The sequence below is a fragment of the Nomascus leucogenys genome, chromosome 2 (assembly GCF_006542625.1).
Source record: "Nomascus leucogenys isolate Asia chromosome 2, Asia_NLE_v1, whole genome shotgun sequence".
In the NCBI taxonomy this organism is placed as follows: Eukaryota; Metazoa; Chordata; class Mammalia; order Primates; family Hylobatidae; genus Nomascus; species Nomascus leucogenys.
This window is the reverse complement of record NC_044382.1, coordinates 48,616,067-48,878,580: the sequence shown is the minus strand read 5'-3', so window position 1 is coordinate 48,878,580 and position 262,514 is coordinate 48,616,067. Positions and strand designations below refer to the sequence as shown.

At 44.4% G+C, this 262,514-nt stretch overlaps 1 protein-coding gene, 1 non-coding gene and 1 pseudogene across 2 annotated transcripts; 2 read left to right on the top strand and 1 right to left on the bottom strand.

The window, feature by feature from the left end:
- The first annotated feature begins 22,455 nt into the window (after window positions 1–22,455).
- ZFHX3 (zinc finger homeobox 3) lies at window positions 22,456–194,607 on the top strand. Its single transcript, XM_030794551.1, has 9 exons — window positions 22,456–25,174; window positions 31,642–32,138; window positions 92,712–92,943; window positions 151,756–151,863; window positions 169,796–169,929; window positions 170,057–170,257; window positions 181,716–181,818; window positions 183,134–188,578; window positions 192,826–194,607. Exons 1-9 carry the CDS (start codon window positions 22,456–22,458, stop codon window positions 194,481–194,483), a joined length of 11,097 nt encoding a protein of 3,698 aa, XP_030650411.1. The 3' UTR covers window positions 194,484–194,607.
- On the top strand, window positions 159,638–159,697 carry LOC115831854. Its single transcript, XR_004027346.1, has one exon. It is a non-coding gene; the product is annotated as a U7 small nuclear RNA (small nuclear RNA).
- A 64,088-nt stretch (window positions 194,608–258,695) lies between the features above and the next one.
- On the bottom strand, window positions 258,696–260,013 carry LOC100607331 (annotated as a pseudogene).
- Window positions 260,014–262,514: the final 2,501 nt, after the last annotated feature.

The window sequence follows — 262,514 nt, the reverse complement described above, 5'->3', positions numbered from 1 at the left end:
GTTTCTCGGGCCTCCACCATTCTGGTCTATGTAAAAATTTATGACTTAATGTCTTGCCATCACCGTTCTGGTCTGTGTGGAGCAACTCAATATTTGGTGGTGTCTATAACTCTACTCCACTGAGATGTGATCAATGAAAATACCTCCTTTGGGTCCTTGGCATCCTATCTTTTTCTCGTATTTAGATGATACATGTTTGGGAAGGATTTGGAAGCTTAGGCATGCAGCAGGTAGGTTTCTGTCATTATTATCCTTGTTTCTCTGCAAGTTGGTGATTCTCTTTAAGGAAGTGATGCCTTCATGAAGCCAAGAGCACTGCAGTAGAAACCGGAGCTTGTGTCCTGCCGCTTGCTCTGCAGCTAACCAGATGCAGGACCTTGAGAAAGAATGACTCATACGAGTCACTCAAATGTTTGAATGAATTATTTTTTAAACCTGTAAAATCAAAAATATGATTCCCATTCTATTTAAAAAGATTGTTAGAGGTCAAATGAGAGTGTTTGAAAATGTGTAGAAAGGGTGGATGCAGTGGCTCACTCCTGTAATCACAGTGCTTTGGGAGGCCAAGGTGGGCAGATCACCTGAGGTCAGGAGTTCAAGACCAGCCTGGCCAACATGGTGAAACCCTGTCTCTACTAAAAATACAGAAATTAGCCGGGTGTGGTGGCAGGTGCCTGTAATCCCACCTACTCGGAAGGCTGAAGCAAGAGAATCGCGTGAACCCGGGAGGCGGAGGTTGCCGTGAGCCGAGATTGCGCCGAGATCTTGCCACTGTACTCCAGCCTGGACGACAGAGCAAGACTCCATATCAGAAAAAAAAAAAAAAATTGTAGAACGCTGTGTGCATGGAAGAAGCATTGTTATGTACCCTTTGGAAGGCTGGTGCTGGGTGTGACCATGCCCTTGGTCACATATTGGGGTCCCTGTGAAGTCCATTGCACAGAGTGCTTCCGGGGAGCTTGCAGCATGGTAATGCGTATTGAAGTTGGAGGGTGTGCTGGATGATGGGGGTGGGCATGGGCCCACATATGGCCAGAAGCCCACTTACCACTGGGCCGTTTACCTACAGAGCCACACTAGAGAACCAGCCCAATTGGGAGCAGTTCAGTTGAGGCTTTGCAAAGCAATTAAGGTGCTTATAAAACATTCATGCTGAGATAAAAGACAGTGTGCGCAAAAACAATGGCTGGTAAACATCTGATTTTTTAAACTCACTGAAAGTGTTAAAAATATTTTCTTAACCCATTGAGTCAAGAAGTGGAGGCTTTTAATTCAACAGATGTATATTTTTCTTAATCAGACTTTGGCTCAAACCTTGAAATCAAGCTGTTATATAACCTTTGGCTGTTAACTTTTGTAAACAGACTCATTTTTGTTCAGTAATGATCGCGATAGCCACCCCTTATAAAGGCTGTCAGGTGCTATGCCCAGGCATGATGCATATTGTCTTTTTCTGTGTTCTTTTAAACAATAGCAGCCTGGTGGTGCTTGGTACCTTCTAAGAGTAGGAATAAGAGTGGGGGTCAGTAGATGGTGATTTTTGAAAGGAGCTTTAGAGATAGCTGGGGCCCACCCTGGGAGGAAAGCCCTTCTGAAGAAAGGAGAAACCCACATTTCTTTGAAAAAAGGCTTGGCTTGTCGTGAACGTATTGACTCAAGACTGAATCTCTTGGTTCTGGTCAATGCTGTTCTTTTAGAAGATGTTCCTGATAGCGAGTGGTAACTTTTAAGGAAAAAAAAAAATACTGTATAAAAGTAGAAAGAATGATATAATGAACCCTTCCATAGTTCTGTCACCTTGACTTAACAATAAACTTTTGGCTAGATTTGTTCCATCTTTTTTGTCCATTGCTGAAATATTTTGAAGTCAATGATATCATGCTGCTTCATCATTTTCTTATGTAAACATGATATTATTCCCTAACAAAACTGACTTTTTTTGAGACAAGGTCTCACTCTGCGGCCCAAGCTGGAGTGCAGTGGTACGATCACAGCTCATTGCAGCCTTGACCTCTCTGGTCTCAAGCAATCAAGTAGCTGGGACTACAGGCACACACCACTGCACACAGCTATTTTTTCTTTTTTTAACTTTTGGTAGTGATGGGGTTTCACCTTGTTGCCCGGGCTGGTCTCAGACTCCTGGGCTCAAGCAATCTGCCTGTCTCAGCCTCCCAAAGTGCTGATACTTCAGGTGTGAGCCACTGCCCCTGGCCAAAACGGACATTATTAACATGATCTAATCCCAAGTTGCAATTCAGACTTATCTGATTGGCCCCAAAATGGGTTTTTACAGTTGGCTGGTCAGAACTGGTATCCATACGAAATCTACATAGCGCGTCTAGCTGTTGTTTGGTTCTTAGGTCCCCTTTAATCTAGAACAGGTCTCCTCCTTCCCCAACGTCCATGTAAGCCCCTACCCATCCAGCCAGCCTGTGGATTTAAAAGGGTGATGCAGAGTAGCTTCATGTGGGAGGAAGGCACTGTTAGTGTGGTGTGAAGATACCCAGGTCTTCGTCCTAGCTCTGCCACTGACCGGCTCTCTGACCTCAGCAAACCACCAACACCCTGTGGGGTCATTATTCTTGTCTATCAGTGGAAACAGTGAGACTAGCTGGCCTCACACTCAAGCCTTCTCATTATTACCTCCCCAAAGAGATCCGGGAAATAGGGCTGCACGCCCTGCTTGCTCCTAGTCTTATTCCATTCTCAGCAGTTGAGAAATTACTGGAGCTAAATAATCCTGACCAATTGATTTGTTTTTTTTTTTCTCTTGGACATTGTAAATAGTGTGCCTTTAAAGGCATACCTAGCATGCCTTTATCTTCTTGACTTTTAGAAAGCTTAGAGCCAAATTTGACTCAATGTGTACGGTATTCCTACATGCATTTTAAGCTTGATTTTTTGGTTCAAAATTTCCTCCAGTTTTGTTTTTTCTTTCTTCTTCTGCCCGAGCCTCGATTTCTGCTATGATATTGTATTGTATATTGTAAATAGGATCAATAAATAACTGTGTGCTAGGTATTCTTATGGGGCCATCACCTAGGCTGTAAGCTCATTGATTTTGGGGTCCATGTCTTATATATTCTTTGCTTTGTTGAGGCACAGATTAGGTGCTCAATAAAAGCTTCCTGAGAGATTTTGGTTGGACACATTGCCATCACTGGTCCATGTAAAATTTCCTTTTTAACAGTGAAGAGTTGTGGGGAGCAGTGTTAATTTCGGGCTGTGCCCTGGTTCTTCTGTGATCCATCTTTCCTATGGCGAAATGGCCTGTGGAGGTCTGGAGAGCCACCTGGCTGGTTTCATAGAACTTGTCTTTTTGAAGAGCTCCTTGCTGTTTTTTCCATAGGCCTTAGGTAAGCAAAGCAATATTTGCCAGGCAAACAGTTGGAGGGATCTTAACTGCTAAAACAGTAACCATTCTGCGCATTCCGAACAGAAGCCCACCTGTGGTTCCAGCCTTGGACATAGGAGTGCTGTTGTTGGGTGCTGAGGATGATGGAGGTGGATTAGTCAGAATCTATCATCTGCTACTTCTGTAAAAGAGTAAACTAGCCCATCAGATGTGCTCCACGCTCTCTTAGGACTCAGATGTGAGCTCTCCTGTTGACACTCAGCTTTCCTTTGCTGCTTGTGAGAGTTTGGCCTGACCCTCAGGAAGGTGTTGGTACCAACTGGTTCTCTCCTTTACCTTCCTAGACCTCTGCCTCTTCATCTACCCAGGAGAGAGAGAGAGAAGAACATTTGTCCTAGAGGGTTAGGTGAGGACCAGAGTCTGGGCATGTTAAGCACCTAGCACAGTGCCTGGCACAGAGTAGGCACTCAATAAACGGTAAGTGCCTTCAGGATCATCTCTATGACTGGCTGGAGGACATCTTTACAACTGTTGTATAGTAGGCCTCCTCTTTTCTTGTTTGTTGACATTTGGAAGGGGATCCCAAGGGGCTGTGGAGATTGGTTGTAAGGATGTTTATTCTGCATCCCTGGAAGACTTCGCTGTAATCCATAGAGAAGCACCGAGGTGCCCTGTTCAGAGAGTCCAACGATGTCCCCCACCCCTGGCCGATGCTCTCCCAGGCCAGCAGCGTGGCGTTGGTCTTTTATTTTTCTGGGAGGAGAGCACTTACAATCCTCTGGGCAGTGTGGACTTAGCCCAGAGGAAGGCGAGACCTCGGTCAGGGAGAGGGGGCAGGGTCCTGGGTGTGGCTGGGAAGTTGAGGCTCATGGCCTGCAAGTTTTCTTCTAATGGAATTTCCCATCATTTACTGCCCTGCTGATTTCTGATCAATGAAAATGAAATTGCATCACCTCCTCAGAGGCTCCACGTATGCCTGCTGCTTCCAGCTGTGTCAGTTCCGGTAAAATAATCTCATCAGGCGTGCGAGAGGGTAATAGGAAATAAAAATAAAAACCCACAATTAGCAAGAGGCCTTGTAGCTGAGTAACACTTTCCATCCCAGAGCAGAAAGGGCTGGGTCGTGAATGCTCAGAGTTCCTTAGAAAAAAAAAATCCCAGACTGGGTACAGTGGCTCATGCCTGTAATCCCAGCATTCTGGGAGGATGAGGCAGGCAGGTCACCTGAGGTCAGGAGTTTGAGACCATCCTGGCCAACATGGTGAAACCCCGTTTCTACTGAAAATACAAAAATTATCTGGGTATGGTGGTGCGCGCCTGTGGTCCCAGCTACTCAGGAGGCTGAAGCAGGAGAATTGCTTGAACCTGGGAGGCGGAGGTTCCAGTGAGCTGAGATCGTGCCACTGCACTCCAGCCCGGGCAACAAGAGCGAGACTCTGTCTCAAAAAAAAAAAAAAAAAGAAAAAAATCCCTGGTCCTTTTCTTCTTCCTCTTTTTCTTCTCACTTCCCCTGAATTCCATCTCTCCCCTCCACCCTGGGGTGCATGGTTTGAAATTGTGCACAGATTTTCATTGCCCCACTTTTGGGGTCAGTAGAATTTCTGTGGGATATGCTCGTGCTGGTGTGGCTTTTGCTTTTTTTTCTCCTGAGTCCCCTGCAGATAGACACCAAGTGAATCGTAGAGATCCCAGCCCCTCCTCAAGAGCTGTGTGGAGAGTGATTTTTTTTTTTTCCCACTGACCCACGACAGGGAACTAATAGTTGGGGAACAACTCAAAGCCGAGTGCAGGTAGTACATAGACTTCTCAGAGGTGGTTCATGTTAGTTCTTAGACTTTATGCTTCAATTATAAGTCCATTAAGAATAAGACTCCCCCCCTGCAGCATTCCCCATAATGCAGCATGTGTCGTGAGCATGTGACCCTATAAATGGACACTGGTCACGTGAAAGCCGGGCTGAGCCACCTCCTCGTGCAGTGCAGTGAGTGTGTCAACCTGCCAACCCTCAGCACCTCTTCCTAAGACCTGGGGAGGCCAGACGCTGCGTCCGGAACATTCTGCTGCTTCTATGTGTGGAGCTTATAAAGTCACTGGTCCCAGCTTAAAGAGGAACCAAGGCCAAAGAAACCAGGATGGGAATGCAAAGGGCAGGTGAGGAAGTGGGAAACCAGTTGGGTTACCTAAGAGGAGCCAGTAGAAATGAAATCATATCCTTTCTTGTCAACTCGACATCAAAGGGGAAGAAATGCTTATGTGTAGGCCGGTTCAGTGGTTCTGCAATTTCTCATCGCCGTTTGTGGGATGGCATGCCCTTCATCCCAGAGAAAAACATGTTGGGCTGTCAGGAAATGGTCAACCTAAAACATCTCTAAAATGCCTTTGATGGGTGACTCCCATATGGACTGAAGGCGAGACCCCCGAGGGGGTTAGAACTCCCAGGGGACTGGCGGAGTTGAACCGAGGTCTCCGGGCCTCCGGGTTCCCCAGCACTGCAGGGTCTCAGGGCAGCGGCACCACTTGTCCAGCCATGTGATGCTATGGTCAAACCGTGTTTTTAAACACAGTGGACCTCAGCCAGTTCACTGTGACCACACCTTGTTAATAGGAGGACAGATTCTGGCATCAGAGCAGGCAGACTATGGAATGAGGGGAGCAGTAACCCAGATAATTGTGTTGACATAGTGAATCCCAGTGGCCACGTGGAGTGCTGAGTCCATTTCTACCGGGGTCCTGATCACTGCCTTCCAGTTCCTTCCTTTGCCTGCCTGGACACTACTGAGAGCAAGCTCGTAGGAGTCTGTATTGACAGGAGGGACGCTGTGTATGTTGTAGGCACTCAATAAATATTGTGGCACAAATGAATAAAAATCGTTAGAACAGCCAGTGAGTTGTTGGATAAGTATTATGCAGAGAAGCTTAAAACTATGACCACTGGGGCCAGAACCCTAGTAGCCTCTGTGTTACTGAAGTCAAAGAAATTGGCCCCATTCACCATCCAGATTTGATTCCCCGAATCTTACCATGGCTTAACATGGGAATCTTTTGGAACTGCAGGAACAGTTGCCAAAATCTGTTCCAGTGCTGTCCAAGATTAGAACTGCTGGCTGGAAGTTTTGGTGGGATGAGCTCTAGGCGTGAAAGGAGAGAGGGTGCAACTTCGGAAAGAAAGCTGAAGTTCTTTATGTTAACATGCATTTTTCATATGTTTGTGTGTTTGCACAAATACGCTTCCCCTCTTTCATCCTAGACACTTAGCACAGGGTCTTGATCTACATTGATCACATTTTATGACTTGAGCTGGCAATTTCTCCCCTGGGACCAGACCTAACCAGGGTGTTCAGGAAGCCATTAAGGAAAAATATGTAACCACACTCATTCCCAAACTCAATTGTTCCGTCTTAGCAGTGCTCAGATAAGAGATTTTCGAGCATAATTAATCCAAGTACTATTTAACGTGGCCTTGGTGGTTCTTCTTAGCAGCTGTTGACCCACACGCAGCATTGGGAGCAGCAAGAGGAGAAAGACCATCTGTACCATTTTTGCTGAGGTGGTGAGGGTGTAATTATTGCCCACAGTCACTTGGTTCTCTGGGTGGCTTCTGTAAGGTTAAGGAAGTGTGAGCTCTTGGATCCTTACACTTCAAGAAGAAATTTTCCTTTGTTATTTTAGCTAATTATCAGGGCCGCTCTTTGAAGTGGCCAGTGGTAAGTATGTCTCAATATGGATTTCTTGATTAAAAGTAACAGTGCAAATAATGGGCTTTGTAATTACCATGTGGGATGGAGAAGGGGCCATGAAGAATGGGACATGTGATTAAGTTTCATGATCCCCTCTCTTCCCCCTGCACACCCCCTCTCTCCTGATTGTATTGTATTTTATTTTGTTTGAGACAGAGTCTCACTCTGTCTTCCAGACTGGAGTGCAGTGGCGCGATCGGCTCACTGCAACTTCTGCCTCCCAGGTTCAAGTGATTCTCCTGCCTCAGCCTCCTGAGTTAGCTGGGATCACAGGCGCCTGCCACCACGCCCGGCTAAGTTTTGTATTTTTAGTATAGAGGGTGTTTCCCTATGTTGGCCAGGCTGGTCTTGAACTCCTGACCTCCAGTGATCCGCCCACCTTGGCCTCCCAAAGTGCTGGGATTACAGGTATGAGCCACCACACCCGGCCCTGATAGGGTTTTAAGCTTTGGAATTTGGAAGTCTTTCAAACAAACTCAGAGTGCCAGCAGAATCCATGCCCCCTTCAGTCTGTCTCAAAGCCCTCGGGTCCTGGTGGTAGTTCTTGCTGCCGGTTCACTTTACGCTAAGAAAGAGAATTGAGATAGAAGCAACTCTCTGGGCCTATAGGATTTGAGGACTACTCATGATGAAATACACCTCTCAGGCCTTCAGTCTAGTGCGGTGAGTTATCTAGGAGGGAATTCAGTGATGGGGCTCTGTGCAAGCATGCCTCCACCAGATAGGAAGTTGGGGGGAAGCTTAGTACACACATCCAAAGGGGTCTCTCGAGGGTCGCCAGTCAAGGCATGGGGAAGACCCTGTGTATGGTTTTGCTTTTGCAGTAGGCATCCCCTTTTCATGCCTTTGCCAATGTCTCTACCTCATAGTGGCCATTCCTGCTTTATTGAGTGTCCCTTCGGCTCCCCACTGCTTGAAAAGCTCTTTATGCTAACAAGCCAGGGACATCTGAAGAACTCACTGTGCCGGCGCTGGTGAGAGGCTGTGTGTGTGTGTGTGTGTGTGTGTGTGTGTGTGTGTGTGTGTGTGTTGCCCTATTAATGAGCCTCCAAAAGGCAACTCTTGTTTGTTTTGTCATGGTGCCAGTTCCGGAGCCTCGTGCCAGAGCAAGCTGCCGATGGTGAGCCCACCGAGTGGTTTTCTTCCTGCCGAGAGGAAAACACACTGCTTGTTTCAGAGTCATTTTGGAGATAACTGCTGGGGGAAACCTACCTTCGCCCAAGGCCAGCTCTCACCTCACCCTTACAGGGTTTCCCCATTGTCCTGTGTCATTGTGAGGACGTACCTCTGTCCAGCAGCGTTGAGTGGTGTTTCCCAGGTGCTCTAGGTAGCTGCCACAGGCCCAGAGAAAAGCAGCTGTACCATGGTCTTCATTTGTTCTCATGTAGATTCGATGTGAATAAAAGAAAACTTAAGGCTCGTGGCTGCTTCTGCCTGCATTCTCCAAACTGCCAAGTGCAAAGAATCTGCCCAAGTTCATTTCTCTTGGGTCTGTGTAGCCTTGAACGATAGCAGTTACTTCTGTTCAAATTAGTGTTCTGCTGACTAAGAGCTACCTAACAGGAACTTAGGAACCATAGTAGACTCGTCTTTCTATTGAACTAGGGAACCCGGCTTTCATAGCCCTTCCCAGGAAGCGGAAACCCAGGGGTTCACTTGCATGTAGTTCATACCTGATTTTTTCTCCTTCCGAGTAGAGTTTTTTTTTTTTTGGAGACAGTCTTACTCTGTTGCCCAGGCTGGAGTGCAGTGATTTCGATCTCTGCTTACTGCAACCTCCACCTCCCAGGTTCAAGCAATTCTGATGCCTCAGCTCCCCAAGTAACTGGGATTACAGGCACCCGCCACCACGCCCGGCTAATTTTTATATTTTTAGTAGGTTTCACCATGTTGGCCAGGCTGGTCTTGAACTCCTGACCTCAGATGATCCACCTGCCTTGGCCTCCCAAAGTCCTGGGATTACAAGTGTGAGCCACCATGCCTGGCCAACAGGCAAGGATTTTATTGGTCAAGTACAACTTGAGCTTGTGCTTCTTTAAGGATATCCCAGGTTTGGATGAGTGTTGAGGAAGAGAAAGGCTATTCAAAGGGCCTGGGGTTGTGGGAACAGAGTTGATAATGCATCAGAATGTGGAGATGATGGGGAGGAGTCCTAGTTGGAGGGAAACGACACACATGATTGAATGGTAGTGTTGGTGGTAGATCTTGGAGTGATTTGAAACCACTCTGGATAGTTTCAGTTTGAATGTGTTTTGGTAGTTGTTTCTTGGATGGGGAAGGATGAGGATGAACATGATATTGGGAAAGCCAGACTGATCTTTCCTTTCTGTTTTCTGCAAAGATGGCACCAAAAGTTCCTTCCAGAGAGACCAGGGCCAACAGTGAGGGGGCAGTGTCCTTTGGACATGTTGAGCCATGCTGAGTCTTGGTTGGTGGGACACTAGGCATGTACAGACATCTTCTGGTCTTCTGAAAGTGTGAGACACATATTCAAGTGCCAAGTCAGGAATGGAAATTTTTGCTTTGGGAGTCAACTCGTAATTTCAGTAATTGAAAGTGCAGAAGTAGTTAAGGTAGCTGATGTGCAGAGTTAAGAGCAGAGAGCCAAGGGGGAAGAGTACGATGATGCTTAAATACCTACAAGAAGAACAGGGAGATGTCTGTGGGTTGAAATGATAAGAGAATTTTATTGAACAAGTGGAAAATGTCCCCGTGGAGAGCTGTAGGAATGGGGAGAGGACAGGCAACGTAGAGATGACAGAAGTGGGAGGAGGGCCAGAATATGTCAGAAGTGAAGGAGGGGGGGAAGATTTCAAGGAGTAGAGGGGAAAGCAGTTTTGAATGCAGGGGAGATTGAAGCTTAAAGTAGAAGAGGAGGAACCATTGACCAAGGCCAGGAGGACACCGGTGACTTCAGACAGAGGACAGAAATCTTGGCGACATAGTGTCTTCCCACCCTCCCAGAGCAGACACCCAGCCCTTCAGAGAGCTAGTCCTGTGCTCCGGGCTGGGGCTTGACATCCGTATGTATTTTTATTGTGCCCCATAGTTGGTTCCACCGCACAAGAAAGCTTGAAAATGATTGATGCGGTTTGGCCCTTTATAATCACATAAAGGAGAGGGACTTCACTTGAATACCAGGAAAATTGATGTGGAGCAAATGAAGCAGTGGACAGAGTCCACTCTTTGGAAGGAGTTGAGATCTGAAGGACCGAGAACATCTTCTGAACTGGCAGTGTATGTAGGTCGGCCTCTCTCCTGTCCAGGAGCTCATAGGATGGTGGACTGGTAGGAACTCAATGGGGAGGGATCACCAGTCAAATTCTGCAAAACCCTTTCATTACTCACCCAGAAAAGGACAACACTCACCTGCCATAGAAATAAGAGGCAAGGCTGGGCACGGATGCTCACACCTGTAATCCCAGCACTTTAGGAGGCCGAGGTGGGTGGATCACCTGAGGTCAGGAGTTCAAGACCAGCCTGGCCAACATGGTGAAACCCTGTCTCTACTAAAACTACAAAAAATCAGCCGGCCGTGATGGTGCACACCTGTAATCCCAGTTGCTTGGGAGGCTGAGGCAGGAGAATCGCTTGAATGCAAGAGGTGGAGGTTGCAGTTAGCTGAGATCGTGCCATTGTACTCCAACCTGGGCAACAGGGTGAAACTCTGTCTCAAAAAAAAAAAAAAAAGAATTAACAGGCAATTCACAAAAGAAATGTAGACTGCCAGTAAATATCCGTTGATGGGTTCTGTCTTACGAGTAAAGAATGTGAGTTAAAATGAGATGCCATTTCTTGCCTGCCAAACGGACTTTTAAAAATAACAAAGTAAATACCCACTGTTGACGAGGGTGCAGGAAAATTGGTGCTCACACACCAGTGCAAGCAGGAGTGGAAAGGACTGTCCTGGGGGGCAGTTTGGCACGTTCCGGAGGGCCTTAAATGTTCTAGCATTTGAGTCAGCAACTCTACTTCCAGAAATGCATCCTAAGGCAATAGAGACACAACGTCATGAGTAGGAGCCTGGTTTTAGAGTTATAAGGGAGGCTTACCTACTTTGAAAGGCCGACTAAACTAGCACGCAGCTTGGGCAAGGTACTTAACGCTCTAAGCCTCCGTTTCCTCATCTGTAAAGTGGGCTGTCGCAAGGATCAAACAAAACAACGTGTTCAGAAAAATAGTGCTCAGAACCATGCTTGATTCAACCAGGTGGACAGTAATGGAGCTACTACTTGGTTTGTTATTTTTGTTGTTGTTATGTGTGTACAAAGATTTAAGGGCCCTTATTGCAAAATGGACAGCAAAATATTGGGAATTGTTTAAATGTCTAATAATAGCATTTGGTGGAAATTATGCAGTGTGTATAAGATATAGTATCTATATAGCCATTAGTTCTAACTTATGAAGAATATTGAATGGCATAGGAAAAATTTCATACTAAATTAGGTTAAAAGGACAGCCTACATAAACAGCAGTGTGATCCGAGGTAGGTAAGGAAAATCTGTATCTGTAAATGTGCAGAGGGAAAAAGCTCGAAAAACTACCTACCAGTGGTTCTCTAGCTGGTGGAATTGTCAGTGTTTTTAACTTTAGCTGCTGAGTCTTTTTGTACATATCCAAATTTTTAAAATAATGAGCTCCCACTTTAATCATAAGACATTATTTAACATAAATTTGACATCATGAGATGCCAGATTGAAACTGTAATGGGCCAGATGGCGTATTTTTACATTGTCTCCTAGTTTTTGCCCTATAATCCCAATAGCAAGAGTGGAAAGAGAGCAGAAATAGGATCTTGGAGAGGGACTTTGAGGAAATTGGGAGGAGATGAAAAAGCCTTGAGTGCTGGCAAAGGAAACACATACGTGTTGGTTATGGTTAGTGTCAGAAGGTGTCCGGTTTAGCCAGGAAGGTGCCAGGAGATGGGTGAAGGTTGGGGTTGTGAGCTGCGGGCTTGCTGGGTAGAAGAGGTGGGTTGGTACAGTCAGGTAAAGCAATGGTATTTGGTGAAAGGAGGTTCTGCTGCAAATCCGGGAGGGGATCAGTGCTTTATGGTAATTAAGTCCAAGTCAGGAGCACCAGTCAAGCCAGTCATGGGCACATGATGCTTGTCTTTCCTGTTCTGGAAATGGTGGAAAGGCCTCCACGTGACTCAGGGTGGAGACTTATGTACTCAAGTGTGAGATACAGTTACTATAGCTGTTTAAATTGCCCCAAATCCCTTTTTAGAACAAGGCAGAGCATAAATAATAGCTGGTTTGTCTTGCTTTTTATTATTATATTCATGGGTTTGGTTTTGATTCATGGTGGTTGAACTCTGAGTATGTTTACATATATAGTAAAAAAAAAATCTTTTTTAATTCCTCTAAGTACACACAGACTGGGTTCCTAGACCTGGCTCTGCTCTCACGACTCCCTCCTGTTCCCCTCGACGACTCCATTGTAACCAGAATATCACGGTGGTTGTGGATTCCCTGCAGAATGGGCTGAGCTAGCAGTTTTCACTTCTCGGGTGATTTATGTTCATGCTGGAAATAGCACAGATGCACTTATTAGCAAACATGGAGGCCCACGGCCTGGGCGATTCTCTGGGCCTTCCGGGCAGTGGGCTTCCGGCAGCACAAGGCGCCTGTTCAAGCACCTGTGTGTTCTCCGACCTGGCCACACTTGCAGAGCAATCCTGAAGGCTGCTGGGAAATTGCTACCAAGCAGATGGAATCACCTATGTATGGCTTAACACGTATTGACTTCTGTGCAGCAGCAGTAGACAAACACTTATTGTAAAAAACAGAAGGGAACTGGGTATGGTTCTTCAGTGGATTCCAAGCTAAACAGATGCAGGTATTATTTCTTTGACCCTTGAAGGAGGTTTCACCTTCTCTTGGAGTCTGGATTGCCTTTGTTTTTTTGTTTTTGTTTTTTTAAGGATGTGGGGTTAGTGAGGGGATAGTTGCTTCACTGTAGTGTGTTTTTCGCTCTGGTATGTTTTAGTCTGGATTTAACAATGCTCACACTCTGGGGGCTGCTGGAGTTCTCCTTTTCTCTGGGGGCTGCCCTTCTCCTTTTACTTAGAATCACTTTTCACAAAGTTCCCTAGGGAACTAGGGAAATCAGCCCACAGTCAGGATCATGAGTGTCACGGGGAAATGGCTCAGTATTGTATTACGTGAAGTTCTGCCCAAGTTGGAATGGCCATTTATTTGTCTTCTCCAACTGGAAGACTCCACCTGGAAGCCTCTCGGCTAGAGCAGGGGGAGACCAGTTTTCAGTTTTTGTCTCTCTACACCTCTCTGTCCAGCCTCACAGCCACTTCCTTTTATGAAGCTCTGCTGGGAACAAATTTCACATAAAGATTAAAGATATGCATGTCAGGGTGGGTTGACTCTTCATTTATAGTTTTGGGGGTTTACTATGTCGAATTTTTACTCTGGACGGTTTCTTTTTCTTTTAATAATTTCAAGTGTACAGGGAAGTTTTAACAGTAGAACAAAGAATTCTCATGTCCTCCTTCTAGACTCCTCCTGTGGTAACATTATCTCATATATTTATTCCAGCTGTATATATGTAGGTACATATATATGTGTGTATATATGTGTATGTGTATATATGTATATACTGACACACATACACACACTTACACACTCACATATTTTTTCCTAACCCATTTGAAAATCGAGGCATTGTGCCCCTTCACCCCTAAATATACCAGCGTGTATTTTAAAAAACAAAGACATTCTCTTTTATAACCACACTGCAGTTATCAAAATTAGGAAATGAGGCTGGGCACAGTGGCTCACGCCTGTAATCTCAGCACTTTGGGAGGCTGAGGTGGGCGGATCACTGGAGGTCAGGAGTTCGAGATTAGCCTGGCCAACATGGTGAAACCCCGTCTCTACTAAAAATACGAAAAAATTAGCCAGGCGTGGTGGTGGGCATCTGTAGTTCCAGCTACTCAGGAGGCTGAGGCAGAAGAATTGCTTGCACCTGGGAGACGGAGGTTGCAGTGAGCCGAGATTGTGCCACTGCACTCCAGCCTGGGCGTTAGAGCGAGACTATGTCTCAAAAAAAAAAAAAAAGGAAACTAACATTATATGCCACTATTAGCCCATCTATAAAACCTTATTCAGATTTTGTCAGTTGTCCCAGTTATGTCCTTTAGAAGAAAAGAAGATCCCAGATTATGCATAACGTTCATTAGTCATGTCTCCTTAGTCTCTTTTAATCTGAAACAGTTCTTCAGTCTGTCTTTCCGTTGCATGGCCCTGACATTTCTAAAGAGCATAGGACATTCTGCAGACTGTCCTCAGTTGGATTTGCCTGATGTTCTCTCATGATTAGATTCCGGTTGTGCATTTTTGACAGGAACACCAGGGAAGGGATGTTGTGTTCCTCTCAGTGTATCCTACCAGGAGGCACGTGATGTCTGTTTGCCTCACTGCTGGTGATGGGAACTTTGATCACTCAATGAAGGTGGTGTCTGCCAGGTTCTCCACTGTGAAGTTATTGTTGTTTTTTTTTTTCCTGTTATAATTAAGAAGTATCCTGTGGGGAGAGACTTTGAGATTGTAAATATCCTGTTAGTATTCAAACTTTTTTTTTTTGAGATGGAGTCTCGCCCTGTTACCCAGGCTAGAGTGCAGTGGTGCAATCTTGGCTCACTGCAAGCTCCGTCTCCCGGGTTCATGCCATTCTCCTGCCTCAGCCTCCCGCGTAGCTGGGACTACAGGTGCCTGCCCCCACACCTGGCTAATTTTTTTTATTTTTTATTTTTTGTATTTTTAGTAGAGATGGGGTTTCACCGTGTTAGCCAGGATGGTCTCGATCACTTGGCCTCGTGATCTGCCTGCCTTGGCCTCCCAAAGTGCTGGGATTACAGGCGTGAGCCACTGCGTCTGGAAGTATTCAAACTTTCATCCATTAGTTTGGGTACCCATTGATTCTTCCCTGAGTGGATGATGATGATGATGGTTATCAAATGGTGATTTTCTAACTCCATACCCTTTTTCTACGTTTATTAGTTGAGTTTCTACCCTGTGGAAAAACTTTCCTTTCTCCCACACTTAATTTTTTTTTTCTTTCTTAAATTAGGGACTTGGGGATTCTTATGTTACACATCGGGTTGTAATCCCTTACTGTCACTTAATTTTCTTCCTCACATTGTCCCTGATGTGGCCAGTGGGAGCCCCTCCAACCCGCCCCTAGGTCATTTTGACACATCTTCCTTATTCTTTGAGCACAAGTAGGTGCTCCGAGCTCATCTTGAACTTTTCCTGCTCCAGCCCAAGAATTGGCCATGTCTCCAAGGAGCCCCAGTTCCATTTCGTGGAGAATGGTTACACCAGATACGTCTTAAACTAAGAGAAAAAAAAGAAAAGGAATGGATTCAGGGATCCTCTTTTTTCCTATTTTCCCCATTGTTTTATTAAGCACCTATTACATGCCAGATGTGGAAGACTAAGAGATGAACGGCACAGGGAACCTGATCTCATGCCACTCATAGCCTTGTGGTGGGGACAGACAAGCCCACAGATAACACCCTGGAATGAGAAGAATCTTCACCTTTCATAGGCTGCCTGATACAGCCCCCTGGCCACAGCACAATCCCCTTCTCCATTCTTGAAGCCACAGAGTGCAGTATTTCACAGCATAAACATTCCATTTGGTAACTGTGATAGTCTTGAGAAAGATTTTCATTTATAGTGACCCCACCTCTCTTTCCTTACAGATTCCCCTCATTGCCCCTAATTCAACCCTGGAACTAGGTGGAACCCGTAGAACCAAACCCACTTGCCTGTGGCAGGCAGGGTTTCATATAGCCGAGGATAGCTGCCTTGCCCTGCAACGGGACTTCTCTTTCCTGCACCCGTGAACGGTGTGTGCGTTCAGCCATTCCGACGAGGCTACAGCTTCCTTGTTGGTGTCTCTCTTAGGAGATTCCCTGGAGTGGTTCATAACATTATTCACGCAGACAGAGAAAGTGATGGGCTGTGGACCTGCTGAGCTCCAACAGGTACAGAGTAGTCCTGTTGCCAAAGGCCCCATTATGGTCTTTGGCCACCATGCCAACTTCGGGCTTCCTCTGAGTTTGTCATCAAGTAAAACCCCTGGATATTTTGTTATTGTTGTTTGCATGAACTCTTACGACTCCAAGTCTCTTCCATCCTCTATTGGTGTAGCAGATTGCCTGAAGTTAAATGTAGGGCTTCATGTTTTTCCATCTAAAGTTTTGTTCTGTTAGTTTGGGCCTGTTGTTCCAACTCATGGAGATTTTTTTCTCAGTCTTGATTCCACCATTGAGCATTTTAATTGTTCCCTTGAGTTTGATGTGCTCTGCAAGTGGACATGCCTGTGTGGTCTTGTTCCTTAAGCTGTTGATTTCAATCAGCCAAATAGGGACAAGACAGAGCCTTGTTGGCGTGTCCGGAGACACACGGACCTCTGGTGTTGATGCTTAAAGTAATGGCATCATTAGTCGGCTATAAAATTGGCCACAGTTTATTATCTGAAAGCCATTTTGTCATCCTGGATATAAAGAAATGATAAATTTTGTGCTACCTTATTAAGATAAAAAAGCAGACTTTACTGTATTTCTCAGATCATTAAGTCTAAGTAAGGGTATTTTTGGGTTTATTTTATGTGGGTTTTCTTACTGGACCTACAGCTAATTGCTAATTCCTCAGGATTATCCCACCCCTAGAATTCTTTCCCAGCAACTGTTGAATCTGTTTGAAAACTATGAAGAACTTGCAGTATATACTTTACAACATATTCTTGAAGTATATCCATATCCATTAAGTCACTTTGACATTGTGACTTTCTCCAAAACAATGCACACGCATCGCTCTTTCCCCTTCTCGTTTTATATTACTTTATATTGCTTTTTATTTGAGTGTATTTGTGTGTGGTCTCTCTTCTCTACAAGAATGTAAGCTGAGACCTTTTATCATGGATTCTGTAGCATCTGACACAAAGTACATGCTCAGTAAATGCCGAACAAATGAATATGTTTCCTGATCTGTAGGTTCTGGAACCTGCCTTTTGTCCTCCTTTAAAAATCAGGATATTGGACCTACATTTTAGTTCTTTGCAGCAGCTTCTCCTACCTCCTTTATCATCTCTTGTCTGTCTAAAGATATCCAAGCAAATCAGTCTGCTTTGAACTGTTCCCCTCACCCCCATCACTCTCAAGCAAGAAAAGGGCGTTTGGGTGAGATGCCAGCATTCTTTTGTGTGAGCAGTCCTGGGATCCCATCACCTTAGGACAGTCCCTGGGTGCTTAAAGACTGAGTGTGAATGTGAGATGCAGGGATGTTCTAGTGTTCTCTTTTGAAAATTAGACATTAAAGAAAAACAGGCCGGGTGCGGTGGCTGACACCTGTAATCCCAGCACTTTGGGAGGCCGAGGCGGGCAGATTGCCTGAGCTCAGGAGTTTGAGACCAGCCTGGCCAACATGGTGAAGCCCCATCTATACTAACACTACAAAAAAAAAGTTAGCCAGACGTGGTGGTGGTCGCCTGTAGTCCCAGCTACTCAGGAGGCTGAGGCAGGAGAATCGCTTGAGCCCAGGAGGCAGAGGTTGCAGTGAGCTGAGATCGCGCCACTGCACTCCAGCCTGGGTGACAAAGGAAAACTGCCTGAAAGCATAGACTCCACACCCATACTCTCTGGTTTGTCAGTTAGGCTGCATAACGGGGCCACCTCAGTTTTCCCATTTCTAAAATGGGGATAAAAGTAGTATCTATCTCCAAGTGTGGGTATGAGGATCAAAGTGATGCTGTACCTGTGGGTCTTAACATAACACCTAACTCATTAAGTGATGACTTCTTTTATGATGGTTTTCAATTTTTTTCCTTTTTTTTTTTTTTTTTTTTTTTTTTTTTTTTTTTAAATAGACTAAGTCTCATTTTGTCACCCAGGCTGGAGTGCAGTGGCCCGATCGTAGCTCACTGCAGCCTTGAACTCCTGGGCTTCAGCAATCCTACTGTCTCAGTGATGGTTTTAATTTTAAAGAGCTTTGGGAAATAAAGGCGCAAAGGAGGAAATGAAGTCACGTATAACCTAATTCCCTAGAATTCACAGTTGTAAAAATTGTAATATAAGTCTCTCCTGTTTTCCTCTACATAATACCTATATGTGCTTTGTTCATTCAGCATCTGTATGATCATTTTCCCATGCTTATAAATAGTTTCTTTAAAGAAAGCATCTTTATAACAACATATGGAGCTCTGTGCACTGTAATTTATTTAGGGTCTTTGTTTTTGCCCAAATTTTTCCTCTTTTTTCCTGTTATAAATGTTTTTCATGAATAAACTTAAATCTCCATGCATTGTTTGGGTTCTTTCCTTAGGATGAATTCCGAGAACGGGGAATTCTCAAGTCAAGGGAAAGGGATGTGCACTTTTGAGGCCTTCGATGTATGCTGCCTGGTCGCCTGTAGGAAGGCGGTATTCACTGTTTCTCCCTCCGGCAGAGCAGGGGATCACCCAGGGAATCAGGCATCCTTGCCTGCTGGCTGATGTCTCTTGAGTGATCCCGCATGGGATATTCTTGGAGGCAGCAGTTTCTCACTGCCTCTATTCTGTCTTTGTTTTTCCTCGCTTCCCCTTTGTTTCCCTTCTTGGTTTCCTACCAGACAGCCTCTTGTGAAAGGACTGCCTAATTAACCCTGTGCTAATTAACAATTTAAAATTACACGGTGCGACTGTTCATGTTTAATTCTCCGGGAGCTGGAGCAACAGCAGGAGCCCCCTCCCCTTCATCATAACTGCACCCCTCCCACCCCAGCTTCCCTGAAACTGTTGCATTTTACCCAGTTCTGCCTCCTTTTTTAAAGAGGGAGAAGAACGTTTTGATTAATAGGGAGTTACAGGGTAACAGGGTACAGTTTTATCCTTTTAAACAATCTTTGAAAAGTAAAGATTGACATTTGCAAAGATGCAGTGGGCTTTGCAGGTGGTTCCAAGGGAGCTTGGAAGATGAGCAGGAGTTGGGGGATACTTGATGAAGGTGCTGGAATTCTTCTGTACAAGATTACCTTTCAGATGGCAGATTTAAGTGCTAAGCAGACAGTGAGCAAGCTAGGTCATTCCTTTATCTTCCCTTTAACTTTCTCACTGGAGAGATGTGCTCTATTAAAATCTAACTGAATTCTTGAAGTCCATATGTTGAGTGCAACATTGGGGGTTGTGAGTAGAATACCTGGACATTTTTTAGAGGGAGTTCCGGGTGCCACCAGCAGAGAAGCGGGCTGCAGGAAGGGAGGAGGGGTGTGAACCTGTATGAGCTGGCCCTGGCACTAGGGAAGTACTGGGAAGGGGCACAGAACCTGGGGGGAGCCTGAAGAGAGGTGTGCGTGTCGGGGCTGGCGGGGCTGCTTGGAAAAGTGCGGGGACCCACTGGGTTCCCAGGCTGCCCTCTGTAACTGAAGATCATTGATTTTACGGGAAACCATGTTTACAGACAGAGTGCTGATCGACCTGCCGAGTTGACTTCTGCCTCCTTAAGTAAGAACTACCTTTTTCTTATTGACTGGCTGATAAACAGAGCGAGAGAGAGAGACAGCTGGCTGTTGGGGGGGAGTGGTAGATGCCCCGAGACCCTTGAGCCGCAGGACGTGGCGGGTTGGAGAGACTTCTTTACCTCTGTGCGCGCGTCCCCCTCTTCTCCGTCTCCATCCCTGCACCTCCCAGGGACCACAGGGAGTCTAAGACTGACTTTCCCTGGTTACCTAGCAGTACAGGTACCAAGGACAGAAGAGCTGTGCTTGGTACCTATATTGGTGAAGGTGGAGTGAAGCAGAGAGTGTCTTAAGTTTAATACATGGTCCCTGAGGATGGTGTGAAAATGCAGATTCTGATGGGGCAGGAGGAGAGAGTGCATGTCTCTTAAGCTCCCGGGAGGGGATAATGCTTCAAGTCCACAAACCACGCTTTGTTTGGCAAGGCTGCAAACGGGCCTGCTTGTCGCAGCTGGTGCGCATGGGAAGGAGGCCCAGAGGAGGTAGCTTGGGTCCTGCAGTGGGTTCCTCCTCTCCGACCCGTGTCCTCATGGCTGTTGCTCCCCGTGAATGGGTGGGCTCTAGTGTCACCACCACAGGGTCACCAGCCACCATCGTAGGTGGGTACAGTGTCATTCTTTCCTGATACCTTCTGCTTTGGAGTGGAAAGCAAAGTAAGGGAGTTTTTAAAAGTCCCAGCCACTTGGCTGGATAGTTTGTGGAAGAGGAATAAGAGGAGAACAGAGCAAGAGAAGCCCACCAATTAATTGGTAAACGCTTGCAGGTTTCTCTGGCCCAGCCCAGGCTGGAGAGGAGATTGGCTTTGCTGTCGATAAACAAGTCCCTGGTGCAGCATCAAAGCTGTTCTCCTTTATCAGTCGTGCCCCCCCGCTTCCCGCATGTTCCTGTAACTTACCAAGCATTTATGACATTGATTTTACAATCGGGCTGTTAACCCTCCCGCCCCTTCAGGCCTACCAACCTTTTTGGCCTAAGCTGTCAATCAGATGTCATCCAGCCAATCAGAAGCATCCCTAAGAAGAGCCGCCCTGCAGTCTCACCTGTATCCCGACTCAGCCTTGCGAGGAAGTCCCATTGCGTTTGCTGTGTGGTTTGGTTTGGTTTACTGTAGTTGTCTCTGTTTTAAATCAGTATGTCCTTTCTAAGGCTCATGGAACTTGGTGGTTGCAAAATCTGAAGTTATAAACGAAGAGATAGGGGTGTGTGTTTGCATGTGTGTATTAGACACAGCATAGCTTTAGTCTTCCAAAAAGTTATTTCTCCCTGAGACTTCTGGTAAACCTGCCTTCCCCAATTTTTCCCGAGGAGGAGCTGTTGGCTCATTGTGCAGTCAATAATCAAGAAATGAAAAAAAGATTGAGAAGATAGGGGCCGTTGGGAAGGGAAGTGAGATCAAACCTGGCCGAAACCTTCACGGGCCAAGTATGAATGAGATGGTGGGTGGAGAAGCAGCCACATGTTCTCCGGGAGGAGCAGCAGGGGAATGGTGGCTGGGGACCTACAGGCGAAGGATCAGGGCTCTGCGAGGTGCTGAGCTGCCTGTAGGAGCAGGGCCAGACGGAATAATCGCCCCTGCGATGATATTACCGCAGGAGCAGAGTGGCCATGATCCGATGCCTCCCTCCCCAGGGACATGAGGTCTCAGAGGGCACATTCAGCTCAGTGGCACTTTGGAGTCGGAAATGGAAAAGCCCCAGGGCTGAACGACAGCTGGTTGGGTAGCGACTAATAACTAAGAGGCAGGTGTGGAGCTGGGGCTCGCCGAGCCCAGCTGCCGTCTCGGCTTGCTGCTCAGATCCTTGATAGCAAAAACCACCAGGCACGTGGGGAACGCACTCCCTCCAGCCAGGGCCAGATAGAAGCTGCTGGAGGGGGAGTTGGCAGATCCAGAGTCTGGTCCATTCCTGCTGGAAATACCAAGGTCACGTTTTGCACCTGTGTAGTTTTAGTCTGAAGTCAGCTGAGTCACAGCCAGGGAGCTTGACTGGTATGGGTGGAGGAGACAGGAATCTGGGGACCCATCTTCTCTTCTGTTTCATGGTGGTCAGATTAGCACTGAGCCAGTTTTTAGATTCAAGCCCCTGTGTTTTACTGCTTGTAAAATGGGATTGATGCCTCCCAGATCTGGAGAGGACTTTGGGGAGTACGTCTAGTCCTGCACGCCTGCCCTGTGAACCTCAGGGTCCTCACCCGCCTTCTTTGAACTTCTCAAACTAGAACCATGGTCAGTAAAAGTGCCGGCAGCAACTTTTCTAAATCCATGAGCATATCCCACTTTACCATCCTTTTTCCAGGGACATTGAACCTCCCTCTTCTCAGCCCTCCCCTGTGTTCCCCTGACCCACAGACAGTGCAGGGAGCCGGGGCTGACTTCGTGTGAGCTGTCCATAAGTGGTAGGGCTGTGGCTGTGACCTCGTAGGGGGCTGGAGAGATGACACGTCCGTTCTCCACTGTGGCCCGTCGAAGCTGTGCTGGCAAAGAATGGAAATTCCCGCTAGTCTTCGGGGGCAGAGCGGTGACAATTCGAAGCCGAAGAGGGCTGCTCCTGGCCTTCTTTCCCCCATATCCCTCGCTCAGGCTGTTGACCCGGCCACGCCACCCCTGTGTGCTGGACCGTGTGGGGCAGTGTCCCCAGGCCCGCCCTCCGCCCTGTCTCTCTGTGTTGTGGGTGTTGTGGACAGAAGCCTCTTAGAGCGCTCCGTGCGGTGGGACCTCAGCCTCGGCCCTCCTAACCTCTTTCCTTTCTCTCTCTCTTTCCCCTCTCTCCCTCCTCCCCCCTTGCCTCCGCCCTTCAGGTCCGATCCTCCGTACTGGGTGCAATGAAAGCTCCACGCAGGCCTTACCATGGAAGGCTGTGACTCGCCCGTCGTCTCGGGGAAGGACAATGGGTGCGGTATCCCTCAGCACCAGCAATGGACTGAACTCAACAGCACCCACCTCCCTGACAAACCCAGTAGCATGGAACAGTCCACAGGCGAGAGCCACGGGCCCTTGGACAGCCTGAGGGCCCCCTTCAATGAGCGCCTCGCGGAGAGCACCGCGTCGGCCGGGCCCCCCGCCGAGCCCGCCAGCAAGGAGGTCACCTGCAACGAATGTTCGGCCTCCTTCGCCAGCCTCCAGACCTACATGGAGCACCACTGCCCCAGCGCGCGCCCCCCACCACCCCTGAGAGAGGAGAGCGCCAGCGACACCGGTGAGGAGGGGGACGAGGAGAGTGACGTGGAGAACCTGGCCGGGGAGATCGTCTACCAGCCGGACGGCTCCGCGTACATTGTGGAGAGCCTGAGCCAGCTGACCCAGGGCGGGGGCGCCTGTGGGAGTGGCAGTGGCAGTGGGCCTCTCCCCTCGCTTTTCCTGAACTCTCTCCCTGGCGCGGGGGGCAAGCAAGGGGACCCTTCGTGTGCTGCACCCGTGTACCCGCAGATCATCAACACTTTCCACATAGCCTCATCCTTCGGGAAATGGTTTGAGGGCCCAGACCAGGCTTTCCCGAATACCTCAGCCCTGGCGGGGCTCAGCCCCGTCCTGCACAGCTTCCGCGTGTTCGACGTGCGACACAAAAGCAACAAGGATTACCTGAACAGCGACGGTTCTGCCAAAAGCTCCTGCGTATCCAAAGATGTTCCCAACAATGTGGACCTGTCCAAATTCGATGGCTTTGTGCTCTACGGCAAGAGGAAGCCCATCCTGATGTGTTTCTTGTGCAAACTCTCCTTCGGGTACGTCCGTTCGTTTGTGACCCACGCGGTGCATGACCATCGAATGACCCTGAGCGAAGACGAGCGGAAAATTCTTAGCAATAAGAACATCTCCGCTATCATCCAAGGGATCGGCAAAGACAAGGAACCCCTTGTAAGTTTTCTGGAACCAAAAAACAAAAACTTTCAACACCCTTTAGTTTCCACAGCTAACCTCATAGGCCCTGGACACAGTTTTTATGGTAAATTTAGTGGCATTCGAATGGAAGGGGAGGAAGCTCTCCCAGCCGGCTCTGCCGCTGGCCCCGAGCAACCCCAGGCTGGTCTCTTGACCCCCAGCACCCTGTTGAACCTTGGCGGGCTCACCAGCTCGGTCCTGAAGACCCCCATTACCTCAGTCCCCCTGGGGCCTCTGGCTTCCAGTCCTACCAAATCCTCAGAGGGCAAGGACTCTGGGGCGGCAGAAGGAGAGAAGCAGGAAGTGGGTGACGGGGATTGCTTCTCTGAGAAGGTAGAGCCGGCCGAAGAGGAGGCGGAGGAGGAAGAGGAGGAGGAAGAGGCGGAGGAGGAGGAGGAAGAGGAGGAGGAGGAAGAAGAGGAGGAGGAAGACGAGGGTTGCAAAGGACTCTTTCCAAGCGAGTTGGATGAGGAACTGGAGGACAGGCCCCACGAGGAGCCTGGGGCCGCAGCAGGTAGTAGCAGCAAAAAGGACCTTGCTCTCTCAAACCAAAGCATTTCTAACTCCCCCTTAATGCCTAACGTGCTCCAGACCCTGTCGAGGGGCACAGCTTCTACTAGTTCTAATTCTGCTTCTTCCTTTGTTGTCTTTGATGGTGCGAACAGGAGGAATCGTTTAAGCTTTAACAGTGAGGGCGTCAGGGCCAATGTGGCAGAGGGCGGCAGGAGGCTGGACTTCGCTGACGAAAGTGCCAATAAAGACAATGCCACAGCACCAGAACCAAATGAAAGCACAGAGGGCGATGATGGGGGCTTCGTTTCCCATCACCAGCACGCTGGCTCCCTCTGCGAGCTTGGGGTTGGGGAGTGCCCCTCGGGGAGTGGTGTGGAGTGCCCCAAATGCGACACGGTCCTGGGCTCCTCCCGCTCGCTGGGCGGCCACATGACCATGATGCATTCTCGTAACTCGTGTAAGACACTCAAGTGCCCCAAGTGCAACTGGCACTATAAGTACCAGCAGACCCTGGAGGCACACATGAAGGAGAAGCACCCGGAGCCGGGGGGCTCCTGTGTCTACTGCAAAAGCGGGCAGCCCCACCCCCGGCTGGCACGAGGCGAGAGCTACACGTGTGGTTACAAGCCTTTCCGCTGCGAGGTGTGTAACTACTCCACAACTACCAAAGGCAACCTCAGTATTCATATGCAGTCCGACAAGCATCTCAACAACATGCAGAACCTGCAGAACGGAGGGGGGGAGCAGGTCTTCAGCCACACTGCTGGGGTGGCGGCGGCGGCGGCAGCTGCGGCGGCGGCGGCAGCCAATATCAGTAGCTCCTGCGGGGCCCCCTCGCCCACCAAACCAAAAACCAAACCCACCTGGCGGTGCGAGGTGTGTGATTATGAGACCAACGTGGCCAGGAACCTCCGCATTCACATGACCAGTGAGAAGCACATGCATAACATGATGTTACTGCAACAGAACATGACCCAGATCCAACACAACCGCCACCTGGGCCTCGGCAGCCTGCCCTCGCCCGCTGAGGCCGAGCTCTACCAATACTACCTGGCCCAGAACATGAACCTGCCCAACCTGAAGATGGACAGTGCTGCCTCGGACGCCCAGTTCATGATGAGCGGATTCCAGCTGGATCCCGCCGGGCCCATGGCCGCCATGACACCTGCTCTAGGTGAGGATGACTACGTGTTTGTCTGTTTTCATGATAGGAATTTAACCAGGGAGAATGGTGAATAGGGTGAGATAGTCCTGTGGATTCAGTTGACTCTGGTCTTCTCGCGTGGTTTTTGTGTAAACTGGAGTGTCTTACAATCAAGTATTTATTCTCAAGAATCCCTTGAACTCTGTGTGTACATATGGAAGAATTGACGCATTCAAAAGAGATATGCTTGTACTCTGGCTACATGGGGCCAGGATTAAAATGTGAGTGTTTCCTCTAGTTTTCTGTTCCTATTCTCTCTTTCTCTGTCTCTTTTTTCAATTTGAAAAATCACTATAATCACCCAAAACTTTGGGGTTTCAGCAAATATTTACTGAAACTTACAGGAAACTGTAGCTGAGGCAACCATCTCAATAAGAGGACTAGGGACAGTTATCTCAATGATTTAAATAGAGACAATCATCTCAGTAATAGGAATTCGGAACCATAGTGTACGTTATTCAGATAACCAAAGGCTGATTCTGTGCCGAGCTGGGAACCATCCAGATAGACTTCTCAAAGTTCTCTGTATATTTATGAGGACCTCGATGAAAGAGATGTGATTTTTTTCTTGCTTATTTTTGATGAGTACTTGGTGATTGGAATAGTTGGAAATTAATTGGGGATTAAATTGCCCCAGTGGCACTGTTGTGAGGGGTGTGAGAGATGAAAAATGAGTAAGTTGTAAAAATTGTCCATCAAGGAAAGTTAACTTTTAATTGCGGTTCGATCCTGGTTAGCAGAGCCTTCGTTGCCAGGAAGAATGACCTCTGCTTTAGAGAAGCTGATTTGGCTCTGTCCAGGCTCCCAGTCTTACCAATTGGCTTACCATATCTAGAATAGGACCAGGAGTTTAGGATTTGGGTGCTGAAAACTTTGAGTTTTTACATAGAACGAACCACAGCCACTTTGAGGGTAGCTGCTGCCGCCAAGACAATCTACAAATGGGTTTCATGAGAACCTTCTGATAGTTGGGCCCCTCGCGCCTCCACCCCGTATGCTTCCAACAGGATCCTGCCTGCGTCCCATCCCCTGACCCTGCTAATGGACTTCGTGGGACCAGTGACAATGGCCTGAATTAAGCAATATGCTATTATTGACATGGGAATAGGTTGTTCTTGGCAACAGAGTGGCAGTGAGGACTTTTTTTCCGGGATGGCTTAGATGACTGCAGGGCCAGGCCTCACCAGTTGGCAAGTGCTTATTTGTGTGGCGTTTTAGTGCTGATTGTTGCCGATGAGTTATATTTCAAAGCGTTCCATTGGTTTTTCTTGCTATGTATTCAGTTTTTAATCCTTAGCACTTTAATCTTGTTTTCCATTTTGAAATATTTGCCCGTTGATCCTTTATTACCAAATGATTTGAAGGTATTTGAAACCAACTGGCTAATTGTGGATGCACAAGCACCGGTCGTCTTATTTGTCACCAGGGTGAACCATGCACGCCAGGGGATGGGAGTGAGTACTGTAAGGTTTTCTTTAAGCCAGTAGGAATTAGAAGGAGTCCTAGAATCTTGGGAGGTAGATCTTGGAGCAAATCAAACATAATGGAGGTGGAATGAAAACAGAACATGAGTAGGTTCATGTTGGGTCAAAGCGAAGCTTTTTTTTTTTTTTTTTTTTTTTGAGACAGAGTCTCACTCTATCACCCAGGCTGGTGTGCAATGGCGCCATCTCGGCTCACTGCAACCTCCACCTCCTGCGTTCAAGCGATTCTCCTGCCAGAGCCTCCCAAGTAGCTGGGATTACAGGCAACCACCACCATGCCTGGCTAATTTTGTATTTTTAGTAGAGATGGGGCTTCACCATCTTGGCCAGGCTGGTCTCAAACTCTTGACCTCAGGTGATCCACCCACCTTGGCCTCCCAAAGTGCTGGGATTACAGGCGTGAGCCACCATGCCCAGCCTAAAGTGAGGCTTTTTGATTACCTTAAGAACAGGTAACTAAGGCTTGTATTGAGAAGTAGAGAAATATTTTGCTTTCACACCAAGTGTCTGTGACTCTTTGGGGCATCATGCACTGTCCTGGGCATTGCGGCAGATTCAGAAGGAGCAGAAGAATGAAGCCCTGCGTTGTAGACACACATGGAAGGGCCACACCGTATTTCTTAGACTAGACCTCTTCCTCCCAAAGGATTTATCCAGCTCAGTCACAAAGGGCTCTTGAATTTCCAGTGTCACTACTTGTTGGCCGAGGGGAGTCCCTGGAAACCTGTGCCTTCCTTGGTTCACGAGAACTGCTAAGAAGGTGTAAGAGCCACAAATCCTTTATGCCAGAAGCTCGAGTGGGTGTGGGGGCCATAGGAAGTGTCCAGAAGACTTGGAATTTGAGTTGTATGACCTCAGTAGGAGAAACCAACTTACACAAATAAAAACAGCCATAACTTTCAGTTCTAGCTGTGGCTCTACTGATTTTTTTTTCCATAGTCCATTTATAAGATGGCTGTAGGTGTTATTAGACGTGACTGAGTTCTGCAGGGAGAAAAAAGTTTTTGTGAAATACACTCCTCTTTACAAGGTGATTGTTTGCATACTTCCCTTGGCAGAGCCGTCTTTAATATCATCAAACAGACACTGATTCTGGGGTTGCTTCTTTTCAGAGGCCTTTGAGGAAAGGGAGGGTTGGGGCTCCTTCACCTAGTACAGTCGGATCTGCTGCCCTTTGTAGACAGCGCATTAGATTTGAGGCCTTGTGAACATCCTCCCAAACCTTCCTTTGGACTCTGAAGTTTAGCATGGCACCAAGAAAGGGGTTGCTTGTGGGGGTGGTTGTGTGTTTCCCAAGTAGCCAGCCAGCCCCTGGACACCTGCACAAGGTTTAACAGCTCCCTTCGTCTTCCTTTGATTCCAGAGTGTGCCTTTGAATCCATGTGCCTTCCTGAGGATGTGCTGATGGGTGGGCTCACGTGTCAAGGTGTCAGTTCCAGTGTTAGAGTTAGGTGCATACCCAGAGATGGGGACCTGCTCCAAGCACGCATCCAGTGTGGCTCAAGACTAAAGACCTGCTAAGTTCTTTTTTTCATTTCTTTTTTTTGAGATGGAGTTTCACTCTTCTCGCCCAGGCTGGAGTGCAATAGCGTGATCTCGGCTCACTGCAGCCCCTGCCTCCCGGGTTCAAGCCATTCTTCTGCCTCTGCCTTCCGAGTAGCTGGGATTACAGGCATGCGCCACCACGCCTAGCTAATTTTTGTATTTTCAGTAGAGACAGGATTTCACCACATTGGCCAGGCTGGTCTTGAACTCCTGACCTCAGGTGATCCGCCCACCTTGGCCTCCCAAAGTGCTGGGATTACAGGTGTGAGCCACTATGCCCAGCCCCAGTTTCTTATTTATAGGGGCCCTGCTTCTGTTGGTGAATTGGGTGAGATTCCCCCACTTTGTGGCAGCTGAATTAGCGGATTTGTAGGATTCTAATCCCTGGTCTTGTTTCTCTGAGGCATAGTTCTCGGAGGGAGTTTTCACTTGCCTGTCATCCTCACTCGTTTCAGCACTCTGCTGCTTCTGTCCTTTGCATTTCATTTTAAGAGCCTAGAATGCTGGCCAGGCATGGTGGCTCATGCCTATAATCCCAGCACTGTGGGAGTCCAAGGATCACTTGAACCTGGGAGTTTGAGACCAGTCTGGGCAACATCTCGACAAAACATTTTTAAGATCATGTTTTAAGATCAGCCAGATGTAGTGGGGTGCACCTGTAGTCCCAGCTACTTGGGAGGCTGAGGCAGGTGGTTCACTTGAGCCTTGGTGGTCCAGACTGCAGTGAACCACTCCAGCCTGGGCAACAGAATGAGACCTTGTCTCTTGGAAAAAAAAAAGAGCTTAAAGTGGAAACTGAGACTTAGTTCCTCTGCTTATTCCAAGTACTTCTCATTTTCACTCAGGCATCAGCAAGCGACAGCTGAATTTCTCTTTAGAGCAATATTGATGTGCCGGGGTTAAATCTAAAAAGTGGAGACGATTTGATGCTTCAGGTGGTTGGCATCAGAAACAAATATATGTTTGCTCCTTGTCTTACCCTCCGGGCAGTTTCTGCTTTGACTGAACACTGGGTATGTTTCGTGGATGTTGCCTGGCCTTCGTCCCCGTTAAGGGATGGAGCTTTTAGGCTTTTTTTTTTTTCTTTCTGTTTTTCTTTCTTGTCCTGAAAAGAATGTCATAGTTATGGTTCCTCTCACCAGGGGAGATGGGAAGACAGACAACAAGCCGAAAGCTTCCTAAGCCTTCTGGAATGCATGTGCAAAAGATTTCTGTGGCTTGCTAGACTGTCCGTGAGCTTCAAACACAGCTGCTGGTCTGTTTAGCAGAGCCTGTACTGATCTTGTCACTCGAGGTGACTTGTGTAATGTCAATAAGAAAATCGTAAAAAAGAAAAAAAATTTTCTCTGATGAGCCACTGACTTGGATTCTAATCAGTTATAAAAAATAAAATAACCTCAGCCCAACCACACATAAAAGGTCAAGTTTAAATATCAGTTGGGGAGTGGGGCAGACCTAATAGCTCAAGTGTACGTGTGTTTAGGAAAGAGAAACTAGACGCCAGTACCCAGCCTTCTGCTTGACCATACACTTCTAGGAGCTGGAGGGAAGGCTGCTCTTTTTAAGCCATTCTCCTGGTAGAAATAAGCCCTTGCAGTATTAATTTACCATAGCAAATGTGAGCTTGTACCCGGCTTATGCAGGGCAGTGATGGACTGAAAAAGACCAGCATGGGAGAGGGAGGAAGAGATCTTCCCCGGCTCTTTTGTGGAGACATGGAGCTGAGCCTCGTGTCTCACTGCCTGTCTCGGTCCACTTCCTGAATGAAACAGTCCCACTCTTTTTTCACTCTTGTCTGGCACAGCAAACATTTGGGCGTCTGAGCACTCTATAGAGGGCCAGCGAGGATAAGTCTGGACCCCTGTCCTAGGGAGGTGGCGCCCTGATGGGGATCCCAGCTATGGTGCATCTCTGTAGGTAGGTAACTGAGTGACAAAGGGAAGGTGATAGGTCCTAGGGTAGCCCCCCATGTCACCCAGGGCAGAGGCTCAGGAAAGAGAACAGGTGACCCTACTGGGAAGACATGGGAGGGTTGGCAGCATTGACTGACGGGAGGGATATTGACCAGAGGGCAGCAGTGAGAAGTACAGGGATCACTCTCCAAGTTTTTTTTGTTTTGTTTTGTTGTTTTTGAGACAGGGTCCTGCTCTGTCACCAGGGCTGGAGCTGAGTGGCATGGTCTCAGCCCACTGCAGCCTCTGCCACCCAGGCTCAAGCCATCCTCCCATCTCAGTCCCTGAGTACTGGAACTACAGGCACGCGCCACCATGCCTGGCTAGTTTCTGTTGTATATTTTTTACACCATGTTGCCCAGACGGGTCTCGAACTCCTAGGCTCAAGTGATCTGCCTGCCTTGGCCTCCTAAAGTGCTTGGATTAGGGGTGTGAGACACCACGTCCAGCCCCACTCCCCAGATCTTTGCTTTAGAGATGCACTGTCCAACCCAGGAGCCACTGGTGAGTGTAGCTTCCTAAATTTAAGTAACATTGAAAATTCAGTTCCGTAGTTGCACTACCCATATTTCAGGTATTTATTAGTCACATGTAGCCAGTGACTGCTGCACCAGATGACGCAGCCATAGATTGTTCTCAAGGTGGCGGAATGTCATGTTGGTCATTGCCACCTCAGATACATTCTGGGCCCAATTCTGGTTCCCCATGAAGGCTTGGTACGTTAAGATTGCAGCTGTAACTCATTTCCAATTTTGGAAGGTCTGCAGTTTGAGATTCTGTTATATCCGGTGAATGATACATATTTCTATCTTTTCTTGGATCTTAGAGGAGGGATGAATTGAAATATTAAAGAGGTGGCTGGGCGCGGTGGCTCACACCTGTCATTCCAGCACCTTGGGAGGCCGAGGCAGGTGGATCAACTGAGGTCAGGAGTTCAAGACCAGCCTGGCCAACATGGTGAAACTCTGTCTCTACTAAAAAAGACAAAAATTAGCTGGCCGTGGTGGTGGGTGCCTGTAATCCCAGCTACTTGGGAGGCTGAGGCAGGAGAATCGCTTGAACCTGGGAGTCAGAGGTTGCCGTGAGCCGAGATTGTGCCACTGCACTCTAGCCTGGGTAACAGAGCAAGACTCCATCTTGGGGAAAAAAAAAAAAAAGAAAAGGAAATATTAAAGAGGCTATGGCTCCTAACTTTTCTAGGTGTTCTTTTCCTAAAGAAAGAAAATACAAAACCTGCCAGAAATCTCAGAATGTCCACAGGAAAGATTGAAACACATCAGGTTGACTATGTTTGTTGGTTTGCTTGTTTTCCAGCCAGTAGCCCTTTGCAACACTTGAAATGTCCTCTTTTCCTTTTGGACCCCAGTTGAGGGTGGCCGAGGGCTGGGGGGTGCCTCAGCTGTGGCCATGACCATGAACCTGGTGTCTGACTCTTTCCTTCTCTCCTTCCCCGCAGTGGGCGGTGAGATTCCCCTAGACATGCGGCTCGGGGGCGGGCAGCTGGTGTCAGAGGAGCTGATGAACTTGGGCGAGAGCTTCATCCAGACCAACGACCCGTCACTGAAGCTCTTCCAGTGCGCCGTCTGCAACAAGTTCACGACAGACAACCTGGACATGCTGGGCCTGCACATGAACGTGGAGCGCAGCCTGTCGGAGGACGAGTGGAAGGCGGTGATGGGGGACTCGTACCAGTGCAAGCTCTGCCGCTACAACACCCAGCTCAAGGCCAACTTCCAGCTGCACTGCAAGACAGACAAGCATGTGCAGAAGTACCAGCTGGTGGCCCACATCAAGGAGGGTGGCAAGGCCAATGAGTGGAGACTCAAGTGTGTGGCCATCGGCAACCCTGTGCACCTCAAGTGCAACGCCTGTGACTACTACACCAACAGCCTGGAGAAGCTGCGGCTGCACACGGTCAACTCCAGGCACGAGGCCAGCCTGAAGTTGTACAAGGTAAGACCCAGCTCCTTATGGCTCAGGCGCTCTTTCTGAAAGGAGGAGGTTGCGCACCGGGGAGTTAGGGAGCACTGGGGAGGAGTCGGACGTCTCTGGCATGGCCTGGTTGGCTGTTGGTTGGGAACCTGGAGTTGAGAGGAGAGTCGGTGGTGTCCACTTTGTCACCAGCTGGAAACGTGACAGGTTCAGTGAGTAGCTTGAGTAGCTGAAGATTCTCTTTCTGGGTGCCCAATTTTGGGGCAGGTTTTGTTGACAGCGCCTCTAGGGTTGGTTCTTTTCTTTCTTACATGAGCTCTTTTGCATCCTCTGCTCCTGTGGTTTCCCTCTCTCCTTTAGGCTTTCTGTTCTCCTTTTCCATCTCTTTATTCCCTTTTTATTTTTTCTATTTCTCCTTTCCCGGATGCTCCTGGGGTGTTTTGTTCCTCCCTTCCTTCTTTCATCCATCCATCATCCCAACATATGTGCACTGGGTACCTTCTCAATGACAGGTACTGTTCTGGGCATTTGTTCACATCAGTACATGAAACTGACAAAAAGAAAAAAATCCCTGCCCTCATAGAGCTTCCATTCGTTTAGCAGGAGATGGGGGAGAAACGATGAATAAATTTTGTAGCAGGCCAGAAGGTGCTAAATGCTATGGGGGAAAATGGGGTCCATAAGGGGCCTCCTTTGTTTTTTTTTCTTCCCCCCCCCCCATTGCTTCCTGGGTTCTGTGTCCTCTTTCACTTCCTTATACTTTTTCTTCTTCTTCCCAGGCTTCTCCCATCCTCCCCCTCTTCCTCTGTCTCTTCTCCTCTTCCCTCTTTCCTGTCCATTTATTCTTTCTCTCCCTGCACCCTCCACTTTTCCCCCAGCCCTTCCCTCTACTCCATAGACGGTAACCGAGGAGGAGGTGCTCCGGATACTGTAAATAGTCCTTTCACTTGCCTAGCAGAATTGCTCCAGACGTCTCTATTGATTTTCACTGGACTTAAAGCCTCACCTTTTTCTCTAATCATCCCATAATGGCTTTAGTATGAACAATCAGGTACAAATCGCCATAAATCTCCCCGGCCTGATCCCACACACCTTCCACTCCCTCGCTCTCTTCATTTTTCTCACTCCCATTATCAGCCTCTCCTCCTGCCTTTCACACTGTTTCTCACGTCTTTGGGCCCACGAGTGTTTGGTTTCTGCTGGCCCTGAGCTAGTTGAGTCCCTGCTCTACTCAGCGTGATTTTAAACGGAGATTCCACATAAGGAAGACTTCTAGTCCTTTCCCCATGTCGGCCTCTGCCGGGATTGATAATTGTACTTCATTTTATAGTTGTTCCTTCTCAGGGTGTGCGGAGGCCTGCGTAACATAGTGCTTAAGAAAGCACTTTAGGGAAAGGAGGAGAAAGCAGGAATGAGGTAGAGGGGTTAGAATGTTCTGGAACTGACTGTGGACTCAGCTATGGTGCAGTGAGGAAGGTCTGGACACCACGCAGCCAATCCCCTTATCTCAAATGAGCAAGAACCTTGCTGGACTGGCTTAGTTTTGTGCCACCATTAAAAGAAAAAAGCCCTTTGCAGTCAGTTTAAATTGGAGGTCTGAACTGGCCACAGGATGGTGCAGACGTGGTCAAGAAAACCTGATGGAAAAACCAATGGAAAAAAGAATTTCCAAAGGACCCAACTGAGTAAAATTTGTACAAAGGACTCGGCGTGGCCATTGAAGGTTGCATGCGACTTTGATGAAGGTCGTTTAGAGGTGGCACGAAGCTGGCCTCTTGCATCCAAGGAAAAAATTGCCCTTTAGATTCTAAAATGCACACGGTGGCGATTAACTCTCACGCTGCATCCTCCGTGCGGCTGGAGTCTTGAATAAGAGTCTATCAGGCACTTGACTTTGCTTCTTACAGGCCTGGAACTTGGAGGATTTGCTGAGAACATCCTGTTTTGGTCCCCAAACCGTGTCCACAGATCACACCCAGAGAGTCAGGGTGAGGTGTGGATGGAAGAGATGCGGTTTATTTGCGTGTTTCTGCACTGCTGGCTTGTCATCCTGAGACTTTTTTCTTATTTCTTTTTTTAAGGTACAGGAAACTGTTGCTCAAAAGGATGGCGTGGGTAGAAGGGTCCTGAGTGTTGGGATGTAGGGTAGAACGTGGACCCAGCACCTGAAGGAGAGATCCTGAAATGGTGCATCTGGCCGGCACATCCCCGGGGTGACCAGCCCCTGAGGTTCAGGGCAGAATTGCCTCCATCAGGAGCCAAAGGTCATTAGTCTAGTTTCATTAGTCCTTGGGTAATGAATGGCCATGTGCCTGCCGGGGCTCTGCCACAGGGGCGGGGAGCTCTCCCGCTCACTGCTGGGTGACACCGCTGGGATTATCATTCCAGTGCTCGCCCTCAGCCCTTTGGTCCCTCAGTATGACTAAGATCAAACTTCTCTTGCCACTAAGGGGGGCTCCCTCTCAAGGTTTCATCATTCCGCGGATTTGGGGTGGGGATTGGAGGTGGTTTGAGAGTCACTTTTTCTCTAGGCCCTGGTGTGGCCTGTAGTAAATGGAGATTGATTGCATGTTATTTTTCCTCTTGCTAATGTAATCCATTAGCCCGGCACATGCATAATCAGTTTAGAGCACAGTTAACTGGATGTAATCGAGTTCTTTACTGTCTGCTAGAGAAACCGCTCCAGATGCAGCTGACCCGGGGAGCTGACCGGGCTTCTCACACACAACCCTCCTTACTCACCCCTTCCCCACCCCACCCTGTCCCGGTTCCCTGGCAGATTATTCATGATCAGCCAGGGCGGCTCTCCAAAGCTCCTCTCCGCGGCACCTAGTGAAGTGGCGGTGATGTATGTGGCTTCCCGGTGGCCCTCCCAGCCCTCTCTTTCATCCAAGGCTTTTATTTTCCTCCTGTTTCTTTTTCATGTTGGAGGAGACAGAGCTGCATTCTCAGGAGATTCAAGCAGTGGCATGGCTTTCGGTTTGTCGTCTGACCTCACCCTGGGCCGGAGTCACTGCCCTGGCTGTCACGCATGCTAGCGCGTAGGTTGCTATAAGAGTGAACTTTCTGAAAGCGTGAGATAATTTTTAATCCAGAAATGAGAGAGGGTTTTGCTAATCTACAAAACCTGATGGTGTGGTCTTTGTTGCCTGGAATGGTGTAGTTTTGATTTTTGTGTGATACTAATTTATAAATCGGGATTAGGTTCAACCTGTTTTTCTTCTGCACCTCCTGGAAGTAGAGTGGAGTAGGGGAAGGCTGCAGGGCCCGAGGCATCCAAGGGAAGCCCCCTTACCTTGTCTCTGGGCCCCACGTTACTTCTGCGGAGTGCTCCTGATTGAAATCCTTGGGATCTTTTGGGCTGAAACAGTGGCTGGCTCTGGCCCAGCCCCTAATGCTCACATGTCCACGTCCTAACACTTACCATCTTGGGACCCCTGTGATTGGCTGACATAGCAAGAAGCCCAGAGGCTCCACTGAGGCTTGGGAACTGGGCTCTTTCTGTCCTTAGTGTCCCATCTGAGCCAGAATGGAAAAATGCAAAAGGCACTTCTCTCTCAACTGGGACTGAGCTCCGGGGTCCTTAATTCCTCATCCTTCTGCTTTCACATGTAAATGTATCACTCCTTTCTCAGAGGACTACACCCTGGCCCCACTCTCAATCTTCTCCACCTGTAGAGATGTGGGTGCCCTTGATCCTCAAAACTAGGAGAGCGGCTGTCCCTGATACATGCTTGCCCTCTGCCCTCTCCCACGGCTAGTGTAGAGCCTGCGTCCGAGGCGTGTGGGTTCAGAGCTGGCAAGAGCCCTTCCGCGTTTATCTTGCATTCCCAGCCAAGTGACGTCCATGGTGAGCTCTCTGAAATGTGTGCTGCTTTCTGCCCAGAGGGGGCGGGGCACAGAAAGGGCAGTTGGAAATCAGTGCACACTCCCGCCAGCTCCCAGAATCTGTTTTTCACTTTTATGTTTTTCTTCACCTGAGAGTCATTGGAATGGAAATCTGTCAACTTTAGCAGATAGATTAAGACCCCATCAGAATCTGTTACTCAAAACAATTTCCAGCTGGGGTTCCTTTGGTTGGACCAAGACTGAAGGTTACCTGTCAATCTTAAATACTGTACAAACAGGGTTGTCTACCACGGTGTTGGGTCTGGGCCACATGTGAGCTGCCGTGCGCCAACGGGGCTCACAGGAGAGGAGAAGCCAGTGTCCAAGCCAACTCTGCTTGGCCTGAGGTAGGAGGCAGAGTGTGGTATTGATTCATGCACATGGCCAGATTCTCCACATAGAGGATGTCTGCTCATGCCATTCTAGGAGGATTGTGCAGTACGGAAGAATGTAAGAAAACTTCCATCAGACTTTGCATTGCTTTAGAACCCATCTTCTCAGTTCTTTCCCTGATGCATAAGAAACTCATTGGGACTCACACTCCCAGCAGGGCCATAAAGTCATCGTATGGTAGATGGGCATATCAGAAAATGTAGGCGAAGTCAGACAATGATCTGGTTTGAAATCTGCATTCTTGGTGCTCCTCTGTGGGTGTGCTGGGGGGAAGTGGGGGTCTTAGGAAGATAGCTGCACATTTTACATACGTTAGGTGGTGCCTGGAGGCTTTTGTCTTGCACTGAGAGCAAAAAACGTACATCCTTTGGGGACCGTCCCCTTCCTCCCTCCCGTCCTGCCTTCCCAGCTTGGCTGTGTGTTTGAAGCTCCGGTGAAAGTGTCATACGGTTTGCATCGGGATTCTGGAGCCAGTTTCCTCAAACCTTGTTTTCTCATTATTTGACTGTTTTTTTTTTTTTTTTAAGTACATACTTCTGCCACCTTCTCTCCCTGCCTTGGTGCCTTCAACCAAAAAATGAAAGGAAGGGAATGTTTTCCTGCAGGTGATTTAGAAGGTGTGCAAGGCCAGATGTTTTGGTGAATTTTAGCAGATTTCACCTACGTGCCCTCCTTCTCCTGGAGCAGCTGGAGGCCTGAGGTTCATTTCCATGCCTTGATGGTCGGTGCTGGTGGGACATGGGTCTCTGCAGCTGGGCTGGGAGGCTGCACATGGGCCTGATGGGTCCTCACTGAGAGCCTGGGCTGACTCTGACAGCTCTTATGGCCACCAGTTAACTTCAAGAGGACTCCAGGAGATGGAAAGACCAAATATTTTGGGGGGCAGGGCTTGTGCTAGGACCAAGTTCATCTATCACTGCTGTGGGAACGTATGGCTCATGGTTCACCAGTGGTGTGCGGCATGAAAGCTGGGTACCTTGCTGGGAGGTCCCTTGTTTTTTCTTCCTTCCAGAAGCTTCCCACCTGTCTTCATCCACATTCCTCCAATAGGTTGTATTTCACACTCTCAGCCGATGGCTTTAGGTACAAGCTTTGTGTGGGTCACTCTGGTTAGAGCATTTTGCACACTGTCATGTCAAGAAGATCAGGTCAGTGATATCTTTTCACTCCACTCTTTAGACACCACATAATGGAACTAAAGTCTTATTAGATGTGCCTGTTGAAAAAAAAAAGTTTAGTACTTAAAAACCACCTGTTGAAAAACCAGTTTTGCAACCATTAACCATAGCACTTTTATTCTTTTTTCTAAATGCTTTTAGTGTTTTTTTTCCTCTCTCTCTTTTCTGAGTCCTTTTTGTGAATAGTAAAGAACTGACCAGACCCTTTTAGAATAGTATTGTATTCTTAATTATTTCTTACAAGGTTAGCATTCCATGTTTACCTCAAGTGTAAGCTAGTAATAAAATGTGGATTCCCTATTTTTTTTACAGTTAAAGTAATATGAGTAGTGCATGTTCACTGTAAAAAAAAAATTGGAAAAATCCAGGAATAAAAAAGAAAGTAAATATCTGGTTAATCCTACCATGTGATGGATTTTTTTTTTTTTTTTGCATGTAACGTCCAATTTTACAAAATTGGAATGACGTTGTGTAATACCTGAGACCTTTTTTACATCTTTAAGTATTTTCCAATGATTTTTTATTGTCTTTCATCTACTTTCTGACTTCACTGTCCAGAGGCAAACCCACTGTTACATGTAGTTGATATTTTGTGCTCTTTTCTGTGCTTCTGTAGATGAAAATGTAGGTGCATATGTATCTGTACACACACACATACTGTTTTTAACAATCTTTATAGACACATGCTGTGGTTTCAATTTTGTTTTGTTTTGTGTTTTGAGACAGGGTCTCACTCTGTCGCTCACATGGGAGTGCAGTGGCGTGATCTCGGCTGGGTGCAACGTCTGCCTCCCAGGCTCAAGCGATTCTCCCACCTCAGCCTCCCAAGTTGCTGGGACCACAGGTGCACACCACCACACCCAGCTAATTTTTTGTATTCTTCGTAGAGACGGGATTTCGACCTTTTGCCTAGGCTGGTCTTGAACCCCTGGGCTTAAGCACGATCCACCCACCTTGGCCTCCCAAAGTGTCAGTTTGTTTTATTCAGGAAAATCTTTTATGTCAGTAGATACAGATACTTTTAGGTCAGTATATATAGATACTTTTTATGAAAATCATTTTAGGTCAGTACATGTAGATACAATCACTCTTTTTAATGGCGACATAGCATTCCCTTTATTAACCAGTCCCTTTTTGATGTACCTTGAGGTTATGTGCAGGGTTTGGATACTGCAGATAATGAGCTAGGAGCATGATTCTCTACACACACCATGAAGTGGGGTTGTTGGGTCCTAGGACCTAATGCCAGTAGATGCAGAACTTCCCAGTGGCCTTTCAGAAAGCAGGTGGCCATGTCATCCTTCCCCATTAAGTGATGGCCAGACTCCCACACAGTGACCGACACCGTGTTGTTGTTTTTCCGTTTTCATTGTCAGATTGACAACATTGTTCTAATGTAAGTCCCTTTTCATTGTTCTAATGTGGATAGATGGGGGAATATTTTTTGGTCATGCAGTTTTTTGTTTTTGTTTTCTGTTTTTTTGAGACTGGGTCTCACTCTGTCACCCAGGTTGGAGTGCAGTGGCGTGATCTCAGCTCACTGCAACCTCCGCCTCCCGGGTTCAAGTGATTCTCATGCCTCACCCTCCTGAGTAGCTGGAATTACAGGTGCCCACTAGCACACCCGCTAATTTTTGTACTTTTAGCGGAGATGGGGTTTTGCTATGTTGGCCAGGCTGGTTTCAAACTCCTGAACTCGGGTGTTCCATCCACCTTGGCCTCCTAGAGTGCTGAGATTACAGGTGTGAGCCCCCATGCCTGACCCTATTTGTGACTTTTGAGGAATATATGTTGTGTATAGTTGTAAGACTCTGGTTTTGTATGCAGTGTGATTTAGGACTCTTTATTTTCCTTCAAATTCGATGGCTAGCTGTACAACGATTGCTTAAAGAACCAGCCTCTCCTAGCTGGTGTGAAAAGCTGTTTCTCATTCTCCATTCTCTTACGTCTTGCAGAGCCTCTTGTGAATGATCCACAGATTTAGGTAAGTCAGAACATATTTACGGAATACTGTCTTCGGAAACACTGGGGCACAAGAAGAAGGGATGGAAAGGCCTGGCTCTCTTTCCTGGCATTTGGAGTCTGTGGACCAAATGCCTTCCTCTCACCTTTTCCTATTTCTCTCTGGCATATTCCCCAAAAGAAAATTTCTTAGATTAGTTTGCCTTCATTGAACTCTCCAGGATGAGAGAGTTTCCAGAAGAGACAGAGTCTTCAAAGAGGAGCTGGGTTTTTAGGGCACCTTCATGGAGATTGTGGATCTCACCATTTATCGTCAAAAAGGGGTCAGGAACAAATTCTGAAAGCCATGGAAGTTCCCTTTCCTGAAGTTCTTATGTAAATAGCATATAGATTTCACGACTGTGTCTACATATTCCCATTATAAACTGTTTTCAGGTACTGGTTACAAGTCTCTTTTCAGATTCCAAAGGTATACCATGGCCCCTGACTTAGGCTGAGCAGCAAGGAGGTCTAATTTCAGAAAATCCAATAGCTGCCACTTTGTCAAAATATTTACAAATCTCCCCGATTCTCTTATTTAGAAAGCCCTGGACCTTCTTCTGAGAGAGAAATCTCAAACTTTCAGTCCCTTCACCCACCCCCCACCTATCCAGAGGAATAAGTCACACCGTGGAATTCTTTGCATAAATGACATCTCCCGTCTTAGGGGTGGTCTGTAACCCTTAGGAGAATTTTGTGCAGATATTCCGTTGCTTCTGCATTCCAGAATAACGCGTTGTGTTACGGTTGTTTTAGGTAAACACACTCTGGCAGGAAAGCCAATATGGCAGGTGCCACATAATTGGGCAAAGGTGTGAACTCAATGTTGAATTCTTTCAACTTGCTGAGGACTTGGACTAAAAGGGCAAATTTGAAGACATCTAGTCCCAACAGGTGTTTCTGGTTTTTTTGTTTTGAAAGGGAAATCATAAAGGAACAATTAGGCATTGTCAGGAACATCGGCAGGAAAAGGCAAGAGTTTTTAAATAATTATATGATCCACCTGAACCATGTTCTTTATTCTGTTTTACACATCAGTTGAAACTATAAATACTAGTAAGTGTAGGGTGGGAAAGGCTGTTACTATGAAAACCATTTTGGTAGTATTGAGTAAGTATATATTTAATACTTAACAAAAATTGATTTTTAGCACTTAAAGCAGCCGGGATGTAGGATGACAGTTAAAATTTTCTAATGGCAGAAAATCTGTCACTCATAGAAATACTAGAGATTGTAGAAACTAGCAACATTAGGGTGGTGACTTGGAATAGTGTTGGCAAATACAGCAAAGAAAAATGTGGAATTCTCAGTGATGTGAATTTCATTTTTTTCTTTGTATAAAAAGAAATTTAAATCACATTAAAAAAAAAATAGAAACAGGGTCTCACTGTGTTGCCCAGGCTGGTCTCGAACTCCTGGGCTCAAGTGGTCCTACCTTGGCCTCCAAACATAAATTTCAGATAAACAACAATGATGTTTTGTGTAAGTATGTCTCATAAATTATACTTACACTTACCTGAAATTCACATTTAACTGGGCATCCTGTATTTTGTTTGGCAGCTCTCCCTCTCGATAGCCTAGAAATTCGTTCATAGTGACCTACCAGCAGGCTCTATGGAAGTGTAAAGAGAGCTATGTGGCTTCCTTGTTTGTGAAACCCATTTTCTTCCAGTGGTTCCCAACAAAAGAAAGTTACAAATGCCTCCAATGATGATATCCAATTTTTGTTATTTGTAGAAAAGTGTCCTATCTGATACTCAAGTTTTCTGTGTTAAGTAAAATGCTTTCCTATAAAGAAATCTGAAATTTTCTCCAGAGCTGTTTGTTCAAACTTACTTTTCAGTCATTTTTTTCATGAGTCCCTTTTATTGCAATGCTTTTGCATCACACAGTGGATGTCAGGAGGCCTGGTTCGGTCAACAGCAACCTGGCTGGATGTTGCAGCTGCCCCTGGTTTGCTCCAGGCCTTCTTGGTCTCCTCCTGCACTGGTTACTTATATGTAGACCATGAAAATTCACAGCATGTGAGCATTGCTCACAGTGCATGGGAGACCCTGTGTGCCTATGGTATATAGGTCGCTAATAGGGAATGCAGAGAGTAGGTTTAAATTGCGACTAATCATCAAGAATGATTACGAGACGTTCTCTAGGGTCCCCCTCCTCGTTCTGTAAAAGGCAAACTAGTTAGAAGGTTAGAAATGTTTATCTACTGATAGTGTTTGGTTTGTAACCTGTTAATGAGTGGAGCATGTTCCCAGACTCAGGACGAGAGCCTCCAAAGCATACCCAGTCTCTTAGGTCAACAGTGGTACCCACGTTGCCTTGGCGGGGCCGGTCTGTGCACTGGGGTTGCTGAAGGAGTTTGCACCCACCTGCTGTCCCTTTTGAGTCTCTCTTCCCATCTTCTGTCGCTGGCAATAGGCTCTTCCTGGAGGATGACTGGACCTTTCTAACCCCTTCTGAGCTGACCTCTGTGGACTTTCTTGGTGGCACGTGTCACACCAGGGCATCCGTGTCTTCCTGCTGCCCCTCAGAATGGGACAGAGGCTGGGTTCTGGGTGGAAGGCATCCTTGCATCGGCTACCCTGACTTCTTCTCCTCGCATGGGTTCAGTCCCCAGCCCTCAGGACCCACGAGGCACGGGATTTCCCAGATTTCCCTGTGCAGCTTCTGGGAGACTGAAATTACTGGGAAGGGGTCTTCGTTCCCTGGGTCAACGACATTTGTGGAGTGCTGATTTTGTGCTGGCGATTGAAGTAGGATTTTGTACAGACTCAGGCTCACGGATGTGTAATGTGTTACTAAAAACTTGTTTGGGGCCGTGGCTCACACCTGTAAACTCAACACTTAGGGAGGCTGAGGCAGGAGAACCACTTGAGCCCAGGAGTTCAAGACCAGCCTGAGCAACATAAACAGACCCTGTCTCTAGAAAAGAATTTAAAAGATTAGCTGGGTATGGTGGCACACCCCTGTGGTCCTAGCTGCATAGAGGGCTGAGGTGGGAGGATCACTTGAGCCTGAGAGTTCGAGACCAGCCTGGGCAACATAGCCAGACCTCATGTCTGCAAAAAATTAAAAATTTATCAGGGTGCGGTGCTTGTAGTCCCAGCTACATGAGAGGGCTGCGGTGGGAGGATTGCTTGAGCCGAGGAGGTCAAGGCTGCAGTGAGCCATGATCACAGCACTGCACACAACTTCCGCCTCCCGGATTCAAGCAATTCTCCTGCCTCAGCCTCCCAAGTAGCTGGGATTATAGGCTCCCGCCACCACACCCGGCTAATTTTTGTATTTTTCGTAGAGACAGGGTTTCACCATGTTGGCCAGGCTGTTCTCGAACTCCTGACCTCAAGTGATCTGCCCACTTGGGCCTCCCAAAGTGCTGGGCTACTGCACTCAGCCTGTATCTATGGGCCTTCGGGACAATGAGAATGATAATGTCGGGGTTTGGTGTTTGCTCCCAGACCCCTTTTGCCCTTGGGAGCGAGTCTGTGTCACTGCAGTGGTCCTGCAGATGCCTGTTGGCGCTGCTGAAGATCTGGGAGGAGCTCCGATTGTGTTTATGGCAGGGAGTGTCTTAGCAGAGTGGCCCCATCCAGCTTTAGAACATGTCTTGCTGGTTTCGAACAGGGCTTGTTTGAATTGAATGTTTCATGTTCCAGATTCTTCACGAACTGCTCATTGTCTTGAGGACCCAGGAAGGTCCTCTGAGCAGCATTGGATGTTTTTCCTCTGTCGAGGGTACTCTGTGCCTTGAGATGGGGGTGGGGGAGATCAAAGGTAACCCCACAGGCTCGTCCCCAGCTGAGGAGTCCCCTGCTCCAAGATGGTTTTCACTGTGGTCCTCCCATAGCTCCTGTGCCTTTGTCTTCTATACTTCCCCTCTACCGCCATGTCTCTTGTTTTCTAAAATAATTATAGATAGAGAAGCATGGGGAATATTCCTCGGCTTCTCTAGTGAGGCAGGCCAAGTGGCGCGGGTCCCAGGGCTATGATTTCCTCGCTGTCCTAGACATGAGTCAGCAAGTGTGACTCCGAAGCCAGCTGTGCTTGAGGAAGCACTGTGGGGAGTGATTTGGCTGGAGACATCTGTTTGTGCGTGGTTGTTCACTTTCTGGTTCTCAGATTAAGCTCTGACCATTTTCATTATTAATTTTTTTTTGCCCAGACTGGGTTCACATTAGTGATGGCTGCAGCCGTCAGCGTAGGAAGACCAAACAACTCCTCCAGGGACAAGAGCTCTGACCTTTGTCCTATCTCTTTGTGTCCAACTTGGAATCCATACTCGGCTCTCTCCACCTCCACGGTCTTGCTGCCCTAATTCGTGTTTCTGAGCGTTTAGTGCTTTGGGGTTATCCAAAACTCATGCCTTGGGGGCATGCCGATTTGCTCTGAGGTGGTGAGTTCTTGAGTGACACCTCTGTGGATGGCTATTCCTCCCTGATGTTCTAGCTAGGTTCCCAAACGACCCACCAAATTCTCCAGAAACTCCCTCACCCTTCCCGCTGCCTCCCGCAAACACATGTCTTCTTTTCCTGGCCTGCGCTTTCTTCCTCTTGGAGTGTGGCATTTGGAATCAAGTCACCTGGGGAGATTTCAGACAACAGCCACAAAGCCCAGCTCCGCTGAGGGGAGACTAATTACACAGCTAATTAATCCAACAGATGTCATTTTAAGTGCTCATTTCTGTGTGATTTGGTTACACACGCCCTGTGTTGCTGAGATGGGCACGGGGCCCTGTTGGAAAGTATCTTTTATTTTTTAATCAGACTTTAAGGAAGAGCATATTTCCTGTCCATCTTTTATGCTCTAGTGACACATCCCTGGTTTTCCAGAACTGTCTCTCCAGCTGCTGTACCCACAGACGGTATCTCTGCCCCACACGGGTGTCACACTGTTTGGCACCACGCTGGTCTCTGCGTCATGTGCTAGGTGGTTTCACCAGCTGGTTCGTAAACCTCTTGAGGACCTGGATTGCCTTCAGTTTTGTGAGTTTCTCAAGAATGCAGCACAAGTAGACATCAGCAGGTGGTTATCCGTTTCTCTCCATTTGCTCTCTTGTCTTTACTGAAAGCAAGTTTCTTTGCAAGAAAAGTAGCCGAGGAGTGTCTGAAAGGTGTTGTTTTGCAAGTGGAGGGTTAAGAAGTGTAGCACACCAGTGATTGTTGGAAAACTGAAAAAGTCGTGCATAGGGCAAAAAAAAAAAAGGCTCTTGGAGGCAGAGGAGGAAAGTCAGGAAGTGAGAGGAGATGGTGTTTTCCTTCCTTCCCTCTGCAGTGGTAGAAGTGGAACAGAGAGGATGGAAAGGTACTGCCTTCTTCAGGTGGCCTGGGAGCAGCTGCGGGGTGTAGCGTGGCTGTGGCCCTGAAGCTGGCAGCCTGTGCTCATGAAAGTCACCTGGTTCTCCGTGGGGGCTGGCACCCAAGGCCCAAGGCCACATTGCCCAGCAACCCCTCACTCTGAATCATGCCCACTCTGGGAGTTGACTCACCATGTCCCCTCCCAATTGCTGGATCCAGAAGTGACACTTTTCACCACTAGTGGGACAGGTCGCCAGTGGTTTCTGTGTTGCTGACTCTGTCGGCTGTGTCCTAATTCCCCGGACCTTTCAGCCGCCTTTGCCACCCTTGCCCTTTGTCCATCTCCGTTGGCTTCTCTTCTGTGACTTCACGGTTAGTGTTATTATGCCCCCAGGCTTGTCCCAGAGCCCCTTCTTTTTTCTGTCTGTAACTCTCCCGAAGTATCTCACTCAGTCCAGTGGTTTTAAACCCCATCTACTATCTGGTGACATCTGAATCTGTCCCTAGCCTAGGCCTCTTCCTGTATCCAGCTCCCCACCTGGCATTTGCATTCGAATGTCTGAGAATGAACTCCGCAGGCTTAGCATGGTGCAGAAAGGACTCTGTGACCAGAACCCCCAGATGCTTATGGGCTCCCCCATCTCGGTTAGGGCCACCTCCAGCATATCATTTGCTTAACCCCAAAAGCTGGGAACTATCTGTGGGGCTCCTTGTCTTTTGCTCCCCTACAGCCAAATCATCAGCAAGCTCTGTGGGTGCTACCTTGAAAAATACATTTGCACCACCACCCTCCCAGGCCAGCCCCCGTCGTCTCTCGGTATTTCAACTCTCCCCCTGCCTCTACTCTTGCTCTTTACAATCCCCTCTCCATACAGAGATTTTACGAAGAGGAAAATCAGGTCATATCACTCTTTTGCAAAGACCCCACAAAGGCTTTCCACCTCACTGAAGATAAAAGCTCACCTTTGTACTGTGGCTTACAAGCTCCTTTGTGATCTGAACTCCTCCCACCCTGCTGACCTCATTTTACAACTCTCTCCCCTTTGCCCCCTACACTGCAGCCACAGTGGCCTTCTCTGTTCATTCAACATGCTAAGCTGGCACCTGCCACAGGGCCTTTGCACTTGCTGTTCTACTGAGTGTATGTACCTCCTTGACCTTGACATTCAGCTCTCATTCAATTCTGGTCCTCAAAGAGGCTTTCCCTGACAACCCAGTCTCAAGGAGCTACACCATCACTTCACTCAAGATAACTTCTCTGCATTGACGGTGATTATATTTATTTTTCTTGTCCGTTGATTAATTTAGTTGTCTCCCAAGACAGCAGGGACCTACGTTGCCCCATTAACAGCTCTGTCCCTAATGCTTAGAACAGTGTGTGACACCAGCCCAATAAATATTTATTGAACCATAGGGTACCAGCAGAGCGTGCCGTGGCTTCTGCCCTGTGCTAGAACAGGTACAACAAGTGTGCCCTCATGCACACACTTGGCATTTCATAATGTAGAGCCCTAAGGCATATGTTGGTGTAAAGTGGATGGCTTGTGTGGACCAGGTCATTGCAGAGCTTCTGCAGCCCGGGTCATTTACCATCAGCTTCACACAGAGCTCTGTTCCTGTATTGACCCCTGAGTCACAGCCCTGGCAAGATCGTGCAGCTGGTGTCAAAGTACTTTGAAAATTCCCACGTGCTGCTGGCCACCCGTGAGTTTTGGCTCTGTCTCCCCAAATTCTGCCAACCAAAATCACAGCTCTTTCTCCCCAGCACTCTCATCAAAATGCCTTGTTCCTTTCCCATTCTTATGATAGACCATATTTTTAGTGGTCTTTCTTCTCTGCTTAGTTGTAAGATCCTTACCAGCGGGATCTGTTTATTCTCACCCAACTTTGTAGCCTTCCCAAGGTCTTGGGGATATTAGGTAGACTATCAGCAAGTGTCGCTTGATGATTCGATGGCAAAAGATGGAATTTTTTTTTTTTTTTTGAGACAGAGTCTCACTCTGTCGCCCAGGCTGGAGTGCAGTGGCGTGATCTCAGCTCACTGCAACCCCCATCTCCCGGGTTCGAGCGATTCTCAGCCTTCCGAGTAGCTGGGATTACAGGCACATGCCACCATGCCCAGCTAATGTTTGTATTTTTAGTAGTGATGGGGTTTCACCAAGTTGCCCAGGCTGGTCTCGAACTCCTGACCTCAGGCGATCCGCCTGCCTCTGCCTCCCAAAGTGCTGGGATTACAGGTGTGAACTACCGCACCCGGCCAAAAGATGGAATCTTAAACATAGAAATTTAAAGATTAGGGGCAGCCCCGAGTCACCTTCTCCCTCAGTTTCCCTAGAGGCTGCTCTGCTGCTTTCCTTCCCTTCTCCTTTGGCGAGCGTCTTTGTCTGAATGATGCTTACTTAGTCCCATATCTGATTGTCCCCCCGCCCTGAGAACCACATTTTTGGTGGCAGAACGTATTCCCAGTGAGAGAAGCTCTGACCTGCTTCTCTCCTCCTGTCCCATGTACAAGCCACACGTCCTTGAGCACCCGCTATGAGCAGGATAACATCCTCGCTTCTTGAGAGCAGTGACTTTTAAACTTTGTTGACGATAATCTAAAAAGAAATGCATTTTACATGAATGACCCAGCACATACACATAGCTAGATATTCTGTATATTTGACCAAAACAGAAGTTGTGCAGAATGATTTTATCCTTACTGCAGGTGCTATGTTCTGATGCTTTCTATTACATTCAATTCTGTTTTGTTTTACAAATGCTGGTTGTACTCACAGCATGGATTTCATGATCCGCTGATGTGATCCTGATTTCGTGATCCAGTGACTCTCAGCCCAGGGGCCTTTAAAAAACTACGCCTGCCTGGCTTGACCCCCAGAGGTTGTGGTTTCATTTACTGTCAGATTCTGATGTGCGGCTGCAGTTTGAGAACCACTGCACTAATGGGTCATGATCCACAGTTTAAAAAACGTTGCGATACAGAATACAAAGAGGAATTGATCATTCAGTAAGAGCTGTCAAATGCGGACACAGGAGTTATCCAAGTCGACAGGAAGGTGAAGGGAGGGAGTAGCCACACCCAACTGGTTAGATCCAAAAAGACCTCTGGGAGGGAGGGGCAAGCTGGAGTTTGAGCAAGATTTAAAGCGGGTAGAATCATATAGAAAGGTGAACTGGACAGAGGACAAAGGCAGATTCATTCTTGTACTTACCAAACCTGTGGCTATGGTACTAAAATAATTTTGATAACTGGAACTTCCTGTCACATACTATTCAGTTTTATTTTATCAGAGAGTCTCACCTTGTCACCCTGGCAGGAATGCAATGGTGTGATCTCAGCTCAGTGCAAGCTCCGCCTCCCGGGTTCGAGCGATTCTCCTGCCTCAGCCTCCCAAGTAGCTGGGATTACAGGCGCCTGCCACCAGGCCTGGCTAACTTTTTTTGTATTTTTAACAGAAACGGGGGTTTTACCATGTTGGCCAGGCTGGTCTCGAATTCCTGACCTCAAGTGATCCTCCTGCCTCAGCCTCCTGAAATATTGGAATTCCAGGCTGAGCCACTGCGCCTAAGCCTACTCTAACTTTTAAAAGAATGTTGTGGCAGGGCGCGGTGGCTCACGTCTGTAATCCTAGCACTTTGGGAGGCTGAGGCGGGTGGATCACCAGGTCAGGAGATCGAGACCATCCTGGCTAACGAGGTGAAACCCAGTCTCTACTAAAAATACAAAAAATTAGCCGGGCATGGTGGCGGGCGCCTGTAGTCCCAGTTACTTGGGAGGCTGAGGCAGGAGAATGGTGTGAACCCGGGAGGCGGAGCTTGCAGTGAGCTGAGATCACGACACTGCACTGCAGCCTGGATGACAGAGCAGACTCCGTCTCAAAAAAAAAAAAAAAAAAAGTTGTGAGCTAAACATTTCATAATAACAACACACTGGAGTTTGGGTCTTTTTAGTGTTTTGCTAGTCAGGAAGCCTGCTCACGTGATCTATTAAAATAATACAACTACAAAAAAACCCATAAACAAAAAGAAAACTGTAGTTGAGGCTGTGCGTGCTGGAGTGGGGGAGGGGTGGAGTGTACTGCTTCTGCAGTTTACTTTGGAATGAATAAAAGATGTAAGGCACATTGATAGCAGGATAAAGAGATGGCTAAATAGACAGCAAAGCATTAATTTCAGCAGCTGGGTGGTGGATACTTAAGTGTCTACTGTATGATTTTTTTTTTCAACTCCTTGATTGGAGATGTTCATAATGCAATGTGAGGGTAAAATACTAAACCCTAATGGTGAAATGTTCTCTCCTCTCTCAGCTCCACCGTGTAGAAGCTTCGAGGTCTCTTCTCAACCCCTGCTGTCCTCCCCTCCACCTTCCTGCTCCTCTGGGAGAGTAATATTGATGATCTTTTGTGTCTCTGAAGACAGGGCTCAGATCGGTTATTTCTGTTTTTGCAGACAAGGGCATACATTTCACTAGAGGCAGTAACATACCTGGTTAAGAGCGCTCAAGCTACTGCGGGAGAGGCCGTGGAAATCTAATAGGATCTGACCATTCAGGAGGTGTCTGGATGCCCACGAGATGCCGGGCACTTGTTGGTGTGGCAGGTGGAGTGGGGCTCAGTGGGTGCTGTAGACTAGAAAAATTTAAGATAGGATGTCCATGCGTCTTAAAGGAAACCCAGATAGCTTTTGGGGTTTTAAAGAGGGAGAAGTTCCCTGGTGTCAGGCTGCCTGTGTTTGAATCCCAGCTCCTGGGACTTAATTCCTGTTTGTTCGTCATCTGTAAAATGAGCTAATAGAATGACTTGCTTTGACAGGACTCTCAAATGAGTTAAATGAGGTAATACATGAAATGCACCTAGATGCAGTCTGCATATAGCATCAGAAAGGTGTTAAGGACTCCGCTTTTCTACATTAGATTTCCCATTGTCTTCTGTAGCCCACACAACTGACGTTATTTTTATAATTTGGTTTTAATTAGCTTTGAACTTGACACTCTGTTGGTTTGGAGAATAGGTCAGTGGATTTTTTTTTTTTTTTTTTTTTTTTTTTTTTGTGATGTGGAGCAGGGAGATGGAATTTCCCAGAAGAGAGATTATGACCGATGTTTAGTGAAATGACCTTGAGCCAGTAATTTAACCTTGGCCAATCTGTAGTGGCCTCATCTGAAGGATGAGGAGCTTGGATTCCTCACTAAGTCTCCTTCAAGCACTAAGTGTGTGTTTGTAGGACTTTTTTTTTTTTTTTCCCAAAGGGATATCTCCATCTCCTCTCCTAAGTAATGGAGCAAAAAGTGATCTAGTGAAGTACTTAGGAACGTCAGAAAGTGATCCAAGTCCAGCTGCATTGTGGCTATGGCTTGCTCCACCCCTTCCCTGAGAAGTACCTAAGACATTGTCCGCTGTGAGAAGAAAACGATGATGTTACTTTCACTGACATAATTTTATACTATTGTCCTGAATAACCTGGGAGGTGTCAGTATTTGTTTGTTTCTTTTTAAATAGGACTTCCCGCAAGCATCAACACACGTGTATTTCCCTTATGTGACCGAAATTAGATGCAAGTTAGAATGTAGGCTTGGAAACCGGCATAGAGTACACAGGACACTCAGGGGAACTGTATTCCTTGGTATTTTTCATTCTCTTACATGTATATTTTTCTGATTGAAGCTAGTGTGTATTCACTCTAAAAAAAATAAAGCCACAATCTAGAAATACACAGCTTAGAGGGCAAAGATGGAAAAACGAGAATATATTTGACATTGGTGTCTTGTTATGGTTTGTGTTTGTATCTGTTTACATTTTGTAACCTTGGCAATACCACAGAATATCGTAAAAGGGGGAACAGCTTCTGTGGACGCAAGTGAGTGTTAGCTGGTGCTGCAAAGTTCATATACCCTCCTTGCATAAGTGAGTTCATTTGTATGAGAAACCAGTGTCCGTGGCTTGGATGACTTAACATTGCCTTAGGAATCTCACTTTAATGTTTACATCAGTGTCCTTGCTTGTGGCTGTACCATCCCAATCTCCCTTCACTGTAGGGAGCACCTGCAGTCAAGTATGCAAAACTGTTTCCATGGCAACCCTTTGTTACCCATTAATTTAAACTATTCCAAAATTTTTCTCCAGCTGAAACTTTTCCTTTTTTTTTTTTTTTTTTTTTAAAAAAAATGGTGCATCCCTCCTCTTCCCTGTCGGTACGTTGGAAGTTAATCTCCTTGGCTACTGAAGTCATGATTGTTTTCTCCTTTCCCCCGACCTCTTTTGAAAGCTGAAGAGTGAGAGTGTGTGTGTGTGTGTGTGTGTGTGTGTGTGTGTGTGTGTGTTTAATGAAATAAATGGCTAATCCCAGAATCTCTGATTACAGCTCTGAGTCAACAAGTGGGAGGAAATGCCTCCCTTCTTGATTTGAAAGAAGCAGAACTTAATGCGAAACCATCTTTAACATCTGAAACGATGTGCAAAGTATGTGCAACAGAAACAAAATCTCACCAAGCTCATGGCCTGCCTGATGATTAGATGCATAAGTGGACCTGGAAAGTATACTTGAAAAACAGAGCGGCTCTTTGTAATGTGAATGGTGAATCGAATGGGTACTAGGAGGACTGAGTTTTGGCAACATATGTTTCATGCTGGTGTCAAGAGGTGTATAAGGAATACGTCCACAGCTTATGTTTGGAAACTTTCACCTATGAAATGAAATGCAAATCAGTGGCAATAAACATGTTAAGGTTGCAAATTTGAACACAAATGAAGAAATGCAAAAGAAAGTTTTGCATAGCAACACTCATTTCACGAGTTAATTATTACTATCAAATATGATATTGTAATGTCCAGGATGTGGGGTACGGCTCAGTGATGGCGCCTTGTACCACATTTTACATGTCTTTTGCATGTACAAGTCTTTTGCATTTCTTATGTGTAGGTAATGATTTGGTCATTTATTCTTACTAGAACCATAATCTTCCTTATTTTGGCAATGTACAGGCATTATTTTTGTTTTCTTCCCTAGTAGGTTTTATGAGTATTTCTAAATGTATCAGTTCTGATCTGTTATTCACTATTGGCAGTGGCTGAAAGAGCTAAGTGTTGGCTGTGTTTTATAGCTATGTAGCTTTCAATTGCTATTGTCTGCTCCATAGCCCTTAAATTTCTGAAGCATCCTTGCCATTATGTCACAAGCGGGTTGTGTTCAGATCATTTTGGGTCTTAGGGCTTTGGGTCTTGAGATGCTTTGCACTTATAAAATCTGTCTGCAAGAGATCACACAGAATCCATTATCTCCTTATCGCCCCTCCCCCCCCCTTTTTTTAAGCTTACGTTTATTTTTCTTTTTTCCCCTCCAATTCCAAATAGTTTGGCAAAGATTTTTAGGTGCAGAAGAAGCATAAAGGGGTGTTTTGATCAGATGCCGCTCCCCTCCCTTGGGGTGACAAAAATTGGTGAGAAGCTGTGTTTCTTAAGAGAGTATGAAGTATATTATTTTATTTATTTATCTATTGAGACCGAGTTTCACTTTTGTCACTCAAGCCAGAGTACAGTGGCGAGATCTCAGCTCACTACAACCTCCACCTCCCGTGTTCAAGTGATTCTCCTGCCTCAGCCTCCCAAGTAGCTGGGACTACAGGCGCCTGCCACCACGCCTGGCTAATTTTTGTAATTTCAGTGGAGATGGGGTTTCACCATGTTGGCCAGGCTGGTCTTGAACTCCTGACCTGAGGTGATCCGCCCACTTCGGCCTCCCAGAGTGCTGGGATTACAGGCCTGAGCCACCGTGCCTGGCCTGTTTTCTTTTTTAAGTGAAAGTTTCTTTTCCTCTTGTCCTCCTTTTCATGCTGGGGGTCTGGGAGCCTAGCACATCCGTGTGACTGCAGTTGGTTCAGCATAATTGATGCGGTCTCCTTTCCCACAGCTGATGAGGATTATGTCAGCTTGGTTTAACAGTCTCATTTTCTGCTCCCAGTGCACACTTGTTTTAATGTGTTTCGGTTAATGAGGTAGAAGAGAGAATGAGGTGTTACTGTTTATGTACAGCCAGCTTGTGCGGAGGGCCCTGTTGCAGCCCGCATGGCCCCAGGCATCCTCTGGGGCAAGAGCCACAGGGCGAGGCCACCTTTCAGAACACAGTTTTTCCTGGCTGAGGAATGCAGATCCTGATGATGACCTGTAAGCTTTGCCAAATAGTCTTATTTCTACCATTTGTGTTCTCTAGACATATCTTTCTCATATAATGATAAAAAAGATTAAACTTGGCTTAGAGCTTGGGGTGCAGTTGAGGGAGCTGATCAAACACTTCACCCCCAGAGCTTTTTCAAACTTAGCTTTCGCATTCCTTTCGCCAGTCCCTCACCCCCGGGTGGACCTCTCCCCAAGCAAGGGTCAGTTAATTTAACATATAGGTAGAACCAATATCAAAAATCCAGGTGGAGTTAAGCAGTAAGAATTTGATTTTTTGCCTCACTCTTTTTTTTTTTTTAGACAGGGTCTCACGGCTCTGTCGCCCAGGCTGGAGTGCAGTGGCGCCATGTCGGCTCACTGCAACCTCCGCTTCCTGGGTTCAAGAAATTCTCCTGCCTCAGCCTCCTGAGTAGCGGGATTACAGGTGTGTGCCACCACACCCAGCTGATTTTTGTATTTTTAGTAGAGATGGAGTTTCTCCATGTTGGCCTGACTGGTCTTGAACTCCTGACTTTTAGTGATCTGCCCACCTCGGCCTCCCAAAGTGCTGGGATTATAGGTGTGAGCTCCCGCACCCAGCCAAACCTCATTCTGTTGTCCAGGCTGGAGTGCAGTGGCACAGTTTTAGCTCACTGCAGCCTCAACCTCCTGGGCTCAGGCCATCCTCCTGCGTCAGCCTCCTGAGCAGCTGGGACTACAGGCACATACCACCACGCCCAGCTAAACTTTTTATTTTATGGTAGAGATGGGGTCTTGCTGTGTTGCACAGCTTGGTCTTGAACTCCTGACCTCAAGCCATCCTCCCTGTTGGGATTACAGGCCTGAGCCACTGTATCTGGCCTAAGAATTTGTATTTTATCTTACATGGGTCAGAACAGTGCTACTGGTGAGGGAGGTAAAAGAGATCAAAGCGTCTTCCAGGGGTAATCTTATATGAACAGGCATCTGGTTTGGGTCATGACTTGGTTCTTGCTCATCTGTGGATCTTGGGCCTAGAGTTTAGGGGCCTATCATAAACACCGCTGACCCCCCCTTAGGGTGCCTTGGTGAGCCGGGTGATACCAGAGAACAGCCAGGAAACCAAGACTTGGGCCGGGGGGTTGTGGTCGGGGGGGCTTTTGCATGTATTCAAATCTCCAGTCCTGGAAGCATGGACAGCAAAGGGAATATCAGGGGTACAACAGCAACTTTCCCTCTTTGGGACCAACCCAAGCCATTTTGTCAATTGCGCACACATTGTGGAAAGACCTGTTCTCATACCTCCTACCCTCTCTTTCCATCTTCCCCTTAACCCCTTTTCTCTCTCTGCTCTCGCTCGCTCGCTCTCGCTCTCTCTTTCCTCTCCTCCTCCCTCTGTCCCCTCCCCCCACCGTCTACATCATTGAGCACCCTAAATGGTTAAACCTGTTGCCTGGCCTCGGCATGGTGCCAGCCCCACGGGGCGCTGTGCAGCCTGGAGGCCTCTGGCGCATCCCAGCTTCCCGAAGGCACAGTGGCCATGGGTTTCAGCAGGAATTAAACAATTACTAAGCCTTAGTCCTCCCCACCTTCCGTGGATTGACTATAAATTGTCAGCCTGTTGACATTTTAATGCGAATTATGTCATGTGGTATCCCCTTTGATTTCGACATGCCTCAGTTTGTAAATACATGAGCCACTCAAAGGCTTGTGGTTAGTGTACACTCCAGAGGCCTCAGGGTTTTTGGTGGGGGAGAGCACGCTGGAGGGAGCACAATGCTGGGAGTGTGCCTGGCGCAGAGAGGCTGCTGCAGCTCCCCAGGGCGGCTCTGGAGGGGCGGGGGGCTGTGCGGAGGGCCTGCTGCCAGCCCCAGTGCCATGCTGGGAACCTCCCAGCCCCTCCCGGGCTGCTGGGAAGGCCACTGCCTTTGAGTCCAAGTCAACGAGATATTTTTATTGAGGGCATCGGTGGCTGAACGTTCCCCCAACTCCTCCTTTTGTGAGGTGTGATGTCACTTCCCCCATCACCTGCTCCTGGAGAAGAACTGACTTATTCCAGATTCCAAGGCAAATCAGGAGGCCAAGGGGGCACGGCCTGGAGCAGGTGTTGCCCTTAGAAGAACTTGGCCATCCCAGCGGGAGAATGAATCAGGAGGATTGTTAAGGAAAGAATCGATGGGGATTGAGAAATTGAGAGAGAAGGAAGACAAGGAGCAAGGATTGCTGTGACACAGGGAGAAGACTCATGGGTGTGGGTCTAAACAAATTAAAAAAAAATTGTTTAGTACTGTTTAAAAATGGAAATTATTTTATTTTAACCAATGTCTGACCAAGTGAAACTGACCAAGTGAAATTCTCTGACCAAGTGAAGGAGTGGAGACCTGAAGGTTCTAAATGTTCAGATTCTAAAAGTGAAATTCCAGGGAAGAAATATGGAAATAGATTTTTAGAGGTAATTTCAAGTGAGAACAGCTGAGAAACCCCTATGCTGGGACTCTCCTGCAGCTCATGGTTCCTAACACCCGTTCTGTCTCCTGACCTCTTGATTGGAGACTTTCCTGTAAATTTCGTAACCCTGGGGGAGCTGGCTTCTTGGTAATCCTTTGTGTAATCTGTGTAGGATGTCAGTGCTTTAGAGGGAACTAGCCGTCTGGAGGTCTGATGGGCTGTGCCCAGAGGAGGTTGGCCAGGATAGACCCAGAGAATGGGCCAGGAGTAGAAACATTGGTCTCTGCTTTGTGTAGGAGAGGCAGGAGCATGTAATCGCCCCTCATCTGAATACAGCAACTGCTGGGCCTGCTGTCTTTGTTGGAATTTGGCTGATTTGCAGAAATGTCATGAGATCTTTGATGCCCATGGGTGGTCGGGACCTATTTCCCACATGCTGAGCAATTCCAGTTTCATGTGCGAATAATGCCCATATTAAAACAATTAGTATCCCTACTCCGGAAGAAGGAACCCCAATTCATGTTGATCAGAGACACTTCCAGCTCATTTGAGAAAGGACTGGTAACTTCCACAAGGGTCCGAATATGTTTTTCAAAGTGGATTCTGTAATTCATTTTTAAAGAGTTGTAATACACACAAGTGTTTGGAAAGTGGAGTCGCTGTAGCTCTTTCACCTCTTCCATGGATTTATCTGGCTTTTGTTACTTGGGAAGGAGTGAGTGGGCGGGCAGGATAGAGTGAGAGTGTGAGAGAGACAGAGACGGAAAAATACACATTGCCTAGGGGAACTGTTTAGTTGGTTACTATGGGCAATTATATTCTAGCATCTAGTTTGAGTTTAGCTGTAAGGGCATATGCAAAATAAAATGATAAGACATTAGAATAATCATGACCCATAACAACATTACTCCTTGTTAAGTTTTTTTAAAGGTTTCAGTTGATAGGTGTGTTCCCAAATTAAAAGAAACAGTGACTTCTAAGATAAAAAGGGAGGCCTGTGCTTTTTAAATAGATGACAAAATTTTGTTTGTCATATGAAAATAGGTCTCAGTTACCTGCTTCCTCTCTATTGTAATGATTATAAGTTAACTCTTGGAAACATGTTTTCATGCACAAATATAGGGCCCTTTCAAGAAACTGACATGTGTTATATAATGAGTAGTGGGGTACAGGGGCATAGCAGTCGGTGCCTCTTTGCATTTTCCTCCTGTCTTCCAGAGGACGTAAAAACTGTGGTCACTGCCCACCCTTGGCTGGTGCCCATTCCAGCCCCTCTGGGCAGTTTGGTCAGGGAAGGAGTAGACCCGAAGGTGACACTTGGTTTCCCAGCCCTATAAATTAGACAAATTCCGGACTATTGTAGATTATTGTGCGGGTCCATTTGCTTTCATTCATTCCTTTTTCCTCATTCCTTCAAAGTGAAAGGCAACTCAAGATAAGGGAAAGACACGGGACGGGGTTAAGTGGACACAGATGTGGGCTGCCTGTTAGCAAACCTGGGAACTGTGACCATCAGGATCACCTGTCCTTGACCCCACAGCGTGCGTATGCAGCATTGCTGCGGTGGTTGGGGACCATTTAATCTGACCTGTGACACGCCTGTACCTCCTGAAATTTCTTGGCATTCAGGGGCCTCTAGAATTCTCTTGCCCTTTCCAGAGTTAGGGACCTCAGTGTTTTTCGTGTTGAACTTTGTGTTTAAAAAGTATAAGCTAGCTCAGTGATAGAACAATTGACAGGGTAAAAGCGCAGTTGACTCACTTTACAGCTGCGTTGACGGTGGGCAAGGATTGGTAGGAAGGAGGTGGGGGAAGAGTGGGCAGCCTCACGACCGATTTCGATAGCACAGCAATGGCTTTGTGTTAACTCCGCATTCCAGCTTGCTCCAGCCCCACAGGTTATTTGCATAGCACACAAAGCACAGATTGTACAATGTATCCAGGTATCACCGGCATTGGCAGTTGACCACAAATATGAATGGGACCTGTGTGTCCCCGTTGTAAGGCCTTCCCAAACCACCCCCGTGACTGCCTGGACAGAGTTCAGATTTGCCAGCCGGGGCGCCGGAATAAGACCCATCTGCATTCTCCGTTTTCGGGTCTATAGGTGTGTTTCTATAAAGGGTAGGAGGAAATGGGACTGAAGTCCCATGGGAGAGAAGTGCCCCGAGGAAGAAAACCCAGGAGGTTAGTTTAATAAGAAGACAAAAAAGGAAGTTAAAGGGAGGCGGGGGCTAAACGAGAGTGAACCAGAAGGGTTTCTGACAATTAACTAATTCTCCTTGCTCTAACCCATGACAGAATTAATCACACATTAACACACTGACAGCAAAATTAATGTCATATGCAAATTAATAGTGCAGGCTTGGCATTCAACAGCCTGTTGGCTTCTTAGGGCTGGTGTCGTAGTTCTGCACACCCAGCCCCGGCATCTCTGTGGGCCTGGTACCATCTCACCCTCATTCTGCCTGAGAATATCCAGGGTGACTTTGTCATGGAAGCAGCATCTCATCCCATCTACTGGCTTGAAACAACTTAATGTCAAAACCCATAACCAGTTCCTGCCATGTTGTTTTCATTGTGGACACCAAGGCAGGTATAACAGGAGCCTGGGTTGAGGAACCCTTGGGCTGTAAGTTTCTTACCTCCTCTTGTAGTTTTACCGTCAGTGACCAATTGTAGGAAATCAGGGGCTGTTTTCTTGAACTATTCCTAGGAAGGGCCTGTGGTGTTGCCCCAGAGCTGCCCTCTTTAACAGAGGGAGCTGGGTTGCAGGGAACAAGGAGGGATAGCAGTATAGCGTGGTCAAATCTGAAGTTTAAGTTTTAGTTATATAGTACAAAGTGAATTGTTTTATGTGGCTTCAAAGAGGTCTAACCTATTGCAACCAACTCTGAAAGGGAAAACATGAGCCTCTCCTTGATGTTAATACATAAATAAATAACAAGAAGAAAGAACAGTATGTTTTATAGCGTTTTGACTACTGAACTTGAGTGCCTGGGGCAAGTGCTAGCTAGCCTGTTACAGCCGACAGCTAACCCACTTGTGAATTCGCCATCTGTGATAATTATTATTTTGACATGTAATGAGTAATCGTGTTGTGAACCAGGCATTATACACAACTTAAAGACGTGGACCTGCCCAGTAGCCGCGTCCTGAACATGGTAGGACGAGGCAATTCAAAGTAGGATGAAAACAGTCAACTGTGTATGTCGATCAGGAATGAGTATTGGCATTTTCTTAGTGGTGCTGATTTCCTTAGCTTTTTCATTAGCTCCCACTTCATCTACTACCAAGGAGAGAGACTTGAGATTGATGAGGTCATGACAGAGATCTGGGAAGCGATGTTGTAGGCTGTGGAATGGTCTTAATTCCTGGGTGCTCGTGGTGGTGTCTGTATATGACATGTATAACACAGGCTCAGAGATGCATCAGCTATATCAGGGCCATGGAAATTAGGTCTCTGGGAAATCATTAACCTAAAATTTTGATTTTATAAATAATGTGAGGTGTTTGCCTCTGTCGAGGATAGAAGGCATATATATTCGTAGCGTCTTTTTTTTTTTTTTTTTTCTGGTCTGAGACAGGTCTCACTCTGTTGCCCAGGCTGGAGTGCAGTGGTGTGATCACAGCTCACTGCAGCCTCTGCCTCCTAGACTCAAGAGATCCTGCCACCTCTGCCTCTCGAGTAGCTGGAACTACAGGCATGCACCACCCTGCCCAGCTAACTTTTTGTATTATTTGTAGAGATGGGCTTGTTGCCATGTTGCCCAGGCTGGTGTTCAAACTCCTGGGCTCGAGCGATCCTCCCACCTTGGTCTCCCAAAGTCCTGGGATTACAGGCATGAGCCACCGCACCCAGCCCTATGTTCATATCTTCTATTCTTGTTGCAGACAGATAGATGCCAGCTTCTATTTATGTACACAACATATACATAGATACACATATACCTAAAAATATACACATATACTCTGATGTGTGTGTATGTGTGGATATACTTGCTGTAATTTTCATGTATAGTATATAGTACCTTAGATACTAATCATTTCATCAAGTCCTTCTAGCAGCTTTACCATATATGGACTTAGTGCTCTAATCTGAGGAGCCTGGTAGGGACAGAAGCAGGCTGGGGAGAGTCTGTCCTGCCCCCAGCCCTGACAGGTATCAGCCTTAGACCCTGTAATGTCAGCTGTAAAGTGAAGGTGTTTGCCTCCCAGAGTTTTTAGGATTAGATATCCTAAAATAGAATGTCCTGTTCTAAAAACTGTACAGCACGTAACAATCTGAGACAAATGTTTTATGATTCATTTTTGATCACACAAGGCAATTTCATAGGAAGAAAGCCAGGTATGAAGAGAGCGCTGGGAGTGACAGTCGTTCCATAAGGCTGTAGGTAGGTTTGGCCACACTCAGGTTCATGTGGTACTCGCTGTCACCGTAGTCCCTGGGTTGAGGGTGACAAGCAGGTGGATTCCTTTCTGTGACGCTAAAGCTATCCTTGATGGTGGCCCTTTCTGTCTGTGCTAGAGGTAAGGATTCGTCCTCCTCTCCATTGCCACACCCCCCTCTTGACGTTGGCATAATGGGTGGAATAGGATGAGATGAATTTGGGCTGATCGAGAACTAACAAGTGACAGAGGCCAAAGGGAAGGTTGTTTGTCCGGGACAGGGGGGCCTCACCGTCCTGATGGGGGGATGGTTGGGAGAGGATGGAGGGTTAAAGCTCCTTCAGCTGAGTGCATAACCAAACCAGAGTGGGCGAGCTGCAGTAACTGCATGGAGGAATTGGGTGCAAAGAGAGGAGTAAAGATCGGGTAGTCTGGGTGTCACCCCCTGTGATTAAAGTTCTCCGCAAGAACCCAGGAGTGGGATTTCTGGTTCTGGTGCCCCTGCAGTGTGGAAATGCGAAGGTCTGCTATTTCGGTGACTCAGTGGCAGAGTGTGGGCTTCACAGCGTGCCTACCATGCTGCAGGGCTGAGAAGGAAGCGAGACCCCCTCCATGGCTGGTGCCCCCAGATGTTTCTCCGTGAAGCTTGGTGTGGGAGCTGTCTGGCAGGGGCCCCTGCTGCCTCAGTGCCTGACTGGGAGGCGGGCCTGCTTTCGTTTTGCATCTGTGCGTGTGGCCATTTTCATTTTTCCCTGGACAGCCTTGTCTGGGGTACTGCCTGCTGCCAGCAAGGGTTGCTAGGAAACCGGCCAAGGCCTGTCTCCTCCTGGCTCAGGACAAGGCCCCCGCCAGCTTCCTGGGGCCTGAAACCAGCATGCAGCATGCTGAGCGCCGAGCCAGGCGCTGCCCCCTTTTCTGTCTGCCCCGTCCTTTCCCTCGAGACCCCTCGATCCCTTTCTGTACATGCAGTGATCATTTGCTGCACGAAGCATTGGGGGAAGGTGAGGCCACGCCAACTGTCTCCATCATCCTTCTCACTGTACTATTTAAGGTGCTTTCATCAGAGAGTAAAAGTAGCCCCAAAGCTAAATGAAAGTGAGATTCCCTCTGATTGTTTTCTGGAGTCTTTCTTGGCTAGCACCCGAGCATCCCAAATCCCCGTTCAGTTCTCTGCCCTTTTGCATCGCGCCGTCTTCCCACTTACCCCTATGTATCTCCTTCCTCCTGAACGATAGTCATGTCTGATGCCCTTTGAAGAACAGGAAAGCCGCAAGCATTTTTGGCCATGGGGTCTAGGAAGGAAGTAACCACGATCACATTTCTATGAAGCACTTGTCCAAGTTCCTAGAAGCTGCATCTCCTAGAAGCTTCGTTGATGACATCACCCGGTTACCCTCCAGCTCTCTAAGCATGATGTAGGGTGTGGCGGGAGAGGGAGAGCAGGGTCTGTAATTCAGAAACGAGCTCCGTCCTTAAGTGAATGAATGCCTAGGTGTTCTGCGAGGACACTCTGAGTATCTGAGTTTGGTTGGATTAGCTTTTTTTTTTTGACAAGGTCTGGCTCTGCCACTCAGGCTGCAGAATAGTGGCGGGATCACAGTTCACTGTAGCCTTGAACTCTTGGGCTCAAGTGATACTTCTGCCTCAGCCCCTCAAGTGGCTAGGAATACAGGCATACACTACCATGCCTGGCTAGTTATTTTATTTTTTGCAGATATGAGGGGTCTCACTTTCTTACCCAGGCTGGTCCCAAACTACTGGCTTCAAGCGATCGTCCCACCTTGGCCTCCCAAAGTGCTGGGATTACAGGCATAAGCCACCTTGCCCAGCCTGGATTTGCTTTAAAAGCTAAAAAAGTTGTTGTCTTCCACTTGAGGAAGCTGCTCTGCAGATGACACACAGGCAGTTTTTCCTCTAGGTGTGTTTTTTTTTATTTTTATTTTTTGAGACGAAGTTTCACTCTTGTCACCCAGGCTGGAGTGCAATGGTGCAATCGTGTCTCACTACAACCTCCACCTCCTGGGTTCAAGTGATTCTCCTGCCTCACCCTCCTGAGTAGCTGGGATTACCGGCGCTTACCACCACACCCAGCTAATTTTTTTTTTTTTTTGTATTTTTAGTAGAGATGGGGTTTCACCATGTTGGCCAGGCTAGTCTCGAACTTCTGACCTCAGGTGATCCACCGCCTCGGCCTCCCAAAGTGCTTGGATTATAGGCGTGAGCCACTGCACCTGGTCGGTGTGTTTCCTTAAGTTGCTTATATTTCTAATTATAATGGAATCCAGGGGCTCATGTACCCTGTTGGTGGCTGTGTGTATTAGTTTAATTTTTCCACTGATAGCTATCACAGTGTAAAGTGGGCTAATTCTGTGCTGAGGCCCAGTGACTTCTGGGTGTTGATATGTATGAGATGCTCTTCTTCACAACATTGTTTTTTTTGGTTATTTTTTTTAAGTTGGCAAATTGTTCATTTGGACTAGTTAAAATAATTACAGCATGTTCTTGTGGCTTACAATGCAGGTATTAAAAATGATGGTGCAGGGACCGGGCGCGGTAGCTCATGCCTGTAATCCCAGCACTTTGAGAGGCCGAGGCGGGTGAATCACAAGGTCAGGAGTTCGAGACCAGCCTGGTCAACATGGTGAAACCCGTCTCTACTAAAAATACAAAAAATTAGCTGGGCATAGTAACGGGTGCCTGTAATCCCAGCTACTTGGGAGGCTGAGGCAGGAGTATCGCTTGAACCTGGGAGGTGGAGGTTGCAGTGAGCTGAGATCGTGCCACTGCACTCCAGCCCTGGCAACAGAATGAAGAAGTCTGTCTCAAAAAAAAAAAAAAAAAGATGGTGCGTATACATATTTTAGTTGGAAAGAAGGCCTCTCAACATAGTATAAAAATGTTACATATACAGATCATTGCGTTTATGTAAAATTGGAGGTATATTTTAGATAGATCAATAGGAGATACCAAGATGGATATTGGTAAAAAATGTTCACATTAATGATAGAATGTGATGATTTATACATTTCTTTCTGTACTGCCTTAAAAAAAAAAAAAGAACAGATCTTTCTTAAAAATAAAGATATCACCTGGCTCAAGGATTCTTAAACCTAGCTGTGCGTCAGAGTCAGTGAGAGAACCCTTTGAAGTACAAAATATGCTGGGCACACTGGCTCACACCTATAATCGCAGCACTTTGGGAGGCCAAGGCAGATCATTTGAGCTCAGGAGTTCAAGACCAGCCTGGGTAGCATGGTGAAACCCCCATCTCTACAAAAAAATACAAAAATTAGCCCGGTGTGGTGGTGTGCGCCTGTAGTCCTAGCTATTTGGGAGGCTGAGGTGGGAGAATCACTTGAGCCTGGGAGTTCCAGGCTGCAGTGAGCTGTGACTGTACCTCTGCACACTCCAGCCTGGGCAACAGAGTGAGATCCTGTCTCTAAAAAAAAAAAAAAAAGTACAGAATCTGAGCTGAGGTCCTGCCTGAGAGACTGATCCTGTGAGCCTGGATTAGGGAAATGCACAGAATCTGTGTTTTTAACAACCTCCAGGTGCATCTACCCACATTTAGGGAACACACTGAACCCAGTGAAGGAACATCCTACAGAAATACCTCTAAACAGGCTGGGCGTGGTGGCTCACGCCTGTAATCCCAGCACTTTGGGAGGCCAAGGCAGGAGGATCACGAGGTCAGGAGATCGAGACCATCCTGGCTAACGCAGTGAAACCCCATCTCTACTAAAAATACAAAAAATTAGCCAGGCATGGTGGCGGGCACCTGTAATCCCAGCTACTCAGGAGGCTGAGGCAGAAGAATGGCATGAACCTGGGAGGCGGAGCTTGCAGTGAGCCGAGATCATACCACTGCACTCCAGCCTGGGCGACAGAGCAAGACTCCGTTTAAAAAAAAAAAAAAGAAGAAATACCTTTAAACAAAGGTCATAGAGATTCTGAACATTTCCATTTCTTCATACAAGGGAGTCCAGGGCCACCTTTAATTATTGTAAAGCCCATCCTTTATGTTGAGATACTGGCTGCCTTGTTACCTGCAGGGGTAGAGATACTTTTGTCCTGTTCCTCTTCTAGAAGAGACATCTTCCTTGTGATATGATGATTTTGTAAGTGTTTAAAGGATACTGTTTTTGTGACTTTTTAAAACTTTGCAATATTTGATTTTTTTAATGTCACTATTTTTTATCATAATTTTTAATAGCTGCATAGTATTATTGTATGAAGATATCATAAGCAGTTTAGCTAACTGTCCCTCCTTTTCTTGTCTCTTGTCTTCATGTGTATGTACCGTCCCCATCCTCCTGAATGCAAATCTCAACCACTTGTGACTATTCTTTATATGGTTTCCAAACCCCTTACCATCCTTGCCCCCTGCTTTTGACTTATTTGCTTGTTGACAGGTCCCTTGAATGATGATGCCTTTGATGGGACGTGGTCTTCTTGGTGAGGCCTCACTCGTGTTCATCACAGGGAGTCTGTCCCTTTCCTTGATATAGACACCAAGTCATTAATGTTCTAGTCTTTTATTAAGCAGCCATCTCAAGCCCTCATGGAACTGACAGTTAAACCAGGCCTCCTTGTCCCCTCAACCTGGGGAAGGAACTTGACATTTATTGCTGTTTTCCTTCATCCTGTTTATTCCATTGACTCAGTGGGCTAGCTGGCTGCCCTCTCAAATTTATAATATCTGAAAATGTGACAGTAAAGTGATTGTCTTTATATACACACATATATATTTCCACTTAATTATTTTTATTAATTTTGAGTTCAAAAGTGCTTCGTGTTTATTGTATGTAAAAAAAATTTTGGAAATGCAGAGACACACACAAACAAAATCATCCCTAATTTCACTACCAAGATGCTTTTAATTTTAAACGTTTTGGTATATGTCATTTTGGCCTCTTCTGTACAGATGTGATATTATTTCATAGAATTGAAATGATACTGTGTGTATCTTGTAACTGGCTTCTAAAAAGCTTTACAATGTGCAGCCTTTTTTGGATGTCACTAAATGTTTTCTACAACATGATTTTTGATAGCTGCACTAAACACCCTGTGGTATGAAGGTGCTGCAATTTAGTTAGTTACTGCTGCATTTGATAGTCGGCTTGTTTCCAGTTTTTCACTGTTACAAATTAAACGTTCATAGATGGATAATACAAACAAATTAAAATAGCTCTTTCTCTATCAAAGGTGTTAAACATGTATTTGCTCTGTGTTACTGTCTACCTTTCCCCCAGTTTATCATTATCTTTTGCTGTTTATGGTATGTTTTGAGATTCCAAATTTTCGAAATTTTACATGGCGAAAACTTCTCATTTTTGCTTCCTTCTCCTTTGTTTGCTTATTTATTTATTGAGACAGGGTGTTGCTCTGTCACCCAGGCTGGAGTGCAGTGGTGTGATCATGGCTCACTGTTGCCTCGGCCTTCTGGAATCAAGCGATCCTCCCACCTCAGCCTCCTGAATAGCTGGGACTATAGGCGCGTGCCATGACACCTGGCTAATTTTTGTGTTTTTTGTAGCGATGGGGTTTCACCATGTTGTTCAGGCTGGTCTCGAACTCCTTGGCTCAAGCAATCCACCTGCCTGGGCCTCTCAAAGTGCTGGGATTACAGGTGTGAGCCACTGCACCTGGCCTCCTGTTTTGTTAAGCATAGAACTGCCTTTCCCCTGCCAAGATGACATTCACTCCGTCCCCTTTTAGTCTTTCATGGTTTCATGTTTTGACACTTAACTCTGTTACCCATCTGGAGTTTATTTTGGTATATACTGTGAGATAGGGGTTCATCTATTTATTTTTTCTCAATTATCTGTCCCTGCCATGTTTATTAAGCGATCTACCCATCCTTTGCCGTGGTGCCTAGAAATGCCACTATATCACACATGAAGTTCTCATTTGGATCTGTTTCTAGACATTTTCTTTTTCCATTAATTTGCCTTTACTTGGGCCCATACAGAACTGTTTCCATTTTTTAGTTTTGCACTGCCTGGTATTAAAATATGTTAATCCTCGTTAGTCAATTCGTACAAATGATTTTCATTTCACCTGTTTCTTCCCCATATGACTTTTTGACTAACTTTGTTGGGTTGATAGGCATGACTTCTGTCTCTGTTCAAATCTTATTAGAAATGCTGGACAGGAGAGGTCCACCTGGATAATTATATTTTACTGCAGGCATTTTCCTCCGTGTTGACTTTAATTTATCATCAGCGTTCTCTGGGCCAACATTTTTAAGTACAGAGACCTCTTACCATAGTATAATTAGATCCCCCCATTCCAGATTGTTCACAAGGATATCATGAGATACAAAATCAAATGTCATTAATCTTTAATAGTCCCTGATCTGCCAGTTCGGTATTAGTAATAACAGCAGTAGTCACCTTATTTGAGAAAAAGAAAAGTGGGTGGGGGGGGGAGTGAAGAGTTAAGGAAGAAAATAAGTTAGTCTCTTGCTCTGTACTTGGTATTTACTTCCAGTGATTCACCGCTCTCTTTTCTAAGTGCTTACAAACATCTTCTTAATTACTTTAGATTTTTGCCATGTAGACTATTCCAGTCCATCAATTCCAGCTTCTGATGCCATTAAAAATCAGAAAATGTGCCTCTCTTCAATGCTATTTTATGTTTTCTGGCTGAAGTGAAACATAGAAATGCATGGAAAAGAATGCTTTGAAATGTTAAGCAGTTACGTCTAGAGTGGGTGATTCTTAGAATGGGCCTTGAAACTGTGCCTGGCACATAGTAAGCACTCAGAGATTAACTTATTAATAACACTTCTCTGCATTTTATAAAATGATTATATGTGCTTTTAAAATCACAATGAAATTCAGCCTTTTTTTTTTTTTTTTTTTTTTTTTTTTTAAGATACGGTCGATCTGTCACAGAGGCTGGAGTGCAGTGGCACAAACACGGGTCACTGGAGCCTTGACCTCTTGGGCTCAAGTGAGCCTCCTCCCTCAGCCTCCCGAGTAGCTGGAACCACAGGCAAGCATGTACTACCATACCTGGCTAATTTTTTTATTTTTTGTAGAGACTGGATCTTGCCTTGTTGCCCAGGCTAGTCTCGACTTCCTGGGCTCCTTTTGAGCCTTGGCATCCCAGAGTGCCGGGGTTACAGGTGTGAGCCACTGCACCTGGCCTCAGTCTTGAGAGGTGGCAATTCTGTTTTCCTCTTGAGATCTAGTTGGGTGGACAGGTTTCAGCAGAGGCCCACCACGCTGATCCCAAACACTGGGTGTCGAGAGCCTTCCGTTTGATGTGTTCTGCGAGTCTAGGTGTTGATGGAAGATCTGCTGTCTGCCCAGTCACTGATGGGATCAGTATAGTATTAGAATTTGTATGGTGCGATTCTTTATTAGTGTCATTTTTTTAAAGGCAAATTTTTGCAGTTGAAACAATGGGAAAACAAAAGACAGGGTTAAATGGAGGAGAAATAAATGCCAGATATTTGGAGAATCCAGTGTGGGGCAGGTGTGCAGGTAGGGGACATTTGTTGCTTCCTACACACTTCATCGTCTTTTCTCTGCGGACAGGATGATGGTAAAGATCAGTATTGGAATTTTGAATTTTGAATAACATAGGCTACATGTTAGCCTATGTGTTTTTGTTGTTGTTGTTGTTGTTGTTTGTTTGCTTGCTTTTAGATGGAGTCTCACTCTGTCGCCCAGGCTAGAGTGCAGTAGTGCGATCTCAGCTCACTGCAACCTCTGCCTCCCGGGTTCAAGCAGTTCTCCTGCCTCAGCCACCCGAGTAGCTGGGACTATAGGCGCACACCATCACACCCAACTAATTTTTGTATTTTTAGTAGAGACAGGGTTTCACCATGTTGGCCAAGCTGGTCTCAAACTCCTGACCTCAAGTGATCTGCCTACCTCAGCCCCCAAAGTGCTGGGATTACAGGCGTGAGCCACCGCACCCAGCCTAGCCTATGTTATTCTTTTGGCTAAGAACGCAGCAGTTCTTACCCAAACATTCCTTGTTCCTTTCTTGTTTCTCTAGAAGCAAGAGTTTCCTTGTTTCTTTTTAATGTCAGAACATCAGATGTTAGGATTAAACAAACCCATGAGTGGATATTTGCAGGTTGTAGATCGGGGGCGTCATGGGCCAAGTTTCTCCCCGCAGTCTGCCTGCTGATTGCTTTTTTCCTGACCTCTGAGCTTTATTGCTTTGTCACAGTGAACTCTAAATGTTTTTGGAGACGGTTCCAAGTTTGTGTCTGTAGTAGACAGGGGCTGAGATAGCAGTAAGCATCGTGGTCTGTGGGTTCTGAGCTTCTTCCATACCTGTTCGTAGAGGCGGGGGGGAGGTCCTTAGCCAAGCTCACGTGTTCCGGATTCTCTGCCACACTACAGAGATGAAGGCGGACTGTCTTCTGTTGAAAACCCTCCAGACCATCTTGGTTTTGTTGGGCCTCCTTAGCGTTGTCACTCACAATACCACTCTGGGAGTGCCATGGTGCTGCCCCATTTTAACTGCCCTGAAATTTCAGAGTTGTATATCAAGAAGCAGGATAGCAGAGAGGTCTCTAGACAGCATGAGCTCTACAGCCAGGGGGCCTGGGTTCAGATCCCACCTCTGTCCCTTCATAGCTGTGTTAACATGAGCAAGTGATTTAACCTCTTGGTTCCACATTTCACCTACTGTCATTTGGGAGGATTGTTGTAATCTTGTGCCATCTCATTCATCTGGTTGTGGTGGGGATTAAATGGGCTAATATCTGTAGGTACACAGCACCCGGCCTGGCACTGTGAGGGCCCTGAAGCTCTTGGCATTGCTTCATTTCCATTATCGAGAGCCCAGGTATGCAAAACACAGACAACAAACTCTGACTTTCTAGATAGACATTTCCATTAGCCACCTCCGTTTGCATAAAGAGGAGTTTATCTCTTTTATGAGATGTTTTAATTTTATTAACAGCGTAATAACCAGAAGGTGGAGCTTCACTCCCCTGCCCTTAAGTGTGGGCTGGGCTTAGTGACGCTCTTTTTAATGAGTAAAGTCTGGAGAAGGAAAAGTGTTAACTTACCAGTGAAGAAACACAGCAGATGTCACCTTAACAAAGTGATCAAGGTCACCATCACCAGTGATGGGTCATGTTGATGTCACGTAGCCCCTGATGTGACACGATGGATGGGAAGGGTCCTTCCTCTTGGTGGCATTCTCTCCAGAAATCCATAATCTCAATCTAATTGTGAGAAAACATCAGACAAACCCACACTGAGGGGTCCTCTACTGACCTGCCCCTGTCAAAAGCGCCCAGGTCTTTCAGGACAAGGAAAGACAGATTGGAGGCGATGGAGGAGAATGACATTTCAGTGCTATGCAGGGACCTGGTTTGGATCCTGGAGCAGAGAGAGGCCTTGAGTAGAAAAACTGGTGGCACCTGAATAAAGTCTGTAGCTTGGTCATAGTATTGTAGCAGCACTCATTTCTTTGCCTTGACAATGTCCCAGCTGTTAAGATGGAAGATGTTGACATTAGAGGCAGCTGTGTGAAGGGTACATGGGAACTTGGTGTATCTTTACAACTCTTCTATAAACCTAATGTTATTTCAGACAGAAAAATTTCAAAACCAGAATTCAAAAACCAGGCCATTTTACAAATCTTTAATTAGGGCTGGGCACGGTGGCTCACGCCTGTAATCCCAACACTTTGGGAGGCTGAGGTGGGCGGATCATGAGGTCAGGAGATTGAGACCATTCTGGCCAACATGGTGAAACCCCGTCTCTACTAAAAATACAAAAATTAGCCAGGTGTGGTGGTGCGTGCTTATAGTGCCAGCTACTTGGGAGACTGAGGCCGGGAAGTCGCTTGAACCTGGGAGGCAGAGGTTGCAGTGAGCTGAGGTGGCCCCACTGCACTCCAGGCTGGCGACAGAGGGAGACTCTGTCTAAAAAATAATAATAAAATAATAATAAAAATCTTTAATTCATTTAGAAGAAAAGGAAGTAAAAGTGCAAGCCCCATCCCTGCTCCCCATTCGCCCCTATCCTCCCTCCCAAGGACAGCGGCCCTTAGGAGCTGCTGTTTCTCCCAGACCTCTAAGTGCACGTGAATATTTTTATTCAAAGTCTTAAAAAGCCTTTTTGACTCCCATTCTGATCATATGCCTTAGAAGCTTCCAACCTTTTAGCTTTCCTGCAACAATTTTCCAAATAAGTTTCTTTTCAGACGATTTTGGCTCTTCCATAAGACTTATTTAAGAGCAGCATTTGGCCAGCGCTTTATTTTATTTCCACTCATACCTCCAACCCATCCAGGTCCCATTTATATTGCCACTGCCCTTGCCAGTCTTTCTAAAGCCTCCCAAATTAGCATCATCTGAGAATTTAATTAACTTGCTGTTTACTAACCCTCTCCTTTCAAGATAATTAATGAGGATGTTAAGTGACACTGGGCCTGACATTGCTCCCAGCGGCACCTAAGCAGGCACCTACCCACGCGGAGCCTGGCAGGGTCGAGCTCCTGCCTTTGTCTACCCTTCAGCCAGCGTCTGGGCTGCATGGCCATGCTGGGTGCAGGCAGCGATGGCACATGTTTGCTGAAAATCGGCCTTTCCTGCCTCGCCTTTTATCCTCCCGTTTTCTGCTTTGTTAATTAAAAAGCCTCATTTTACTTAGAATGGAATGCTTATTTTTTATGTTATTCCCTAGACAGCGTCTACATTACTGGGCTTGAAATTAAACTAGCTGAGAGAGTCCGGAGTTACAATTCCCTTTTGTTTCTAAAGTGGCAGTGTGACGTCTCCTGCATCCCTCTCCCCCTGCCCTCTGCTTTCTACTTAATCCAGGTAACTAGATGTGATTGTTGGTCTAGAATTCAGCACCGTCCACCAGAACTTTCTGTGATGATGGAAATGTTCTGTGATCTGTGCTGTCCAGCATGGTGGCCACCAGCCACATGGGGCCATCGAGCACTTGAAATGTGGCTAGTGTCACCGAGGGATTGAACTTTTTATTTTATTTAACTTAATTTAAATTTAAATAGTCACATGTGGCTAGTGGCTGCTATATTGGCCAGCCTCTGTGAGTGATCTTTTATCTGCCCTGGGTTATCCGTGGAGGGTCTGAAATGCCCAGCCATTTCCAAACCTTCCCCAACACTTTGTTTCTCTGACCGAGAAGGTAAACTGATTTCGCCACTGCATTCAGCAAGCCCTAATTAGGAAGGTAAGTTTTCCGAAGGAAAAAGATGTTACTTTCTAAATCCAAATGTAAATGACTTGGATTATCCGTGTCACTGAGCGCCTCATTCATGCAGATAATTGAGAATTGACAGTGTCCTTTTCCCTCAATTACTTCCTGATAGTTCCATGTGTTACAATGGGGGAAACATGGAGCTGTTTTTAAATAGCTATGTTAATGTCCTCATTAATTTTACCTTTTTCTACCAATTAACAAATATTAACTCCTGTGGCAGAATTAAGCTGGCTTCCCTTGTGAAGCTACACTCTTTCTCGACTCCCTTACCGCCCAAGTCTGGTGAAGCTGAGCTTCTCACCTTCTGTTTTTCAGTGTGCACACCCAGGCAGCAACATGACGTTTTGTAGGGGAATCTTTGTGCTGGGTTATTCACGGAGTAGCACAGCATGGGCTGACAAACCCCAGCCGGGAACTGGTAGATCCCAGGGTTGACTTCTGTGACTCCTACTTGCCAGCCACATTCTCTTTCACGTTCGGACCCAGGGATTGCAAACCCAGATGCCTGCAGGGGCCATACAGGTATCAGAGGAGGGCTCCTGTACCATCTTTTCTAGGTAATTGCTGACATGAGGGAATGTACAGCCAGAAACCTTGTTTTTTTTTTTTTTTTTTATGTCTAAAGAGGCAAAAAAATCTCGATCGTGTGGGAAATTGGCAGGTTTTTTTTTTTTTTTTTTTTGAGACGGAGTCTTGCTCTGACACCCAGGCTGGAGTGCAGTGGTGCAATCTTGGCTCACTGCAAGCTCCGCCTCCCGGGTTTACGCCATTCTCCTGCCTCAGCCGCCCGAGTAGCTGGGACTACAGCCGCCCACCACCACGCCCGGCTAATTTTTTGTATTTTTTAGTAGAGACGGGGTTTCACCATGTTAGCCAGGATGGCCTCGATCTCCTGACCTCGTGATCTGCCCGCCTCGGCCTCCCAAAGCGCTGGGATTACAAGCGTGAGCCACCACGCCCGGCCGGAAATTGGCAGTTTTTTAAATGTTCACCATTAATTAAGCATTTTTAAAAACTCCCGAGGGTTATGAAGCTCCCACCTGCAGGCTTCCCAGCCACTGCCAATTTGCCATCTCCAGATTATCTCTCTCCTGTGTCCATTAAACAGAGGAGAAAGCCATCTGCCACACCGCCATCCACTGCCTAATGTCTCAAGGTGCTTGTGAGAATCATTTGAGCTGTGTAATGGCCAAACCCTTTGAAATCTATGCAGGACTATGTACATGTAAGATGATCTTATTGAGAAAACACTTAAATTTTTCATTTTTCTCAATCCAGATTTCCTGACCACTTGTTCTTAGATGTCAGGATCCAAGATTCTTGGATGTCCTAGCATCTGCTTTTAAGAGCATCTTAGGAAGGAAGCAAGAGCATGGCATGACGCAGGGATGATAATGACCTGATTTTTCACCTTCTCATTTTTTCCTCCCTGGCTGTTTAAAACTGGATTGTTTTCAGCTACTGGAAGGTGTAGACTCAGAAGGCTACATTTTTGTTGTTGTTAGTAATTCCATCACTAGGTTTGTTCAAAGTGGCGTCAGTTACAGGTATTATTAAGCTCTGAATAAATGTATAACCTTAACCCTTATTCCTGTGGTGTTATTTACCTTGATTGTAGAGTGAGATGCAGAACCTGAGAACCAGTGCCCCGTGACTGAGCACACTGACGAGAAAGTTATGTTCGAAAGCCTTGAAAACAAGGAGTGAAGCTGAACTGTTCTGAGTTCATTTCGTAATTCAAAGTTAAATGGCTCTTAAATAGGTGTTGACTTTCACATTGAAACAGCTTATTTGCATATGAAGTTTGCAAGCCTGGCTTTTTGATTTTTTTTTTTTTTTTTTTGAGACAGGGTGTCACTTTGTCACCCAGGGTAGAGTGCAGTGGCACGATTTCGGCTCACTGCGGCCTCAACTTCCCAGGGTCAAGTGATCCCCCTGCCTCAGCCCTCCAAGTAGCTGGGACTGCAGGTACATGCCACCATGCCCAGCTAATTTTTGTATTTTCTTGTAGAAACAGGGTTTCACCATGTTGCCCAGGCTGGTCTCGAACTCCTGAGCTCAAGCGATCCTCCCACCTCAGCCTCCCAAAGTGCTGGGATTATACTGTACCCGGCCTGCACCTGGCTGTTAACTTGAGTTTCGAAAATTATAAGAAACTTATTTTGCTTATGAAAGAATGTGTGTGAGGGGGTGTGTATGTGAGAAAGAGAATGTACATGTTCCCTTCTTTATTGAGAGCAGGCGCGTGATTTTTCTAAATGATTGTATGAATTTGTTATGGAGTTTTAGGTCAGGGAATAGCATATCACTGCCAGAGGAGGGAATCCAGCCAGCCATTTGTCTTCATAAATAAAGTTTTACTGGAGCACAGTCACGCCTGTTCTTTTATGTGCTGCCGCGGCAGAATTGAGTAGTCAAGACAGAGATGGTACGGGCCTTAAAACCTAAGCTGTTTACCCTCTGAATATTTACAGAAAAAGTTTTCTGACCCCTTGCCTAAATTTTAGAAACGTGCCTTCCAAGAGGCTGTACTTTTATGAATTCTAGGGAAACTGGGACTAAGACATTATTCTCCGCAAACCGTTCTTCATGCAATTGTTGTCAGCTCGGTGGGCTCTGGCTTATTTCTGTGATCGTAAGAATTTGCTTATTAGATGTTGAATGCAATGGCACTGGTTTCATGGTAACTAAACCTGCATCCGCTTCTCGCTAATGTACTGCTAGTCATTTTATTCAGCAGACTGAGTAGCTTTCGCCGTTTCTATGGGAAGGACAGTGCTCATTAGTGGATGTGCTCAGCCTTCAGTTTAGCTAAAATCTGAATGCTTTCTCAACCTGAAACAGTGGATATTATTCTAAATGTTAAGTAATATGGCTCTCTGCAAAGACAAAGTGCTTCCCAGTCGTTATTAGCTGCTTCATCATCGTTCCTCATGATGATGCCTTGAAGTAGGTTGTCGTATCACCGTGCTGATTTTAGCACTGGAGCAGGGACGGGCGGGTAACTTGCTGAAGGTCACATAATAACAAAGCCCAGTGGCAATTTGTGTCATCGCATGAGTCATGTTGGCGTTGGGGATGCAGCTGGCACCGGCGGGACTGACACCCAGAGGCAAGCCAGTCCTCCTAACAGGTTCTTCCCCAGAAAAACCCGATGATTTCATTAGCAAGGTAAGTGAATGGGCGATCAAGTAATTAATTCCTCTTTGTGTAGTCAGTCCTAGGACCCTGATGAAATCAGATGGCAGGGGAGGCTTCCTGAATCTTCAAGTTGCCCTTTCCACCCATTGTCGTCACCTGAGCAGCTGTTTTCTTTTAATTTTGCTTTATTGTTTGAGGAAGTTCATTCACACTGATTTTCTCACTCAAGCCTCATGGCCCCTTGTGAGGTAGGCGGCCTTATCCCTCCTTTTACAATGGAAGAGACAGCTCAGTGTCAGTCCTCTCTCTTCTCCATGGCTGCTCACTCCCATTCCCATGTTCTCACTGCAGAATGACGTGGCTCCTTTGTGTCAAGCCCCAGGGAGGAGGGCATAGCATCCCTGCCCTCAGGAACCTTCCAGTCTCACTGGGGGGTATGCCACATACATAAAGCCGATTACCAGCACTCAGGGTGACAGTGCCCATAGTCGTGCTGAGAGCCCAAGACTTGGAGTTCACAGGAGAAAGGATCGCTGCAGACAGAAAAAGGGCGGGAGGTGAGATGCTTAGAAAGGAGGATAGAATTTGGAGGAGCACGGGCTGGGCACAGTGGCTAATGCTGTAATCCCAGCACTTTGGGAGGCCGAGGCAGGCGAATCACTTGAGGCCAGGAGTTTGAGACCAGCCTGGCCAACATGATGAGACCCCATCTCTACTAAAAATACAAAAATTAGCTGGGTGTGGTAGCATGGGCCTGTGGTCCCAGCTACTGTGGAGGCAGAGGTGGGAGGATCACTCGAGCCTGGGACTCGGAGGTAGCAGCGAGCCAAGATCCTGCCACTGAACTCCAGCTTGGGTGACAAGAATGAGACCCCATCAGAAAAAAAAAAAAAAAAAAAAGGAATTTGGAGGGTCTAGCATGGACGTGTGCACAGGAGGAAGTGGCCTGAGCCTGCGCCTGTGTGCATACACACCACACACACACACACACACACACACACACACAAATAGAGGAGACCTTTGGAAACCGAGAACCGGTAGAGCTGCTGGCTAGAGACAAGAGTGGTACAGGGGAGTAGTGGGTGATAAAGACCCTTTAGTGAAAGGCCTTTCTCACGTATAGAGAATGATGAGGATAATTTTTAGAGGTGACTGATGAACACTCATTTTGGGGAGAGATTAGAGCGTGAGGAAAGAAGCAGCAGGAATGTAGACAGACACATGGGGAATGAATGAATGAATCAAAGCCGGAAGAAAGACCATTATAAAAATACCAGTGCTACCAGAACCTGAGACTGGCTGCTGCTGTTTCCTCTGGCCTTATGCTACTATAGAGTCATCTGGAAAGGTCATGGAAAGATTTGTGTTTTAAGACTTAAGCCTTTAAAATACCTACTAATATAAAAGCATCCATAGACTGACTAGATTAAGGCTAGCAGAGCAGGCTACTGGATTTGAGATTCCAAAAAGGCATCACTTGCCCACTGGTGTGATGGTGAGCGATTGACTGCATCTTAATACTGTAGCCCCGGGAGAAAGCACGGCCAGGTCTGTGTCCACGTGCCACTGTGCACGCGTCACATAAAAACTCCTAGCATGCGTGATGTGTCTTGATGCTTTCCACCTGGCAGGGTCTGGGCAGTCCTCTCTCTAGTCCTCGCTTCCACCCACCTCCTTTGCTCCTCCCCAACTCCTACCATTTTGCTCAAAGAAAATTTTCCCAGCCATTAGTTTTTTTTTGGGGGGGGGTGGGGGGGACAGAGTCTTGCTCTGCTGCCCAGGCTGGAGTGCAGTGGCACGATCTCAGCTCACTGTAACCGCCACTTCCCAGGCTCAAGTGATTCTCCTGCATCATCCTCCTGAGTTGTTGAGACTGCAGGTGCATGCCACCATGCCCCGCTAATTTTTATATTTTTTTTGTAGAAACAGGGTTTCACCATGTTGGCCAGGCTGGTCTCGAACTCCTGACCTCAAGTGATCCGCCTGCCTCGGCCTCCCAAAGTGCTGGGATTATAGGTGTGAGCCACCGTGCCCGGCCAGCTTTTTTGGTGCAGTTTTCTGAAAACTTGATTTTTACTGAAGGAAATTCCTCACAGTTCTCCAGAAGGTTTTGTAAACTGTCATCTGTCTAGAATAAGATTGGCGATGCTCCCCACCCCCGTCCCATGCCCCCCAGCGTGATCATTGACCACGGCTTCTTCCTGTGTCATCACTGTTTCTTGGGCCTGCTAGTACAGTGAACTTACTGAATGTAAGCAGGGGATGTTTTGGCCAGTGTGGACTGGCCAATGAAAATTCTCCCTGTATTTTGCCACTTAAAAATAAGTTTTAAAACGTTTTCCCGGGCCGGCCTCCCAGTCTCATTCCACTAGGAGCTGGAGAGCTGACCAACCGGGAGGCGGCATCTTTGGATCAAATTGCTTGGATGTCCTGGGGAGGGATCTTGTCGGGGGGTTGGCCAGTCAGAAGGCTGGGGATCCTGGATTTGGGCGTAGCTGGAGAGGGAAGGAATCACATCTGAACATGCAACTCTGACCCCATGTAGAGAATGCTCCATTCCTCCTAGGTCCTAGTATGGAGAGTAGAGGAAGGTGAGAGCCTTAACCACGTGGGTTATATGACTTGGGGATCCAGTCAGCAGCAGTCCCTGGCAACAGTTAGATTAGAAGGACAGGAAATTTAGGAAGAAAATAAAGTTGTACATGTGATGTGTGTGTTGAAAAGATGTCCCCCTCATTCTGACTCATCAGAGCTGTAGACAGTCAGGCTGTCTTATGTTCTAGGAATGCCTGTGTGGCCACTGCCTTCCAGGTATCTGAACACTTTCACACCACTCTGTTGGCTTGGGTGGACATTTTATGTTTAGAACTAAAATATGTACCACATTCTTTTTATCTGCAAAGGTGTGTGCGGTGAACACTGCCTGCACACATGCAGAATTCTGACAGCCTGAGTTACTCCCCCTGGGAGGCATCTGCAGAGTGTACTCCCTCTTCCTTTCTTCTGTGGTCTTGATCGTCTTGATGGTGCTCAGATATCCAAATCTTGCAATTATTTGTCAGTTTAATAGTAAAAGAGCATAGTGATAGTAAACCCATGTAAATAACATAGCTAGGGATGTAGAAGAAATGGAGGAATGGAATGAGGAGGACCAACTCAGTTGTCCTCTGGCTGGGGGACATTGTGGCTGATTGGTGGGGAGGGGTGAGCCCTTTTGTGATTCACATACTAAAAAAATCAAGTCACTGAATACAGCCATTTAGTGTAATTATCTCCTGTCATTAAATCTTATTTAAACAAGCAATAAATATTAGCAAACATTTTTATTCTCTTCAGCCCCCAACCTCCCATCTCAGTCATTGAGGGACAGAGAGCCCCATGTAGAAATCAAGTGAAGCATCTGCACAAAAGAAAGGGCCAGGCTTAGTGGCTCATGCCTGTAATCCCAGCACTTTGGGAGGCCTTGGTGGGCGGATCACTTGAGGTTAGGAGATCGAGACCAGCCTGGCCAACATGATGAAACCCCGTCTCTACCAAAAATACAAAAATTAGCTGGGCATGGTGGCAGGCACCTGTAGTCTTAGCTACCTAGGAGGCTGAGGCAGGAGAGTCACTTGAATCCAGGAGATGGAGGTTGCAGTGAGCCAAGATGGCACTACTGCACTCTAGCCTGGGCGACAGAGTGAGACTCCATCTCAAAAAGAAAAAACAAGATAATGCTTTGTGGTGGGCCCTGATAGGGACCACCTGGTGCTGTGGGACCCCCCCACAGGCAAGGAGCGACAGTTTTAGCTCAGGTGCAATGCATAAAGCCTTCCAGGCGCAGGTGCCACCAGCCTGCCGTGGGAGATGTGCGGCATTTCAGCATGGGTCAGAGTTATCTGGGAGGGTTTCCCAGCAAGAAAAGGCACTGAGACCAGAAAGATCAGAGTTGGTGGGGAAGGTGGGAACTGACACGAGTCTAATTGCACGTGGAATGTGGAATGGAGTGGAGGATTGAAATCTGAGATGGGGGAAGTGAATTTGGACTGGATTAGATAAGTCTTGAAAGGCAAGCTAAAGACCCAGGAGTAATAATGGAGCCTTAGAAGGATTTTCTTCATTTGTTCAAACTTTCAGCCCACAATTTTTATTTTATTTATTTATTTTGAGACGGAATCTTGCTCTGTCGCCAGGCTGGAGTGCAGTGGGTGTGATCTCAGCTCACGGTGACCTCTGCCTCCTGTGTTCAAGAGATTCTCCTTCCTCAGCCTCCCGAGTAGCTGGGATTCTAGGTGCCTGCCACCACGCCCGACTAATTTTTGTATATTTGGTAGAGGTGGGGTTTTGCCGTGTTGGCCAAGCTGGTCTCTAATTTGGCCTCAAGTGATCCACCCACCTTGGCCTCCCAAAGTGCTGGGATTATAGGCGTGAGCCACTACAATTTTTAAGTCCCTGCCATGAATCAGGAGCTGTGCTGAGAACTGAGGATAGAAATATTTGACTCGGTCCCAGCCCGTGGGATGCTGTTGACGGTGTGGTGGAGGAGCAAAGGTGGTTTGCAACACGCACAGCATAGGAGCTGCTTCCAGTGGGCTGAAGGGCCCAGAGGAGGAAGCGATGGAGCCTGGGGCTTGGGGACGGCTTTGGAGTAGGAGTGGCCTGTGAGCTGGGTCTCTGCATAGTGCAGGGATCTGATCTTTCTAGCTGTATATTTATTTTCTCTTAGTCTGCTGATCCCTTAGAGCTTTCAAAAGACCCAGTTATTCTTGTTTTTACTTCCATCACAATATGAGACTGTTAACTTCTGAAATTCAGTAGTGTGACCCATTTCATGATCTTTCCCAACTAATAAAATGGAGTTGTCACAAGGGCGTCTGTGTTCTTTTGGTTTTATTTTTCCGAGGGGCCTTGCATTCTGGAGCAGATGGGTGGTGGGCTAGAATAAATAGTTCCTCCTCTGAGCCAAACCTCAGTAAGAATACAGTTTTCTAGCTACATCTTGGGCATCTGGACTATTTCTGATCCAGAAAGGTCCAACTCTATGTAACGTACGAGGAGGTTATCCCTACTAGAAGCCTGCCTTGTCTAACCCCCGCTGTAAGACAGTGGTCACCAAGTAAGCTTGCCTCAGAATCGCCTAGAGGGCTTGTTAAAAGCCAGATTCCTGGCCCCATCCCTAGAGTTTCTGTCGATCTGGACAGGGTCTGAGAATTGGCACATCTGACATTCCCAGAGGGTGCCGTTGCTGTTGGTTGAGGAGCCATACTTTGAGAACTCCCTGCTCTAAACCAAGCATAAAAGGAACTGCTGGATTCTTGGTGGGACCTGCCCTTAGCTTGGGCCTTTCTCAGCGACCTCCACAGTGGGCACCCTCCTCGAACTCTCGCAGCAGGAACAAATGCATAGCGGCCTCTGAGGAAGGGAAGATGGTGTCCCTTCCTCATAGGTTCCCCATAGAGCCCTCTCTGGTTATCCTGGTGAGAATTCAGACTCCTGCAGTACCTGGCTGGGTGCAGCTGCATTCAAGACTCTTGACTTCCCACATCCTCATCTGGAAGGAATAACCATTCTCAACACCAAGACTTGGCCTCAGATACTTGGACATCAGCCTCAGAGTGGCGGTTTTTGTTCCTGTTCAACTTTAGCCCCCGGCTGGCCTGCGTGGCTGTCAGACTTTGAGGTTCAGCCTTGTCCTCCATCTCTCTGGCTGTTTGGTGCTAAGGCCCTTCCATGAAAGGCTCCTCAGCCCCCCATCAGCCCCTTTGTGCTCTGAAAACGGTGTCTCAAAAATGAGGGTGCTCATATTCAGGGACAGCTTGAGATCCTCTACCCCAGGGGATGCCCACAGGTCTTTGTGCTCAGGCCCATTGGAATGATTAATTGGTGTCCTCCACTCTGCCGGACAATTAAGGACAGCAGGAAAAGGAGGGAAAAGTCTTCAGTGAGACCTAATTTGGCACCATGTTGTTTTCTGTTAATCTATTTTGTTTTCTGTCCGTCTGTCCCCTGGGATGGGTGCCTTGCTGCTTGCTGAAGCATGCATAACTAATGTCCTCATTAAGGGCTGATCTGTTTATCAGGGCCATGCGAGGAAGCCAGCCTGCCAAACCCAGGCGCAAGCTGGGGGCTGTTACCTCCCTCTGGGCCTCAGCCCCACCTCATTAAGCTGGTCCCGGCTATTGATTGGGAGCCTGTGTTTGGAAGAGTCTTACTTACTCCATGCATTATCTTGACAGATTGATCAGACCTGATTGAGAACCTCTTAAAGGAACGAACAGCTGTAATGGGAAAGTTGGACTCTGTCATCCGTTAGGATGATTCTGGGAGCAAGAAGAACAAGGCTGACATCTTGGAGCAATTGTATTTACAATTAACATGGTTGAAAACGATTGCCTCTATTGATCCCCCCTTCCTGCAATTACAGCCCCATTGTTTACATTCCAGCACTTCAGTTATAAAAAGGAAATTCAATAATTATTGCATTATTTAAAGTTAAAGTGCCACAGAGTTTGCTGGCTGCGCTTGCTGGTTGATTTAACGTTCAGTAAAATCCATGCTGAGCTCTCCATCTTGAGGTGGAACAATATCGGCTTTTAATGAGACTTAAAAAGGGGATGGGGGAAGGAGGGCAGAACCCAGTGCATGGGGTGTTTGTGTGGGTTATTTATGGGGGAACCCAAAAGCAGAGCTGGGAAATGAGCAGTGTCATCGTTTGCAGAACTGTGGCCCTCTCGCCACGTGGCTGTCCGTTCTGCATACAGCCATCCCCTGGCCTCTTGACGCAGACTCTGCTGTCCTTCCTCAAAGAACCATCTTTTTCATTTCACTGTCAGTCTGTTGCTTCCCTCCCACAAGTCTGTCTCTTTCAACCTTCCACAAAACAAATGGAATTTAAGGAGAAAAAGTGAAATGTCTGCATCAGCCAGAGTGGTCGACACCAGAAGTGTTGATTTAGAGGGAGTTTTTCTGCCTCGCCCCGTCCCTTTCTCATTCTCTCTTTTAAGAGAAGAATAAAATAAAAAATCAAGCCCCTTGTGCGAGGCAGAAGGCAGCCTTGTGGGTGCTGCTTACCTCCTGCTTGTGTTGTGCCGGCTGCCCTGTCTTCTCTCATAATGAAGGTGATGAGGGTATTTGTCAGCAAATAGTAGGAACTCAAGAGGAGCCTCTGGGTTTGAGCACCAAATTCATGCTCTGCAGCAACAACCAGAAAGTTCAAGAGCATGGGAGGAATTTTAAAGAGCATTTTCCTCTCGCATTTGGTTGAAATTCTTCTGTAGGCTCGGTTCCAGCAAGACATCTGGGCAGGTGCACTCAGCGGGCTGCAGAGCAAGGGAGGAAAAAATGATGCCTCATGCTTTCCCATCAAGAGCCACGCTGCCAGCGACAGCCCCGGGAAATTTTCGAGTGCAGGTGTGAAAGGAGAGAGGAAGATGAATAGAGCCAATTCTGACTTTTATGAAGTATCTGGAGCAGGCCAGTAGCGGGCAGCTGCTTCCGTGTGACTTTTTCATTAAGGAGGTGAATTCTTGTGTGCAGGCATTGCATGATTTATCAAGTGCAGTTTGCTAGAATTTAAGATACTCTTTGGGAAAAGCCAAGTGCAGAGATTTTTGGTCTTGGAAATTTTCCTCCCTGCAAAGGAACATCTCCATGTATTCCGACTTGGGTCCTTTTTCCGTGGCCATTGCTGTCCTGGCGAGAGCATCGGTTCTCAAAGTGTGGTCCCAGATCGGCGTCATGATGACCTGGGAGATTGTTAGAAATGCAGATGCATGGGGCTCATTCCAGACCCACTGAATCAGAAACCCTTGGGATGGCCCCAGCGATCTAGGGCGTAGCATGCCTCCCAGGTGCTTCCAATGCACGCTCAGGTTAGAGAACCACCGAGCTGGAACACCAATGGTGTCATCCATCACCAAGCCCACCCGGCTGTACCTGCCCATCAGAAGCGACAAAGCAACATCTGGACTTACAGTAGAAAGAACGTGACTGTCTCAAATATTTGGGTAGTTCTTCACGTGTTCCGAAGGATTTTCACATATGTGGAAGTTTTCTTATGTGGTTTTTAGAATTGTTTTGAGTAAGACAGGGCGAGTAAAATATTTCCAGTTTACAGATGAAGTAGCACACCTGTTTTGACCAGTAGACACGTGTTTTTTTCTGCTGGATTGACTGTCATGGGATTGGAGATACAAATAAGCAAATTCTTGAGTGGATTTGGAGAATCAGGGAAGTGTCTCCCAGGCATTTCAGCCGAGCTCTCCTCCCTTCCCTGCTCCTCACCCAGGATATTGGCAGACATGAGAAAGAATGTGGTCCTTGCATTTTATTACATTGGTGCCCTGATGGGCAAACAGACCCAGTAAACAATTTTTTTTTTAATTTTGGCAGGGGCTTAAGGTTTGGATCTGGGCTCTGCCTGCACCAACAGCCTGACTTTGGCAAGTTTTGCACTTCTTGTAAGGGTGAAGGCAGCCCTGTGCGTGTTCAATATCCTCTGTCCATGTCATAATTTCTATATATCAATTTCTTTATTGTCAGCCAAGGATTGCTTTTTGGAGCCTGGGGAGGAGTGAGGGTTGGTTGTAAGGAGAGAAATAACAAATAGGTATGTTCAGTAGATGTTCGTTTCCATCCCTAATCCTGAAGATTAACTGATGAAAAATAACATTAGTAATAGCCTCATTTATTATGAAGGCTAACCGTGTATCAGACACATCGTATGAAGCATTTTATATGAATTATCCCATTGAATCCTCCCAGCAGTGAAATGAGGCTCTGTTATTGTCCCTGTTTTGCACACAAGGAAACTGAGACCCAACAGTGTATGTGACTTGCCCTATGTGGCACAGCTAGTGAGATTCAGAGTGAGGGTTTCCCACTGGGCTGCTTAATCTAGAGTGCCCCACAAACCATCATTGGCAACAGTTTGACATGGAGTTGGATGAGCACAAGCTAGAGTAGTGTGTATATGGCGGTGTATTAGTTCGTTCTCACGCTGTTAATAAAGACCTACCCGAGACTGGGTAATTTTTAAAGGAAAGAGGTTTAATCGACTCACCATTCAGCATGGCTGGGGAGGCCTCAGGAAACGTACAATCATGGTGGAAAGGGGAGCAAACGTGTCCTTTTTCACATGGCAGCAGGAAGAGAAGTGCAGAGTGAAGGAGTGGGGAAGCCCCTTATAAAACCATCATCTCATGAGAACTTGCTGTCACAAGAACAGCAGCAGGGGTAACTGCACCCATGATTCAGTTACCTCCCACCAGGTCCCTACCATGATATGTGGGGATTATGGGGACTATACTTCAAGATGAGATTTGCGTGAGGACACAGCCAAACTATATGAGGAGGCTTTTATTTTTGTATGGGGACCTAAATTTGGCAAAGCTGGAAAATAGTGCTAGGGAAGAAGTACATCTTACAAATGAAGAAAGTTGCTGTTCCTGATATGATATCCCAGTGAAGAGGTGATTGTCAGATTCTGGAAGCTCTAGGTTGTTTCTGGAGAGTAGTCAGTTTGAGGTTAGCTTGGTGGGACCCACGTTGTTGTTTTATCCACCCACATAGCCGCCTCAGCTTCTGAGCTCTGTGCACGCTCACTCAACCATTATGGAAACCAGTCCTCATTTTGCTTGTGACATTATGATCTGGTAGGCCCCTTCCTCAGGGTCCTACCATGAAATAAGGAAGATGTAGGGGGTGTTCATTCACCATCATATGCATGCATAGCATTTACTATGGGCGAAGTACCTACACACACTTTTTTTTTTTTTTTTAAACAGGGTTAATAATTTGCTCCCATAATGGTAAAAATGCATGCCTGATAAATTTCCTCCCCATGTGTAAACAGTGGCTCCACACTCCTTTCTGGAGTTCTACCAGAGGGAAGTGAAATCTGTTTACATGGAGGCGTCGACATTCCACAAGGATCCATGTTTGTGTTTTTCCAGAAAAGAGTCAAAGCCAAGGCAGATACAGCCTATAGACAGGTATAGACTTAGTTATTTTCCTTCCAGAACTTACTGTTTTTCTCAGGGCCACTAATGTTGAGAATTTTGAATCAGGAGATGTGATTTGTGCAAGGGAAAAGATAGAGGAACGGGAAGTGTCCGCTCTGGCCTTGGATACGGAGAGTGAGCAATCATGGCTTGTTCCACGGCCTAAGGAGCCTGGCCTAGAAACCAGAAACTAGGTCAGAGCAGCCCAAATGGATTGATCTAAGGGAACATTTTTACTTCCTTTTACTTTTTTCTTATAAATCATGGTTGGGGCTTCTATCTTATGGTGTCTGCAGGGATCCTACAATGAAATAGAACTAAATTAGCATGTGTCAAGGACGAGAGCTTGAGCAGATGAAAAGCCAGCATTGAACAGAATATACATATATATTTAGGTTGACCTTCTAGGAGTCTTCCTAAAAATGTGACATTACATTTGAAACTATAATGCGATCTGACTGATTAAAAAATTAACCTCCCCCACTCCTGGTTGCGTTACCCCTGGAAAGATTTTCTTTTTAATTTTAGGCATTCGAGGTGAATACCTGGGTCTGCAGAGTCTCATGTTCCAGAACCCCCTGCAGTCTGTGCAGCGTAGCTTGGCGGCTGTGGACTTGGAACTTGGACTCAAGTCTCAGGCTCTGGTCCTGTTTCCTCCACGCTCTGTGTGACCTTGCAAGAGTCATGTGGCTTCTTTGAGCTTTGGGCTCCTCCAAGGATGAAAGCCAAATGTGACCCACCTCATGGGGTTGTAATGTGAAAATTTAAAAGTGTATGTAGGCTGGGTGCAGTGACTTACATCTGTAATCCTAGCACTTTGGGAGGCTGAAGTGGGAGGATTGCTTGAGCCCAGGAGTTTGAGACCAGTCTGGGCAACTTGGCCAGACTCTTTCTATAAAAAATTTAAAAATTAGCCAGGCATGGTGGCACGCACCTATAGTCCCAACTACTCAGGAAGCTGAGGTGGGAGGATCACCTCAGCCTGGGGAGGTTGAGGCTGCAGTAAGCCATGATCGCACCACTGCACTCCATCCTGGATGATAGAGTGAGACCCTTTCTCAGACAAAAAAGAAAAAAAAGTGTGTGTGTAGATGCCGCACCCACAGTAAATGCTCTGCATGCATATGATGGTGAATGAACACCCGCTGTGTCTTCCTACTTCATCTTACCAAGTTGAGGAATTAGCAGACTTACTGGTTCCCATCTTCTCCCCATCCCTCTCACCAGGTTTGTTAGTGAGATTTCATAGTCCTCTCCCTGAAGGGAGAAGCTGAAGCCGTTGCGTGCTGTGGTTGCTGTCTTTCCCTGGAGAGGGGTGCTGTAACGGGCAGCCTCTTCCATCATGGGGCCTCCAGTTCCATGGATTGAGAAGAGTTACAGACAGGCTCTCCTGCCTGCCTTTGGCCTGACAGGTGTCTTGGGTTTTCCGGGACATTCCACCATGGGGTTTCTCCTCTGCTGGGCAGGAAGCACCTGGCATCTCCTGGAATAGGCCCCTGGCTCAGAAGGGCTGCTCTGGAAATGGAGTTGCCGTGTGTGCCTGTGTGCCCAGCACAGTGTGCCGAGAGGGCGGCTGCGGGTGTGTCTATAGTAACAGGTGGTTCTCCCGAGGAAGCTTTGTTTGTGAATTGTGCATGTTTGTGTGTATGTCAGAATGTACTTTGTCTGTTTCTACTTTAAAAGGGAGGCTTTGACAAAACCTGATCAATATTTTGCATTCCACGCATGAGGAACCAGATGTTAGAAGTTTCCTATCGTTGGGGAGGAGGAGGGAGCTGGGGCCCCTCCAGATTTATAGAAATCAATGTTCTCTGACAGAAGTTGGTTAGTTTTCCTGGGAAACAAGTAACAGGAACACATTTTTTTGATTTTCACAGTGAATTATTTTCTAACAAGAGCCCTCTTTTCGTCTCTTTGACTTTCAGTGTTTGACGAGGGTGAACAAGCACAACATACTAATGGGGTAGAATCCCACAAAGTCGTGCAGCGGAGCCTCTGTTCTCTCCCTTCTTTTTAAATTATTAGTTTGCTTTTTGCGCTTGGTGTTACATGCCAGCCCCTTTATCCGAGGTGCCTCTCGTTGCAGGGAGGGCTTTGCTGTGTGAGCCAGAGCTAGAAGGGAAGGCACAGAGACAGACGGGGGCCGTGAGATGTTTCCGTGTTAGAAGCATTGGAGTGTCATCTTCCAGCGAAACTGAGATGGGATGAACATTTTAAAACATGAGTAGCCCTAATAGGATTAGGAAGAGGTGCAAGAAAAGGTCTCTTTGACCGACGTGAGTGAGCCCTTGTATGAACCCTGGCTTCATTTTCAGCTATAGCCGTTGACTCCCTAACGTGTGCCAAATTTCCAGTTAATCCAGATGAGGACAGTCTGTTACCCCACTGCACAGCATTTGGAGGACTTGGAGATTGTTGGGTTCTTTTTCTGTTCCCATTTATGACTCAAACTAGATACTTCCTTCCTTCATCATACTTCTCCAAGATTTCAGAAAGTAAATTCAATTGCCAAGCATAGATGTTTCTTTCTGTGAAAGCTACATTACCTTTGCAGTTCTTATGATCCAGTCTTTTGAAGGTGCTGTCTGCTTTTATCTATCTATCTAGTCTAATCTACCTATCTGTTTATCTATGTAGTCTATCTAATCTATTTATTGAGACAGGGTCTCACTCTATTAGCCAGGGTGGAATACGCTGGTGTGATCATACCTCCCTTCAGCCTCCACCTCCCGGGATCAAGTGATCCTCCTGCCTCAGCCTCCCAAGTAGTTGAGACTACAGACGTGTGCCACCACACTTGGCTAATTTTTTTTTTTCTTTTTGTAGAGACAGGGTCTCACCATGTTGCCCAGGCTGCTCTTGGACTCCTAAGCTCAAGTGATCCTCCTTCCTTGGCCTCCCAGTGTTGGGATTACAGGCATGAGCTACCACGCCTGGCCTCCAGGTGCTTGCTAAATGAGCAAGTGAGTTGGAGTGGGAGCGATCAAGGAAAAGGAGAGTCCGATTTAAGGTTATAGCGAGAGATTGGCCCAACCGAATTTGGGTACACTCAAGTTCTCGCTCTTTTTTGGTTAACTAGGTTGACCTCGAGTTACTGGTTGGTCTCACTTTCTCATTAGTAATTTATGGGAAGATACTGGATTTTCTTGAGTCAGCTAGGAGGCCCCTGTGTTTTACAGTATTCCAGGAAGTATATTCTCAAAACAGTATTCAAGCCAAAGGGGGATGCCCTCATTATACCCTGCCTTATTTTCTTAGAGTTGCTGCTGTCACTGCCTGTATCATCTGCAGGTTAAGTCCCTGGGGTTGGGCATATTTATGCATGTGTGTGCGCACATGTGTGTGCACCTGCATGCAGTGTCTTGTGTTGTAGACACTTAGACTTGAACCGAAACAAACCCCCGCCAAATGGGCTCACCAGCTAGTTTTCTTTGGGTCCCCGGGTGGCATGCATCCCAGCACACTACCCACAGTTGGAGCTGTTGTTTTGTTTTCTTTTTAAAATTACACTCCTGACCTGACAAAGGAGAGTAGGTAGGAATTGTGAGCACAAAGTAAAGAAAATGGAAAAAGTAAAAACAGAACCCAGTTGCCCTCTTCCCCAGCGGGTGAGCTCTGTGATAGAGGCGGAAGGGGTTGGGGAATTCAGGATTTGCGTGGGAGAAAAATTTCCTGCCTGGCGAGGAGAGCAAGAACTCTGAAAGCAGGCAGCTCCTTTCTTGAGTGCACCACTGGGATTTGTGCCTTGGTGGATTCTTCATATATTACAGTGAATTTAATTAAATACATTGTGATCCCAATTGAGGGTATTCTAATTAGCTGGGTCAGGAACAAATTATTCTCCCTCCTCCTCCAAATGAAAACATCCACTCTCTTCTGCGGGGAAGGCATGTTCTTGGCTGACTGACTGGCCCCGTGGAGTGCTCATGGGCCTCTTAGCACACTGCCTACTGCTGCTTTTTATTAGGCAGGTTCCAAGGGTGGGATTCTGGGGATGAGGCCGCTGCCACTTGGGAGGAAGGGAGAGAGGATCTGACCAACAGGGTCGGGGGTTGAGCCGTTCAGGGCCTAGGAAATGGCCGAATGATGTGGAGAAGGTCACAGAGGTCAGGACCCTGCTGCTAGCTTTGGGTCTCTGATTACTTCCGGTTGGACAACTTAAGAAATAACAAGACACTTGGAAAATCTGGGGATAGCAGGACTTGTCACATGCAGGTAGGCATCAGTAGACCCAAGCAGAAGTTTGGCTTGGGATGTTAGGTTTATGCGCAGCTGTTTCCTGGCAACCAAGATATAGTTTATTCTTTTTTTTTTTTTTTTTTTTTTTGAGACAGAGTTTCGCTCTGTCGCCCAGGCTGGAGTGCAGTGGCACTATCCTGGCTCACTGCAACTTCCACCTCCCAGGTTCAAGCGATTCTCCTGCCTCAGCCTCCCAAGTAGCTGGGACTACAGGCACCCACCATTATGCCTGGCTAATTTTTGTATTTTTGTAGAGGCGGGGTTTCACCATGTTGGCCCGGCTGGTTTTGAACTCCTGACCTCAGGTGATCTGCCCGCCTCGGCCTCCCAAAGTTCTGGGATTACAGGCGTGAGCCACTGCATTTGGCCTATTCTGGGTATTTTTAAGTGTTTTGGAGAATAAACTTGGAATACAAAGCAAGCTTGGAATTTTGAATGAATGTTTCATGGAAGTTTGTAAGAGAGGACCCTAGGTGTTCACTGGACCAGGATAGGTGGGAGCAGCCATGGCTCCATTTTCTTGTTTCCTCTTATTCTTTTCTCCACGATTTGTAGTGTATGCCCAGTTTCTTGCTAAAATGGCTCTCAAAGTGGCAGACAAAAGAATTCATGGCAGTGTAAGAGATTGTAGTTTACCAACATGAGCTAGAGTGTGGAGTGGATTTTAGAATATCTTTATCATATCCATTTTTTAAAGTGCAAGTCCCTGGTATGATGTTTATTTCAATCCAGGGTTTATACAGTCCTATGACCCAAGAGCCCATGGATTTAAGGACAAAAGATATTTGACATCGCATTTCTGTCCAACTCTTTTGGCCATGTTATTCCTCTCTTCTGGCTCAGAGATTGAAGACTCCAGCCATTTGGAATAGAACTCTCACACATCCATATTCAAATTTAATGTTTGAAATTCAGTGCCTTATTGTGAGGAAATCCTGTTTCATAAGGAGGTAGTGGGAGGATTGGAGGTAAGGCTTTAGTGATTCTTGATCTGATTTCATAGTTTATGCTACCTCCAAAATCTCTTGATGGAACGTATTTCTTTGAATTTCATAGTTATTGTCTCTGCTATCTTTTATTCACTCAGTTTTAGTTGAAGCTTTAATGAATATCATTCTTTTGGTCCTGGTGACCTAAGACAGCAGTTCTTGGCTCTCTTACAGGTTTCTAGCTCCTCGGTTTTGGGACAAACTCTTGCTCCCTAGAATATCCTGGTCCTTTTTCTGGCTTCTGAGTTCTGAGGGGCCTCAGGGAGTAGTTTGGGGGAAGGGACGTGGGCTAGCTCATCTTCTCCCTTCACTTCTGCCTTCCTTCTCCCCAGGATCGTAACCTCCAGAAAGCACTGCCTCAGCGCATCCCATCCTCCCGACATCCTCTGAAAGGAACCTCATCACAGAGAAGGCAGTGAGGTTAAATCATTTTTTAAAAGCAGCTCAGAGGTCAGGCGCATTGGCTCACGCCTGTAATCCCAACTACTTTAGGAGACAGGCGGGTGGATCGCTTGAAGTCAGGAGTTCGAGACCAGCCTGGCTAACAGGGTGAAACCCTGTCTCTACTAAAAATGTAAAAATTAGCTAGGTGTGGTGGCTCATGCCTGTAGTCCCAGCTACTCAAGAGGCTGAGGCAGGAGAATTGCTTGAACCCAGGAGGCGGAGGTTGCAATGAGCCAAGATTGAGCCTTTGTGCTCCAGCCTGGGTAACAGAGTGAGACTCTATCTCAAAAAAAAAAAAAAAAAAAAAAAAAAAAAAAAAAAACCACACACAACAAAAATAAACAAAAAGCAGCTCAAATTTATCTCTAGAAAAGTAGCTTTTTATTTCTAGTTGTAATTTTTCTAATAGGTAACATTGAACTCACTGGTTCTTCCAGTATTTTCTGGTTGTAGAAATTTTACTCTGTCCAAGGCTCTGCGTTTGAGTATGTGAATCACCCATTTTGGGGGCAGAAGGGATTGTTCTGTCTTGATGCCTGTGAAGCTCATCCCATTCTTACGTACAAGTTGGCAAGATTTCCTGTGGGATACTTTAGCCAGTTTATGTGATTGAGGGCTTCAACCCCCTCCCATGAGTTTTCTGTGACACTTAGTTGGTGCGTTTATGTTTCTTCTTCCAGCAGAGTACAAACACGCTTCTGGATTTTTCACACGTGATCAGTGAACACAGGACGTGTGCATGTCAGTACGTGAGCCTCAGGGCAGTGTCCCTTGATAGGAAGCACTCACAGGGCCACTCTGGTATTTTCAGGATTGCGTGGAGTGCAGGGCATTCCATTCTAGCTTGTCAGTGTCTTGCATTCTAAGCTGGACAAGGATGAGACATCCAAGCAGGACTAGAAACCATTATCCCGGCATAAACATCAGACAGAAGCAGTGTGGGTCAGAAAGGAGACAAGCAACATGGGCAGTTCCGAGACGTTTGTTGTGTGCCTGCCGTGACTCCATGGGCCAGGCTTGGCTGACTGGGCTGGGGGTTGGGGATAGGTGGTGAGCAGGAAAAAGGAAGGACACGTAATCACAGGAGCACATAGAGCACTCACATGACCTGAATTTCCTCCTTCAAAAGGATGCTGGGTACGTGGCTGGAGGAGACAAGCCTCAGATTTTACATCTTTCTCTCCCCCTAACTAACTGGGTTACCCTGGGTCAGTCATTTAAGCTTTTGGGGAGTGTTTCCCTTGCTTCATGTGTACCCAATAGAAGAATTCCCTCTTCCCCTAAAGTGAATCACTGGAAATGAAGGAGACGGCCTTTCTACACCAGGTGCACATTCATTCTCTGTTAGTCAAAAAGGGTCCATAGCTATCATTACATTACCAGGAGATTCAGAAACACTGTGAGTTTTGTTCTTGGGTTGTCTTTAAGTCTTCCTAGCCACAGAAGCCTGGGGTCTGCCACCTGTCTGTATGACCTCTTCTGTTCTGATACCCCAGAAGTGAATCCTATCTGTGCCTGCCTCCTGGAGGCTCTTAGGCTGCTGTGCTCTGGGATCAATACTGCGTCTACTAAGTACAACAGAGGACGCAATTTGGACCATCTGACCATCTGATTCACCAGCTGACCAATGATATTGGCCAGTGATAAGCCAGGTGACTTTGAGATATTGACAGGGAACTAGTTTGGAGAAATTTATTTTTCTGGCATTTTTTAATCTAGGGGAAAACCTAATTTGGGGTTCTACCAGTAGACTGTGGTTTTAAATACAAAAACTGGAGTTGTCTTGTGAAAAAGCCAGATACCAGCTCTGGCTCCATGTTCCTGACCTAGGGTGCTGTACAGGCAGGATGACCAGAGGCTATATTACCTGAAGCAGGGGTTGGCTTAACTTTTCCTGTCATAATTTAGTACATTTCTATAGTAATAATCTAGACTTTGTGGACTGTACCATCTCTGTCACAACTGTTCAACTCTGATGTTTCAAAAACATCCATAGACAGTATGTAAATCAATGGACGTGGCTGTGTTCCAATAAAACTTTATTTACAAAAACAGGCAGTGGGTTGAATTTGGCCCGTGGGCCATAGTTTGCCAACCCCTGATCTAACGAGCAGGACACTTTAGAGAACAAAAGGGGAAACCTTTAACCTTGTGCCAGGAAAGCCGGTGTTACACTGGGAGGGCCCATGTGATCAGGATTATCAACATTCTGAAAAGCCACATGGCTGGGGCCATTTGGGGGAGACAGGAATGGGTATCAGTTCACTGTGTGTCTTCAAAGAACTGCTAGAGAAGGGTGCTGGGTACTCTGGGAAAAAAAAAAAACAGCCCCTCTAAGGAATCTCACAGTTGAAGACCGCATTAGTCAATTACTGTGCTGCTAGGAAGAACTGCCTAGCACTGGATAATTTACAAAGGAAAGAAATTGACTCACAGTTCTGCAGGGGTGGGGAGGCCTCAGGAAACTTACAATAGTGGCAGAAGGGGAAGCAGGCATGTCTTTCTTCACATGGCAGCAGGAAGGAGAAGTGCTGAGTGAAGTAGGGAAAAGCCCCTTATAAAACTATCAGATCTCATGAGAACTCAGTATCACAAGAACAGCATGAGGGAACCACCCCCATATTCTAATCACCTCCCACAAGGTCCTGCCCCCAACACGTGGGGATTACAGTTCAGATTAGAATTCAAGATGAGATTTTGGGTGGGGACACAGCCAAACCATATCAAAGACTGTCCTGTTTGGCTGTGGAGATGTGTCCCCTGGAGGCATGCCTCTGGCTGTGACCAGGATGGTGTGGGCTGATGCCAATGGCGGCTTCCAGTGGCTTACCCAAGGCATGTCTTTCTCTTTTGTTACTTGCAGCACCTGCAGCAGCATGAGAGTGGTGTAGAAGGTGAGAGCTGCTACTACCACTGTGTTCTGTGCAACTACTCCACCAAGGCCAAGCTCAACCTCATCCAGCATGTGCGCTCCATGAAGCACCAGCGAAGCGAGAGCCTGCGAAAGCTGCAGCGGCTGCAGAAGGGCCTTCCAGAGGAGGACGAGGACCTGGGGCAGATCTTCACCATCCGCAGGTGCCCCTCCACGGACCCAGGTGAGTGGTCTCGCGGGCGTGGGAGGCCCAGGTTGGGCCTGGGTGTTCACCTCCTTGAGACCTCCAGAGGACTTCTGTTTGAGGGAGACGTTACTGATCCAGCTGGTCCTCGTGTTCCTTACTGACTTCACAGGTGAGCATTGTGTTTTGGAAGGAACTTGCAGGGCTTGTTGCCTGCCTGCCTTTCTGTCTTTTTTTCTTTTCTTTTCTTTTCTTTTCTTTTCTTTCTTCTTCTTTTTTTTTTTTTTTTTTTAAAGGAACTTGGCAGCACTTTTCTTGGAGCAAGGCTCAGTCTTAGGGAAGTCACAAGCTACTACCCAGGGAGCAGGCCAACAGAAGATACTCTCCTCTCTTCTAAGATTCCTCCAGTACATACTTTAGATTCAATTTATTGGTTCAAATTGACATAGCAAATGCTACATCATGTGTCCTGCCCAGTATTAAGAGTAGACAATTTGTGGCCTCAAAGTCTGGTCTGTAAAATTGAACTTTAGAGAGGAATAAAACGTGCTTATTATAAAAATTTCAGTTGTATTTGGGAGTGATTCTGAGTGTTTCTTGGGTCCACACTGCTTGCTGCTTCAATGCGTCGAGACCTTCTAGTGGGAGCTCGCCTTGTGTCTACCTCCCCATGTCGTCTCCCTGCAGCCACCTTTTTCCCCACCTGCCTCCCTCCACCCATGACTCCTCCTTCCATAGGGACTTCATTGGGTAGAATCATCTCCTCTTTTCTATTTTTTTCAATTTTCCAGTCTCTTGCTCTCAACTTAGATACACAAGACAGTCACTTACTTCTTTAGAAACCAAAACTTTCCAAGAAAAGCTCTCCTTTCATCCTAGGCCCCATGCTGTCTCTATAACAGAATCTTCCAGATTCTTGAGAGAACCCTCTGAACTGCTCACCTCTATTCCATGTCTCAACCTCCTACAACCCATTTCCTCTGTCACCAAGCCACTCTTGGGAGGGCGCCGCTGATCTTTGATTGACACAGCCCAGGACCTGCTGGGCCTCACCGTTTTCTTTCTGCAATGTTTGAAATTGTTGCCCAGCCCTTTTTTGAAGCTCCCTTCCTCTTCCCTTGCCTTCCCTTGGCTTCCAGGTTGTTTTTCTCTTGTCCTCCGACTTCCCTTGACAGTTCTGCAAGCCTGACCCTGGCTGGTGGTTCTCAGCCTGCACCGGGCACTGTGGCCTGGTCCTCGGCTCCCAGCCTCTTGAGCTTTTATGTCCTGGTGCTGCCGAAAGCCCTTGTACAGCTTCCTGGACACCACTGGTCCCATCTCCCAGATGCTGAGCTTCGTGGACATCTCATTGGTCCCACCTCTTGGGCACCTTGCTCACCACTTTCTCTGCCACACTTATTTTTCTTTTTAATGGCAGCTTGTCTAACAGCCTGGCCAAGCCAGAGACCTGAGGCCACTCGTGATCCCACAGTCTCCTGCAGTGCCTTCTCAGCCATCCAGCCATCATGGATGTGTGCAGTTTTAACCTTAATATAATCAAAGTACACATTTTTATGTTTTTTAAAGGCGAAAAGTTACATACACTTCATGGAGAAGAGCATGCCCCTCTCCCATCCCCTTTTCCAGGGGATCAGCTTTCAACTTTCAAATGTTTCTTTTGTTACTTATTTCCATGTTTCTCCTCATACTTCTATGACTGTTTCTTGTTTTTAAGTTTTAGATGTTACCTCTTGGCTTTCTACCTGGGCAAATGAGAATTTCACCAGTGTGCCGTTCCACAAACCCACCCGTGTACGTACCTACACCCATACCCCAACCACAAACTTACGCAGACGGCATACACACCAGCCCCTGATACCTCATACACATGTTCTTGCACGTGTGCACACACGTGTGCACACGCACACACAGTTTCTCTGCATCCCACACATTCCATCCACACTCACATACACAGCTCACAGACAAGACACCATACCCACATACATTGTATACACACACACACACACCCTGTATACGCTCACACACCCACACAAGCCATACACTACACCCACACACCCCATCCGCGTGCACCTCCCCCACATACACTGCATCCCGCACATGCAAACATCATAAACACATAGACAGTATACCCCCACACACCCCACACACACTGACACGCATCCCACATGCACCCTCACTCTACCCACAAATACACAGGCACTGCCCCACACACTCCTGCACCCCCCACACCACACTTGGACTCCCTCCCACTCCCCAGCCCCCGCCACACTCAGTCCTTCCTCCCTCCACCTTCCGTTATGATTAAATAATAATTGGGGGTTATATTAATATTCAGTGTTTTCATTATTATAACTATAAATATTAATCGCAGCTGAGCCATGTAGAGTTTTATAATTTCATTTACCTTCTTGTACAACTTATTGTTTTCTCTGGTTTTCTAGGTACCTATGATTAATTCATGGCGAACCTTACTCTGCCAGAAGTAGACATTTCCTAATCTCTGAACGCTCTGCTCTATCAGTTTTTTCTGTCAGCTTCATTTCCTCCTGGAGGCGTCCCTCCTAAGCCCCTCCAAAACCCTCTGCCCACCTGCTCCTCTCCGGATCATCCAACTGCTCCTTCGCTGCCTCCTCATATAAATGAAACAGCAATTCCCAAATGATGGGATAGACCACAATTCAAGAATTTTTCTGCCTGCTAGAGTGGTTGAGGTTTTGAGAGTCAGTAGAAATCGTTTGTTCAGGAAAGGGCTGTTGGGTACCGGGATAAATTTTTGTCACTTGAAGGTCACTGCAAGACCGTCCCTTGCCATGTGTTTTTCAAATGCCTCTTCTGGTTAAAGTTGAAACGCCTTAATTGGTGGAGCGTCTGCTTTGCCTCCGATCCCATCTGTCTGCATGGGAGCACTCTCAGGAGTGAGGGATGAGGATGGGCCTGAGGCTGAGGCCCCTGGGCCATCTGGCTGTAGGGGAGCCTGTGCCCCACCCAGGGATTGTGGCCTCCGTTTGATCCGCTGCTCTGCATTAGTGCACTGCTGAGTCATTCCCTGGATTCTCCTTCTTTCTACCAGCACACCTAGACCTGTTTCTTGCTCAGGGTTTGTGCTTTGTTTGGGGTGTTTTTTAGGCCAGCTCTGCATACATCATTGTTTTAATCGTCTGTTAAAAGCTGGTCCATTTCACCCTTCAATTCTTTCTTTTACTCTGCTCAGAACTCCTTTTGTATTAATGAGGTGCCCCACACTAAACAGTGTACAGCTGCCGTTTCACCCATAGTCTGTGGCCTGGAACAAACAGTTCCCTGTTTCGGAATGTGGTGCTTCCGTGGGTGCAGTCCGGCACCAGTGCCTTCGAGATTCCTCTCATTTAGTGCATACTAGGGGTTTGTCCCCCGAGAAGTGTGTGAGCAACTTCAGTGGAGATGATAGACCTCCCTTCCATATTTCGAGATCCTTTGCGATTGGCTTTGACCTGGACTCAAGTTTTTGCTCTCTCCCCTACTCCCTCCCCACACTGCACTCCTCCCCTCCCACACACAGGCTCCGGTTCAGTCCATATGACTGATGACAAAAGGGACAAAGTATTACGTATTATTTATTCACATTGACATTAACAAGAACTTGGTTCCGTTTTAGGAACCACTTTAAGAAAACTCATCTTAAGATATATCCTCCCTCTCCCCAGGGGTTGGCTCTTCAAAACTTGAAAGGATATCTTCAAGAGAATGGACATTATGGACCTGGTAGAATTGAGACGTTTAAGAAGATGAACTTCAAATTTTGTAAACGTCGACTTTATGGACTATTCCCAACTCTGTCCTCTTTAACACAAGGGTCAGGACATGATTTTTCAGCTAGAAACATCATCCTGTGGCATCAGGAGCATTAGGAAGTCTTGGTGCACCTTTTAGGAGCCCCACCCACTCTGACCAGAAGCTCCCCATCCATGGCTGTGCTGTCTAGAGTTGGAAGTTCTGGCTTTCTGTCACCATCCTGCTAAGTGATGCCATTCCTTCTCCTTTCCTCTTCTCCTCTGTTGTCCACATGCCACAGAATATTACACAAAACCCTTCAGAAACAACTCCTTGTCCTTTCTGGGTTCTGGACCTCATCCCCAGTCTCATGTCACCTCCTACAGGTATCTAGATGTCTCCTCCTAAGGCAGGAGGGGTGAACTCTGCAATAGTTTCTGCCTTGTGGATGACAAAAAATAATCATCTATTCCCAGTTTACCTGTTACTTAAGTCACTTGTTTGCCAGTCGGTCCAGTTCATCATGTAGTCTGCCAACCCATGTGAACCTGTGGGTCTGGAGGAAGGAGTCAAGGTAGAAGAAATTGCAAAGGTCTCCTCCATCCCTTCAGAATTTTCTGGTAGCGGCCAGGATCTATATCTGCCATGACTGGCTACATAACTCCGTGAGAGGCCGCATGGTTGGGCACATACATCTAAGTCCTGGCCTGCACCAGTGGACAGAGCCTTGGCCGCCAGCTGTGTGCTAATAGTTAGGCTGCTGTGCCCCATGTGGCCCTGCTGTGGTGCAGCGCTGCCCTTATGTCAGTGAGCAGGCCGAGTCTCGTGTTAAATTGTCTTTGGTTCAGTGTGATGGTCTTTGTCGTTACACTTTTCCACCCTTACCCCACAATAGACACAAGCACGCATGCCTGCTGGGCCTTCCTGTTTTAAAAATGGCTTGGAAATACATCTCTCAAAGACAGTAACTAACCAGGTGAGGGTCCTCTTCCAACCCCCACAATTTATTTTTATTGGCTTGAGTGTTTTTTCTGCAAGACCAAGTAGTCTCTGGAATTGGTTGGGATTTGGTCTCGGGATTTCATACTTACCCACCCACAGGTAGAAACCACTCGTCATCACTGGCCAATGCACTGGGCCAGAGCTCTGAGTTGCTGGCATCTGCCATTTGCTTCCCTAGTTTACCAGAAGCTCTTGAAAAATGGAGAGCTCTCAGAGGTGGGTCATGTGTAGGATCAGCTTCCCTGTTTGCTTATTTAAAAGGCATTTCTGGCTCCTGGATGAAACTGTAGTTAATTTCATTCTATCAAGTGCCCTGGGCTTTGAGAACACAGGCCCTTTGTGTTTCTGCTGTCGGCCTTTCTCCTTCTCCTCCTCTTGTTTTCTCTCTTACTCGCCTTGTCCTAAGTACTTTTTCTTTCATGTAGACAGAGACTTCCAAATTTTACATGCATGTAATTAAAGTTCAACAATTCTTTATTGACGACCTATTACATATAAGGCTTTTTATGAGCTGGAGAACATAGCTGATCACTGATGTCTCCTCTGCGCTTTCAATATGGACACACTGATGACTAGAACAGCTCAGGCACTGGAAATAATTGGACCCGGACTCAGTTTACAGAGGGCGCACGATCATTCAGAATTTAAGAGACTTGTTTTGCTTGGAGCAAAAAGCATTATCCCCTCTTTACAGATACATCTTTGGCATTCATAGTAGTGAATTTCTGGGGCCAGAGAGGTGCACACAGCTTGCCAAGTGATAATGTGGTTTTGGTGACAGCCTTTACTGCAACACTCACTGGCCTCATTTGATGGATCACTTTTTAAACCAAGTTTCGGGGTATTGTGCTTAACATATACAGCTTAAGAGACCAAGAATATATACTGTCTTCAGCTTTCTCACTTGGTTTTGTTTTTATTTTGCAAAGTTGGCGTAAGGCTGCCCTCTAAATATAAAGTACCTTTTTTTTTTTTTTGTAAATAGCTAAATTATATGCAATTTCAGTGTAATTTTTCTGATAGCAGTAAAATATGTTGTGGCCAGCTCTGAATTTCTGAAATACTGTTTTTATAAAATCAGCACACCCATGCTCTTTCTCCTTTTCCTTTTTACTGTACGTCTTGTTGACCGGGTTTGGGGAAGGTATAGGAACTTAAAAGTATTTTTAACTAGAGAAGTTAAATGTAAAAGTGCATCAAAACAAATGGGGGTGACTGAAATTTTAAGCGTTGATGGAGGCATGGGGAAAATATGACTTTATCTGTCTAAAGGACATTCCCTGATGAAGGACTGTTTGGATAGGGGTTGTAAATTTCAGCAAGCTTTTTAGAAAGATGCTTTACAATGCAAGGGTAAAGAGAGGTCATTATGTATGAACATGAAAACAGAACATAATGTTAAATGAAAAATGGAGTTTACAGGATAACATAGGTTGATTCCTTTTTGTCAGTATTTTTCTTACAGCTTTTAAAATATTCAAGCAAGGAGTTAGTGACTGGTGTCTCTGGCTGTTTTGGGGGTGCGATGTATTTATATGGACTCTAACAGAACGTCAGATGTGTGGCAAGGGCTCAGAATGGTGGTGATGCTTGTTGATAGAGATTTTAGCAAAATCACTAACAGGCTACTAAGAAGTAAATCTTGGTTGTCTTTTGTTCATGGAGAGGTTTTTTATTTGCCAATATTCGTAGTTTGATTACTCTGTGATTCTCCTGCATTTTGCATTTACATAGAGAGGACAGGAGTAGTTCTCAGGGTGTATACTGTCTTGTTTTTCTGTTGGAACAGAGTTCTTGATTTGCCTTAATTAGTCCTCTAACAATCTACAAAGGTCAGTGCCAATTGCCTGTTCATTTACATTTGTAATTGTGATGGCTTCTGATTACATATTCCTTGTCTTAGTCCTTCCTAAGTACATGCTAGTGTGTCCTCCCCTATACACACACACACGCACACACACACACACACACACACGCACCCCAGAGTGGTGTGAAGGCCAAAAATCTGACTCCTCATAGAAGAAACCTTTGTAGCGACTGCCCAGCCTCACTGGAACTTCAGTGTCTGTTCTGGAAAGCCATCTTGGAGAGGCTGTTTCTTCTAAGTTAGGGATATAATGAAGCCAGAGTCAGGGAGATTACGTCGATACCAGGCAAGAAATCTGAGAGCCATTATCTAGGAGCCTTGTTGAACTGAGTAATTAAGGGCAATTAAACTTTTCTGCTTGCTCTCTGCAAAATATGCTAATGATCTGGTCTGCTGGAAGGTGGACATACGCAGTGCTGTTTCACTGCTGTCAGACGCTGCTGGCCTGGAAGGTCCCCCTGGAGAAGGTGTGGCATCACCAGGATGGTCAGGCGGGCAGTGGATTGAGCGTGCAGCCTCCTACCCAGCCTCCTGTGTCCGGGCTGTCTGTTCCAGGACTTGCACCTTTTCAGCAGTTATCTAGACCTGGCTGCAGTGGCCTGAGTTGCAGTGATTCGTATTCACTCATTCTTTGATGTTCTAGATCCACCATTCATTCGTTGCGTTATTTTTCTGAGATGATGAAGCCACCAGGGTTTTGCATGTGTTGTTTCAGCGGATGACACTGTGGCACCAGCTGTACACTGCCCTTCTGGTTAGTGTTGTTCTTGGTCAAGGGCTCCAGGCTGTCTTCCGTGCTATCTTCATGAGTGGGTGGCAGCGCGTGCCCAATGCCGCCCACTGGGAGAAGCAGTGATACTGTGGCCACTCACTGCTAGGGAGGGGTTTTTTTGGCACAGCAAAAAAAAAAAAAAAAAAAAAAAAAAAAAAAAAAAAAAAGGAAAAGGGGGTACCTGCTGGTGGTTCCTGGAATTAGGAGAGACAGTATATCGGTGTGTTTGTGTGTATTGAGGGGTGAACATTGGGCGGGGGTCCTCTGTTTAGGGATGTGAGCATGCCGGAGACCCCCGCTGGCTCATCAGAGCCCAGTGACATAGGGACCCCCAAGGGAGTCACAGGACATCATACCAAGTGTTCTTTTTGTGAAACCTTTATTTCCAAACATCCCAAGTCACCTTCGAAAGGTGTATCCAAGAAACTTGAAAATTTGAAACTCTACCCTAAAGTGAATATGGATATTCACTAGCCAGTCAGTGGGTGTTTATGCTGGGCTGGGAGTTGGGGGTGCTGTCCCTGGATTTCACTGGAGGGGAGAGACCTCCTAAAGCCGACAGTGTAGCAGGAAGTGGCAGCCGTCCTCTGCTGTCTCCTGCCATGTGTGCAGACCCCTCCCATATGGATCCCCCATCCTAGCCTCTGGAGTTCACACTTTCTCCACTGCCTGAATGGATGTTTCCTGAGAAATAACGATTTGCACCTGTACCGTCTTTAGGAATGTCCAAAGAATCCATTTCTAGGGCTACTTACATCCTATATGAAACTTGTTCCCGACCTTGGTAGGGGCCAGGGAGGAAATAGAACATGCATCTATCTCTCTGCGTACAGAAATAGCTCAAAGGCTTTTTCTCAGAGTCACAGATGTTAAGGAACCCCCTTCAAACTGTGACCCAATTATAAGAATTATGGTTCCAAATTATTTTTTGCAAACATTGACTAGCAGTGGAAAGTTTTGTGGCCTCAGTCTAAGTGCTACCCATACCTCCCTGGTTCCTGGGCTTTCTGATCCCCTGAAAGCCACAAGGAGGCTTCTCAAAATTCTCTATTAACGCTAAATAAAATTTTAAATCCAGTTTCTGCGTCATACTAACCAGATTTCAAGTACTTCATAGTGTCATGGAGCTCATGGTTAACTTAGTACAGATTTCTAGAACAGTTTAGAAGGTTCTGTTGAACCATGCTCAGCTCCTCCTCACTGGGTTTCCTGAGACTTCTGGTAGACCCAGGCTAGGTTTTGGGCTACATTTTCCTTAATATTTTTTGGCTTGCATTTTAGAGAAGTGTGGTTCCCGCCAGCCTGGATGGAGTGTGCATCTTTTCTTGCTGATCTTTCTCTCTGTTTCACAGCTTTTCTCAGTATGGGAGAACAGTCTTCAAATAAGCATTTAATTTTGCTTTTTGCTACTTAAGTCTTATTCCATTAGCAGTTTTGAGGAACTTTGAAAGGACTTTGTAAAGATGTGTTTTTCAGAGTGGATGTTAAATGGCTTTTTATAGTTTTATACCTCAAGACTATCTTGAGACCTTTTGTGTATATATTAATAAAAGGAGCCATTTATTGCTTTTAAAAGATCTTTGACCTCTGCTCTAATTAGAATATCAAAAATCAGACAGTGTGTGATTTTCTTGGTACAGGGCCATCTGTTGTTTCAACCCAAAATTTTATCCAAAATTGTCATAAAGTCAAAAAAGAATATGTGTGTTTTTCACCCCCCGTTTCCATTGGTTGGCTGAAACAACAGAAGTGTATTTTCTCACAGTTCTGGAGGCTAAAGGTTCAAGATCCAGGTGCCGGCAGGTTTGGCTTCTCCCGAGGCCGTGGTCTCATACAGCCTTGTCTCTGTGAGTCCCCCTGGTGTCTCTCTGTATGATTAGGACATACCAGATAGATTGCATTAGGGTCTACCCTAAAGGCCTCACGTTAACCTAATCACCTCCTTAAAAGTCCTGTCTCCAGTCATAGCTCAGGTACTGAAGGTTGGGACTTCAACCTAGGACACGGGGAGGACCACAGTTCCGTCTATAACCCAGACTTTCTGATATCTGAGGCCAGTTTCTTGTTTCCTTTTCTGTGGTCACTTTGGGTGGGGCAGGAGGGTAGGACAAAAGGTGGTGGGAGTGATGAAGGGAGGTCATGGAGATCCTGGAAGTCGCCTGGGACAGAACTGTCAGCGCCCACCAGGCCTTCTCTGGTTTCCTGCTCTCAGCACACGGTTCTCAGTGCTGGCCTTGGCATGGGATTAACTACTGCGACCCCGCTGGAAGGGGACTCCAAATGAAGCCGGAAGTGCTCAAAGACACTTGTTAGGACAGGAAAAGGGGTCAGAGCCCTGTGTCCTCTGAGCCCATTTTACCATGACTCTTTCCTTGCCTGTCCTCACACAGCCCTTGCTGAAACCTCTCTGCTGGCAAACACCAAGAGGACTGACAGCCGGCCACATGGAGGAAGGTTCTTGTGCCTGTGAAATTTGATGGTCTTAGCATCGAGAAAAGCTGCCTTTGCTGAGGGTGCTCCAGCAGGCTGGCCTGTGTTAGGCTCCTGTTGGAGAGATTTATAGAAATAGAAACTCCTCAGCCGGGCGTGGTGGCTCACGCCTGTAATCCAGCACTTTGGGAGGCCGAGGCGGGTGGATCACTAGAGCTCAGGTATTGGAGACCAGCCTGGCCAACATGATGAAACCCCAACTCTACTAAAAATATAAAAATTAGGCAGGTACGGTGGTGGGTGCCTGTGATCCCAGCTTCTCGGGAGGCTGAGGCAGGAGAATCGCTTGCACCCGGGAGGCAGAGGTTGCAATGAGCAGAGGCCATGCCATTGCACTTCAGCCTGGGTGACAGAGCGAGACTCTGTCTCAAAAGAAAAATAAGAAATAGAAACCCCTCCTTGCTGCCCACTGTGCTTTTAGGGACTAAGCAGATCTCCCTGGGCTTGTGTGTGGTGTTTGTGCTCTGGTTGGGATAGATACTACCTAGAGCCTTACAATTTTCTATGACCCGTTAGGGTATAGAATTCAATATGGTGCCAGCTCATTGACTGGACTTCCATCCAAAGGATTTCAGTTGCTGGAAGTACCTGAAGGACTTTTTATTCCTTGGTTTTTTCTTACCCTGTGTTATATACTCCAGGCTGGATATGATATAAAGATCCCAGTGTGTATATTGTTACCCTGTGTAGCTTTCATTCGGAGCCCGTCCTTCACTTGCGCCTCCAGGGCAAATCACATCCTGCTTCCCATGGCTCGTCTTTCCCAGATTGAGCCTGTGATGTGAGCCCTGAAGGCAGCCTCCACAGGGCCGTTCCTGTCCTGCACCAGCATAAAGCAGAGGCGAACTCGGGCCCTTCCTGGCAATCCTGGATGTCTCAGGTCGCTAGGTTCCCATTGCAGCAGCCCATCTGTCTCAGTGCCATGTGGCTAGTGGCTGCTGTATTGGATGTGCAGACAGAAGCCATTTTCTTCCCTGTAGAAAGTTCCTGAGGACAGGGCTGCTGTAGACAGCAGCAGAGTAGGGACTTGGTGCAGAGGCCCAGGGCCCAGGGCTGTGCTCTTTCCACCGCGTCTGGCCTCCTTGCTGCGGGCTGACAAACTCATCCATGGAACAAGTAGCACTTCGCCCCAGGGGTGGGATTCTTTGTGTCTAGAAAACAATGATCCATTGCTGGATTCTCTCCAGGATAGAAATGAAGAAATCCTAAGACTGGGGTGAGCAAAGAGGCAGCAGTTATCTGTGACTGCACACTCCAGAGCGCATGCCTCAGGTTGCTCTGAGAAGTGGAAACAGTTTGCATGGTTTTCCTAATGTCCAAAGCCCTTTGTGACTTCCTTGTGTGAGTCCATTTCAGAAGCACTGAGAAACCCCACAGCATGGGGAGGGCAGCCCTGATCTGATTGGCCCTGGCAGGGGTCCTCACTGGAGTGGCTTCTGGCCTGTCACCGGCACTGGCACCAGTGAAGTGTGTGTGTGATGAGGATGTGGCCTGGCCATCTGCTATGCAGCCTTGAACCCAGCCCACATGTTTTTATGGCAATAACTGGGATTTTGTAGTAGATGTCAGCTGGACTTTTGGTGGGTGAGTTTTTGTTTTGTTTTTTTTTGTTGTTGTTTTTGTAGAGACAGGGTCTCTCTACACAGGCTGGAGCGCAGTGGCACAATCACGGCTCACTGCAGCCTCCATCTCCTGGGCTCAAGTGATCCTCCTGCCTCAGTCTTCCAAGTGGCATAGGCATGAACCACCACGCCTAGCTAATTTTTTCATTTGTAGACAGGGTCTCACTACGTTACCAGGGCTGTTCTTGAACTCCTGGCCTCAAGTGATCCTCTTGCCTCAGCCTCCCGAAGTTGTGACTTGCCCTGTTCAGGTTTACAAGTCCACTATAATTCAGGTGCAAGTTGCCTCCTTCACCACTCAACCCGTGGCCCCCAGTTAAGGAGGCCTCTTTGGGCAGGGAATAGAGGTGCCATGTCTCCAGCAACCTTGAGTACAGGGCTGACTGCAAGGAGGAGGGGCCTGAGTTGACCTGAACTTTGAAGAATCCACGCACGTGCTTCTCTGGGATCAACATAGCTCTTTGGGGCTCTCTGTTTTAGCCCAGGGATCACAAGTTTTTTTTCTAAAAACTAAATCCTTTCCTAGTGACTCACTGCCCAAGAATGAAACACAGGAAAGACTTTTGTCCTTTTAACTTGAGGACGAGTCGTCTCTGCTACAACATAAACACCAGACACGAAGAATGAGAAACTAGCTGTGCTCAGGGTGTGTGCTGTGATGACTAAGGCAAATTGAGATTCTCCTCCTATGCTGGACCCTCGGATGTGTGGTCACTTTCTGCAGACCGTGTTCATACAGAAGACGGTGATGTTTATTTCCACAATAAGAATTTGATCTCACTATTAGATACTGTAACAACAACAACAACAACAACAACACCTCCTACACTGTGCCTTAACACCTTTGTTCTCTTGGTGGCCCCAGCGCTGCGTGTCCAGAGGTCATTATCCCATTCCTGAGGGCTGATGACCTACTTCTGATTTCCATATCTAGCTGGCCTTGGACAGACAGGCCTGATCGAATTCTGCAGCCATTTGATTTTCTGCGGACCTGTGCCCAGACCCCGGGCGGATCTGAAGACTTCCTCAGAACACATAAGACCAGGGAGATTTGTGCCATACCGGGCTGTTTTCTCTGGGCTTTGCTTTAATCAGGAATGTAGACTGTTTTTTGGTTTTGGTACATGGCGTGCAGGGGCAGGGCTTCCAGTTGTTTCTGTAAGGCGTTATTACAGGGCTAATTGGGAAATAGTGATTCTTTTTCAATAGCTATTTTGGAATCACCCCCCTTTCTTCCCCCCAAATCTCTGTTCCCCTTGGGATTGTCAGGCTCACGTTGAAAGACCCCCAGAGGGAAGGATGTTGGCATATATCATAGATATCTGGAAAGAATGTTTCAACCACACCTGGCTGCCGTGTGTGAGGACAAATTTAATTTATTTTAAAAATCTGGCCACAGGCGGCTGTTTCTGTTTGTTTCTTTAGGGGGGAAAAAAATTGAAAAGCAGCAGCAAGCTATGGTTCACATTTGTTTTCTTCCAGATTGGACCAGCCAGCAGAAGAGAGATTATCTCTAAAGGATATGAAAGGTTTAATCATTTTAATTTTGTTTTTATTAAAGTTTATCATAACTTTTTTTTTTTCAACATGCCCGGGTAGAACAGAAGGAGAGAAGAGGAGGTAATATAAATATACAGAAACCCCCAAGCATTTGGTTAATAAAACTTTCCAACGGGCGATGCCTCGTGGGGAGGAAGTGGTTGGATGGCTGGGGATGGCGGGCGGACTGGGGAAGGCGGTGACTGCGCTGAATCGTAGCCAGCATCTTGCAAGCTTCCTGTCCAGTTCCAGCAGACACTTGTGGGAGCTCAGAGCTTTCATGAAACTGAATGAGAAGAAGCTCTGACTGTGGGCTTATTCCATCATGTTTCTCAAGTGAGACTGGATCCCTGAGCCATCTGTGGCTGAAGAAGTCTGAATTTACAGAGAACAATAAAATTTGCTTCTATAAGATTCTTCCACCCCTACCATCTCAATGAAATATTTGAACCCGGTTATTTTGAAAACTTGCTTTAGGCCAAAACCTCTGAAGTTGCATGCATGCACGTGTGTTTTATGAAGCGGCGAAGTTGGGATAAAAATAGCCTTAGTTTTTGGATAGAAAAACTATCCTATAAATTATGGTGAAACTGAGTAACTAGGATGCTAGATTAACAGGATTTTAGGCTCCTTTTCTCTTTAGGACAGAAAAATAAGCTCATTTCAACATTAATTCAATTGTCAAAAATCACCTGGACATGGGCTGGAGTTATCATCACAGGTGTTCAGTGCGGCCTCCCCTCTCTTCCAGGGCTGTAAAACTCTGCAAAGGCGTGACTGGAATTCCAGTCCTGGGACCAAGCAGGATGTTGCATCACCTGATAATGATGAAATTATCTTTACCATTATGTTCTTACAAAGGCTTGAAATTTGACTTGCACATTTTAGACATCGTTTTAAGCAGCAGGATTAAAGCATTGTCATCTCGTTACACCTGACTTAACGTGGCAGTTCAGTTAACCCTATACCAGTCTTTAAGTTTTTGGCTGCATTAGTGCTTACAGTACTTTCTATGGCATTTTTATGGGCAGAATGGTTTATTCATCAAGGAGAAGCAGCTCTTCTAGTGAAAGCTGCAACTCCAGTTCCTTGAATGAAGTAGAAACTGCACTGAGGCTTCAACTTAGCCGTGTGAGCAATGACCTGGCCTCTAGCAGGCTGTGTAGATAGTCACATGTTTTATGAAGTTTCCCTCAGGGATTCCCAGGGCGTCTGGGCTGTGCCTCCTGGCACAGAGGGCTTCCAAGAGGAGCTGTGTTGGATCTGCAGCCTCCCTGCAGGGCTGGGCTCACAACCAAGCCAGGTCTCCCCGCTGGGAAAGGGACCCAGAGCCCAGTGGCTGCCCCCAGTCTGCAGGTATCTGCCGTATTCAGTGAGCTGTGTTCCAGGTGGAAGAGCGGCCAGGCCACCTTACTGGCCTGTAAGTTTGGAATTCTTCTGTGGGAGTTCCCTGAACCAGTAAGGGGCAGTTTTCTTGGTTACTCTCAGCTACAGTTGTATGAACACTAAAACGGAACAAACACTGGCCCATATCATTCTCTGTGAGCTTCTTAATGGGAGCACAGCATCGACAGGTTAGGCAGCCCCCTTTCAGAGGAAGAGAGACCTGACACCTCTCCTGTCCAGGACTTCTGTCCCGGGTTGGACTGGACGACCCTAGCAGTTGTGGTGTGTAGGTCTTGGTCCTTGATTTTGATGCTGTATCACAGGCTGTGAAGACAGCAGAAGGTGGGGAAACAAAAAGGTATTCTTTTGTTTCACACCACTGAGTTATAGATCACAGAAACACTCCAAAGTGGCTTCAGTGAGTTAGGAGGGCATGGTGTGGTGGCTTAACACCGGCAATGCCAGCACTTTGGGAGGCCGAGGCAGGAGGATCCCTGGAGCCCAGAAGTTTGAGTCCACCCTGGGCAACACAGCAAGACCCTGTCTCAAAAAAAAAGAGGTTTCATTTTTCTTTATATAAGCAGCCTTGGGAGGAGGGCAGTCAAGTGCAGAGGTGAAGGTTCCACTGAGTCAGCAGACATCCACTTTCCTTCTATCTTTCCATGTAGCCATTCTTACCAAGCACTTGTTGCCTCCTCATGGTCTAAAGATGGCTCCTCCAGGCCGGGCGCAGTGGCTCACGCCTGTAATCTCAGCACTTTGGGAGGCCTAGGCGGGCAGATCACGAGGTCAGGAGATGGAGACCATCCTGGCTAACACGGTGAAACCCCGTCTCCACTAAAAATACAAAAAATTAGCCGGGCGTGGTGGCGGGCGCCTGTAGTCCCAGCTACTTGGGAGGCTGAGGCGGGAGAATGGCGTGAACCCAGGAGGTGGGGCTCACAGTGAGCCGAGATCGCACCACCACACTCCAGCCTGGGCGACAGAGTGAGACTCCGTCTCAAAAAAAAAAAAAAAAAAAAGAAAAAAAGATGGCTCCTGGATCTGAGCTCCAGGCAGGAGAAAGTGGGGCCGGTGAGAGTGCATGCGCCACCATAGACCATCTCTTTAAAGTTTCCTCCAGAGCCCCGCCCACTTGCTTTCTCTTACCTCTCATTGGCTGGGACTGCATCATATGACTGTCCTCGGGCACAACAGACAACAGTTTTTGGCTGAGGGTATTGTGCTTTGCATAAAGTGAGTGTTCTGTTAGCAAGGAAGTATGCTTATTACGAAGGCAATTAGAAATGTCAGCCATACGTCTTTTAAAAGATAAGAAGATTAAGTAAACTGTATTACGATTATGTGGTGGAAATCTGTGTAGCCATTAAGAATAATGTTCTTGATTAATATTTAAGGATATGGAAGCAAGCTCCGTAGAATGAGGGGTGGGTAGCAAGACCCAAAACCACATATAATTGTCACAGTTTCCTTAAAAATATCTGTATGTATGTAGACAGCACTGATTATGGACAATTTTCATCTTCATACTTTTTCTGTTTCCAAGATTTTTGACAATAGGCACTTAGGCTTTTATGATCAGAAAAAAATTGGCGAACTTGAAGTGTAAGGAGTAGAGAATCTGGTAATTACTACCTCGTATATGAACTATACTTGATGGAAAAAATAAAATGAGTAATAAAAGGGAAAATCTATAAACACGTAATGATAATGGAATGATGACGAGTAGCTGAGGTGGTACGGATTCATCAAGAACAAATCTCATCATACTAATAAGATAAAATGAAAGAACTTACGTGAATTCTCATTGAAAAGGGAAGTCGTGCAAATGCAAATTTATATTCTGGGGCCTCTAAATGTGCAGCAGAAACATTTGCTATTTTCTCCAAGCATGCTTTCGGAGTCATTCAGAGGCATTCTTTTCCATTCATTCTTGCATTGGAAACATTGGGGCATGTTGAGCTTTGCAGCTGTTTATTAAACATCTGTTAGTTGTAAATACTGGTTGCTGTGAGGGAATATAAAAAGAACAGAATAAATGAGCCCAGCCTATGATCTTTTGGAAGGATGTGAAAAATACGCCCATTGAAGGTTAACAGGGTTCAAGATGATCCGTGGTGAGTACCAGAGAGTGGAACAGGAAGTAAATACTCTGGGCCTTCGAGGGTGAGGAATTCCTGGGCTGAATGGTGGGGAAACTCTAAGGAGAGGGTTAGGCTGAACCTGGAAAGATAAATCAGTAGAGACAGAGGAAGAGGACCCCAGGCTGTTGTGGGAGTTCAGGACTCTGGTCGGGAGCCAATGAGCAGGCCATTCTGCCTAAAGAGAGGATCTTGGGCAGGGCCAAAAATTGCAATCCCATTTTCTTCCATCTTTGGGAAGTCTAGTTTCGCCCATCCCCCACCCCCACCATCTTTTGAAATGCAAGTAGGTAAGTGTGACTATCATAGATTTATTTAAAACAAATACATGGCCAGGCACGTGGCCCATGCCTGTAATCTGAGCACTTTGCGAGGCTGAGGTGGGCGGATCACTTGAGGTCAGGAGTTTGAGATGAGCCTGGCCAACATAGTGAAACCCCTTCTCTACGAAAAATACAAAAAAAATCAGCCAGGCATGGTAGCGTGTGCCTGTAGTCTCAGGTACTCGGGAGGCTGAGGCATGAGAATTGCTTGAACCTGGGAGACGGAGGTTGCAGTGAGCCGAGATCGCCCCACTGCACTCCAGCCTGGATGACACAGTGAGACTCCGTCTCAAAAAAAGCAAAACACAAATACGTGAAAACTCCTATTTTTCTCATAATCTCTTAAACAAATTGAGAACCTAGAGAGTACTTTCACATGTTGAATTCTGACTAAAAAGAAAACCTTAAAGATGGGAATAACATATTGATTTGGGGGCTATTTGTATTGGAGGGGAACTGCAAGTGCTGATAGGAGCTCTATTTTCATTGAACATTTTCCTTAATATGGAAACAATAAGTAGTAAATGAAATTTGCATATCATCTGAAGTATGCATAATATGTATAATTGCAATACTTAAGAATACAAAATTATATAATTGGACTGGGGATGTTAGGAATCTTACTTTAATTTCAATTTGTAATTCCTTAAAATTTTTTTTGTTTGTTTGTTTTTTTGTTTTTGGGGACAGAGTCTCGCTCTGTCGCCCAGGCTGGAGTGCAAGTGCAGTGGCGCAATCTCGGCTCACTGCAAGCTCCGACTCCCGGGTTCACCCCATTCTCCTGCCTCAGCCTCCCCAGTAGCTGGGACTACAGGTGCCCACAAGCACACCCGGCTAATTTTCTGTATTTTTAGTAGAGACAGAGTTTCACTATGTTAGCCAGCATGGTCTTGATCTCGTGACCTTGTGATCCGCCTGCCTCGGCCTCCGAAAGTGTTAGGATTACAGGCATGAGCCACCGTGCCCAGCCAATTCCTTAAAAATTTTTAAAATTTGGCCAGGCGTGGTGGCTCACACCTGTAATCCTAGCACTTCGGGAGGCTGAGGTGGGCGGATCACATGAGGTAAGGAGTTCAAAACCACCCTGGCCAACATGGTGAAACCCCGTCTCTACTAAAAATATTTTTTAAAAGACCAGGTGTGGTGGCTCACACCTGTGATTCCAGCACTTTGGGAGGCTGAGGCAGGCGGATCATAAGGTCAGGAGATCGAGACCATTCTGGCCAATGTGGTGAAACCCCGTCTCTACTAAAAATACAAAAATTAGCTGGGCGTGGTGGCATGGGCCTGTAATCCCAGCTACTTGGGAGGCTGAGGCAGTAGAATCGCTTGAACCCAGTGAGTCGGAGGTTGCAGTGAGCCGAGATCGCACCATTGCACTCCAGCCTGGCAACAGAGTGAGACTCCGTCTCAAAAAAAAAAAAAAAAAAAAAAAAATTAGTGGGGCATGGTGGCAGGCACCTGTGATCCCAGCTACTTGGGAGGCTGAGGCAGGAGAATCGCTTGAACCTGGGAGGCGGAGGTTGTAGTGAGCCAAGATTGCGCCATTGCACTCCAACCTGGGCGTCAAGAGCAAAACTCCATCTCAAAAATAAAAAATAAATAAAATGTTGATATAATTTCAGACTTACAGAAAAGTAATGTACTTTACATAGTAAGAAAATTCTCTCACCTGCATTCCCCCAATATTAGCATTTTACCACATTTCCTTTTTTGACTTCTCTCTCGCATTCACAATCTTACTCTCTCCATAAATACGGAGAATAAATAGAAATATACACATTGCTATTTTTTTGGAACCATTTCAGAGTAAATTTCACACATGGTGCCCCTTGACATCAAAATAAGTTAGTGTGTATTTCCTAAGAACAAAGATATTTTACATAACCACAGAACAATGATCAAAATCAGAGAACTAACATTGCTATAAAACTATTAGGTTATTATAGTTCTTATTCAAATTTTCCTAATAATATCCTTTGTATGAAAAGAATATCTTAGATCACAAGGTATATTCAGCTGTCCTCTTTCATATTTACTTTTTTTTTTTTTTTTTTTGAGACAGAGTCTTGCTCTGTCGCCCAGGCTGGAGTGCAGTAGCACGATCTCGGCTCACTGCAAGCTCCGCCTCCCGGGTTCACGCCATTCTCCTGCCTCAGCCTCCTGAGTAGCTGGGATTAAGGGTGCCTGCCACCACCGCCACCACTCCCGGCTAATTTTTTGTGTTTTTAGTAGAGGCAGGGTTTTACCGTGTTAGCCAGGATGGTCTTGATGTCCTGACCCCGTGATCTGCCTGCCTCGGCCTCCCGAAGTGCTGGGATTACAGGCGTGAGCCAGCACGCCTGGCCGTTTTTTTTTTTTTCTTTTTTCTTTTTTTTTTAAGACAGGGTCTAGCTCTGTAGCTCTGTCACCCAGGCTGGAGTGCAATGGCGAGATCTTGGCTCACTGCAACCTCCACCTCCTGGGCTCAAGTGATCCTCCCACCTCAGCCTCCTGAGTACCTGGGACTGCAGGCATGCAGCACCACATCTGGCTAGTTTTTATAGTTTTTGTAGAGATGATGTCTCACCATGTTGCCCAGGCTGGCCTTGAACTCCTGGGCTCAAGCAATCTGCCCGCTTTGGCCTCCCAAAGTGCTGGGATTACATCTCACCTGGCCCATATTCTTTAATCTAGCATTGTTCCTCAGTCTTGCCGTTTTATGACCTTGACATATTTGAAGAGTGTAGGTCAGCTATTTTGTCAAGTATCCTTCAACTGGGTTTGTGTGATGCTTCCTTATGATTAGAATCAGGCTGTGTATTTTGGTAGAAATGCCAAAAAAGAAAGCATGTTCTTTCTCATGTATTGTTTCATGTGATACATGATATTGATTTGTCTCTTTATTGCGGGCATCAGCTTTGGTCAGTTAGTTACGATGGTTCCTTCTGGGGTTATTCATTCTGAAGTTACTATTTTTTCCCTTTGTAATTAATGAGAATCTAGTGAGGAGATGCTTGCAGATGATTTAATAAGGAATTGAATTGTTTAAATGAGATTATTTTGAAAAAATGGCTAATAAAAATCAATAGGGAGAAATATTTGGCAAATGAAAGTGGTGGTCATTAAGGTTTATTTTTAGCCTATACTCTCCTTCCCAGTTTTCTAGATGATTAGGAAATTCAGCAGGCCAGGACTTTAAAAAGACTGGGAAGAATTTTCCAAAATGTCACTGATCATTGATGGTGTAAATGAGGAATGGGGTCTTTGGGAAGTGGACAAAGAAACTATTACAGAATAAGAAGGAAGATCATGTGTTACCTTGGACAGAGCCTGAGTAACAGGGTCTTAGGAATGTGAAAGTTGGTATTATGATAAATTGTAACTTATTTCTAAGTCTTTTATTTAAGAAAAAAAAAACACCTTTAGCTCTCATCAGTGTGTTCTGCTATAACTGAGCCTTTGTTGGCGAGGGCTCTGGCTGGCTGGTCCTTGAAGGGTGATGGCAGAGGGGTTGGTAACTGCAAGAGCGCACAGAAGGGAAAGTGAGGGCTCTGGGGCCAGGCTTGCTGTTTCGTGTTTCTAGTCTCCCAGTATTTTTTAAATGTAAGACCTGGTAATAGTATTTGATTAATTTTCCATTTTCTCTAGTAAAACTATTAAAAATTTGAAGTCCTTCCTGCCTTCCTTTCCATCCTCTCTCCCTTATCGAAGGAAACGAATGAGAAGGCAGATGTTTGCCCTGGGATGGCTCAGAAAGCATGGTCTCCTCTCCACCTTTCACCCTTTTTCTGTTACTTGGATTTTGGAAATACAGCCTTCTGATTTTTCTTCCTTTCGTGTCAAATCATTGTCAGCTTTTTCTCCTGTCCATTCTTAGAATTCCTGCCAAGCCCCACTCTTCCTTTCTGGAGGTAATTATTCCTGCTTTAATCTCCAAGGCTGTACATACAATAGGGTCGTTTCTCACAACTCCTGAGGTGAACAGAGGGCTACTGAGCCTTGAGCCTGGAGAAGCAATCAAGGTGGAGGTGCCGAAGGTGACCAGGATGCTCTCTGTGCCTGAGGAATCTCGCTGTCTAACAGGAGAAGATTCCTAAGAAGCCTGTTGATGTGGACCCTGAAAACTGAAGATGCCAGTATGTAAAGGTCATGGGATGTAGTTGTAGCCAAAGATAGAGCTCGAACAGGTGGAGGGGGAGAAGCAAGAGCCAACGGGCACTAAGGACTTTCCCCTCTAGGGAGTGCAGAGCCCTGAGATCTGGGGGACCTAAGTCACCTGATCGCCCCTTGTTTTAGAGGGTAAGACTGGCTCCCTGGTGGAAGATGGAAGAATGGGAGGGAAAGCTTACAAAAGCTTTCTGCAGGATGCCAGAGGGTCTAGGTTAGAGTGAGACACTCAATGCTGTTTTTAGGTGGTTCCACCTGGGAGAAATAGGGAAGAGAGCACACGTAAGGATGATCTGAGGGTGTGGGCTTGGGCCTTGGATGGGCGCTGATTCTCCAAGTGGGAGAGAACAAGATGAAGGGCAGGAATGGGTAAGAAGGGAGGGTGAAAATGATGTTATCATCAAAACCACACATACCTCCCTCATTCCCCACTTTTGTAAATGAATATAGCAGTGAATCTGTACCACTGACCCTTGCACCCAATTATATTTATGTATTGTTTATGTATCTCATGTTATTCCAAAACGATTGGACAGCCTCGTTTGACTGATTGTTTAATATTTGCTTACTATTCATCCCTAAAATTGTAAACATCTTGGGGCCGGGATCATGTCTTACATTACTTTTGTCCAGAATCTATCCCACTGATCAGTGGCTCAGTCAGTTCCATGCTTCCTTGGGCGCCATCTTGTTGGAGCCCCATGGGTTCCTTGGCAGACTCTGTGTGGCTCTTGATATTGTCACCATTTTTTGCCTCCACAAACACCCTTTTCAGTGATTGGTGAGAACTTTCCAGAAAAACCGACTCAACTGGTTGGTGCAGTAAAACAGAGGTATCATTAGAAGAGGAAAGCTGCCACCTCAAGAAAATAGTGCCTGGGCACAGACAGCATCCCTTCTTCTTCTTTTTTTTTTTTTTTCTCTGTCAAAGAGTCTACTCTGTGGGTTCACTGCTTTCCGCCTTGGCTAGAAACTTGACAGGAAATGACTACAAGAGCAAAAATAGATGATCCAATCAAAATAAATGTGGATTACATGTTTAAACTGGTGTCAACAATAAATGGAAGAAGAGTTTACTCATGGGTAGTCGTACTCCATGAGGGTACTAACGCATGGGATTACGATGTTGCTTCTTACAGTCTTAGATTTTGGCATGTTTTGTCTTCTGAAAGGTGTTCCATGTGTCTTGCCATCTTCCAGATAAAAGGGGACACACTTAAAAAATAGTTCTCATCTTCCTGCTTAGGATTAGACAGAGTGCACTTCTCCATTGCATAAAGTGCACGTTTCCAGAGTTCTGCTCTGTAAGTGATGCTGTTAGTGCAGTTTTTTTCTTCTAAATTTTGTGTAACCACTCAGAGTAATCACGTAATATGCTACACTGACATTATTGACACCTGGTGGAGTAGAATTCACGCTGAGCTTCTTCCCAGCAGAGTCACAGATGACAGCTTCCTGTGGGGTTGAGGATGCCACCTAGACAGTCTTGTGCTGGCTTAGTGAGACTTGACACTGGATCCACCACATCATCTTTTGTTCAGCCCATGGTGGGAAACATTCATGCCAATGAGATGCACTCTTAATTACTTTCTAAATGGTTCCCTCTCCAAACTAAGAAAAGCAATACAGGCAAGATAATGACCGTTCATATTTTGCAGAACTTCCAGAGAGACGATAATTTAGGGAGTCTGGATATTTCTTGCTTATCCCGTTGTTTCCAGGTCATTCTCTGGCTTCAGTTAAGGTGGAACTGCAGGTCGGTGGGTTTGTGCCTGTGTATGGTGAATGGGTGGGGTCGTGGTGGGGTTGGTTCATGTCACTTCTGTACACTGAAGATGTTCAAAGAGGTGACATGGCTTTGAAGAACCTCTGGGATAGAGTGAAAGGGGCTCGTAAATGTCCTTGGACATTCTACTTAGACGCAGCGCCCATCTCATTTCTTTTTCCATCTCCTCAACTCTTGTGTTTCTTTTTCTTTCTCACTCAGTGAAGACTGGGGGCTTGCAGATCAGACCTGGTTGCAGGAGCTTTTATAAGTCACATAGGAGTTTAGATCCCAGCTTTTCTGAGCTTAGTGACCTTGGTCAAGTTATATAACCTGAGGATTTCTTACCTTTTCAGGTAATCTAATGAAAGAAATGATCCCTCACCCCAGAAGAATGCTCATGAATGCACATGCACAAAAAAATGTCTACATGTTTGTTTCAGGGGCTCCCATTTGCACCCTTCTTGAGCCTCAATTCTTTTACCTATAGAAGGGGATGCAAATGCACCCTCAGGGGGTCTACCTCAATAATCTTTGTTTGACAATTAAATGAGGGAATATACGTAAAGTGTCATTATACTTAGCGTGGAGCCTGGCACATAGTGGGTGCAATCTTCTTTCTTTCTGACCCTCTTTCTCTGGCTACTGCTCTCACTCTCCCTCTCTGTACATCTGCCAAGGAAGAAAAGTTAGTCTTACTTCATTTTGGGATCATTTGTTAGGACAGAGCCCTGCCAGATTTTCATTTCATCTGTCCACAGTGATTTCTTCGTTCCTTTTTTTTCCTCCTTCCAGTTTGGGCATCTCACGACCGCATCACGTTATCTTTCTGGGCTGCAACCTCAGTACATCCGTTTCCTTTGTGTGGAAGGAGTATGTTGAGCTCAGAGAAGTCCCGGGTCTCCCTCTCCCACTTAAGGCTGTCCCAGTGGTATGTGGAATCTTCAGCATGGCGTTTCCTCCATTGTGTAGGGCAAGGGGAGCCCTACGCCAGAGTTCATGCCTCAAAGGAGCATGAATGGCGTAACCATGACCTCAACCTGCAGGGCACACAGCCCCACAGAGGGCTCCTCTGTGGATACGGAAGCCTTGGTCAGCAGCAGAATTGGGAAGAGCCAGTCCTGATGGTGGAAGCCCTCATTTGCGATGAGTTTGGAGGTGACCCTGACCACCTCCAACCCACAGCCTTCCTGCTTGGCCAGTCACAGGTAGTGGGAGGTACCCTCCATCTCAGTAGCAAAAACTTGGCTTCTCTTTCTGTTTGCTATACCTGCCCCCATAGCCTATGACGGCATACTCCTTGTCAGTGTGCCCTTGGGTTGGCACAGTGGGTGGGGACAAGATCCAAGTTCATTCTGGGAGCTCACCAGAGAGCGAGCCAAGCACTGCTGTTAACAAGGGGCTGTCACAGCCCAAATGCCTGATATGGCCCAGCACAGGGCCACCATGAAGGTGAAGACAGATCCATGGTACTCAGAGCCCAACTCGGGGCTGAACGGGCTTGTGTGTATAGTGAGGGTTCTGCTGGGCTAGTGGATGGCACCTTGGAGGGATCTCAGCCACAAGCCCTTTTCCCATTGGTCTCTTCCCCTTCTGACCTTACCTGGTTCTCAACTCAGTCCTCAGTCTTGTGCCCTGCCTGGGCACATGGAAGTCATCCATAAATACTTGTTGGTGAGACTCTTTCAAGTCACAGGTTCGTCTTAAGAAAGTGAAAGCCTCTCTGTCAGGTTCTTAAGTTAATGTTTCATCTTCTATTTAAAATAATTCGTTAGGGTGGTTCAGCCAGCTGTCAGTATCCTGACAGTAGGCAGGAATGCAAAATCCACTTTTTAAAATAGCCTCATTGGTAGAGGAATATTGGCCTCACCTAACACCCATTCGGGCTGTCTTGGCTGGAAATGCACTGGCCCACATCTTTATTTGCATCCTCCAGGATTACAGGACAGTCTCATTTTTCAGGTGGCATCATCACAACTCAAATTGAGCAACGCTTCCATTAGATTGCCCTAGGCATCATCTTCAAAACTCTAACATCTGGATGTTTCCAAATAGCCCGTCATGTAGATGATCGATGGCTTTCATTCTTGGCTGGTTTCTGATATAGGCCATAGCTGTTAGGATTGGAATTGGTGGTCCTGATGTGCCACTATGTGACCAGCTGATCGATAACATGGGTGGTCATGCAGTGAGGCCCAGGAGTGTGGGCCACCTGAGAGGTCAACTGCTGCTCTGTCCATGGTATTTGGTGCTTCATTCACAAGTTTAGAGAAAGATTTCAAAGCTTTATGTGTGTGTCTATTGATACATGACAGTCTGTTGCCAAGATACAATGCTTAAACTGTTTGGGTGGCCCGGGAATACTTTCACATCTTCCTAAGACGGGTGATGAACGCCCCCTCAAGACTTCCTACAAAGACAAGAGAGCGCGACGCCCTGAGTTGCTACTGAATGATTGATGTGGTCTTGTTTGTACATGTGCTTCTGTGTTTTCTAATGTGTATTTAATGAAGCTTCCCATGTGCCAGGTATCTTCAAAGCCCTAGAGACATGGTGGTCAATGTGGGTGGCCAGGCCCCAGCTCTTGTGCAGCTTACATCAAGAAGGGCTTATGAGGAGTAAATCAAAAGAAAAAAATATAAGGGTCAGGTAAAGAATTAAAATCAAACATAAGATGGGTGACTGGGGGTTGATGGGGTACCTGTTGTAGAGGGATAGTCAAGGAAGGAAGTTTTTTTTTTTTTTTTTTCTTTTTTTGAGACGGAGTCTCGCTCTTTCGCCCAGGCCAGACTGCAGTGGCGCTGTCTTGGCTCACTGCAACCTCTCCCTCCCGGGTTCAAGCGATTCTCCTGCCTCAGCCTCCCAAGTAGGTGGGACTACAGGCAGGAGCCACCACCCCCGGCTAATTTTTGTATTTTTAGTAGAGACGGGGTTTCACCATGTTAGCCAGGATGGTCTCAATCCCCTGACCTCGTGATCCACCCACCTCGGCCTCCCAAAGTGCAGAAGGAAGGAACTTTTTTAAAAAAAAATAAACCTTCTGTGTTCCTGTGTTGGATAATTTTAAACGTATCCGTAAGTAGAGCATGAACCACCAGACCCCATGAACCCATCATCCATCCTCGGCAGATACCCACTCACAGCCAGTCCCGTTCCATCTATACACTACCCCTCACTCCCTGCTTCCCTTTACTCAATTATTTTCAAACAAATCTTGGTTATATCATTTCATCCATATTTCTTTCTCTGTCTTTCTCTCTCTCTCTTTCCTCTCTCTCTGTCTCTCTCTCTCTGTCTGCTGTCTGTCTCTGTCACCCAGGTTGGAGTGCAGTAGCATGATCATAGCTCTTTATAGCCTTGATCTCCCAGGCTCAAGCCATCCTCCTGCCTCAGTCTCCTGAGTAGCTGGGACTACAGGCACGCGCCACCATGCCTGGCTAAAATTTATTTTTTATTTTTTTGGTTTTTTTTAGTGCAGATGAGGTTTTGCCGTGTTGTCCAAGTTGGTCTTACAGGTGTGAGTCACCACGCCTGACCTGTATCTGTCTTTTTTTTTTTTTAACAAGACTGCAATATCAGACCCCTAGAAATTATAAATTCATGGAATCATCAACTATTGAGTTCGTCTTAAAAATTCCCTAATACATGGATTATTTTTATGTATTTTAATTTTCATTTTTGTTGAGGCAGGTTCTTGCTTTGTTGCCCAGGCTGGTCTCAAACTCCTGGGCTCAAGCAGTCCTCCACCTTGGCCTCCCAAAGTGCTGGGATTACAGGTGTGAGCTGTCATACCCAGCCTAATACATGTGTTTTTTGATAGTTGCTTTGTTTAAATCCAGATGCCAACATAGTGTTCACGTTACATGAATTGGTATGTCTCTAAAGTCCCTTTACTTGTATGTTCCTCTTCTAACCTTTTTTTTCCTTCCTTGCAATTTTGGCTGAAGAAACTGAATCGTATATTCTGTAGGATCCCTGCAGTCTGGATTTGGATGTTTTGATGATTATAGCCCCATAGCATTGTTTAACATGTTGTTCTGTCCCCCTGTGTTTTCTGTGAACTGACAGTTACATCTAGACGCTTGATCTGATTTAGGGGCAGTTTTACTTTTTCTCCATGGCTGCTTCATGTGTGTTAGTCAGTGTATCTGATCAGGAGATTCATGATGTCTCACTGATTCTTTTGTGATGTTGTTAGCCATTGATGATCATTGCCCAAATCTCCTATTTTATTTGGAGCTGGCAAAATGATGATATTCTCATTCTATTATTTCTTCACTTACTAGCTGGGCTACTCCTTATCAAGGGAAAGCTTTCCCCATTAAGTATTTGTTTGCCCTGAATACTGCAAAGGTAGGTTAAATGCTAAATCTTTAAGGTGGTGACATTTAGGCTGTGACCTGACTTGACCTTGAAGAAGGCAGGGAACACAGCAGGCTTAGGGCCTGGTTGGTGCAAAGGCCCTGGGGCAGAAGGTAGGCCAGTGCAATTGGTGTCCTAGGGAGGGCTGAGGTGGGTGGCACCTACCACCAGACCCACCTTTGTAAGCAGGGTCCTAAGTTTGGGGTTTCAGTGCTATGGGAAACCCTTGGAGGTATTCAGCAGTGGCCTAACGTGATTGGTTTCCCTTGAAGTTGCATGGTATACAGTGTGTCACACAGTTCCTCCCCACAGAGCATGTGGTCTCAGGGAGGGGAGGACACAAACAATGAAACAGAAAATTCCAGTTCTATCTATTCTTTTTTTTTTTTTTTTTGAGATGGAGTCCTACTCTGTTGCCCAGGCTAGAGTGCAGTGGCACGATCTTGACTCATTGCAGCCTTTGCCTCCCGGGTTCAAGCAATTCTCATGCCTCAGCCTCCCTAGTAGTTGGGATTACAAGCTCGTGCCACCACACCCGGCTAATTTTTGTATTTTTAGTAGAGGTGGGATTTCACCGTGTTGGCCAGGCTGGTCTTGAACTCCTGACCTTAAGTGATCCACCCGCCTCTGCCTCCCAAAGTGCTGGGATTGCAGGCATGAGCCACCGTGCCCAGCGGGTTCTATCTATTGTGCAAATTTAAAAAAATATGTGGACCTTCAGGTTAGGCTTTCTGGTTCTTGCATCGTTTGCATCTTGGTAATTCCACATTTTCAGATGGAGTTTTTCTCTGAAGTATTTCTCCATTCCTGGACTCTGGTTTTCCAGGAAGCGTTTGGGGCTTCCTTGGGGGTATTAGGTTGTTCTCTTGCTCTGGTAAGCTTGAAATTGCCCAGGTATCAGGATTCACTGGTGTAATGAAATGTGCACGTGAGTGGGGAAACAGTCTCTTTTTCTAGACTCTTGAGGAGTAACCCGCCTCCCAGGGAGGGCTTGTCCTTGTGTCTGGGGCTGCACCCAAAACAGGATGGCCGGCCAGCTTCTGAGTGGCTTCTCCATCCTGGGGGTTGGGTTCACACTGAATTATTACTAATGTGAGAGTTTCCACCCAATGCTTAGAGGGAAGATCCAATACCCTCTTATCTTTGTTAATATTCTTGATATAGAGATTTAAATATGCAAAACGAGGACACGCCATATGGCTGTGTGTGACAAGACAGCCCAGCGGCTGTAGGAGACAGTTGGTACCAAGCACTTCCAGAAGGGTGATGTAGACACAGCACAGGGGACACAGGTGTCTGCCAGGTGGATGGCAGGTTAGGGGGTCATTTGGATGGGAGAGGGAAGGTGCGTGAGAAAAGCATCTGCTGACCCGTTGCTGTTGGCCAGGTAAGAGAAGATGAAGAAAAGTGGTGGCAAGTGGTGTCTGTAACCCTGAGAGGCTGTAAAGTCAACTTTGTGCACACAAAAAATAAATGCATTATTTTAAACTGTCAGAGCAGGGATGAATTTTTGAGAGCTGTCAGAGGAACAGCCAGGCTTGCGCAGAGATCGAGAAAGGACGGACGACTGAGCATTTAGCCAACCCCTTCCCTGAGGTGCTGTGCTCTGTGAGGGCGGTCCACAGGGTGGCAGCTCCAAAGGGGACTTAAAAATTTGTAAATTTTGGCTGGGCGTGGTGGCTGACACCTGTAATCCCAGCACTTTGGGAGGCTGAGACGGGTAGATCACTTAAGGTCAGGAGTTCAAGACCAGCCTGACCAACGTGGTGAAACCCTGTCTCTACTAAAAATACAGAATTAGCCAGGCGTGGTGGTGCATGCCTGTAGTCCCAGCTCCTCGGGAGGCTGCGGCAGGAGAATCACTTGAACCCAGGAGGCAGAGGTTGCAGTGAGCTGAGATCGCGCCACTGCATTCCAGCCTGGGCGACAGAGTGAGTGAGACTCTGTCTCAAAAAGTAAAAAGTTTGTAAATTTGGAAGGTGGTTTGGAGGGACACATGTTTGATATTTGTTAAACACTGAAAAGAAAGGGGGGAAAGCGGGCAAGCTTTTAAGAATTGTTGACTGTGTGGATTTGGAGCTTCCTGGGGGAAAACAGAGCCATTCCACCGAGGCCTGATGGAACAGGAAGCGGGTGTCTGCGGCACCATTCCAGAACCACCTCTGCAGGGGCACTAGCTGGAGGGGGCTCTGTGTTTTCCTCCCAGCTCTAAACAGAAAGCCGTTTTTCTAGATGGGAATCTGGATCTGTTAAAATATAATCGGTGACGAGACCAGGATTGTTTATTTAAGTATGTGGAACGCTGAGGGAGTGTTGTACTTCCCAGCTGGGCTAGGAGCTGCAAACGTCCACCACGTCGAGGGGCACAGAAATAAGAACTGGTCACCCCTTCAGAGATGCCCGCATAAGGTCCTTATAAGCTTCTCTTCTCCTTGTTTTCGTTGTTATTTATCTTCCATTTCTGTAAACTAGCCTGTCTTATGGCCTGGGGGCTTCTATCAGTGATACCTTGGAGCGGAGTCCTGTTTCTGTAAACTCTCCTGATCTCAGAAATGTGAACACGGAGTGGCCCGATTGTGTTCTTAAGGCCATTACCAGAAGTGACCACAACCCGGCTGTTCATTTCCTCTAACCCATGTCCTGCCGCATTCTCCCCTCACTGGGCAACTCCTTGTAGACTAAAGGATGGTCTCAGTAAAGCTCGTTTCTGTGCTGAATTTTCCTTGTGCTCCAGTGGGGACAATGAGTTTTAGCCTGTGGTTTCTTCTGTTGTAATTTATATGAAGTTAAAGCTATATTTCAAATCCCTAAACGTCTTTATTTCCCTCTATGGGAGACAGAAAAAAGTGGGGCCTTGTAAGTGGACTTCCACATGTCCAAGTTGGGAATCTCTTCCAGACTTCCAGAGACTTTAAACATGGCTGTAAAAGAGGAGTTGGGAGAAGGCTGAGGGATTTTGTCTCTTGCCCCCTTGCGGCCTCTCTGGGACGATAACGGCTGTCATAGAAGTCCAGACCCACAGGCAACCCTTTGCCCCATTTCCACCCACAAAGAATGGAATCCAGAGAACTTTCTCGCCTTTTGGACATGAAGAGAATGGCTGAGTTGGTGACAGGGGAAAGAAAGAGGATTGGCCTAACAGTTTGTTTATGTGGGCTGCCTGTTTCTGGAGAGCGTCATCTTTTCTGTAGAAATGCCCTTCTGTGGGTTGCTTTAAAAAAAGAAAAACAAAGATGAAAGTTCTCATTGCTTTTTGGAAGCATCAAGCTGTGACCTGGTTGGAAGAGTCCAGTCAGTGTGGGGAGGGCTTTCAGAGGCACAGAAGCCAGAGGGCAGAGGGTGTGGAGGGAGCCTGGGAATACCCCGTGCTGGCCAGTCCGGCCTGGCTGTCAGCTTGGGGAGCTCAGGATCTGATTGTGAGAAGCAGACAGAAAGCGAAGTTGAGTTGGGCGCAGCTTTCTGGATGAGCTGTCTGAAGCTGCCGTGTTTGGTTTGGCCTGAAGCTGAGCAGGAGACCCGGCCAGCTTTCCAGAAGGGAGGCCAGCCCCACCCCCCTGCAGGGCCTGGGGCTCTGCCCTTTGTGTCGCCCAGGTTGCGGCAGCTCGTGCATAAATGGGGCAGCCAGGTCCACATCTCTTCCTCCCTCTGCACAAATTGGAAACGACTAACCTTGCCATATTTAGTGCAGCACTCACGGCTGCTCGCCTCCAAGGGGTAATCATGCAGGCATAAATTCGGAAAGTTGCTAAGCTATGAGCAGTCTTATGAGCATTAAAAGTGTCCTCTTTGCCAGAAAGGTCATTCATAACTTGGCTACCCTGCTGATGTACAGCCAGTGATATTGATTGATTAATGTATAAAAGCACCAGATCCATTTGCTTCTATGAAAGAGAATAAAGTGCAGTCGACTCTCTCTTTATTTTCACCTCATCCTTTTGTTTGAAGGACATTTTCCCCCCTCTTTTTGTTTTGCCGGCTATGTTTAAGGGGGTTACAAAAAGCCAGTTTCTGCCAAGTAATGTGTTCACAAAGGGAACATTGATTCACATCAGTGTCGCTTGAATTACCCTTAAAGGTTTGCCAAGGAGTTGCTCTTATATTAACCTTCTGTTCATGAAGGAAGAAATAAATAAATAAGTCATAAAGTCAGCCTCGTTGCTTTGGATTTCATTTTGGGCTTTGATCTAAAATATTTTCTTCCACGGCTGCTTGTGGTGAAAGGTGTTGACCAGAAAGGCCCTTGTTAGTTTTTAGGGTATGGGATGGGGGCACCAAGGGAAGTAAGCCCACCCCTGCCGCCAGAGCGGCCCCCCACCGCACCAGATCAGGGAAGAGAACGCTGAATTTACTTCCAGCACAAAGATTAGTTCTGATTGGTTGCCCCGCCTTTCAGGCTGAGGAGCTGCGGGCCCTGGTCCTTGCTCTCTTACTCGGGCAGTTCACACTGTCAGGTGTTGGAAATGGCAAGAAAACCCTGCCTTTGACTTTGACTGAAAGATGAAGGATTTTGGTGGGGAAGGCAACTTTGCTTTTTAGAACCAGTGGCACGAATTATACAACCTTCAGAGTCATCCTTAAATTTCTCATTTCTTTCCAAACCTAGCAGGGCTGCAACCTGAAGTTGGGAAAAGACAACTCCTCAGCTTTTGTTAACTTGGAATTAAGTTTGTTTTGTTAGTGTTTTGTTTTGTTTTGTTTTTATCAATTACAGAGACAGGGTCTTGCTCTGTCACCCAGGCTGGAGTGCCGTGGCACGATCGTGGCTCACTACAGCCTCATACTCCGAGGCTCAAGCTTTCCTCCCGTCTCAGCCTTCATAGTACCTGGAACTACAGGCATGTGCTACCATACCTGGCTAATACCTTTATTTTTTGTAGAGATGAAGTCTCGCTATGTTGCACAGGCTGGGCAAACTCCTGGGCTCAAGCGATCCTCCTGCCTCAGCCTCCCAAAGGGCTGGGATTATAGGCATGAACCACCACACTCAGCTTAGTCTTTATTTTTTATTTTTCTGTTATCTCTGTAGGTGGAGGAACTTCCTGTCCTTGTGAAACCCAAATGGGGCTGGTCCTCTATGAAAACTAACAAATACTGATTACCCTGTGATTTGGTTAGCCTTGGGTATTCTACAGAATTCAGCATCTTGCCAACCAATTAGCTCTGTTGTTTAGGTTTTCTTTCATTGACTTGATCAGAAATGCCTAGGAAGATAGCCCAGTGCTAGGCAATGTATGAGGCCATTGGTCAGTATCAGCTGGCTGGCCATCTTGGATTCTTTATCATTTGACATGGGTCTTTTCAGAGCTGGAAGGATTCCAAGCAGGTGGGAAGGCAGGGGGATGTGGAATTGTGGAAACATAAGGCTGCATTTAGCTCCTGTGGAGATGCGATCTGAAGCATCACCTGCGGGTGTCAGTGTGGAGTTCTCCTTACCGGCTGCCCTACTGGCAGAATGGCCTTGCTTTTTGAGGTCTGTGTACTTTTGGTGGGTGCTGTGGAGTGAAAACTGATCAATCTTCCTGTCTGTATTTATAAGCCAGGCCCCACTCACTTGACACAGTCCATTTCACCAAGGGTGGAGATGGCCCAGGCTGTTCCTGTAACATGGTTTAGTAGAAGGTGGCCACCTTCTGCCTACAAAGCTGATGTGTATAGGGAAGAACTAATTTCACTTCATTTTGCAGCTCTTGAGCATTGAGGTTGACGATTGCTGGGAGCCACAGAGGAGTTTTCCATGTGCTAGGAAGATTAGACATTGAAGTCTCCCCTAGGAATCTAAGCCCTTGGACCTACATGTACCTCTGTCCGCCCTGGGCAGCTGTCCCCAGGTGGTGTAAAAGCAGCAGGTGAAAAAGTAGATTGCTTTCTTCTCCTCCCAGAGGTGGTTTGGGATTTTGAAGGCATCTAAGTTCCTGCGAATCCCTCTTAGTTAAAAGAGGCACAGAGTAAGCTAGCTGCACCTGGCCTGTGCTTTGATAGAGAAGCAGCTCTTCACTTGGGAGCACTGGAAGCCTCGTGAGCCCCCCAGGTCTTGCATGACACTTTGAATAATCTCTTCTGTTCAGCCATGGGTAGTACAGTGTTACTGATGGCTTGTGGTCTGACCGCATGCGTGCTCATTGTCAGTCTCATTGGCTTTTCCTTTGTTCTAGAACATGGCAGGGGAGCTGCAGACAGAAAGGTACAGCGCCTAGCTTTACAGTTACATGCACGCTGTGTCATCAGTTTCTTTCCCCCCTTCATAGCAGCCAGAGCTCGAAACACTCATTGCTAAACTAACCCCAAGGCGCTGGTGAAGTGTTGGACTATACAGGGAGCCAAACTAACTTTTATGTAATTGTTTAATTAAAACCTTGGTTTTCTAATTGCAGTCTAAACACGAGCGCCTTTTGTTAATGAAAGGCAACCTCTGTGCTTGGTGTTCTCATACACGGCATTTCTTTTCCACTGTTTTCAACTAGAAAATCGACGTTTAAGTTCCCACCATGGGGAAGTTGGCAGTTGGCGTTTCTTGCCATTGGGGGAGATGTTCCACAATCCCTTTTGTCAGTCCTTGTCAACAACTTATCTAGGCTGCAGTTGCCTTTCTGATTTCCTATTGCAATGAGTCAAATTTGTAAGCTTCTTCACGTGCTGGAATAATTGGAAAGCCAGAGAAGAACCCCTGCATTTCTCTGGCGTGAGCATTATTTTCCATATTCCTGGTGCAGGATATTGAAATAGATATATTTTAATGTTTGCTTTTTAAAGGGGAAGGTTTCTCTAGATTTCCAGATGAATCTTGGAACCTTTCTTTCCCTCCTCCCTCTGCTGAGGTGATAGGAGCTGGCGCAGAGGATATACTGAGAATGAATCCATTTTCGTTCCTCTGTCTCTGCAGAATAAATTAGAATTTGCCTGATTTAATAAAATGGCTTCATCTCCCTGCCATCTTTTCCATCTCCAGAGTATTTCTTCCTTAGTGGCCTGCCCTGCTATAATGGATCTCAGCTCCATATCTCCTTATTACAGGCTGGTGGTTTCATATGTAATGCATTCACTCACGCTCTCACGCACACACTGTTTCACACGCGTGCATGCACTCCAGCATTGGGGGATCCTGATGGCTGAAGGTGTGGAAATTTGTCACCAGATCTCATTTTCCCCATTGTCAGGCATGATGGTTATAATTGATGAGGTTGGTGCAATTTGCCATCCATCTGCCATTAACCCCAGCCTCGTAGAGTTGATGTGACCACAATGTAGAATATATTTTGGGAGAAGAGGGAGAGGTTGAAGATGGGGAATTGCAGCATAAATCTTCTCAATCTGCCCCAGCCCTCTCACTGTTTAATTGGAACATATTTATCTCTGCGTACAGTAGAGTATTGTGCTAGCTCCCATTGTCCTCAGATGGACCGATAGGAGTTTGTTGTTGGAATTTGGAATATGGTTTTTCTATTTGACCCCCTCCCACCCCACCCGCCAATTTGTGTTTTAATTTCTATTTCCTAGGTTGATTTTTTTTTCTTTCCATTTTGACACTAATTATGCCAGCCGCATTGGGAGTGCGTGCTGCTGGGAGGTACCCAGCTAAGTGTTAAGAAGGGTTTTAAAAACAGGCTGAACTCCCTCTTAATGAGGCTCAATCGGGCTCTCCTCTGGGTGGTTTTGTTTTGCTGATCTGTCAGTTTTTCAAGGATTTAATTGCACTTTTTTCATATTAGTCTTTGAAATTGGCCTATCCAATCTTGCTATAAAATACATTTTTTTAAAAAAGCAAAAAGTTCGTGGTTTGTCCCTCCCCCCTTATTGTTTGGGAATTTTAACTTTTTCTCTCATTTCTCCTGTACCATCTTCTGCCAGTCGTTCTTGGGACCCAGAAATAGTGAAGAGCCAGAATGGGAGTGGCAGGAGGGGCCATGGAGAGCCCGGCTTTATAGGCCTCAGAGGCAGTTTCCCCATTCTTTAAGCCTTCCCTCTTTAGGGCTTCAGTAATGCAGCTTGGCTTATATCTCCTCTTCAGGATTTGCTCTTGATCAAGGGCAGGGAGAGACTCGCACACAGCCGCCATTTCTTTCGGCATAGAAGTGACAGATTCCATAAAGTGGTGCCAGGCCGGCTAACCAGTATCTCGAGTCCTCAAACATGGGAGGTAAAGAAAAGGAAAAGTCCAAAAGCTAGAAGGCAAAAGTTAGCAAGTTAGCAGCCAGGGGAGGGAGAGAAGCAAGGCCATATCCTTTATGCTATTATCTTTATGGCATAGAAAACATGCTTAGAGCAATCAGCATGAAATTCTTAATTGCTTCGCTTACTTCTGCTCTCCTCATGGGACAGATTGTGCAAATGCTGGAGCTGCCAGGACCCTCATGTTAGCACACTGTCCCTGCTGCCTACACTATTTTTAACTAGTGCTTTGTTTTGCAAAGATGCACAAAGCTTTTTCTTTTCTTTTCTTTTCTTTCCTTTTTTTTCCTTCTCAAGGATGCTAATAAACAGCAGAGGCAATAAAGAGCTGTTCCAGCCACCTTGACAGCAGCTACACTTTATTAGGCTGTGCACCTAGCTCCCTCCCCCTGCCGCTCAGCCTTCTGCTTCCTCTCTTTGGATTTCTTCATTCTCTCCCTTTCAGCATGAGTTTTGGCTTAAAAAAAAAAATTCTCTGACCAAACCAACTTCCCTTTCTTCCTTCCCCACCCTCCTGAATCTGATTTGCATCCTTCTACTGCCCTCTCTTCCAATGCCTACCTTCCTCTTTTGAGATTTCCAGTCTTCTCTCATGAGAATGTAAAATCCAAGAACCAGATCTCAGAGATTTCAAAATAAAATAAAAGTAAACTCTGCTTAAAAAACACTTTAGCAGGAAAGCCAGGCTAATTGTAAATCAATGGGTCTTAAAATGCAGCATCGATCTCCAGTTAGAAGTTTGAAGGGGAAAGCAGTAATTACTGCACCAGAAGGTAGTTTTTCCTCTTAGTAAGTTCTGGGCAGAAAGAAGGCTCATTAGGGCAGCACTTCAGAATCTGAGTAATTAGTTTAAAAAGTACTTTTGTGGTGTTATTCCCTTGGCTAGAAATTATTGGAGTCTTCACAGATTTATAGCCCAATTCTGATAAGATTTGATTTCTTATTGTGTTTGGTGGTAGAAGAACCTTGATCATAATCACCCAGGTGAAGATTCAGGGAAGCCTGGATCAGACAGTCTTTTTAGAGTTGGTGGGGTTTAATTCTTTAACGATTCCTGCTAGTCATAGTATTGAAGGTGTCCAACTTAGAACCTTAGCATGGTGGCGCTGTTAGACCACCCAAGGTCAACCTTGTCATCCCTCAGGTGAGCAAACAGAGTCAAAGAGGTGATTTTCTTGTCCAAGTACATGTTGACATGATGGTTCAGTGAGAAAGCTCTGGACATAACACAGCCGTCTTGTGTTACCTAAAGTGGATCCACTGGAGGGTAAGTTCCATGAGGGCAGGATTGTGACTCACTTGTCCAGTTGGATCCACAATGGCTGGAACCTAGGGGGCATGAACGGATAGGTTTAACTAATGACTTAGTGAGCAAAGAAATGAATAGAGGACTCTTCTGTTCCAAAGAGAAAGCTTCTAAGCTCTTTTCTTTGGAGGAGCAAACTACCATGGGGAGCGTTCTGTCTGGTTAGATTATCAGCTGCCACTCTTGAGCATTCAACATTACAGAGAACAGAAGTAGCCCCGCTCCCTCTTTTTTTAAAAAAAGGAAACTTTTTATAAAAGGAACTTGGTTTTGCTTCTATGAGGAGTCATCAAGAGATCTTTCCCTTCCCTCATTTTTTACTTAAAAGAAAATATACAACTTAAGCAATACTTTGAAGTCATCCATCGTTGCACAGCTGTCTCCATTTTGGGACATTATCTTTTTTGCACCTGTGTAATATTAATAGCCAGTCAAATGTATGTGAGAGTGTTTTGTCGACTTAAGAGCTGTGAAGTTCTTAAATTCTTCCTGGAAAGTTTCAGTTACCGTGCTGTTTCTCAAGGGAGGCTCTCTGAGGAGTACACTCCACTTTTAATCTAGAAATAGACATCAGATAGAGCGGTGGTTTGTAAAATTTTATTAGCGGAGCCCTCTTTTAGAAAAAAAATGAAAACTAATTTGGACCTAGTATATAAACAATGTTTCAAAAGGCTTGAAAACTATAGTTATTTTAGGAGTTCAGATTTTTAACATTTACTTATTAAGTTAAAAAAATTAGAACAAAACAGAGTTGATCAACAGATCAAAATTAAGAATTGTGGAAGGTAGTTAAATAGTATCAACTAAGCTTCTGTTTTCTTTCTATATTTTGTTTTAGTCCATTTCTATATAATCCTCTTTCATACAGAAGTAGTTCCAAACAGGACTGGTTTTAATAGCCTGCCTTGCAATCCCAGAAGAGTCTTCCATTAAGTGAAAATGGCAGAAGTTTTATGCTAAAGTCTATGCAAAAACTGTTTAACTTGGCCACATAACTAGTTCACCTAGCCGCCAGTGTGTTAAATTTTGGCATATATCACATTTGAGCATGCCTTATTATTACAGCATTTTAAATGAAATTGAGGCCAGGTGCGGTGGCTCACACCTGTAATCTCAGCACTTTGGGAGGCCGGGGTGGGTGGATCACTTGGGGTCAGGAGTTTGAGACCAGCCTGACCAACATGGTGAAACCCCGTCTCTACTAAAAATACAAAAATTAGCCGTGGTGGTAGGGGCTTGTAATCCCAGCTACCCGGGAGGCTGAGGCAGGAGAATCTCTTGAACCCAGGAGGTGGAGGTTGCAGTGAGCAGAGGTCGCACCACTGCTGTCCAGCCTGGGCGACGGAGTGAGATTCCATCTTAAAAAAAAAAAAGTGAAATTGGAATCAAAATGTGCAGAACACTTGTGGTATTTGGGAGTTCCCCAGAGAGGAGTTTAGACACCATTGTATTAATACTATAGGAACTCTATTCAAAAGTACACTGGGATTTTTGCCATTGGAAGAACCCAAGAGTACTCTCTCTGGAAGACTCGCTGTGGTGTTGAGTGGCTGATGAAGAGCCCCTTGTCAGGGTATCTCCCTGTCACCCACATTGGGTGACCTTTGCATATAATGTGCAACCCTGTTTCATGTAAAGTCACTTCGTGAATTGCAGAGGTCTTGGCCTCCCCTTGGAGGCCTCTTGTCCCTCTTCCTCCTGGTGTCTGTTGGTCCCCACCCTGAGAGCGTGCCACCTGCCTGGGGCATCTCTCTCTGGTCCCTGCCCTGTCTGCTCAGGACTCTCCTCTCCTCCGTACTGTGAACATGGAAGTGATAATGTTCCATGTGGAAAAAAATGGCACTTTCTATTTATAAGTGAAAGGAAATATTTCTGCTGTTTATCCTAGAAACCCCGAGCCATGCTTTCAGACGCTGAGAATTATGTCCCTGCACCGCAGCCTCAGTCAGGCTCCTGGGCCCTGTCACCACTTGGCCCAAAGCTACTTTCTCCCCCCAACCCCATCTGCTTCTCACCAGTTTTTGTTGCTTGCGCCCCCTCTCCTTGAGTCAAATATTCCTGCTTGCAAAGTTTATTAATAGCTCTAGCATCACTGAGTAGTGATTTTTCTTCCTTTTTTAATTTATTATTATTTTTTAATTTTAGGCTTTTAGAAACAAATCTGGAATAATATTTCAAGCTGCTCCCATCTGGGGCAAACTCCAGTCAATCCTTTGAGCCCAAAGCACATCTTAGGGGGAGGCATCCTCCACATTCCCTCCCAAAGCTGTGGGCCTGGCCGAGCTCGGCCTCTCTGCTCTGGTGTTAATGCCGTGGTGATCACTGGTCATCAGTAGTCCAGCTCTACCATAGTCCATGGTTCTGTGGATCCACCCTATATCCCCAGTTCCTTGAGCCTCCTCTAAAACAATGTCCCTAAAAACTTCTCGATGCCCAGAGAAATTTTTTCCCCAGCTTCGACTCTACAGTAATATAAGTGCTGTTGAAATGATTGACTATGTGTATTTCAACACACATGAAAATAGCACTTGTGTGCACAGATCTACTGCACACTTGGTAGTGACAGTGGGATGGTGGTTCCTCCTGTGGTAAGTCCTTTTCCATACTGAAGCGTGGGAGTGAAGATGGGTGATGTTTCCACGTGGGACCTGTGGTCTGAAGTGCTAAGTGAGATAGACACTGGTGGGTGTGACTTTGTAGGTGTGACAGCAGGTGTGACTGTGGCTTGGGGAGGCTGGGGTCAGGAAGGCTTCCCCAGGGCGGGCAGAGGGCTGATGATGGCTGTGGCTTGTGTTTTCAGGCTGGTCCCATCTGGAGTGTTGTCCCGAGTCCAGTCTGGGGCCTAAATCATTTCTATCAGTGCCTAACCTAGAAACATCTGATTTCTCTAATCCTCTTGTTTGCTTTGACAGTCCCCCAGACCGTTCCCACCTTTTCTTTCAGCTTATGTCCCCTGACATAGCTTAGCACTTTAGTCATCACTGGAACACAGAAAGGTGATTTTCAGATGGATGGGTAGGTGTGATTTTTTTTTTTTTTTTTTTTTTTTTTTTTTTGATAGGTGAACTCCAAGTGGCAGAGAGCCCACCTGGAAGTCAGCTGAGAGCTGGAGCTCTAAGTAAAGGCACTCTTGACAGGGCTGTGTCTCCTACCCTCGAACAACCAGGGAAGCGAATGGCAGCCGTTGGCCAGGAATTGATTGCATTAATTGATATGCCAATAAGAGCGCTTGTTACATCCGCCATTGGTTAGGAGGCCAGCTAACAAGTCCGCTGATCAATGGCACCAATAAAGATTTCATCCATTAATGAGGAATGTGGTAATTAATGTTATCCATAAACCTATTAGCCTGGCTAGCTAATGTGCTGGTTAGTGCCATGAGTGGCAGTGCAGAAAGTGGGCAGGGCATGGGTTGGGACTTAGGCAGGATCGTGGGCACCATCTTGGCAGGATCGTGGCCTCATCTTCAGGCAGGTTTATTCCTAATGTAAGCACATTTCAACCTCCTGGCAGAGAGAAGTCAGGCTGAGCCGGCTGGGCCCCAGGCTGGAGTATGGCCGAGCCCTGCTTTTGTCCCCGTACCTGCTGGGAGGAGACCAAGCCACGTTTTTCTCGTCCAGCTCCTCTGGCTGCAGAGCTTTCCCACGCAAGTCTCTCAGGGGCTGTTAGGGGCGTAAATGGAATGACTGAGTTCCCGGGTCATTCCAGTCCCAGCTGGGCACACTGTCCCCAGGGACACTCTCCGTCAGTGGCTCACACGCACTGCCCTGTGCTCCTGGAGGGCGGGCGTTGGCCTCTTCTGGGAACCATGAGTGAGTGGTAAAGTAATTAACATCCCCCACCCTCGGGCTTCATTAGGAAGAAAATTTTGCTAGACGAAAGAAAGAAGGAGAAACAGATGATTTGAAGCTGTGCCTTTTTCCTTCCCCCCTGGTTTTTTGAAATGACATCAGTGGGTTGTTTGCCAAGCATAACCTGGCAGCCCGGCGGCTCTGCCTGCCTGCCTGAGATTTCTGGGGACCGTGCAGCTCGCCAGCTCCAGCCGTGGCAGCGTGCCAAGGTGACGTTCCGTGACTAAGCAGAAACGAGGGAAAGGGAAAGAGGGAGGAAGAAGGTATGTGTGGTTGGGGAGCTGGGGGAGAGAGTGGTCCTGGGTCTGGGCGTGGCATGGGGAGATGAGGAGGCATGTCTGGGGGCATCTGATCAGGAGGGCGGGCAAGAGGGGCAAGCACTGGCAGGCCAGGAAGTGTTCCACTGGCACAGGGGGTGGGAGGAGGGGCACAGGGTGATGGCCGCAGACCCAGCCTGGGAGGCCGCTGAAGGGGTCTGACTTAAGAGGGAACCAAATGAGCCACAGCGAAGGTGACAGCCCAGAGGGCCTGAAACTGTTGAGGAGGAGGCTTAGGAAGCTTTTATCAGCATCAGGCCTGATACTCCACGGCGGAGTTTCCTTTGCATTGTTAGGTATTGACCCTCAGAGACCCCTTGTGGATTCCCTAATTGAAAATTAATACTAGATCAATGCCATGGGCAATTTGCATATTGATCATAAACAACTTTGAAGGCACCGAGTGTGCGGCAGATCAATAGGGCTCCTGAATAGGCTGCAGAGGGAGCACCTCCCAGTACAATGCGCTCCGAGAAAGGTTAATGATTTGGGAAGTTCCTAACTGCTTAGCGCAGGGAACAGCCCCCACGCCACACAGCATTCCCAAGAGCAATTAGTGCCAGGCCTGAGCGCCTGCCCTCCATTCCCCCTCAGCACCCCCATCCCCAGGAGCGGAGGGAGGGCCACTGTGCTGGTGTGAGGCAAGGGGCTGGCGACCTGTGTTTTTACAGTTGCCTTTTTTGGTGATGGATGAAGTCTTGGGGCAGTTTATTCTGGGAAGCTACTGTAAAAGGCAGCAGTCAAGTTCAGGCTCCAATCATTGTCCTGGCCCCTTCCCCAAAACACAGTTCTCCTGATGATGTGAATGGAATGAGATGGAGGAGGGGAGGAGCCTGGCTGCACCCAGCCTCCTCCCCCTTGGGCTTCAGATCAATGTGGAACCTGCATTAACGTTTGCTTTAAGCCGTGATGGGTTTGGCCCTAGTTCGCTTCCTGTTCCGTTCAGCTCTCATCTTCGGGCTTTTACCTCTTCGCCCATCGCTTACTCTCCCCTGCTTTGTGCCTGCTTGTTTTTGCTCTGGCTTTAGGCCTTGCCTTTTGGGGTGTCTCTGTTGGGTCCCCAGCAAGCCTGGAAAGGGACTCACTCCTCTGGGGAGATTCCCTTTACCTGCCACCCCTCCCCTTCTTTATCCTGGCCTCCATCCATCCCCTCTTTTCCCTTGGCTGTGGAAGCTGTGTGTGGATCAGCTGCTCTGGGGGTGCTCCGGGCTCACTTCTTAACGTTGCAGCAAAACCTGGAACACTGTGGGGCCTGACCACTGAGTTTCTTGGAGCTCCCAGGGAACCAAGAGATGGCTGGTCCTAGGGTCAGGGCCAGATGCAGCCTGCAGAACTAATGCTGCCTGCCTGCACCTAGCTGCCTTGCTCCAGCCCTGGGACTGCAGGGTGGTGGCACCAGTAGCAGAGAGGTCTGCGTGTCACTAGGGGGAGACACCTCTTAGGTAGTGCTGAGTTGAGCAGACCTTCTTCTACAACAGCCAATTTGAGAAAAATAAAGTCCCCCCTTCATCCTCAACACCAAATTCATTTTGTACTAGGAAGTACTAGCTTAAAATAGCCCTGCTGAGGTCACATAGTTTTCTATGGCTTTTAAATTTACAAAGTCCACTGAAATACATTTAGGTGCAGGGACAATGCACTTCCATAGAAGGGACACGCAGAACAGTCAGTAACTAATTTCTGCATTTGCACCGCGGTAAGTAATTTCTGCATTTGCCATTCTGAGCCTTGAGTCCGTCACCCCAGTCTCGGTGCTGCCCTGTCCTCTTCTCAGGGAGAGGCTTCAGAGCACGATGGTCAGATGGGTCCTTTGGTTTATGGGTGTCCAGACTGTCCAAGTGCTGCAGCACGGCCCATGGCAAAGGATAGCCACTGGTCCCCTTCCCCTCTTTGTGTTTCTTCGCCATGAGGCCAGCTCTGCCCCAACCCCTGCCAGCCCCCAGTAAACGGAAAGGTTCAAAGAGATTTTATCTGTATCTGCAGCCACATCTCTATCTGCACTTACATATTGCACATGCATGTTTAGGGAAAGATGGGAGTTTTTCTACTGGAAATCCCTACCAGGGCCACCGGCTAAAGCCGTGCAGGTTGTCCCCCACACAAACAGTTCTCTGCTAAGGGGCATGCATAAGGACTGCAGTCCATCCTAGACACTACCTTACCCAGCAGAGTGAGCGGTGGGTCTCAGGACCATATGTGCCCAGAGGAAGAGGTGCTGGAGGAGCACCTTGTTCTGACTTTCACAAAGCTACCTTTTGTGTTCACAGTGCCCATGGCCCTGCAGTGGGTAGCAAGGCCTACAGGATGCCGCCCAAGACCTCTCTGAGCTTATCCCCTGCCTTGTCCCTTCTCTTCCTGCTTAGCGCTCAGCACTCTTCCAGCAGGCCAGCCCTCCTCCTGCGCCCTGGGCCTTTGCACATGCCATGCCTCTGCAGTTGTGAGCCTCCTGTGGCTCACACTCTCACTTCTTCCAGGTCTGTGTGCAAATGCCACCCTCTCTAAGCTTCCCATGTTAAGGAACTCCCTGGATTCCATTTTCTACTTTATCATTGTCCCTTAGCAGCCCGACTTAGAATATGCTCACTTCCTGAGCTGCTTACTGTGTTTTACTCTCCCCACTCCTTCCTGCCCCTGCCCTGTGAGATCAGGGGCTTTCCCGTTGTGTTCACAGCTGTGTTGTCAATGCCTGGAGTAGGTGCCCCATGGATATGTGATGGGTGGGCGGATGGATGGACAGACAGCACAAGCACAAGTGTGTGTTCTCCTGTGAAGGCCACCATGGTGCCTCTAGAGGCAGCCATTAAGCGTATGGTCCTTGGCATCAGCTGTCACCTCCTAGCTATGTGACCTTCACCAGTAATTTAACCTATCTGAGCCTCGTCTGTGAAATGAGAGTCCTAATACTGTCTACTTCAGTTGACTGATGATGGTGTTGCTATTGTTAGATACTTGCTAATGACTTAAGCCAATGGAGGCTTTCCGGGCACATGGTATTGGTTTTCGTGATCAGGCTCTTTGTGATGAAGGGGTCTACACAGGCAGAAGAAGAGGAAGGTCGTCAGTGTTTTGTACTGATTGGTCTCGGTCACAAATGCTTTGGAGTCACAGCATTTGGGATTGGGTCAAAGAAGATGGCAGCCAGAGCACAGGCTCCTGGGGCAGGACGGGGGTGCCATGACACAGAGCATAGGAGCACATGGTGTGGGGCAGTGATGTGGATTGGGGGTGGAGAGCACACACAGGCTTGGTTCAGGGCCGGGTGTGGCTGCAGCCCTGCTAGCCCAGCGGGCAGGTGCCGGGATGTCCCTGTGCATGTGATTACTTCATTATGGAGCATTTCATTGACTTGGCTGCACTGCGCTGATGAACTGAGACTGGGGACAAGAGCACATAATTGAGGGAAATAAATTCCCATCACAGGCCGGGCTGCAGCCAGGAGTGTGCGTCCTCTAGGCATGTGTGTGGTGGTGGGGGGAGGGGGTTCCAGTGTTTTCTCAGGTGCATCTCTCCTTCTTTCCTTCCCTTCCGGACCTTCACAAGCACTGGGTGCGGGGGGAGGAAGGAGTGTGCCGCATCTCTGCAGTCCTGCCTCTGTTTTCCCCGCTTGGAGCTGCTTTTCCAGAAGCAGGCCTCTGGTGTCCGCACCTTGCCCTCTTTTCAACCACGTGGAGGAGGAGGAACCTGCTGGGGCCTCCCTCGTTCTCCTCACGCACCTGTTCATTCTCTCATTCATTCCGTTTCCCTTTGTTTGTTCACCTTCAGTTCTGTCTGTGCTCTCGGCTTAGATCTCTGTGAAGGCAGGGAAGGGGAGCACTGTTACTGCCGGTCTTAATTGAAATAGCATTTCATTCATCTGGGAAATGAGGAAGGGGAGGGGGCGGGGCAGGGTTTTCGGGGCAGTCTACTTGCCTCTCATTCGACATAGAGCCAGGCCTGAAGATACCAATGCCGCAAATGCATAGCAAGATCTTAAGAATTTAGGAACCAGAGTCACTTGCATAAAACTAAACCAAAAACCGCACAACCAGCCACATGGTTTAACCACCACAAAGCCAATGTCCTGCTGCAGTGCATTTTCTAAAAACTGGGATATCAGCTGCTCTGGTCACCAGAGCATCTGACGTCAGTCATTATTAATCAGTTGTTTACAGCAAAGGGACACCCCCCCACCACCACCACCCCCGACCCCCAGTGTGTTTTGGGCCTTAAAATACATTTCCTGGAATGTGAAGTCTGCGTGCTGTGTGCTGGGGGTGCATGTAATGGTTGGGCGAGGGAGGCAGGTTGCCTCAGTTACAAAGAAGCATGGGCGGTGTGAAGGCAGAGTAGAAAAGAAATGGAGAGCCCTCACTTGACACCCTCTGACCTCAGCCAGTGGAGCTGAATGCTGGAGAGCCAGGACTGAAATTGCAGTCACTTTAGATTATTTGGAGCGAGGAGAGGCAGGGAAAAAAGGGTCTGTTGACTACAGGAAGCTGAATTCTTCCTCTGCTGAAAAGCTTATTAGTGGAAGGGGAAAAAGCAATTACTTGGCTTTTGCTAGTTCTCTGTGGCTGGGATTCGGGGCTGTGACAGCAACCCCGTCACCAGTGCCTTGGACCTCACCCTGATCCAGAATATCGATGATGAGCTCATCCCCAAAGTGCTGGGATTACAGGCATGAGCCACTGTGCCTGGCCCCACTGTGTGGCTTTGGAGCCCTATCCTGCTCTAATCTCTGGTCTCCTAGTCTGTAAAATTGAGGTACTTGTGGTCAGCTCCGCCAAATACCTCAAAACACAGGTAGAACCTTCTGGTGACCAGGCTTTTGTGAACAGCCTTCATTCCTCCTTCCCAAATCTGCTGTCCTCATGTTTATGCTCTCTTTGTGTTTGGACCATTCTGCCTAGTTATCCTTTTTATATTTTCTAGAACACCTAAGAAATTTCTGCTTTTGCCATCCTAATTGTATCCAGCTAAATTTTACACAGCTAGATTTTTAATCCAATATCCCTTTTATCTTTTCTTGCTTATATATCTCTATTCTTCAAGTTACCTGTCTTCAAGGCTGTTTTCTGTCTTAATTTCCATTCTCCTGGAACATTTCCTATTCTTTTTAACCTTTCAGCAAAGTTCTTTAGTAGTTGAGTCAACTCATAGGCTAGCTCTTCTCAACAGAAATTGATCTGTTTTTTTTTTCCTACCATAATATATATTTAATTTTAATATACAACCTTACCTGGGTTTGTTTTTTGAAAGTTTTCTTTGGTTGCCATCTAAATCCCCTTCCTCCTCCTCCTCTTTGAAGATGTTGCTTGGTAAGTGAAGAATCACTTACTTTATTCTTTCTAATTATGGGGCGGTCTCATCTTCAGTGTTGCACTGCCCTTTGATTAGTTCATCTTCACACCTCTGGCTTGTTTTACCCTTCCTTGCTAAAATCTTGGCCTTACAAAGTGAAGCAAAACCTTTTACTTGTTTTGAGTTTCCTTTCCTTATTCTCTCACTGTCCAGTTTCTATATTTCACTTGTGAAATGTTGCTGGCTGGGCATGGTGGCTCACACTTCTAATCCCAACACTTTGGGAGGCTGAGGTGGGAAGATTGCCTGAGCCCAGGAGGCTAAGGCTGCAGTGAGCTGAGATGGTGCCACTGCACTCCAGCCTAGGCAACAGAGCAAGACCTTGTCTCAAAAAAAGAAAAAAGAAAAAAAAAAAAAAACAACAAGTTGCTCACTTCTGAAAGTTTGGGGAAGTCTGAAGTAAGGATTTTGCTGTCAGCGAATTTCTGTTGCTTCCTCCAACTGCAGTGTGCACACGGAAGGATCTCAGCATCCCAGATTATTTCTTTAAAATGTAATTGTGTGCTACAAATTTCTATAGATCCCTTATTTCTGTGTCAAGTACCAACTCTGTCACTAAACTGCACCTTCTGCCTGATCCCTGATGACCTTGTCATCTCATGGCAACATTTTCTTTCTCTTCGGTTTCATGTATTTGTTGTTTTCAAATATTCCCACCACTAAACGGGATGGGGTGTGAGTCTAGAATTTAAATTACTTTTGTTCAAGTGTTTGTCTTGATGACTATTACTGTGTGTTTTTGGGCCTTGAGAGATATTGCTGTATACATTTGTGGAATGGAATGTATTGCTTTTCAAGGGTTGCTAGCCTGTTCTTAGGTCTGAGAAACACCTCACAGGAGGAAAAGCTAAATAGATACACAGCAAGTCCTGAGGCTGAGTCTACAGGGCAGTTTAGTAGCTGTGGGAGATTTGAGGAGCGCTGCTGTAGCTAAAATCATTGCGAAAGGGATGTGGGGGTGGCATTTTGTTAAACCCTAGCAAAAGACCATTTCATTGTACAGGATCCAAACTTTAAAAAAATAGAGGCTTTGGATCCAGCTACTGGCATCACTTTCTAAGTTTCTAAAAAGGAGGAGGAGGATCTAACATTCCTTCTCCCTTGGGACACAGAATAGCTGTACGAGGTGCCTATTAAAAATGACAACAGGTTAGCAATTCCATCTGCTTTTTCCACCGTTAATGGAGGAAAGCTCTTGAACGTAAACCTTTGGATTTTCTCTGTACCTCAGCTTCCTGCTTCACTTTCTTTGCAGTTTCCCAGGAAATGTCAACCGAAACATGTTGCTTCTGTTGCCTGTTTGTTTCAAACTGAATGCTTGGGGACTGGATGGTTTTTGGAGAGTAGCCCAGTTTTTGACTTTCCACGTGTAGATGCACCTTGAAATGTCTTGGGTCTGGCTTCTGGCAGTGTTAGGCTCTTCTCCGCTGGTACCAGGGAACTCGTGGTAGGCACCTGAAGGCTCCCCAGGATGCTTGCAGTTTTAAGGGTCTTTTCTTGGCCACTCCCGGTGTTCACACCTGTTTCTAGCATTGTATTCTTGAATGTGCAACCTGTAAACACGTAGTGACCTTTGTATATGCTTGGGTCTGGCCAAGGGAGAGCAGATGTAGCTGGTGTTTTTCTGGGTGCAACATTGCCTCAAGCTGGCCTGATTTCTGTTCCCCAGATTTGGTTTGGAAAGTGTAAGCCTTTTGTTTCTGCTTTGTTTTTATGAATCAGCTTGTTTTACCAGCTGTGCATATTAGTGGCTTATGATCATGCAAAACCAAGCTCATTGACAGTCAGTTCCTCATTCTGCTGTCCACTGGTGGGAGTAAACTCATATTTCTGCCTGAGTTCTGTGCTTCGCAAGGGCGAAGCTGTTTTCTGAATAGGTTAGAGATTCTTCAGACACTGTGGGCTTCAGAGTAAGGTGGCAAACAGGGAATTCAAGTCCCTCATTTGTATCCTCATGTGACTCAGACCGTTGGAGTCATGGTTTTATTTTTCTCTGTTGTGTGCCATTTGTTTCGATGGTCAGACACAAAATGTTTACCTCTTTCTTTTTCTGTTTGCTTTTTTGCTTCTGTTTGCCCCAAATAGTCCGTCATTCCCATTGGTATTGTCAAACTGTGTCTCCCCAGCATTGCAAATGCCTTGGGCCTGCATGGCCGCCCCTCCATCTCTCCTTCCCTGGCTGTCGTTCTTGTATAGATTGCATCCATCACCGTTGACGTTCCCGTTATGAGAGCCATCCCACAAGGTTTCACTTATACCCATTAGGTTCTAATCACCATCATTTAGTATCACTTCTGGTACATCCTGTTCATTTCCCATACACCTTCATTTGTGTATAGATGCTTAAGTACACTTACAGGCCCTCCTTGACTTTTTTTCATCCATGTATTTCCAATATTTTCCAATAACAAATAAATAAGGAAACACAGATTTTTTTTTTTTTGCATTAAGCATAAGATCTCTCTCTGACAAGCCAAGTCAGTTTTGATTCAGAAGAAGATACCAGTCTTCTTTAATGGAAACTGTTAATTTTTTTTAATTTACTCTCTATTACTCATGTGTGTTTATCTGTCTTGTCTTCTCCCCTCCCAGCATGTTTATTTCCGGCAGGTTGTTATTGAAAGACAGGTGCTTGTAGGGACTGCTCAGCCTCACACCTGGAATGTTAAAAAGCTTTCAGGCAGATCTGCTCTGTTGAAAAATGTCCCTTCCTACAGAGGAAGGGGACAGGAGGGAACTGGTACCCCATCAGGGAAGCTCCCCTTCTTCCCCCCCACATTGTCATGAACCCCCAATTCTGACCATAAATCTAGACACCTTAGATGATGCCTCTGAATCCACAAAATGGTTAATTCTGATGAGCAAATAAATACTCCATCAAGACCTTCTTCTTTCTATCAAGTCCAGCTTTTTTTGGGGTGGGGGGGCCTTTATCAAATTTTCTGTCTTTAAGACATTACTGTTTCCTCTCTCTCATCCTCCTCTCTTTCTTAGTTGCATACTGGGTCGGAATCATTTTTCTTGACTACTTTGTTTTTAACGAGATGGGGGACACCCTTCTTGGTATCAAGGACCTTCTATTTTGCATGCCCCTTCTTTCTAGAACATTCCAGTTTGGTGTGAGGTTAAACTGTGTAAAATAGTGTTTGAAAGAAAGCAGAAAAAGAGAAAAGACCTTGTCAAAATGCATTTGTTAGATCACGTTTTAAATGAAGTACAATTGAAGGTAGTTTTTGTCCAAAGAAAGGAAAAACCCCTGCAAATCCGCTGAGCTCCCAGAGAGCGCGCCTCCTTTGTCGTCGCGCTGACATTGAAGTGTAATTTTTCATGGTTATTTGGACTGGAAAATGGGGCGGGGGAAGGGAGAGATGGGCCTGCGATTATTTCCCATAAATGACAACACAATCACATCACGCTCTGCTACAGACATGCTCGGGGAATTTGCCTTTTTTACATTTCATGTGTGAAAGTAACAGCAACAATCATGGTTCTGTAGAAATCCGAGGGAACTAATCCCTGCTGAATTCCATTTACTTCAGAGTTCTGGGACATAGCTAGCTTTCTTACTTAGCGTGTATTCCGAGAGTGTTTCAGGGTTGGGTTTGTATTTTACAAACTGGAACTCACACCTTTCAGTTATTAAAAAAAAAAAAAAAATCTTCCTGTGAATAGCCACCAGGCGAGTCCGCGACATATTTCGTTCCGTTGTGCTTTGTCGCCGCACATTTACTTTTATCCTTTCTGGATTTCTGCAGGGGGCAACCCAGGTGCTTTTGCTAAGAACACAGATAAATGGAACTTGTTGCAATACTGGCTCTAGGCGTTTCCTCCCTTTTTCTCCTCTCTTGACCCCCACCCACCCCCGTAATTCTTGTGCGGTTTTGACAAACTGTTCAAATGGCCAAGTGGCTTTGCCTGGGAGACGAAAAATGGCAGGACCCATCCCTCACCACACAACGGCAGCATTTTTCACTTCATGCCCTGGCGTTCTGTGCTGTTCCCACAGGAGGGACGGCTGAAAGAGGGGGGATTTTCTCGGGGAGGCCTTAATAGGCCCTGGCCACTTTGGACTTGTAACAGGCTCTCTCCTGTCAATGCTCAAGTTGGAGGTGAAGTAAAGTAAAAAGGCAAATGGAGAGGCTCCCCCAGGCTTGCATTCTTGTTGAGCTGGGCCACACTCTGCCCAGCAGGGGCCGAACATGCAGGCTGCAGCCTGGCCCTCCCTTCCCAGGCTGCCTCTTGCCACAGAATCCCCATTTTTCTTGTTTCTGTAAACAGTGGTAAGATCTTCAAATATACAAAAGCATAAATGGTCTCTATTCTCCAATTAGTCATTTTTAATAATAACCAGAGTTGCTTTCAGAGTGTTGATTCTTACAGCCTGATGCCAAAAAACAGGGCTGGTGGTTGTGGGGGACAGGAACGGGGGTCAGGGTGGGGGCGGTAAGGAGGCTGAATTCCTTGTGTGGGGTTTTCCTGCAGGGCCTCCCTGCTGCAGCCCCCGTGGAAGCTGGCAGCTCTCCACCACCTTTCAAGCTGTCCAGAAACTCCAGGCGCTGTGGCCCCAGGTGTATTTGGTAAATGGCCATCTAGTGGTAAAAAGAATTCTTGTGGTAAAATGATTACTTAAAGGATCCATGTGAAAAAGAGTTTGTAGGTCCAGGCATAGTGGATCACATCTGTAATCCCAACACTTTGAGAGGCCAAGGCAAGAGGATCACTTGAGCCGGGGAGTTTGAGACCAGCCTGGGCAACACAGCGAGACCCCTATCTCTAGAATTTTTTTTTTAATTAGTTGGGCATGGTGGAGTGCACCTGTAGTTCTAGCTACTCAGGAGGTCAAGGAAGGAGGATCACTTGAGGCCAGGAGTTCAAGACCAGCCTAGGTAACATAGTGAGACCCCATCCCTACTAAACATACAAAAATTATCTAGGCGTGGTGGCACGTGCCTATAGTCCAAGCTACTCAGGAGGCCGAGGCAGGAGGATCGCTTGAGCCCAGGAGTTCGAGGCTACAGTAAGCGATGATTGCACCACTGCACTCCAGCCTGGGTGACCAAGAAAGACCCCGTCTCAAAAAAAAAAATCATCATTGGAGTCAGGGTGCATGTCTGAGTTTTCCATGACCCCAGTTTCTTTCCTGAACTCCATCCTCTCCACTTTTAGAGGGCTGAAATCTGTTTGTGTCATTGTCATCTTTCAGAAGGCAGTTTTGTTTAAAACAAGCTAGAAGTTTGTTAGCAGTGTGGCCACTTTTTTTTGGTAAGCCACCAGGGTGGGAAAATTACCTGTAGGAGCATTAGGCTGACCTCTGACTGTTTAGTCCAGCAGGTGGAGAAAGGTCTTTCGCATGGCAGAGAGCTTAAGTGGGTGAGAAAATGGAAAAGGATGAAGGCAATGGCACCCCTGGAGGGAGACCTGCCTCTGTTTTTCCCACACTCTGTCCCACTGACTTGGTGCACTTGGGTCCTACCGAAGAGGCAGCTTCTAGAGGCCCACAGGAGTGCGGGAGGCCCGTTTGGTCATCATCCATGCAGACAGCAAATGGGCATGAATGTCTCGAGCTTTATTCATGCACTGGAGTTTGCCCATTGGAAAAGAAATGACATCCTGAGAAGGTGGGAAAATATTAGACTTCTGATGAGTAAATTCTAGCTGTAGAGCCCCTGCCTGCTTTCCCCTGCCCCCACCCTCCCACACACATCTGCAACTCAGTCTTCACCCCTTCGAGGATTCCTGCCTTGACTGCCATAGGGTGAGCTCAAGATGTCCCACTCATCAGTGTTGGTTTGGATCCCAGGCCCTTCCTTTTGTGATCTGGCATTTTCCTCAGTAAATGTATATACTCTGCTAAGAAGTGGAAGATGGAATGGGCAAAGTTGGTTGGTATTTTTTTTTTTTTTTAATTTGGATGATTATCCACAGAGGACTTCCATGGAGACTGGTAAATTCCATTTTCCGTGTACATACATGAGAACATGCAGTCACCTTTACTAAGATGCTGAGTGTAAGGTGTGTGATGAGAACAATTTGTATTTGTGGTAAGCAAAAACCACCTTGATTTAAGGGAAAATTGCCGAGGCAGGGCATTGTTACCCAGAAAACCTAATCGCTTGGAAGTTACCTCTCGGGCATCTAGCCAGGTTGTCAGGGCTGGAAGAACACCATGGAATAAAACCAGGGAGTAAATATTTGAGATGTGTCTGGGATGTTGCAGAGTAGGTTGCTACATTCTGGGTCTGGCTGTCATGGTACAGGTAGGATATAGCTTGGGGCACATGGACAGTCACTGGCAGGACTTCTGGTCACTATTCGATGAGACTCTACTTGCTCGAAAGTCGCAGAGGGAGAATGGCATAGGGGGTGGCCCACCTCCATCGGTGTAGCCACCAAGATTACCACCACTAGCCTCTTCCTTTCTGGCTTGGAGAGAAGACGGGAGTAGAAGTAACAAGCTGGGAGCAACACAATTGCCCATCCATCAGCATTGCAGATTGTATTCCGTTATAAGTTTCTATTGTAGCAGAATTATAACGCACTCGATTTTATTTGAAATAAGTGGTCTAGGCCTTAGTAGTCATCTTTTATATTGTGGGATTTGATTTGACCTGTATTTGCAAAATAAAGTATGCATATTCTGTAGAATATTTGCAGCCAGTAGAGGTTTCCCATTGATAACAAAATGCCAAGAGGATTGGACACGCTAGAGTGTTCTGCCCTCGTTTTCCAGTTGTGCCAGCCAAGGCTTAAAGAAGACAAGTGATTCGCCAGGGTATACAATGAGTCTCAGGATGCTGCACCTACACAGGAGTTAGAGGAACAAGAGAGCGAGATATATCCCCGAGTCCTTCCTTCCACCCACCACAGAGACACCAGCAAACGCCACTTGTAGCTGCCACCCTCCGTGTCAGCCCTGATGGTCAGAGTGTACCCCGCCTTTCCTGCCTACTTTCAGTGGTCGTCCTTGGGTTAATTAGGTTGAAAATGGAGAAAGGAAAAGCTTTAACTCTATCTTCAAAGTAAGCAGATTGGTTATTTTGTTTTTCAAAGAAGAGGTCCTATATACAATTAAAACTTGTTTCTGGTAAACCTCATTCCAGGAAAGATGAGCTTTTAACAAAAGGCTTTTGACAGCTGCAGGCTATTTCATTTTTTTTAATGCCGAATGAAAAATCAATACATTTTTCTGGGTTATACATATTCAGAACAGGCCTGATATTTCCATTATAATGGAAAGTGGGTGTCTGTGCACATCTCGCCTGTCAGAGCTGCACTGCCGCATTTTCCAAGCCACTGCTAAATATTTCAAACCTGATTTGATTGTGGTTCATGACAGCTAATGTTTCTCAGCTCTTGAGCCTGCCGACAGGCAAACGCACTTTATTTCACCCCCACCCTCAAACATCGCTCCCTCCAAAGAAAAAGGAAAGAACAATTTCATTCTTCGGGGATCACAGATTGGTGTATTATTTAAGTAACATGATCATGTGAGAGCCTCGGGTACAGATACCCTGATTCTTAGGAGAATTTCCAAATTTCTGTCACACCGAGGCACTATGGGGGCTTTGTCAGGTTTGGGGAAGGTTTGAATTAATCTGCATTATCGTGTTAAAGAGTTAGGAACAGAGGGACTAGTCTTAATCGTTGATTGACTCCCCTTCCTTCAAGCTTGTAAGTGATTTGTAGAATACCTGCCGTGGACACGTCACTCGGCCCCCATTATTTGGGAAAATAGTACTTTTTTTTTTTTTTTTTTTTTAAACAACTGGAACATTTTCTTGGGTGACGCGTTTGGGGAGTGTGTACAGTGAGGTTGCGGGGTTGAATGCTGACTTTGTGGTGATGCCACCTCTATTTATGGCTTCTGCCTGGTGCTGCTTTCATGCACCAATTTCCAGGTTGTTCATAAGATTGGTGCAAATTCCCATGGGGCTGCCAGTTGGCACGCTGTCCTCCTTTGGGAGCAGATTTCACCACTGATGGGGGAATTGCGCAGTCACCTTTACCAAGATGCTAAGTATAAGATATATTAAGAGATCAATTTGCATTTGTGGTCAGCAAAACCACTTTGATTGAAGGGAAATTGTCTGGGACTGGGGTATCATCCCCTTAAAAACTGAAGCTGTCCTAGGAAGCTTTCCTCTTTAGAAGGTATTTATCTGCTGGAATTCTTGTATTTGAGGGCTCTGCACTTAATCAGGAGGCCAGAGTGATGAGCAGGCTGGATTTTGCCAAGCACTAGTAAGTAAGTGCTATCTGGGAGAAGCAGTTGTAAAAAGGAGGTGGTGATGGAAAGAGTTTTGTTTTGTTTTGTTTTGTTTTTGAGACGGTCTCACTCTGTTGCCCAGGCTAGAGTGCAGTGATGCAGTCATGGCTTACTGCAGCCTCAACTGTCCAGGCTCAAGTAATCCTCCCACCTCAGCCTCCCGAGTTAGCTGTGACTACAAGCGTGTGCCATCACACCCAGCTAATTTTTGCATTTTTTGTAGAGATGGAGTCTCACTCTCTTGCCTAGGTTGGTCTCAAACTCCTGAGTTCAAGCAATCCGCCCACCTCGGCCTCTCAAAGTGCTGGGATTTACAGGCATGAGCCACCATGCCCAGCCCAAAGAGATTTTTTAAAGGCCTTCAGTCACTGTTGAACATGGAAATGAAAGGCAGAAGGGACCCTAGGAAGACACTGCAGTTTTCCAATATTTGCTTTTATTTCCCTAACTCTTTAACATGAAAACACATACAGGAGGGGGTGCTCCAGTTTGAGGCTACTGTGGGCTTCCGTAGGGGTTTTAGAGGCACCTTCTCTGGTGTCTTCTAAAACAGAGCTGTCTGGGAGGCATTGGGCCTGCTACCTCCTGCCCAGGACCAGGGCGGGACTAGGGGAGTGGGGATGACCTCCTCTCCCAGGTCCTGGCCACGCCCTTGGGAAAGCATTCCTGTTGTGCTCTGGTTGGGATCGGAAATACCGTTAAATGCTTGAAGGAGAAGATGGTTTTGATTTGTCTGTTTCAGCCTTAAAAATGGCACAGTGGCTGTTATGTGTCTTGGTCTCTTTTTCTGTAGGAAAGACAGAATTTTCCAGATAAAACCGATCATCAGTCCATCAGGTCTTCACTTGTTCCCACCATCTGTCAGTAGCTAATATTATAGGGGAAAAAAATCTGCAGCCTCTGTAATAATGACCCAGCCAGTTACCACTGACTTCGCAGAAGAGGGGGGAATGCAATCCATGATCTGTGGGGGAAAAAAGCAAAAAACCTCCCCTCCATTCTCCAGCACGTATGTATCAAATCTACATTCCTAAAGAGAACAAGGGCTAGATAACAGCCCTAGGAGCTTAGCGTGTGGATGCAGATCTCTGTTTCAAAGCGGGATGCCATTTTGCCCCTGGTTCCCACGTGTTTCCAGGGTGGGGAGACCAAGCCCTTCCCCAGGCCTGGCTCTTGGTAAGCAGCTTGCTTTATGCTTTCGGAACCAATAAAACACACCCTGCCTGCAAAGCATCGTGGGCCTGAGCTGTCCAGACAAATTTTCAGTTTGCATCTCTGTTTTTTAATCATTTCTCTACCTTTATTGGTATTCAGAGCTCACAGTTTTCCGGTTACTGTCAGCCTGGGCTTTCATCCATTTTAAAGAGCTATTTTTCCTCTTGCTGTTGATGATGATGGTATAAAGACAGATGGCGTAACTGCTTATGAATGTCCTATTTTATTTCTCCAGAACCAGACAGTTCACTTGAAGACATATATTATTTCCACATGCTCAGGTTAGGCGGTCCAGACTCCTCTGCCTCCTGCAGCCAGCTGCCCTTCCGGGCCTCGCCATGCGGAGGGCGACACCTATAGGTCATGGCTGGAACTGCAGGGATGAGCTGGCTGGGCTGAATGGGACTTGCTTTTTAGGTGAGGGTGGGGGACTGAGGACACTGATCCCCTTGAAAGGGAGCTGGCTTATCCAGGATTTTCCTAATCATTTCTTCTTCTACCATGCATAGAACAGCCTTTTAGTGAATGAATCACAAATGATAATATTAAACCTAGGAACTCAAGAAGAGGACTTGATTTGTAAATCTTTTTAAAAAAAGAGATAAGCAAAATAAGTTCTTGAAATAACCTCCTTCGTTGATCCTCTCATTGGAACTCAGCCGCCTTCCTTTTCTGCTTGCAGTAGGGCAGGGAGGGAAGAAAGCAAAGGCCCAAGTGGGCTCACAGAATGACAGCTCCAGGAATATTCACAGAGCAACATGCAGTTTCCATGCTTGATGCATCAGTGATCTGCTTATACATTACAGTCTCTAGCTTCTTAACAGATTTGTTTGGTAAGGCTCAAAGAATTGGGGTCAGTGTTGGGTGACCGTGAGTTTTTAACGCTCTGCTGTGATAGCTGCAGGCTGTATAATGTGCTGGCTTGGAGATGGCCCCCCAGTGGGTAAATCCCTTCCCACGTCTGCTGAGCAGCACCTTCAGACACTGCTCATCACCATCTCAGGGTGTTCTGTAGTTTATAGGTATCAGACTGTCCCCATCTAAGGTGGTCATATGTGTGCACTAGAGATGAGAGGCCATTGAGCCATCTCTTTGCCTGATCAAATTTGATTATCCCATTTATGCTGGAGATTGCAAATTTTTTGTGTGTGAAAAATCAGGCCTTGGCGATGACCTTGAGCAGTAGGATATAAATAGCTCCCACAAGCTTAGTGTTCCAATAATGGAACAATAGGCATAAATGTATCAACACTGCAGATATTTTGTATCACAGCATGTATTGGGACAAATAAGGATCCTTTAAGGGACCTAGCTCATCTGGGTAGACCCAATGCAATAATATTCATTGACTGCATGCTGGTATCACCATTCAAAGATGAATTTTATCATTATAGTGTTGAACAATTTTATTGAAAGCCTAAAAATGTGCACGGAACATCCCACCTGGACATAATGAAGACAGTTCCTGTGTCACGCTGTGTAATTTGTTATTACTCTACTGACACCTATACATGTTTACTGTACTAAATGATGTATGGTGTCAATGTGGGGCTCTATATCTGATTGACTTCAAGCTGTGGTTGCCTGATTTTTCTCTGTTTGAACTAAGGGTAGGGTAGGGAAACTTGATGTTGACTTTATTGTGCAATGAGACAAAGAAGGAGACATAGAAATTATATGTGGAATCCTGAGTTGGAGATGAAAATAAACAGTACCATATTTCACCTGTATTCCCAGTGACTGCCTCATAAATTCCCTCTTGGCGGTAAGGAAGAAAGACCGTTCCGTGACACTAGTTCCGTTTTCCAGACCTTGGACCTCCATCGTCTCTTGAGTCAAGACAATCTGATTCTAAATAGACATCTTCTTCCTCAGTGTTTTAGAAACCCTTTGAGACCAATTTACTTTGTACTCCTATTACTTCCTTCGTGAGATACATTTAGAGGCTGTTTTCTAGACAGTCAGAAGGCATGACATTTAGAAAAACTGAAAAGTTAGCATTGGGGTAGAGGCTGTTTTCTAGAGGGTCAGAAGGCATGATACTTTAAAATATTGAAAAGTAGAATTGGGGTTGGACAGACCTCTGGTGGTGCTGGATAGAGGCCTGATCCAGTGTTTTAAGCCAGACCCAGTACCTCCTTGCTAGGGTCTGGTCTACTGACAGATGTGGGCATCCTTGCCCTCACGCCTGTGTACCTGAGAAAATGTGCTCTTCACAGCCTCCTAATAATTTCATCTTTATTAAAATTATTTCACCTTGGTTTGTCCACTTTATTCATTCCCTTAGCCCATTCTTACTGAATGCATGTTTTGGATAATGACTCAGAGGGCCAGGAAAGCAAGAGAGAAGTGTCTCCCCTTCTTTCCCTCAGCATCTAGAGTATCTTATTCTCTTCTTCCCCACTTGGCCGAACGACATTTCACTTCATAAGCAGCCTAGCATTGGCAGCCGTCATTCTGCCTTCACTGTAGCACTGTGTACTGAACTGGAGAGAGGTTTCCTGCATTAGTTTTAAACCCGTAGTGAGTGAAGGATGGAATTGCTTCAAAAAGAAAGTGTATGACTCTGTTACAAATTTTTATCCCTTACTCTACAAATCTCACTTCCCACCACTGCCTCCTGGCATGCTCACAAGATGCCATTTGGTTTCTGGAACTCTTCAAACCGATGAACTCATATCACTGATATTCTATGACTCTTCGCAACCTGAATGACTTCCAACAACTCCCACACACTCTGGCACATGCATAGGCACTGTGAGCTGTGAGCCCTGTGAGGGGTCAGTGATTGGGGCTGGTCCAGGCTCTGGGAATGGAGCTAGGCATGAAGTGAACAGGTGGCCATGTTTTGCATTTTCAAGTGTAAAAGACTTGCATGCAACTTCAGGGATTCAGGTGGAGTTACTGCTTCAACCAGGATTGGTTTTTCAGTTAGAACTGCTCAAGCAAAGCATTCAGAATCTATCTGGAAATACCTAATGGCCACACATCTGGAGCGAGTCACAACCTCATACCAACTGTTTACCCAGAAGGAAAGTCCCCACTGCTTACCCACACCTCGGTATATCCTTAGCATAGTCAGCCTCCCAGGGGCCTCTGGAAAGAGAAGGGGGATGAGTCATTGGTGTCTGTTTTGTCGTTGGCAGTTCTTTGCAACAGGGGCCAAAAGTCCTTCATCTTCTTTTTATTTTTAACCCTTGACATGTTTTTCTTCTGTTTCAGAAGAAGCCATTGAAGATGTTGAAGGACCCAGTGAAACAGCTGCTGATCCAGAGGAGCTTGCTAAGGACCAAGAGGGCGGAGGCGAGAAAGACCAGGGCAAGTGGACAGGTAGTGTGCGTGGCTGCCCTTGAGCCTTCTATTCTTTCCTTCCCTGGAAGAATGGAGCTAACAAGTCAGGGAGCGGATGTATCCTTAGTCTGCCCAGAAAAAGGATGAGTGGGAGGGAGATTTCGTTTGCTTCTTTGAGAAGTCACCTTTATTCTTCTTTATTATACTACATTATACTGTAGTTTTTAATGGTTAAGCTTTTTAAGTGGCACCAAAGCCAGCTTGCTTATTGAGTATCCAGGTAAGTGCCAAGCTGTGTGCAAGGGCATCTGGGTGTTGGTCACATCTCTTTGGTGGCTCTTCACCAAAATGCCCTTGATGTCATTCTTCCTCTGTTGAAGGTCCAGTCGCTGGTCCCACCTGCTCCCAAGGCCAGTGGAGGGATCTGTCATGTGGAACTTGATCAGGGTCACCCCTGATTCTTAGCCTCAAGATTCTCTAAGGGTCAGGCACAGTGGCTCATGTAATCTCAATATTTTGGGAGGCTGAGGTGGGAGGATCACTGGAGCCCAGGAATTCAAGACCTGCCTGGGCAACATAGCGAGTCCCTGTGTCTACTAAAATTCAAAAAAAAAAAAAAAAATTAGCTGGGTGTGGTGGCACACACCTGTAGTCCCAGTTACTCGGGGGACTGAGGTGGGAGAACCACTTGAACTCTCAACTGGAGGTTGAGGCTGCAGTGAGCCCTAATCATGCCAGCCACTGCACTCCAGCCTGGGCGACAGAGTGAGACTCTATCTCAGGGGGAAGAAAAAAAGATTCTTAGCTGAGCGTAATGGCTCACTCCTGTAATCCCAGCACTTTGGGAGGCTGAGGTCGGCAGATTGCTTAAGCTCAGCAGTTCGAGACCAGCCTGGGCAACGTGGCGAGACACTGTCTCTACAAAAAATTAGGTGTTGTGGTGCACGCTTCTAGTGCCAGCTGCTTGGGGGACTGAGGTGGGAGGAATGCTTGGGCCAGGGAGGTCGAGGCTGCAGTGAGCTAAGATCATGCCATAGCACTCCAGCCTGGGTGACCAAAAAATAAAAATAAAATAAAAATAAAAAATTTCTAAGGGAGTCAGCAGTGAAGGGTGGTCTTTGTCCTGCATTTGGGAGCCTGGGCAGGGCCCTGCACAGGTGGTGCCTGCCCTGCATATTCTTCCTGTCCTCCCCCTCCCCCAGGGTGAGCCCTCACATGCTGAAATCCACCCAAAGGGGAGACAAGCAGTGCAACCAGGCAGGGGGACATCTTACCCAAAGCAGAAGACATTGAAGAAGCCAAGACAGGAAGTGCTATTTCTGGAAAACCTGGTGTTGAGTTAAGGAGAACGGCCATTTCTCAAGATGATAAGATTTCTATATTGAGGGGAAGAAGAGCTGAGACTGAAACAGCTTAGGGTTTTTGAGGAGGAGGAAAGTCACTTCAGAGAAGACTTAGGGATAGTTAAGCCTTCTAGAAAATAATAAGAGGAAATGATGTGACAGGTAACAAAAATGATTTTATTTGGTCAACCGAATTCTTACTACCATTATTAATATTACAATACTTTTGTTTTTGAGAAAATATTTACTTTCTGGAGTCCGTATTCGTTGGGCCTTTGTTACTTTTTCAGGCATGACTGTTCTTAAATCATGTTTGGTGTTGGCCTTCACTATTTAAACAAGATACAGAATCTTGGAGAGAGACCAGAAGAGAGCAATGAAAATGACTGAAGGGCTGAGAAATATTGCCTTTGAGAAGAGGCTGAAGAAATGGGTTATTCAGCCTAGAAAAGAGAAATTAGATAGGTAGTACAATAGTTCCCAAATATCGGGAGGGATACGCAGGGCGGGCGATGTGCCACTGTTAAGTGTTTCCTGGGAGACACAGACGGCCATACTGCAGCCGAATGAATGGGCGCCACACCAGGTGGACTCTACTGTCCACCATGCTTAGCATTCCTCTTCAGACTGGCCTGTGTGGTGTCCAGAAGCCTGAACTCGAGAAAACAATGAGGGTTACAGCCGAACACCCTAGGAGGATGTGTAAGGTAGGACCGAGAAGTAGAGGATGGACATCTGTGCTCAAAGAAAGGCCTTGAATGTAGTGGGGGACGTATCCTCCTGTGGGGCTTTGCCTGGACCAAGATCCCAAGTTTTGCCTCAACGTTGAATGAGAGCTAAACAAATGGTTCACACGGCAATTAAACAGATTGCCAGGTGAGCTGGGGAAAAGGATTTCACAAACACAGTTTGAAGACTGGGTGACCTTCTGGGCCATCTGTCTTTGTTGTCACGATTTGGGTGCTTGATTTCTAATCCTGGCTCTGCCACTCATTAGCTGTGTGACCCCACTCAAGGTACCTTGACCGTTCTGTGCCTCATTTTCCGCATGAAGATTAAAAATAGTACCTATTTCTGTAGGATTGCTATGAGGATTATTTGACTATGGGACGCTCCGAACAGTGCTTGGCATGTTGTAAGCTCTATGTAAGTTGTTTGTTTGTTTAATGGTTTAGTGATATATAAGATGAGGAAAACTGGTAGCAGTTTCTCTTTGGGTCCTCTGTTGCAAGGCAGCATGTGGCTCCTGGGAATTTTGAGCTGAGGGAGGAGCAACATACAAGGATTTAGTGGAATCATGCGAATGATGTTTGGTGCATATGTTTCCTGCATTTTGTGTGATAAGGGCACTACGGAAATAATAAACAGGAGCCACCATTTGCAAAGCCCCTACTGTATGTGCTGCCCTATGATAGCCACTCTATATGTGCCTCTCTAATCCTTCCAACCAGTTTAGGGCAGGCTTTGCTGAGAGCAGTTCAATTAAATCTTGTTCAGAGTGTTTCTGATTCATTGGGAGTGTGTCTTCACAGCACTAGTGGACATGCTAGGCAATCAGGAGACTACTCAAAGACGTCAAATGAGCACCATAAAAAAGAATGTCCTTAATAAGGTTCCACTTTCTCATGCATTCATTCAAGCAACAGACCTACTTAATCTTTACTTCCGAAAGACAGAGAGAAAATGAATGAATGAGTGATTGAATGAATAACTCAGAGATGCACCTTGCCAGCTGCACAGTAGTAAAGAGAGAAGGGAAAATTCTTTCCCGACTCCTGCAAATGATCCTCTTTTGATCCGAAGCATAATTTTGTCTATAGTTTCTGAGTGTGTAATGACAGGCTTTATTAAGGTACTTGGGCCGATTTGATCTTGGAATCGATATAGGTGCCAGCAACCTCCTCTGAGCTTTCTTCTGGATCCTTATTATTTTATATTTTTAAAAAAATCTACGTTTGTTCTGTTCTCTCCCTAAATTGAGCTGTTCCTATCTGATTACATGTGATGGGGAATGCTTCCTCCTGGCAAGTAAATAAATAGTGATTTCACAATCTGTTATGTTGATTAGTGGCTGTTCATGATGCAGATTAATAATATTTCAGTTGGGCCTAGATAATTGGCATTTTCTCACTATTGATTTTATAGTTTTGGGGTTGCTGCAGGAATGGGTACTCTTTACTGAACACTTTTAGCTATTTATTTCTACATTTGGAGTGGGCCTCCTGGTTTCCTTTTTGGGGGTTCCTCTTTGGGATTCTTTTCTTCAGATGTCAGGTCTTTTACCCTGGGTGGCAGCACAGCAAGCAAGATAGTGATCTGAACTGAGGTTGGGTCAATTCCACGATCAATGGCTGAGTCCCTACCCCATGCGAGGTACTGAGCAGAGTTCCGCTGATCACAAATTCAGTGAGATGATAGGGCCTGCCTTCAGGGAATCTAACATTCTTCTGGGGATTTCAGGAACGCCCGTAGTCGTAAGACCGATATTACTATAGATCAGTGCTGTTGAATGGAGCTTTTGGTACAGATAGAAATGTTCTGCATCTGAACTGAACAATACAATAGTCATTTACCACATATGGCTACTGAGCCTGCAAAGTGTGGCTAGTACCACTGAGGAACTGAACTTTAAATGGTATTTAATTTTAATGAATTTAAATTTAAATAGCCACATGTGTAGCTATAGATACCCCAAAGGAACAAAACTAACCCTGAAAGAATGCATCATAGGTATAGCAACTTTCTGCTAATTATAAAGGCTGCATAAAGCTCTAACCCTGTGCCAGGCACCATTCTAGAGCTTCACACCTGTCCTTCCCAGCAGGCATGCCATGAATTGCTCACAGGTACACAGGTCCTGCTTCATCTGTTTATCCCAATTTGCCATCATTTTCTGTGTGTGCCATGACGTGAAAAAAAGGAAAATAAGAAACTCTAGCAAGTCACCAAAAGGTATACAGACAGGTTCAGATTTACACACTGGCTTTTCCACTTATTCTAACTTAGGACAGAGCCCAAGCTCTTATCAATATACCATCTCTCAGAGAAGGATCATTTTCAGTTTGATCATTGATCTAGTTTTCATCTATGTCTAAGTATAAGGAGTAGCAGCCTCCTGACATTGTACAGTGATTACAGTAACACGACAACCACCAGGATGTTCAAAATGAACTGGATTATCAACCATGGATATATATCTTGTAAGGAGCTGGCATTGTGGTCAGTCTGAAAGCAGGATGGTGATGTGGAAAGACTCTAGATTTGGAGTCAGGAAGCCCACCAGCCAGCAGATGACCTCGATTGAGGCACTTGGCCTCTTTCGGCTCGGGTACCTCCTCTGTGAAACACGGACAAGGGATATCCACTAGTCCCAACTGCCTGAGAGTTCCAAGAGGGTGAGTGGTAGCACATGTACAGGCCCTTGGGGCACATCTTGTCAAGGAAAGTACGATGTGCTCCTGTGGGCCAATGAAGGGTATAAGAAGGTTCTTTGTTCTCTTCCCTAATGCACAGCCATTGCCACTGTCCAGCTTTGTGGTTTTCTCTTTTGAAACATGAAAATGACCCTTGTTCACTTTTACCAGCATAGATTTGAATGTGTGTATTCTCGAATGAAGAGCCCCCCGTGTCAGCAACTGAGCAATGATTAATGCAGTGATTATCCCATTAATCATTAATTGCAATAAGTTAAGTGATAGACAATTAATGTGATGCTTTATCACCAATAATTAGGGGAAAAATTGAACTCTTGGCAAAGAATCATAGCAGGATGGTTATTTAATTCCAGTAGTCATCATGGTTTCCAGCCACAGAGCACCAGGCTGAGTCTAGTTAAGGTAATTTGGGACAAGATGACCAGAGGGTATTGGTGCTTCTGAAAAATGCGGGTTGGAGGGGATGCAGGGAAATAGCTTAGCTTGAAATGACACCACAATAATGCTTCAAAAATCCCTAACTGACGTTCATATTTATATTTTTGTAAATTTTTGAGTTAGAATGGTAGTTTCAGTGTTTTCATTTTTCTAAAGGATTGGCCTGAAGGGATTTTACTTTGTTAACTTTTTAAAATCTATGATGCTCACCTAACACAGCAGTTAGTGCAGTGGAGCGTCCCTGATTTGAATCTATAGAAGATTGCTATTAAAGGAAGTATTAATGGGCTGGCAAGGTCTGGGTGACTGTTAGGGAAAAGTATGTTTATGGAATATGGTGCTGGCAGGCATGATTTCAATCGGATTTGACATGTTTAACATAAATGTATAGTGTATGGCTCCTGCTGCATATGAATAATTCCTGCAGACCTGCTGCCTTTCTAATTACTGAGGTTGAAAAAAAGCAGGTCAGGCACATCCTGGTGCAAATCTATTACCAGCCCTCCGCCTGTTTTCCCTGTTGTTTACAGCTTTGTATAAATAGAGATGCCTTTGTATGGGGAACTTAGTGCCTGAAATATAATCTATGACAAAGAATGGAAAGGGGCTGAAAAAATACTTTTTTTTTTTTTTTTTTTTCCAAATTGAGTCTCTAAAGACAAAAGAAGGTATGTGCTGAGGGGAAACGTGTTAGGAAAAATACAGGACTCATAGGAGTCAGAAGCCCTGGGTTCAAGGCCTAATTCTGCAACTAAGGTCACCTGCGTGACCTGAGGTCTCTGGACCTCAGTTTCCAAATCTGTAAAGTGGCAGGTTGGACCAAATGGGTTATTAACAATTCTGGAGCTTCATAAATTATGACCGGTGGGAGGGACAGTTGTAGAGCAGTATAGAATCTTGGAGCATATTAATTACTAAAGTTGGAATGCTGATAACTTTTCAAGATTTCCCTTGTCTGTGGCTAGTTAATATACCCTGGATAAAAGGCTCAAGGCTTTCTCAGTGGAGGTCAGGCAGCACCAAGCCTACTTTTCTTGATAGAATGTCAGAGCACCATATGCCCTTACCTAGTTCTGTGTTCTTGGGACAGACACACTGTGTTGTCAGAGGCAGTGTGATGAGGACATCAACAGAGGAGTCCTTGGAGACTCACATGGGTGCCTTTGAGTGGCCACCCATATCCCAACCCTGTTGGTGACTAGAAACCAGGCCATTCACCACCACCATACCTCTACAAAAATCATTTTGGCCTAACTCTGTATCTTTCCGGTACTTGGTTTCATTTCTCCACCTCACCCAAAAGTAAATTTGTCTTTGCAGTAGGGTGCATGTGAGGGAATACTGGGAGCCCATTTTGCATGGCCCCTTTGTGGTTCACAGTCCTACCAATGGAAATCGTTTTTGGTTTTATGTTTTCACACATAGATGGGAATTGTATGACTGTGTCACCTTTTCCAGAGTCAGCTTGTACCCCCTTCTCTCACTCCCCACTCTTTTTTTTTTCCAGGCCACTTTCAGTATACTTGGCTGCTTAAAGTCACTGCAGGCGGAATTCTGTCTCACAACTGAAAACAAATCATGAACTATTTTTATGTTGGGAAGCCAAAATAGATACAGGCTGTGGTGTATGTCTGGACTTGCCCGAATTCCAGTTAATTCAAAGGTCTTGGCTTTGAGAATTTATATTGTAAGTCATAAGAGAGATAGGGACCACATCAGTTGAACAAATATTTTCTTGCACAAATATCTAAGGCAGGTACAGGACTTGCAAAAAAAAAAAAAAAAGGAACTCACTTTCTAGAAGTGTTGTCATATGTAATCACATAATTATGACACAGTATAATGAGAACTATCATCAAGGTATAGATAAAGGGCAGTGAAAATGTAGATTAAGGAGCAAATCATTGTTCATCACTGTAGAAAATACCTTATAGATTTGCATATTATTCTTACAGAGTGGCCATGTTAATCTTGCCTGCTTTGTTCCAGCTTTAACTTTTGCGCCAATGAGAAAGTACCTCTGTTATTATAATCATGATTGTTAAAAAAAAAAATACCATTGTGCCTTTCTGTGGGGGATATTAGAGCACATTCATTAGGTTCTCATATTCTTCTTGGGTCCAATGCTACCTTCATTTTGCAGCCTCGAGAACTAAGGCTCACAGATTGGGAACTCTTGGGTGTCAGAGTTGCAGTCAAATCCCAATTTGCCTTCTGAGTCAGATATATTTCCTACATTATAAAGCCAAAGAACATGTAACATTATCACTTCCTCTACTCATAGGAAGGTTGGAGGAGGAGAACTTAAATTCTATGCTTCTCTTGTTGTCAGATAGAGTTTGTCAGCTGTTTATGGTTAGGAGCTATGTGGCAACCAATGATTTTTGTAATCCCCAGCACCTAGCAAGTGCTTAATACTATTTAGATGTTTCATTAAGAATCATTTGGTAAAATAGCATGACATAAGTACCTTTAAGTCCAAGTTATTCTACTTTCTGCTTTGTAGACATTAAATACATGGGTTAATAGGATTGTTTCATCCTGGTATAGAGAAAAGACAAATCTAGGGTGTCTTTGCTTGTCTTAAAAACCAAGTTTCAGTGTTACAGCTTTTAGAATTTGTCTAGCAGGCTTTCCGCTCTTCATTGGAAAGCCCATAAAAAAGCAAAAATAAACAAGTTTCTCCCCTCGTTGTATGGTTTTATAGCCCCACCAGTATTATTCCCAATCCTTCTAAAAAAGAAACCATAGCAACAAATGTTTGCGCTTTCACTGTGTGCCAGACTCTGTGGTAGGTATCATATGCCTGATCTCTGGCTAGTGGCACAGAAACCACGTGTAGACAGTGTTATCCCATTGACAGATGAGGAAACGGAAAGCTCAGTGTAGTCAGATAGGATGCTTGAGGTCACACAACCAGGATCTGAACCAACTGTGACCAGTGCTACAAAGTACTGTGCTTTATTACCTAGCAAGGGGGGCTGAATGATGCCCTCGGGTAAAGAGAACTTGGCCTTAGGCAAACAAGTGAAGAAACATCAGTTCCTGAGGAGTCCCTGAAGGTGCTCCAGAACCACCTCCCCACACCTTCACACAGGTCACTTATCCTAGGCCTTTGGAGCACTGTGAGTGAGCTGAATGTGAGAACTCAATGGAGACGGAAAGCAGCACTGATATTAAATATAAACATTACACAATGTAGGGTGTCTATCTCTCTGTACTGTACAAAATGCCAAGAGAAGATGTTGACAGTCTTTGCAGTGCTTAAATCTGGAGGGGAAAGTGGAGAATCATTCCCATTTTCCACCCTTGCAGGGACCTGAGTAATATCCTTCTTCCCTAAGTACAAGTTCTCACATTTTCCTGTGGAACCTGACTAGCAAAAAGAAACCCTAGGTGGATCATGAGGGAAGGCCGGTTTGTAAGGTTCTAATAAGTTATATTCAGCAGTTCTCCGTGTCTGTCGCCATTCTGGACACACACCCACATTTTATCTGTTTATGTTCCCAAGTTCACTTTGACTCTTAAAATTTAGTATTTTAGGAAGATAGATTTGGAATGGAGAAGAAACTAGAAAAATATTGTTATATTGCAGTCTCTCAGAGTCTAGACTGTGTTGGGGCTCAGAGACCCTAACTAACCTAATTATCGTTTGACTCGGTGGAGACTGAATGGGCCTCTGTTAATTAACTTTGGCCGGATCCCAGAATGACTTGCATGCGACTGGTTTTGATCTATGTCCTGCACCTCTGGGCTTTTTCTTCTGTTGGTCCAAAGGTCTCTGAGGTTCCTTCCCGCTCTGGTTGTCTTCACAGTCCTGTAATAAAGCCACAGGGAAGCGTGATAAGTGCAGACCCTCTAGTGTGTCCCTGGACTGTGGCCACCCATCCTCACAAGATACCATGGCCATAGCTGCAGGAAGCTATGCCAGGGGAAGACAGCATATTTTGGGGGAGCCAACAAGAGGCCAAAGACAGGCAGGTCGACTCAGTACCTCAAAGTCAGGAATCAGGTCAAAATCAAAATCAGGAATATTTAGCAGGCCTCCAAATCCTGGCATGAGCCGGGCTCACGGTGGCAGTCCAATGCCTGTAATTTATTAAATAGACCAATAGCTGATGTTGGTCTAAACCAGGTGGTGGCTCTGTTTTGACTGGTGGTTCATTTGCAAACCTGACACAGAGGGAGCAAGGTGTCTTGAAATTGAAATGTGGAATGGCCTTTTGGGAACTCAAATCAGTGTGGTTAAGCAGCCTTATGCATATTTCAGCAAGGAATTAGTGCAACAGATTGATGTCTCTGATGTAGGGCTTAGCACTATTTTTCTCCCAAAATATGCAGAGCAAGCAGCAGCACCCACCGGTCAGTGTGTGCCCACCATCCCACCTTGAGGCTTCCAGAGCCTGCCAGAGAGGCTGCTTCCTGCAGAGAAAGCAGAGGCCCCACAGAATGGTGCCTGAACCCCCATTCCCAGATTGCTGACTTGTGCAAATGGGGGCTAGCATAGATCTGTGCATCCTTCCAGGGCTGAAGCAAAGAGGGCCTTCAGCTGCCGAGGCCTGCAGGTGCCTGGCCGAGGGAAGCCAGCACTAAAAAGATGCTTCCTCTTTCTGCAAGGTGGAAGGAGCCCACAGGTATTTGCCCTCTTTTCACAGAGGCTCTCCAGGACAGGACATGTGGAAAGAAACAGATTTCCGTAAACAAGGGAGTCTGTCCTTATTCTGGATTACGCTGCTAACAGAACACGTGGAGCTTATTCCTTCTGAATTTCTGGTTTTGAAGGTGTCTGCATTTGTTTTAGAGTAAACAGGTGGCCTGAGGATGTTTTAAAACATCTAGGCTATGAGACCAAATCTGCCTATCATCCCTGAGTTTAGATGAGAGTATCATGTCATCAGAGCCATTTAAAGTGGACTGACAGATTGGCCCATGCTTGCTGGGCCCTCTCATTTAATTCTAGTTAGACCGCGAAGCAGCGTGGTTCCTACCTATTACACAAAGCCTTGGCTGTGACTGCTGTTCTCAAAGTGTTGTCCCTGGACCATCAGCATTACCTGGGAACTTACTGGAAATGCACATTATCTGACTCAGACCTACTGAATCAGAACCTTAGGGCAGGGGCTGTAATATGTGTTTTAATGAACCCTGCCTGGGAGTCTGACACATTCTGGCATTTGCTGAACCTCAAGGCTGCGATCTCAGTGACAAGCGTGAGGTTTTGAGATCCACTTCTTAACTAGACAGTAAGTTTTGAGCCCTTGCTGGGTTAGGGAGGCATGGAGCTTTCCTAAAGGACAGGAAAGGTGTATGACAGGCATAGGGCCCTAAGTCTTGGTAGATGTAAGCAAGATTGGGGGTGGGGAAGAGAGAGAGGGAGGGAGGGAGCCGGAGAGGCAGGGTCACGATGAAGAGTGATTGAAGACCTGGAAATCTTTATCTAAACTGCTTAATAAGTAACACCTGGGTGAAGTGTACATGGGCCCTCTCTATGCTGTTCTTGCGACTTCCTGTGAAGCTATAATTATTTCCAAACAAAAAGTAAAATCGTAATAATAACACCTAAGAGCTGCTGGATTTTTAAAGTGCTGACCTATTTTGTTCATATTTAAGTTGGAGAAGAAAAATAGCCTTTCCCTGAGTAACTCTTATACCTATGTGTAGTATAAATCAAATTTTCTTTGAAACTCTTTTTAGAAACAAAAGGTCTGTGAAGTTGATGGAACCTCTGTGTCTTGCCATACCTATGTTGGCATATTCTACTTTTGGGGGTAGGTGTTTTCTAGGGATATATGGGAGCCAGATAGCTTGCATTTCCTGAGAATAAGACTGTGTTTTGAATAGAAGGTTCTTAACTTCACCAGGCTGGATGTTGAGACAGATTCTGCTCCTTTGGACAGGGAAGAGAGAAGCCTCAGCTTCCTTTTAGCTGTGGCATGAAGACCGCCCCCTGCTGAGTGGACATGTGCGTGCATCTGCTTCACACAAATCCTCTTCCCCTCTTCCTCTTTGAAACATCTCTAAGTGCTTGGTTGGAGGCAGAATGAGACCATGCATGTTTAAAGACCAAGTTGGCAGGAAAGCAGATTCTTTAAAGGAACTGTTGTTCTCTCTATTGGGGGAGGAAGAAAATTTAGCTAGATCTTTGGCCACTTACCAAGTGCAGTAGCTCCACAGGAGATTCGAGTAAGAAAGCCCAGCCTGTCCTCTGGGGAAGGAATTGCAAGCAAATGCCAAGAGTAACTCTACTTTCAATGAAACTCAGAAGATCACAAAATCCAGAAGCACAGATGACCTTCTGGAAACATTGGATTTCTGCTGTCTAGAGGGAGCATGAGGTATGAGAAGCTGAGAGAGAGGAGCTATGGGAAACACACATTGCACCTTCCATTTAATTATAATTATGAGCTGAAGGACCATTTTCAGATCTGGTGATACATCTGTGTCTTGTGTGTTGGAATAGTTATCCCAACTCAGACATTAAGTATGGAGTTATGTGAATTTATTTTTTCGCTAGTCTATAGAGATAGAGAAAAGATTGCTGTAAATTTCTGGGGCAGGTGGCAAGCTGGTTTACGGAACGCAAGGCGATGAGAACCTCTGGCTTACGGAAAGTAGCATGAATTAATAATCATTTAATTGGCTTCTCCATTACGTTGCTGATTTGGGAGATGGAAGTTTAGATGGAGGGGCTGTCAGTGGTACTTTTTAGCCAAGAGTCTGATGGTTGAGAGGCGGGGGTGGTGGCTGCCTTTGGATTCTCCACAAGGTTCAAGTGTCAGGCAGCATCCCAGATGCTCAGTGGGCTCACCTCGGGACCCCCAAAAGGTAGAGGATCAGCACTTTGGTGATTACCACCTCCACCATGAAGAGATGCAAAAGAAACTTCCCAGTAACGTGGACAGCTCAATGCCTGCCCAGGATTTCCCCAAGGGAGGGAGGCCTCTGGGCAGAGGGAGACTGGTCTGCATCATAGGCTGCCCACCATGCCAACAGCGCACTGGTGTGTTTGGTGATGAAAAGATGAATTTTGCTCAGGAAACACAGAAACTAATTCTACCAGTGTGTTGGTTTTCTTGGAGGGCAAGTAGATATCTTGAAAATGAGGGACCTTAGGGTTCCATATTTACTTCATTTCCAATTTTTCTTCAGGCTTATCTTTGATGAAGCAGCAACTCCACGCCTTACTTGGCTTCAGAGTTGTACAGAGTTACTAGATGAGAAATGAAGCCTGTGTTGGCATTAAGTCCACTGGGATTGCAAGCGCAACTCTTAAGTTTTCTGTGGCCAGAATTTCAGTGATTCCTATGTTGAATTTGTTAGCAAAGATTGGGATCACATGAGAATTTGTTCTAGCAAGAATGGTTTTATCAGGTGAAGTTATAAGGGACGGTGAATGTTGAAAGGCTGTGCTTCTACCATCTTTGTCCACTTTATAAGCTTTCTAAGTGATACTGTTCCTTAAAGTAAGTCACTTCCTACATGAAGTTTTGCTAGCCATATTTTAATTATTCTATATGCTTACAATATAATAAAACCATTTCTTGCAAATTCCAAACAGAACTTTGCATGAATGCTTATCAGCTCTCTTCCCTATTCCCTCTAACTAGCGTGAGTAGAGGGGTAACTTTTAAAGTAATTAGTTTTAGAGGTTAAATACTTCTAAAAGAAATATGATAAAATCAAAGGATATCTGGAAGTTGATGTCTCCATGCATAAATGATTTTCTCCCTAAGGGAGCCATGTATTGACAACTGTGCTTCCCTTTGAAATGAAATTCTTTTGCCTAGAATGCAGAGGAGCCTAAGAGGATAAAATAGACAATCATGAACAGGTTTGTCTCTCTCAGTATTTGTCTTTGTGAGTTTTAGTTGGCCAACTCATCTGAGTATGGGGAGAAGTGGTGGCTGTTGGCCCAGAAAGCAGACTTTTGAATTTTCTGAACTCCATAACAGGGACATGCTAGTCTTTCCTGTGCCTCATCAGCATGCGTTGGGTAGGGCCACCATAACACTAACAAGCAGAGCAAGTGCTTTCTCACTCCCTGGAAAGTCTGTGTGGCATGGAATCCATAGCTCACATCCTGTTAAGTTTGAGTAGGAGTTTGACCCAGCATTTTGTTGTCACAGTATCCCATCTACCTAGCTTTATAGAGTTTGTCATCTGTAGCGCATTCAGTTGCATGATTCCTTACCACATTTTTATCCCCTTTGAAATCCCAGGAGCCCAACATGTTGCCTGTGGAAGATTTACTTGAGATTTAACACATTTTCATATTTTATAACTGCCAAAATGAGAGAAATTGCTTTTACCAGCAAAGTAAAAAATACCATCTGATGTTTTGCACAGTATAGAGCCAATACCAACTTTCTCATGGACAGTTGAACTTAAATGATAACTGTAATATTAAAAATAAAATGACTATGTGAAAAGCTTATAAAGTGTTCCATGATGTCATCACCTAGAGACAATGATCATTTTCTTCTAGTCTTTTTTTCTAATACCTACTTTTTACATAGCTGTAACATGGGATAATACACATTTTATCTTCTTTTCTGATTTGCATTCTCAATGATTTTTCCATATTGCTTCATAGCAATCAGTTTTAATGTCTTCTAATACTCAGTAGAATGGCCGTACCATTGTTTACTTACACCATGCCCTATTGTAAGATATCTAGATTGTTTCCAAATCATCTTGTCGTTATTGTACAAACCACTAGAGTCACTAACGCTTCAAGTTGTTTGTTTTTTTGTTGCCAATGTAAACCAAAGGTTCCAGACACCAACTGTCTAAACTATGTCTTGTCTCTGGAGTGCATGTATTTCCATTTCACTTATGTGACATCATCGCAGGCTTAAAGTGACCAGTAATTGATTTTTAAAAGAGTGTTTTGTATATTGTGACATGTCTTCTAGAGTTTAAGTTTAGAAAAGCCTTCAAAGTGGGAAACCACAGTACTTTCTCTCTTGGTATTCATACAACTTCATTTACTTATGCCTACGATGTATGCTAGTGACAGAACTGAAGTAGAAATTGATTCTGAGACTCTGGCCCTTTTGAAGTTCTTCAGAGAGAAGAAACTTGAGAGAACCTCTGACTGTGGCCTGTGATAAACCCTCATCCAGCATAGCATGTTGATGGAGAACTTGCACAACTCTTTTTTTTTTTTTTTTTTTGAGACAGTCTCACTCTGTCACCCAGGCTGGGGTACAGTGGCACAATCATGGCTCACCGCAGCCTCAACCTCCCAGGCTCAGGTGATACTCCCACCTCGGCCCCCTGAGTAGCTAGGACTACAGGCACTGGCCACCATGCCTGGCTAATTTTTGTAATTTTTGCAGAGATGGGGTTTCACCATGTTGCCTAGGCTGGTCTTGAACTCCTGGGCTCAAGCGATCTGCCCACCTCAGCCTCCCAAAGTGCTAGGATTACAGGAGTGAGCCACAGCACCTGGCCAGAACTTGCACAACCGTTTGCCCATCTACAGAAATGGTGTAACGACTTTGGTACCATGTCTTGATAGGGATTGACATTTTAATGTCTGAGGTCAAGCAAGGGAGGGGCATGTGTCAGCCATAGTTAACTCTTAGGAGCCATCCCCACATCACTCAGGGAGACACAATGAGATTGTAACTGGGTGTTTATAGAATCTGTTATAAGAATGGCATTGCTTTATCTTTAGAGAAGGGGCCAGTGAGCTGCAGGTGGCTAATATCCACTTCTAGACAGATTTGATCTAATAAAGATGCAGATTGTCTTAGATAGAAAGGAGATGAACCTGAAGTTTGTGCACCAGTGGATGCAGCACTTCATGTTAAAGCAGGGCTGTTGTATCACTGGGAAGAAAGAGAAATGAGTGAGCAATTGGTGATTTTATTTTTTAAAACACTTTATAATGGGTCCTTAGCTCAAGCTCACAAAAGAAGCTTTAGAATTCCAGAGCAGTTTGAGTTTGAAAAAAAAAAAAAGAAGTTCCCCTCTCCATGCAGGGGGAAAGAATAGTGGCTTCTGAAACCAGAATTCTCACCTCTGCAACCTCACCACAATTCATCATGTGTTCAGCATTCAAGGAAGAGGATGGACTCTTTGGTCCTATGAGGAAACTAATGCTGCACTGGGTTACTGTGTTTGCTTTTCAGCTCTGGGAGAGTGAGATGAGTTGGGTGGTCTCAACCTCGGTGCCCATTCATCCACACTATTGAGCAAGTGCACAATTGACTCATTCCATAGTAGGGAGGCAGGCAGATTGAGGGCATTTATAAGGCAGTCACAGTCCTGTAAAACAGGTGTTGTTTTTAGTCAGGCAGAGTAACAAAAAGATGGGGATGGGTGTATGGAATAGAATCTGTGTCTTAGTTGCCTCTACTGGAAAGAGGAGCAGATAGCAGCTTTTTCCTAACTATATATACCCTGAGCCTAACCTAATGCCTGCTGATTGGAGTTCACAATAGAGAAGGTAAAGAAATGGCTGTGACGAATAAACATTGGAAGTATTATTTGATGCCCTCAACCACCCCATCTTGAGAATGCATTTGAAGAGTTAATATATAGAAGATAACCACTAAGCAAAAATCAAAATGATGGAGAATAAGGAAGTTTCTGGGGGCAAGGGAACTTAAGTTCCTGAAACATTAATTAAAGACTCCAAATGTAGACGTGTTCAGGAGCGGCCCATCACACTGCAAGGTCTGAAACCTGCAACGCGACGTTCCATAGGATCAGGTCTGAGTGGGGCCAGGAGATGGGAAGTAGGCCATGGGGGAACTGGTCTAGAATGTTACAGCACCTAGTTAATCGGCAGCCAGTCCATCACATTTAACATCCAGCCGTCATGTATTACCTTTCAAGTGAAAATGAATAACTCCCATTAAGAGCAAAATGGGTTTGAAGTCGATTCGAGACAGATTAAAGTACTGTTATGAATGTGTGTGTTGGGAGGAGGAGGATCTGTGTGTAATATGCTTGTCCTTGTACTTTTTAAATAATAGATGTCCTGCAAACTTATGTAGACCAGGTTACCAAGATACTGGGGTTAAAGGTCACAAGATGTGCATTCTGGGAACAGCATCAACTTCCTGGAATATATTTCCTGCATTTGGCAAATTTCTTTTCAAAATTATATTGTGGCCTTATGATTTTAATGAATAAAATTGATTTTCTAAAATTGTTTATTAAAGTAATGACAGCATCTTGGTGTCCACATCAGAACAAATTTCAAACCCAAGCATAAATGGAAATACATGCCAGATAACTAGACAGGGTAAAACAGAAAGCAGTTTAACAGGGAATAAAAATTGGGCTTTCTTTGCTATTGTGAATAGTGCCGCTATAAACATACGTGTGCATGTGTCTTTATGGCAGCATGATTTATAATCCTTTGGATGGCTGGGTCAAATGGTATTTCTAGTTCTAGATCCCTGAGGAATCGCCACACTGACTTCCACAATGGTTGAACTAGTTTACACATCTACCCTAAAACTTAAAAGTATAATAATAATAAAATTAAAAAAAAAATTGGGCTTTCTAATTCAGTGACCTGAATGCTGAGTCACATTATTTTTTCACCAGGGCAGTGGGTATATATATTTTCTCACTACCACTTTTATTACTTTTTTTTTCTTATTGCTTTAAGCAAAATTCTGAAAAATGGAGTCCCATATTCAAAACAAATGAAAGAGCCAACACTCAGATATTGACCAGGTTATGGAACAACCAGATCCAACCACACTGTGTTTAAGCTGGAGGAGCCTTGCTTATTCTGGATAAACCCTTAGCCTGGCTGTTTTCTTACCAAAGTGTTTGCCTCTACTGGAAGGAGGAGCAAATAGCAGGTTTTTCCTAACTATAAACCCTGAGCCTAACCTAATGCCTACTGATTGGGGTTAACAATAGAGAAGATAAAGAAATGTTTCCTTTCCATCCTTCAGAGAACTCCTTCCACCAGCACTTCTGTACGTGCTGTCTGCTACTCAATCCTCATGGGCCGCTCCTCTTTAATTAGCGTTTGGTTTTTTGGTGGTATAGGCAAGAGGGGCATGGAGGCATGGTTTGAGCAAGCAGATAGGAAACTTACCCTATTCCCACCCACTCTGAATAAACTCTTGGGTCTGGAGCATTGGCTAGATTATATCTTGGATTCAGGCCCTGCCTAGTTCCACTCCTCAATTATTTCTTCCCCAAAAGCAAACTGCTGAACCCAAACTTGATTTTTTCCCCACATAACTGGTGTGCTGATACTCATGTGAACCTTTCTCACATCACATTTTCCATGTTGCCAATGCTGTGCCATGTTGTGATGCCAAGAGGAGGGACAATAAAGTTGAGAGCACATCTCTTCTTAGATTTCTGAAGCAGAGCATGTCTGGTACTGAGGTTGGCAAAGCAATTGGTGAGACTTTCCCACCCACCCTCAGCCCTACTGCCCCCCACAAGCCAGCAGATTGTGTCTAGATTGGGGGAGGTTAGAACAGACTGAATTTAGCTTAATCCAACTCCAGAGCCTTTTATTTCAGTTCTTTGCCTTCTTTTCCTAATGTTCAGTTGTTAAAGTAGTGACAGAAATTCATGGGGGAGAAAGAAACACTTGCTTCTTTTCCAACATGCTTGATAAATCAGTCCGGATGTTCATCCTTCTTGAATTTTGGTGTTTCAAGAAAATCCTGTGCTATAAATGAATGTTGATTTTCACCCAACACAAACCCTCTGGGAGCTGGCCTGGTCTGGCTGCTGTATTGCATCTTCTACTTTCTCTTTTAGCATCGTCCAGCCAAGCAGAGAAGGAGCTGACAGATTCTCCTGCAACCTCCAAACGCATCTCCTTCCCAGGTAGCTCAGAATCTCTCCTCTCTTCGAAGCGACCAAAAACAGCTGAGGAGATCAAACCGGAGCAGGTGAGGCTGGAAGGGACTCTGCTGGTGGGGAGGTGAGGTGTTTTAGACATTGGTAGGGAATAAACTTTTGGGTGGGCGGGCTTGGGGCACACACAGTTGCTCAAAGCAGTGGGTGTGTTCCTCACAGATGTACCAGTGTCCCTACTGCAAGTACAGTAATGCTGACGTCAACCGGCTCCGGGTGCATGCCATGACGCAGCACTCGGTGCAACCCATGCTTCGCTGCCCCCTATGCCAGGACATGCTCAACAACAAGATCCACCTCCAGCTGCACCTCACCCACCTCCACAGCGTGGCACCTGACTGCGTGGAGAAGCTCATTATGACGGTAAGGCAGCCAGAAGCACCACCCTGTGATCTTTCTCCAGGGTCAAAGTTGACGCAGTAACATGGGCAAGATACTGTATTATTGGATGAGAAAGTCAGTGTAGAGTTGGAAACGTCAGAAAACAGTCCTTGTTCTGTGACCTTTGTTGTACTATCCCTGCCTTAGACTTGGCATGACCATAGCCCAAAGCACTGAACATGTGTTTCTCAACCTCCCTTATCATCCTCTCTCCCCTCAGGGGACAGAGGCATGGATTAGCTAACCATGTATGTGAAGAAATCATTATTCAAATTCTTCAAACCTTTACTGAGCAGGTCATGGACTAGATTGCTCTTACCTTCATTATGTCTCGTTTCATCCCCATAACAAACTCTGTTTTTGTTTTTGTTTGAAAAGGGAGCCAGGCACACTAGCTCACACCTCTAATCCCAGTTCTTTGGGACGCCATGGTGGAGGGATTGCTTGAGGCCAGGAGTTTGAGAGCAGCCTAGGTAACATAATGAGACCCCGTCTCTACAAAACATATTTTAAAATTAGCCAGGCATGGTGGTGCATGCACCTGTAGTCCTAGCTACTTGGGAGGCTGAACTGGGAGGATCACTTGAGCCCAGGAGTTTGAGGTTGCAGTGAGCTATGATCAGGCCACTGTGCTGCAGCCTGGGTAACAGAGGGAGACCCTATCTCTTTAAAAAAAGAAAGAAAAAAAATGTTTTGACACATTCCCATCAGCAGATAAGGAAACTGAGGCTCAAAGATGTTAATTGACTTGATGCCATTTGTAAGGAGCAGAGTTGAGATTTGAACCCGCAATTTCCAACTCTAGGGTAGGGAGTTTCTCAGTGGATACTTTGATTTTTAAAGCAAGAAAATGTTGAGCTGGATATTGCTGATTCGTGAATGTGGGTTTTGCATTTGAACATGATATTGCTACAACTGCAGATTTTGAAAGCATGCCCCTAAGTGACCACTATAAACATGGCCTAATTAGTGTAAAGATGTAAATCTAATTGTAATATAAAAACTTTTCAAAATAGTGCCAGTGATGGTGATGTCCTACTTTTGACTATCCTGGTGCTGCTATGAAAGTCATTTCCTGGCCGGGCATGGGGGCTCACACTTGTAATCCCAACACTTTGGGAGGCTGAGGCAGGTGGCACACCTGAGGTCAGGAGTTCGAGACCAGCCTGGCCAACATGGTGAAACCCCGTCTCTACTAAAAATACATAAATTAGCCAGGCATGGTGGCACATGCCTGTAATCCCAGCTACTAAAGAGACTGAGGCAGGAGAATCACTTGAACCCGGGAGGCAGAGGTTGCAGTGAGCTGACATTGTGCTACTGTACTCCAGCCTGGGTGACACAGCGGGACTCCACCTCAAAAAAAAAAAAAAAAAAAAAAAAAAAATGGCTGGGCACGGTGGCTCACACCTGTAATCCCAGCACTTTGGGAGGCCGAGGTGGGCAGATCACGAGGTCAGGAGATCGAGACCATCCTGGCTAACACAGTGAAACCCTGTCTCTACTGAAAAATAAAATACAAAAAATTAGACGGGCATGGTGGCAGGCGCCTGTAGTCCCAGCTATGCAGAAGGCTGAGGCAGGAGAATGGCGTGAACCCGGGAGGCAGAGCTTGCAGTGAGCAGAGATGCGCCACTGCACTCCAGCCTGGGCAACAGAGCAAGATTCTGTCTCAAAAAAAAAAAAAGCCCTTTGCTGATCATTAGAGGAAAAACCACCAAAGAGAATTATTCTCACCTCTTTCTTAGCATTCTTTTAGCAGTGGAGTAATAAGTTAATTTGATTGCCTTTTCACGTGAAGATTCCCAGAGAGGTAGTCTGTTCACAACTGCACGTTATAATGTGCAGGTCACAGACATATCACCTGTAGGCATTTCCTATTCCGTTTGGTTCTGCAAACATTAATGAATAACGTTGTAAGTGATGTTTAGTCGTGAAGAATATATAATTGATGATGCATCAAGAGAACTTTAGCAGCCAATGGGAAGCTCAAAGGTGACCTAGCATGAGTTGCCTTTCAGAGGTCTTTGAAGTATAAATTAATTTTCTGTGGGTATTTTCAAATCAGCTGGTGAACATTGTGTAAAGATTCTCTGTAAGTGAAAACCTCCTTCTGTGGACCAGTGGGTTTCTGTGTTACTGGTTTCCTCAGCTTTCTCATCAGCCTTGGAAGTAACAGGCCTAACTGTACTTCCCAGCTGATGGCCTAGAACCATGGGAGCCTGAAGGAACAGAAAGAGACGTGGGGAGGGAAGCATTGTCAATACTGACCTACATTTTTCTTTTATTCAGGTGATTATTTTTGCTATTTTAATATAAATCTGGTCTAGGGACTGTGGGCCTATAGTAATCTGCATGACTGGTTTACATTAGTAAAAATTTCATTTATATATCCCTAGGGACTAGAGTATAACTTATGTTTCAAATATTCATTGTTTGTTTGTCATATTTTCATAATAGTAATAGCAAGGTAAATTTCAAGTGGCAAATGTGGTGGTCATTGTGAATCTTCATTTACCAACAGAGTCTTCAAGGGCAGGATATTACTTCTGTATTTGCTTGGGTGCCAATCCCTAAGAGATTTCTGGAAGTTACCCATTAACTAGCACCTTTGGAAGCAGTGATTCTTAACCTTTATGGAGACTCTCATGAAAGCTATACAACAGCCATACTGGATTATTCTTTGCACACCAATGTTTGATAACCACTGTTACTGACCCTCCATCAAGTATTTTGCAAATATAAAACTGTGTGTACAATGCCAGGGAGCATAAGGATATATCCATGGGACTGGTCAATAAAAACTGTTCTAGAACCCCTGACAATGTAATTATGTAGGAGACACTGCTCCCTAAAGCACTGCTGGGCTTGGTACCTTGTATAGAAACCCCTGTGTTCCTCATCTTTCCACAGCAGATCATGGAGATGTTTTGTAGACATTTCTGAGAAGTGTGCAGATTGTGGGAAATGCATTTGTAATAGGAAGTCAATTTGTTAGCAACAAGAGAAAGTTAATGGATTCAGGAATAAAGTTGAAAGTTATGAGAAATGTAATCATATAAGTATTTTACTTTTTACTGAAAGATGTATATGCAAGGATGAGTTTTCTCTTTGCATGGGAAGATGGAGTTATGGCATGGCTGTCAGTATTGAACTGGTTTATCCAGTCATGGGGATAGTTTGCACTGAGCCAAACTATGCATTTCTATCTCAGTCCTTTAGTTCGGCAGGAAAAAAAAAAAAAAAAACAGAGCAACCAGGGTTAGAGGGAATTTGTGGGCCTACCACAAGGTGAACCTGAGATCCTATTTGAGGACTGGAATACTGATGATCTTGGTCTCTGCTCTGATGAATCAAAGCAGATGCCAGTGTCTTTCCTCTGAAAAATTTGGTGTAAAAATGGAATTTGCAATTGTTTTACAACTAAGTGATTATAATTAACCTATGGTTAAAATCTTGCCATGGGAGGGTATTTTACTGTCATTTTATTAGAAAATTGGCCCCGGGAAAGTATCCGTTAGGCTTTCTAACGATATATGTTTGTTCATGGCCAACTAGAGCAGGAAACTGAAAATAGCATGATGAAAAATGCCCCTCTAATCAGGGCTCCATTTTCTAAACCATATCATTAAGGAATGGCCAGTTCTATGGTCATTCATCCTCCAGGAGAAGAAAGTTATGTCTGGTTTGTCCCTGAGTGGCTAGGATGAATGGCAGCAAGAGGAGTGAATCTTCTTTCTTTCCAAATGGGTTGACTGAGTTAGCTGCCGTTGGCTGCAGAATAGGAAAAGCTTGCAAAATCCCCCAAATAGATGATTCCTGGCAGACATGGGGTGTGTCTGGGGTATTTACAGCTATAAATTCTGGTAAATATTTTTTGCTGTCTGGGTCCAAAGTCTCAGGATTTAGCTTGAGTTCGGTTCAGTCCCACTAAGAGTAAATTCCACCCTGATAAATGGAAACAGATTCCTTTCTACACAACGTCTTTCTGTTCAGTTGTAAATGGAGTGCGTTTTGAGGAGGCTTCATTTAATAATACCTTATCAGACAGCTTTCAGGAACCTGCAGTGTCTAATATGTCTGTTGCTATGGTAACAGCTGCTTGCTTATGCTCTGCATCTCATATTTATGTCTTCCATGGGCCCCCTTCTTCTTACTGATGAGGGGGCTTGAGAAATATTCTCCACTAGGAACAATTGCAGTGCTGGTCCTCCACTATGGAGACCGCACCCACAGCACTTCATTCTTCTTGGCCTATTGGAAACAGAGCTGCGAAGAGTATCTCTGCACACGTCATATGAAAGAAGGAAATCTATAAAGCTTAAGGGAGATGAGACAAGGGCCCCTCCACAACTTGCTGGGCAGCCTGCCCCCAATGTCGGTTTCACCTAAGAACTCTCACCTATTTACAAAGAAGCTTGAGATTTCAAATTGGTGAAGGAGATGTAGGAGCTACTGCTCGGTGCCCTTATTTTCCTATTCTTTCAGGAAAGGAGGGTGGAAGGCATGGGGCCCATGCTTCTGGCCCCTGAATGGGAATACGAAAGACCACCTACCATGCATTTCAATACTCTTATTCTAATTGATCACTATCTTTCTAAGTGACAGGACACACCACTGGGATCCTGAAGCACTGATACGGGGAAATTCTCCTTGTTCTTTCATCATTTAACAAAATATGACCTCATAATGGAGACGGGATTGGCTCCTGGGCAGCTTAGGAACACCTTCTCTAGCCCACTGTCTTGGCTGCCTTTGGTAGTTCTTAATCATTCTGTATTTTTTGTACCTGCACAGATTTCCCTTCCATGCTCCTGGCCCTGTGTTGCCTGCACTTTTCTCTGTATCTCTTTTAAGACCAATAGTTTGTAACCTTGTGATTTTTTTCCGTCAGTGTCTGTGACTCTCCATGCTTCAGGTGTGTCTGTGAGTCTCTAGGACAGGCTGGTCATCTGGGGCTCTAGGGTGGCCACTGGCCCGGGGGCGGTCGCACCCACCTGGGTACCAGCTCTCACTTTGCCTGTATCTTAAGAGGAAGGTAATGAAAATAATCGGGCTTCATTAATTCCAAGCCCTGTGAGATGATAGCCATTTGGAGCCTGTTTGCCAATTAGATGGTCTAAATTAGAAGTGACCTTGGTTTACTGCCACTGGTTGCCTCTCTGAGTCTAATGAAGCTTTTCTCTCCAATTCATTCTCCTTCTCAGTTCTCACCTCTCTCTTTGTGCACACGTGTATAACTCTTCATGTGTTTCCTGTTCTCCCATCTACCTTTTCAATCTTTTTCATCCTCAGTTTCAAAAATCTGGTCCTGAGCTACATTAGTTTCCAGCCTACATGAATGTTAACACGGCCCTATAGTATTTTCTTTTGAGCTTGATGTATTTAAAAATTGAATGAACTACCATACAGAAGCAGTTTCAGAAAGGAAACAAACAAGGAGGCCAAGGTGGGAGGATGGCTTGAGTCCAGGAGTTCCAGACCAGCCAGGGCAACATGGCAAGACTGTGTCTCTACCAACAAAACACACAAAAAATTGCTGAGAGTGGTGGTGTATACCTGTAGTCCTAGCTACTCAGGAGGCTGAAGCAGAAGAATCACTTAAGCCGAGCAGTTTGAGGCTGTAGCGAGCCATGGTTGTGCCACTGCACTCCAGCCCTGGTGACAAAGTGAGACTATCTCAAAAAAAAAAAAAAAAAAGAAAAGGAAATGGGACAAGGAGAGAAGAAGCTGGGCCTTTTAGACTCCATGGTCCAGTGTTCTCCCTGGCACATGTATAAGACTATAAAGTGGAATGGGGAACCCAACTCTGAAACTCTACTGGCAAGAGGCGCCCTGGTTTGTTGGCTCTAAGTGTGCAGAAACCAGCTAGTGGGCCCCAGTGGCTGTCTAGGTACAGGAAAGGAAGTGAGCAACTGGCCTCTCGCTGGAACAGCTGGCTTTAGATATACCACTAGCTAGACTGCTCAGCCCTAAAAGCAGCTGGCTTTTAACTTCATGCTTAATGTTTTGGGCAGAACCAGTCTCATCCACAAGGATGTAGAGACTGGCTTGGTCTGTGCCTGAGGTCTCTCATCTTTTTGTCTGAATTTCTTCATTCTATTGATTTTCAATTACAAGTAAAGGATTTGAGGCATCCTTGGGAGCCTAGGTATCGGCAAATCTATACTTTCACCTGGAACTGTGGGCTTTTCAGAAAGAAGTCCTAAAGTGAGCAATGCCAAGGCGGTAGGAATAAGGGTCTCAGAGAAGCTAGGTTCACCACTTTTGCTAAGAAAATATCTCTGCTGGCCAGGCGCAGTGGCTCACGCCAGTAATCCCAGCACTTTGGGAGGCTGATGGGGGCGGATCACCTGAGGTCAGGAGTTCGACACCAGCCTGGCCAACATGGTGAAACCCCATCTCTATTAAAAGTACAAAAAAAAAAAAAATAGCTGGGCGTGGTGGTGCACATCTGTAATCCCAGCTACTCGAGAGGCTGAGGCAGAAGAATCGCTTGAATCCAGGAGGCGGAGGTTGCAGTGAGCTGAGATAGCGCCATTGCACTTCAGCCTGGGCAACAGAGTGAAACTGCATCTCAAAAAAAAAAAAAAATCTCTCTGCTTTCCAGCACACGGAATGTGTCTGGGGCATCGATCTAACCTAGGTGAGCCTGTCTGCAGGTAGCCTCGAGAGATGAATTGGCATGAACGGTCCCATAAGAACTTAGCAAAGGGTGACCTTGGCTGCACAGGGTGTTATATTGGCCCTTCCACATCTGTGACCTGCAGGGATTGGCGTTAAGTGGCAGGATGGTGTTCCTTATAACTCCAGATTCTGCCAAGAAATTATACATTTCAGCAGCCCCTCCCAAATGTCAGAGTGGGACATTACCTCAGTATGAGGTATGGGTCCCATACCTCAGACACTGGGCTGCATAAGGTGTGCCCTTGAGGCTTTAGGGTCCCCTCACCTCATAGAATCTTGAAAAGCATTAGAACATAATCCGAAATAATAACCAAACTAGGAAGAGCTTGGAACTATGTATTTATGAACCTATGTCACCTCTCCTAGTAGATCAAGGGCAGTTCGCTTGAGTACATGGATTTCCTTCCGGGGAGCTTATGATTTCCTGAAATTATCTGGAATATTCTTTCTGTGAAAGTATTTTCCTAGGAGTCTGAAACTTGTATTAGATTTCTAAGGCTTTTGTGACCTGTAAAGGGTTATTTATTCTGCATCATAAGCTTTTTGGAGACAGGGACTTTTGTCTGGCTCTCTGCATCTCAGAAGCATGCAGCACATGGATCCTGTACAGTGTTTATTTAGTAAATGATGGTCAATTGAATGAACTGAGTCACTCAAGGCTACTCCTTCTCAACTGTGTTATTTTGGAAGTGCTTAAGCTTGAACATTTTTAGCATCAATGTGGAACGCTTCTGTTTCTATTATATATGAAATTGCTTAAACTGGGAGGTTTTGAGCACTGGAGTAGAACTCTACATTTCTTTTGTTATGCATGAGACCTGTTTGTTAGGAATATATGAGAGCCACTGTTGGCTTCCAAATTTTCTGCACCCCAGTCAGTTAATGGTTTCTCCCCAAGTTTCCATGAAACGTACATATACTCTGGGAGGAAGGTAACTGAACTGGCTCAGAAGGTTTGGGAGGAAAACGTGGTGTCTAGAAGATCACCATGGAACTGCCTTTTGCATGGCAGAGGCCAACCTTGAGAGACCCAAGTGCTGTAATGGCTGTAATCAATTGAATTTTCTTAACCAGAAAAACTTTTGTCTTCTCATTACTTCTCAGGTTCATTAGTGAATAGAGTAGGGGATATAATTTAATGTATTAAATGTTTATTGATGTATGGATTATTGGAATAATCAATGTGGATGGTACATTCAATGTAGAAAGTGTAGATGTTTGGGCTGATTTATACTGTCATCTGGCCAAACCTTAGAACTTTTATCATTTGCCTTTTGAGTCCATGGCTAGAAGTATGGACATTGTAGGATTGCGGCCAGAGATGGGGAGAAGGAACAGAGAGAAAGCATGTATATTGTTCTGCAGGAAAATTGGTGGTCGGACCAGTTATTTGAGGGCCTCTGAAATTTGGCACACTTGGCATGACCCTGGTTATGCTACAACCAGGTTTTGTCTTCTCATAAACCTACATGTTTCAGTGTTCCTGGCAAAAGGGAAGGTCTTTATCTGTGCTCAGCACAGCTGGGATGGATGGATGGATGGATTGATTGACTGGAGACAGAGTCTCACTCTGTCGCCCAGGCTGGAGTGCAGTGGCACAATCTCGGCTCACTGCAACCTCTGCCTCCCGGGTTCAAGCAGTTCTCCTGTCTCAGCCTCCCGAGTAACTGGGACTACAGGCATGCGCCACCACGCCTGGCTAATTTTTGTATTTATAGTAGAGATGGGGTTTCACCATGTTGGCCAGGCTGGCCTTGAACTCCTGACCTCAAGTGATCCACCCGCCTCAGCCTCCCAAAGTGCTGGGATTATAGGCGTGAGCCACTGCACCCGGCCGACAGCTGGGTTATTACTTTCCCATTTTCAGCTATCCATTAGAGACTATGGCTGGGACAGTCTGAATTCCATGCAGTTTAGTAGCCAGATATGATTGGAAAACAAAGGGTGTGCCAAGGCAAGTGCTGAAGAAAGTCTGCCTTTGGATATATATATCACCTCAGTGAGCAGAAGGACTTCTCAATGCACTCTGTTGGCAAGATTATGTTTATGGCTCTTCAAGATAAAGCATGAAAGCTTTGAGTAAAAAGCTTTGGAAGCTGGTAGGAGAGGGGAGAATGGGCAAAGACATGGGAATGTCAGTGTCTGGGAACTGACATGGGGCCCTCCAGTAGCCTGTGTAGCAAGGCAGCTTCCATTCTCAACCTGTGTTCGGACACATGCGCAGACAGACCCCACCTGAATTTCCAGATCCTTAGGATTCTCTTTAGGGATCTTCCTCTTTGCCTCCTGGGAATTTCTTGCCCATCAAAATTTCATATACCAACCCCCCGTTTTTTTCAGGGAGAGGTTGGGTACACTATAGATGAGAAGAATGCAGGTGGATAAAAGTAGTTACTTAAACACATATGGGGCAAGACTTACAGGTTTGGAGGCCCAGATTAAGATGCAGAGGAGCATGTGAGGTTGATGATTATATTTCGGGGAGAGTTAATTGATGGAAGGTGAAGGCAGACAAAGAACCGCTGCTTACTGCCTTCTTGAATCCCAATCAGGAATTATGATTAAAGTCGCAGCGAGACAACAGAGGGCTGATGAATTGGTGTCTTTTTTTTTTTCTTTTTTGCCGTCATTCACACTTGATTGACTTCAACCTTTCAAGTGCAAAAGTCTCTCTTTTCCATTATTATTCATAGCCATCTGAGTTTTTCTAATTAAAGTGTATGAAAACAATTACTGATCCGTCGTACTGAGTCTGTTAGAGGGGATGTCTGCCTTACTGTAATGCGTATGAAAAGCCCACAGTTTTCTATAATGATGTGCAGCTGAGGTGTTAGATAATTTTATTCTTTTTTACTCTGTAGGGCTTTTTTTTTATTTCTCATGATTCATTTTTCATAATTCCTAAAGATCCCAGGAAAGGACTGATCCTGCAGCTACAACCGAGAAAGGAGGTGGGGGGGAGTCTTTTTTCCTTTCCCTTTCTCCCCCTCTTACCCCCAACCTCGTGCTCCCCCTTGGCTGAGGACTATAAATTAATCGGTGACCTTTCACTTCTCGGATTCCCGCTGGACTCCCCAACCACACTGGTCAGAAATGCCTTCTATTAAAAAGAAAATAGATGGAATGAGTTTGGCAATCTCCACTCCATTCTGAACGATTCATCAACAGCTAGCCTTAACCAGCTGCTGATGAGCTTTGTGTGAGGTGCAGATGTCTGTGGGGGCAAGAATGCTATGTCACACACATTCACCTGCCATACACCTGCTCTTCGTAAACACAGCATTTCTCAGAATGCTTCTCCATGGTGCCTGTTGCTTACTTTTTGCACCTGCTGGCATCTGGTTTGCTGAAATTATTCTAATTCCCCTAAGTGTGATGAGGAGTTATCTTATGTTGATGGGGGTGGCTGTCTGGGTTTCCTCTAGTTTTCAAGCTTATTGCTGATGATCCTAGTGGACATCTCAGTAGCTATTTTGAGCAAGGCTGGGATCTTCACACCATTAAAAATTAATAGTAATGTATTTAAAATATTATTTAATTTTGAACAGAAATCTAAGTATTCCAATCTTTGCAACAGACAGTGAAGATGTCTGTGCAGTACGGTTGTGTTTGATGGAAAAATAATGTCTCCAAGTGGGACCATGTAGAAAGGTTAGTGGTGACTGTAGTTTCTCGTCCTGTAACTTCTAGGTCAGTCCATTTCTCCGGCTATCATCAAATGGGAGGCGGTTTCTAATTCATTCGAAATATCGCCACCTACCCTTCCCACCCCATATCAGGCAAAGGGATATTGCTTCTTTTTGAATGAAGAACCTTTGATCTTTCCATTGGATATCAAAGGCTGCTTATCACATTAACATAAGGCAAATGATAACTTGTTTGGACAGGCTTCTGGCCGTATGGCAGGGAGGGCTAGAGAAATATCTGAGGCTGTGCCCGAAAGTTGCAGCTGTTTGGATCCAGGCGATTTCCAGAATTGCTGTATTGAGAAAAAATGGCCATGGTCAAGGTGGGGCTGCCCTGTTGTAGAATGCTGTGCAGGCCACCCTCTATGGCTGGGACGTTGGTCAGAAGTTCCCTCTGATGTTGTATACCTTGGGCAGAGACTCCAGAAGAAATCGTGGCTTAAGTGAGTCACAAAAAAAGGCTTGTTTGTGCTTGATGCCAGCTTGTAAAGGGTTACAAATGTTGTTTCCTGGAAAATCTGCCAGCATGTCTGCGTGTCCTTAGCCTTCCCTTTGTTCTCTTCTTTTCTTCTTACCCTTTCCTTCACTCTTACTCCCCTCCTCCTCTTGCCTGAATACATTTTGAAAACAGTACTACAATGCTCCCTGCTTCAAGATTACAGTGTACTTTACTAGGTATGATTTAATTAGGGCCCTTATTATGTTTTCAGCAGCTTAAGGTGGGCCTTTCAACTTATCTACCTAATTGGTTGCACAAGAAGTTTCACAGCCCATGACAAAACATTGTCAGTGATCAAAGTCAAAATTCTGCATAAAGGAAAAATATTAATAATAAGATTATTCTTCAAGTGTGCACTGCTAATTATGTCCAGAATGTAACTGTAGAAACACTTTTGACTGATGTGAGCTTTGTCTAATAAACATGAATCTTCAGTGAGCTATGAAAAGTGAGACACCTCTAGCTTTACACTGGTGAAGGCTAATTTTGCTTATTAAATAATTTTTAAACATTTCCTATTTTGTGTTGCTTTCCTCTCCATTTGACTCTCCTTGCTCTTGCTCCTCAGGTGACTACCCCCGAGATGGTGATGCCAAGCAGCATGTTCCTCCCAGCAGCTGTTCCAGATCGAGATGGGAATTCCAATTTGGAAGAGGCAGGAAAGCAGCCTGGTCAGTATCATTATTCTTGACCCCAAGAAATTGAAACAAGATGGAATGCCAAAATGTTCATGGAGAAAGGTTTTCAGGAATTCTTTACAATACTCTTAAGGTGAATGTAACTGATCAGGAGATGAGGGGCACTGTCATCAGCTACTTTATACTCTGCTTCTTGGCATGTATTTGTAGATTACATGGTTTAAAGTGAGAGAAATCAGTATGAGAACCAGTGGAATTCTGGCATAGACACACACATCCTCTTAAACTGTACAATTAGGGAGTGAATAACCAGAGACTCAGTCAGTAGGTCCTACTATCCTAAGCCATTAAACACTGTATTTCTGAGGACTTAATTAGTAGGGACTTGTGGGTTGATTTTTAAGTACACTGGATTAGTTGTCTTTTGTTCTGAGTTTTTTGAGATTGGCTTAGGATGAAACACAGACATGCCGTTGGAAAGAACATTGTTGTAGACAGTAGTTGGTGCCACATAGTGTTTCCTGGCTAGATGGATGGTTAGACCTCTGTGAGGCTGTCCTACATCTTTCACCTCTGAGGTGGGAAGAGTTCTAAGTTGGGAAGAGTTTGGCCACACTACTGTCCCACCTCCTCTCTTTCTTGTGAGTTTTCCATATTAGACAATGGACAAATGTCCTGATAAAGGGTCTCGGTATTTATGGGTGTGATGATCTCATTGTAGGAAAAAAAAAATGTATTTTAAATAATTGAACATTTGAATGTTAATTGCTTACTGAATAGAGATGGCAATCAGAAGTCACATTATAACAAAAAATTAAATGCCTAAAAATATATATCCCCAAATTTCTTATATTACGATGTTCAGTAGTTCTTGTAAATTCCTCACAACTTAGGACAGCATTAATTCACATATTCTACACTTCAGATCTACTGTGCTAAATTCTTATTACATAAAAGATGAACATAAAAGGGAAATCCAGTCTAAGATCAGTAACCTTCAAACCAGTTCTTGAGAAATTGAGGATTCTGAGTCAAGCAATTAAATGCTATTTAAAAGACTGTTAGATCTGTGATATGACATGGGTCTATTATGCATTGAAACTTTTTGTATTTCCTTTTATTCATCTCTGTTCATGTGCACCCTGTTTATAATATGTGCTCTATTGGAGGAACAAAAGAAAGCAGGAGGCGCTCCACAGAGATTCTGTCATTCAAGTTGGGCACTTCCCTCATCATCAGATTCTGTGTTCAGAGGCCTGACTAGGTAGACCACTCTGGGTGCCATCCTTGAAACAAAGCCTTCTTTATCTTTGGGTTTGATTTTTTTTGTTTTGTTTTGTTTTAACAGAAACCTCAGAGGATCTGGGAAAGAACATCTTGCCATCCGCGAGCACAGAGCAAAGCGGAGATTTGAAACCCTCCTCTGCTGACCCAGGCTCTGTGAGAGAAGACTCAGGCTTCCTCTGCTGGAAGAAGGGGTGCAACCAGGTTTTCAAAACTTCTGCTGCCCTTCAGACGCACTTCAATGAAGTGCATGCCAAGAGGCCTCAGCTGCCGGTGTCAGATCGCCATGTGTACAAGTACCGCTGTAATCAGTGTAGCCTGGCCTTCAAGACCATTGAAAAGTTGCAGCTCCATTCTCAGTACCATGTGATCAGAGCTGCCACCATGTGCTGTCTTTGTCAGCGTAGTTTCCGAACTTTCCAGGCTCTGAAGAAGCACCTCGAGACAAGCCACCTGGAACTGAGTGAGGCTGACATCCAACAGCTTTATGGTGGCCTTCTGGCCAATGGGGACCTCCTGGCAATGGGAGACCCCACTCTGGCTGAGGACCATACTATAATTGTTGAGGAAGACAAGGAGGAAGAGAGTGACTTGGAAGATAAACAGAGCCCAACGGGCAGTGACTCTGGGTCAGTACAAGAAGACTCGGGCTCAGAGCCAAAGAGAGCTCTGCCTTTCAGAAAAGGTCCCAATTTTACTATGGAAAAGTTTCTAGACCCTTCTCGCCCTTACAAGTGTACCGTCTGCAAGGAATCTTTCACTCAAAAGAATATCCTGCTAGTACACTACAATTCTGTCTCCCACTTGCATAAGTTAAAGAGAGCCCTTCAAGAATCAGCAACCGGTCAGCCAGAACCCACCAGCAGCCCGGACAACAAACCTTTTAAGTGTAACACTTGTAATGTGGCCTACAGCCAGAGTTCCACTCTGGAGATCCATATGAGGTCTGTGTTACATCAAACCAAGGCCCGGGCAGCCAAGCTGGAGGCTGCAAGTGGCAGCAGCAATGGGACTGGGAACAGCAGCAGTATTTCCTTGAGCTCCTCCACGCCAAGTCCCGTGAGCACCAGTGGCAGTAACACCTTTACCACCTCCAATCCAAGCAGTGCTGGCATTGCTCCAAGCTCTAACTTACTGAGCCAAGTGGCCACTGAGAGTGTAGGGATGCCACCCCAGGGGAATCCTATCGGTGCCAACATCGCTTCCCCTTCAGAGCCCAAAGAGGCCAATCGGAAGAAACTGGCAGATATGATTGCATCCAGGCAGCAGCAACAACAGCAGCAACAGCAACAACAACAACAACAAGCACAAACGCTGGCCCAGGCCCAGGCTCAAGTTCAAGCTCACCTGCAGCAGGAGCTACAGCAGCAGGCTGCCCTGATCCAGTCTCAGCTGTTTAACCCCACCCTCCTTCCTCACTTCCCCATGACAACTGAGACCCTGCTGCAGCTACAGCAGCAGCAGCACCTCCTCTTCCCTTTCTATATCCCCAGTGCTGAGTTCCAGCTTAACCCTGAGGTGAGCTTGCCAGTGACCAGTGGGGCACTGACACTGACTGGGACAGGCCCAGGCCTGCTGGAAGATCTGAAAGCTCAGGTTCAGGTCCCACAGCAGAGCCATCAGCAGATCTTGACGCAGCAGCAGCAGAACCAACTCTCTATAGCCCAGAGTCACTCTGCCCTCCTTCAGCCAAGCCAGCACCCCGAAAGGAAGAACAAATTGGTCATCAAAGAAAAGGAAAAAGAAAGCCAGAGAGAGAGGGACAGTGCCGAGGGGGGAGAGGGCAACACCGGTCCGAAGGAAACACTGCCAGATGCCTTGAAGGCCAAAGAGAAGAAAGAGTTGGCACCAGGGGGTAGTTCTGAGCCTTCCATGCTCCCTCCACGCATTGCTTCAGATGCCAGAGGGAACGCCACCAAGGCCCTGCTGGAGAACTTTGGCTTTGAGTTGGTCATTCAGTATAATGAGAACAAGCAGAAGGTGCAGAAAAAGAATGGGAAGACTGACCAGGGAGAGAACGTGGAAAAGCTCGAGTGTGACTCCTGCGGCAAGTTATTTTCCAACATCTTGATTTTAAAGAGTCATCAAGAGCACGTTCATCAGAATTACTTTCCCTTCAAACAGCTCGAGAGGTTTGCCAAACAGTACAGAGACCACTACGATAAACTGTACCCACTGAGGCCCCAGACCCCAGAGCCACCACCACCTCCCCCTCCACCCCCTCCACCCCCACTTCCGGCAGCGCCGCCTCAGCCGGCATCCACACCAGCCATCCCCGCATCAGCCCCGCCCATCACCTCACCTACAATTGCACCGGCCCAACCGTCAGTGCCGCTCACCCAGCTCTCCATGCCCATGGAGCTGCCCATCTTCTCGCCGCTGATGATGCAGACGATGCCGCTGCAGACCTTGCCGGCTCAGCTACCCCCGCAGCTGGGACCTGTGGAGCCTCTGCCTGCGGACCTGGCCCAACTCTACCAGCATCAGCTCAATCCAACCCTGCTCCAGCAGCAGAACAAGAGGCCTCGCACCAGGATCACAGATGATCAGCTCCGAGTCTTGCGGCAATATTTTGACATTAACAACTCCCCCAGTGAAGAGCAAATCAAAGAGATGGCAGACAAGTCCGGGTTGCCCCAGAAGGTGATCAAGCACTGGTTCAGGAACACTCTCTTCAAAGAGAGGCAGCGTAACAAGGACTCCCCTTACAACTTCAGTAATCCTCCTATCACCAGCCTGGAGGAGCTCAAGATTGACTCCCGGCCCCCTTCGCCGGAACCTCCGAAGCAGGAGTACTGGGGAAGCAAGAGGTCTTCAAGAACAAGGTTTACGGACTACCAGCTGAGGGTCTTACAGGACTTCTTCGATGCCAATGCTTACCCAAAGGATGATGAATTTGAGCAACTCTCTAATTTACTGAACCTTCCAACCCGAGTTATAGTGGTGTGGTTTCAGAATGCCCGACAGAAGGCCAGGAAGAATTATGAGAACCAGGGAGAGGGCAAAGATGGAGAGCGGCGTGAGCTTACAAACGATAGATACATTCGAACAAGCAACTTGAACTACCAGTGCAAAAAATGTAGCCTGGTGTTTCAGCGCATCTTTGATCTCATCAAGCACCAGAAGAAGCTGTGTTACAAGGATGAGGATGAGGAGGGGCAGGACGACAGCCAAAATGAGGATTCCATGGATGCCATGGAAATCCTGACGCCTACCAGCTCATCCTGCAGTACCCCGATGCCCTCACAGGCTTACAGCGCCCCAGCACCATCAGCCAATAATACAGCTTCCTCCGCTTTCTTGCAGCTTACAGCAGAGGCTGAGGATCTGGCCACCTTCAATTCAAAAACAGAGGCAGGCGATGAGAAATCAAAGCTGGCGGAAACTCCCAGTGCACAGCCAAACCAAACCCAAGAAAAGCAAGGACAACCAAAGCCAGAGCTGCAGCAGCAAGAGCAGCCCGAGCAGAAGACCAACACTCCCCAGCAGAAGCTCCCCCAGCTGGCGTCCCTGCCTTCGTTGCCACAGCCTCCTCCACAAGCGCCCCCTCCACAGTGCCCCTTACCCCAGTCAAGCCCCAGTCCTTCCCAGCTCTCCCACCTGCCCCTCAAGCCCCTCCACACATCAACTCCTCAACAGCTCGCAAACCTACCTCCTCAGCTAATCCCCTACCAGTGTGACCAGTGTAAGTTGGCATTTCCGTCATTTGAGCACTGGCAGGAGCATCAGCAGCTCCACTTCTTGAGTGCGCAGAACCAGTTCATCCACCCCCAGTTTTTGGACAGGTCCCTGGATATGCCTTTCATGCTCTTTGATCCCAGTAACCCACTCCTGGCCAGCCAGCTGCTCTCTGGGGCCATACCTCAGATTCCGGCAAGCTCAGCCACTTCTCCTTCAACTCCAACCTCCACGATGAACACTCTCAAGAGGAAGCTGGAGGAAAAGGCCAGTGCAAGCCCTGGCGAAAATGACAGTGGGACGGGAGGAGAAGAGCCTCAGAGAGACAAGCGTTTGAGAACAACCATCACACCAGAACAACTAGAAATTCTCTACCAGAAGTATCTACTGGATTCCAATCCGACTCGAAAGATGTTGGATCACATTGCACACGAGGTGGGCTTGAAGAAACGTGTGGTACAAGTCTGGTTTCAGAATACCCGAGCTCGGGAAAGGAAAGGACAGTTCCGGGCTGTAGGCCCGGCGCAGGCCCACAGGAGATGCCCTTTTTGCAGAGCGCTCTTCAAAGCCAAGACTGCTCTCGAGGCTCATATCCGATCCCGTCACTGGCATGAAGCCAAGAGAGCTGGCTACAACCTAACTCTGTCTGCGATGCTCTTAGACTGTGATGGGGGACTCCAGATGAAAGGAGATATTTTTGATGGAACTAGCTTTTCCCACCTACCCCCAAGCAGTAGTGATGGTCAGGGTGTCCCCCTCTCACCTGTGAGTAAAACCATGGAATTGTCGCCCAGAACTCTTCTAAGCCCTTCCTCCATTAAGGTGGAAGGGATTGAAGACTTTGAAAGCCCCTCCATGTCCTCAGTTAATCTAAACTTTGACCAAACTAAGCTGGACAACGATGACTGTTCCTCTGTCAACACAGCAATCACAGATACCACAACTGGAGACGAGGGCAACGCAGATAATGACAGTGCAACGGGAATAGCAACTGAAACCAAATCCTCTTCTGCACCCAACGAAGGGTTGACCAAAGCGGCCATGATGGCAATGTCTGAGTATGAAGATCGGTTGTCATCTGGTCTGGTCAGCCCGGCCCCGAGCTTTTATAGCAAGGAATATGACAATGAAGGTACAGTGGACTACAGTGAAACCTCAAGCCTTGCAGACCCCTGCTCCCCGAGTCCTGGTGTGAGTGGATCTGCAGGCAAATCTGGTGACAGCGGGGATCGGCCTGGGCAGAAACGTTTTCGCACTCAAATGACCAATCTGCAGCTGAAGGTCCTCAAGTCATGCTTTAATGACTACAGGACACCCACTATGCTAGAATGTGAGGTCCTGGGCAATGACATTGGACTGCCAAAGAGAGTCGTTCAGGTCTGGTTCCAGAATGCCCGGGCCAAAGAAAAGAAGTCCAAGTTAAGCATGGCCAAGCATTTTGGTATAAACCAAACGAGTTATGAGGGACCCAAAACAGAGTGCACTTTGTGTGGCATCAAGTACAGCGCTCGGCTGTCTGTACGTGACCATATCTTTTCCCAACAGCATATCTCCAAAGTTAAAGACACCATTGGAAGCCAGTTGGACAAGGAGAAAGAATACTTTGACCCAGCCACCGTACGTCAGTTGATGGCTCAACAAGAGTTGGACCGGATTAAAAAGGCCAACGAGGTCCTTGGACTGGCAGCTCAGCAGCAAGGGATGTTTGACAACGCTCCTCTTCAGGCCCTTAACCTTCCTACAGCATATCCAGCGCTCCAGGGCATTCCTCCTGTGTTGCTCCCGGGCCTCAACAGCCCTTCCTTGCCAGGCTTTACTCCATCCAACACAGGTGGGTTCTGCTCTAGGAGATTGTTTCAGGGCTAAATAGCTGCCCAGTCAGCATTCTGTTATGTGGATACCACCCAAACCCTCTGAGTGCTGGGTAGATGGGAAGCTTCCCTTTCTAGTTCTTTAAAAGCAACAAGACTTCAGTTCGTTCCTGTTGAGTCTCCCAAGTACTGGTGTGTCAGTGATGGGACCTCCTGGTCGGAACAGTCTCCTTTGAAACCACTCTTACCCCTATAATAGGGAAAAATTTGAGGGTCCTGGTATACTAATTTCTGGAATATTTCAAGAACCAAGTTTCTATAATAGACCTTTTTATTCAGTCCTTGTGGAAATGCTGATCCTGTCTAGATATTTGTTGTAAATATAAGACACCTGAGTTAGTCCTAGCTAATTCTGGATTATGCCCTAAGAAAACTGGTCCAAGAGCATTTAAATCAACTCTTTGCCCTCACCTGGGGTCCCTGCCTTCTTGAGAGAGCTACGGTGGCAAAAGAACTGCTATCAGGGCCAGGTGCAGTGGTTCATGCCTGTAATCCCAGCACTTTGGGAGGCCGAGGCGGGCAGATCACAAGGTCAGGAGATCGAGACCAGCCTGGCCAACATGGTGAAACCCCATCTCTACTAAAAATACAAAAATTAGCCAAGTATGGTGGTATGCACCTATAGTCCCAGCTACTTGGGAGGCTGAGGCAGGAGAATCCCTTGAACCCTGGAGGCAGAGGTTGCAGTGGGCTGAGATTGTGCCACTGCACTCCAGCCTGCGTGACACAGTGAGACTCTGTCTCAAAAAAGAAAAAAAAAAAAAACCGCTATCAGAAAGAAGCTGTTATGTGGTAGATCCTTAATGTTGGGGTTCTCTTCTAGCCAGAACAATAGTGGCTGTTTTTAACAAGATGACCGTTCTAGTTGAGTGCACTGACCAGGAATCTTGTATTGGGCACTGTGGTTCTGTTAAAATACTGATGCACATTTCAGAGGTCCTCAGTCACCTCTTTTTTTTTCCTTTTGCCCATTTCCCTTTCCTTGCTCCTGATCATTGAGAATCATACATACTTGGCGCTCTTACAGTCTCAATAGGGAGTTCTGCAGTTCTTCCTACATACCTTTCTTGTTTCTCCTTCTCTGTCCTCACATCATCTCTGGATCCAGCCATCTTTGCTAAATTGGACCTTCACCTCCAGGGTCCTGTTAGGCTTAGACACAAGTCTGCAAATTCCCCCAACAGTGGCCTGAATTGATTAGTTCCAGTTCACCAAAGGAGAACCCCTCCTAATGCTACCTTGCCTTCAAAATGTGTCCCTGTTCCCAGGGGTTAAAGACTTCCCATAGCAGTCTTAGTTTCTGGTTGAATTAGTTCCACATTTTACACTTTTTTGAGTGGTGTTTTACCAAACATAAGGCTACTGCATTCCTGGTCCCCATTTCTTATTCAAAGAGAATAAGAAAAGAAAGCATTAAGACATAGAAGTTGTTGCTTATATGTGTTGACAAGTCATGTCACAGAAAGCCAGCTAGACGTAAGCCAGGAAAACAAACTATGGAAAATAGCAAAGCACTTAATTACCCCTGCAGCCCAGGACCCTGGCAGAGGGGCTTGGGAAGGCTTAACACATCACAGTAATGTGAAAAATGTAGAATCAGAAAGTATGATTTATTCCGCTTGTTTTACAGATGAGAAATCTGAGGCCCAGAGAGGTCAAGACCATTCAACAAGCTAGGGTAGGAGCCAGAGCTCCCACCCAGGCCTCTGGGCTCCCAGTGCTATGTGCTCCTTCCACAACACCCAATAGAGCCAGTCAGTCAACAGGTATATGTTTAGTGCTACTCAGGTTCTGACCACTTAGAGTGGACTCGAGATAGAAAGATAAGCTCTTATTTATTCAGGGCAGCAGATATGCCCCAGTTATCATCACCTGACCATAACACAGCTCTCAAAAACACTGGATCTGGAATGGGAGGGAAGGAACGAACTTGTGTTTATTAAACATCTATTATATGTCAGGCCCAATGCTAAGCTTTTTCTATCAATATGGTCTTTCATTTAACCTTATAACCATCTGTTGTGGAAAGCTGAGGTTCCAAGAGTTCAGCCGAAAGTCCCAGGGTCACACGTCTGATGTGTGTGACCATAATCCCACAGGGTCAGTGTGACTCCAGAGTTGTAGGAGTAAGTCTTGGGCGGATGAAGTACCTTGCCTGATTCTGATCTTACAGATCAGAAAAAGGATGTCACAGAGTTGTGAGGGTGTTGAGCTACTGTGTCTAGCGTGGCTAGTGCAAGGCTTGGTAAATAGTAGAGATTCGTAAACGTTTCTTAAAATTTGAACCTCTTATATAGACCATCAGTTGAAGACACAGTTTAAGGCTTTTTGACCTGAATCTTTCTCCTAGAAGTCTGGAGCCATGGGGATGGGGAAATCTCTAGATATTCCTTCTTTGCTCCACCGATCTTTTGACCCTGGCCCCAAACCTAAAACTTAGAGCAGGCCCATTGCCTAGTGGAGACAGAGCCATGTCCCAAGTTTAGAACTCATAATCTACTCTGTCTCTGTCTTGTTTGTGCCGATTTAACCAACAAGTCTTTACTAAGCTTTTCTGAGTAGAGTCACACATATCTTCTCTGGTGTCTTAGGTGCACTGAGGACACTGGATGATGAGATGCTGAAGGAACCTTTCTCCTTGGCTATCCAGTATTAACAGATGTTTGTCTGGGATTGGCAATTTGAAGCAGTCTTGCTCGTTTCATCTGAAATCTGAGGGGTTTGATGGTGAACAGTACCATGATAGCCAGAAATCAGCAGTCTTCCCCCAGGTCTGGGCTTCAGAGTGCTTTTTCTTGCCTTTTTTTCTCAGTGTCATGTTATGGAACTCCTTCCCCAGCTTTCCAGCAGAAGGTGAGGTCCAGATGAAGTAAGATTTCGATTTTGCATTTTGGTGTCCTCTAAAGAGATGTATATACCATCTAGTTTCTTGGATATGGTGAATATAGAGATGTTCTGAGAGCTGTTGCCTGTGGGATCCTCCTCTTTGTTTTCTCAGCTTTTCATCGTCCAGCACACTCTGCACCCCACCCCCATCTGTCCTTACCTACTATCTTGCTAGTCTCAACACACCTGAAGCTTGGAGTACCATCCGTAGCAACACCCTCTTGCATTACCTTGGAACTGATGACTCAAACCAGGAGATAGCTATGGGTCAGGGAGGGTATTAGGCTCTCGGGTCGGTGAAGGCATTGCAGGGAGTGGTGGTAGATTGGGGTGAGCATGATCAAGGATGGGACTCTAGTCCATGAGGGCCTGGTGACACGGTCAGAGACCTTTGCTATCCATAGGCAGTGGTGCTTGGGGTAGGTTGTGATGTCTTGGAAATTGGTGTCAGTACCTTAGGCTATTCCATTTCTGACATGGCATTTCTCCTTTTCCTGTGGTTGTTTCTCAGCCATCTACAGTCCCACTGGCCCTCCTGTGTATCATTCAAACAGGGGCAGGAAGAGAAGGTGGTCGTTTCTCCAGCGGATTCCAGAATCCTATTCCTAGGCAGTTATACTGTTGAGTAGACTTGTTGAAGCAGATCAGCTGGGCCAAGGCATGGAAGCAATTTTCCCTGAATGGATTGTTCTTATTTCTTCCCAGGCCCTTCCTCCACACTTTCCTATTCATCTTCTCTCTACCCTCCGAAAGCATCTAGTCAACTGCAGCAACAGAGGTCAGAGAGGAGGAACACATGTAGAGCCTGTTTTGTTTGTTCATGTGGCCGTGCTAGCTTTCTTGCTTTTGTTCTCTTCTCTCTTCTCCTGTTGCCGCTCTCCTCCAGATAACTTCTCTGGGGACCTCGTGGCCATACTGTTTTTGTGATGAAGGCCTTTGGTGCAAATGGGCCCCAGCTAGAAACAGCTAGCTTTGGGGCCTCTAGACTAATTGCAGTTGGGCAGAGTGAATGGTAGCTGGGAGTACTTGGCAAAGAAAATGTGAACTAGCGGGTGTGGCACATTGGGCAGGAAGGTGTTGGAAGTTGTTTGGCTGAAAGGGGAAGTATGGGAGCTGACCCAGGACTGAGTCCTCATTAAAATACAAGGTTGTCCAGCCCTGAGCCTGGTGGGATACTTCTGTGGGAAATGTTCATTTTGAGAGGATCCTTCAAGCCTTGACATCTCAGACTGTGTGCCAGTGACACTAGTAAAACGTCTTGAGCTTCAGCCCTACCCCTGCCCAGACTGACCGGTGATTTCTCTGTCTCCATTCCTTTCAGCTTTAACGTCTCCTAAGCCGAACTTGATGGGTCTGCCCAGCACAACTGTTCCTTCCCCTGGCCTCCCCACATCTGGATTACCAAATAAACCGTCCTCAGCGTCACTGAGCTCCCCAACCCCAGCACAAGCCACCATGGCGATGGCCCCTCAGCAACCCCCCCAGCAGCAGCAGCAGCCACAGGTGCAGCAGCCTCCCCCGCCGCCAGCAGCCCAGCCGCCACCCACACCACAGCTCCCACCGCAACAGCAGCAGCAACGCAAGGACAAAGACAGTGAGAAAGTAAAGGAGAAGGAAAAGGCACACAAAGGGAAAGGGGAACCCTTGCCTGTCCCCAAGAAGGAGAAGGGAGAGGCCCCCACGGCAACTGCAGCCACGATCTCAGCCCCGCTGCCCACCATGGAGTATGCAGTGGACCCTGCACAGCTGCAGGCCCTGCAGGCCGCGTTGACTTCGGACCCCACAGCATTGCTCACGAGCCAGTTCCTTCCTTACTTTGTACCAGGCTTTTCTCCTTATTATGCTCCCCAGATCCCTGGCGCCCTGCAGAGCGGGTACCTGCAGCCTATGTATGGCATGGAAGGCCTGTTCCCCTACAGCCCTGCACTGTCGCAGGCCCTGATGGGGCTGTCCCCAGGCTCCCTACTGCAGCAGTACCAGCAATACCAGCAGAGTCTGCAGGAGGCAATTCAGCAGCAGCAGCAGCAGCGGCAACTACAGCAGCAGCAGCAGCAAAAAGTGCAGCAGCAGCCCAAAGCAAGCCAAACCCCAGTCCCCCCGGGGGCTGCTTCCCCAGACAAAGACCCTGCCAAAGAATCCCCCAAACCAGAAGAACAGAAAAACGCCCCCCGTGAGGTGTCCCCCCTCCCGCCGAAACCCCCTGAAGAGCCAGAAGCAGAAAACAAAAGTGCGGACTCCCTCTACGACCCCTTCATTGTTCCAAAGGTGCAGTACAAGTTGGTCTGCCGCAAGTGCCAGGCGGGCTTCGGCGACGAGGAGGCGGCGAGGAGCCACCTGAAGTCCCTCTGCTTCTTCGGCCAGTCTGTGGTGAACCTGCAAGAGATGGTGCTTCACGTCCCCACCGGCGGCGGCGGCGGCGGCAGTGGCGGTGGTGGCGGCGGCGGCGGCGGCTCGTACCACTGCCTGGCGTGCGAGAGCGCGCTCTGTGGGGAGGAAGCTCTGAGTCAACATCTCGAGTCGGCCTTGCACAAACACAGAACAATCACGAGAGCAGCAAGAAACGCCAAAGAGCACCCTAGTTTATTACCTCACTCTGCCTGCTTCCCCGATCCTAGCACCGCATCTACCTCGCAGTCTGCCGCTCACTCAAACGACAGCCCCCCTCCCCCGTTGGCCGCCGCCCCCTCCTCCGCTTCCCCCCACGCCTCCAGGAAGTCTTGGCCGCAAGTGGTCTCCCGGGCTTCGGCAGCGAAGCCCCCTTCTTTTCCTCTCTCCTCATCTTCAACGGTTACCTCAAGTTCATGCAGCACCTCAGGGGTTCAGCCCTCGATGCCAACAGACGACTATTCGGAGGAGTCTGACACGGATCTCAGCCAAAAGTCCGACGGACCGGCGAGCCCGGTGGAGGGTCCCAAAGACCCCAGCTGCCCCAAGGACAGTGGTCTGACCAGTGTAGGAACGGACACCTTCAGATTGTAAGCTTTGAAGATGAACAATACAAACAAACAAATGAATTTAAATACAAAAATTAATAACAAACCAATTTCAAAAATAGACTAACTGCAATTCCAAAGCTTCTAACCAAAAAACAAAAAAAAAAAAACAAAAAAAAAAAGGAAAAAAAAGAAAAAGCGTGGGTTGTTTTCCCATATACCTATCTATGCCGGTGATTTTACATTCTTGTCTTTTTTTTTTTCTTTTAATACTAAAAAAAAAAAAAAAGCCCTAACCCTGTTACATTGTGTCCTTTTGAAGGTACTATTGGTCTGGGAAACAGAAGGCCACAGGGCCTCCCTAATGTCTTTGGAGCTTAAACCCCTTGTATATTTGCCCCTTTTCAATAAACGCCCCACGCTGATAGCACAGAGGAGCCCGGCATGCACTGTATGGGAAAGCAGTCCACCTTGTTACAGTTTTAAATTTCTTGCTATCTTAGCATTCAGATACCAATGGCTTGCTAAAAGAAAGAAATGTAATGTCTTTTTATTCTCAGGTCAATCGCTCACACTTTGTTCTGTTTTCAGAATCATTGTTTTATATATTATTGTTTTTTTCAGTTTTTTTTTTTGTTCCAGAAAAGATTTTTTGTTTTGTTAATTTAAAAATGCGCAGAAAGTATTCAAGAAAAACAATGTGAACTGCTTTAGCTTTCTGGGGATTTTTAAGGATAGCTTTTCTGCTGAAGCCAATTTCAAGGGGAAAAGTTAAGCACTCCCACTTTCAGAAAAAAAAAAAATAAACCACACACACAAAGAGTGTTGAGGACTTGTAGCTTAAAAAAAATAAGTTTTAAAAACTGACTTTCTGTATTTATGATAGATATGACCATTTTTGGTGTTGAGTAGATTGTTGCATTGGAAATGAACTGAAGCAGTATGGTAGATTTAAAAGGAAAAAAAAAAACCTTTTGTGTACATTTAGCTTTTTGTATGGTCCAGCTGACAGCTCCTCATTTGATGTTGTCTTGTTCATTCCTAGCAGATAGATTGCAATCCGTTGATTCGCCTAAGCTTTTCTCCCCCTTTGTCCCTTAATTCCACTTTCTCTTTCCTTCTCCCACCTTCCGTCCTATAATCTCCCACTTAAGGTAGCTGCCTTCATTTCTTAGAGGGAGCTGCAGAATTATTTTATAAAACTAAAGAAAGAATTTCAAGGGATTGTAGGGGTCATTAGGATCCTCACAGATTATTTTTGGTTGGGGAGTTGAAACTTTTTGAAGGCATATAATTCTAGTTACCTGTGTCTGTTGGCCTTGTGCATTTATTTTTTATTTATCCTTCTTTTGGCTTTTCTTTGTACCCCTTCTTTTCCTCCTTGTTTGGTAGGAGCTTCAAATATTCTTTTTCTATACTCAAGGATTTGTTTCCATTTGTGTAATTGGCTGTGTACTTTTCTTTTCTAGAAAAGTTTTTGGTTAGGGATTTGGTTTTTGGTTTTGTGTTTGTTTTTTCTTTCCTCTCTCAGAAAAAAAATTTCATGCTTTAAATAAAATCCAAAGACACACCCTTTCACTGCTGATGCAGAAAAAAGGGAAAGGGTTCTTGTTACTTGAGAATTTGTTTCTGATTTAAACAAACAAGACTTAGTTTAATAAAAGACAAACAAGACTTAGTTTAATAAAAGAAAGAGAAAAACAAAAGAAAGATTCCCAGGTTGTTACGTGCTGCTTCTGCAAGCAGAGGCAACTGTTAATGACAATTCCATATACCAAAAGACACATTTTTTTACTTCAAAGTTTTGTCCTTGTGTTAGGCAGTCTGAGCGGCGAGTGATCCAGAGCGCAGCCAACAAAGCAGCAGATAGCAATGTACAGAAAGCAAAAAAGGAACCGTATGTGAGGCACTTGTTTCTGTTAATATCCATATTCCTGTAACACACACCCTTTCTCATGTAAAAAAAAAAAAAAAAAAAAAGGTCTGAACTTTGAAAACTTTGTGCTGCTAAAACATAGATTTTGGAGACAAATAGATGCTTTGCTGTTTCACTTTCATAGCTAAACATTAACAGAAACCATCTCCCCTTGCCCCCAAAGTGTGAAATCCTTCTTCCCTTCGTTTTCTTCCTTATGTTTCAAAAGGGAACTCTGAAGACTGTGAATGCAGGTTCCATTGGTCACCTTTCGGGCTTCTTTCCCCAGTGCTGAAGCCACTTATCGACTTTGCAAAAGACTGGAGCATTCCAAGATCTGAAAATGGATTTTTTTTCTTTTTTTCTTTTTTAGCCGGGACTATTTTATTTTTATGAATTTGTTTTTAGTTTAATGAAATAGTAGATCCTGAAATGTTGTACATATTTCTAACTAGGCTGATGCACAGCGCAAATTCCTTTTTTAATTTTTTTTTAAGTAGAAATACTAAAGAAAGAATACCATCTAACTATTCATACCAGTATCCAGTTGTAGCATAAGGTGTCAAAAGCAAGTACGCAAAACATTTACTGTTTTAACAAGCTATTTCCTTTTAACAAGAAATCTTGTATCTCTTCCTGTGTTTGAGATGAACATTTTTAAATTTTAAAGTTGTACAGTTTTTTGTTTTCCATTATTTTATCTTGTTTGTAACTCTATGAAATATATATATATATATTTTTTGCCATTTATCTGTTGTATGTTACTCTGTGTCTGTACCATATAGAAAAAAATTGTTTTCGTTTTTGGTTCTCTATGTGATATCAGTTAACAATTTAACACTAGCTTTACCTGTCAAATTCTGCTAGGTCTTCTCTGAAAACATTGTTTTTAAAAATGATATTGCTTGGTAATAGTGCAATTTCTATCGTTTCCCTCCCCCCTCAACTTTAAGTTCTTTTCTTTATAATTTTGCTGCCCCCTCCCTGATGGTTTGGGTTTTTTTTGTTTTGTTTTGTTTTGTTTTTTTTTTGGAGCTACTATGCCATCCTCCCTCTGTGAGGCAGAGTGATTGTCAGTGTTTTGTTACGCCATGCCTTGAGCTGTGGGTGTTTGGCGACAATAAGGTGGTTGGTTGAATAGATTGGCTAAGCACGCTTCCACCCACCTAGTGTTCTCAGAGGGGTTATGTGATTGTTTCAACCTGGAGTGGGTTGCACCCTTAATGCTTTCCTCTACAACTAAACCGCCCACATACATGTTCATGGAAAAAAGTAAGTAAGAATAATTCTCAGTACTAACCCAGAAGTAGCAAAGCAGTCAGTGATGGTGAACATTAGAGGTCAAACATTAATTAGTTAGATGTTTGTTTGTGGGCTGACAGCCACCATGGCTATGACCAGTACTATTTACAAAGCATGAATTCACTACAATGCTCAACTGTTTAGCTTTATCTCACCTGGGGAATTTATTCTTGTCTGCTGCATTGTAGGCAGCTGGGTAGGATATATTTCTATCTACTTGCTTTTTAAATTAATTAGTTCTTCACCTCCATTGACACTTCGTTTTTTGGTTTTCTCCCTATAGTGTGGGTTGGTGCTAGACACCAGTCTGACCCACGGAATGGGAGTTATTTCATCCATCTATCTTTCCTCCATCCTTCCAAAAACCACATATCTACACAAGGAAAAATTTAATACATCTAGGAATTTTTTTTTTAATTACAAGCTATTTAAAGAGATGAATGTGGCCAAAGTTTTACACAATTGAAAATAAAGTAAAACAGACGGCATGTGTTTAAACCTGAGTTTATCAGGCATAGCAGGAAGTTGCAGGAGAGCGAGGCAGTGACCCAAGCCAGTGCACTTGATGTTCATGGACATATATTTTTTTTAAATAATAAATTAAAACATTTTAAATAGAAGCATAAATTGAGTTGTTTGTTGGCGCTGAGATACTGCCCACTGTGAAACAAAGCTTTGACTAGTTTTTTGTTTGTTTGTTTATTTTCTTCAGGGGGGAGGGGGGCAAGTTTGGGTAGGAAAGAAAGCATAAATGAACGTGACCCTGAGGTGAAGAGGTATATGAACAGCCTTTGCAATGTACAAAAAGAAAAAAAAAACAAAAAAACAACAAAAAAAAATAGAGCAAGTGAAACCAAAAATGATGTTCTTGGTGTTTTTCTATAATGTAGTCTTGTTAGCTTTTTTGTTACTGTAACAATGCTGATCTCGAACTGTACCAAAATACATGGAGACTAACAGAACCACATGGAACTTTCAAACTGAAAAAAAAAATTTGTCACAAAAACTTTGTTGTCATAGTTAAGTTGATTGTAGATGGTAATTGAATATACTCCTTTGAAAATATTTCATCAAGTATGTTTCCTGCTCATTGTGATACATTAAAAAAAATATGAGCAAAAGTTCCTGTCTCTATTACCAGATTTGTGCACATGCATGTGTGTGTGCAGGAGAGAGAGGCTGATGGCTGGCAAAGTATAAATGTGAATAGCTTGAGGTTGTGTGTGCAGGGAGTACTTATCCCAAGGTACAAAAGGATGTACGCAAGCCCTTTAGTGTTTCTAAAGATGCTTGTATTTCCCATCTCCTGGGGCTCATGAATGTCAGAAGTTTGGGCCATGATGCTGTCTGCGTTACTTCATTGGGAGGGGTAAGCCTGATATCTTGGACGATATTTGGCCCCAGAGTGCCCTGATAGCAACTAGATTTTTAATTCAAATATTTATATGAAAGTTTTCGATACTTGACACAATTGCAGGCAAAAAAGTTTTACTGATTGATAGCCATGAGAAAGGTAGGTTCAACTTTTTTGAAATGGGAATTGGATCTAGTGTTTATGACAGAAAGATATGAACGGTAAGTTGAACTAAGTGGATAACTGACTACATTTACCTGTCCTAGCAAAAGACTTTTCTAAACCTCTGTTAGAGCAGAATTTGAGAGGCCCAGTCTGCACAACAGCAGTATCAGTAATGTCTGCATACAAGAGATGGTTCAGTCCTCTTACCAAAAACCCTCCCCTACCACAGCAAATGCTTGAACTTCATTAATAAGGAATGCCTCCAAGATCAGGCCTGAAGACCTTCCATTCATCTCTAATTTATAGCCACAGCTAATAAATACTTTACTTTTAAAACTTTAGCGGGTGGGCCTGGTTGACATTGCAGACTGGCTATGTCCTTGCAAGGTCTACAGCATCTGCCCTCCGTCAAAAGGAGTATTTTCTTCCCCAGAATTTGAGCTACAAAATCCTCTTCTATTGGCTCAGCCAGCCATTTTTCTTAGTTTCTGCAGCAGGCCCTCAAAAAGTAGTGACCCTATTAACTCAAAATTTAAAAGAATTCTACAACTGACACAGGCATTACTAGTGCTCAGGGAGGAAAGGTGGTTCCCTGGCCAGCGCTGGAACCGCTATGCCAAACAGATATTGTCACTGTCCCTAATGAAATCCAATCTTTCCCCAAGCGTTGTACCTTTCTTTTCAGTGTTCCTGCAGAAGTGGATGGCTTCGATCTTGGTATGTTTTCTTGGCGCCCAGTTAACGTTGCTGATCTCTCTTCCCACCCTGTGAAAAGGTACAGTGGGATAAAACTTGTTCGGACCCAAAGCCACATCTGCCTTTCTAAACTATAATTATTTTAGGATCTGGCAGGATTGCATTGAAACATTTTAAATGGAATAGTTTTGCAGAGAGGTTTTGCTGCTTCAGCTCTTTGGAGGAAGGTGACTACAATTCAAATTCTCCTACAGATAAATTTCTAACAAGAAAATAAGACAAAACTTTATTGATGGTTGAGCCCTTTGTATCAGAGAATCTCTGAGCACCTAAATTACATTAAGGAAGGGCTGGCTAAAAGACCTGAAGCTCTTTCTGTTACTGGAAAATCTGTTTTTCTTAAGGGAAAAGAAGTCTTCCAATCTGGCTTTAGTATCATCCTCATATGGACGAATTAATGGCTTTCTCTCCTTTGGAAAATGAAATGGCAACATCTGAAAATGGCAGATATGTGTTAGGTAGCTGTTTCTAATTCTGCGTTAAAGAAACGTCTGTAGCGCCCAACCCATTACAGACTAATGACCTTCCAAACCTTACTTTTAACAAGTTTAGACTTTAAGTTACAAGAGCACATGCAGTTTAAGAGTCAAGTTGAAGGATGAGAATTTTGCACCTGCTGCTCTGCTCTGCAGCCTTAATTACAGCAGGACAGATGTGCTCACTCAGCCTCTGTACGTTACTGCTGGGGATGAAACAGCCAAGGTTCTGGAAAAACTTGCAAAGAAATTAGTGCTCTCAGAACCATTAAGGAAGACGCAGTTTTCAATTCCTTCATGACGAAGGTAGGTATTTTCCTTCCCTCCTCCTTGTTTCATTCTTTTCTTAAACTAGAGGCATCTGTTTTTAGGATGTCCTAGTCAGTAAGCTTGGGTTCCTCTGAATCTGTCTTCTTGAGTTTTTAAATTACAAGCAACATAAATAAATTTGCTTTTGATCCTTTATGTATGCTCACTTCTTATTCTATGTAGAAGAGATGAACAAAGAGGCTATTTAATTCAACTTTTCAATCCCTTATTAACATGGGAATGAAAAATCTCAGATAAACTTTTAATTTTGGGCCAAGATCCCTTGGCCTGAGAAGTGAGTGCTGAGCAGTAACTAATAGTAACAATGGAGAAAGGCAGCAGTGGCTTTTCTCTACCTCTGCAATCTTCACAGCTTTTTTCTAACGTCATTCTTCCTTGCCTTCCTACTCAATACACTACTCTCCTACGCCCCCTCACACATTGCTGCTCTTTTAATTCCTGTGTATGCCTTATATTTGCATAACACTTGTAAAAATATTTTGTAAAATTACATCTTGTTTGTTCCTCAAATGATCTGTAAGGTAGACAAGGTGGGTGACATTTATCCCCAGTATTCAGGATAGTGAGGTAATGAGGGGAGAAGGCACTAACCAGGTGTTCAGCCTTCATCCAGTGCTCTTCCCCCATCACACTATTTCTTGAGAGACTTCTACAGAAGAGTGAGAGTGGGGGCTCCAGAGTCAGACTGATAGGGTTCAAATTGTGGCTCCATCATGGTGACCTTGATTTAGCTATTTATTCCCACTGTGAAATGAGGGTAACGGTACCTGCCTAAAATTAACGGTTGTGAATTTTAAATAAATTAATACACGTAAAATGCTTAGGACACCACCTGGTACATACTAAGTGCTAAAATCGGCTGTTACTATCAGTCATTATGACCTCTCCACATCTCCGTTCTGTAGGCCCCTTGGAACTGCTGCTTTCTAACCCTGGCTTTCCTTCACAGAGGTTTGGGAACTGCAGCTGTAAAGTTAAGTGCCATCAAGCCTCTGTCATACGTTTATTTCTGACATTTTCCTGTCTATACATATCTCAGAGGGTGCAGAGATCCTTTAGGAGGTTTCTGCTCACGAGTTGTACAGGAGTATGGTATAGGAGTTTGGGTTATAGTATTTCAATGCCCACCATGTAGTAATTAATTTGGACATGAGGAAAAGATGGCTTGTAGTTTGCTTTTGTTTCCAAGACAATATGTATGTCTGCTTCACCATGCCTTGAAAGATGAGCCACTTAGACGTACGGGGTTACAGAATAGGGAAAACAGAATATGCTGTGACAGTCTGCCCACTACCTGATTTGAGGTGGTTCAGATGTACAAGTTGAGAAGTGTAGCATCTGAAATGAGAATCCGCATGAATTAATTGTAGGTGAAACAAAACTGAAAGGGGAACACATGCAAAAGAATGCGGCAAGAGGATCTCTTCACCCCTAGACCCAGGAAGAGGTTTTTAAAATACTATTATTGGCGTAAGCTGCCAAATAAACATTTAAAAGACGCATGGGAAAAAATGGGTAAAAACTAAATCAGCAGAGAGAAAAGACTCAATTAGAGTGTTTCTATGATAGCCTCTGCACGTAAGAACTCATCAGGCTTTAGGATACAGGTGTTAGGAGGCTATTGCCCTATCTGTGAACTTTGTCTATTTTTAATCAGAACAATGATGGCCTTAAAAAGTTGCCGATATTGATATCGGAGGGCTAGTAAAGGCCTCTTTACTAGAGAATGACTGGTAGGTGATTTCTCTTTTTCTCTGAGGGTAACAACCCATAAATGTAGCTTTGTCATACTGCCTGTAGATAGGACATCGTCATACACTGTCTTTGTTTGTTACATGGTTGTAAGTTTCACACTCTGAATGGTTAGCAAAGTGTGATTGTATTCAGCTTATTTTTTTTTCTTTGAGTACTTTAAAGGTAGTGCTCCACTGGTGCCTCATTTGCATGGTTTCCAGTAACAAATCTGCTATCATCCTTATTTTTTATGTATTTTTTCTCTAGTTGCTTTTAATTTTCTCTTTATCACTAGTTTTATCACATCACAATTTCATTATGATGTGCTTTGGTGTAGTTTCATTCATGTTTCTTGTGCTTATGGTTTGTTGAGTTCTTGGATCTGTGGGGAATTACTTTTCATCAAAATTGGAAGTTTTTCAGCCATTATTTTTCAAACACATTTTGTCTGCCCCTTCTCCCTTCACTTCCCCTGCCACCGCCACCACCCCACCCCCAAAGGGATGCCAATTATATAGGTATTAGGCCACTTGAAGTTAACCCATTACTTACTGATGCTCTAAGTTTTTCATTTGTTTGTTTGGTTTCTTGTTTGTTTGCTTACTCTTCTCTCTGTGTGTTTCCTTTTGGATAGTTTCCAATGCTATGCCCTCAAGTCCACTAATATTTTCTTCTAATCTGCCATTAATCCCATCCAGTGTATTTTTTCATCTCAGATATTAAAGTTTTTATCTTTAGAAGTTTAATTTGGGTCTTTCAAAATATCTTTCATGCCTCTCCTTAAATTTTGAGCATATGAAAAACAGTTACAATAATTGTTTGCCATCATCCTCTGCTAATTCTAACATCTGTGTAAATTCTGAATCAGTTTCAGTTGATTGTTCTCATTAAGGTTAGTTGTCTTCCTGCCTGTTTGTATGCCTGCCAATCTTTGATTGGCTACTAGACATTGTCAATTTTACCTTGTTGGGTCCTGGATATTTTTGTATTCCTATAAATTTCCTTAAGCTTTGTTCTGGGATGCACTTAAGTTATTTGGAAATACTGTGATCCCTTTGGGTCTTGTTTTTGTTTTGAGCAGGACCAGAGCACTATTTACTCTAGAGCTAATTATTTGCCACCACTGCAGAATTATCGTGCTGATGCTCTACTCAAATGTCCCATGAACTGTTCCTCATCTTGTATGAGCATTGAGTGTTGTTCCCTTTTATGCTTTCGGTTCTTTCCAGGGCCAAAAGTAATTGGTACTTTTCTGAATACTTATGAGGGACCCTGTGAAGATCTCCAGGTTTTCATCTTTCCTGTGGCACTTTGTCCTAACAATTCTAGCTGCTTTGGTCTCCCGAGACTCAGCTTTATCTCTTCAACTCAGGGAGTCTGCTGGGCTTCACTCAGGTTGCTCACCCTGTGCTGTGGCCTGGAAACTCTTTCAAGGCAATAAGGTGGGATAATCAGAGGGCTCACCTTGTTTGTTTCTCATCTTTCTGGGATCACTGTCCTTCACTGTGTGATGTCTAGTACCTTGAAAACCATTCTTTCATATATTTTGTTCTGTATTTTTTTGTTGTTTCAGCTGGGAGGGTACATCTGGTCTCTATTATTCCATCTCTGCTAGAAGCTGAAATCAAATTTATTTTTTAGATATATGTGGTAAGAGTCCTGCATACCTTTCCAAAGTGCTGCCAACACTTATGAAATTTCCCAAAAGGTTTGAACACAGGAACCTGACGTCCCCAGCAGACTTCTCTGGACATAAGGTGCTGATTGACCTCTTAAGATTAAGGTTGCAACTAATTCATCCTTTTGCTTACAAAGATCAGAGGTGGAAGAAAGGTAGGCAAACATATGAATTCTTCTAGCCACCTTTTTTGCTTTGCCATAATGCCACACAGAGTGGGAAAACCATCTCTTAGGTTTTGAAGTTGTAAGCCAGCCCAGAATTATGAGGGAGCAGCTGTATGACTGACTGTAAAACAATATATTAGCTCTTTCCCCTTAATTACAAAAGTTATCACTATTCATAAAGTTATTCTAGCCTTTTTTAAAAAAACACATTTCAATGTCTTCCTTCACACACATAATTTTACAGGCTAACCAAATGTGGCTCAAAGAAATCCATTGATTTGAAAGTATAGCTCTCACTCTGACATGAATTCACTGCACTGAGTAATACAAAGGAGTGAGAAAAGTTAGAGCCCAGCAGATGCTAGTCATTTTGGCTAAACCTAAATAATATCTTCTGTGTGTTTATTTATTTTGCAAAACTTAGTTCCCACTTAAATTGGGCATACAATATGTCCATGATGAGTGAAATTCTTAAAGTGTTAACTCATTACCTGCTTTCATAACTCAGTATTTGTTCCAGGCTACCTTTCTGACTATACTTATCTGTGGATAATCTGTTACACCAAAACCAGCCTACCTTCCAAACACACCCTGTACTTTCCCCTCTACCTTTACAGGCTTATCTAATATCATTTATTCCATGACATTTACTCTCATCGTATCTTCCCAATCCCTTTTCTGATCCCTTACAGTGGCACATGAAATACCTTGTTTGGCAGTGATTCATGCATGTGTCTTATCCTTAGGTAGCCTGATAAACTGCGTTTACATTGAATGTTCATGTAACTGAGTAAATTAATTAAAGAATGAATGAAATAAAGGGTATTCACTCTCATCTTTATGCTAAGGGGGGAAAGGTCTTAAGTGAATGAATGGGTATACATGGAATTATATAACATTAGGATGGAATGGTTAAAAATATTTTTAGTCCCCAAACCCTCTGTAAAGTAGGAAAGACATTTTTCAGTAAGCAGAGGAGTAATGGAGAATCGAAATCAATTGAAAAATTAAATTGGACAGATTAAAAACTATGCTAGGTAAACATTTTATTTAGATTAAAAACTATGCTAGGTAAACATTTTATTTTTAAGGGAGAAAATGATTACAATAAAAAACAGGCTAGATATTTGGAAGTATCAGACAAAATCCTTTATAGCTGTCCCCAAGTTGAAGGGTGGTGTTAAATACTATTTGAAAGGAGTTAAGTGATTATGTTTTTCTAATTAAAACAGAAATGTTTGTAGAATATTTGAAAGCTAGGCCTTACCCTAAACCTAGAAAAAATACCAGAATATAACCCTAATAGAGAGTTAGATAATTATGAAGTCTGAAATCTGCCTTCAGTCTTTACTAGCTGGTGGATTAGGGGAAAGAAAAGATAGGTGGATTTTTTTTTTTTTTTTAAAGAGAGACATGGTCTCACTATGTTGCCCAGGCTTGTCTCAAACTCCTGGCCTCGGGCAACCCTCCCGCCTCAGCCTCCCAAAGTGTTGAGGTTACTGTGCTCAGCCACATGAAAAATTTTTATGATTTTTCTATCTGCAAAATCTCATACCAGTAAAATTTCCATGTCATGTATAAATGCAATAGAAAGAAATTGAGTACAGAAAAGACAGATGCAGACTTCTTGAGCTCCATTTAGTGGAGCTACATGATCTGGAAAACTACAAGAGTTTTTCATACTCCAATCGTGGGGACAGGGGGCTCGGGGCAAGGCAAGGGATCTCTGGTAAGATCTGAAAGGGATGAAATTGAAGTTCCCTTTTAGGACCAAACCCCACAGTAAGAAGAAACTACAGGCAAGAGAATTCAAATTGAGCAAGACAGGGGCATGAGGGACTGAAGATAAAACAAAGGGAGGGAAAGAGACCAAGAATCCTCGGCGAATGAGGCCACGTTCTTGAATGCTTCATGAAAACAACATAAAGCTAGAAGGACTACTGGAGCTGTGAAGCTAAAAAAGTTATCCCAACCTATCTGTTCTTCCTGAAATTCAGAAAACTAGTTACACACGAAAATGACCAACAGAAAAGGACTGTTGTTGAATTCCATAAAAATTTATTGTAAGAAAAAATGGTAAAGAGCAGAATAACCTTCTTGCAGTTAATGAAAGACATGCCCATAAAATAGGTAAGTTATATAGCCAAATATTTCAAAATGAGCCAATGAAAAAGTTTTTAAAAGATAAAAGATATAAAAGAACAGCATCAGAATTAGAAAAATCTACAAAATTATCATTTTTCTTGAGTCCATCAGAGAGCTGAGGTTAGATAACAATGAAGAAAACTGAATTCCAAAAAGGAGCAAGCCCTTTCAGGAAGACAGAAGACCCACAACTATCTTACCTTTAGCATAGCATAGGAGAAAGGGCCACTCTGAAAACCTATAAGAAATCAAGTACAAATGTTACAAAATGTTAATGACCAACTGAAGGCTAGTTCAGTATGGAATACCTAGGATGAGGGTGAGGACAGACATAGATGAGTGAGTTTAGCATTCACTTGCTACTCTTTTCTATGGGCCTCTACCAGGCCTACTGGAGGTGATCAGCTAATGTTAGGAAACAAGCATTAAGCACAGCCTCTTTCAGAGGACCTTCTCCCTTACAAAGCAAAAGCACTGGAGGAAGGGATAGCTAACCCTACTGCCCCATGGACACAGGCAGAAGACACTTTGTGGCGAGGAAAGAGAGTAGAAGGAAAAAAACCCTACACCCCTGGGGCAGGGGCAGGAGCAGGAGCAGGAGAAGGTCATGGGTACAGGATCCTACACCAATACGCATCAGATATCTGCTACCACTAAGGGAGAAGCAGAAAACTCTTGCCCAACACCAACAACTCAGAGTAGCGTTTGCTGCTATGGAGAGGAGGAACAGGAACACGGAGAAAGCCCACTGCCAAGCCCTTTTGCCAGGGCCTGCCTAAAATGGACCCTAGACCTGGATCACCAAGAATACCCCCTTCCTGCTCCTACTGTGAACCTAACAGTGAGAAAAACCCACTGTATGATACCCAAGCCTCCACCCAAAACACATGGCAACAGCAGCCCACAATTAGAAGATTTGAAGTCTATGGTATACTGAGGTTACTCTTCTTGATTTATTGACTCAGTCTCCTAACAAACAAAAAGCATGTCCCTATCTGGACATAAATACTATTTACCTTACTCTCTACTCTTCTACACACAATGTTATAAAAAAGCAGCAACCAAACATCATGTCACTATCTATGGAAAAATATAACATTAGCCAGGCATAGTGGCTCATACCTATAATCCCAGCACTTTGGGAGGCCAAGGTGAGAGGAATGCTTGAGCCCAGGAGATTCAGACCAGTCTGGACCACATAGCAAGACCTTGTCTCAAACGATTTTTTTTTTTTTTTTTAGTTAGCCAGGAATGGTGACATGCATCTGAAGTCCAAGCTACTTGGGCGGCTAAGATGGGACGATCATTTGAGCCTGGGGAGCGGGGGCAAGGCTACAGTGAGCCGTGATTGGGCTACTGTACTCCAGCCTGGGCAACAGAGCAAGATCCTGTCTCTAGATCCAATTCCTAAGGTGTTACAGGCTGAATTGTGTCTCCCCTCACTCCCCACCCCAAATTCAGATGTTGAAGTCCTAGGAATGTGACTGTATTTGGAGCTAGGGTATTTAAAGAGGTAAACTTAGATGAGCTTACTGAAGTGGGCCCTAATCCAACATGACTTATAAGAAGAAGAGAAAAGGACACGGACAGGCCCAGGGGTAAGACCACATGAAGACACCACAAGACGACAGCCATCTACAAGCCAAGAAGAGAGGCCTTCAGAAGGGCTAACATCTTGATTGTGGACTTCCAGCTTCCAGAATTGTGAAGAAATAAACTTCTGTTAATTCTTCCTGTCTATGATATTTGTTTTGGCAGCCCTAGAAAACTAATACCAAAGTTATATAACGAATAGAGGAACACATTAAACTATAGCACAGGGATGCAATAAACCAAAAGTAGACTGTGGGAAACTCTCTATATTAAAGAGATTTCTTTTTCAAATAAATTGCAAGGAGACGGAAAGCATTGGAAGGAAAAAGCTTATGCATTAAAATAGACCTAAAAACCATATTTTTAAGAACAATGGCAGTGTAAATGTAATTGGATCCTGATTCAAACTATATATTTTTTAAAGTTATGATATTTAAGACAGTTAGAAATTTGATCATGACTAGAAATTTCATAATATTAAGAAAGCATCATTAAAGGAAAAAGGAGTATGAAATTTAAAGTCCAGGGCCCCTACAAAAGAGGATTCTAACAGGAGACACCTTACACAATAAACTAGGACCAAAAGAGGCTACAACCTTGAGGTAGCCTCAAGGGGTAATCTGTAGATAGAACAGGCCTCATCCAGATTGACAGTCTGAGTTCAAATTCACTAGGAAATCCATGGAATCTCAAGATTTAAAGTTGGTTTTCTGGACTAATAGTAGCCACAGTTACCTGACACAGCAAATATAAAGCTTCACTAGCAGAAGGTACATTCATTATATACCTAAAATTATCTCTACAAATAATTTTCAAAAACACAGTATTGTGTCTGGAATTTATTCCTTCTGGTGGGTTCTTGGTCTTGCTGACTTCAAGAATGAAGCCATGGGCCCTCGTGTTGAGTGTTACAGTTCTTAAAGATGGTGTGTCTGGAATTTGTTCCTTCAGATGTTCAGATGTGTCTGGAGTTTCTTCCTTCCAGTGGGTTTGTGGTCTTGGTGACTTCAGGAATGAAGCCACAGACCTTTGCAGTGAGTGTTACAGCTCTTAAAGGTGGTGCGTCCGGAGTTGTTTGTTCCTCTCAGTGGGTTCGTGGTCTCGCTGACTTCAGGAATGAAGCCACAGACCCTCGAGGTGAGTGTTACAGCTCATAAAGGTAGTGTGGACCCAAAGAGTGAGCAGCAGCAAGATTTATTGTGAAGAGCAAAAGAACAAAGCTTCCACAGCCTGGAAGGGGACCCAAGCGGGTTGCCACTGCTGGCTCAGGTGGCCAGCTTTTATTCTCTTATTTGGCCCTGCCCATGTCCTGCTGATTGGTCCATTTTACAGAGTGCTGATTGCTGCGTTTACAATCCTTTAGCTAGACACAGAGCGCTGATTGGTGCATTTTTACAGTGCTGATTGGTGCATTTACAATCCTTTAGCTAGATACAGAGTGCTGACTGGTGCGTTTACAATTCTTCAGCTAGACACAGAGCACTGATTGGTGCATTTACAATCCTTTAGCTAGGAAGAAAAGTTCTCCAAGTCCCCACTCGACCCAGGAAGTCCAGTCGGCTTCACCTCTCAGTATCAGCTCACAAAGATAAATAAAACACAAGGAAATTAGACTCCATGAGTGAGAAACAGGAGACAACAGAAATAGAGCCTTCATGACTTAGATGTTCAAATGATCGAATGCAGAGAATGAAATGACTATGCTGAATATACTTGAAGAAATTTTAAAAAGAGCTTTGGGATGTAGTCACTGGACAAGAAAGTAACATTCAAATGACAAAAATACAATAACTAAAATTAAGGACTCAATTTAACAGCGGACTGGGCATGGTTAAATAATTAATGAATCAGAAAACAGATCAGAAGAATTTACCTAAAATGCAGAACATAGAAAAAGATAGAAAATACAGATGAAAGGGTAAGAGATATAAAGCACATGGTGAGAGGGTCTGACATATATTCAGTCAGTGTCCCAGATGGAGAAGAGAAAGACAACGGTAAAGAGCCAGTATTTGAAGAGATAACAGCTGAGAATTTTCTAGAAATATTGAAAGACACAAATCCAGAGATTCAAAGTACAATGGAAAGTAGAAGAAGAAAAGGGAAGAAAATAATTATATAGGCCAGGCACGGTGGCTCGTGCCTATAATCCCAGTACTTTGCGAGGCTGAGGCAGGTGGATCACTTGAGGTCAGGAGTTCGAGACCAGCCTGGCCAACATGGCAAAACCCCATCTCTACTGAAAATACAGAAATTAGCCAGGCATGGTAGCACATGCCTGTAATCCCAGCTACTAAGGAAGCTGAGGCAGGAGAACCTAGGGGGCAGAGGTTGCAATGAGCTGAGATCTTGCCACTGCACTCCAGCCTCGGCAACAGAGCAAGATTCCATCTCCAAAAAAAAAAAAAATTTACAAAAAAGAAAACAAAAGAATTATACATATCATAGTGAGGATGCAGAAAACTGAGGCCAAAGTAGGCATAGAAAGCAGACTTGTTACCTTCAAAGAAATAGCTTTTAGATAGTCAATCTCATAAACCACATAAACCACATGACCTTGAAAGAGGATCCTTCCCTGTTTGTTATGCAACACAAACAATGGAAGCCAGAGGACAGTAGAATAGTATCGCCAATCTGCTCTAATAAAATAACTACCAACATAGAATCCTATACCCAGAAAAGGATAATTTTAGAATAAAGGCAAAATAAACACATTTTTAAATGAACAAAAACAGTTTGCCACTTGTAGACTGATTAAAGAATGTACTTCAATTAGAAGGAAAATGATCCTAGACAGAAGATTTGATACAAAAAAGACATGAACATTTTAAAAATACTGAAACTGTACATAGGCAAATCTAAATGAATACATATAGTATGAAACAATAACTGTGTAGCTTGAAAAAAACTACATAGAAATAAAATGCACATTAGCATTTAGGTTAGGAGAGGGTAAATGAAGTTAAAAATCTTTTAAAGTTCGTGTTTTGTCCAGGAAGTGAGAATAATTATTATCATTAGCCTTTATATGTAAATAATGATGGTTTTAAGTCAGGCATTTATGAATTTGTATTTAATACTCAAAATTACAAGGCAAATGAGAGGCGAATATTCCATGAGTTCAATACATGGTCAATAAATTGAGAAGGCATTTTTTCCATAGAGGGGAAAACAACATTCAGAAAAAAAGATAAATATATTTTAATTTTCAAAAATTCATTAACAAAATAGAATATATCCATTAGCCAAACTTCAAACTCTATTGTCTTTAACAACAACAACAAAAATCCTTGAGTACTAATGTTTTTACTTGCTTAAGTCAGATTTATTTAGGTATAATCAACATACGGAAAAAAATCATCCTTTTCAGGTACACAGTTCTATGAGTTTTGACAAATATGTGTGTGTGTAATCACACATATTTTACTGTGTAATCACCACTAAATATAAAAATAAATACTAAATTGTTTCCATTATCACCATAATGTTCCCTCCTTTGTTGTTAATGCCGTTCCAATCCCCAGCCTAGGCAACTACTAATCTGTGTTCTTTCCTGGTAGCTATGCCTTTTATAGGATATAATATAAACAGAATTATATAGTATGTAGCCTTTTGTGTCTGGCTTTTTTCACTAACCATAAGACTTTGGAGATTCATCTATGTTGTTACATGTATCAGTACCACCTTCTTATTGCAAAATAGTGTTCCACTGTATGGCTATGCTATGATTTAACTATCTGTTCATCAGATTATGAATATTTGGGTTATTTCCAGTTGGGGGCAATTTTTAATAAACTTGTTATAAACATCCATGTATAGATCTTTGTATGAACGTATATTTTCATTTCTCTTGAATAAATACCTAGATGTGGGATCATATGGTAAATGTTAACACATAACCAGATAACACATAACTTTATAAGATTGCTACCTGTGGTGGACAGACTCTAAAATAGCCCCATGTTACCTTAGCCTCCTGGTATGTGTATCCTTGTATAATACCTTTGTCTTGAGTCTGGATGGAACCTCTAACTTGCTTCTAACCAATAAAATACAGCAAAGGTGATGGGATGTCACTCCCATGGTTGCATTATATAAGTTTGTAACTTCTCTCTTGCTAGTAGACTTTCTTCTCATCCTTCTTGGCTCTGATGAAGTAAGCTACCACATGACATAGTCCAGTGGCAAGAAAATGAGGGCAACCAACAGGCAGCAATGAACTGAGGCTTTCAATGACAGAGGCAAGGAACTGAATCCTACCAACAACCACATGACCTTGAAAGAGGATCCTTCCCTGTTTGAGCTTCAGGTGAGACCCCAAGTGTGACTGACATCTTGACTGAGGCTTTGATAGAGACCTTGAGGCAGAGGACTCAGTGAAGCTCCATCTAGTTTCCTGACACATAGAAACTGTGAGATAATAAGTGTGTGTTGTTTTAAGCTGCTAAATATATATAACTTATTATGGAGCAATTGATAATACACCACCTAAACGTTTTCTAAAATGATACCATTTTACACTCCCACTAACAATGCATGAAAGTTCCAGTTGCTTTGAATACCACTAGAGTGATATTGTCAATTTTGTAAATTATAGTACTGCTAAAAGGTTAGTACTGGTATCTCATTGTGATTTGAATTTGTTTCTCTCATGTAGGAGTTCTTTGTATATTCTGAATGCTAGTGCTTTGCTAGTTATACATGTTGCAGATACTTTCTCTTACTCTGTGGCTTGCATTTTGTGTTCTTTGTAATGCCTTTTGATATGCTGATGAAGTTCTTAGTATAGTCAAATTTATCAGCATTTCCTGTTCTCATAAATGATTTTTGTTGTTGTTGTTTTGAGACAAGAGTCTTACCCTGTCATCCAGGCTGGAATGTAATGGTATGATCTCTGCTCACTGCAGTCTCCAACTCCCAGGTTCAAGCAATTCTGGTGCCTCAGCCTTCCAAGTAGCTGAGGCTATAGGCATGTACCACTATGCCTGGCTAATATTTTGTATTTTTAGTAGAGACGGGGTTTTACCATGTTGGCCATGCTGGTCCCGAACTCCCAACCTCAGGTGATCTGCCTGCCTTGGCCTCCTAAAGTGCTGGGATTACAGGCATGAGCCACCATGCCTGGCCTCATAAATGATTTTTTTTTTAAAAGAAATCCCCCCTACCCCAAGGTCATGAAAATGTTCTTCTATATTATCTCCTAAAAACTTTATTATTTTGCTAAAAGGGATTTTGGGTGTACAGTCTGCCTTAAAGTCATGCTACATAGGGGTCCAGTTTTACATTTTTTTCACACATGGATAAGGAGAAAAGATAGAAGAAAATTTTTGTGACCTTAGGTTATCACAGATTCTTGGCTTAGTCACAGAAAGTAAATATCACAGAAGGAAAACTGACAAATTGGACTTGAAATTCAAAGCTTCTGCTCTTCAAAGTACATTGTTAATAACGGTACATTTAAGTCTTAAGCCCTTTTCTATATTTGTGTATTTTCTACAATAAAATGGATTTTAAAAAATACAACATGCAGAACAGGTTACATAGTATGCTAACATTTGTATAAAGCAATAAATAACATTTATTTTATATGTATATATACTGTATCTATGTGGGAGTGTATGAGAGAGAGCATGCGTGTGCAAGCAAGCATACATATTGAGTATAAGAGGGACTCACAAGTAACAACTGTCACTTTTGAGGAATTGGGAGCATCAGGGATGGGAGAGAGACTTAATTTGTGTTGTATTCCCTTTTTACTGTTTGAACTTTATACCAAGTGTATTACTTCTACAAAATGTGTTTTAAATGTTATTTCAAAAATAACAAAACAAGAATTACATGTTATGCCAGATGTGCCTAATATTACAGTGGGCCAAGAAAACTGGTCCATCTCAGGGTTATTTTAGTGGAGAAGAGATTTAAATATAAATGTTGTTTCCTGACACCACAGCTTATTGCCTTGGGCTGTTTTGTAGCTGGTTACATCCCTGGTTTTAATTGGTTTGGTACAGTGATGCCATAGTAAAGTTTTATACACTAGTGATGAAAAGTTACTTGGGAACAACAAAACCCAGCAGGTTATTTGACAAGGCTTAAAAGTATGCCATTGATCTACTTTGGGTTTCGTCTTGATGTTTATTGGAGATAAAGGCATTTCTCTCCCAGAAACCTGGAGATTTACTCCCACTCATATCACTTAAATAAAATGGCAAAGCAAACCTACTAAAGCAAATGCCCAGAATCATGAGGTAGCCAGCCCAAACAGTCTTATGGCACTGTGGCTAATGCCTATAATCCCAGTGCTTTGGGAGCCCAAGGAGGGAGGATTGCTTGAGACAGGAGTTCAAGAGCAGCCTGGACAACACAGTAAGACCCTGTCTCTACAGAAAATTTAAAAATTAGTTGGGCGTGGTGGTGTATGAAAGTAGTCCCAGCTACTCAGGAGGCTGAGACAGGAGGATGGCTTGAGGCCAGGAGTTTGAGGCTACAGTGAGCTATGAACATGCCACTGCACTCCAGCCTGAGTGATACAGCAAGACCCTGTCTCAAAAAATAAACAACAACAACAAAAAAAACAGTCCTAAGTGTTCTCTAAAAATTACTTGTTGTTTTGGATTGCTGTACGTGAATTACTGTGGGCTTTTTAAGTACTCACAAAAGCTTTTCTAGATGGCAATACAGGAGGAAAAATCGAGACAATCAGAATGAAGCTCCTATTTAGTAATGTGTTTAGTAATGTAGTAAAAGTTTAGTAATGTATTAATGTTAGCAATATGAAAGAAAGAAAATTCTATGCAATAGTTAACAACTGATTCAGCTGAGAATACTTCACTTAATCGCCTTTCCTAAAGGCTCATTATGTACAGCTTTTGTTTCCACCACTAGGTTATCCTGTTCTATTCTCTTGCCTCATCCTCAGCTTGCTGTCTCAAATCTTTTTTGAATGAGGACTACATGTGCACACTCCTCAGGCTTGCTCGCTTGCTTTCCTTTCTCTCTGCCTTCCTCCCTCCCTTGTGTATGGGAGGAATGGGGGTGGGTTAAGATCCCACTTCCAATGACTGATCGTAAATGCCCTTCCTTATAATACACTGAGGGAACCACAGGACATCTTTTCCTCTTCTATGAACTTCCGTAGTCAAAAGCTCAAGGAGGGTAGTCATGCTGCTCAAGGCTTTTTTTTTTTTCACCTGCTGAAATGTTCTTTTGGTAAAACACACCATAACATAGTATAAGAAAGATACATGAAGGACATTTACTGAAGGAAATGAAATATTTTCGGAAACCTCACTTCTTACATTTCTTTTTCAAGAATGATCTATGTCATAGTTTGGTGTTTTGTTTTTATTTAGTTTAAAGTTCCATTTGGTATAAAGACTGGCTATATTAACATACAAGAAATTGTGATTTCCTAGCAGGAATTTACACACTATTTCCTACATTTTGAGATCTAAATATAACCAGCACAACTAAACTCTATAAAGGTAAGCACTCAAGATCAGACTAATTTATTCAATTTTAGGAGTGGACTCAGCACTTTAAAGCCATGCTCTTTATTAAATGCCATGAAAGAGTGAATCTAGAGATGAGCGAGATTCAAAGGCCAAGTGTATTTTTTAAGTAACCACCTCGTTCCTGTCTTCTCCACCATAACTTTGAAAAATTATGAACAGTGTGAATCTAGAATATGATTTCTGATTGCCTAAGAAGAACAGAATGTTAATCTTGGCATTAATATGAGATATTTCAATCTGAAAAGCAACAAGTCTTTCACGATTCTAGAAAGACAGCCAGAGAAAAGGATGTCAACAAGAACACCAAACCCAGTAAAGACATATAGTCTGGGACATCTAGGACATCCACTCTGTATTAATGTGATAGTTCTTATAATGAGAGAAAATATTTTTTAAAAAAGAAAAAAAACCCAGGCCATCAGATGTTCTGAGAATGAAATATCATATCTAATTATGTGACAGTTTTGCTACCAATATCTACCTAACAGTCCCCTTTCTTCAGATAAAAACCTCAAATTGCGCGCGCGCGCGTGTGTGTGTGTATGTGTGTGTTTAGAGACAAGGTCTCACTCTGTCACCCAGGTTGGAGTGCAGTGGTGCAATCACAGCTCACTGCAACCTCGATCTCCTAGGCTCAAGCAATCCTCCCACTTCAGCCTTCCGAGTAGCTAGAACTATACGCACCACCACCACCATACCCTGCCTGCTTGCTTGCTTATTTATTTATTTACTTATTGAGGAGACAGTGTCTTGCTATGTTGCCCAGGCCAGTCTCAGACTCCTGGCCTCAAGCAAATGCCTAGAAATGACTGACTTGAACTGTTGCTGCCTTTTATTTACCTTTTGTTTGCTTGAAGCATTTCAGAACTTTTCTAGGATCTATCAATTGCTCAGAACCTTATAGGTTGTGCAGGATGAGGACTGGAGAAGTAGAGGACATCCTTATGAGATATATTTGTTTTCAGAGAAGGCTGTGTCTCTGTTTATCATTGCAGGCAAAGAAGATTTGAATCTGAGACACTGTAAAACTTGAAACAGAGTTTACAATCTGTGCTTGAGGATCCCAAAGACACCATTCAACACATCTCACTGTCCTCTAACAAGGACTGCCCTGTGACACATCTGAAAGAGAAGCGACAATTTTATTCAGACTCTTCATGGACTGGCCCTCTATTTGGGCAACTGCATAATATCTAGATCTTTGATATCATATCTGAGAACAAAATGTTGTCAACTGTGCAGGAACCAAATTATCCTGGGATATAGTAAAATAAACCACCAACTACCTTTTCCTATTTATCAAGCAGAGCAAAATGATATTGCTTCCTTTAAATCTGGGTTGTTTCCCTTTTTTCTTACCTAACCAGCCCTTCAACCTGGGGCTGGAACTGATTGGGACTTTCAAATGTTTTGTTACCATTCATTCTTTAATAAGCACAATGGTTTACTCCCTTTTGAGGCAGGGGCCCCGTGTAATGAGTCAATGCTTCTGCTAACTCCAAGAACCCTTAATTATTTCCACCATTTTCTCCATATGTTTCCTTCACCGACTGTGCGAATCAGAGGCAGGCTGCTGGTTGTCAGAGACTGGAAAAGTCACTGGCCTTCCTTGTTGGCAGGGAACTGAATTCTGCAGGGTCTGTATTCATGGACAGAGTATCCTATCTCAGAGTTTATGCAGCACCTTCTGTTTTTAGTTTACTGGTGAACGGGGCACATCACAAGAACTTGGAGTGCAGCTAAAGCCAAATCAGACTTGACAGAAAATTATTAGCAGGGTACAGAAGGAAAAAAGATCCCCCTTCCTTTCTGTAATCAGGTTAATATGTGCATGGAATGTTTCACTTAAAAAGGTAGTGTGTTTTGGCAAAGCTGGTTTCTTAAGTAAAATTTCAGTTCCCATTATGCGAGGCTATCCATTGCTGCTCTGGCAGAGCCTTTGATCAGTGAACTCAGTGGGGGAGAAGGGCATAGGCATATTAATAACTTCAACATGTGGCCCTTCGGCCCAGCTGCACCCTGTCTTGGAAAAAGGCCAACTGGAAAGGGTTTTCTTAACACGACTTGTATATGCATATTTTGGAAAGGGGAAAGGGTAGGTAGGAGTTCGAAGGAGGAAATAAAATCTGGTTTTATTGTGGTTCTTTCTCTTGTCCCTGTTACCTATTTGGGGCATTCTACTAGTACATATGTGGATCCTGTGGAATCTGGCTCTATCTTCAACTTTTAGTATCTTTGTTCCCCCTCCTATAATATTATAAAGATTAAACCTAGGGGTTTAATTTACATACCAGCTCAGGACAAGGTTAGGGGGAGGCATGAGGCACCATAAGAATCTACAGGGATGAGAGATTAATGGAAACCAGGTGTCTGAAATAGGAGCCCAGGGTCCATTTTGCCAGGATTGTATCTTTTGCCCTTTCCCTGGTATTTTTTTACTGTTTAATTTTAACAATCACAGAGTTTAGGCCTCATTACATTACTGCTGCAAAGTAGAGGCTAGCCTGCTCTTTTACTGTGTGTTTCCTTGTATTACTTCATATCATTCTCCTTTCATTTTCTACTTCTGAGAGGTTCATTTTCCATGTATCCCTGTCTGATCCTGAAAAGGTTCCTGAGTGACTCTTCATCATGGTCATGGAGCAGGCTTCAGTTCTCATCACAAGTGGCTTTGCAATAATGACCTCAGCTGACATTCATCTCACATTCTCTCACCCTCCTCCTCTTCTTTCTTCAATTTTATAATATTCTTATCATTTTCTTGATCCAAACCTCCCATGCTTTCAATTCCCTAGCTGCCTGATACCAACTTGTCACAAGGAATTAGCAGGGAATGATCCGAGAGGTGGGATGTAATACCTAAGGGCACTGTATAAGTTAGGGTACAGATTTGACTTCTGTAACATAGGCCAAAATGTTAATGGCTTAAACAAGACAGTGGTTGATTTTTGTCTCATATAACAGTCTGAGCATTAGCAGCATGGGGCTGAAAAGATGACACCATCATTTCTGGTAGTGGAACTCCTATCCTTTTGCTTTCTGATTTTCAACACACAGCTTACATTTTGTAGTCTAGGATTGCTTCTCCAGTTCCCATGCCCACATTCCCACGTAGGGAGAAAAGCGAGGGGAGGACAACACTCCTTCCATTTTGAAGGTGTTAAGTTTTACTTATTACTTCTCATATCCCATTATCCAGAACCTAATCACTTGGGCACACTTAGCTACCAGGCAGAATGGGACATAAATTCTTTACCTGCTGGCTTTCTTTGGCACAGAAACCTACTTAGCATTTTGTCTCAGACAACTATGGCAGTTGAGAAATTGTGAGATAGTTATAAAACTGAACTATCACAGTTATGTTATCTTCTTGGAAAAGGTGAGAATTAGAAGAACAAGTAACAGTGTAACGGCAATGTTTTCCTTTTGTTTTTGAAATACTCTTCTTTGATCATCTCAATTCATTTATTCCTTCAAGAAACTAAGCTCTGGACCTATAAAAGCTCCCCCAACATAGACTCTACCTTTATGTATCTTCCCACAGGCATGTGAAGGAGTCAAACAAAAACATAGGTGAGCATGCTGGGGATCGTGAGTTCAGTGGGACTCTAGTAAAGAGTTTCTACAAAGAGTGAAAGCAAAGAAGCTAGGCAAGAATGAGATTAATATCAGGATAAGGAGATTCAAATTTGTCCTATAAAAAGCAATAGCAAGATATCAAAGATAAATTTGCAGGAAATACATGAATTAATTTCTTTTTTAAGGACAGAATTCCTCTATAAAAGAGATGCTTGATCAATGTGACTAAATGAAAAGTTTTTTAAAATTTGTTGGCACAAACCTCATGAAAAAATCAAAAGATGACAAAATGTGAAAAATATTATCTACACATATGAAAGACAAGGAGCTAATATCCTCATATAATACAAAAGCAAATAATCTGAAGACCAGTAATCCAAGAGAAAAGTACCCAAAAGATATGAACAGACCCTTCACAGAAAAAAATGATTTACCACTGACTTTCAAATAAAGGAAATAAGCTCAACCTTACGTTAAAAAAATTAAAATAAACATTTGATACACTACATCCAAAGTCTGCTCATATACCATATTGGTAAGTATTGTAGGGAATAGGTACTCAGGGCAAAAAGGGTTACTCAAAAGGAATGCTTTTTAATAATAATCGTTTTAAAGGTATACCCCACTATGGTAAATAGCCTCTAAAATAGCCCCCAATCCCTGCTTCCTGGTATTCATGTCTTTGTATAATCCCTTCTCCTTAAGTGTGGGCTGGACTTACTGACTCTCTTGTAACCAAAAGAACATAGCAAAACGACTGAGATGTCATTTCTGAGATTAAGTTACAAAAGAATTCTGGCTTCCATCTCGCTCACTCTCTTTCTTTCTTCCTTACTTACTCTGAGGAAGACCAACTGCCTCTCTGTGAGGTGCTCTGTGGAGAGGCCCAAGTGGAAAAAAGTGATGTCTCTGGCCAACAGTCAGTGAGGACGTGAGGCCTGCCAACAGTCACAAGAGTAAGCTTGGTAGTGGATTCTCTCCTAGTTGAGCCTTGAGGTGACTGCAGCCCCAAATGACATTTTGATTACAGCCTTATAAGAGACTCTGAGTCTGAGAGTCCAACTCAGCCATGCCCAATCCCTGGTCCACAGAAACTGTGAGATAATAAGGGCTTTTTGTTTGAAGCCACTAAGCTTTGGGACAATCTGTTGCACAGCAAGAGATAACTAATACAGACTTTGGTACCTGGAAGTGGGGTGCTACCTTGGCTTTGGAACCAAACATGGGCAGAGGCTGGAAGGATTTTGAGGATTCTGTTAAAGAAAGCTTAAGTTGCCTTGAAAGACTATTAATAGAAATCTGGACTTTGAGGATGCCACCAGTAAGGGCAAAAAAGGAAGTCAGGAACATGTTATTAGAAGGTGGTGAAAGAGGGATCCTTTCTACGTCATGGTAGAAAGCTTAACAACACTATTGCCTTCAGTAACATGGAAAGCAGGATATGCATTGAATGAACTGGGTGATCTAGCTTAGATTTCCAAACAAAGTGTTGAAGTTACTGCCTGAGTTGTTATGTTGTTTATTGTAAAATGTGGAATAAATTAAAGGAATAATGGTAAAATGAAAAGAAATCAGGACTGGAGAGGAGAATTCTAGGAAGATGGTGGAGTGGAAAGTAGCAGAAATTAGTCTCCCTACCTAGATAACACTGTTCTGCAGAAACTAGCTGATGTAACTATTCTGGAACTCTGGAGTCTATTCAAAGACTTGCAACTTCCAGATAAAGGCTTGGACAGTTAATTAATTTTGTTCAATTTCAGTTCTTAACCTGCTAGCTTGCCCACCCACTAGCCCCAGCACAGGCAGTTACACATGTGTTCCAGCAGCAGCTTATACACCACTTGCAGAGACATGGGCAATAAGGGCTCTGTCCTCCAGATATAGAAGATCTGTGCTCTGATGACTGATTGCTACTTCCAAAAGCAGAGATGGAGACACATAAAAGAGAAGCCATTGTTGCCACTCTCACCACCATTGCTGTAAGCCCCTTCCTCTGTGGCTGAAGCAACTTCTAGAAGATTTAAAAAGCCAACACATTTCCCCTCTTTGGTTTTCTCTTTTTCCCTTTTTGGGAGCCAGACATTTAAGGACTAGGACATTCAAAAGCAACTACATACAAAAGATAATTTAGAAAGTAATTACACATATTTAGAGAAAGGTGCCAGCTGAGAAAAGGCATAAGAAACCTTAAATTTACTGATCCCAGGCACAGAGACAGCCTATACCAATTTAAAAAAGAAAGGCAAACTCTGAGAAAGAAGGAGAATCTGATTTCCAGACTTTCCACATTATAAGATTCAAATCGCCAGTTTTCAACAACAGCAACAAAAAAATCACAAGGCATAAAAAGAAACAAAACAGTATGGCCCATTCAAAGGGAAAAAATAAATCAACAGAAAATGTCCCTAAGGAAGACCAGATGGTGGACTTATCAAAGACTTTAAAACAACTGTCTTAAAGATGCTCAAAAAACTAAATGAAAACACGGAGAAAAATGTTTTAAATGTATATGAACAAAGTGGAAATATCAATAGATATAAAACATTTTTTTAAAACCTCAAAAGTGTTTCAGGGCTAAAAAGTGCAATATCTGAATTGAAAATTTCACTATAGGGATTCAAAGGCAGATTTGAGAAGGTAGAGAAAGAATAAGAAAACTTGAAGATAGGACAATTGAAGTTATTAAGTCTGAGAAACATAAAAGACAGAAAAAAAAGTGAATACAGCCTAAGGGACCTGTGGGACACCATTAAGCTGACCAACACGTACGTAATGAAAATCTCAGAAAGAAAAGAGAGAAAGAAAAGGCAGCCAAACATTTCTGAAATCTGATGAAAGACATGAACATAGAAATCCAAGAAGCTAAACTGATGCTAATAGGATGAAATCAGAAGCCAGTATGAAGACATACTATAATTAAACTGTCAAAAGACAAAGACAAAGAATCTTCAGGCCAGGTGCTGTGGTTCACGCCTGTAATCCCAGCACTTTGGGAGGCCGAGGCGGGTGGATCACCTGAGGTCAGGAGTTTGAGACCAGCCTGGCCAACATGGCAAAACCCCATCTCTACTAAAAATACAAAAATTAGCCAGGTGTGGTGGCTCACTCCTGTAATCCCAGCTACGTGGGAGGCGGAGGTTGCAGTGAGCCGAGATTGCACCATGGCACTCCAGCTTTGTCGACAGAGCAAGACTCCATCTCAAAAAAGAAAGAAATAAAAAAGAATCTTCAAAGCAGCAAGACAGAGCAACTCATTACATACAAGCGTTCCTCAATAAGGGTATCAGTAGATTTCTCATCAGAAACTTTGGAGGTAGAAAGCAGTAGGATGATACATTTCAAGTACTGAAAAAAAGAAACTATCAACTAGAATCCTACATCCAGCAAAACCATCCTTCAAATATGAGGTAGAAAGTAACACATCCCCAGATAAACAAAAGCTGAGGAAGGTCATTACCACTAGACCTGCTGTTCAAGAAATGGTAAAAAGATTTCTTCAGGTTGAAATGAAAAGACACTAGAAGTTAACATGAAACCATATGAGGAAATAAAGGTCTTAGTTAAGGCAAATATGGGCAATTATAAAAACTAGTATTACTGTAACTTTGGTTTGAAACTTCATTTTTTGTTTTCTACATGATATGAGACAAATACAGATACAACATTGTGACATCAATAACTGAAAGTAGTTATTGAGGGGGACAAAGCTGTACATGAGTAGAATTTTTGTAGTTATTAAAGTTAAGCTAGTGTAAATTCAAATTAGTGTTATAACATTAGGATGTTAAATGTTATACCCATAATAACAACAAAAAAATAGCTATGGAAGATCCATGAAGGGAAATAAAAAGGGAATTAAAACATCTCATGACCAAAAATAAAAAAAAAAAAAAGACTAATGCAGGAAATAAGGAACAAAACAGCTATCAGGCATATAGAAAAAATAGCAAAATAACAGAAGGGAGTCCTGCTGCAGAGGTAATTATTTTAAACGTAAATGGATTAAATTCTCCAATCAAAAGACAGAGGCTGGCATAATGGATTTTTAAAAAAGTAATCCAACTATAGGTGATCCACAAGAGATTCACTTTAGATAAAAAGACACAAAGAGGTTCAAAGTAGAGGGATGAAGAAAGATATTCTATGTAAACAGTAACCAAAAGGGAGCAAGGGAGCTATAGTAATATAAGGCAAGATAGATTTTACATTTGAAAAGATTACAGAGGACATAGAATGATATTATATATTAATAAAAAATTTAATGCAGAAGATATAATAATTATAAATATTTACACACCAGCAATAGAGCATCAAAACATAGGAAGCAAAAATAGCAAAAGGATTAACAAAATTGACAACTTTGAGCTAGATTGACTAAGGAAACCAGATGTCTCAAATAAATCAGAAATGAAAGAGGGGACATTACTACCAATAAAAAGGATTATAAGAGCCAGCAGTGACACATGCCTACAGTTCCAGCTACTCAGGAGTCTGAGGTGAGAGGATTTCAAGGAGTTCAGGTCCAGCCTGGGCAATATAGTGAGATCCCACTTCTCAAAACAAAAAAGAAAAGGAAAAAGGATTATAAGCGAAGACTATGAACAATTGTATGCCAACAAATCAGATAACCTAGATGAAAGACTTGTACAATGAAAACTACAAAACATTGCTGAGGGAAATTTATAAAGACATAAATATATGGGAAGAGATTCCATGTCTCTGAGTTGGAGGGCTTAATATTGTTAAAAATGTCAACAGTACCCAAAGTGATACAAAGATTCAATGTAATTCCTATTAAAATCTCAGTAGCATTTTCTGCAAATAGAAAAATCATCCTCAAATTCACACAGAATCTTGAGCCAAAACAGCCTAGAAAAAGAAGAGCAAAGGTGGAGTACTCATATTTCTTCATTTCAAAACTTACTACAAAGCTACAGTAAACAAAATAGTGTGGTGCAGGCTATTCTATTCCAAATGATTTCTTAGCTATGACACCAAATGCACAGGCAACAACAACAAAAAATTGGGCCAGGCGTGGTGTCTCATGCCTGTAATCCCACCACTTTGGGAGGCCGAAGTGGGTAAATCACTTGAGGTCAGGAGTTCGAGACTAGCCTGGCCAAGACTAGCCTTGCTGGTGTGAAAATCCATCTTTAATAAAAATACAAAAATTAGCCAGGTATGGTGGCACGCACCTGTAATCCCAGCTACCCGGGAGGCTGAGGCTCGAGAATCACTTGAACCCAGGAGGCAGAGGTTACAGTGAACCGAGATCGTGCCACTGCACTCCAGCCTGGGTGACAGAGAGAGGAAAAAAAAAGAAAGAAAAGAAAAAATAGACAAGTTGGGCATCATGAAAATTTAAAATTTTTGTGCCTCAAAGCACAGTACCAACAGAGTAAAAAAGCCACCTCCAGTATGGGAGAAAATATTTGCAAATCACATATTTGGCAAGGGGTTAATATACAGAATATAGAGAGAACTTCTAAAACCCAACAACACACACAAAAATAAACTGATTCGAAAATAGGCAAAGGACTTGGATAGACAGTTCTCCAAAGAAGATATACAAATGGCCAATAAGCATGTGAAAAGATGTTCAACCCCATTAGTCATCAGAGAAATACAAATAAAAACCAAATGAGATACCACCTTCACACACATTAGGATTGCTACTATAAAAAACAAACAACAAAATGGAAATAGACAAATGTTGGCAAGGATGTGGAGAAACTGGAAACTGTGTACTGTTGGTGGAAACATAACATGTTGCAGCTGCTGTGGAAAACAGTATGGTGGTTCCTCAGAAATTAAAACCAGAATTACCATATGAACCAGTGATCCTACTTGAGGGTATATACCCCAAAGAACTGAAAGCAGTCTTGAAGAGACATTTGTACACCCATGTTCATGGCAGCATTATTCACAATAGCCAAATGGTAGAAGCAACTCCAGTATCCACTGATGGGTGAATAATGTGGGGTGTGTATATACACACATATATACATATATGTATACATATATATATAGACACATACACATACATACATACATACATACACAATGGAATATTATTCAGCCTTAAAAAAGAAGGAAATTCTGACATGTTACTACTTGGATGAACTTTGAGGACATTATGTTAAGTGAAGTAAACCAGTAACTAAAAGACAAATACTGTATGATTCAACTGATATCAGGTACCTAGAGTAGTCAAATGCACAGAGGCAAAAAGTAGAATGGCATAGTCAAGAGCTGGAGGAAGGAATGGGGAGTTGCTATTTAATGGGCATAGAGTTTCAGTTTTTAGGATGAAAAGTATTGTGAAGATGGATGGTGATGATGTTTGCATAGCAATATGAGTGTACTTAATACCAGTAAACAGTACACTTAACACGGTTAAGATGGTAAATATTATGTGTATCTTACCACAATTTAAAAAATTTTTTAAGAAATCAGGACTTGATGTTTTTGAAAGTTCTCAAACTCTCCAGATTCAGAAGATGCTAACATTAAGAAATAGCTCCCGGCCGAGCATGGTGGCTCATGCCTGTAATCCCAGCACTTTGGGAGGCCAAGGTGGGTGGATCACCTGAGGTCAGGAGTTCAGGGCCAGCCTGGCCAACATGGTGAAACCCCGTCTCCACTAAAAATAGAAAAATTAGCTGGGCGTGGTGGCATGTCTCTGTAATCCAAGCTACTTGGGAGGCTGAGGCAGGAGAATTTCTTGAACCCGGGAGGCAGAGGCTGCAGTGAGCCAACACTGCACCACCACACTCCAACCTGGGCAACAGTGACACTCCATCTCAAAAAAAAAAAATAGAAATAGCTCCCAAGAAAAGTTCATACTGTGGGCACTGCCAGGAGAACCCTGGTCTAAAGATGACACTAAGAATGTGACTGTAAAAACTTCTGTTATATTAAGAAAGATAAAAAGTGGTACCATCAGAGTACTATTCAGTCACACAAAGGGCCTTTGAAAAAGATTAAGGGCATGCTTCATAGATATTCTCAAACAGTAACGCCTTCAGAAAACTTACGTGCCTTGACCCTCACTTTTAAGCAGGAACTGAAGGTAAAGAAAGACTTATCGAGAAAAGATTTCTGGTTTGACTTTTGTGTAATGGAGTAAACCCCAATAAGAGTCACAGGAAGCCCACAAGGTTTTTACAAGAATTTTATCAGGAAGAACTCAGCCAGCTTGAACTGAAAAGGACAGAAAGAAAAGTACAGTATGAAATGAAAAAAGACTATTAGACTGCCAATATGAATGACAAGAAAAGAAGGCCGAGGCGATTTCTCAACTGTAGCATGTGCTACCTTTCTTGCAAAAGGAAAGGTGGCTCTGAGAGAGAAACCTGAGCCCAAAGAGCAGAGCTGAAGGCCAAGAAGAATCATTCCTAGGTCTTGAGACCTAATCAAAAAGCTTCTAACACTGGAAGGCCAGGAGTGGTGGTTCATGCCTGTAATCTCAGCACTTTGGGAGGCTGAGGCAGGTGGATTGCTTGAGCTCAGGAGCTCAAGACCAGCCTCGGCAACATAGCAAAACCCGGTCTTTACAAAAAAATATAAAAATTAGCCAGGCATGGTGGCATGTGCCTGTAGTTCAGGCTACTCGGGAGGCTGAAGTAGGATGATCGCTTGAGCCCAGGGGGTCAAGGCTGCAGTGAGCCATGATTGTACCACTGCACTTCACCTGGGCAACAGAGTAAGAACCTGTCTCAAAAAAAACAAACAACTTCTCACATTGGAGTAACTGGATTTCAGAATTGCACTGGACCTTTATGCCTCCCATTTCCTCTATTCTAAAACAAAAATGTCTAAAATGGTTATCCTGTGTCTGTCTCACTACTGTATGTTGGGCTTGGTTGGGGAGGACTTTTACAAATTGAGCAGAACTGCAGAGGAACTACACCTGAGGCGCCTCATCTACACCTGGACATTATTTAGCTGATGAGATTCTGAACTTTAAGCTGATCATAATTGGATTAGACTTTGGGGGACTAGGAAGGGGGATGAGACTATTGCATGGATGAGGGACATGATCACTGGGGACAGAAGGAAGACTAGACAGCCTCTAAAATAGTCCCCGGAATTCCACAGTTTCTCGTATTTATGCCCTAGGCAATCCTCTCCCCTTGATTATGCACTGTACCTAGTGACTCTTCTAACCAAAATAATATGGCAAAAATGATGAGATGTCAGTTCCCAGGTTAAGTTATAAAGACTGGTTTCCATCTTGCTTAAATTCTCTCTTGCTTTTTCCCTCACTCCCTCTAAGGAATACCAACTGTCACACTGTAGGCTGCCCTGCAGAGAGGCCTACATGTCTCTGGACAGGAACTCATGTCTCTGTTGAACAGTCGGTAAGGATCTGAGGCCTGCCAACAGCCAGAAGAGTTAAGCCTGTAAGCAGATCCTCCCCTAGTTGAACCTTAGTATGACTGCAATCCTGGCTGATACCTTAATTGCAGCCTTGTGAGAGAGACTGACCCAGAGGACACAACTAAGCTGAGCCTAGATTCCTGATCCAAAGAAACTGAAATAATAAATGTTTGTTGTTTGATGTTGCTAAGTTTGGGGGTAATTTGTTATACAGAAATAGAACTAATACAACCACAATGAAGGTTTAGCAATCCATTGATGGCAAAAAGTGTTCTTGATAAAAATGTCTTCAAATTTTTTTTAATAATTTTAAGTTTTAAGAAAGTAAATTTTTAAAACAATTTGTAATATTCATTTTCAATATGTATCTAATATACATATTATATTAATATTATACATATATATATTTTAAGAACTTTGGGACATTTACAAAAGTTAACTCTATATTAGCCCTTAAAAAAACAATACATTCCACAAAGTATCATAAAACTAGTACAGATAAAATTATCTGATCAAATGGGGAAAAACCCTAGAAATATTTTTACAACTTTCTTAACAAAAGGACAAAAGGAAATCAAGGCCAAAATTACACAATTTCTTTAAAAAAATGAGAGCAGAAAAAGATTCATCAGAACTTACAGATAACCATAGTGCTCAGAGGAAAATATGTAACATTAATTAAATATTTATGTTCATTTATGTTATTCACATAGGAATAAAAGTTTAAGTTTCCAATTCAAGAAATTGGAGGGCACCAACAAACCATTTAGCCAATAAGTAGTCTAAACAAGAAAAAAGAAACATAAATAAACAAAAAAAAATTAGAATGTGGAGAGAACAGATTCAGATAAAATATAAAACAAATTATAACAGATTGCTTTTCTCAACTCTACATATTTATTTATTTTGAGACAGAGTCTCTGTCACGTAGACTGGGGTGCAATAGCATGATCATAGCTCACTGCAGCCTCGAACTCCTGGGCTCAAGTGATCCTCTTGCCTCAGCCTCCCAAGTAGCTGAAACTACAAGTGTGTACCATCATGCCCAGCTAATTTTTAAATTGTTTTGTAGAGACAGAGTCTTGCTATGTTGCCCAAGCTGGTCTTCAGCTCCTGGCCTCAAGAGATTATCCTATCTCGGCCTTTCAGAGCACTGAGATTTCAGGAATAAGCCATAGCTCCTGGCCCCTGAAACCATTATTAAAATGGATGTATTTTTAGGAAAATATAAATAATAAAAAATCTACCTCCAGAGAAGACAGCAAATCTAAATGGACAAATTATGATACAAAAAAATTTTTGATCATCAGAAAGCTACACCCCAAAATGCACCAGGCCAATAAATTTTTAGTAGTTCACTTTCACTACTATTACTTAGCACTGTCATAGAAGGAATAGCAAATGCGATTAGGGAAGAGAAAGAAAAATGGGGTCTTAAATTGGAAAGGAAGAGGCAATACTTTCATTATTTGTAGGAGACACATGCCTATTAAGCTTCCTTATGTTCTGGAGGCCACACATTCCACAACTAGGTATACTGATCTGGCCTACATATCAGGTAATATAAGAGGCTGCCAGCTTTGAGTGAGGCTGGGAACAAGAGCTCTTTAGAAGGTACAGGCTGTGGTGCAAATCGCCCAGCCACTTGAGTCATACAATCCAGTAGACCCTATGGTATTATATGTATCAGTTTTGATAAAAAGTGCAGTGTGTTTATAGTAAACTCTAGAAGAAGAATCACAGTGCAGAACCTGGGGTCTGTGACATCTGTAGCATAAAATTATATGACTTTTTAAAAACAGCTTCTGGGCCAGGTGGTGGCTCACGCCTGTAATCCGAGCACTTTGGGAGGCCTATGTGGGTGGATCACCTGAGGTCAGGAGTTCGAGAGCAGCTTGGTCAACATGGTGAAACCCAGTCTCTACTAAAAATACAAAATTAGCTGGACATGGTGGTGTATGCCTGTAATCCCAGCTACTGGGGAGGCTGAGGCAGGGGAATCACTTGAACTCCAGAGGCAGAGGTTGCAGTGAGCCAAGATTGTGCCACTGTACTCCAGCCTGGACAACAAGAGCAAAACTTCATCTCAAAAACAAAACAAAACAAAAACAGCCTCTGATATGATACTGGGACCTGACAGAGATGGAAATTTGACCATGTGACACTTAGTGACCGTATGTCCAGAACTGCTGAACTCAGTAAGTCATAAAGTTAAGATGGCTCACCAATAATCTATTATAAAATAGAAATACTACATACAGGATAATCATGAGCAGGACCATGGGGCACATGTAAGCTGCATGAGCAGACCCCCCATCATCCACCACAGTTCACCCAGAATTCTTCCCTAAGTCACACCTATGGCCTACATACCATAGCCTATGTACACACATTTATATCTAATACACATATGTACAACCATGTGAAGGAGGTAGACAAAGCCTGGGTTTTGAGGTAATGAATAGGTTACTCAAGCCAAAAATGAATGGCAGCTGCATTACAACTTCACTGACCGGTGGTCTTGAAAGACAGTAGAGAGGGAAAATCTTTCTGATGGTCCCAGTTCAGGCAATGGTCATCCACCTTGTGTGGAAGGAGGAGTGGGCTTGTGATAAGAGTATGTATGGATTCATGGGCAGTGACAAATGGCTTGGCCTACTGGTCAGAGACATGGAAGACTGAAAGATACAGAGACAAGGAGTTCTGGGGTACCACATGTAGATAGGCCTATGAGAATTGGCATGAATGAAGTACAAAGATTGTTGTATCACATACTAATGCTCATTACGAAGGTACAAGGGTCTTGGCATGTTGCCCAGGCTGGTCTTAAACTCCTGGCCTCAAGCAATTCTCCTACCTTAGCCTCTCAAAGCACTGACATTACAGGCCTGAGCCACAACACCTGGCCCCTGAAAACGTTATTAAAATGAAATTATTGTCATGGAAGGAGCATTAAACAATCAAGTAAACAAAATGACTTGGTGAGTTAATATTAGCCAGTTTTTGTCACTGGCCACCCCAGCACAACGGCCCATGAATGAAGTGACCAGAGAAGCAGAAATGGAGGCTATACATGGGCTCAGTGGCATGGGCTTTCACTCACCAAGGCTGATATAGCTATGGTTGTCTCTGAGTGTCCCACTTGCCAGCAACACATATCAGTGGTGAGCCTCCAATGTGACAACCAGTCATTAGATGGAATGTTGATTATGTTGGGCTCCTTTTATCCTCGAAGGGTCCACGGTGTTTTGTTTTGGTTTGGTTTTTTTCCTCACAGCAATTGGTATCCATTCCAGATGTAGGTTTGCCTTTCCTTTCCTCAGGGCCTCAGCCAGCGCCACTAACCAGGGGTTTCAGGAATACCTGATCGATAGGCATGGAATTTTGGCCTGTTGTGTAAGGTTCATTGTTTTTCCTCCTCTCTCTTCCTCGGTATTCAACCCAGACCTTGGCCAGGTAGTCTTGTGTTTACATCTACCCAAGTCATGATCACTCCAATCTAGATGAGGTCTGATAAAGGCATATTAAGATTCTTGTCCCAGGGTGACAATGGAGATAAACCTGATGCTGTCACAAAGCTCACAGACAGCCACTTCTGTTCTGATTACGAGGATGTACCTTCCTTCAAACGTACCCTGAAGTTTTCTAAAAGTCACAGCCCGGTGTAGTGACCAGAAACTTTGTTTTCCCCTAGGCTTTTTGCCTTTTTTTCATGAGAAGATCCTTTTCCCCAGCCCCTGGTTTCATATGGAAATCAGGATTCATGCCCCTTGTTCATATACTTTAAGTACTCCTTATCTCACAGCAGCTAAACTCCCAGCAAATACTGCCCCTTAAAAAAAAAAAGACAAGAAACCCACAACACAGAAGCCCTTTGACTTCAGCTCCACAGAGAGATTTATCTGTTTCTGAGATTGTGTCTTTTGGTGTTTTAATATTTCATTGAACACTGCTAAGTATTGGAGTGTTTTATATCATAAACTTATGATTATTGTGACTGGAAACACCCTAAAGGTGGCATTTAAAATATTAATTGAGGAATGTTTTCAGAGAAGTTTAAAAGCATTCGGAAAAAAATAAAATTGGATCCCTACCTCATATCTCTTACTAAAACAAATTCTCAATGGATTAAAGATTTAAACTTTGAAATAAAGCTGCTGAAATATTATAAAATACGTTAGGGTAGACAAAAGTTTTTAAAATACAAGTCCTAAGACATACAAGTGCTAAACATAAAGGGAAAAACTGATAAATGTGACTATACTAAAATTAGGAACTTACGTTCATCAAAAGACACCATTAAGAGAGTAAAACAGCAAGCCACAGACTGGAAGAAGATATTTGCAAAATGCATATCCAGTAAAGAACTCATATTCTAGAATATGTTTTCTTTTAAACTACTAATCAATAAAAGAGACAAAAAAAACAAAAAAATAACCAACCAACCCTCAAAAACCTAACCTCATTTTAAAAAATAGGCAAGAAATTGGAACAGGCACTTTACAATATATGATATCTAAGAATCCAATAAACATATGAAAAGGTGCTATATACCGTTTGTCATCACAGAAATACCAACTAAAATCACAATGAGAAACCACCAACCACTCATCTGAATGTTGTTGAGGATGTGGAGACACTAAAACTCTAAAAAATTGCTGGTGGGAACGTAAATGGTAAAACCGCTTAGAAAACTGGCAATATGTACTAAAGATAACTATAGGCCTAGCAAAGTTCATATAGATTAAGTCATAGGCCCACCCAAAGTCACATAAAAAGGAAGTGATGATCTATCAGATGTCTGAGTCTTTGTTCTTTACTGCTATTCCTACATAACCCAGGTCTTGTACAAACACAGCGATGCCTTAAATGGACTTGATGTCTCTTTCTGGTTCAATGTTGTTTGAATTTGTTTAAAATGGAAGACCTTATCATAGCCCAGCCCTTGGTCGATTGTCATGGTTTATTGAAACTTAATAGGAACCTAGAACTAAAATACCAGATAAGAATTAGAAGAAGCATCACATCAACTATTAGTGGTTGTTTTTCTGATTTTAAGTTGAATAAAATCCTTCCCAATATACAATAGAATTATTTTTTAAACTAATTTGCCTTGCTACTCTTTCTCTTGGTTGAAATCCTCGGGGTTCAGAATATCCTCAATTCCTAACTCTAATAAAAATTCAAGGCCATGGCCTTGCCTAGTACTTATTTTGTTTCTGATGTCATCTGTCTATCACCTTAGATCCCTGCCTAACCTCATGTTTGTGAGTCTACTAAAGCTGCCAATATTTTATTACTTCAGGATCTCATCTGAAGTCCTTTACCTAGAAATCACCACAGGTTTTTCTTCTAGAAAATGCTTTTCACTCCTGTTGCTCATCAGGATCCAGTAAATCTGCATTACTAGACTAAAATTTACGACCTTTGTGGTCAAAACTTCTTAAAGCTTTTCCAAATCTTTGTCTTTTGGGCAATCCTAAACTGCTACTTTCACAGCCAGTCCATGGGTTTCCAATCATATAGACGCACCAAACAGGGACACCTAAACATTCCTGGGATAAATAATATTGCCACATTGATCTGCTAAGTTAATAAGTCTTGCTAATATTGTATTGGAGCCTAAAAGTTATGCATTAAACATTCCATTAAAAAGCAGCAGCATAGGGTGTAGTGGCACATGCCTGTAGGTCCAGCTATTTGGGAGGCTCACGTACGACTGCTTGAACACAGGAGTTCAAGACCAGCCTGCTAGCCAACACTGTAAGACTCTATCTCAAAAAAAAAAAAAAAAAAAAAAAAGCAGTAGCTCAGAAACCATAAAAGTTTAATTTGTATTCAGTTATTTAATAATAGTATTATTCACCCTGGAGGTCCCTCAACTAATTAGAAATCTTTTTTAAAACACTGAAAAATTTTAGTCAGTACCTAAGGGACAGAAAGAAGACTCAAATTTCAGTCAAAAGCCTGACTATTACAAACAGTTTGCTGGAACAAAGTGAAACAAAGAAATCTCCTCAGATGTCAACCTTTTCCCCAGAGATCAAGAGGCTTGGGCATGGACAGGAGCAAGGAAGAGTACACTTCTGAGCTCTGAATCTGCAGGAAAGCATTTTCTTGACTGATTAAAGCAGCAAAAAAGGATACGAATTAAAGCAATCTGGCTAAATGAGAGAACAGGTTAGTAATGCCTTTTTCCTCCTTAAGAAATTTTATGATGATTCTACACATGTGGGAATGTCTAGGCTTCTTCAGCACAATTTTTTTTTTTTTTTTTTTTTTTTTTTTTTGAGATGGAGTTTCGCTCTTGTTGCCCAGGCTGGAGTGCAATGGCGCCATCTCGGCTCACCACAACCTCCGTCTCCCAGTTTCAAGCAATTCTCCTGCCTCAGCCTCCTGAGTAGCTGAGATTATAGGCATGCACCACCACACCCAGCTAATTTTGTATTTTTAGTAGACACGGGGTTTCTCCATGTTGAAGCTGGTCTCGAACCCCTGACTTCAGGTGATCCGCCTGCCTCGGCCTTCCAAAGTGCTGGGATTACAGGTGTGAGCCACCGTGCCCGGCCTGCACAATTTTCATTTTAGGCTTTGAAACTGTGAAGACTTCTTCCCTATGAACAATGAAGACTAAGCATCCTTAAACTGAAGTTAATGTTCAATTCAGATAAGCCATAAATATGTATCATGGATATTGTGACACTGCTTTTTATCAGTTTGGTTCATATTATGCTATTATATATGCCCTATTGCTCATGTTTATTTTAGAAACTGTGACCCAATGTCCTTTGTTCCTCTTCTAATTAAAAAACAAAACAAAAAACAACAACAAAAAACTGTCCCAAGTCTTAAGTTTCTCACATTTTCCTATGTTTCTGAGACTGCTCTGCCTCACTTGGGGGTGCTCCTTTCTGTCTCCAAACCTGGGTGTAAAGGTTCACAACAATAAGATTCTGAGTCAGGAACTTAGAATCTGTAGGATGGAACTGGCCAGAAGGGTTTGAGTGAAGGCAGTGGATGTCAGGACCTAAGGCAGAATGACAATAATCAGGGATACCCCAGAACCCACTTTGCCTCTACCTTTGGCCATTTTGGAGAAGAAACTTACCGGTAAACCATTACTGGTATTAATCCTCACTCATTCTTACCAAATAATTGATGTGGTTTTTTGTTTTTTGTTTTTTTTTTTTTTGAGACAGAGTCTCGCTCTGTCGCCCAGCCTGGAGTGCAGTGGTGTGATCTCGGCTCACTGCAAGCTCCGCCTCGTGGGTTCATGCCATTCTCCTGCCTCAGCCTCCCGAGTAGCTGGGACTACAGGCGCCCACCACCACGTCTGGCTAATTTTTTTGTACTTTTAGTACAGACGGGGTTTCACCGTGTTAGCCAGGATGGTCTCGATCTGCCCACCTCATGATCCACCCGTATCGGCCTCCCAAAGTGCTGGGATTACAGGCTTGAGCCACTGCACCCGGCCTGACGTGTTTTTTTTTTTTTTTTTTTTTTAATCTTAGAAGAGAGAAGGATATTTCTTAGAACCATCACTGTCCTTATGTTATTCCCATTGTTCTCTTGATCCTTGTCAGAATTCATTTTTAGCCTTCCACAGCAAATTTCCTACAATAGCCTTCTCGTACCTCCCTGGAATTACATTTGCCCCAAAAAATAATTTGTTCACCTGTTTTTTTTTTTTAACAAGTAGAAGAGTGAATGCCAAAAATTCATAAGAATCATCACAGATAACTGTTAAAAATACAAAACACCAGTTTCCACCTCTGACTTACTGAATTAAGATCCATGGGAGGAAGACAGGGATATTTACCTTTAACAGAACCCCAAGTGTTATCTTGGTTAGATAACTTTAAGATACAATGCAGAAGATCGTAGTGCTTCTGGTTACACATATGGTGACCATATAGTTTATCATCAAAACAGGACACTTTTGAAAGCTAAGTCAGAGCTATTAACAATTCTTTGGCACACCTGGTAAAAAACTGGTTATTTGCGGCAATCAGAACATATGGTCATCCTAGTTGTGGATCACCATCTTCCTCCGTACCTACACCCCTTTTTTTAATAATAACTTTGAAATAAAATCCTCAAATTTCTCATACCATGCAATTCATCCATTTAATATGTCAAATTCAATGTTTTTTAGTATATTCAGAGTTTTGCAGCCATCACCACAATTGAGAACATTTTCATCATCACCAAAAGAAACCCCATATCCTTTAGTAGTCACCCCCACTTCCCCTCTTATATCTGGAATCATATAATAAGTGGTCTTTCATGACTGGCTTCTTCCACTTATATAATGTTTTCAAGGTTCATCCCTGTGGTATTGTGTATCAGTACTTCATTCCTTTTTATTGCCAAATAATGTTCCATTATAAAGACATACCACATTATATTTAGCTGTTCATTAGTTGATGAATATTTCTACTTTTTAGCTATTATGAACTTCTGTGCACAAGTTATGTGTGAAAGTATGTTTTCATTCCTCTTGGGTATATACCTATGTTCTCCCCCACCACCCCACCCACTTTTTTGTCACCCTGGTGCAATGCGCTTACCTTGGATGACTCTAATAGTTTTCACGAGCCATGAAGAAGAGCAACACATCAGTAAGAAGGACCTAAAAGGTAGAAAATTATGTTACTTAGATCAAAGAGCTATTTTTGTTTTAAAACTACATGCATGCCCTTTTTAGCAATGACCCAAATACTTGTTCAGAAATTAGTGATTGAGAAACAGACCCAGTAAGGGAAGGAATCAGCCTTCAGTATCAACAGAAGTCCCTGCTGGGCTACTAAGGGTCCTTGCTTCAGAGTTTAAAGCCATTTATCTATGAGCAGATGGACTAATACATTGAAGCTAATATAATGGTTCCAAAAAGCTCCTGGGGTCTTTGTTCTCTGACCAAATATTTGCATCCTGTGTCTTGAATAAAAAGTTTTAATTTCTACTTAAGTTTACTCACTGATGACTTCTTTAATTTGGTCTTTTTCTTTAAAATGCATGACACAGGCAGGCTAAGATTTCAGGAAATGTGTTTAATCTTATAAAGATCAACACATAGGTGTAATGGTCTTATGTGAGGAGAGGCATAGTAAAGTTAGTTGTGTTAAAGTAAAATCAATACCTATAGAAGAGAAAATTAGAAAGGAAACTGCTGATTTTCTGTCCCTCTTTCTTTTTTCTTGTCAACAGTCTGTGTAGGTTTGGAACTCTAGGAATCATTACATTATAAAACTCTCCAGGTTTCCATTCTAATGGGTTCCAGGTTTTCCTGTTACGGGGATGAAACTAGCAGACTTAGTAAATCCTTATTTATTTGTCCCAAAGGCCAGGCAATACTCTTTCTTCTCTGATGCTGGTTTCTATTCATTCACCACCTCTTCTCACATTCTTTTGCTGCCCATCATTAATCTTTCAAGCTACAGCTGGGTGGGTTCAGAACAAAACCATCAGAGGAACTGAAAAATGAAATATTTACCTGCACCAATGGGGAAAAAAGGCCTATCAACTTTATCCTTTCAATGCAATCACATTTTGAAAAATTTTATTCTACTTTCTAGATAGAAGACAGGATGTACACATACACACATATATATATTCACTCTTGGTGTTTATATATATATATATTTTTTTACTATCTATCCTCATTTGTAATGAAGTGTAATATATAGAGCTCAGTTAGTTACCATGGAGACACTGGTCCTCTGTTTCTTATCACAGAGCCACACTATCGTCTGGTGTCAGCCAAGGAGGGATGACAAAAGCCTCCCCAAGAGCCTAGCTTTGCAATTACTGAGCAATCAAGCGCCTCTTTTAATAGAGCACATCCAGGTATACATGGCTCCTCTCCCAGCACTGTCTTCCCGTCTTCCTTTTTAAACTTATACATAGGAGGATGCACTTACCAAGTATAGGTATCTTCCTCTCTTGGATGGCTTGTTTATTTAGGATTTCAATGATATTCTTTCGTTTAAATAACAGAGCTCACTATCATCCTCTTTGTTTTTAAATCTCTAATTTTTTAGCAATTATTTTCTTCTGATGATAAAAAGTGATCATCCTTTTATCCATTAATCCATTTTTATGGTTTGTCATAATTAATGAAGTAAAGGAGTGGATAAATGAAAATCACAGTCTCTAAATTTTCTCAGTCCTGAATTTTCCCTAATTTTTCTAACCAAATTGCTAGAGCTATCAACAAAAAAAATTTTTTAACCTGAACAACTAGCATTTATTCTTTGTCAGTGATGATATAAATAAGAAGCTAAATGAATTGAATGCATTTAAGAGGAGAAACAAAAAAGCCTAATTTTTCTTTAATTATTTTTATTTTATCTGGGGGGTTGGTTTGACTATTCCAAGGTTTGCTTCTTATGCTCAGATGTTCTAAACTCACTCAGAAATCTGAGGTGAAACAAACATGAAAAAATGCTCAACATCACTAAGCAGAGAAATGCAAATCAAAACCACAATGAGATAGCATCTCACGCACTAAAAAGTAAAAAACAACAGATGCTGGTGACGTTGTGGAGAAGACAGAATGCTTATACATAGTTGGTGGGAATATAAATTAGTTCAGCCACTGTGGAAAGCAGTTTGAAGATTTCTCAAAGAACTTAAAACAGACCTACTATTTGACCTAGCAATCCCATTACTGAGTGTATACCCAAAGAAAAATAAATCGTTCAACGAAAAAGATACATGCACTTGTATGTTCATCTCAGCACAATAGCAAAGACATAGAATCAACCTAGGTGCTCATCAACAGTGGACTGGATAAAGAAAATGTGGTACATATACACCACGAAATACTATGCAGCCATAAAAAAGAACAAAATAATGTCCTATGCAGTAACATGGATGCAGCTGGAGGCCATTATCCTAAGCAAATTAAGGCATGAACAAAAACCAAATACCACATGTTCTCACTTATAAGTGGGGGCTAAACAATGGGTAAATACGGACATAAAGATGGCAATAACAGACACTGGAGATTCCAAAAGATGGGAGGTGAGGGTGGAATGCTGAAAAACTACCTATTGGGTAGTATACTCACTACCTGGGTGACAATATCAATTGTACCCAAACCTCAGCATCATACAATATACCCACGTAATAAACCTGCAAATGTACCCCCTGAATCTAAAATAAAAGTTGAAATTAAAAAAAAAAAGAAATTGGGGATGAAATAAGGTATAGATTGAGGCATTCAAATTAGCCTGAATCTATTATTGTAGATAGGCTTCTTGCAGTAACAGCTAAGCTTTGCCCTGTGTAGTATCTCTAATATTAACAAAATATACCGCTGTCTTTGATTTTGCTCAAGTTACAGAACTCTCACCTGAGAATTCGACTGTCAGAGGAAAAAACAAAAAAAGGTTATAGAGCTTTGCTAACATACCCTTATCACCAAGGAAGAAGGAATGCTCAGGTGTTTAAAAAAAGTATGATTATAGTTGGGGTAGGGAAAGATAAAAACAGTGAGATACTATAAATGTATATGATACAATCCCTGCTCTGAGTAAACTTATAATCTAATTGGAGAAACAAGCCTTTAATTTATGTACCAGGTTCAGTAATATGAATTAAGTAGCAAAAAGTATGCAACAGCGTTAAGTGTCGAGTGGCAGGGGATCGATCAAGTCCAGAGTTAGTAAGATCTAGTAGAAGAAGTAAGATTTGAGATTAATCTTGAAGAAAAGAAGAAAAAAAAAGCATACTAGACAAGGAAAATAGTAGAAGCTAAAATGTGGTAGAAAACTGGTGATGGTCTTCTCAGGGGATTGTGATGTTAGCATTACTGAAGCAAATCATTTTTGAGTTTCAAGAAAACTTCTAGAATCAGTTTAAGTGATGATGTTAGTTTCCTCCTCTAAGACCAATGCCCAAGGTGCATCCCTCTTCCCTTTACTAGGAAGGGTGGAAGCGGTGAGGGAAGGGAAGAGAGGGAAAGAGAGAGAGAGGAAGGGAAGGAAAGAAGAAAGGAGAGAGAGAGAGGGAAGGAAGAGAGAGGGAGACAGAACAATGACATTAAAAAAATGACACAATAAAGAAATGAAAAGCAGAGGCTGCCGTTTTGCAGATGGAGAACAAAGTGGGTTTTCACAGGCAGAATGTGGACACATTCTGTGCTATATAATCCCCATATGCCAGGAATGTCATTAATTAGATAGAAAGGAATGACTGGAGACTGGCCAAATGCAGCTCAGGAGATCAAGGGCTACATACTCACGCATTTTCACCTATGCTATGGAATCTTTGGTACAGCTACACAGTATGTATAGGCTTTGTCAGGAGATTGACAGGAGCCTGAATTAATACTAGGATTTTAATAAACTATTGATTCCTGGCATTTTTGTTACCAAAAGATGGTCTCATAAACATACAGTGTCTTTGAGCTGGACAATAGAGAAAAAGATATTTGGACAGTGGCATAAGCTGGGGGAGGGGGATGTCAGCATAAAAGTTTATTAGAACTACTTGAAAAAGTCTGCAGAAAAGGTTTACTGGGAGGTGATTTGAAAGAATAAAGATCTTCATGATAATGTAACAGTAAGGACAGGCATGGTAGCTCACACCTGTAATCCCAGCACTTTGGGAGGTGAAGGTGGAAGGATTACTTGAGCCCAGGAGTTTGAAACCAGCCTGGGCAACACAGTGAGATCCCGTCTCTGCAAAAAATACAAGAGTTAGCCAGTAATGATGGTGTGCGCCTGTAGCTCCAGCTAGTCAGGATGCTGAGGTAGGAGGATTGTTTGAACCCAGGAGGTTGAGACTGCAGTGAGCCAAGGTTGTACCACTGCATTCCAGCCTGTGTGACAGAGCAAGACCCTGTCTTTAAAAGACAAACAGTAAGTGCTCCATAAACATTATCTATGTGCCAAGCACTGTGCTAAACGCTTCATGTGCTTGATCTCATGTAATTCTATAAGATAAATAGAAGTTACCTCCATATATTATAGAAGAGGAAACAGAGGCTCAAGAGAAATTAACTAAGCTGCCCATGATGACCTGACTCTATTATAACAAAGGCAGTATCTGCTTCAAAATATATAATCACTATAGTATCTATTTCTTCAGCGTTTTCCTCTCTTCTATTTCCTTTGATAAGGTTATATGCAAAGGCATTAAAAAATCTGCATTTCCTTTGTAAATTTTGTTAAGAAGGCAAACAAAAATTAAAGAGGATATTTCTGAATAAAGAGGGGAAATGGAGATATGGTGCTCACAGCAAAATACTTCTTAGGACACTAGGGGAAAGTAGTAAAACAGTCAAGATAATTCTCTTCTTTAACATGTTTCATCTAGCTATGTAGAGACTCATGCAAAAACAAAAATAAAAATGTACAAATAAAGAAAAGTTAGTGTATTTCATCTTCCCTCATTCACTTGCCATTCTGCAGGCATGAGATTATAAATTCCAATGAGTTTGCTCACTTCATAACCTGGTCTTGTCATTCTGAACATACCAAGCTTCTTCCTATCACAGCATCTTCACACTGCTTGTTCCCTCCACTTAGAATTTATGGCTGACTTCTCAAGAACCATGTCTCAGTTAAGGTGTTAGTTCTTCAAATTGAGTTTTCCTGAACAACCTAGGTAAAATGTTTCTCCTCTTCCCTACTCAAAACTTACCCCTTTCCTCACACACTATCTAAATATCTTGATTTTTCCTCTTCACAGCATGTATCACTATCTGAAGTTATTTTTAATTTTTATTGTTTTTTAATAGAAACAGGGTCTCACTCTATTTACCAGGCTGGTCTCAAACTCCTGGCCTCAAGCCATCTTCCCATCTTGGCCTCACAAAGTGCTAGAATTATAGGTGTGAGCAACCATGCCTGGGCTATTTTTTATGTTTTATTTTATGTATAAAAATTTATTCATATGAATATAAAGTTTTATTCATTACTATATCTCTAGTACTTACAAAAGCAGTTGGCACATAGTAAGCACATAGTAAATATTTGTTGAATGAATGAATGACCACTATACTTGCCAATAGGAATAGGGCAAACCTAAAACAGATACATTTGGTAATGCTTCATAATTTAGAAAGTGCTTACATACTTCAATAGTCAATATCCCACTGGAGACTAATCTGCATATCAACTAGTTATATCAAAACACCTACAAATCAAAGAATTCTACTTGCCATTACAAGTCTTAGTCCTATTTGCACGAAGGCCCTCAACTCAATTAAAATTCTTGGCATAGCTGTGTACCTAGTTACTGTCTAAACTCCTTTCAAAGCACTGGTAAGAAGGACTTTCGATAGAATACAGAAGAGCAACAAAATATGTTATATCAATGAGTTCTGAAGTTTTTATTGCCATTCACAACAGACAAAGTTCCTGCTTTCATCTGCCAAAAATGTCCTTATAAACACTAAGGTTTTTATTTCCGCTTTTCAGACTAGTACAAGTTATACTGCTCTGCACAGCTAGAAGAGAACACCATGGTTAACACATGAAAAATAGCTGGTCAAAGCACGTAACTTTTTTGTTCATAACCCAGAGTTACTTTGAAATTTTCTGGCTATTTGAAGACAGAATGACATCTAGGGTTGAGAATTCAATCTCATGTTCATACATTTTCTTTGCTGACTTATCCAGGAACTAGGATAAATTCTTTATGGATTTTATCCCATTCCAGTTTCACTGGCCTGGTGTTATCCTGAAGAATTAGCACCTCCATCTCCCACTTGGGGCTTGACAAGAATCAACATATTTGGAATCGGTAGAAGATACAGGTAGCAAACTCTGAACTTTCAGAAGTAATGACATTTCAAAAACACTGAATTATTGGTGTCCCCTCTACCAAATGATTTTTTGTTTTCATTTGCAGAATGAGGCTTAGGTAAAAAATACCATTAAGAAAATCCTATGTTGGGGCTGGCCGCGGTGGTTCACGCCTGTAATTCTAGCACTATGGGAGGGTGAAGTGAGGGGATCAATTGAGGTCAAGAGTTCGAGACCAGCCTGGCCAACATGGTGAAACCTCATCTCTGCTAAAAATACAACTAGCCAGGCATGGTGGCACATGCTGTCATCCCAGCTACTTGGGAGGCTGAGGCAGGAAAATCACTTAACCCCAAAAAGTGGAGGTTTCAGTGAGCTGAGATCACACCACTGAACTCCAGCATGGACCACAGAGAGAGACTCTGTCTCAAAAAAAAAAAAAAAAAAAAGAAAAGAAAATCCTACGTTGGACTTGACAAAGAGATCCCAGGTCCTTTCAGTATCTCCAGTGGGAATTATAATTATTTTTGCTGAACTGATGACTGAAGGTTTTTCCTAGAGTATTTTCTTTTCAACAAGAGGCAGAGACTACAGTTCTCATTGACCTCCATCCATCCAGATATCTGCTCTTAACTCATCAAACAGTTCTGTCTCATTTCTAGGACATTACACATTGTTTCAGACCTCTTTTCACTATAAGAAATGAAAACAGATGTCTAATTCCTAGGACCTATACGGTGGAAAAGACAGTCTTGCTCCTGGTGTAGACTCCAGTCACAAGAGTCTTTCTTAACTGACTGAAAATAACTAAGCATTCTCTTTTTGTGATTTTATTACTGTGCAAATGTATATCCCATTAGGTATTCATTAATTGATAATTTAAAAGATCTTTGTCTATAAACAGCATGTTTATCTTGGAAACACTGCTAGCAATTTCAGCTTAAAAATTTGCAATGTGGTTCATTTGTCAAAAAAGGGGGTGTTTTAAGTAAAATGCAATGTTCAATGCATCATATACAATTATTTTACGAAAGGCTTTTGGATTTTATAGCACCATGTCAGAGCAGATACAAAGTGACAGAAGAAAGCTGAATGGATGAGCACATAGGGCAGTACTTAAACTGCACATGGGTAAACAATATGGTAAGGTGACCATTAATAAACTCAATAATGGTATCAAGAAATTGCAACAGAATACAGAAAATAGTAGTGCAAGCATGCATCTCTGAAAAGCTATGTAAAACATTTGAGATTACCCAAATGAAGTCCCCTCCCTCACTTTGGTAGTATCTAAAGTTAACAAACCCTGGCTTTTGTCCTTCCCCTCCTGTTCTTCATTTTAACAAGCTAGTTTTTAAAAAATGGTTGAGTGTGGTGGCTCATGCCTATAATCTCAGCATTTGGGAGGCCAATGTGGGAGGACTGCTTGAGGACAGGAGTTTGTGATCAGCCTGGGCAACATAGTGAGACTTTCATCTCTACAATCAATCAATCGAAATATAGAATATAAAAGCAAATAGTAACAGAAAGAAGGGAAATCAACAAGATGTGGGAGCACCCAAGAGGTACACATATCAGTAAATGCTAAGTAAAATGAATAAAAGACCAAATTTTGGTCTTTAAATATATTTCTATCTCCATTCTGTAAGTATGTATTCAAGAGATTATCATAATAAATTAGTAACTTATTTTTCAACTTTAATTTCATTAAAAAGGGAGGATGTATAATATTAGTGATGATTAGCTAAGCACACTAACTTTTATACAACAAAGTGCATATTTTCCTTTATAATAATAATTGGGAAATTACACATTTATTCCACCACTAAATGTACTATACATTTTTTTTTAAAGCAAATCTCCTTTGGAGTGCCTTTAGTAACGGTTTAAAAATCCATAGGAGAAAATCTGTCTCTTACTTTAAAAATCCATCTCTTTCTGTTTTCTTTTTATTTTTTGAGACAGGCTCTCACTTTGTCACTCAGGCTGAAATGCAGTGGCACAATCACAGCTCACTACAGCCTCAACCTCCCTGGGCTCAGGTGATCCTCCCACCTCAGCCTCCAGAGTAGCTGAGACCACAGGAACATGACACCACAACTGGCTAACTTTTGTACAGAAAGAGTTTTGTACAGACAGAGTTCCACCATGTTGCCTAGGCTGGTCATGAACTCCTGGGCTCATGTAATCCGCCCACCTCAGCCCCTCCAAGTGCTGGAATTATAGGCATGAATCAGCGTGTCTGGCCTCTATTTAAAACAAAAACAAAAACAAAAAAAACCCACCTTGGTCAATATACTTATTTCCAAATGACTTTTGATTGTTTCAAAAACAGAGATAACTTCAGTTAAAACATTTGAAAAGTATGGTGGGGAGGGGCCAAGATGGCTGACTATAAACAACTGTGGTCAGAGGCTCCCACTGAAAATGAAAACAACACGTGAATCCTGCACGGGCAACTGAGGTACCCAGGTTCTCTCACTGGGACTGACTAGGCAGTTGGCATGACCCACCGAGAGCAAGGAAAAAAGCAGGGTGGAGTGACGGCCCACCTGGGAGCCACACATGGCAAGGGAAACTCCCACCCCCAGCCAAATGAGATGGTGAATGATTGTGCTATTTCGCCCGGGAAACCATGATTTTCCCACAGATCTGTGTAACCTGTGGATCAGGAGATCCCCTCAGGAGCCCATCCCACCAGGGCCTTGGGTCTGTGGAGATTCTCAGTGGTCGCTCAGCTGGAGACTGCCTAAGACTACTGAGTTCCTGGGAGGGAGGGGCAGCAGCCATGACTGCAGCTCCGATTTGCTGTTTTCCCCTGCCTGTGCTAGGGAGACTGGGTGGTTTGGACCCAGTAGGAATTCCCCACAGCACAGCACAGCAGCTGTGGAAGACTGTGGCCAGACTGCCTCTTTAGGCTGGACCCTGACCCATTCCTCCTTGCCAGGCATGGTCTCCCTGTGGGAATTTCTGCAACTCCACCCAGGGAGTTAGGAACAGAACTCTGATCTCCCTGGGATGGAGCCCCTGGGGAGAAGGCCGGTCGTGATCTCCATGGATCAGTGGACTTAGTCTTTCCCCCTGCTGGCTCTGAGAAATCCAGGCAGTCCAGACAAGTGGGATTCCCCCCAGGGCAGTGCAGCCCCTCCAGCAAGGGGCAGCCAGAGTGCTTCGTTAAGCAGGTCCCTGATCCTGTGCCTCCTGACTGGGTGAGGACCCCAAACACGGGTCACCAGACACTTTATACAGGAGCATTCCTGCTGGCGTTAGGTCAGTGCCCCTCTGGGATGGGGTTCCCAGAGGAAGGAGCAGGCAGCCATCTTTGCTGTTCTGTAGCCTCCACCGGTGACACCTTCAGGTGCAGGAGAGACCCAGGTGAAAAGGGTCTGGAGTGGACCCCGAGCAAATGGCAGCAGCCCTAAGGAGGAGGGACCTGACTGTTGAAGGAAAAACAAACAAACAGAAAGCAACAACAACAGCATCATCATCAAAAAAGTCCCCACGAAAACCCCATCCAAAGGTCAGTAGCCTCAAAGATTGAAGCTAGATAAATTCATGAAGATGAGAAAGAACCAGCGGAAAAACACTGAAAACTCAAAAAGCCAGAGTGCCTATTCTCCTCCAAATAATCACAACACCTCTCCAGTAAGGGCACAGAACTGGGCTGAGGCTGAGATGGATGAACTGACAGAAGTAGGCTTCAGAATGTGGGTAATAACTAACTTTGCTGAGCTAAAGGAGCATGTTCTAACCCAATGAAAAGAAGCTAAGAATTATAATAAAACATTACAGGAGTTGTTAACAAGAATAACCAGTTTAGAGAGGAACATAAATGACCCAATGGAGCTGAAAAACACAAGAGAACTTCACAATGAAACCACAAGTATCAATAGCTGAACAGACCAAGCAGAGTAAAGAATTTCAGAGCTTGAAGACTATCTTGCTGAAATAAGATTGGCAGACAAGATTAGAGTAAAAAGAATGAAAAGGAATGAACAAAACCACCAATAACTACTGGATTATATACAAAGACTGAACCTATGACTGATTCAGGTTATCCCCAATCCCTGAAAGAGATGGAGAGAATGGAACCAGAATATCATCCAGGAAAACTTCCCCAAGCTAGCAAGACAGAATAACATTCAAATTCAGGAAATCCTGAAAACCCCAGTAAGATACTCCATGAGAAGATCAACCCCAAGACACATAATCATCAGATTCTCTAAGGTCAAAATGAGGGAAAAAATGTTAAGGGCAGCCAGAGAGAAAGGTCAGGGGAAGCCCATGAGACTAACAGTGGACCTCTCAGCAGAAATGCTATAAGCCATAAGAGAGTGGAGGCCAATATTCAACATTCTTAAAGAAAAGAATTTCCAATCCAGAATTTCATGTCCAGTCAAACTAAGCTTTATCATAAGTGAAGGAGAAATAAAATTCTTTTCAGACAAGCAAATGCTGAGGGAATTCGTCATCACCAGGCCTGCCTTGCAAGAGCTCCTGAAGGAAGCACTAAATATGGAAAGGAAAAGCCATTACCAGACACTACAAAAACACACTGAAGTACAAAGACCAATGACACTATGAAGCAACTACATTAACAAGTCTGAAAAATAACCAGCAAGCATCATGATGACAGGATCAAATTCACAATAACAATATTAAACTTAAATGTAAATGGGCTAAATGCTCCAATTAAAAGACCCAGAATGGCAAGCTGGATAAAGAGTCAAGACCCACTGGTGTGCTTATTCAAGAGACCCATCTCACAAGCAAAAGTATGCATAGGCTCAAGGAAAACTTACTGAGCAAATGGATAGCAGAAAAAAGCAGGGGTTGCAATCCTAGTTTCTGACCAAACACACTTTAAACCAACAAAGATTTTTTAAAAAGACAAAGAAGGGCATTACATAATGGTAAAGGGTTCAATTCAACAAGAAGACCTAACTACCCTAACTATATATGTACCCAATACAGGAGCACCCGGATTCATAAAAACAAGTTCTTAGAGACCTACAAAGAAACTTAGACTCCCACAAAATAATGGTATAAGACTTTAACACCTTGCTGTCAATATTAGACAGATGATCAAGACAGAAAATTAACAAAGATATTCAGGACTTGAACTCACCTCTGGATCAAGTGGACCTGATAGATATCTACAGAACTCTCCACCTAAAAACAACAGAATATACACTCTTCTTGCTGCCACATGGCACTTACACTAAAATTAATCACATGCTTGGAAGTAAAACACTCCTCAGCAAATGCAAAAGAACTGAAATCATAACAGTCTCTCAGACCACAGGGCAATCAAGTTGGAACTCAAGATTCAGCAACTCACTCAAAACCACACAACTACACAGAAATTGAACACCCTGTTCCTGAATGACTCCTGGGTAAATAATGAAATTAAGGTAGAAATCAAGAAGTTCTTTGAAACCAATGAGAACACAGAGACAATGTACCAGAATCTCTGGGACGCAGCTAAAGCAGTGTTAAGAGAAAAATTTATAGGACTGAATACCCACATCAAAAAGCTAGAAAGATCTCAAACTGACACCCTACCATTACAACTAAAAGAACTAGAGAACCAAAAGCAAACAAGCCCCAAAACTAGCAGAAGACAAGAAATAACCAAGATGAGAGCAGAAGTAAACGAGATAGAGACACAAAAACCCCCAACAAATCCAGGAGCTTTAAAAAAAAAAAACAAAAAAAAAAAACCACCCTAATAAAATAGACTACTAGGTAGACTAATAAAGAAGAAAAAAGAGAAGAATCAAATAGACACAATAAAAAATGATAAAGGGAATATCACTACTGACCCCACAGAAATACAAACAATGATCAGAGAATACTATAAATACCTCTATGAAAATAAACTGGAAAATCTAGAAGAAATGGGTAAATTCTTGGACACATACACCCTCCCAAGACTGAACCAGGAAGAGGTTGAATACCTGAATAGACCACTAACAAGTTCTGAAATTGAGGCAGCAATAAATAGCCTACCAACTGAAAAAAGCCCAGGACCAGACAGATTTGCAGCTGAATTCTACCAGAAGTACAAAGAGGAGCCGGTATCATTTCTTCTGAAACTATTACAGACAAATGAAAAGGAGGGAATTCTCCTTTTCACTGCCGAGGGCAAGGCTGGTTCCACATATGCAAATCAATAAATATAATTTATCACAAAACCAGAACCAAAGACAAAAACCACATGATTATCTCAAAACACATGGAAAAGGCTTTTGATAAAATTCAACATCCCTTCATGTTAAAAACTGTCAATAAACTAGGTACTGATGGAATATACCTCAAAATAATAAGGTATTATTATTTAATGACAAATCCACAGCCAATATCATACTGAATGGGCAAAAGCTGGAAGCATTCCCCTTGAAAACCAGCACAAGACAAGGATGGCCTCTCACCACTCCTATTCAACATAGTACTGGAAGTTCCAGCTAGGGCAATCAGGCAAGAGAAAGAAGTAAAAGGTATTCAAATAGGAAGAGAGGAAGTCAAACTGTCTCTGTTTGCAGATGACATGATCTTGTATCTAGAAAACTGCATTGTCTCAGCCCAAAAGCTTCTAAAGCTGACAAGCAACTTTAGGCAAAGTCTCTGGATATAAAATCAATGTGCAAAAATCACAAGCATTCCTATACACCAACAACAGACAAGCAGAGAGCCAAATCATGAATGAACTCCCATTCATAATTGCTACAAAGAGAATACAATACCTAGGAATACAACTAACAAGGAAAGTGAAGGCTCTCTTCAAAGAGAACGACAAACCACTGCTCAAGGAAATCAGAGACTACACAAACAAACGGAAAAACATTCCATACTCATGGATAGGAAGAATCAATATCATGAAAATGACCATACTGCCCAAAGTAATTTATAGAGTCAATGCTATTCCCATCAAACTACCATTGATGCACATTCTTCACAGAATTAGAAAAAAAAATCTCCTTTAAATTTCACATGGAACCAAAAAAGTGACCATATAGCCAAGACAATCCTAAGCAAAAAGAACAAAGCTGGAGGCATCGTGCTACCTGACTTCAAACTATACTACAAGGCTACTGTAACCAAAACAGCATGGTACTGGTACCAAAACAGACACACAGACCAATGGAACACAATAGACAACTTAGAAATAAGACCACACATCTACAACCATATCCAGAGACTTTGCCTAAAGTTGCTTGTCAGCTTTAGAAGCTTTTGGGCTGAGACAATGCAGTTTTCTAGATACAAGATCATGTCATCTGCAAACAGAGACAGTTTGACTTCCTCTCTTCCTATTTGAATACCTTTTACTTCTTTCTCTTGCCTGATTGCCTAGTTGGAACTTCCAGTACTATGTTGAATAGGAGTGGTGAGAGACCATCCTTGTCTTGTGCTGGTTTTCAAGGGGAATGCTTCCAGCTTTTGCCCATCTGATCTTTGACAAATCTGACAAAAACAAGCAATGGAGAAAAGGATTCCCTATTTAATAACTGGTGCTGGGAGAACTGGCTAGCCATATTCAGAAAATTGAAACTGGACCCCTTCCTTACACCTTATACAAAAATTAAATCCAGATGGATTAAAGTCTTAAACATAAAACCTAAAACTATAAAAACCCTAGAAGAAAATCTAGGCAATACTATTCAGGATACAGGCACAAGCAAAGAGTTCATGAAGCAGTGGCCAAAAGCAATTGCAACAAAAGCAAAAACTGACAAATGGTATCTAATTAAAGAGCTTCTGCACAGCAAAAGAAATTATCATCAGAGTGAACAGGCAACCTACAGAGTGGGAGAAATTTTTTTGCAATCTATCCATCTGACAAAGGTCTAATATCCAAAATCTACAAGGAACTTAAATTTACAAGAAAAACACAACCCATCAAAAAGTGGGCAAAGGACATGAATAAACACTTCTCAAAAGAAGACATTTATGTGGCCAACAAACATGAAAAAACACTCAACATCACTGATCATTAGAGAAATGCAAATCAAAACCACAATGAGATATCATCTCACACCAGTCAGATTGGCAATTATTAAAAAGTCAAGAAACATCAAATGCTGGCACGGCTGTGGAGAGAGAGAACGCTTTTACACTGTTGGTGGGAATGTAAATTAGTTCAACCATTGTGGAAGACAGTGTGGCAATTCCTTCCCTCAAAGACCTAGAATCAGAAAAGCCATTTGACCCAGCAATCTCATTACTGAATATATACCCAAAGGAATAGAAATCATTCTATTATAAAGATATATGCATGCGTAAGTTCACTGCAGCACTATTACTAATAGCAAAGACATGGAATCAACCCAAATGCCCAGCAATGTTAGACTGGATAAAGAAAATATGCTACATATACACCATGGAATACTATGCAGCCATAAAAAGGAATGAGATCATGTCCTTTGCAGGGATATGGACGGGGCTGGAAGCAGTTATCCTCAGCAAACTAACGTAGGAACAGGAAACCAGATAACGCATGTTCTCACTTGTAAGTGGGAGCTGAATAATGAGAACACATGGAAACAGGGAGGGGAACAACACACACTGGGGCCTGTTGACAGGGGTGGGGGAAGTTTAGGGGAGGGAGTACATCAGGATAAATAGCTAATGCATGCTAGGCTTATTACCTAGGTGATAAGTTGATAGGTACAGCAAAGCACCATGGCACATGTTTACCTATGTAACAAACCTGTACATCCTACACATGTATCCCGGAACTTAAAATAAAAAGTATGTGCATGTTATGGGGACCCTCCAGTGTTTCTTGCATCCACCCTCTCCTTTTCATTCCCATAGCTATTGCTCCAGTGCAAGCGGGCATTTCCCCTTCCCAGGATCTGTCTTAACTAGCATCTCTCTCATGATCAACTGTACACAGCAGTGCGAGGATCATACTCTTAAAGTATAGCACCTATCTTTTCACCACCTTGCTCAAAAACCTTCAGTGGCTTCCAGTACAGTAGAGAAGATACTCCACTCTCTCATTTTCTAACACTTACATGGTGCTTGTTATTTGCCAGGCACTGTTTAAGATGTATTCTTATATATTATTCCTCATAACAACCCTGTGACGTAGGTACAAATCTTTTTTTTTTTAAGATGAAGCAATAAAATCACTAATTTTATTAAACCTTGACCTTGAGTACACATCTTTTCCTTTCACTGTTGTGTTTTCTGAGATCAGAGGTTCACACAAAGTTCCTTGGTGGCTCGGGGAATATGACGGCTGTCTTGAGGAAAAGCATGAGGGTGGCTGAGCTGCAAGTTAAAGTGGCTTTAAACAAACAAACAAAAAATGAAACATTACTATTACTTAAAAGAATTTTTTGGACTTGGATATTTGGCAGACATTTTCTCAAATAATCAATGAAATGAGCCTATCATTTCAAGAGAAACAACTGACAGTGTTTGTTAGCAATGACAGAAATCTACCTTTCAAGTTAAAATTAGAATTCGGGAAAACTTGTATACTACACTTGGCAGACTCCCAATCAGTAAAACTTTTTCTGATGACAATGGGAGTGATGTTAACAAATGTTATTTTTTGAAACTGTAAAATGAAATGAGTCAACATTTAGAATATTCGCATAGTTCAGTGAACTGAATTTCCCAAATAATCACAGTGCTACAAAATCTTACATGAGTAAAAAATTCATTCGAAGTACAAGATGACCACTGGATTCTATTGGAATAGAATGAAAATTTCATTGATATGGCTTCAGATTTCTTTTTTTTTTTTTGCTTTAGATATGTAATCTGATCATTTACCTTTTTTTTTTTAATTTTATGATTATTATACTTTAAGTTTTAGGGTACATGTGCACAATGTGCACGTTTCTTACATATGTATACATGTGCCATGTTGGTGTGCTGCACTCATTAACTCGTCATTTAGTATTAGGTATATCTCCTAATGCTATCCCTCCCGGCTCCCCCAACCCCACAACAGTCCCCGGAGTGTGATGTTCCCCTTCCTGTGTCCATGTGTTCTCACTGTTCAACTCCCACCTATGAGTGAGAACATGCGGTGTTTGGTTTTTTGTCCTTGTGATAATTTGCTGAGAATGATGTTTTCCAGTTTCATCCATGTCCCTACAAAGGACATGAACTCATCATTTTTTATGGCTGCATAGTATTCCATGGTGTATATGTGCCACATTTTCTTAATCCAGTCTATCATTGTTGGACATTTGGGTTGGTTCCAACTCTTTGCTATTGTGAATAGTGCCACAACAAACATACGTCTGCAGGTGTCTTTATAGCAGCATGATTTATAGTCCTTTGGGTATATACCCAGTAATGGGATGGCTGGGTCAAATGGTATTTCTAGTTCTAGATCCCTGAGGAATCGCCACACTGACTTCCACAATGGTTGGACTAGTTTACAGTCCCACCAACAGTGTAAAAGTGTTCCTATTTCTCCACATCCTCTCCAGCACCTGTTGTTTCCTGACTTTTTAATGATGGCCATTCTACCTGGTGTGAGATGGTATCTCATTGTGGTTTTGATTTGCATTTCTCTGATGGCCAGTGATGATGAGCATTTTTTCATGTGTTTTTTGGCTGCATAAATGTCTTCTTTTGAGACGTGTCTGTTCATATCCTTCATCCACTTTTTGATGGGGTTGTTTTTTCTTGTAAATTTGTTTGAGTTCTTTGTAGATTCTGGATATTAGCCCTTTGTCAGATGAGTAGGTTGTGAAAATTTTCTCCCATTCTGTAGGTTGCCTGTTCACTCTGATGGTAGTTTCTTTTGCTGTGCAGAAGCTCTTTAGTTTAATTAGATCCCATTCATCAATTTTGGCTTTTGTTGCCACTGCTTTTGGTGTTTTAGACATGAAGTCCTTGCCCTGAATCTCCTATGTCCTGAATGGTATTGCCTAGGTTTTCTTCTAGGGTTTTTATGGTTTTAGGTCTAACATGTAAGTCTTTAATCCATCTTGAATTAATTTTTGTATAAGGTGTAAGGAACGGATCCAGCTTCAGCTTTCTACATATGGCTAGCCAGTTTTCCCAGCACCATTTATTAAATAGGGAATCCTTTCCCCGTTGCTTGTTTTTGTCAGGTTTGTCAAAGATCAGATGGTTGTAGATATGCGGCATCATTTCTGAGGGCTCTGTTCTGTTCCATTGGTCTATATCTCTGTTTTGGCACCAGTACCATGCTGTTTTGGTTACTGTAGCCTTGTAGTATAGTTTGAAGTCAGGTAGCGTGATGCCTCCAGCTTTGTTCTTTTGGCTTAGGATTGACTTGGCGATGCGGGCTCTTTTTTGGTTCCATATGAACTTTAAAGTAGTTTTTTCCAATTCTGTGAAGAAAGTCATTGGTAGCTTGATGGGGATGGCATTGAATCTATAAATTACCTTGGGCAGTATGGCCATTTTCACGATATTGATTCTTCCAACCCATGAGCATGGAATGTTCTTCCATTTGTTTGTATCCTCTTTTATTTCATTGAGCAGTGGTTTGTAGTTCTCCTTGAAGAGATCCTTCCCATCCCTTGTAAGCTGGATTCCTAGGTATTTTTATTCTATTTTATTTTATTTTATTCTCTTTGGTATTTTATTTTATTCTCTTTGAAGCAATTGTGAATGGGAGTTCACTCATGATTTGGCTCTCTGTTTGTCTGTGATTGGTGTATAAGAATGCTTGTGATTTTTGCACATTGATTTTGTATCCTGAGACTTTGCTGAAGTTGCTTATCAGCTTAAGGAGATTTTGGCTGAGACAGTGGGGTTTTCTAGATATACAATCATGTCATCTGCAAACAGGGACAATTTGACTTCCTCTTTTTCTAATTGAATACCCTTTATTTCCTTCTCCTGACTAATTGCCCTGGCCAGAACTTCCAACACTATGTTGAATAGGAGTGGTGAGAGAGGGCATCCCTGTCTTGTGCCCGTTTTCAAAGGGAATGCTTCCAGTTTTTGCCCATTCAGTATGATATTGGCTGTGGGTTTGTCATAGATAGCTCTTATTTTGAGATACGTCCCATCAATACCTAATTTATTGAGAGTTTTTAGTATGAAGTGTTGTTGAATTTTGTCAAAGGCCTTTTCTGCATCTATTGAGATAATCATGTGGTTTTTGTCTTTAGTTCTGTTTATATGCTGGATTACATTTATCTATTTGCATATGTTGAACCAGCCTTGCATCCCAGGGATGAAGCCCACTTGATCATGGTGGATAAGCTTTTTGATGTGCTGCTGGATTCGGTTTGCCTGTATTTTATTGAGGATTTTGGCATCAATGTTCATCAAGGATATTGGTCTAAAATTCTCTTTTTTTGCTGTGTCTCTGCCAGGCTTTGGTATCAGGATGATGCTGGCCTCATAAAATGAGTTAGGGAGGATTCCCTCTTTTTCTACTGATTGGAATAGTTTCAGAAAGAATGGTACCAGCTCCTCCTTGTACTTGTGGTAGAATTCGGCTGTGAATCCATCTGGTCCTGGACTTTTTTTGGTTGGTAAGCTATTGATTATTGACACAATTTCAGAGCCTCTTATTGGTCTATTCAGAGATTCAGCTTCTTCCTGGTTTAGTCTTGGGAGGGTGTATTTGTCGAGGAATTATCCATTTCTTCTAGATTTTCTAGTTTATTTGTGTAGAGGTGTTTGTAGTATTCTCTGACGGTAGATTGTATTTCTGTGGGATCGGTGGTGATAGCCACTTTATCATTTTTTATTGCATCTATTTGATTCTTCTCTCTTTTCTTCTTTATTAGTCTTGCTAGCAGTCTATCAATTTTGTTGATCTTTTCAAAAACCCAGCTCCTGGATTGATTAATTTTTTGAAGGGTTTTTTGTGTCTCTATTTCCTTCAGTTCTGCTCTGGTTTTAGTTATTTCTAGTCGTCTGCTAGCTTGTGAATTTGTTTGCTCTTGCCTTTCTAGTTCTTTTGATTGTGATGTTAGGGTGTCAATTTTGGATCTTTCCTGCTTTCTCTTGTGGGCATTTAATGCTATAAATTTCCCTCTACACACTGCTTTGAATGTGTCCCAGAGATTCTGGTATGTTGTGTCTTTGTTCTCGTTGGTTGCAAAGAACATCTTTATTTCTGCCTTCATTTCATTATGTACCCAGTAGTCACTCAGGAGCAGGTTGTTCAGTTTCCATGTAGTTGAGTGGTTTTGAGTGAGTTTCTTAATCCTGAGTTCTAGTTTGATTGCACTGTGGTCTGAGAGACAGTTTGTTATAATTTCTCTTCTTTTACATTTGCTGAGGAGTGCTTTACTTCCAACTATGTGGTCAATTTTGGAATAGGTGTGGTGTGGTGCTGAAAAAAATGTATATTCTGTTGATTTGGGGTGGAGAGTTCTGTAGATGTCTATTAGGTCTGCTTGGTGCAGAGCTGAGTTCAATTCCTGGGTATCCTTGTTAAGTTTCTGTCTTGTTGATCTGTCTAATGTTGACAGTGGGGTGTTAAAGTCTCCCATTATTATTGTGTGGGAGTCTAAGTCTCTTTGTAGGTCACTAAGGACTTGCTTTATGAGTCTGGGTGCTCCTGTATTGGGTGCATATATATTTAAGATAATTAGCTCTTCTTGTTGAATTGATCCCTTTACCATTATGTAATGGCCTTCTTTGTCTCTTTTGATCTTTGTTGGTTTAAAGTCTGCTTTATGAGAGACTAGGATTGCAACCTCTGCCTTTTTTTGTTTTCCATTTGCTTGGTAGATCTTCCTCCATCCCTTTATTTTGAGCCTATGTGTGTCTCTGCACGTGAGATGGGTTTCCTGAATACAGCACACTGATGGGTCTTGACTCTTTATGCAATTTGCCAGTCTGTGTCTTTTAATTGGAGCATTTAGCCCATTTACATTTAAAGTTAATATTGTTATGTTTGAATTTGGTCCTGTCATTATGATGTTAGCTGGTTATGTTGCTCGTTAGTTGATGCAGTTTCTTCCTAGCCTGGATAGTCTTTACATTTTGGCATGTTTTTGCAGTGGCTGGTACCGGTTGTTCCTTTCCATGTTTAGTGCTTCCTTCAGGAGCTCTTTTAGGGCAGGCCTAGTGGTGACAAAATCTCTCAGCATTTGCTTGTCTGTAAAGTATTTTATTTCTCCTTCACTTATGAAGCTTAGTTTGGCTGGATATGACATTCTGGGTTGAAAATTCTTTTCTTTAAGAATGTTGAATATCGGCCCCCACTCTCTTCTGGCTTGTAGAGTTTCTGCCAAGAGATCAGCTGTTAGTCTGATGGGCTTCCCTTTGTGGGTAACCCGACCTTTCTCTCTGGCTGCCCTTAACATTTTTTCCTTCATTTCAACTTCGGTGAATCTGACAATTATGTGTCTTGGAGTTGCTCTTCTCAAGGAGTATCTTTGTGGCGTTCTCTGTATTTCCTGAATCTGAATGTTGGCCGGCCGTGCTAGATTGGGGAAGTTCTCCTGGATAATATCCTGCAGAGTTTTACAACTTGGTTCCATTCTCCCCGTCACTTTCAGGTACACCAATCAGATGTAGATTTGGTCTTTTCAAGTAATCCCATATTTCTTGGAGGCTTTGTTCGTTTCTTTTTATTCTTTTTTCTCTAAACTTCCCTTCTCGCTTCATTTCCTTCATTTTGTCTTCCATCACTGATACCCTTTCTTCCAGTTGATCACATCGGCTCCTGAGGCTTCTGCATTCTTCACGTAGTTCTCGAGCCTTGGCTTTCAGCTCCATTAGCTCCTTTAAGGACTTCTCTGTGTTGATTATTCTAGTTAGCCATTTGTCTAATTGTTTTTCAAAGTTTTTAACTTCTTTGCCATTGGTTTGAATTTCCCCCTGTAGCTTGGAGTAGTTTGATCGTCTGAAGCCTTCTTCTCTCAACTCGTCAGTCATTCTCCGTCCACCTTTGTTCCGTTGCTGGTGAGGAGCTGCGTTCCTCTGGAGGAGGAGAGGCGCTCTGGTTTTTAGAGTTTCCAGTTTTACTGCTCTGTTTTTTCCCCATCTTTGTGGTTTTATCTACTTTGGATCTTTGATGATGGTGACATACAGATGGGGTTTTGGTGTGGATGTCCTGTTTGTTAGTTTTCCTTCTAACAGACAGGACCCTCAGCTGCAGGTCTGTTGGAGTTTGCTAGAGGTCCACTCCAGACCCTGTTTGCCTGGGTATCAGCAGCGGTGGCTGCAGAACAGCGATGGCTGTAGAACAGCGGATATTGGTGACCTGCAAATGCTGCTGCCTGATCGTTCCTCTGGACGTTTTGTCTCAGAGGAGTACCCGGCCGTGTGAGGTGTCAGTCTGCTCCTACTGGGGGGTGCCTCCCAGTTAGGCTGCTCGGGGGTCAGGGACCCACTTGAGGAGGCAGTCTGCCCGTTCTCAGATCTCCAGCTGTGTGCTGGGAGAACCACTACTCTCTTCAAAGCTGTCATACAGGGACATTTAAGTCTGCAGAGGTTACTGCTGTCTTTTTGTTTGTCTGTGCCCTGCCCCCGGAGGTGGAGCCTACAGAGGCAGGCAGGCCTCCTGGAGCTGTGGTGGGCTCCACCCAGTTGGAGCTTCCTGGCTGCTTTGTTTACCTAAGCAAGCCTGGGCAATAGCGGACACCCCTCCCCCAGCCTCGCTGCCACCTTGCAGTTTGATCTCAGACTGCTGTGCTAGTAATCAGAGAGACTCCATGGGCGTAGGACCCTCCGAGCCAGGTGCGGGATATAATCTCCTGGTGTGCCGTTTTTTAAGCCCGTTAGAAAAGCGCAGTATTAGGGTGGGAGTGACCCGATTTTCAGGTGCCGTCTGTCACCTCTTTCTTGGACTAGGAAAGGGAACTCCCTGACCCCTTGCGCTTCCCAAGTGAGGCAATGCCTCGCCCTGCTTGGGGTCGCGCATGGTGCGCTGCACCCACTGTCCTGCACCCACTGTCTGGCACTCCCTAGTGAGATGAACCCAGTACCTCAGATGGAAATGCAGAAATCACCCGTCTTCTGCATCGCTCACGCTGGGAGCTATAGACTGGAGCTCTTCCTATTCGGCCATCTGTAGGTACAAATCTTATCCCCATCTTACAGAGGAGAAAACGAAGACACAATTCAAGTCACTTGTCAAAGGACACGGTATGTTTCAGCACTGAGGTTACTACCCCAGGACTCTTGCTCCAAAGTTCTATCTCTGTTTCTTTTTCTGTCTCACCATTCTCTGACTGAACCAAATGCTTTTCTGCTTTGGGGTCTTTGCTTACAATTTTCTCTTTTCCTGCTATACCCTTCTCCCATATTTTCCTATCTATATCCATCAAGATCTGAAATGCCACCTCTTCCATGATGCTCACCCGGAGACCTTGTCGATTCCACTGTATACATTTATCTGCTATAACACTGTATTTTCTCTTTTTTTTTTTTTTTGGACCTCTGAACTTTTTATTGGCCTCCTGCTCCCCAAAGGGTACCCTGCTTCTGCTGGCTTAATGTTTCAGAACTTTGGGGTCATTGGTCTCAGACACCACTTTGCCATCCACTATCCAGCAGGTGGTGGTCTTTTGGATGGTTTGCATGGAGTTGCTGCTGTCCAGGGCATCACCAAGATTGAAGTCCCTGCCATCTTCCAGCAGGCAGCGGTAGGTGGCGATCTCAGCCTCCAGGTTGACCTTGATGTTCTGCAGGGCCTCGTACTCCTTGGCCTTGTGCTACCCCTCTGCCCAGGTCTGTGCCAGCTCTGACTCCAGGTAAAGCAGGATCCCGTTGAGCTGCTCCATCTGCAGGGCATAGTGGGCCTCCACCTCCCTCAGGCTGTTCTCCAAGCTGGCCTTCAGATTTCTCATAGAGTCCAGGTCAATCTCCAAGGACTGGACTGTATGTCTCAGCTCCGTGAGTGTCATCTCAGCAGCTCCAACCTTGACAGACTGTGTGATGACCACTGTGGTGCTCTCCTCAATCTGCTGAGACCAGTACTTGTCCAGCTCCTCTCTGTTCTTCCGAGCCAGCTTGTCATATTGGGCCCAGATGTCTGCCATGATCTTGGCGAGGTCCTGAGATTTGGGGATGTACCTCCACGGTCAACCCAGAGCTGGCAATCTGGGCTTGTAGGCCTTTTAATTCCCCTTCGTGGTTCTTCTTCATGAAGAGCAGCTCTTCCTTGCAAGCCTCAATCTCTGTCTCCAGCTGCAGCCGAGTGACACTGGTGTCATCAATGACCTTGTGAAGCCCATGGATGTTGTTCTCCACAGACCAGTGCACGGCCAGCTCTGTCTCATACTTGACTCTAAAATCATCAGCAGCAAGATGGGCACTGTCAATCTGCAGAACGATGCAGGCATTGTCCACAGTATTTGCAAAGATCTGAGCCCTCAGGTCCTTGATGGTCTAGAAGTAACGGCTCCAGTCTCTGAACTGGGGTCCCTTCTCCAGGTGCTCCTGGATTTTGCTCTCTAGCTTCCAGTTCTCCATCTCCAGGTTCCTCACTCTGTTCAGGTAGGAGGCCAGGCAGTCATTCAGGCTTTGCATGGTCTCCTTCTCATTCTGGATGCCTCCCATTCTTGCCAGACCTCCAGCCATCCCTGCAGACAGGCCCCCAGACCCCATGCCGCCCCAGAAGCTGGTGGAGTGAGACATGGAGATCCGGGAACCAGAGCCCCTAGTGCCTGCATAGACGCTGGTCATGCTGCTGACTGGCTGGGCACCGTAGCTGGACGCCTGGACAGAGCCCAGGGACCGGTAGTTGGTGGAGAAGGTGGAGCGAGTGGTGAAGTTCATGCTGTCCACGGAGGAGAGTGAGAGGACAGGACTCAGGCTTTGCCGACAACCTCTATCTTCTAGTATGTTAATTTGAATGTACATTTCTAAGTTATAATTCTTGGAAGAGAACCATTTCTTATTTTATTTTTATTTTATCTTATTATTTCTCTGTCCACCTTCAGTACTTATTAACTGTTCCTGACACAAGGGAGACTGCTGTGCAATAGCTACAACTGCAGTAAATAAGCTAATGGGTGAAATCATGATACTTAAAAAATACAGGCCAAGTGCAGTCACTCATCCCTGTAATCCAAACACTTTGGGAGGCCAAGGTGGGAGGACTGCTTGAGGCCAGGAATTCAAGACCAGCCTGGGCAACATAATGAGACCCCCATCTCTACAAAAAAATTGAAATATATATATTATAGACACTAAATAAATATTAATTGACCTGCAAAGATAAGTATATTCAAAAGACTCTAACACAAGCTCTGAGGGCAATTCCAGAACTGTTTTGGACACTGATATAATAAATACATAGCATTCCAAAAGAATCACTTTGAAAATGACCAAAGATTTTCATGGCTTCAACTACTGAGTACCTACTACATGCCAAACATAAAAATATGAAAAGACAAAAAGTCCTGAAGTGTTTAATAAAAAGAAATCACTCTAGCTCCCTCATATTTTTAAGGAAGGAGGTCTAAATGATAAAGTATCATTGAGAACTCTGCTGTGGTATAAAAGCCTCTAAAAAACATGCCAACTGGGCACAGATCTCCCTTCAGTGGGAATAATCATCACTAGGAACTCAAAGACAAATTCCTAAAAACAATGGGATATAATGCATATACCCACCACACCCGCTCCACACCCTGCCAGGAATTTGCAGGAAGCCTCATGTTTTGTATATTTTACATATAATAACTACTATGTATGAAATTTGTGGGAATTTGAGATTCCTGGGTAAAAGATGCCATACTTGTTCAAAGTATTAAAAAAAAGATAGCTTCATCTGCCATTAACACAGCTTTAAAAGAAAATTAAACAAAAAGAGGGGAAGAGGGAAATTCAGCTTTAATATATCTATTAAGGGGTATGTTTAAAGCTGAGCTATTTCCTAGATCTCTATATAATATCCTTAGCAGAGAGTCTAGGTTTTTAAGAACTGTAGATTTTTCTTCATTTCCACAGATGTCTGCTTCTATTTTGAGATGTCTGATTCTTCTGATGAAATAAACCCAATCAAAATGTTCATTTTCCTTCAATTTTTGTTTATTTAATTAACATGATTTTCTACATGATTATAAAGGCCATAATTATATTATCAAATCCCTGTCAAAGTAATGACTTAATGTAAAACGTTAACACTTAGCAGTGTTTAAAACAATATTAAAAAAAAAAAAACCCTGTGTATGAATAGGGTGACTTTGTTCAGACTATTTCCTCTGGAATGCAAATGAAAATTTTGGCTATGCTTATTTTTTATTATTATATATTATTGCAAGGAGAAACAGTTTTTAGCCTTTATGAATAGTAAATGTCTATCCCAAACCAAGATCTTTTTCTGATTGGTTTATGACGGGCACCAGCTATTATGAAACCAGGAATGATAATATGACAAAAGAACACAGGACAAGCAACGTACACATTACCAGGTAATATTTACAGTTAAAATATTTGAGGATAACACAATCAGAAGTATGGGGCTAAAAGAGATTTCATTAGAATTTTCTCTTCCCTTTGGTTGGAAACACATGCACATAGCCATTCTAAATATATTAAGAATATTCTTTGTTTTTAGCCTGTCAGAGTTAGAGAGTCTATCATCCTCTTTTGTCTTCCATGCTGTGTTTGTATGCTCCACTGAAGTCTATTTCTCTTCTTCTGTCCTGAAGATGGAGAGCTGGCAGCCACCTTTCTGTAGCAAGAACCTTTGTGTACTTGAAGATAATGTTTAATCACTCATCAGCCTTATTGTCTCCAGAATAAAAACAAAGTAGAAAGTTTTGTCTTTTGTTTTTTAAGGATGTCAGAGGATATGGTTTATTACTGGCCCATATATAACACTCAAAATCCTTACAAGCAAGTGAGGGAAGAGGAAAGGAATACACAAGAATAACGGTCCAGCAGGCCAGCTGGAATGTAAAAGAAAGGCTAATAGGAAGAAACAAAGAAAACATTCATGGAGAGCTTCAAAAGTAATATCTGAGTGCTTATGATATGCAAGGCACTGTGCAGAGTCCTTTATACAGTTGTTGTCATCACCATCATATTAGCTAACACTCACTGAACACATACTTTTGTGTCAGGTACCACTCTAAGTGCTTTTCATGAATGAACTCATATAATCTTCAGGACATCCCAAGGGTGGGGTTATTACTACATTTCAGAAAAGAAACTGAAACATAAGTTCATAATACCTTCATATATTTGGTGCTTTCTATAAGGTTAGACATATTATTTCTTTTTGACAGATGAGAATACTGAGGATCACAGATTAACATGCTCAATGTCAAAATGGCTAGTAAGTGACAGAGCTGAGATTT

Excerpts from the sequence above, each read along its gene's own strand:
- ZFHX3 (XM_030794551.1), top strand. The coding sequence starts at position 22,456 with ATGGAAGGCTGTGACTCGCCCGTCGTCTCGGGGAAGGACAATGGGTGC. Across the intron at positions 25,175-31,641 it reads CGCCATGACACCTGCTCTAG|TGGGCGGTGAGATTCCCCTA; the intron begins GTGAGGATGACT and ends CCTTCCCCGCAG. Across the intron at positions 151,864-169,795 it reads AGACCAGGGCAAGTGGACAG|CATCGTCCAGCCAAGCAGAG; the intron begins GTAGTGTGCGTG and ends TTTCTCTTTTAG.